The sequence below is a fragment of the Spermophilus citellus genome (genome assembly GCF_964194105.1).
Source record: "Spermophilus citellus genome assembly, chromosome: 4".
NCBI lineage: Eukaryota > Metazoa > Chordata > Mammalia > Rodentia > Sciuridae > Spermophilus > Spermophilus citellus.
Genome location: NC_138185.1, coordinates 137,762,693 through 138,008,012, shown reverse-complemented (window position 1 = coordinate 138,008,012; position 245,320 = coordinate 137,762,693). Strand labels below are relative to the sequence as shown.

General features: G+C 41.3%; 5 protein-coding genes, 1 long non-coding RNA gene and 1 pseudogene across 10 annotated transcripts; 5 read left to right on the top strand and 2 right to left on the bottom strand.

Moving 5' to 3' along the window:
- Nucleotides 1-7,174: 7,174 nt before the first annotated feature.
- VPS18 (VPS18 core subunit of CORVET and HOPS complexes) lies at nucleotides 7,175-15,678 on the top strand. Of its 2 annotated transcripts, XM_081289142.1 has the most exons (5): nucleotides 7,177-7,633; nucleotides 9,046-9,187; nucleotides 11,256-11,347; nucleotides 11,490-13,360; nucleotides 14,387-15,678. In XM_081289142.1, exons 1-5 carry the CDS (start codon nucleotides 7,543-7,545, stop codon nucleotides 15,110-15,112), a joined length of 2,922 nt encoding a protein of 973 aa, XP_081145268.1. In that variant the 5' UTR covers nucleotides 7,177-7,542; the 3' UTR covers nucleotides 15,113-15,678. The 2 variants fall into 2 exon arrangements, with proteins under 2 accessions (XP_081145269.1, XP_081145268.1); XM_081289143.1 differs by lacking the exon at nucleotides 9,046-9,187 and having other exon boundaries at nucleotides 7,175-7,633.
- A 23,428-nt stretch (nucleotides 15,679-39,106) lies between these two features.
- On the top strand, nucleotides 39,107-48,447 carry DLL4 (delta like canonical Notch ligand 4). Its single transcript, XM_081289378.1, has 11 exons — nucleotides 39,107-39,494; nucleotides 39,605-39,874; nucleotides 40,390-40,447; nucleotides 41,287-41,550; nucleotides 41,962-42,022; nucleotides 42,106-42,236; nucleotides 43,897-44,066; nucleotides 44,242-44,461; nucleotides 45,242-45,944; nucleotides 46,584-46,692; nucleotides 47,400-48,447. Exons 1-11 carry the CDS (start codon nucleotides 39,429-39,431, stop codon nucleotides 47,403-47,405), a joined length of 2,058 nt encoding a protein of 685 aa, XP_081145504.1. The 5' UTR covers nucleotides 39,107-39,428; the 3' UTR covers nucleotides 47,406-48,447.
- A 6,213-nt stretch (nucleotides 48,448-54,660) lies between these two features.
- Nucleotides 54,661-63,166, bottom strand: LOC308646905. Of its 2 annotated transcripts, none has more exons than XR_014021515.1 (5): nucleotides 63,030-63,166; nucleotides 58,901-59,001; nucleotides 58,078-58,159; nucleotides 57,734-57,848; nucleotides 54,661-55,857 (listed from the first exon to the last, which is right to left on the bottom strand). It is a non-coding gene; the product is annotated as an uncharacterized lncRNA (long non-coding RNA). The 2 variants fall into 2 exon arrangements; XR_014021516.1 differs by having other exon boundaries at nucleotides 54,661-55,854.
- Nucleotides 63,167-63,695: 529 nt separating this feature from the next.
- CHAC1 (ChaC glutathione specific gamma-glutamylcyclotransferase 1) lies at nucleotides 63,696-66,396 on the top strand. Its single transcript, XM_081290461.1, has 3 exons — nucleotides 63,696-64,075; nucleotides 64,454-64,489; nucleotides 65,266-66,396. Exons 1-3 carry the CDS (start codon nucleotides 63,845-63,847, stop codon nucleotides 65,665-65,667), a joined length of 669 nt encoding a protein of 222 aa, XP_081146587.1. The 5' UTR covers nucleotides 63,696-63,844; the 3' UTR covers nucleotides 65,668-66,396.
- Nucleotides 66,397-91,052: 24,656 nt separating this feature from the next.
- INO80 (INO80 complex ATPase subunit) lies at nucleotides 91,053-228,602 on the bottom strand. 2 transcript variants are annotated; one of them, XM_081293621.1, is made up of 36 exons: nucleotides 228,076-228,602; nucleotides 200,065-200,250; nucleotides 199,656-199,825; nucleotides 199,492-199,559; nucleotides 196,760-196,918; nucleotides 194,417-194,537; nucleotides 192,720-192,934; nucleotides 186,161-186,214; nucleotides 185,178-185,381; nucleotides 182,310-182,505; nucleotides 181,171-181,238; nucleotides 180,104-180,313; nucleotides 179,507-179,587; nucleotides 178,540-178,635; nucleotides 171,280-171,339; nucleotides 170,723-170,865; nucleotides 168,950-169,034; nucleotides 167,911-168,028; nucleotides 166,295-166,380; nucleotides 163,050-163,217; nucleotides 162,720-162,853; nucleotides 161,423-161,490; nucleotides 160,142-160,235; nucleotides 159,215-159,386; nucleotides 146,370-146,510; nucleotides 139,336-139,561; nucleotides 134,069-134,196; nucleotides 117,490-117,584; nucleotides 110,946-111,018; nucleotides 101,266-101,424; nucleotides 100,591-100,693; nucleotides 99,555-99,643; nucleotides 97,844-97,996; nucleotides 97,358-97,520; nucleotides 95,967-96,182; nucleotides 91,053-92,674 (listed from the first exon to the last, which is right to left on the bottom strand). In XM_081293621.1, the coding sequence occupies exons 2-36, from the start codon at nucleotides 200,205-200,207 to the stop codon at nucleotides 92,457-92,459; spliced, it is 4,677 nt and encodes a 1,558-aa protein (XP_081149747.1). In that variant the 5' UTR covers nucleotides 200,208-200,250; nucleotides 228,076-228,602; the 3' UTR covers nucleotides 91,053-92,456. The 2 variants fall into 2 exon arrangements, with proteins under 2 accessions (XP_081149747.1, XP_081149746.1); XM_081293620.1 differs by having other exon boundaries at nucleotides 91,054-92,674; nucleotides 97,844-97,999; nucleotides 228,076-228,597.
- On the top strand, nucleotides 150,084-152,235 carry LOC308647877 (deubiquitinase OTUD6B-like). The gene has a single exon (XM_081292393.1). The coding sequence runs from the start codon at nucleotides 150,169-150,171 to the stop codon at nucleotides 151,048-151,050; it is 882 nt and encodes a 293-aa protein (XP_081148519.1). The 5' UTR covers nucleotides 150,084-150,168; the 3' UTR covers nucleotides 151,051-152,235.
- A 49-nt stretch (nucleotides 228,603-228,651) lies between the features above and the next one.
- LOC308648683 (phosphoglucomutase-1-like) lies at nucleotides 228,652-244,455 on the top strand (annotated as a pseudogene). Its single transcript, XR_014024412.1, has 3 exons — nucleotides 228,652-228,784; nucleotides 242,667-243,045; nucleotides 243,260-244,455. The product of XR_014024412.1 is annotated as a phosphoglucomutase-1-like (transcript).
- The last annotated feature ends 865 nt before the right edge of the window (nucleotides 244,456-245,320 follow it).

Genomic DNA, 245,320 nt, shown 5'->3' with positions numbered 1-245,320 from the left:
AGGCACTTTTTATCTTATTTTGGGAGGACAGGATTTCACTAAGTTGTCCAGGTTGGTCTCAAACTTGCAATCCTCCTGTCTCAGCCTCCCAAGTCACTGAGATTATGGGCTTGTGCTAACACACCCTTTTGAATTTTGTTTTGTGGGAAAATCTCGTTCACATAAATCATTGATTGGAATGGAAGGAGGTTTGGTATAACGTTGTTAACTCTATTATTTGACCCATTTCCAAGTTACATGCCCAAAACAATAGTGACTTTTTTTCAGGCAGTTAAAATCTGACTAGGCTCTCAAATTTTATTCAAATTAAAGAACTGGAGGGCTGGGGCGGTAGCTCAATGATAGAGTGCTCACCTAGCATGCGTGAGGCACTGGGTCAGATCCTCAGCACTACATAAAAATAAAAAAATAAAGATATATATATATATGTATATATAGAGAGATAGATAGATATATAGATATATAAAGAACTGGAAACCATTTGATGCACAAAGGACTTGTTACCTGGTCATTGGTCTCTTTGTCAGGAACACCACCAGTAATTCAAGTGGACTCTTCACTGAACTCCCTGGAGATTTTTATACTCCCTTGTTCCCCAATGCATCACAGGGTGGGGGTTTGGTGAGGTTTCACCATCATACTGGGCAAGTGGTGACCTTTTGTTTTGTAATTTAGGAAGAGGAGGTAGAAAGGGGAACTACCATTTACTTCTGGGTATCTTCTGCTGCTGGGAACATTTAGGCAAGACCCCAAGGAAGCTGAGGTTCTAGAAACTGATTTCCTTAAAACTATTTTGTGCCCTGTGTCCCTTTGGAAATCCTTTCATGTCCCCTGTTAGAGGACCCCTGACAAGAGGATGCTCGTTTCCCATCTAGACAAGTGAGGCCACTGGTCCTACAGTCTTAGATGGGGGTGGGGAAGAGTTCAGGCTGGATAGACTCATGCCTTGAGCAGGGCTTTAACCTTCACCCAGAGTAAGGGGATGACAGTAATGGGAAGGGGAGGCTTTTGAGAACTGGGGCTATTTGAGTAGATTTGGACACATCTAGAAAGAAACAGGAGGGGGAAAAAAAGATGTTCTGAGTGGGCCAAGGGCCTCCTTTTCTTCAGCATATTTCAACCAGAGCCAAATATCTGCCAGGCCCTGTGCCAGGAGGTGGTGAGCAAGAGACACGCATCCCTGTCTGCCAAGAAAGAGAGACAGAGACAGAGAGACATCTGGCAAGAGGAAGAGGACCAGAGAAAGCAGGCATTCCAGAGGGTGCAAAATCCCAAGATCAAATACCAAAATGTCAAGAGGGTGTGGTGCATTCTAGGAACAGCCTTAGATCAGCAAGTCCCAGGCACTGAGTGATTAGTAAAGGTGGAATTTAACTGGGATGAGGCAAAGGACTGCTGGGTTTAAGTCTTTTAGCTACATTGTTAAATTGCAAAAATATATTATAATGGTTAAAATAAAACTTAAATTTAAAAATAAATCTAGCCAGGTATGGTGGCATACTCTATAATCCCAGCTGCTTGGGAGGAGAGGCAAGATGACCACAAGTTTGAGGCCAATCTAAAAAATTTAGCAAGACCCTGTTCCAAAAAAATAGTAAAATATATTTTAAAATATATAATATAAAATTAAATTAAATTTTAAAAATGGCTGGATATTGGGGCTGGGGGTGTGGCTCAGTGGTAGAGCGCTCGCCTAGCTTATTCGAGGTGCTAGGTTCAATCCTCAGCACTACATAAAAATAAATAAATAAAATAAAGGTATGTCCAACTACAACTAAAAATATATATTTTAAGAAAATGGCTAGATGTATAGTTCAGTGGTAAAACACTTACCTGGCAAGTATGAGGCCCTGGATGCAACCCCTACACACACAAAAAAAGCCACATCTTATGAGGTGCAGTGGTAAACTGCTGTAATCCCAGTGGCGTGAGAGTATGAGACAGGAAGATAGATAAGTTCAAAGGCAGCATCTGCAACTTAGCAAGGGCCTAAGCAACTCAGTGAGACCCTGGCTCTAAATAAAATATAAAAATGAGCTAGGGATGTGGCTCAGTGGTTAAGCACCCCTGGGTTCAATCCCTAGTACAAAAAAGAAAAGCCTAAACCTCCCATGCAGAATTTCAAAGGATTTGTATAAAGATTTCACATTCCAGGAAGCAAAACCCTCTACTACTTAAGTGCAGAGTGTTTCATGATTTCCTTCCAAAGAGAACAGCATGGAAAGTAGAACAAGAAAGTTTACAGTGGAAAGACCTGAAAAACGCTGTCTTGGTCAGGTGATCAGAAACAATATCAACAGTGATAAGTCATATGATATGATGATAATGGTATTTTACCTCCTCCACATCCATAAATAACCCAAGTCAAACATGAAAAAAAAAAACAGTGAAATTCTAATAGAGAGTATCCTACAAAATATACGCTCAATCAAGATAATTGATGGCCTGGGTTTGGGCCCCAGCACTGGGAAAAATAAAATAAAATCATCAAGGTTGTCAAAAACAAGAAAAATAGTTCCATTCCCAGTACTAAAAAAATAAAAATAAAAAACAAGGAAAATGTGTCAGGCACAGTGGTGCACACCTGAAATTCTGGTTAATTACTGGGGAGGCTGATGGAGAAGGATCACAAGTTCAAGGCCACCCTGGGCTAATTAAGCCCTGTCTCAATTTAAAAATAAAAAGTAAAAGTTCTTGGGATGTAGCTCAATGGTAGAGCCTAGTATGTGTGAGGCCCTGGGTTCCATCCCCAGTACTAAAAAACAAAACAAAACAAACAAAAAAACAAAAAAAAGGAAAATCTGAAAAACTGCCACAATTCAAGAGAAGCTTAAGCAAATATGACATCTAAATATAAAGTGGTATCCTGGATGGGATTCTGAACCAGAAAAGAGATATTGGGGGGTAAAAACTAAAGAAATCTGAAGATAATATCAATTTAATTAATATTAACTTATCTATATTAGTTTATTAATTTTGACATAAGTAACACACTAATGTAAGATATTATAAGAGAAACTGTATGAGAGGTATATGGGAACTCTCTGTACTATTTTCCAATTTTTTCTGTTAATCTAAAACCATTTTTAAAAAAATCTATGCCTGGAAGTGTAGGACATAGTTCAGTAGTAGAGCACTTGCCTACTGTGTCTGAGACCCTAAATTTAATCCCTAGCACAAGCAAGCAAAGGGGGAGGGAGAGAGGAGGAAGGAGGGAAGGAAGGAAGAACACTAGTCTTTAATTAAATCAACTGAATCATTCCTTTTGGTCTGGGTCTGAATTTGGTCAAGAGTTACAACTCATAGATAACTTGCATTGAGTCCTTCCTTCCTTCCTTTCTTTCTTTTTAAAATTTTTTTTAAAGAGAGAGTGAGAGAGGGGAGAGAGAGAGAGAGAGAGAGAGAGAGAGAGAGAGAGAGAGAATTTTTAATATTTATTTTTTAGTTCTCGGCGGACACAACATCTTTGTTGGTATGTGGTGCTGAGGATCGAACCCAGGCCGCACGCATGCCAGTCGAATGCGCTACCGCTTGAGCCACATCCCCAGCCCCTCTTTTTAAATTTTAAGTTCTGGGAATTGAGCCCAGGGACACTCTACCACTGAGTCCTTTTTATTGTTTATTTTGAGGTGGGGGTCTCCCTAAGTTTTCAAGGCCAGCCTTGAATTTGGCATCCTCTTGTCTCAGCCTCTGGAGTCTTGGTAATTGCAGGCTACTGCACCCACAATGCTATTAAAATGGATTTACTTATTTCACAAATGTAGAAATGAGGCAGGAGAGAGTTCATTCATGCAAATGTTTAACGATAAATACTTACTAGTAAGTTGGTGACTGCCCTGGAAAGAGTTTACCCATGGTTCTGGGGCTTCCCCAGTAAGTGCCCTACAGGTGTCATGGGCAACTGTCCAGGATGAGCTCAGTCATGTAACCTCCACCCAATTCTACACAGTTCCTCTCCTACCACAGACAGTGGTGTCAATGCCACCATTTGCCAGGTCTCTCTAAAGAGCTGCCCTGCACTTTTTTTTTTGTATTTTTTTAGTTGTAGATGGACATGAGACATTTATTTATTTGTTTATTTAATTATTATTATTATTATTATTATTATTATTATTATTATTATTATTTTATGTGGTTCCGATAATCCAACCCAGTGCCAACCCATGTTCTAGGCAAGTGCTCTGCCACTGAGCCACAACCCCAGCCCCTGCACTTTCCTTTTACCCTCCACCTCTAACTTGCCACTAAGTCCAGGAACATTTTCTTATAAATGTCTTCCCTGTCTTTCTAGTCTACTCTTTCCCCTGTTTGGAACCTCACAATTTCTCTGTCTCTGCCTTAGATCGGATCCCTCCTGGGGTGAGCTCCACCCAAGCCACCACCCATATTTCTATAACCCACATCAGATGATTTCATTCCCTTCTGATGGCCCATTCCACAGCTACCACAACCTAGTCATGGCCCATCCCATTTCAGTCCCCTGCTCCCTAGCACTCCAGCTTTTAACTCACAAACATTACCCCCACATTGTTTGCAGGACTTGCTTTTGGTTTTTAAAGCCTACATAATGCCTTTCCTTCTTTGTCTTTGGAGATTATATGTGTACTTCAAATCGTAGCTCAAATTCAACTGCTTTCATACTCAAATTCTTGTTGGCCAAACAATCAATCAGCCCTTACCTGTCTTATGGCACCCACCAAACCAACTCTGAGGACTAAAGACCAGTAGACCCACATCTCCAGCTGAGAGTTCCCTAAGGTACCTGTGTAGTCCCATGTTCAAAGATGTCTGAATTACTTCTTACTATCAATTTGTTACCTATCAAAGCAAAATGCCCATACTTCATAATTGGGTGCCCCCAAGTGGCCAGGATAAGAAAAGTCATAGCAGTTCTGAGGGGTACAGGGAGGCTTCACAGAGAAGGTGGATTTAAGAAGTACTGAGGTTAAAGCCACATTTAGAGTTTATTGAGCTCGTGTTGCATGTTAGATATTACACTATAGCAATGAGCTTTCACCTAGATCACCTCATTTACTCCTCAAACAGACATACTGGGTATGTATTCTATGTTTCTGTAGAGGAGGCAACTGAGGTTAAGAGCATCTGCTATGTAGTAGCATAGCTACTTAGTGGCTGAACAGGGATAAGAAGGCTGATCTCTGGTTCCTACTCCATAGTACAGCCAAAGGATTGAAGGATGAGCATGTAGAGGTGGATTTCTGTAACCAGCCCACCAAGCAGAATGTAGAATCTACAGCAAGCAAGGTTCACCTAAGCCCCACCCCATACAAACCAGAGAGTTGTGGACACAGGACAGTGATGAAGTGGCTGGAAGTACTCTGTGTCCCTGAGACAACCCTCATAGGTATGCTGGCCTTCAACTGCTAATGTACTTCATGCAACATGGACATTCCCATGCTCTGTCCAAACCTGAAGGCAGAAGGCAGGTGATATGGGGTGGAGCTTTATGCATGGGGCAGGGTAGCCCCCTGCCTGGATCACTTTTCCCAAGGTGGAAACCTCTTGCCTACCATCCAGCTTTGAAACCTCCCTCCTCCAATCTGGGGCCTCCTTCTGGAAAGTGGTGTCACAACTGCAGGTTTGGGCAGGAAAAGTAGGACCCTGGTATAGTGGGAAGCATCCTAGATAGTTTGTCCTTTTAATCCCTCCAGAGCCAGTACATTGCCAGGCTCTGATAGCCCTCAGTAGGAGTTGCAGGGGTGTCACAGTTCTGGCTGGAAAGTTCAGCAAGAATGTAAGGTATAGGGGCTGGGGATGTGGCTCAAGTGGTAACACGCTCGTCTGGCATGCGTGCGGCCCGGGTTCGATCCTCAGCACCACATACAAACAAAGATGTTGTGTCTGCCAAGAACTGAAAAATAAATATTAAAAAATTCTCTCTCTCTCTTAAAAAAAATGTAAGGTATAGTGCAAACCTGCATGCCTTTGAGAGTGAAAGGGAACTTTTCATTTTTAGGATGGGGTTACCTGCAAAAGTGAGGGCAGCTGTGACCCTGGCTGAAAGCCTTTCACTTTAGCAAGGGGGCCCCAGAAGGAGACAGATTTCATCTGGGTCACCTAGGCAGATGGAAGACAGAAACCCAAATGTAGTGGCACTTGAGCCCTCAAACTGTTTTTTTTTTTTTTTTTTTTGGTACGGGGGGATTGAATCCAGGGGTGCTTAACCACTGAACCACATCCCCAGTCCTTTTTAATATTTTATTTAGAAACAGGGTCTTGCTAAATTGCTTAGGGCCTCACTAAGTTGCTGAGGCTGGCTTTTAACTCCCCATCCTCTGCCTCAGTCTACCCAGCATCTTGGATTGCAGATGTGCACCGCCACACCTGGTCCAAGCCCTCAAATTTCTGGGCCTTAGGATTACTTCTCTGACTTTGGCTAGTGGCTCTCACCTTTTCCACCACCTCCATCTGTCCTTCATTCCTGCTAGGCTTTTTGGGTATATGTTCCTTGCTCCTCCATGTTCCCACAGTCCTGTGACCACGTCGATGACCGCGCACCATGAGGCCAGAGACCTTGGTTGGTTTTGTTCTCTCTGCCATGTCCCCAGAACCTGGCACAGAGGGATGCTCATTTGTGGATCGAGTAACCTTATGCATAAGTGATCTCAATCACTTCTAATATTAATGATCTATTTATTGGTCCACCGCAGCTACAAAGACAGGGTCTTGCTAAGTTGCTACTTAAACTTGCCAAGACTAGACTAGCCTCAAACTTGTTACCCTACCACCCCCCCCCACCCCCGTCTCAGTCTCCCAACTAACTGGGATCACCGCCACTTCGCCCGGCTTTGCCTGTGTCGTGTGAAGGTAGACAAAAATAATGATTAGATTAAGAAACAGGAGGTCCTAGGGAGGGTATCTAGGCAGCGGGCTGTTGGAGAGGCTGAGCAGACCATCAGAGAAGGGGAAGCCTGGCCTTGAGAGCTGCGAAACCGCTACACTGAGGCTGGACTGCGCGGGGAGCGTCAGGAAAGGGGCTGAGAAAGCCGGGACTTCCCCCTGGTGTCGAGACCCGGAACTGCAGCAGGGCCTGGAGGGGGGGGCTTGCGTAGGCAGGGCACGCCCACCAGCCGGCAGCGCTCGGGCCACTCGGGGCGCACCAGTCTTGGCCCCACCCCGCCCTCGCAGCCCCTGCGGCGCCTGCGGGTGGAGGCCAGGCGGCTGACTGCTCCCGCAAACGCCGGGCTCTGAGAACCCGGAAGTTACGCCATAGGCGTGCGCCAGGGGAGCGGGAGTCAGCTGAGCTGCCGGGCGAGGTTGGGGGATCGGCTAAGGGGAGTTTGGGTTCACTTGGGGGCCGAGTGGAGTGCAAGATTGCTCCAGATTCAAGGGGAAGGACTCTCCCACCTTCTTTCTCTATAAGGCGAGAGCGAGAACGTCCAAGGAAGCCGCGGTGGCTGGTTCCCAGGATCTGTCAGAGGCTGGGGAGTCGCAGCTTCCAGTCCGGGGCGACGGGGATCCCTGGGGGCAGCCCAGTCGTGATCTCCGTGCCCCGGACGAAGGACCCAGAGGTCGAACACCATGGCGTCCATCCTGGATGAGTATGAGGACTCGCTGTCGCGCTCCGCTGTCTTGCAACCCGGCTGCCCTAATGTGGCAATCCCCCACTCGGGTAAGAAAGAGAGGGGCGCCGATGCCCCCTTTTGGCACCTTTGGGGCATGAGCGGGAAGTGCGGCTCCAAAAGCTCGGAATCACCTCCGGAACTTGAATTTTGCGACTCCTTATTTTCCTCCAGCTCTCTTGGCTCCCAGCTGGCGAATGGTGGAAGTTTGAAAGAGCCATAAGAGCAGCCGCATGATCTAGGGCCTGCCACTAGGGTCCTTTCTAAAGCGGGAAGTGGGGCTCAGTTAAGGAAATACTTGCCTACAGGGCCGCAGTTGAGCTGTTGGGAGAATCGAAAATAGAATACAGGTTTTTCCTGATACCTGGTTTTTCTGCTTTCCCACCAGACCCGAGTGAGAATAGGATAATGAAATTTGTGGAAGAGGAATGTTGTAGAAGGAGGGATGGTCCTAAAGGGAATTTGTCACTGATCTGGGAGAAATGAAGATGAGATATTCTTGGCCTTAGCTAGAGCTGTGTTCAGGGAAATTTTTGTAGAAAGTAGTGCAGAGTTGGCAGAGAGATGGTCACATTTTGAGCAATTGTCTAGTGAGAAAGCTGCTGCAGTTTTGTTAACACCAATGATTGGAGCGGTTCCCCAGGGCTCCCTCTGCCTTCAGGCTTCTGAAAACTTACTGTTTTTTCACTACTGCATGTTCAGGGAGGAGATAGATAATGAAGTTGGGATTAAGCTAAACAGGGGTTGTGGGACCAAAGACTGATAAAAGAGAATGCTCAAATCAACTCCCTGTAAGACTCACACCCTCCTCCCCTCCCACTACCACTGGAACTAGGTACATCCTGCTGTAATAGCATCTCAGGTGATCAAGAATCAACCACTCCCTGCTGTCAGAAGTGTGAGAAGAGGCCAAGACCCTTACAACAAACGACTTGATCTCAAACTATTTGTTAATCAAAGTGTGGGTGGGGAGGAACTACTGGGAGAATGTCATGTAGCACTGTTGTTTCTTCGTTTTTTTTTGTTTGGTTTTGTTGCCTGTCTCTTCCATAACTAGTGTTTTCTTTTCTTTTTTTTTTTTTTAAAGAGAGAGAGAGTGAGAGAGAGGGGGACAGAGAGAGAGAGAGAGAATTTTTAATGTTTATTTATTTTTTCTTAGTTCTCGGCGGACACAACATCTTTGTTGATATGTGGTGCTGAGGATCGAACCCGGGCCGCACGCACGCCAGGCGAGCGCGCTACCGCTTGAGCCACATCCCCAGCCCTTTTTTTTTTTTTTATAAAGTCAGTAGAGATTTTTTTAATATTTTATTTACATTTTAGTTTTTGGCAGACACAACATCTTTGTTTGTATGTGGTGCTGAGGATCGAACCCGGCCGCGCGCATGCCAGGCGAGCGCGCTACCACTTGAGCCACATCCCCAGCCCCATAACTAGTGTTTTCTAAACTTCTTGCCTGTAGGGTATGTGAATGCCCAGCTGGAGAAGGAAGTGCCCATCTTCACAAAGCAGCGCATTGACTTTACTCCTTCTGAGCGTATCACCAGTCTTGTGGTCTCCTGCAATCAGCTCTGCATGAGCCTGGGCAAGGATTCACTGCTCCGGTAATTTAGATCCCAAAAGCTTTTGCAATAGGGAATGGAAGGGTATTAGTTGGGGCCTTTCTTTCATTTGGGGCAAGGGAAGCAGTGGGTTCGGAATTTTAAGGATGTGTTCTATTTGTTCCTGAACCAACATAGTGTAGTAGTAGTAGCTAAGAATCAGACAGACATATTCAGATTCCAGCGGTACCACTTAGGAGCTATGGAATTTTTTTTTTTTTTTCAGTAGTAGGGATTGAGCAGAGGGGCACTTTATCATTAAGTTACATCCCTACCCACCTCCTTTTTACTTTTTATTTTGAGATAGGGTCTTGCTAAATTGCCTAGGCTGACTTTAAACTTGCAGTCTTTCTTCCTCAGCCTCCCGAGTAGCTGGGATTACAGTTATGCCCCACTATGCCTAATCCCAGCTATGAGATGGTTTTTTGGAGGGCAGGTACCAGGGATTAAACTCAGGGGCACTTGACCACTGAGCCACATCCCCAGCCCTATTTTGTATTTTATTTAAAGACAAGGTCTCACTGAGTTGCTTATCACCTCGCCATTGCTGGGGTTGGCTTTGAACTCATGATCCTCCTGTCTCAGCCTCCCAAGCTATTGGGATTACAGGCGTGTGCCACTGTGCCCAATTCCAGCTATGGAATCTTTAGCAAGTCACCTAATCTCTCTAAACATGGTCCTTCATCTGTTAAATATAGCTCTAGCTTACAAGTTGGTCACAGTGGTCATTGGAACAATCTATAGAGTCCTGAAGTATATCCACTAGAAATAGAAATAATATATGACAAAAGTGTCATCAAAATTGTTTATCTGTCTAGAAAACCATCTTGGGTAAACAGAGCCTCTCTCTCACAAAATGAATTCTAGCCAGGTGCTGTGGCACACGCCTATAATCCCAGTGGCCCTGGAGGCTGAGGCAGAAGTATTTCAAGTTCAAAGCAGTCTTAGCAAAAAGTGCGGTGCTAGGCAATTCAGTGAGACCCTGTCTCTAAATAAAATACAAAATAGGGCTGGGGATGTGGCTCAGTGGTCAAATGCCGCTGAGTTCAATCCTTTGTACCCCAAAACCAATACAAAGCCAAAAAAAACAGCTACACCTGTTAACTAATGGAATGTTCATGAAATATCACTAATTGACAAAAGCACATTACAAATTAATACACATATGAAGGCTTTTTTGGTAATAACATCAACAAAAACCTATTTATGTTATAAACATGAAAAAAGATGTTAGCATCAATTTTCTAGGTTGGGAATGATGTTTGAAAAGCAAATCATTACCTTTTTCTTTATGCGTATTTATATTAACTCTTTAGTGAGAATAAGCATATAACTTGGAAAGGATTTAATTAGAAAAATATAATTTAAATGGATACATTCAAAGTTATTTTGAAGATTGAGGTAATACTAGATTAAATTCTTGGTATAGTGCTTGATATATAGAAAGTGCTCAGTAACCACCAGCAACTCTGTTGTTCTCATCTTACCCCAGCAGTCTGGGATAAGCCTCCCATATGCACTGGAGATCTTTTTTCCTATAAAAGTATAGATGGACACAATACCTTTATTTTATTTATTTATTTATTTATTTTTTTTTATGTAGTGCTGAGGATTGAACCCAGTGCCTCACAGGTGCTAGGCAAGCACTCTACCACTGAGCTACAAACACAGCCCCACACTGGAGATCTTTTGAGCATAGGGGAAAGACTTCTCAGAATGAAGTGGGAGATTTCTCAGAATTGAGGGTTCTTTTTTTTTTTTTTTTTTTTAAGAGAGAGTGAGAGAGAGAGAGAGAGAGAATTTTTAATATTTTTTAGTTCTCGGCGGACACAACATCTTTGTTGGTATGTGGTGCTGAGGATTGAACCCGGGCCGCACTTGAGCCACATCCCCAGCCCTTGAGGGTTCTTAATAGGATCTATGTTTCAGGGTTCTTTTGGGATTTTATTCAGAATTTTGGTGTATATGTAGATTTCAGGGAAGAATGACTATGACTTTTACCAGAGAATTTCACAATTCAAAAGAGGATCTTCCCTTCTTTAGAGTGATACTGTGGCTCTTATCCCCACAGCATTGACCTGGGCAAAGCAAGTGAACCCAACCATGTAGAGTTGGGGCGTAAGGATGATGCTAAAGTTCACAAGATGTTCCTGGACCATACTGGTAAGTGGTGGTGAAGATCTGACAGGGACTTCTGGGTCAGTCACTGCCTGAGAGGGTGGGATCTGAGGAGGGAAGGGGCCAGGAGGGGGCTAAGGGTGGAAATGGCAGCATTCTCTAGGATGCCATATTCTGTCCTCTCTAGGCTCTCATCTGCTGATTGCTCTGAGCAGCACTGAGGTCCTCTATGTGAACCGTAATGGACAGAAAGTACGGCCACTAGCACGCTGGAAAGGACAGCTGGTGGAGAGTGTAGGTTGGAACAAGGCACTGGGCACTGAGAGTAGCACGGGACCCATCCTGGTTGGCAGTGCTCAAGGCCAGATCTTCGAAGCAGAGCTTTCAGCCAGTGAGGGTGGACTTTTTGGCCCTGCCCCAGATCTCTACTTCCGTCCATTGTACGTGCTAAATGAAGAAGGAGGCCCAGCACCTGTGTGTTCCCTCGAGGCTGAACGGGGCCCTGATGGGCGGGGCTTTGTTATTGCTACCACTCGGCAGCGCCTCTTCCAGTTCATAGGCCGAGCAGCAGAGGGGGCTGAGGCCCAGGGCTTCTCAGGGCTTTTTGCTGCCTACACAGATCACCCACCACCATTCCGTGAGTTTCCCAGCAACCTGGGTTACAGTGAGTTGGCCTTCTATACCCCCAAGCTGCGCTCTGCACCCCGGGCTTTTGCCTGGATGATGGGGGATGGCGTGTTGTATGGCTCATTGGACTGTGGCCGGCCTGACTCCCTTCTTAGTGAGGAGCGAGTCTGGGAATACCCAGAGGGAGTAGGTCCCGGGGCCAGCCCACCCTTAGCCATCGTCTTGACACAGTTCCACTTCCTGTTGCTGCTGGCCGACCGCGTGGAGGCAGTGTGCACACTGACCGGGCAGGTGGTGCTGCGGGATCATTTCCTGGAGAAGTTTGGGCCGCTCAAACACATGGTGAAAGACTCCTCCACAGGCCAGCTCTGGGCCTACACTGAGCGCGCTGTCTTTCGCTACCATGTGCAGCGTGAAGCCCGGGATGTCTGGCGCACCTACCTGGACATGAACCGCTTTGACCTGGCCAAGGAATATTGTCGAGAGCGGCCTGACTGCCTGGACACAGTCCTGGCCCGGGAGGCAGACTTCTGCTTTCGCCAGCATCGCTACCTGGAGAGTGCCCGCTGCTACGCCCTGACCCAGAGCTACTTTGAGGAGATTGCCCTTAAGTTCTTGGAGGCCCGACAGGAGGAGGCTCTGGCTGAGTTCCTGCAGCGAAAACTGGCCAGTTTGAAGCCATCCGAGCGAACCCAGGCCACACTGCTGACCACCTGGCTGACAGAGCTCTACCTGAGCCGGCTTGGGGCCCTGCAGGGTGACCCCGAGGCTCTGAATCTCTACCGGGAAACTCGGGAGCGTTTCCGTGCCTTCCTCGTCAGCCCTCGCCACAAGGAGTGGCTATTTGCCAGCCGGGCCTCTATTCATGAGCTGCTTGCCAGTCATGGGGACACGGAACACATGGTATACTTTGCAGTGATCATGCAGGACTATGAGCGGGTGGTGGCATACCACTGCCAGCACGAGGCCTATGAGGAGGCCTTGGCTGTGCTTTCTCGCCACCGTGACCCCCAGCTTTTCTACAAGTTCTCACCCATTCTCATTCGTCACATCCCTCGCCAGCTGGTAGACGCCTGGATTGAGCTGGGCAACCGGCTGGATGCCCGGCAGCTCATCCCTGCCCTGGTGAACTATAGCCAGGGTGGAGAGACCCAGCAGGTGAGCCAGGCCATCCGCTACATGGAATTCTGTGTGAATGTGCTCGGGGAGACTGAGCAGGCCATTCACAACTACCTGCTGTCACTGTATGCCCGCGGCCAGCCAGCCTCGCTGCTGGCCTACCTGGAGCAGGCTGGGGCCAGCCCACATCGTGTACATTATGATCTCAAGTATGCGCTGCGGCTCTGTGCTGAGCATGGCCATCACCGTGCTTGTGTCCATGTCTACAAAGTGCTGGAACTATATGAGGAAGCTGTGGATCTAGCCTTGCAGGTAAGTCTTGTCCCCAGTCAGGAGAGGAACCTGGAGAGCAGTAGGTTCAGAGACTGAAGGGTTGGCAGGGGACAAGGCTAGAGGGTGCTGGCTTCTCTCCCAGAGAGGTGCTATGCTATAGAATCTAAGGACATGGACTCTATAGAGCTCTGCCATTTTTTAAACTGTGTGACCTTGGGCTAATTTGTGAACCTTTCTATGCATCAGGTTATTCAGCTATAAAATGGGAGTAATTCGTTAGAGTTCTTTTTACCTCATAATGTACTGCATGAGAAAAGCACTCAGGGGCTAGGTTGTAGCTCAGTGGTAGAGCGCTCACCTAGCATGTGTGAGGCCCTGGATTCAATCCTCAGCATCACATAAAGATAAACAAACGGGGCTGGGGATGTGGCTCAAGTGGTAGCGCACTCACCTAGCATGTGTGCGGGCCGGGTTCAATCCTTAGCACCACATACAAACAAGATGTTGTGTCTGCCGAAAACTAAAATGTAAATAAAATATTTTAAAAAAAGAAAAAGATTACAGATCAGGGCTGAGAGTATAGCTTAGTCAGTAGAGTGCTTATTTAAAAAAAAAGAAAAGAAAAGAAACAAACAAAGGTATTGTGTTCATCTACAACTAAAAAATATTTGAAAGAAAGAAAGAGTGCTCAGAACAATGCCTGGCACATACATATGAGTAGAAGGAGAAGCTGCTGAGTTACCTTTCTCAAATTATGAATTGCACTTGCCTTAGGATCAAATGAAATGCTATTTAATATGTAAATTCCTGGGCCTGAACCCAGAATTTACTGAATCAGAATGTCTGAGGATAGGACTCAAAAATCAATATTTTTAACATGTTCCCCAAGTAATTTTTAAATTCTCTGGAATTGGAGCCCTACCAACATAAGTAGCTTCTTTTTCATAGCTGTGACAGGAACAGGCCCATTACTGGCTCTGGTTCTCCCTGGGCATCTGTCTATCTTGTAGTCTCTTTCCTGGGTGAGGAGGGGGCTTGACCCTAACACCCCCAGTTTCCCCACAGGTAGACGTGGACCTGGCCAAGCAGTGTGCAGACTTGCCTGAGGAGGATGAGGAACTACGAAAGAAGCTGTGGCTGAAGATTGCTCGGCATGTGGTGCAGGAGGAGGAAGATGTGCAGACAGCTATGGCCTGCCTGGCCAGCTGCCCCTTGCTCAAGATCGAGGATGTGCTACCCTTCTTTCCTGATTTTGTCACCATTGACCACTTCAAGGAGGCGATCTGTAGCTCACTTAAGGCCTATAACCATCATATCCAGGAGCTGCAGCGAGAGATGGAAGAGGCCACAGCCAGCGCCCAGCGCATTCGGAGAGACCTGCAGGAGCTACGGGGCCGCTATGGCACTGTGGAGCCCCAGGACAAATGCGCCACTTGTGATTTCCCTCTGCTTAACCGCCCTTTTTACCTTTTTCTCTGTGGCCACATGTTCCACGCTGACTGCCTACTGCAGGCCGTGCGGCCTGGCCTGCCTGCCTATAAGCAGGCCAGGCTTGAGGAGCTGCAGCGGAAGCTGGGGGCTGTACCCCCACCAGCCAAGGGCTCTGCCCGAGCCAAGGAGGCTGAGGGTGGGGCTGCAGCAGGAGGGCCCAGCCGAGAGCAGCTCAAAGCTGATCTAGATGAACTGGTGGCTGCTGAGTGTGTATACTGTGGGGAGCTGATGATCCGCTCTATTGACCGGCCCTTCATTGACCCCCAGCGCTATGAGGAGGAGCATCTGAGCTGGCTGTAGAAGGGTGTCCTATGAAGAATGGGCAGGCATGGGGAGCTGCTACTTGGCCCTCTTGGGAAGGCCACACCCTGTCTGTGCTCAGTCATCTGCGGTTATGTTGGGGAGTGGGAATAGAACTGTCATCCTGAAGTGTCGGGGTGAGGGCATTCTGCCAGCTGCCTGCTGTGCTTCAGACCCACCTTAGAACTGCTGTTACTCAGGCCACCAGCCTGGAGAGGTCAGAAACTGGATCCACTCCCACTCCTGTATCTAACAGTTCCTTTGTCCTTGTCATTCCCCACCCTGTTCATCTTCTGGATTGCAAGTACCCTTCTTTCTTTGCTTTGTGGCCTCTGGACTCCCAACCTTTCTCTGTCAGAGAAAGCCTCCTCTTCTCTCTGCCCCAGGTGTACCAGAAGTGAAAAGGTAGCCCTCCCACTTCCTGAGTTCTGGTGGGGAAGGTGATACTAATGGTGACCCTGGTGCACACTCTGGACCTCCACTATGAGGGGCGCCTTGGGGCTGGGGACCTCATAGAAGATATTGGGAGAGCATTAAAATGTCTGCACTGCATTGGTGGCGCTGGAGTTGATGGCTTTGTTGATGCTAAGCTTAATGATGTAGGAGGGGCTGGGATGCCACAAGGAGTCTGCCAGGGCCCTGCAGACCTTCAAGCCATGGCACATGGTCCTTCACCTGGAGATGAAGACAGGAAGATCTTGTCAGATTCTGCTTTCTTTCTTGTCTCCCTCCTCTATCTTTTGACTCAGTTGAGGATTATATTATAGCCCATCAATTTAAATCACAGAGTTCCCTCTGGCCAACAGGTGGTGCTGCTGCCCGCAGAATCCATCCACTCAATCAACTTAGAGCACTGGTTTCTCAAGTCATTGGTACTTCCTCATCTATTCCCTACCTGGTGGCCCCAAGAATTTTCTGGAAATCTCCACTGGTTAATCAGTTAACCCTAAACCCCTTGTTCTTCCCTCCACTGTCCTATACATGCTAGATTTTACTTGCCCTCTCCCAACTTGGATACCTGTATTCACTGCTTCTGCCTTGGCTTTGCTATTGCCATTATTCACGGCATTTGGCTTTTCTCCTCACCTTGCTCCTGTGACATGCCCCTTCTCCCAGATTATACTTTCTTATTTGGAGCTGGAGGCCACGTCCTGGGGAGTCCTAGAGCAGGGCCTTCCAGTGACAGCAGTTCAGCACCTTTTGCTCAGTGGACAGTCCCACCCTCAGCCTCCTGCTAGGCCCTGGGTATGATCTATCCACTGGCCCATATTGGTAGAAAATAATGTGTTCCTGTAATCATGCTGGGATCAAGCTCACCTAGCTGCAAATGTTCCTGTCTCTTCTCCAGCCTAATCCTCTCCTAGGAGTTTTATCTCCCACGATCCTGGTTGAATCACCCTCCTGAGTTCCCTAACCTCTAGAATAGAATCTCTTTATAGTCTCTGCCAACTGAGAGGGGTGGAAGCTGCCCATTTAATGACTCCCAGGCTCCCCGACTTTCCCCAGAAGCAAGAGTAGGAGCAGATAGAGGAGAGGGGTCCCATTGTGGGGGACCCTAATCCCCTAAACTGTTCCAAGAAGATTTGAGGGGCTCCTCTCCTCCCTATGTAGTCTAAGGCTCCCTCATACCTACATGTAACTAAAGGAGGGCTCAGGGGATTCCCTTTTCCCTACTGTCAGTGAATACTGAGTATAAAACCTTGGTCTGCCACTGGTGTGGTCAGTTGCTTACTTAGCTAAAACAGCTTGGGATTTCTGTCCTTGTACATAATGGGTGCCTAATACATGTTAGTTAAACAAATACTGCCCTATTGCTCCCCACTCCCAGAGGGCTTGGCTAAAGCAGCCTGGGATGCTCCTGCCCCTTCTGTCTTCTTCTAAGTGAGCCCATCTGGTCCTAGGCTTTTTCCTCTTTCCTGGGAAAAGGCCCCAGGCTTCTCTGGCACTAACAGAAGGGGTTCCGGTGAGTCAGGGCAACGGGAAGCCACAGCTTTTAGATCCCTGGAAATCAAGCAAGGCTTGGAATGGAGCGCAGAGAAGGTCCTCAGAGCTTTGGCCCTAAGCCTGGGGGAGGGCCAAAAGTGTATGTGGGGGGGGGGTAGCAGCTGTGTGGGCAGGGGCCAAGATGAATGAGCTGCTCCTGGAGCCGTCACTGGAAATAGGAGGAGTGGCCACAGGCAGTGACGCTGGGACTAGGGCAGGAGGCCTGTAAACAAGGAAGCCACCTGGGGGAGATACAGGGCGGCCACTGGTCCTGAAGAGCAGGTGCTTCCTGAGGCCCGCCCTTGAGAGGGCCCTAGGGGCCGCTGGGATCAGTCGCCCTCCGGCACTAGGAGGCGCTGTCTACTGGCATTCCCGAACCCATCGCTCCCTACCGCAGCTTCTGGGGGAGTGGTCACCGGAGGGTGTGCCCGCTGGGAGTCCCTGGCCCCGCCGACCCGCCCTCCCTCCTCCTGTTCCCAAGGCAGACTAGCCAAGGGCACCAGCCCTGACAGGCGCGGGGTTCAGCCTGGCCAGCCTAGATGTGAGCTCATTCCTCCCGAGACCACCGATTCTTGTGTTCCTGCTCCTCCTCCCAAGGCCCGGGTCGCTTGCCGAGGGCCTGGCATCAACCTTATTGGTTGGGAGGGGGCTCTGAGGCCACCAGTCTGCAGGCTGCCCTTGACGCTGTCCCCCTGGCGCCAGGGAAACAAAAGGTTAGGGGCCCAGAGGGAGTTATCTGGCCCCACCACCCCCGGGTGGGGGTAGGGGGCCTGAAGGGGCACACCTCCTCGCCACTCCCGCAGCTCTGATTCTTCGAGACACTTTCACAGGCGGAAATTCCCAGAGGTCAGAGGAGGGAAACGGTTAATTCCTTTTATTCAATGGGTCCCCCCTACACGCCTCCCCCAACTTCCTCCCTCCACTTCCCGCCCCCCCCTGTGTGAACAGGAAGTGGAGAGGAAAAGGCTCTGAGCAGAGCAGCTGGGATCAGGAGGCAGGGAGTGGGCTGCAGGCTTGGTGCCAGCCCTGCCCCTCATGGTTGCTTGCTGGAGAGCCAGACTGACTTTGGCCTGGGAGAGAACCTGCAGTCCCCTACGCAGTGACAAGTGGCAGCTGAACTGGGAAACAGCCCAGTGTGCAAGCCCCCATTCCCCAACCTGCTTCCAAGCCAGAGGCTGCTGTCCTGAGGGTGCAAGGCATCTTTTGCCCAAGCCCCAGCTGCTCTGACCACCACAGCCCTGCCCCCACCGCAAGGCTGGGCATCCTGAGGCTGGCAGGCAGCTCTTCAGGCAGCCGCCAATCCTGGCACTGGCTCCACCACTCAGCCCCTTGGCCCTGCCAGTCCTTTGAAGCTCATGCAGCGCTTCCTGTTTGGGGCAGGCGATGCCAGGGCCCCTCCCCCACCATTGTTCTGTAGAGACCATAGGTCCATCTGTTGCCCCATGGTGGGGCCCCTAGGCAGTGCCACACGGGAGCAGCACCACAAAGGACCCTGCTGGCAGCTTTACTTATGTGGAGCAAGGCTGGGCCCTGCAGCAGGTTGAGGGTGAATGGTGGTCAGAGGCAGGCCTGGGGTAGGGGGAGGGGGGGAGTGGAATAGAAGGAAGATGGATAGTTCTAATGCTTGGGCATCTGGAGCCCTTAGTTTCTCCTCTACCTGGACCATGGAGATGATGATATTCAGGGAGCTATGCATGCTCAAGCCACCAAGAGAGGGATACCTTTCTCATGTCCATATTCTAAAGGGGGAAACTGAGGCAAAGGAACAAACTTTGGTCTGGGATGAACAGTAAGAGGGACACTACATAGAGTTTCCCCTTCAAGGAGATTGGCCACTTCTGAATACCCAAGGGTGGGTGCTGGCCTCTTCCTGAACAGCTTTTCTTTTGCACACCTTTTGCCCTGTAGTAATCCTTGAGTTGAGCAGTAAGGAACCATACCATGAGGTCATGGGAGATTGAATAGCCCTAGGTTGACAATCAGCAACTTGAGTCCACTGAGAACGAATCAGAGCAGAAAAAGGGAAAGGGGCACTGGTCTAACTCTCTGAAAAGTGAGTGGTTCCCAGGCTGCTGTGGCCAAAGGTATGTTTGTTTCCTAGGTGCAGAGGCAGGTGCTATATATCTCTGCAGCTCATCAGCCCAATCTCAGGGCTCTAACCCACAACCTGCTTCTTCCCTGGCTTCACCATAGGGTTAGAAGCCAACACATGGTCTACCCGACTTCCATCACCAGATCCTCTGGGTTCTCTTTCCAGCTCAGGATCTTTCTGAGCTGCCACCAGAGCTGCAGAGACCTCGAATAGAGATCATAGAATTCTGTGGAACACTTGTTAAAATAAAAACTTTCATGAATGTCAGTACCTGAAATTTATATACTGAGCATCTCTGGTGGAAGCTAGGCTGCTAGAGGGTGCACACCCCTGTTCATTCAGCCTGTCCTTTTCCTTCCTCATTCCAATCTCTGTGGGGTGCCAGAATACCCAGGAACTCAGTTTGGAAATCACTGATCTACTAATTTTACCTCCTGATTTTGCAGATGCTGAAGCTAAGAGGAGATATTGGTGGCTAAAAGGCGGCTCCATCCAGGGTCCTGTCCTTTCTCCATGAGATTCAGCATCCATTGGTAGTGATTCCATGCCCATGTTGTGAGCCAAATATTGTCCTTGACCCTCCAGGGTGCTTATTTCCCATCTCCAGGTAGTCTGTTGAGCTAAGGGGGAGGGAGGTTGAGCAAGTGCAGGTCTCTGCCCTGCCACTTACCAGAAGTCAGGCTAATAATGCCCCTCAATTTCTTCAACTGTAAAATGAGAATGAATACCACAGACCTTGAGTGGCTCTTGTGAAGCTTCACTGAGCACGGGGCAGCAGTCTGAAAAGTTATCCCAGCGCCTAGCACGGAGCAGTCCTGGATGCTTGCTTCTCTTGCCCTTTACTCTGTGCCTCATTCCTTTCGGTTTGGGACTTTGTGAGGCCCTTGGTAGCTCTTGCCTCACAAACCTGTCTGATTTCTTCAGGAATTAAAAGTTGAGAAGAGCTTCTTGCCTAATGATGACTCTAGGGAAGAGAGGTTCAGGGTGAAAATGAGGAAGCTGGTAGGCATATAGAATGTGGCCACCTAGGTGGATTGTTCCTTTGGGGGTCAAGTCCTGGTTTCCTAGAAGAAGGAGGGGACTGATAGGATTGTGGGCAGAACTTATTCTGGCCACTGACCAGATCTGGCTCCTCTGCCAGTCTCCCCTTCACGGTCTATCCCAGAGCTTATATAACAGCCTAGCTGGCTGGCACTCCCCTGAGAGTCTCAGGAAGTCCCCTTGTCCCCCCTTTGACCCTTGACCCCTTCAGTCTGCTGCAAGAGGAATTCCAAGCAGATGTCTTCTCTTTTACCTTCTGCTCCTGGTCATTTCCCTAAAGGCTGGAACTCAGAGACACCCTTAACCCCCATCTTATTACTCATCCATTCCCATGCTTTCCAGTATAGATAGACCAGGAGGAGTCTCCACTGGGGAAGCTCCCCATATGTGCCAAGGGAGATCCTTGGCCTCATCCAGTAGGACACTTGGGATATGACTATCTGAAGGGCTCAGGCTTCACCAGGATTGCCCCCATCCCCCACACACACACAAGTTCTCCTGACTCCAGGCATCCTCCTAGGTGTCCCACTGAACTCAATCCCAGTCCCAAACCCCAAAAGGCAAAGCAGAACAACAGACATAGCCTCCTTCCCTCCCTGCATCCTCTGAGCAGTCAAAGTTCCTTGGTACTGTTCCACATTAAACTGTGCTGTGCCTCCCGGCACTTGACACTCGGTTTCACAATCAAATAATTCCCTTTGGTTTTCTAGTGGAATTTTTGCTTTTATTTTTTAAGGTTTCTTGGCTTTTTTTTTAAGCAATCAGTCTAAATTTGTCATCACACATCCCCCATTTCCGCCCCTCAGGGCCTCCTTTTCATCCCCTGGAATCTGGAAACCATATGCGTGGGCAGAAACCCCCCAGCATCCCCCACCGCACCCTGACCCAATGTGGCCTCCACAGGGCCAGCCATGCTATCTGGGGAAGAGCCTATGCTCCAGGCTGGGGCTGCAAAGGGAGTTTCTCTTTGGACCTTCCCAGTTTAAGCAGTGGCAAGGCCGTGTGGTCTAGTGGTTAGGGCTAGACTGCATGTCCCCAGCAATCTTTTTAAAGCCAGAAGCCTGGGAAAGTCCCCTTGGCACCTATGGACTCAGTTTCCCTATTCACCAAGGGGCTCAGAGCATCACTAGCTATATCATCTCCTACCTGCCTGGGTAAAAGAGTTTTCACTTCAAAATTTCTGCTCTGTCACCTACAATCTGTGTGACCTTGACAAATTGCTTAGTCTTTCTGAACTTCAATTTCCTCATCTATAAATTAGAGGTTTTTATACCTACCACCTGGTTAAATAAGAAAACATATTTGCAAGGGCCTAGCGCCAAGCATGCTGTAAAAGCTCAATAAAAATAGTTGTTGTTATTGTTAATAATAAATATAAAGCAGAATGAGGAGGGAGTGTGTTCTCAGCAGGCTGCCTTGAGGCTGGGCCTGTCTGCCCTACCTATCCTGCTGGGCTGTCCTGCCCAGACCTTCTCTGGGCCTCCTCAGGCTCTAGAGGGGCAAGGTTGCATTCCCAGGCCTTGTGGATCTGGGCTGAATCCCTGCTCTCTTTCCCTGTCTCCATGACGACCCCAGCCCCTCCCCTCCTTCCTTCCTCAGAGCTTTCTGTTTACTGTAAACAGCTGCCCCAGCTCAGTCCTGGCTGATCCCGCCTAGGGCCAGCCAGACCCTCTCTGAACTGGGGCCTGGCTTCATACGTAAAGGTCTGGCTCAAGCGGTAGCGCGCTTGCCTGGCATGCGTGCGGCCGCCTGGCATGCGTGCGGCCCGGGTTCGATCCTCAGTACCACATACCAACAAAGATGTTGTGTCCACCGAGAACTAAAAAATAAATATTAAAAAAAAATCTCTCTCTCTCTCTCTCTCTCTCTCTTTAAAAAAAAAAAAGTGAATTATTATTATATAAAAAAAAAAGGTCCATGCAGAGCTTCCTGGGCTCCACAAAGCCTTGAATAGACTCTGCTTGACCACCTTGACTGGTGGGGAGGGGAGACACATATGGGGAGGGGCTTGTCACCTCAGACTAAGGCAGTCAGGGCCTCAGAGACAAGGAGCAGATGGAGCGTAATTGAGGAGGGCCACACCAAGAGAGCCTGGTGGAAAGATCTCTGGCTTGGCCTGGATTTACTGACCTGGATTTACTCACCAGGTGACCTCAGGATGGTCATTTAACTTCTTTGAGCTTCACTCTGTTTCTTGACTTGTAAAAGGCAGATAATAATATCTCCCTTAGAGCTGGCTGGCATGCAAATTGGTTTGATATCACATGTAAAACCCCTGGCTCAGGGCTTGGCATGTTGCTAGCCTACCATTAGAGTGGCTGAATTTATTATTTCACTTTTCAGATCCTTTTCTGCCCAAGGCCTTCATACAAGGCCCTGCATATTCCTTCATCTGGCATTCCTCAACCCATGTACCTACATATATGCATAGAGCACACATTCCCATGTCCTTTCCTGTAATGAAAGGAGATTCACAAGTGTCTGGAGCTCTGGAGGCTCCATGAGGGTGGAGGAAGAGTCTAGTTGTTTCCTAAACCTGTACCTGGATCTGAGTGGGGTTGACTGGGGCTGGGACATATGTATGTCCCCAGAACAAGGTCACCACCACTCATCTCTGGAATTGCACCCATCCTCCCAGCCTAGCTGAGCTTGGTCCAGTAGTACAGAGAGTGTTGTTTTGGGTACCACTCCTCTTTCTTGCAGTCAAATTTTCAGGGCAAGATAGTCTGGGATGTGAGACATCTGGCTCCCAGCTTCTGATGGGCCCATGGTGGTTCCTTTGACCCTCCAACTACCTTAAAAGTGCTGGTCATTTAGGGGAGGCTTGTGGGCTGAGATTCAGAGCTGCCATTCCTCTAACCACCAGGTCTACCCAGAAGCCCTTGGGGGCAGAACCTGGGGTTAGGCAGGGGCATTCATTGATTTGACTCATTCCCCACAGGCCCATGAGTAAGTATGGCTTTGGATTTCCAGACCCCCTTGGGGTCTTCCAGGGTTGGGTCTCTGTGGGTTCCATGTTGAGGCCTGGGGTTCCTTCCAGAGTAGGGAGTAACAGCCAGAGGCATGTGGATTCTGCTGCCCCCCACACCCGCTCTCACACACCAAGCCTGATGGAGTTTCTGTCTCCATCCCAGGCTGGGCTACATGAGAAAGGAGAGGAGCCCCCAGTACTGAACTCAGCCCCGCGGGCTGGGCTGGAAATCCCCCACTTCTTACCTTGGCCGCTTGAGGAAACAGCCTCCCGGCAGAAGGCCGCCTCCCGCCAGGGACTTTTCTCATGGGGATGACACGGAATGCAGGGCAGCTATGGGGACCACAGCCTCCCAGCTGTACTCCAGCCAACCTAGGGGTAAGGAGAGTGTGCCATTCACACAAGACCACTCCCTCTCCTGCAAGGAGCATGGTACAACCTGGGACTTGAGCAGGCCCAATGCAGGCATGGAGCAGGCAGGCCATGAGGACCCATGTGGTTCTGTACCTAGAGCTCACCAGCCCCCTTCCCCCTAACACCCAGGCTGTAAGGGACTTCTGAAAGGATCGAAAGCCCTTACTACCTCACTACCTTCCAAGATGACTTTATTGTCCCTCTCTCTAATTTTTGAGACAGGGTATTGCTTTGTTGCCAGGCTTGGCCATACTTGGGCTTGAGAGATCCTCCTGCCTCAGCTTCCCAAGTGCTGGAACTATAGATTCACACCACTGTGCCTAGTGAAATAAAGTTTTTATTTATTTATTTATTTTGTGGGTCTGGGGATGGAACTCAGAGCCTCATGCATACTAGACAAGCACTGTGCCATTGAGCTACATCCCTTGCCCCTCCAGACTTTTTTGAATTTAAATATTTATGCAGGCTGGGTGTATAGCTCAGCAACAGAGGGCTTGTCTAGTATGAGAGAGGTCCTGGGTTGGGTTCCATCCCCCACCCCCCAAACTATACCTCAAAATAAAAACTGTGCATAGATTGTACTCTACAGCCCAAACACACACACACACACACACATAATATATATATATATATATATATATTTTTTTTTTTTTGAGTTGCTAAGTGTCTCATTAATCTGCTGAGACTGGCTTTGAACTTTCAATCCTCCTGCCTTAGCCTCCCAAGTTGTTGGGATTACAGATGTGTACCATCACGCCCCACTTTTTTTTTGAGGGAAATATTGGGGATTGAACTCAGGGTCACTCAACCACTGAGCCACATCACCAGTCCTATTTTGAATTTTATTTAGAGGGGTTTTCACTGAGTTGCTTAGTGCCTCACCATTGCTGGAGCTGGCTTTGAACTCTCTATCCCCCTGTTTTAGCCTCCTGAGCTGCTGGGATTACAGGCACCAACCTGGCTTTTATTTTTAAAGTTCAATTTGGTTTTTAGCTAAAAAAAAAAAAAATTCTAAACAGAAATTCTATCCCCCACCCCCCAACAGATGTCTTGCTAGCCTCTACAAGAAAGCCATGGTGGCAGCTAGCCTCTGATAAATGAGAGTAGAGGAACCTCTCTTGAGGCAGACTGTCACTTGAAGAACACAAGGCATGAGGGGGCCACTAATTTTCTTCATACATTGTGAACCACAAATAACTGAGTAAATCATAGCTGAAGCCCTTTTGTTTGTTGCTGGATTTTGTGTGTTTGTAGGTGTGGGTGTGTGTGTACTGGGGATTTAACCGAGGGTTGCTTTACCTCTTAGCCACATCCCAGCCCTTTTTATGTTTTATTTTGAGATAGGGTCTTCTCTAAATTGCTGAGCCTAACTTTGAACTGTTGATCCTCCTGCCTCAGCCTCCCAAGTCGCTGGAATTACAGGTGTGCACCACCATATGAGGCTAGTTATTGTTAACTTGAAAAGAAGCTTAGTCATCTCAAGCAGGGCTCTATTGCTGCAATGGTGGTAATGCTGCAGGCCCCAACCCTAAAGGTCCAGGCCAACTCTTCCTAGCATCACAGTTCCCAATGCAGAAAGTGGGAGTTTATCAAGGAGGAATGCAGCCTGCATGTGCGCTTATGTGTTCATGTGTATATTCAAAGTATGCTGTTCAAGTAAAACATGTTCATTGGATAGCCTCTGCTTTTTGGACTTCAGGCCACATAGGTACTGAGATACCTGTACCTGCCATTAACTCTTCTGAGCAAATCAGAACTCCTGAAATTGAATCAGATACTTTATTATCTCATCTCTGTCCTCACAACAGAGGTAGGTCCAGTCCTAGCTGGCCATGCGGGGGAGGGGGATGACAGATCAAGGAACTTGGAAAAAGATTCCCCCCCCCAATGTCAACCTGGCCATGTTGGAGGTAGGGAGCCAAGGTACAGGGTAACGCAGGAAATTGCCCATAGTTTGGCAGAGTTGGGTCTCCTGTGTGCTCTCACCTTTCCTAAGAAGTCTCTCCTCATGTTCTGCTGACCTAGTCCTATAGGACTGTGCGATGGTTCTGAATTCTAAACTGGAAGAAACAGTCCCCAAGGGCAAATCCCATAGCTGTGAGGGACAGGTGGAGGTGGGGGTAGCCTGCCCTTCTTGCCCCACTAGAGAGAAGGCTAGTCCAGTATCCTCTCCCTGTCCTTTGACTTGTGGCTGAGATAGTTGGTAACTCTCTAGGGAGGGAGTTGAGGAGAGGGATCTGGCTTTTCCTCCAGGCCAGAGCTGCCCCCAGGCTCCAGTTCACCCAGCTGGCTCTGGGGCCAGGGCTTCCTCCTTCATTCAAAAGCTCAGCCCTAAGAGGGTGGCAAAGGGGGAGGATGAAGGCGGGCTCAATCTCTAACTCCCCTCCCCCCTCACTGACAGCTGTAATCTGCTTGGGAAAATCTCTCTCTCTCTCTCTCTCTCTCTCTCTCTCTTCCCCCCCCCCCTGCACAGGAAAAAATATTAGTTGTCCCGATAACAAGGAAAACAAAATTCAGCGTAGGGCATCAGAGACTTCCTGAGGCGGGAAACAATGTCCAGGGAGAGCTTAGTGGAGAAGGTCCTAGCTGGGAGGCTGAGGGGGAGCCGAGAAAGGACACTGGTCCAGTCCTATCCGGCCAGTGGGGGAGGGGGATGACAGATCGAGGAACTTGGAAAAAAGATTTCCCCCCCAAAACCTTGAAGTCTGGGCTGTTGAGCTACATCCGGGAAATGATTCAGGACAGGATCACGTCCCCACACAAGCCAGACCCCTTTGCTCAGGTGCTCTGAGCCCACCTCTCTTCCCTCACAGTCCCTAGGTCCTGGGGTTTGGGGTAAGGTAGGAAGGTCCTTCTCAGGGACTGCTTGGCTGAGGCCAAGGGCCCCCAATAGGCACCCCTCCCCCAGGCTTCTTACTTTGTCTGCCCATGGCTGCTTCCTGGGATAACTTTCCACTCGGGTGGGGGGAGTGGGTCAAGGAGGGAGGACTTCTCCAAAGATCTCATCCCTGGTCCAAGAGACTCTATGGCCCTTTCCCTCTGGGACACTCAGCTGCTCCATCCAGTGGATGAGTGGATGTGCCTTCTGAGCACAAAGAACACCCTGAGGGAGGGCAGGGAAGGAGGAAGGGAAGCCCCAGTGATGGCCCTGGGCTTCCAACTATTGCTACCTCTCAACCCTAGTTGCTCACTGGGTCACCTGGGGAGATTTTTTAGAAAATACCAGTGCCTCATCACACAAACCAATTACATCGGGAATCTCCAGGGAGCTCCTTAGGCGATTCTTGTGATTGGCCAGAGCTGAGAAAACCTGCTCCGAGACCCTGAAACACTTCAGTCACTTTCTGGCCCCCCATCGTACCATCAGAATTGGCCCCTCAGTTTCAGATGGGAGCCCCTCCAAAGTGACCACCTAAGCCAGTGTCCTCCTGAGGTGCTTGCAGAATTTCCCAATCCCAGCTGGAGGCCAGCTGCCCAACCCAACAGCAGATTCTGTGTTACCCCCACCCTCTCCTACCGCTCCCTCTCCTCCCCCCAGGCAATGAGGCCTGGGGCCTTTGTTCTCAGCCAACGGGAGTGTGACCAGAGACCTACCCACAGTTCAGTTTTAGCCCCATAGGCTGGCCACTGTCCTCCTCAACTTGTCCTCCTCTGCTGCTCAGCCTCCACCTGCAGCCCAGCCCAGCCCAGCGCACTTCCCCTACATCCAGGGTCACATTTCTTTGTTTTCAAAAAGACCTGGGGTGCCTTCCCTATAATACCCTCAGTTCACCCGTGTTTCTATATATGACATAGTGCCCTTGGGGAGCTCTGGGCTTTGAGCACAGAAGCTCTGACTTCCCCAAACATCCAGGATTCTGACAGGGTGCTGCTGCTATGCATGCCAAATCCTGAGCTTCCATGGTGAACTCAAAAGTCAAAGATGATTTCTGGTTCTTTTCTTTTTCTCTTCTTTCTTTTTTTTCTTTTTCTTTTCTTTTCTTTTCTTTTCTTTTTTTTTTTAAGTACTGCTGGAGATTGAGCCCAGAGGAGCTCTACCATTGAGCCATATCCCCAGCCATTTTTATTTTTTATTTTGAGACAGGGTCTCATTAAATTGCCCAAACTGACCTGGAACTTAAGATCCTCCTGCCCCAGCCTCCCCAGGAGAGCACTACTGTGTCCAACTCTGCTGCTGCTTCTTCTTCTTCTTCTTCTTTTTAAAATATTTTTAGTTATAGATGGACACAAGAGCTTTATTTTATTTATTTTTATGTGGGCTGAGGATCAAACCCATTGCCTCACACATAAAAGGCAAGCCCTTTACTGCTGAGCCACAACCACAGCCCCCTGGTTCATTTTTGATTGTTCATAACATGCACCAGTCACTGGTAGGTGCTGTGATCACCTGCTAAATCTGTGAGAGATATGCACATGGAGAAAGTCACAGTTCCTGCTTTCAAAGGCCTTCTCAGAGAAAAGGAAAGGACACAAGGTAGTGTCATTTGAATTCCCCAAAACCTTCCCAGGAACTCCACACCAGTATTGCAATACTCCGTAAATGTTTGTTGAATGAATATTTGCTGAAATGGAGCACAGAATGTTCCTTCCCTGGTATTAAGATAAAGAGCGACATCTCAGGAGTCAGAGGCAGGATAAGGTTCCAATTGTAACAAATGTTGGACGGCAAGGAGAATAGAATGAGCCAGGGCCTATAGCCTGGCCAAGAAGAATTCATTAAGATCCCTTTTGGCACTCAGCCAGGTTTTTGGCTTCCAAGGGGGCTTGCGAGTGCCCAGGGTTTGTCCAGAGGGTCTATAGTCACCACACCCTCTGCCCACACGAAGGATAACTAGACAGCCTGAGAGGCAGGACCCCAGAGCAGCTTTTTCTACCCCCTAAGAGGTCTTACATGGCCTGGGGTCTCCCCTGTCCCTCTGGAGGAGCCCAAACCAGCCCCAGCCCCCATCACAGTGTTTTCCAAACAGGTGGAAGATGCTTTGGACAAATGGCCACCTGGCTGTGGGAGAGGGGAAGCCCCAGTGGACGTCTCTGGGGCTTCTGTGTCCCCAGGGAGACATGACTGGTGGAGAAGCCATCGCTGGCTCCCCATAAGCTTGGGCTCTGACCCTTGGCCTGGACAGTGGGGAACAGGCCTCAGGAGCCTGGAGAAGGGGGCCTTGAGGGAGGGCTCCAACCCCAGCTGCCTAGCAGTAGGTACAACAGGCCGCCGGGGCAGCAGAGACTGGGGGGGGGGGGCACCACCACCTGCTTTTCCTTGTTTTGTTTTCAGGGCACTAATTACTGTGCTGAGCTCCGAGCTGCCTAATGAGGCCGTTTGGATTTCCTGTTGTTCTGGCTTCCCAAGACCCTTAAAGGGCCAGCATCACTCTGGGAGCATGCCCTGAGTGGGACACGAACTGCTCTGGCAGGAGTGAGCACAGAGGGGCTATCCCTGGGCTTGGCCTGCAGGCCTGGAGCAGTGAGTGAAGAGGGGCTGGTCCAGTTCACGGCTCCCACACCCTCCATGAGTGCCCACTCAGAAGTGCCCACTCCGGAAGCAGGAACTTCAGAATCCTGTGGCCTGGCCAGAGTGCAGGGTGGGGAGGAGGAGGCAAGGAGGCCAGGGCTGAGGAGGAAAGGCTGGTGATGTCACCATTGCCCAGACTGTGAGAACCACTGCAGCACCAGGCAGGAGGGAAACGCTGTGACGTCCTGTCCCCCCCGCTGGAAAATAAACACTTGTTGTCTGAGTAGCCAGCGCCATTTCCGAAGGGGCAAGCTGGCATGGATAGAGGCCCAGAAACAGACCTGATCCTGGCAAAGTCCTACGGGTCAGACTGCACCCAACTCAGCCCTTCTATTGCACACCACCCAACAAGGATGCATGTGCCCTTTCTGTACCTTCGTAGCTTATGCAGGAGCTGAGCACAGCTGGGGATGCCAGGGAGCCCACTTCCACGCTTGCTGCAGGGTGCAGATGGGCTGGCAGGGCAGGTGAGGGGACACCATCTGCCTGCCTCTGATTTGAGGCACAGCCTCTGCCCCAGGACCTATCTATCCCAAATGAGTCTTGGGCTATAAACACCCAGGCTGTGGTTCTCTTGGATCCCTAGGAGGTCTGGCTTGTAGCGCCCTCCCCCACAGACAGGGTGACGACATTGTTGTTCTTATACGGGGCCTTCCGCCTAAAGTTCCGGCTCCACTAAATGGTGGGAATGAGGGTCCACAGGACAAAGTCAGCCTGGTTCCCGCAGCCACCTCAGAATGGACGGAATCCCCATTGTGTGCGGGCGCCCTGTGCCCGCCCTCCCTTACCCTCTCCGGACATGCCAACAAACAGCTCATTGAGCCTGGGGAGGAGCCCGAGGGACAACAATGTCCCCCAGCAGGCCAGGGCAGTGAGCTCAGCTGGGGGTGGGGGCTGCCATGGAGGGCGATGATCTCAGCCTGGGGAGGGTTGGTCCATGAGACAGGCTGACCTGAGCCTGGCCTTCCCCATGAGGCTGAGAAGGGCTGACCTGGGCAGCCTCACCCTGGCTGCCCCACCCCTGACCAAGCTGGAAATGGATCAGCATTTCTCACGCTTAAACTGCCCTGGCCCTGGGTGCCAAGCAGGTGCAGCAGGCAGGACCAGGGACCAAGCAGAACCATCCCAGACCCTTCCTCTGACTATGGACCCTTCCTCTGACTGTGCTATTCCAGAAGCCTCACAATTAGCACACACTGACCACAACAAGACTCAAAACAAGAGCATGCATTTTCTATGATCAGAACCATCTAAAGATTATGGGGCAGTTTAGGGAGGAGATGAGAATTCTATGCCTGGAGGAGTTTATATAGAATTATATAGTTAGTTATATAGAATTGATCTACATGCCCTAGAGAGTTTGCTCACCTTGAGCTTATATTTAGAAGTTTCTAGACATTGGGCCCCAGGTCCTTCCCCCAAGATACCCCTGAACTCCCTTTGTGAGTTCCTGGCCTGATCCAATACTTTCTGCTCTGCCTGGGCTGCCAGACAGGGCCTCAGGCCTCTGAGGGATACAGGAGAAGCTGGGGAGAGCTGGCCAGCAGAGTGACATGATCTAAGCTCCCCCCACTCACAGTACAGGAGCTGGGAAAGTCTGATGTTACTCTCCTGTTTGCAAGGGTCTACTGGAAAGTAGGGGGTTAAAGGAGGGAGCAGCTGCCAACACAAGGAAAGTATGGGGCCTGTCCCAGCAGGTCATCAAGACTCTGGCATTCTCAGGTACCCAGCCGTCCGTCCACTCGTGGAAGCTGCCAGCTCAGGGCCAAGACCTGGGCATCAGTGCATATTTGGACACCAGCCACAAGTGCAGAAAGATTCTTCACTGCCTCTGGTCTTCTCTCTGTGCCTCCCTGTCCCAGATTACTCTGTGTGCCACTGCCAGATGGTTGCTGTGTACCCTCTCCTGCTCAAGAGCCCACAGGCTCCCTAATGCCTCAGTCAAGTCCAAATTCATCTGCTGAATTCATGGTAGACTTCCATACCCTAGTTACCTAACTACATCTAACCCTCTGCATGTGAAGACTCTGCCCCAGACGTACCTACTTCATTTGCACCATGATCTCTCCATGCTCCCTGCCAGGAATGCCCACTCTTTATCTAGGTTCTGCTCTCTTTCCCTTCTCCCCCATGAAGCCTTCTGTGACCCTTGGGGCCCCAGTTCCTCTCTGAATACTGATTCTGCATACTGTCATACTCCTTTTCATGTGCCTCAATCTTTTTGTTTGTTTGTTTGTTTGTTTGTTTTGTGGGGGATTACTGGGGATTGAAGTCAAACACTGACCCACACTCCCAGCACTATTTTGTATTTTACTTAGAAACAGGGTCTCACTGAGTTGCTTAGCACCTTGCTGTTGCTGGGGCTGGCTTTGAACTCATGATCCTTCTGCCTCAGTCCCCCTGATCAGCTAGGATTACCGGCCTGCGCCACTGTGCCTGGCTGATATGCTTCAGTCTTAATCTCCATATCCCATGGACAATACAAACTAAATCATATGTCCCTCAGTGGCCTCACTAAACAGAACACAGTGCAAGGCACATGGTAGACCTCATCTGAAACTGAATGGCTATTGGATCCAAACTGTGAGTACATGTGTGTTGCACATGAATGTGTGTGCATACACACACAGGCCCCAGGAAGACTGACCACGGGATCTACAGCTCCATGCCCCAGATGGAACGGAACATGCACTTTACTTGCCTTCTTTTCTATTGTAGAAGTTTTTGTGTGTGGGGGGGTGGGTTTTGTTTTGTGGTTCTGGGGATCAAAGCTAGGACCTTCTACCTACTGAGTACACACTCTACCACTGAGTTTCAACCCTAGCCCTTGGTAGCATGGTTTTTGTTTTGTTTTTGTTTGGTTTTGTTTTGGTATCAAGGATTTAACCCAGAAGCATTTAATCACTGAGCCACATCCCCCAGCCCTTTAGCCCTTTTATTTTTTTTTACTTTGAGATTGGCTCCCATAAGTAGCCCAGGCTGGCCTCCAACCTTTGATCCTCCTGCCTTAGCCTCCCTAGCAGCTGGTATTACAGGTATGCACCACCACACCCCACTGAAGCTTGTCTACTTCTAAATGTACAGAGTTTACTCAAGCTGTTAATGAAATCCTGATGCTGTAGATCCTATTTGCTATTACTCTGGAATTGCCTATGAGCTCTCAGACCCCAAATTCTGAGACTTCAAAGTCTGTCCCTTTGCTGCAAAGTTCAGGTGTCTGGACAACTCCATCAGGCTTGGTTTTCTGAGAGTGGCATTCAGAGGTCTGGATGCAAGAGAGGCAATGTTACACGGGCTCATAGTGGCCTAAACTCTTTGGGACAAAGAAGGAACCCAGCTCTTGGTGCCTTCAGACCTCTGTGGATTTCTTCCTTGTGGACAGTCTAGACACCAGAATTCTCTGGGTTGGAGGTTCTCTGCTAATCACAAGGAAGACAAGTTATTCATTAGCAAGCATCATCATGCAATTCTCATCAACTCCAGGGGAGAGTTCAACTTGGATTAACAACTGGGACACACAGTGTAGACACTCTGTCACAGGAAGTTCTCCCATATGTCTAACCTAAATCCTTCCTGCCACCATTTAAGCCAGTTTCCTCTCATTCTAACCATAGTAGGAGATAGAGACGGCCAGTCATTAATTTCAGCTTAAGACCCATCACCTACTTGACCATGGCAGTCAGATTCCTCCTTAGCCTTCTCCAAGGATCAGTGACCTGTGTGCTCAAGCAGCTGTTCACAGAGTTGGCACCTGTCCCCAGTTCCTTTCCCTGGTTTCTTTCTCTGTGTATGAGAGTATTTGAAACAGTACTTCCTGGTTCAGGCCTAACCCTTCCTTCCAGGGAGACTGCTGGGGACTAAGGCTAGTCTGAGTAAGCCCCATTCCCAGGTTCCAGCTGCTGGAGAGAGCCAGAGGTGTCATCCCATCCCCCATGTCTTCGTGGCTTCCTTCAAGGCCTAAGGCCTGGGTGGCAGCTGGGATCAGGGATCAGAGATCAGAGGTTGTGTGGGCAAATGAGGAGAGGTCAGAGTTGCTTCTAGGAGATGAGTTGTCCCTCAGCAAGGGAAGGGGGAGGGCACACAAGGATCAGGGACTCCAAGGGGTGGAGATGAGGATGGGTCTTCACTCATAGAGGACCAGAGGCAGAAGAGAGGAGCCAGGTTGAGCAGAAGGTAGGAAGGCTTCCCACCCAGTAAAAGTCACAAAGAGGTTGCAGGGTTGGGGAGGGAGTAGGGGAAAAGACCATGAAGGTTGGCCTGATGAGGGCAGGTAAGAAAGCCTCTCTAGGGAGGAAAAACCTCAGGATAGGGAAGTTGTTCCAAGAGGTGGCTGATTCAAACTCAGATCCTGCTCCCCCACTCTGCTGTGTCCTTCAGCACAGGTTCTCTTGGCCCAGTGACTCCCAGGAGCACCTTTCCCCTGTGCCCTCTCTTCTCCCACCCTGTAAGACCCCTCTGAGTCTTCCGAGCCTTTAGGAATCCAGTCAGGAGGCAAGGACAGGCTGAGGCAAGGACTCTAGCCTGGGGGGTCTCTACACAGAGAACTGAACCTTCTCCCCGCACACTCCCTGCCACCCCCCAGCCTCCCTGCTCACGGGCTAGGGTGGGGACAGGAAGGAGTAGGGAAGGGGAAGCCAGGGGCTCTGGGAAAGTTGCTGTGAAGGCTGCCATAAACCCCAGCCTCCTCCATGGCTGGAAATACCCGCTCGTGGCTCCTGGCCCCAGCTTTCCAGGCATCCCCTGGGTTTGGCAGATGAAGCTGGGGCAGCTGCTGGGTCACCATCAAGCAAGCCCTTGCAGCCAGGCCTATCTCAGCCTCTGTAGCTGCCAAGTATTTACGCTGCCCCGCCTCTCTCCCCTTCTCTCCTCCAGGCCAGTGCCCAGGAGACCTGGGGAGAGCTTCCTACCCACCATGAGTCACAGTAAAAAGGTTTCAGGACCCTCAGCTTCTCTCTTGCTCCTACTATCTCTGCAGACAAAAGCCATTCTTATGGAGGAGACGGCTGGTCTGCACCAGTTACCTGAGTTCCAGATACCACCCATACTGAGTCTTTAGAGAAAGCCCAGGAGACTTGGAACTAGCCTAGGCCCCCAGGCTCCTGGGTGTCTGGAAGAGAGGCAATGGAAGGCACTCCTGGTCTCATGAGAAGCCAGAATACCACTCTGACTCATGTTCAGTGGTCCCACCTACTTGGACATCCTTTATTTGGCACTTCTGGGTCATGGGTCTTTAGCCATCAGCCAGTGGACAGTCTAGCCCAGTTAGTGTTCTCTCTTGGTGACACAGGGAAGGTTGACAGTAGCCTCAAAGATCAGGACAATTCAGAAGCAGCCTCTTCTTCTCTCCATGGCCATTGCTCTCAAATACCACCCTCCAGGAGGAGAGGTACCAACTTGAGACTTACTCTTGACCTTGGGGGAGGGTCATCTCTAGAAGGCTAAGGGCACAGGCAATCGTTTTACATTTCACATCTTCTCCAAACCCATTCTCAAAACTCCAGTCTCCTCCCTCCAGTCAAGAACTTTGTCACACCCTCTTCCTGTGAAAGGTCCTCAAATGGTTGACCTTTTCACACTTTCCTCTCTCTTTCTACCCCTACCCTTTGCTCCTTGTGTCTCATCCCCTATGAATGTTTGTCTTGGGCTCTCCTCTTTCTTCCCCTTCTCCCTGGAATTCATTTGCTGTCAGAGATTACCTCTCTAATCCAAGTCTGCCCTTCCGCTGGCTGCATGTCACCTGAGGGAAAGGAAATAAATTATTATTTATTAGGCCTTGCAAATGGGTAATCTGATATAGTCCCAGATCACTAGTATTATCTCCATTGCACAGATGAGAAAACTAAGGTTTGAGTTGAAGTAAAATTACAAGACCAAGAACACATGGCTAGGAAGTGCTGGGAGCCAAGTCCCTATCATGTTTATTTACCAGACTGACAAGAAAGGGTGGGCAGAACCCCCATCCCACCTCAGTGCTCCACCCAGCTCAGCCCCCTTGAAATTCTTCAGAACTCAGTGTCCCTCAGTGTCCATGCCCCTCCCCTTCCTTCTCCCAGGGGCCCTCACATTTTATCTTCAGTCACTGTATCCTGTTCCTTCCTTGAACCAGCCCCCCCTTCCCAAGCGAGGCCACGGCTAAGTCATCATTTGGTCTCCTTGGCCAGCTTCAGGCCTGACCTATGGGGAACCCACTCTGTCCGCGGGAAAAACCCGGAGCAGGCAGTTCCTTGTAGGGGCTCCCAAGAGAGGTGCACTAGGCCCCGCAGGGCGCCGCCAGCTGAGCGGGAATCCAGTCCTTAACCGCTGGCGCCCCTCGAGGGGAGGGGCGAAGGCGGAGGTGGTTCTGCGGCGGCATCTGTCCCAGGCGGGCGGGAAGCTGCTGCATTAAATTGTAAAATCGATTTATTGACCGGCAGGTGCGAGCAGCAGCAGATGGAGAGTAGCGCTGCCGGGGCGCATCTGCGGGGAGCGGCGGCATCGATCCTGGCCCCCTTTTGAAACCGTCCGTCCTGGTCCTTTCTGCCGGCTCAATCGCAATTGCAGGGCCAAGGTCCGAGAAACAGTGGCGCCTGAGTGGCTAGGGTAGCTCGACGCCCTTTCCCTACCCCCTCCTGGCTGTAGGGCCTGGGCTGAGCCCCCACGGCTGGCAGACTTTGCCAGCCCCACTGCCCCAGTTGGCACGCGGCGGGTCGGGCTGACGCGTGGCAGCGCCCTGCGGCAGATGAGGCACGCGCCGGCCTCATTTCAATGTGAATGGATCGAATGGAGCAGCCATGTGGCAGCAACAGTTTGCAAATCTCCCCGCCTTCTGTGCAGCTCTCGGGCCGCCGCTCCCTGCACGTGGCCCCTTCTCCGCATCCACCACAGCAGCGCCCCTCAAGGCTTAAGCGCTCCGCCCCAGCCAGGCCTGCTTCCCCGCCCCCAACCTGCCCATCGGGCTCTGTGGCAGGGACCCCACTGTGTTTCTACCCTTTTGCAGTGTGCCGGGTCGAGAGCGCTGTTCCCTGGGAGGAATGGGGGGGGGGGTGAGGGATAAAACTACTAGAGAACTCGGAGCTGCGCCCACGACTCTGCGCAAGGCTTGTAGGCCACACAGCTGGGAAGAAGTGCAGAGACTACAGGGCTCCGGCTCCGGACGTATTCCAGTGACCCGGGGTCAGTCTGAGTGCACTGCGGAAGGCAACCTTGGTGTTTCCTGGCTCCAGGTGCTAGTTCTGCCTGCTGCGGGAATGATGTGTAGTGGTAGCGCAATAGCCAAGCTGAAAGGACAGCAAAGTAGAAGACCTCTTGGGGCGGGGGCTGTGGGCCTCGGTGTGAAGTCAGGCTTCCACTCTGGTCTGGCTTCCGACGCTGGGCAGGGTCGAGATTGAGGAACTGTGGATCCGAGAAAGACTCGCAGTTAGTGGGAGCCCAGGTTGGTCTGAACCAAGTCGAAGTCCACTCTCCTGGGCGTGGTCAAGCGTCTACATCAGTCATAGGAACAGTAGACTCTGATGAAGAGTCCCCAATCCAAGTGATCTGCGACCTCTTTATCGCCTCCCTGTTTCCTACTCCTTTTTTGAGCCCCAAGAATGAAAATTTCATCCTTCCGCTGGAGTGTGGAAGTGAGGTGTTCCAGAATTGGGGTGTCTGTCCAGAAACATTCAGGCCCATTCACTTGGATTCCCTGCCTGCAGCGCGACCCTTTCGGGCTCAGAAATTGGGCAAAATTCTACCCCAGCAAAATGGAGTGATAGTAGGTACTCAGGGAAAAGGATGGGGTCCTGGCCAGGTAGTGAGCTTTTGGACAACGCCCCATGCAAGCAGGTGTTTCTGGTAAGGAGGAAAATTTACTGTTTTCCTCCCAGGTTCAGAGACTATCTAGAACACTAGAATCCCTTGCAGTGATCCCAACTTTTGTTTGGTCCTTGACCATGGGCAAAACGTTTTGGGGGACGTTAGTCCAGGTGTATATGAGGATAGAGAAAGTTCCAGATCTGCCAGTATTGATAGAGATGCCTCCTGGGGAAATGGATGTCTCTCTTGAGGGTCAGGGAAGTGCCATATCCAAAAAAAAAGGATCATGTTTTTATGAACTCCCAGGCCAGGATTTAGGAATGGAAGCGGATAGAGCTTGGTGGGGCTGGATGCCAGCTCAGAGAAGAGCGAGGAGCACCTTCTGGCATCCTAGGCAGGACTAGAGAGCCATAGAGTATTCACGGAGAGAGGATCTGGAAGCCCACTTGCCAGGATTGCCGGGAGGCACACTCTGGGCTCCCCCTCCCTCGGGCCTGGGACTCCGCCTGCCCATAACCTACATTAACTCTCGGAGCAGCCTGGGCCCATCTGCCGGCCCCCGCCCCACCTCGGTTCCCCACGCCAACCCGCTCGCGCCAGATGGTGGCTGGGAGGGGTGGCCGTGCGTGGGGGACCCCGGAGCCCGTCGCCTCACCTCGCCCCTCCCCCAACCCACGCTCCCAACCTCTTGTATCTCATCCTCCCGCCCCCCAATCCTCCACCACCACCACCCGAGTCAAAAAATCAGACCATGCTTGGCATTGGCAGCTGTTGGGCTCCGCGCCGCGCCCCCCTCCCTGCCTGCGGCCTCCCCCGGGCCCGCGACGCGTCCCCGCTCCCCCCGCACTGATCTTATCGTTCGGCGACAGCCATCACTGCGCGGGCGGGCTGACAGCTGAAGCCACAGGGCCCCCGCCGCCCTCAGCGTCGCAAAGAGAGAGAGACCTCCCGGGCACCCTCGAGACTGGGAGAAGCTGGCCCTCGCGGTCTGCGGCCTCCAGGGATCACGCCGGGTTCCGGGAAAGCAGCTGCGCCGCTGCCTCTCGAAGTGAGGCCACCCGGGAGAGTCGCGCGGGCGAGACGAGTGAAGCCGCCCCAAACTCAAACAACTCGGTGCGACTCCAGTTCCACCTCACATCCTGCCCTATGAAGGAGAGTACTCGGGCCTGCCTGGTCTCAGTCCCTCACCTTGACTCTCCAGTGGCCCGAGTCAACTCTGGAGTCAGGAGAGTTCCTCCCTGCCCCAGCGGAGCTACAGGACGCGGGCGGGGGCTTGGGGTTGCTGGAGTGGGGGGACAGGGTGGGCAGTAGGCGATGGAGCTGAAGCTGGACCCAGGTGAGGGAGGCCCTGAAGGAGGAGTCAGAACCTCATTAGCATACAGCTGAGGACGCGCCCCCCTCCTACCTCGGGGACCACGCCCCGCCTTCCCCCACCTCGGGGACCAAGCGTCTGGGCACTGGCACGAGCCAAGCCCAGGCTGGGGTCAGAAGTGAATAGACACGCGCTGGGCACGCCCCCGCAGCTAGAGAGGGAGACGCCCACCAGGTATACTTGGAAGACCAGAATCTTAGACGCTTGGCTCCTCGCCTTGCTCCGAGTGGTCACTGAGAGGTTAATGCGTGCGCTGGCTTCTCGGCTGAGCAGGGGACGCTAGGTGGGTGGGCGCTGATAGGTTGGAGGCCGATGAGGCGAGGACTCTCGAAGCTCCGGGAAAGAAAAGAAGGAAATAGAGGTCCTCCGGCTCTGGTTTTCGCTTTCTGGGCTTAAGTTCTTTTTACCTGCTCCAAGACTGCAGGTAAATAGCGCCCGCCGCCGAGGCACCGCCTACGGGGACTCCCTAGTGTCTCCGCCTCCTGGACCATCCGGGAACCACCCGCTGACCCCCCTCTGTTTCCCTCGGCCACCCTCCTATCCTCCGGCAGCCAGGGTCTCAGCCCTTAGCCAGGCGATCATCTCGGCACGCGTAGAGCTGGGGGGTGGGGGCCCAGTGTTTCAGAGAGGAACCAAGGGGCGGGGACTTGCGCGCGAATGGCTAGCGGGGGGGAGGGGGCAGCGGGGGCGGAGGCCCCCTCCGGTCGGTGCTGGGACTGTAGCAGCTAGAAGCCCGAAGGGGAGGGGAGAGTGACCATGAGTCTGTCTGAGTGACAGGCGGCTAGCAGAGGAGCCAATATATATAAGGAAGGCTCCGGAGCTCGCAGGTTTCAGTAGCGGCGCTGTGCGCAGGCCGGGAACACGAGGCCGAGAGCCGAAGCTCAAGCCGCTTCGGTGCAGTGTACCTCGGCATCAGCCCACTTGCAGCCCTAGGATTAGCTCGAAGACACGTCCTTATCACTGCCGCCGCCCAGTCGCCCTCACCTGGATTACCTATCGAGGCAGCTGCAACGGAGCTAGGGAGAGGGCGACGAGGGAACAGCATACCGAGAGAAGCCAGTTTTTTCAGGAATCCTGTTGGCTGGAGGACGCGCGGGAAAGCGGCATCCCCAACAGAACCAGGTTCAGGGCCGGCGAGTGGAGAAAGCGACGCCCCAGGGGATGGCAGCCGTGGTTAGGAGCGCCTTTGGCTGGGCGCTACTGCTGCTGGTGGCACTTTGGCAGCAGGTAACGTCCCGCGCCCTCTCCGCCCCCTCCCGCCACGCTCCGGGCCTGAGCCCCGGCGCCCGCTGAGCTGACCGCTCCCCTCCCTCCTTCCCTCGGTCCCTGTGCAATAGCGCGCGGCGGGCGCAGGCGTCTTCCAGCTGCAGCTGCAGGAGTTCGCCAACGAGCGCGGCTTATTGGCCAGTGGGCGGCCGTGTGAGCCCGGTTGCCGGACTTTCTTCCGCGTCTGCCTTAAGCATTACCAAGCTGTCGTCTCTCCCGGGCCCTGCACCTTCGGCAGCGTCTCCACGCCGGTATTGGGCACCAACTCCTTCGCAGTCAAGGATGACAGTAGCGGCGGGGGCCGAAATCCTCTCCAACTGCCCTTCAATTTCACCTGGCCGGTGAGCACAGCCTGGGTGCATTGGGAGATCACGGAAGCCGAAAGGAGGGAGTGCCCTGGGACCAAAGCCCTCTCCCTAGAATTCCTCCCCGCTTCCTCAGAAACGCCCAGGGACGCATTCTCTCCTGGCCCTTTCTTTTCGATTCTCTCCTGGGATCTCATCCATGGAGAAGGCTCTCACCAGTCTCCGCCTTCCCAGTTTTACGCCCCCCCCCCCAAGCTCTTGGGACACTGTTTGCATTATCTACCACCCTGGCTTAGCAAAAATCACCCCCTACACAGCATGGCTTTCACTTACACTCCTCCATCCTTCATCCCTCCCCCTACTCTTGGGTTCTCTTCTCGTTTTCCCAGCTTCTGCGCTACACTGTGGGCAGACCCGTTATGTTGACCCGGGCGCAGTAACTGTATCCTGCAATTAGATTAATTAAATCGGCTGCCACAAGGCACCCCCTTCTCTCTCGCCCTGCTCATCTCACTCTCTCTCTCGGTCCCCCACCCCCTTTCGCTTCCCAGGGTACCTTCTCACTCATCATAGAAGCTTGGCACACGCCAGGAGACGACCTGCGACCAGGTGAGTAGCTCTTCTTCAGCCACCACAGGGGGGCGACACCGCACAGCGCCGAAAGAGTTAACCTGTTATAGGCGGGGGAAGTGCGGGGTTGGGAGTGGGGGGCAGGACGCTTAGCTTGGCCTGGAGCTGCGCGCCGCGCTGGACGCTCGGATTCCGCTTGCTGCCTGGACTCAGAGCACAATTGCGTTTCCTGAGGGTTATTTTTGGCGTGGGAACGCGGGGAGCACGGCGGTGAGAAAGGCTGAAGCTGCCAGCACCGCTGACGGGCCCCTTCCTGTATTTTACACCTTTCGTGAATTCCGCTCCTTTGGAAAGGGAATAATGGCTTTGGGATGTTGTTCTGACACAGAGGAAAAGGATATTTCAGCAGCACAACAATTCTCACTTTGAAAAGGAAAAAGAAAACCATTACCTACCTCTGGGGGCAGAACCCTTGAATACCAAAGGACCCCCCTGCTCCCAGTCCTTCTTGCCCTGGGAAGCTTTTCTTTTTCTTTCTTTTTTTCCCTCCCGTTTTTTCCACTCTGTCTGCTTTTCCTCTTTCTCCTCCCTATCTGCCTCCAGAACACTGGGATATCCTAACATCCTTCTATTGTCCCCTTTTTGAATGATATCAGGTCCCCTGCACATGCGTACACATAGAGCAGCTGAACAGTAGGACTTGTGTCTCAGGGTCCCTCTGGCCTGTGCTTGCTGGCAAGTGGGGGTCATATGGTCAACTAGGCTGATTTGTTGGCTGACCATTATAATCACAACTGGGGAGAGGGGCACTGGCCAGTAAGTTACCTGCACTCTTGGGACAGGCTGCCTTACCTTGACCTGACCCTCTGTCCTTTCAGAGGCCTTGCCACCAGATGCACTCATCAGCAATATTGCCATCCATGGTTCCCTAGCTGTGGGTCAGAACTGGTTACCATATGAGCAAAACAGCACCCTGACAAGGCTGCGCTACTCTTACCGGGTCATCTGCAGTGACAACTACTATGGAGAAAACTGCTCTCGCCTATGCAAGAAGCGTGATGACCACTTCGGCCACTATGTATGCCAGCCAGATGGCAGCCTATCCTGCTTGCCCGGTTGGACTGGGGAGTACTGTGATCAGCGTAAGCAGCCAAGCCCCTATAAGTGCATAAGGGAGGTCCCCCAGCAAGCATGGTGAACTTTTCTTGGCTTCTGCCTATCTCCCTCACAGAGCAAGCCTGGGCTACCTACTAGCTAGGCCTCAGGGCCACCTACGGATGCTGAGCAGGGCTTGTGCTCAGACCTCCTCTCTCTTCCTAATCCTCCTCCCCATCGTGCCAAAGCCCACAAAGAATCCCCACATTGAATTCCATCCAGCATGGATTCTTTTTCCCTGTGTCATTGTTTCCCTTTGAGAAGACATGGCTTCTCTGGGAGGCTGAGATGGGGAAGTGAGCCCAGGATAGCAGGGGTACCCCCAGGCTTGGAGGGGAGAGTGGAGCGTCAGCATCCTTGGTTCTCCATCCTCATCCAGCCCTGTCTTCTTTCGTTAGCTATCTGTCTATCTGGCTGCCATGAACAGAACGGCTACTGCAGCAAGCCAGCTGAGTGCCTGTGAGTAAGGGACAGGAAGTGGGGCAGGGAGCCCTTCTTGGCCAGGCCTCTCATCTCATTCTCAGCCTCCTTTTGTCCCACAGCTGTCGCCCAGGTTGGCAGGGTCGTCTGTGCAATGAATGTATCCCCCACAATGGCTGTCACCACGGCACCTGCAGCATCCCCTGGCAGTGTACCTGTGACGAAGGTTGGGGAGGACTGTTCTGTGACCAAGGTGAGTCAGGGAGGGAGAGATGAGGCAGGGACCGGAAATGAGACACAGTGTCTGGACCCTTCTTCCATGGCAGCTGCTAACTTGGCTTTGCCATTGTCTTTCAAGGACCTTGGGACTTTTTAAAGAATCTTTACAACTAGCCTTGAATAAGTTTGTGGGTCCTTCCCCAGGTGCTAGAGAAACCTGGTGGTTAAAGAAGCCAGGAGGGTGACAGATTGGTAGCCTGGAAGTTGCACTCATAAATTCTAGCAAAGCCAAAGGGAAAGAGATGCCAGGCTCAGTTCCTCTTTCTGCCTTGTAGTTACCTATTAACCCTCTGAATGTTTGCTTACCTTGCAAGGCTGTTTGAGCAGCTCTCCCCTAAACAGCTGTCTGGTGGGGTGTGCCCACCAGCCGCTCAGGGCTGTGGCTGAGGTGGGCCTCTGGGTGGAGGGAGTGACATTCAACTGACTTTTCAGTGTGGGCACAAACAACCTCTCCTTCTCCCCCCGTGGCACCTGCCAGGCAGCTGCTTCAGCCCATGCAGTCTCTGCTTGGCATTTGGGGCTAGTCATTCTTCTGACTGTACATGAATCTTTGAGCCCCAACTTTGGGGAAAGGTCTTTCTTTCTACATCCTAGTAGCCAGCTAGAGCATGTGCCTCCCATTTTCAGAGTCCTTTGGTGTGCCAGAAACACCTTTGCTGCCTCAGAGACACTATACAAGACTGGTTAGAGTGGGGAGGGATTTTCCAGGCTTAAAGAACTTGCCTGGGCCCTGACTTGCTATTGACAAGGGAGTGAAATTAGGTCCCTGTACTGTATTGTGTTTGTATGTGTGTGTATTCCTCTCCTCTCCATTCCCCCAACGCCAACACACACACATCTGGTTCCTACTCATTCTCTCTCCTCTGTCCACATTTGATCCCAGGTGACACAATCATATACTCATCATATGCAAACACAGCCCTCACAGTTTCTATATTTGCTCTGTCTGGTTCTCCCTCCCTACCCTTCCCCAATAAGAAAACAAATACTTACAATTCAAAATACCCTTTTAACACCTCCTCCTTTAAAAAATGCTTGATCATTGGGGCTGAGGCTACAGCTCAGTGGCAGAGCACTTGCCTAGCATGTGTAAGACACTGGGTTTTGATCTTTAGCACCACATAAAAATAAACACATAAAATAAAGGCATGCTGTCCATCTACAACTGCAAAAATTTTTTTTAATTAAAATAAAATGCTTGTCACTACCTACCTATGATAGTTCTTATCTCCCCTGTACCATTTCCACCTGTTGAAATTTTACCCCTTTTCAGGTTTCTCTTGGCTTCTCGCCCTCCATGGAGCCTTTTGTGACTTCTTCCCTGATCCAAGGCCTTGCTCTCCTTTCCTCTGCCTCTTCCTATCTTCACCCTTCTCTGGCTGCAAGTGTTTATCAGCTTACCTGGCAGGAAGTTATCCAATTGTTTTATCAGCCTTGATTGATTGCATTGGTCATATTGGTTCCAGGTGCATCAACATACATGATTTCATTGGCAGGGAAGGAACGATAATTGTGCCTGGAAGACTGAGTTGAAGCCTCTTTGGGCCAAACATGGGGATGAATTTGCACTATAAGGAGCCTGGAGGTGGGAGTATCTCTGGCTTTGCTCAGCTGGTTGGTTTCTGTCTCTGCAGATCTCAACTATTGTACCCACCATTCCCCGTGCAAGAACGGTGCAACATGCTCCAACAGTGGCCAGAGGAGTTATACCTGCACATGTCGCCCAGGTTACACTGGTGTGGACTGTGAGCTGGAACTCAAGGAATGTGACAGCAATCCTTGTCGCAATGGAGGCAGCTGTAAGGTGAGGCCCAGGCCAGAATAAGAAACAGAAGTCTAGCCAGGTGGTATCCAGGCACCTCCAGTCTAGGCAGCCAATTGATGTGCAGTCATGGATAGGTGCTGTGGGCAACTGGAGCCCAGCACTCCCATCACACACCCCCAGGGTGTGACTTTTGCCCTTTATGTTTTTTCTCTAGGACCAGGAAAATGGCTACCACTGTCTGTGTCATCCTGGCTACTATGGGCTACACTGTGAACATAGCACCTTGACCTGTGCTGACTCCCCCTGCTTCAATGGAGGCTCCTGCCGTGAGCGTAATCAAGGGGCCAGCTATGCCTGTGAATGTCCCCCCAATTTCACTGGCTCCAACTGTGAGAAGAAAGTAGATAGATGCACCAGTAATCCATGTGCCAATGGTAAGTTTACTTGCCTTGCTAAGAGCCTTCTGGTGAGGAGATGCTGAACAGCCAGGCACAATGATGCATGCTTTAATCCCAGCAACTGTGAGGCAGAGGCAGGAGGATTGCAGGTTTGGAGTCACCGACTTAACAAGGCCCTCAGCAACTTAGTGAGACCCTATCTCAAAATAAAATAAATAAGTACATAAATAATAAAAGGGATTAGGGATGGAGTTCAGTGGTAAAGTGCCCGTGGATTCAATCCCCAGTACATAAAAAGGTACTGAACATTCTAGATGCCTTGTGCCACACTGTTCCTATTATCTGTCTTTGATGTGGCTGTGAAGATGAAATGAAACAATGATAATTAAATTTATTTGAGCAGTTACTACTTACCATCAGGTGCTCTTACCTTCATGAACCTTCCTCTCTAACCCTCAGAGGTATTCTATGAGGGGATAGCTGAGGCTTAGGGATAAGGTAAAATGACAGGCATCAGATCCCCAGCTAGAGAGAGCCAGCTGAGATTCAAACCTAAGCATATATGTCTTATTCCAAGGTTTTACAAAATGCTAGTTATTTTTATATATGAGTCCACTGAGGCATAGAGAACTAGGTTCACCCCAAACTCTAGGTCTCTTGGGTCTTTGCACAGTTCTCTCTTTGCAGTAGATTCTGTCCATGTTGGTTGTGTGCATGGAGATGGAAGGGCTCAAACTCACTGCTGGGATGGGTCCCCCACCCCCTGCACCTGGAGATTCCCAGACTTTTGTTGACTTGTGCTCTGTCTTCTCACAGGGGGCCAGTGCCTAAGCAGAGGTCCAAGCCGCATGTGCCGCTGCCGTCCTGGATTTACAGGCACCCACTGTGAAATTCACATCAGTGACTGTGCCCGCAGCCCTTGTGCCCATGGTGGCACTTGCCATGACCTGGAGAATGGGTTCATGTGCACCTGCCCTGCTGGCTTCTCTGGCAGGCGCTGTGAGGTGCGGATACCCAGTGATGCCTGTGCCTCAGGGCCCTGCTTCAATGGGGCCACCTGCTACACTGGCCTCTCCCTGGACAACTTTGTCTGCAATTGCCCTTATGGCTTTGTGGGCAGCCGCTGCGAGTTCCCTGTGGGGTTGCCACCCAGCTTCCCGTGGGTGGCTGTCTCCCTGGGTGTGGGGCTGGTGGTGGTGCTGGTGTTGCTGGGCATGGTAGCAGTGGCTGTGCGACAACTGCGGCTTCGGCGACCGGATGATGGCAGCAGGGAGGCCATGAACAACTTGTCGGACTTTCAGAAGGACAACCTGATCCCTGCCGCCCAGCTCAAGAACACAAACCAGAAGAAGGAATTAGAGGTGGATTGTGGCATGGACAAGTCCAACTGTGGCAAACAGCAGAACCACACATTGGACTATAATCTGGCCCCAGGGCCCCTGGGGCGGGGAACCTTACCTGGAAAGTATCCCCACAGTGACAAGAGCTTAGGAGAGAAAGTACCACTGCGGTTACACAGGTGAGTTGCGCTTGAAGGCCCAGGGTCTGGTCGTGGACTCCTAGGTGGTCTTGCCCAGGCTCCTAGGTAATCGAGAGAGACTGGCTCCAGGCCCTGACTGCTTTTAAACAAATGGGGTTTTGTTACTGACTGGAGGATCCTATGGCAAGATTTCTGCTAGGAGGCTAGGTGTAGTGATATAAGTGGTATAATCACAGCTACTTGGGAGGCTGAGGCAGGAGCATCATGAGTTTGAGATCAGTCTTAGCAACATACAAAGACTATCTCCAAGAAAAAAAAATTCTATAGGGGTTCTTTGCTAGGGAAAGTCCTCTCATTCATTTGTTCATTCATTCATTCACAAATGTCCAGGACCCATAGTGTTTCTCTTATGACTTCCATTTTCCATGGTGTGGCTCTAGTAGCTAGGCTGACTTTCTAGATGTTAGTGGTATGGTTGGGGTCCTGTAGCTCTCAGGAGCCTGTTGATAACTGCCCCCCTTAAAAGGCCACCATTGGGTACCTCTGGCCCATTTCTTCCCCCCGGACCACCTGTGTAAGTGCTCTTTGGCTCTACAGGGTCCAGATTATTGCCCCTGCCCTCCCCCTATTTTTCCTTCCTTCTCTCCCTCACACTCACCCGGTCTTATGTTCCCTCAGTGAAAAGCCAGAGTGTCGAATATCAGCGATATGCTCCCCCAGGGACTCCATGTACCAGTCTGTGTGTTTGATATCAGAAGAGAGGAACGAATGTGTCATTGCCACGGAGGTGAGTGTTAGACTTGCCTTCCCTGCCAGCTTGTCCCCCGCCGCTTTGTGTGGATGGGAAAGTGGTCTGGTCACTCTTGACCCCATGAGCCACTCCTGAAGGGTCGATCAGAACCCCTCCTTGGCAGACCACATTCAGTGGTTTTTGGTCTCTGCTGGCCTTGTTGCTAAAGAGGGTCTGAAACAGGATCAGGTGGCACACTTGGCCTGGTCTCTCTTGCTGCGTTGGTTCTAGGCAGGGAAACCACAGTACCTGGCCATTTCCCAGGTACTGGTGGGTGAGAATGGTTGCCTCATGACCTCTTGTCACTTCCCTGGATTTCTCCACTGGACTACCTCATGAGTGCAAGCTCCCAGGCATCTGTTTGTGTTGGAGTAGAAGCCTAGGGGAACTGTCTTCCCTTCCCAGCTTCCCTGTCTGCTCCATTGGCTTCTCCCAGGAAGGTCCAGGGAAGTTCCAGATGAAATGCTTATGCCCACGGCTGGGGATGTGGCTCAAGCGGTAGCGCGCTTGCCTGGCATGCGTGCAACCCGGGTTCGATCCTCAGCACCACATACCAACAAAGATGTTGTGTCCGCAGAGAACTAAAAAATAAATATTAAAAATTCTCTCTCTCTCTCCTCTCTCACTCTCTCTTTAAAAAAAAAAAAAAAGAAAGAAATGCTTATGCCCAGAGTAACACATTTCCCCATTTGTACCTTCCACAGGTATAAGGCATAAGCCTACCCAGAATACCCCAGCTTTGGCCCAGCAGCTGGACCTTCCTTCTGCATTGTTTACATTGCATCCTGGATGGGACGTCTTTAATATGCACCGTGCTGCTCTCAGGAGGAGGAGGGGATGGCATGAACTGGACAGATTGTGAACTTGCCAAGAGATGCACCGCCCCTGCATACCTTTGAGTATCTGTCTGGCATCAGATTAGCAGCTGTGCCAGCTAGGGGAACAGAGGAGAGGAGAGGTGCCACTTGGGCCTGGTTTTTCAGCAGTGGCCTTCAGAGGGCTCCTTCTGGGGCTCTGGCCTGTTTTCTAGAGAGTGGCAGTGGCCATGGGGCTCGGAGCTGCTGTGGCATCCATTGGCATCTGTGTTTCCCAAGTGCCTTTGGCCCAGGCTCCAAAGTGATAACTGGGCCCAAATCAGAAAGGAGAGAGGGGGCCAGTAAGGGCAGGTCTTCCTTTGCGCAGGAAAGCCGCTGGGTACAGCTCTTGCCAGGGGTTGCCCTGCAGGTGAAGGAACACAAGAAGAAAGAGGAGCACTTTCTGCCCCATGCCTCTAAGCACTGCATGTGGGCCTTGCCTGGAAATGCCACCCAGCCTCTTGCTGGCCTAGGCCCACTGGGCAAGAGCATTGATAAATCTTACCCAGATTCTACCACCTTCTGGCCCTGGGAGCAGATGGGGTGAGGGCCTGACCCTTCTGCCAGCCAGGGGTGCCACTTGTGAGCTCAGGGCAGTTATGTTGGAAATGCCAACAAGGGAGAAATCAGGTGCTGCTGTCACCTGAGCTTCTTCCTGCCTCAAACCCATTCCTACAACCATGAGCCTGGGCTCCGCCCATGCCCATTACTGCTCCCAGACCACCCCCGAAGCCCATCTTCAGAAATCAATAATATGAGTTTTATTTTTTTTGTAGTTTATTTTGGAATCTAGTATTTCGATAATTTAAGAATCAGAAGCACTGGCCTTTCTACATTTTATAACATTATTTTGTATATAATGTGTATTTATAATATGGAACAGATGTGTATAGGAATTTATTACTTCTTGGGTCCTGTCTTTGTTGTGGTAGGAATGGGAATACTCCAGCCTTCTCACCCCAAAGAATTCTTAACACCCCTTTCTCATACTGCCACCAAGTGCCCCACTGGGACCTGTGCATACACTTGAATTTGACATGTTATATGAAGAGCCCTTGTTCCCATCCAGTCACTTGGTGTTTGTGCCAGTTACAGGAGCATGCATCTCACCCATTTCACCCCCATTCTGGGCCAGCCTTCCTTGCCTGATGACTCTGAGGCTGGTTGCTACTCCCCACTTTCTCCTTTATGCTTCCAGTACTCCTTGGGGAATATTTTCCCTGCCCAGAATCTCCTTCTTTCCTCAAGCCTGAAAAAGCTTATGTGGAGATCCTTTGTCCTGTCCCTCTTCTTTTCTTTCTTTTTGGTATTTGGTATTGACCCAGGTGCACTCCACCACTGAATCACATTCCCAGCCCCTTTTATTTAAGACAAAGTCTCACTAAGTTGCCAAGGCTGGCCTCAAACTTATGATCCTCCTGCTTCAGCCTCCTGTGTAGGCATGCACCACCATACACTGCCTGTGTTTCTTTTATCCAACAAGATTCTCTTTTCAGAGAATGGGGTCTCTGAGCCATGAAGATATCTGGGGCCTTTCACCTGCTGTTGCAAGGTTTCATGTGGACTGTACCTGCTCTTTTCTTAGTGCCAGTGGGGAACTGGTCTTTGAGGGGTTGGGATAGGGGTTTGCCTTGGGTTTGTCCTTCTTGCAGGTGGACAGAGAATAGAGGTTCTGGTTTCCTTGTTAGCCCAGAGCTGCTGGAGTTTACTGGAGACTGTAAAGAGGGGAGGAGTTGGAGCCTGGGTTTCTCTGACTGAGGCACTAATAAGGGAGTTTCCAGTCTACTCCATGCCCAGTTTCCTCTAAGGCACAGGATAGTCCCTAGGGTGCCAGAGTCCTCTCTTTACAGCCACAAACATACTCTATGGAGAGCAAATGATGACAAAATGAGCCATTGATAAAAAGCTGAGCAGATGCTCCCAGCTCTCAGCCTGTCCACAGTAAAACAAAATAGACCCACCAAATACCTCACTCCTTGTGGAGTCCAAGTATACACAGTGAACTTGCCTCCCCTTTTCTCCTCCCCTGACCCTGGACCTTGGTGTTTGTGCCAGTTTCAGGAGCATGCACAAGCTTCATGCCTTGCTCATCGCTCCCGGTTCCCTTCACTGCACACACAGGGTATCAAACAGGAAAGCACTCAGGGAACTGTTCCCACAGCCTGAGCCGGCAGCAGGGGGAAGAACAACACGACCTCACTCTTCCTGCCCAAAATGAAACAGGAAAGCAGCTCCCGGGCCCTGGGGGGCGGGGGAAACTGGGCTGGGACAGAAGGCAAGATGACGAGGCTCCCATGTGGGGGACAGGTAGGACACCCGCAGGACTGCACGTCCACACAATCAGGCTGTGCTGGGCTGCAGGAGAAGAGCCTTGGAGTGCTGGCTGCTGGCTAAACTCACTCACCAAAACCTCCCAACATGTTGGCTTCTTGGGCAAAGTGAGGACCATGGATGTGGTGTGGGCTGCAGGTTGGAGCCCAGGCTCTGCTACTTCAACTCAACAGAAGCCAGGCCAGGCACTTGGGGTGCAAACAAGCCACAGCTTGCCTCTCCTAGGGATTTCCTGAAGGTCACTGAGGATCTAGTCCCTTCTCATAGGAAAGGTACTCGAAGCTTTCCTGACCATTTGAATATTCAGGTGTACAGATGTACCAGACTAGACCATGACTCTAGGTTAACCATGAATTTCTTTGCATGGGTTAGCAAATGCTCATGTTTGGTGTGCGTGCATATTTCACAAGAGAACTCAGAGCTTAGTATCAGTCTGGAGCCAGTATGCTGCCTAGAGAATCAATCTGACCCCACAGTGACCTCCAGCCCTGAGGACAGCGGCTTTTCCAAGACTTCTTCAACTCCACCTGGAGATCACTGTGGAACAGTTAGGGAGGGGCTGTGAAGAAGGCTTGTACAGACAAGGCCTGCCTCAGGGTTGAGCTGGTAAGAGGGCAAAAGAAAAAGGGACCGTGCCCCATATCTACTTCCACTTAGGCTAGATGAGGACACTTGACTCAACTGGGTAGTAAGGAGGGCCCATCTCTGACCTGGTCCCACAACGCCCTCAGTAGACTATTTCCCTGCAGTTCCCCCACAGCATCAGCAGATCCACGTGGCCTTCTACATTCCGGGAAGGGGATGGAAGTGATTCACTCAGGGAACTGTGACTGTCCCTTCCCGGGGAGGTGATGCGCCTGGGAGGTCCCAGTGGCCTTTCCCGAGAGGCCGCGCCCTCCCTCGCGCCCAGGGCGCACTGCCTGGCCTTGTGGCCCAGATAGATCCCGGCAGGCCTGGAGCTGCAGCGGAAGAGACAGGTGCGCCCGCTTGCCGGGGTCAGCCCTCCACCTGCCTCCTCACGCCCTGGAGCTCAGAGGCTCCCTGCCCCCCGCGCCCTTTGTTATAGCCCGACTTCCTGTTTGCGGCCGCCGACCCCGGCTCACTTCCCGGGCCGGGAAAACGTTGAAGGCCGCAAGTTTCTCGGAGACTCGCCGGCCCCCTGGGCTCCTCCTCCTCCTTTCCCAAATCCCGCCCCAACCTGGGAGTCCGCGCGGGGCTGCTGCTGCGAGAAGCCGTAGTTGCGAGTGGAACCGCGCGGCCCGAGGTCTGACACTAGAGGGCGCTGTGCGGCCTTGGGGCTGGGGAGGGCTGCGATCCGGAGCCCACCGTACCAGCCTCGGAAAAGCAATGTCCAAGCCGAGGAAAGCTTGAATCTTTTGCGTTTGGGGGCTTTAGAGAGCTCTGTCAGGCTCGGCGCCCGTAAGCCGAGGGGTAAACTGGAAGGAGCCTAGTGCGATACTTTCCTCCAAATATCCCCAGGGATTCCAGAGGAGCAGCAGAGCTGCAGCACCTGCTCCAGCCAGCGCAGCAGCCGCCTCCTGGGCTCCGCCAGTCAGCTCTCCTCCCCACAGTTATGCCACTTTCATTCAATGGGCAGCCAGAATGGAAGGGAATGGGGACTGGACAGAAACTGTTGAGTTAGAGGGCTGAAGCTCCCTTCCAGCACCACCCCTCATTGCCAGGTGATCTACTGGGACAAGTCCATCCTTTACTTTCTTCCTTCAGCACGGATTGAGCACTTATTATAAATCAGGCATTGGCGGCAAAACAAGTTCTCTCATCCGGGGAAATTAACTATCTGTGACCTTTCTGAAGATAATACTTCTTGTACATTTCTTTTTTCTTTTTTTTTAAATAATCATAGTTTTTGAGAGAGAGGGAGAGAGAGAAAATTTTTAATATTTATTTTTTCGGTTTTTGGGCGGACACAACATCTTTGTATGTGGTGCTCAACATCTTTTTTTTTATTATCACCTTTTTTTATTGGTTGTTCAAAACATTACATAGTTCTTGATATATCATATTTCACACTTTGATTCAAGTGGGTTATGAACTCCCATTTTTACCCCGTATACAGATTGCAGAATCACATCAGTTACACTTCCACTGATTTACATATTGACATACTCATGTCTGTTGTATTCAGCTGCCTTTCCTATCCTCTACTATCCCCCCTCCCCTCCCCTCCCCTCCCCTCTTCTCTCTCTACCCCCTCTACTGTAATTCATTTCTCCCCCTTGTATTATTTTTCCCTTTCCCCTCACTTCCTCTTGTATGTAATTTTGTATAACCCTAAGGGTCTCCTTCCATTTCCAAGCAATTTCCCTTCTCTCTCCCTGTCCCTCCCACCTCTCATCCCTGTTTAATGTTAGTCATCTTCTCATGCTCTTCTTCCCTACTCTGTTCTTAGTTACTCTCCTTATATCAAAGAAGACATTTGGCATTTGTTTTTTAGGGATTGGCTAGCTTCACTTAGCATAATCTGCTCTAATGCCATCCATTTCCCTCCAAATTCTATAATTTTGTCATTTCTTAATGCAGAGTAATACTCCATTGTGTATAAATGCCACATTTTTTTTATCCATTCGTCTATTACAGAATAGAGGACACAGAAACCAACCCACAAAACTACAACTTTCTTATATTTGATAAAGGGGCTAAAAGCATGCAATGGAGGAAGGATAGCATCTTCAACAAATGGTGCTGGGAAAACTGGAAATCCATATGCAACAAAATGAAACTGAATCCCTTTCTCTCGCCATGCACAAAAGTTAACTCAAAATGGATCAAGGAGCTTGATATCAAACCAGAGACAAGGCATCTGATAGAAGAAAAAGTTGGCTACGACCTACACACTGTGGGGTCGGGCTCCAAATTCCTCAATAGGACACCCATAGCACAAGAATTAATATCTAGAATCAACAAATGGGACTTGCTCAAACTAAAAAAGTTTTTTCTCAGCAAAAGAAACAATAAGAGAGGTAAATAGGGAGCCTACATCATGGGAACAAATCTTTACTCCTCACACTTCAGATAGAGCCCTAATATCCAGAGTATATAAAGAACTCAAAAAATTAGACAATAAGATAACAACCCAATCAACAAATGGGCCAAGGACCTAAACAGACACTTCTCAGAGGAGGACATACAATCAATCAACAAGTACATGAAAAAATGCTCACCATCGCTAGCAGTCAGAGAAATGCAAATCAAAACCACCCTAAGATATCATCTCACTCCAGTGAGATTGGCAGCCATTATGAAGTCAAACAACAACAAGTGCTGGCGAGGATGTGGGGAAAAGGGTACACTTGTACATTGTTGGTGGGACTGCAAATTGGTGCAACCAATTTGGAAAGCAGTATGGAGATTTCTTGGAAAGCTAGGAATGGAACCACCATTTGATCCAGCTATTCCCCTTCTGGGTCTATTCCCTAAAGACCTAAAAAGAGCATGCTACAGGGACACTGCTACATCGATGTTCATAGCAGTACAATTCACAATAGCAAGACTGTGGAAGCAACCTAGATGCCCTTCAATAGATGAATAGATAAACATCTTTGTATGTGGTGGTGAGGATCGAACCTGGGTTGCACGCATGGCAGGCGAGCGTGCTACCGCTTGAGCCACATCCCCAGCCCCCATTCTTGTTCATTTCTAAGGTTGAAATGAGTTATAATATATAACACTTGTGAGCACTGTTTTAGCCCCTGGTTGGTTAATCCTTAAGTGTATGTAGGTATACCACTTTCTAGAGCTGCTATTCCCCCTGCCCACAGCACCAAGGTGGGCTCTAGTGGGGCTGGAGTCTGCTTAAATAATCCCAGCAGTAGACTCAGGAGCATGTGAGGCAGTTGCCTCCACTTTTGCTCCCATTTGTGCTGTCTTTGAGGAACCCCCGCTAGGCTGGGTCATTCTTCTCTGAAGTGGGCGGTTGTGAAAGGGAGGCCTTTGCTGTGGGAAGGAGCAGCAGGACTCCAAGAAGAGTCACTTTCCTGCACCTGTAGGAGGCTGAAGCAGGAGGACACAAGTTTGAGGTCAACCTGGGCACTTTAGTGAGACCTTGTCTCAATAAATAAATAAATAAAAAGGCCTGTGAACATAACTTAGTGGTAGTGAATCCCTGGGTTCAATCCCTCTAGCTGGGGAAAAAAAAAGTCACCTTCCTTCTTGGAGATCTGCCACAAGTGATTTTTTTTGTCACCTTTTCCCTGGCCTCAGGGACACTTCACTCCTTAACACCCTGGCCAAGAGTGGGCTTGGCCTGTTGCCTCCATCCCCAAAGGCTAGGACACAGGGGCCAAAAAGCCAGCCACTGCTACAACCAGGCACAAGGTCTGAGAGGAAACAAAGACACCCCCCCCAACTTTACCCTCACAACACAATAAACAGAACAATTCTGTGACCTCTGGTCACCAAGATGCAAATGGGGATTTCTCCTCATCAGGAACCAATCAATCTTTCTGCAGCAGATAGCAGCTGTGTGTTCTGTAGTTCAATTCAATTCTTACACATCTACCTGGAAATATTGTTGAATCCTACATGTTTTTTTTTTTTTTAAAGAGAGAGTGAGAGAGGAGAGAGAGAGAGAGAGAGAGAGAGAGAGAGAGAATTTTTAATATTTATTTTTTAGTTCTCGGCGGACACAACATCTTTGTTGGTATGTGGTGCTGAGGATCGAACCCGGGCCGCACGCATGCCAGGCGAGCGCGCTACCGCTTGAGCCACATCCCCAGCCCGAATCCTACATGTTAATGGTTCAGCTGCACAAGACTGCCCCCCACTTCCAATGCCAATCACAAGTCTGAGTTTGGTTTAATTGTGCTTCCACTAATCAGTTACGAATTAGGGTTCCCATAATCCCTTCCTCTTGTTTGACTAATTTGCTAGGGTGGCTCACAGAGCTTGGGGGAACACTTTAATTACATGTACTAGTTTATTATAAAGGATACAGATGAAGAGATGCACTGGGTAAGATATGAAGGATGGGATGCAGAGCTGCCATGCCCTGTCTGGATGCTCCACCATCTAGGACCCTCCATGTGTTCAGCATTCTGGAAACTCACCCAATTCTATGCTTTTGGGTTTTTGTGGAGATCTCACTATATAAGCATGATTGATTAAATAATTATCCATTGGTGATCAACTCAACCTTTAGCCCTTCTCCCTCCTTTAAGTTTGGAGGATGAGGCTGAAAGTGTCAAACCTCTAATCAGGCTTTGGTCTATCATCTTGTGACCATCCCTCATCCTGAAGCTTCTTGGCTGCTAGCCATTAGTCAGCTCATTAGCATGCAAAAAGACATTTATTACTTTTTAGATTTCAAAGGTTTTAGGAGTTGTATGCCAGGAAACTGGAGGAAGACCAAATATGTATTTCATAGTGTTGCAAACACAGTAGCATGTACCTTTAATTCCAGCAACTTGGGAGGCTGAGGCAGGAAGATCAAAGGTTCAAGGTCAGCCTCAGCAAGTTGGCAAGGCCCTTTCTCAAAAAAAAAAAATAATAATAATAAGGGCTGGGGATATAGCTCAGTTGGTAGAATGCTTGCTTTGCATGCACAAGGCCCTTAAAAAAAATTAAAAGGACTGGGGATGTAGTTCAATGGTAAAACATTCCTGGGTTCAATCCCTAGTGCCCCAAACCAAAACAAAAAAACACCTTATAGTATCACAGAAGGTAACCAGCTGAGATCTCAGGAATCTTGATTTAGCAACAGGTTGGCTCAGGTCCCAGGCCTGCCTTTTGTCATGACACTTTCTGCAGGGCAGAGCCACAGCCCCAACAGACATGGCCAGCCTGTGTGTCCCCAGTGGTCCCTCTGCCTGAGCTCAAATTGGAATTTTGCTTATCTGAATATTGCTGTCCCTTTTCCTCAGAGACAGATATTCGGGCCACACATATCTTCTTAGGCCCAGGTCAGTTTCATACCTCCACAGATGGTTCTCTTCTCTCAGTGCTCCTCTTTATTTTTCTGCTAAAAAAAAAAAATCTGAAAGCTTCTGGGATCTTTCTCTTCCCATTAACAGTGGGCTCTGGGGCAATGATATCCCAGCTATTCTCATTTAAGGGGCTATCTTGGCTGTCCATGGGCCTCGGAGTCTGCACCCTCTCAGAAAATGTTGAACAAATTGAACATTCAACAGTCATACTTCCCCACAGAGCCTGGTTTTCTAGGGTTCCCTTCTAAAGCCATAGCCTGTCACACTGCAGTATTTCTACAGGGTCTGACATTCAGCTTTGAGCCCATGGACACTTTCTATGCAGCCCGGTCACTCTGTCATCTCAGGGGTCCACCGAGAGAGAGACCTTAACTTAGGATATGTAGGGATATGTGACACAAAAAGAACTTCAGCATGCTCCAGACAGATTTATTTAGGAAAGCAGATGTACTTTCAAGGGAGAATGCAAGCTATCTAATATCTTTGGGGGTAAAGAAATAAACATTCAAGGGATAATTGGGACCATCTTGAGGGTGAGAAGTTTTGGGGGTTACATGAGGAAGACACATTCAAGGAATAATATGAGCTACCTCCAGAGGAAGAGACAGGACCTTGGTCTGTGGTATTATTTATAGAGGGACAGTAACTAAGGCTGAAACAGAGGTGGAGTCAAGGCAGAATTACATAACTTCACAACGGTTTTTCTAGCACTTGTGCAGTGTCCTTGTATTATTTTGCATGCAAGGACATGAGTCAAGGGTGTGGACCAAGGGCTTGGGCCAAGGGCAAGAGCCACGGGCCAGTTTGCACAGGAATTATTTTTGCAATTCAAAGGCTCAGGGCTTTTCCTGCATTCTAACAGCTCACCTGCCCTGTCATTTTTGAGTCTCAGACTATCTTTTTCTGTACCCCAAAATTCTTATTCAACTCCACTGAAATGCTCCCCACAGCAGCTTCTCCCTAGCTCTTCAGTTGTTGCTTCCTGCCCACATAAATCATACCTTCATCTCTCCTTGGAATTAGGGGTGCAACTCTCTACCCCAGCCCTCTCTTAGAGCCCTGAACCCTCCCCTTCCAGGTAGAGTAGGACTGAGTTCTGAATAAGTAGAACACTGGTTCCCAGAGGTGCCCTGTCAGCTGGGTCTCTCCTTGCTTGGGAGCTGGACGATGGGAAGGGAGCCAGGTTTTCCTACCATCCCATGCACCCTTCTGTAGGATATGAGTAAATCCTTATAGTCCCTGCTTTTGTGGGCAGAGGGCCAAGCACCTTTCCCTGGCCCTGGAGGTAGCTGCATAAGCAGCAGAATTACCCACCTCTGATTCTCTTGTGAGGTGGACTGCTCCAAACTCAGCATGCTGCTCCAAACTGAGGACACTTGGGGAATAGTAAATGCAGGCAGGGACTTTCATTGACTTCCCTTATCTGCCTAAAAACAGGTCCTCCAGAAGGAGCTCAATTGTCATGAGCCCTCCCTGGAACTTCATCAACCAGGAAGGATTAAGATTATATCACAGAAGAAGATGCTGGAGGCCAATTCCATACCCAGGCAGATTTTCATTTCTTTTTTTCTTTGCAGTGCTGGGAATGGAACCCAGCACCTCATCCATGCTAGACAAGTGCTCTACTACTGAACCACAACCACAGTTCAGTCACAGTTTATCACAGGCTGTCACCTATTCTTCTGATGGTCCATTCATCTTTCTGAAAAATCATTTACCCTTCCCTAATTGCTTACTTCCCTCCTCCCTCCTATCCTGGGTTTTTGGTTATTCAATTTTCCTTCATAAGATGGCTCTGGGCATATAATAAATTTATATGCCTTTTCTCCTATTAATCTGCCTGCTGTCTATATCAGACTCAATTAATGAACCCTCAAAAGGTAGAAGAAAAGTCTTCCCTCCCCTACTCACTGAGTGGAGGGACTCCACTGCTCCACCTTCCCCTCCTCTTGACAGAATGTTGGTGGAGCTATGTACTCCTTGCACATGGACCAGGAACCTGAGGACACACTTGTTTCTCAGAACTCTGTGGGAGGTATGAGCCTTCATTTATTTTGTTAACTTATTTTAGCAACCCCAATCCTGAAACACACACGTGCACGCGCGTGCACGCACGCACAAACACACACACACACACACACACACAGAAAATTGCTCTTTGCTCAAGCAACTGTTCTATTAATAGCATGCTTGAGACAGACTATTACCCATTGCATTTGAAAAATATTCTTTCAGTCCGACATGGTGGTGCTCACCTGCACTCCCAGTGACTCAGGAGGCTGAGGCAGGAGGATCAAAAATTCAAAGCCAGCCTTGGGAATTTAGCAAAACCTTGTTCTATAATAAAAGATACAAAGGGCTGGGAGTGGGGGTGTAGCTCTATGCTCAGTATTACAAAAAAAAATACTCCTTCAGGGGCTGGGAGTATAGCTCAATGGTAAAGAGCTCATTTAGCTTATACAAAGCCATAGGTTTAATCCCCGGCACTGCAAAATAAAATAGAATAAAATAAAAACATTTCTTTAGCACCTTATTCACTAGAACAATCAGTGAATTGCAATGGTAAGAACAGAGGGGAAACTGGTAGACATTTTCTTCATTGCATTTAAAATGCTTATCCCGATCACTTTCGTGATCCACTCAATTTTTCAGAGCTGTGTCAGACTAAGGGATAGACTATTACTCTGCACCGAAAAATGGATAGCGAACAGTCTGGAGTAAAATTAATAAAGAGCTAACATTTACTGAGCATGCCCATGTACCCAGCTTTGGCTAACAAGTTATTTATTTCAATCTTTTTCAGACCCTACAAGGGTCTGAAAGTAGCATACTACTACTACTACTACTACTATTACTACTACTACTACTACTATTATTACTAATTTCACAGTTGATAAAATTGAGGACCAGTGACCACATGGTTAGTATATTGTGGAGTGGGACTCAAATCTGAGCAAGCTGAGTTTAGAGCCTGTGTCTGGGCAGGATTTGCATCCTTCTGGAATCAGCAGCTTTATAAAACAACTTCATGTAAATTAAATTCACCTAATTCCATAACTCTCCCAAACACATCCTTACCTGATTTCAGATAATCATACTTGCTAACAGCAAAAGTTGATCACAGTGTCAGGAATGAGAAGCGAGAAGGAACATATCATAAGGAAATGAGAAGTGACCACCTGCAGGGGAATAATAAGGAAAGAACAATTTGGGAAAAGGTCTAAAAGAGGAAGCCATCACATGTGCATCATGTGCCAATCATGTGTAACTCTACAAGCTGAAGGTGATGCCTGGGCCCATCACCTCTCCTGAGATGATGGCATCTGTATGGGCATGACATCAGCAGCCTTCTCCTGAAGGGATATTAGAAGAAAAAATAGGTTGGATTTTTTTTTTTTTTTTTTTTTTTTTTTTATTGAGAGGAACCAGCTAAGTGGGTGGTTTGTTGCTTGGGTGTGTCCAACAGGGGAGGGTAGAAGACAGATGTTGTTGGAAAGGAGAAGGAAGGAACGGGAATAGGCAAGCCATGTTCACAGGAAGGTGCTGAAGATCCCCTTGGCCAGCTTTTGTGGAGATCCTAGTTTGAGAAGGTCAAGGCTGAAACTGTGACATGCAGTACATGAGACATTGTCTTTATTCTAACTATGTTTGTAGAGAACCTTCTACATGTCAATACTGTGTTGGCTCCCCTGGTCCTTCTCTAAGAGCTCTCAGGTTCATGGAAGGCAGGATGTCCAGTGATTATCAGTGAGGAGACTCAGAGCTGGACCATCTGCCTTTAGACCCAGGTTCTACTACTTACACTGTTGAAGTTAGTAGGTTACTTAACTTTCCTATTGGCTTATCTGTGAACTGATGGTTTACTTCACAAAGGAGGGGAGGTTTATAATTAGAATGGATGTAAAAGTGTCTAGCAAACTGCCCCACCATATGGTAAGCATCATGTTTGTTATGAAGTGGAAGGATCAGATAAATAAACAAATGTGTCCTAAGGGGTTGTGGGAGTCTACAGGAGAAAGTGCCTAACTCTGCCTGGAGCAAGTTCAGGTTACTGAGGACAGGAATAAGAAGTCATGAAGATTCTGGGCTTTACTTGGGGTGGGAGAAGGCCAAGAATGAACACCATGTGTAATTCAATGATAGGGCACCCCTAGGTTTAATCACCAGTATTGAGGGGAAAAAATGGATATCATTAAAATGTTACTCAGATGATTCAGATAAGCTGATAGGCCGTCTACTCTTTAACCCATCAGAAGAGCATCTATTTGCTCTTTTAAGGTAACTTTTCATTACTTAAAAATTGTATTTTGCTGGGTGTGGTGGCACACACCTGTAATCCCAGGGACTTGGAAGGCTAAGGAAAGAGGATTGCAGGTTTGAGGCCAGCCTGGGCAACTTAGCAAAAACCTGTGTCAAAATAAAAAATAAAAATAAAAAGGGTTGAGGATATAGCTTAGTGATAAAGCACCCCTGAGATCAGTTTCAGTACTTCCCACAAGGTTTAATAATAATCAAATTATTTAATAATAATCAAATTAAATTTCACAAAACTTGGAAATAGAGAAAAGATTCACCCATAATACCAACAGTCTAACACTAGTATTTGATGTCCCAACCTTTATTCCTCATACATCTTGTTTTTAAATGTTAATCATAGTAAATGTGATAGTTCATATTTTGCATTCTTAAACTATGCATCACTGGCATGTTTACTACATTGTTTTCATAATGAATTTTGATCAATGAACTAGAAATAGCCTTCTTTTTAAATGTTCATGTTCTTTTTATAAAGTTTCATTCAGAATCAGTATACAAAAGAAAACGCAAATCTCGTATATAATGCTTTTACTCTATCACTTTGAGCACAAGTGTTCTTCCAGAATTGTTCTAAGCAAATAAGCACATTTAGCCGTCCCTGCTCCCAGAACTGGGGATTGAACCCAGGGCCCCAAACATTCTAGGCAAGTGCTCTCCTCATATCCCCAGCCCCAGCCTTTTTTTTTTTTTTGGTGGTATTAGGGATGAACCCAGGGGCACTTTACACTGACCTACATGCCCAGCCTTTTTTGTATTTTGAGACAGTCTAGTTAAATTGCCCAGTCCAGGCTGTCCTCAGACTTTCGATCCTCCTGCCTCAACCTCTGGAGTCATGGGGATTACAAGGATGTTACTCCACACCCACGCCTATCCCCAGACCTTTAAGTTTAAAAAGTTTTAGCAGGTTATTTTATACCCTGTCTTTTCACTTACTTATACATCATAGATATATTTCCATGTCAATCAGTATAGACATATACAATTATTTCTAGTGGCTTCACCAATTTAATGAACTAATCTCAAGTTTATGTAAACATCTATCACTGGATGTTTATGTTGTCCCTGTGCCTGCACATGCTCTGGCACTTGTGTGTGTGTGTTCTTCTCCATCAAGTGAATTGACCATAATTTACTTAAACATTTGGCTATTTTTGGACATTTAAGTAGTTTTTCTTTTGTTTTTGCTATAATAAATAACAATGCATTGAAAATCTTCAGGCATATGGCTTTTCCCATATTTTGAATAATTTCCTGGAGTGGAAGTATTGGGTCAGAGGGCAGGGACATTTTATGGTTCTTGATTGTATCACTAAGCTGCTTTCTCAGAAGGTTGTTTGGGCCTGTTCAGATACTTGCAGCAATGTGCTGTTATCAGCTTCCCATTTTCCATTCACTTACAAAGGTGGTGAGAAGAGAAGAGGATATTTTTTTCTAAGCAAAGGAGGTGCTCAGGTGGACTAACAGGAACAGATAGGGAGAAAAAAGGACAGAGTGAACCCGGGAAACAGGCAAAGAGAAAGGAGTGACCAGAAAAGACCATTTTGTTTGAATTATTTTCCTCATGTTCATTGTAAAGAACCCAGACTTTTTCATAAATTAGAATTTACTACACAAAATCTTCCTTTGAGGGCTGGGATGTGGCTCATTGGTTAAGCTCCTCTGAGTTAAATCCACCCCTAGTACCAAAAAAAAAAAAAAAAAAGCAACCAACCAAGCAACCAAACAAGGAAACCCAGGCCTCCTTTGATGTCAGTTTACAATTTAGGTACCATCTTCAGTATTTTTTCTTTCTTTCTTTCTTTTTTTGAACCCATGACCTTGAGTTTGCTATGTAAGTACTATATCCCTGAGCTAAACATACCCCCAGCCTTATCTTCAGATTTTTACACAAATACTACTGAAAATCTTGTGAGTTTTTTTGTTTGTTTTCCTGGTGCTGGGGATTGAACCCAGGGCCTGCTGCATACTTGGCAAGTGCTTTACTCAGGGGTTAAGTAACCAATGAGCCATCTCCCCAGTCCCCTTTCTTTTTTCTTTCACTTTTTTTTTTTTTTAATTTGAGACAGGGTTTTGCTATGTTGCTCAGGGCTTCACTAAGTTGCTGATGCTGGCCTGGAACTTGCAATCCTCCTGCCTCATTGTCCCCAGTTGCTGGGATTTAATAGACCTGTGCTAAGACACCTGGCCTAATAACTTATTTTTAATTTTTTAGTTGTTAATAGAACTTTATTTATTTATATGTGGTGCTGAGAATCAAACCTAGTGCCTCACACATGCCAGGCAAGTGTTCTACCACTGAGCCACAACTCCAGCCCCCCAATAATTTATTTAATTTATTTTCCTGCTACACACTCACCTTTGGAATGAATACAATCACTTAGTGTGCAGATAATGTTTAATTTGAATAATTAGGAACTGAACTAATATTGTCCACTTCCCCTGTCAGAGGGCTCACCCAAACCTCAACAACAATCTCTGGGAATCAGTTCCACCCTGGGAAGGCCTTCTGCGGCCTCTGTTTCTCTTTTCTAATCAAAACATCCCCATCTGGCAGTCCCTTTCTACTGATTAAGGAGTTGATCCCAGATGGCCTGTGGGACTCTCCACTGGGTGGTCAGTAGCCAAAGAAAAAGGCCTGTAGCTGCTCGCGGTGCATCACACTGGGAGAACCTCAGCGCCTAAGGATTAACCATTACCCCAGATTCTCAAGTCTGGGAAAAGCTAAACCCATGGCCTCAGGGCAAAGCTGGTCAGGCGTTCACTTTAAGGCCTTTCACCACAGATGCTCCGGGGAAGCCAAAGTGACTGCTGTCCCAATCGCTTTGGCTGGATCTTCCTCAAACCTGCCTGGGCTCAGGAGGTTCCACACCCGCCCGGGACGTGGACTCACGTGAGGTCTGCAAAACCTTGACTGCCTGACTTGACTCAACCGCAGCCTCTGTAGAACCCCTTCGCGCCCCCGTGACTCAGTTTCTCCATTTGCTCACGCGAGCCAACAGCGTGAGGCACCGGAGTGGAATGCGGACGGTGCTTCCTACAGCTTCCTCCCTGTCGACCGTGCGTGCTCTCAGGAGTTTACAACGCCCAGAGTGCTCCTTCTGGCTATGTCCTGCTCCGGCCCCAGGACAGTCTTGGGGTGGCAGTGACTCGGCCCCATCACCCGCAGGACTGCTGAGGAGACATCGCCTTAAACCCACCCGCTATGGCTCCTGCATGGCCCGGGCCAGGAGGAGTTGCCAAGGAGAGGCCCACTGCCCGGGACCACGCCGGGCCCATGCCCACTGCCCGCCGCCTGACGCAATCGGAGGCGCCCTTGCTGCATGCGGGCGCTGGGGAAACCTTCCCTGCCGTTGCATCACTTCTGCCAGGTTTGCCACGAGGTGGAGCCGAACCAATCAGCGAGCGCACTAGGCCCGGGGCAGGCCACTCAGCCACCCACTTGAAGAGTAGCGCGGTTAACCGAGAAGCAAAATCCGAAGATGATTGGCCCAAAGAGGGTTTGCTCCGCCCCAATCACCGCGGCAGCTGGCCGCGGCGGGCGGGGAGGTCCCTCCGCCGGAGGGTTTAAAGGGCACCTCCGTGGGGGCCACTCAGCTGGAGCGACCGACCGGTGCCAGGCCAGGTGTGCGCGTCCGTCGGTCCTTCCGTGCCCGCGCCGGAGACCAGCCCCGGAGGCCGCCCGGGCCCGTCCCTGTGCCCGGCACCATGAAGCAAGAGCCCGCAGCCCAGAGCACCCCGCCCCCCTCGCCGTCTCCGAACGCATCCGTGCAGTCCCCCCAGGAGGATGGCGACCCTCCAGCACTTTGGATTTTCGGGTATGGCTCCCTAGTGTGGAGGCCCGACTTCGCTTACAGTGACAGCCGTGTGGGCTTCGTGCGAGGCTACAGCCGCCGTTTCTGGCAGGGAGACACCTTCCATCGGGGCAGCGACAAGATGGTGAGAATCTGACGGCGCCCAGGGGGGTGAGGGCGGTGGGTAGCATAGTGGGCGCCGGTGCCCTGGAATAGCCTGGGCTCTCTGGGCCAATGTGTAAAACTGTCTGGCTTTGTGGCTTAAATTTGTGTGCCCAAGTGATCACTGTGTGATTGATGCCTGGAGTCGGTAAACCTGTGGATCCCTGGGTTGATTACCAGTCTGGACCATTGCCATCTATCTGCCTTACTATTTCTCCTGTATCCCTACATCACTCCCTGCTCATCCCCCTATATGAATAGGACTCTCTGAGGCCTAGCCAACAGAATGATAAGGCTTTCTCTGCACTGATGGCAGAACTGATTTCTAACTTGTCTTTCAAAATCTTCCTTCCCTCCCTAGCCTGGTCGTGTGGTGACCCTCCTTGAAGATCGTGAGGTAAGTATTGCCGGCAAAAGGGGGACCCAGCACCCAATGTGGAAGGGTGCCACGCACAGAGCTTTTTGGGCCCATGACTCTAAGCTATAGCTGTTGCTTGTCTGGCAGAGTGGAAGTATGTTTTGGCTCAGTGTTTCTCAGAGTTACCTAGGATCTGCAGAATTTAATTCAGTAGGATTGGAATGAGGTCTGAGGTGCACCATTTCTAACAAGCTTACAGGTGATGCCATTACATGTTTCTGAACCACACTATGAATAGAAATCCTGTCCTCCCTGGGATTAGACCACCTTTTAAGAAAGGAGGCATAAGCCAGGCCTGGTGGTGCACACCTGTTATCCCAGGGAATTGGGGAGGTTGAGGCAGGAGGATCCCAAGTTTGATGTAAGCCTGGGCAACTTAGTGGGACCCTGTCTCAAAAAATAAATAAACAAGAGCTGGAGTTGTAGCTCCGTGGTAGAGTGCTTGCCTAGCAAGTATGAGGCACAGGGTTTGAACCTGAGCATCACATAAAAAAATAAATAAATAAAATAAAGGTATTGTCTCCATCTACAACTAAACATATTTTAAGAAAAATAACTAAGCAAGCAAACAGATATATAGAGTGGAGTTATAGCTTGGTGGTAAAGCAGCCCTGGGCTCCCTAGTAGCACCACAAAAAGAAAAAAAAAAGTACAGTCCTTGGGTCACTGGGGGTGGGGGAATAGCATTCTGTAATGAAGGAGGGACCAGCAAACAGTTGCTGTGACTGACCAGAAATATCTTTATTTCCTCCTAGGGCTGCACTTGGGGTGTGGCATACCAGGTCCAAGGTGAGCAGGTGAGCGAGGCCCTGAAGTACCTGAATGTGCGAGAGGCAGTGCTTGGTGGCTATGACACCAAGGAAGTCACTTTCTATCCTCAAGATACACCTGATCAACCACTCAAGGCATTGGCTTATGTGGCCACCCCACAGAACCCTGGCTACTTGGGCCCTGCTCCAGAAGAGGCCATTGCTACACAGATCCTGGCCTGCCGAGGCTTCTCTGGTCACAATCTTGAGTACTTGCTGCGTCTTGCAGACTTCATGCAGCTCTGTGGGCCTCAGGCCCAGGATGAGCATCTGGAAGCCATCGTGGATGCTGTAGGCACCATGCTGCCCTGCTTCTGCCCCACGGAGCAAGCTCTGGCGCTGGTCTGAGGGGCTGAGCCCCTGCAGGGAGTGCCCATGTGGACATCAGGGCCAGGTGCCCACCACAGTGCTTGATACAAACTTGATACAGCTAGAATTCCTGAGATGTCATGGTAGACAACTGGGGACTTCTCTTCCTAAGCCCCTGTCAGTCTGCCAGCTTCTAGCTCTCCTGCTTGACACTGACTTCTGAACACTTTATTTATTGCACCATGTTGGTGTGGTGGCAGGGTGGGTGGGGGGCCTGCCCTGGACATGGCCCTGCTGCGCAGTGGCTCCACCTCAGGCCCTGGTGCCTGACCAGATTTCCCTCATTGCTGCTGCTAACCCCACACTACACAGGCCTCCACCTCTCCAGGGAGCCTCTAAGAGCCTTGATTTTCTGTCCATCCAGACCAACCATTTCCCAGCCTTGGAAATATTACCTGCCCAAGTTCCCAGCCAGCAGGAGGGGCAGTGGGGAGTAAGCAGAGGGAGCCCTACAAGGACTCAGGCCCCTTCCAATCCCACTCACCCACTAGACTCCCAGGGCAGAGCTGGATCTGTTGCCTAGACAAAACTGCTGAGTCTGGGCCTGGGCCTCTTACCTTTTGGGTTTTGTTTCTCCGACTCTGTCTCCTTGTCTGTCTGGACCACTTTTGTGTATCTGTTGGTCTGTTTATGGGAAGCTCATCACCATAGGCCCTTGCTCCTTCCCTCTCTGTCTCATACTGTTATTCATAAATTGATCTCTTATTATCTCTGCTGTGCTGGGATGTGCTTCTTTCTTTACATGAGGGTTGGGGTAAGCAAGAGGTATACCCTAGAAGTTTCCTAGGAGGGAAAAGGCTTGGACCCTATACCAGGTCTTCCTTCAGCTGCAGGGCCAGCTGCTAGCTCTTCCTGGCAGGTGGGCCAGAACTCTGGCTTCCTACTAAAGGAGCATGTGGGTTAGGGTATGGGGATGACAACTTCTGGGCAACACTGACAGTGGGATTCTGTGGCCTGTAGGACCTGAGGTCCCTTTTACTTCCAGGGTCAGAGTGCTCACTGCTGCCTCCTGGGGCCGCAGTTACTGGCTGTCCCTTCTCCTGCCCTGAGCTGCCAGGACTTGCCCATATTGGGATAAGTTGTAAGATGCTCTCTTGCTGCTGCATATTTACCCCCTGCCTCTCCCTGTGTACTCTTCCTCAGGTTCTAGCTCCAGGGAGGTCACAGTACCTAGATGTCAGCCTGGTCTGCCCCTCTTTAACAATAAATGGCGCCTATGAGGGTCTCCTGGACCTGCAGGATGGGAACGGGGCCAAGATGACAGGATTTAGCAGCAGAGTCTCTGTCCAAACCACCCCTTCCTTCACTACCTAGAGACCTCAGAGAAGTCCCTAGCTCTCTGAGCACTTCACCCTATGAGGGGACAGTTCCCATGAAATGATGGATGGGGACAGGCTGTGTGGTATGTACTGGATTGGTCTGATGTCCCCAGCAGGGTCAGTTCCGATCAAATTGGGCAGGTGTTGTGCCTGGGGAGGGTGCCATGCTGAGTCGTGTGCCCATGTCTTGGCAGCCTTGTGATCTTAGCCATTGATGGGAAAAGTGTGGAGTTCAGCCAGGTTCTTCTGGGAACCTGGTCAGGACAACACAACAAGTGTGTGGCAGAAATCCCTGGGCAGCCACCTCTGGGGCTTCCTGCATCAGAGCAGAGTCTGGCTCTAGACTGGAGGTTGAACGGGGTGGGGAGGGCTATTTGCCAGCTAAACATGGACTCTCATTCCTCAAGTCATTGTGTCAGGCACTGTTCTAGGCACTGGGGATACAACGATAAAAGGGTCCTCTCTTTTTTTTTTAGTGGTGCTGGAGATTGAACCCAGGGCCTCACACATGCTAGGCAAGCACTCTACCACTGGACTACAGCCCCAGCCTAGGATCCTCCTCCTTAAGGAACCTGGAGTCTAGAACTGATGGTGACCATTCCATATGAAATGGGAGCAAGTCGAAAGGAGCCCTGAGCTGAGTGAACAGGCAGTCAGTGAAGACTTTCTGGGTGAGGGAGCCTGAAATGGGACCTCTGGGAACAGGGAGTCAGAGAACAGCATGTGCTTGACTGGGAGACAAGGTCAGACAGGCTGGCCCAGCAGCAGGGGAGGGGACATGAGGCTGCATAGAGGGAAGGACTGGGACCAGCTGCCCTAGTGACTGTGCTGGGCTGTGCAGGTGGCATTCCTCCTGGGTCAGTGGCGGACCTCCAGTGGATTCTGGCGTGCTAATGAGGAAACTCTGGTTGCTGTGTCACACTGGAGGAGGAAGGCCAGTCAGCAGGAGGTGATGGCACGAGCCATGGCAATAGGCATGGGCAGCGGTGTGGATCTGAGTGTGATTTAGGTGTGAGATTGATAGGATTTGGTGACAGACTGGTTGAGCAGAGTGAGGGTCTGAAGATACAGTAGGGAAAAGCAGCTCAAACTCAGGCTCAGTTTCTTCTACTAAACAATACAGACCACTTCAGAGCCCAGATGTGGGTGGGTTTTCCCTACACACTGAGTAAGCAAGCAATTCTGCAGCAGGAACCCAGCAGGGTGTCCTGGAAGCCAATTTGATTCTGACACTCCTGGTGATCCCACAGGCTGAGGGTTCAGTCCCCAAGACCAACCCTTCACTTCTGATGCCAGGAGTACACACCAAGTTTTTGCTTTTGTTTATTTGTTTTTGGTACTGGAGATTGAACCCAGGAGCTGTTACCACTGAGCCACATCCCCAGCCCTTTTTATTTTTCATTTTGAGACAGGGTCTCTCTGAGTTGCTTAGGGCCTTGCTAAGTTGCTGAGGCTGGCTTTGAACTTGTGATTCTCTTACCTCAGTCTCCGGAGCCTCTGGAATTATAATCATGTGTCACCATGCCAGCTTGTTCAGCTTCTTCAGCACTCCTTCCTTGTAGCTATGGATTGGGACCCCTTCAGGGGGTCTTATCATCTACTATCAGACATGTCAGAGAATGTTAGAGTTTCTATGACCTGTCTTGGAGAGGGAGTTATGAGCCAGGCACTATGGATGAAAACATATATGTATATCATCATATCATAAAGGTGAGGGTAGAGCCAGGAGGGCCAGGCTCCTTGGAACCGGAAAGGGAAGGGTAAAGATCTACCCTGGGCATAAGTTGGGGTTGCCTGTGGGAGAGGCCATCCACATGGATCTTGGGGGCAGCTAGATATGTTGTTGTGAAACACAGGAGAGAAATCTGGGCGAGAGTTGTATTAGATACATGCAGATGGTGCTTGAGGCCATAAGGGGAGGGAAAAAGAGGATGGGGGCAGGCTTAGTGTTGAGGTCCCCAGGCCTGGCTGTCTGAGTAAAGCAAGAGAAATTGGGAACACAAAACTGGAGGGTAGGAGGAGAACCAGGAAAAGGATGGGTGTCTCTAGGAGTATGAAACATTGTCATGCTGCCAGGATGTTGAGGTAAATGACAGAGGAAAGTCCACTGGATGAAACGCCAGCGGGTCCCTGGGGGGTCTCAGTGTGAGGAACTGCAGGAGCAGTGGTGAGAAGCCACAAGGCCAGGCCCTCCTGGGCCAGTGGGGGAAAGCAGATGGGTTTCAGGTGTGGCCACCAAGAGGAGAGAGAAGCAAAGGGGTGAGTGAGGATGTGGGAAGGTGTTGGGGTCTCAGGAGCCCTTTACAAAAAGATTGTTGAAGACCCTGAGAGTTTTCTTTATGTAGAATACAGTGTTCCGTATTTACTATGCTAGAAATGGAAAATGAGAGGTTTAAAACATACTCAAAATTAAAAATAAAAACAAGGGGCTGGGGTTGTGGTTCACTGGCAGAGTGCTTGCCTAGCACAAGTGAGGCACTGGATTTGATCCTCAGCACCACATTAAAAAAAAAAGTTTTAAAAAATTAAAAATAAAAGCAAGGCTGGGGTGGAGTTCAGTGGTAGAATAAATGTTTAGCTTGCATCAAGCCCTGGGTTCAATCCTCAGCAATGAAAATAAATAAATAAATAAATAAATAAATAAAAATTTAAATAAATAAATACATAAATGATTACATACATACAATAAACCAGCTACATTTTACTTTTCTCTCTCTTTTTTGAGATGCTGGGGAGGGTCTCACTATATTGCCCAGGCTGGCCTTGAACTCCTGGGCTCAAGTTATTCTTCTGCATCTCTTGAATGCTAGGATTACAGGCATGTACCACCATGCCTGGCACATGTTTAAAATGTTAGTTAAAATTTAAAATATGTTTTTTCTTTTTGGTACCAGGGATTGAACTCAGGAGTACTCAACCACTGAGCCACATCCCAAGCCCTATTTTGTATTTCACTGGAGACAGAGTCTCACTGAGTTGCTTAGCGCCTCACAATTGCTGAGGCTGGCTTTGAACTCGTGATTCACCTGCCTCAGCCTCCCAAGCCTCTGGGATTACAGACCTATGCCACTGCACCCGGCTACATGTTGACATTTTTAGAGATAAAAGATTGTACTTATCAAAGCAAAGTGGTGAAAAAGTGGCTTTATTTTTTATTTTTAACATCTGGTTTAATTGAACCTGCTGAGAGCTCATCTGCTCCTGCATCCACTCTGTTGCAGATTCATATGTAGCTTCTAGAAAACTCTACCATGCACTGCTAAGGAAAGAGAGAGAAGACAACCCCTTGGTTTTATTATAGACATAGTTTTGAGTTTACATTCACCTGAGAGGTGTTTGGGGGACCCTTAGGGGTCTTTGAGCCAACCTGGAAAACTTCTTATGTCCTTTTTTAGTTGGGAGAGTCTTGAGAGGGGTGAAGGTTGGGTGCCCAACTTTGGACATCAGCAATGAGGAATTTCAGAGTTAATAGAGACCTCAGAAATCATCCTGTCCATCCCGCCAGGGCATCTTCCTGGACAACCAGGAGTTAGTGGGAAGGATAAGTCAATTCAATTGCCATTTGTTGAGTCTACAACAGGCAGGAGGGCCCTTGACCTCCAGCTGTGGGAGACAGACAAACAGCCCCACCCTCGCACCTGGAACTCTGGGAATGGGGTAAAGCTGTTCTGCTTCACTCAGTGAAGGGCCTTCAAGAAGCAGTAGGAGCCCAACAGGTGGAGGGGCCCTCCAGGAAAGGAGGGAGGCACTGCAGAACTTGGCATGCAGCTGAGTGGTAGAAACTTTGGGGTGTTAGAGAAGAGGCCGGAAGCCACCTTGGGGTCAGATGTAGAAGGAAGTGTTAGGCGTTTTCTTGCAGGAAAGTCAGTTCTGTGGTGATGTTTTTGTTTTTTCATGTTTTTCCTCCCACAGAAGGATCTTTTGTTTGTTTTTGTTCTGTTTGTTTGTTTTGTCTTCTTTAAAGTAGGCGGGCATGAGTGTTCTGTTCAGGCTATGGTGAAACTTAAGCTTGTAGTGGGGAAAAGATGGGTCGCAGGCTACTAGAGCTGAGGAGCCTGTTGTGACTCCCGTTCTGGGCAAGGATTGGTGAGGGCTGGAAGAAAGCCAAGGACCTGAGGGCATTGGAGGTGCCTGCTTCTTGGCAGCTAGTTGCAAATGTGAGGCACGCAGTGGGGAGGAGACTGGCTTTGCAGAGAGGACAGGAACACCAGCCAATAGGAGCTGTGGACAGACAAGAGGATGTGGCAAATACGTCTGGTTTCTGTGTGTCTTTCAAGCTCTGAGGGGCTTCTCCTGAACCCATTGGGCCACAGGAAGGATCACACTCTTCTGGGTGCTGTGGTTCTCCTGAAGAGAGTAGCTGTGCCCATGTCAGTTGTCAAGAAGCAGAGAGTGGGTGGCTTTGGTTATTAGTAGAGCCAGTGGCTATCAGAGGGGCTTGGTCAAAGCCTGCGTGGCTGTGCTTGTCCTCTGCCCTCCTCTCTATAGGACTGAACCCTTCACCTGCCAGCCTAGTGGCAGAGGCCCAACTCAGGGCACAAAGCCTGAGGTGGCAGCCTGTCCTTCCTTCTTTCCTTCCTCTTGCTCCCTGTGGAGAGTCCCCACCAGGCCTGACCTTCCTCAGTCCAGGCCACCTCAGGCCTCAGCCCTACTCCAATCATTTCCTTGGGTTTGGGAGCTTGACACACTGAAGGTTCAGCTAGGTTATCAGCCCTTCTTGGTAGCGCCTTCTTTACCCTGGGCCTCTCTCTTCCCACCCTCTCAGCTGGGGACTGTGTGTACACTCCTGACTTTCACCCTTTGGAGCTCTCCTCCTCTGACTAGCACTTTAGTCCCTGTTCTTGGCTCTGTTCTGGATCCTGCCCATTATCCTGGCATCTCCTTGGTGGATTCATTTTCCACATTACTCAAAATGCAAATCTGGCCACACACAACCCTCCCACACAATGATGGCCTCCAACATTGATTCCTGGCCCTCAGCACAAGTGTCATAGCACCCTGGACCCAGCGTTCCTGGCAGTAATGCCCACCCCTGACCCTTCCACCCTTACCCCTGTAAACCAATCTGCCTGTCATCTCCTCCTGCCTTGCTCCATTTCCAACCACTTGGACTCTGCTCCCACTGCTATCCCCACCTAGGCGCCCTTCTGACTGACACCTTCTTCCACCTTTCATCACCTAATGTGGCACCTTGCTGCTGCTGTGTCCAGTGCAGTCCTGCCATCTCTGTCCACCTCTGTTTTGTGCTCAGCATGTTGTATGGACAAAATCTGCTTAGAGTTCTGTCTCTACTAAATCAAACGTCCCCAAGGGCCGGAACTATGTATCCCAGCACAAAGCACAGCACCAGACCCTGGGGGAGCGGGAGCACAGGGGACATATGGGAAATGACTCTTGTACTCTGTTTTGTTTGATTCTGAGGTGATGGGAATTGAAGCCAGGGCTTCACACATGTTAGGCAAGTACTCTACCGCTGAGCTACACCCCCCAGCCTTTGGAAATGACCCTTCTGAATGCAATGTCACACGTCACCTTGGAGGGAAACACCCCATAAAATGTTCAACCATAACTAAGGGTGAAAACTAAGCCACCTCCCCAGGCTAATATTCCATATGAACATTCATGCGAAAAGCCCAGGAATGTGAACATGGCATCCCTGGGGCAAGGAAAACCAGCCAGGAATGGGCAGTGCCACCCCCAGGACTGCCATCTTGAGTAGGCCCCCTTTCTACCTCAGTCTGTCAAGGCAAGGACCTTAAACACAGGCCACGGGAAAGGGGCTATCCTTTACTAGTCCCCCCAATTCAGGGTGCTAAACTGGAGGGGTTGCCCTTCAATCATGGAGTGGTACTTCCCCCTTCCCACCATCCCTCTCCTGTCCCTATAGGAGGGACTGGCCTTCCTGGGCACAGCACAATGGTGGTGGAGATGTGAAGGAAGGGAATCCGGGTCAGTAACATAGCCACCAGTAGCTTCTCCCTACAGGTCCAAGCCTCTAGCCAACAGCCCCTTGTGGGCCCAGTCATGCCCTGGCCCAGGTCAGGAGGCAGCAAGAGATGGGGAGGGTTGCTGGCTAGAAGGGATGGTGAATCCATGGTGGTGCAAGCAAATGACAAGCTGGTTAATGGGGACTGCATCACCCCATTAAGAGTAGGCCCTCACCCATGAGGTTTCTGGAGGAAAGACCTGGATTCTGCTCACAGGCCACTCAGCCTGAAAAGTATGATTTACACTGAATAGATGGGAGCTGATGGGCAGAAACCTGCCACATTCCTGCCACATGCAGGGGGGCCTTTTATCTTGGGTCGTGCGCCTCTGCTCTCACCCTGAAAGTCTCTTCCCCACCAGCTCTGGCATGGCTCATTTTCCCCTCAGATTTCAGGGCTCAGTTTAGATATCACCTCCAGGAGGTGAACCACCTGAACCACCTCTAGTCACAACCAGTAAGGCCTGATTTGGGTATCCTGCAATGTGTCTCTGATATCTGTGCCCTTTCTCTTGCCCTTTATCTTTGTCAAATCCTCTCCATTCTTGTTGGTTCCCCAGGAGACAGCCCTTGAAGGCAGGGACCAAATCTGTCTTGAGGTATCCCAGCAGGTCTTGCATACAGTAGATGGTTACATCATGCTGGTTGACCAAAAGCCCACTCACTTGGCAAGAGGCACTGGTGAGGGAAGGGGAGGAGCTGGGAGGGGCACTTTGAGCTGTTACCTAGATGAGGGACTATGCAACAAATGAGGTGGGCTGGTACCACCCCATGGTCACGGTCCACCTCAAAGATGCTAGGGCCTCACCCTGGGCAGGGACACTGGATTGTCACTCAGATGCAAAGCAAGTATACTGGGCTGGGAGTCTGTAAGTTCTTATCCATGTTTTATGCAGTGTGTCTTAGGCAAGGCATCTTTAATTTATCTGGATATCTGCTCAAATGTAAAATGTACAGCTGGACCAGAAACTAGTTCCTGTCTAGTCCTAATGGCTCCTCTTTTTCAGGATGGATGTGAGCTTGAAGTCAGTTCAAGAACCAAGGCTCAGCCAGGCATGGTGGCACATGCCTGTAATTCCAGTGGCTCGGGAGGCTGAGGCAGGAGAATATCTCAAGTTCAAAGCCAGCCTCAGCAGAAGTGAGGTACTAAGCAACTCAGTGAGATGTGGGGATGTGGCTTAGTGATTGAGTGCCCCTGAGTTCAATCCCTGGTACCCTGACCCAGCCCCCACAAAAAGAACCAGGGCTCCAGCAGGGTGAGGTGGTATGTGCCTCTAGTCCCAGCTACTTAGCACTAGAGATAGCTGGGCACAGTGATGCCCACCTATAATCCCAGTGACTCTGGAGGCTGAGGCAGGATCACAAGTTTGAAGCCAGCCTGGGCAACTCAGCAAGGCCCTTAGTAACTTGGAAAGACCCTGTCTTGAAATAAAAAAACAAAAGGGCAGGACCAAGTGTAGTTCAATGATAGAGGGCTCCTGGGTTCAAGCTCCAGCACCAAACCAAACCAAACAAAACCCACCAAACCAGAGCTATACTTGCCTGTTGTAAAGTCCTTGGCCAGGTTATTTAATATCTCTAAACTGGAATTCCTCGACTGGAAAGCAAGACTGAGAACCACAACTTCCTCTCAGATTCTTGGAATTAGATAAAGGGAAACATTCCACATACTTTAAAGCACCATGTGAGTGTTGGTCATTATTGTTCTCGTCACTGTTATTTTTCACCAATACTTCATAAGTTTTTAGATTATCTCTCATACTAGGATAAAGCACTATGAGGACAAGAGATGGAACTCCCCTGTTCTTTGCTGCTCAGCTCAGAGCCTGACTTATTTCAGGCCCTCAAAAATTTTGCTGAACAGGCCAGGTGCTCTGGTGCAGCTCAGGAGGCTGAGGCAGGAGGATGGCAAATTCAAGGGCAGCCTTAGCAACTTAGTAAGACCCTATCTCAAAATAAAAAAAAAAAATAAAAAGAACTGGGGATGTAGCCAGTGGTAAAGAGTCCCTGAGTTTAATGTCCTCTACTAAAAGAATTTTTTTTTTAATGAACAAATAAATGGATACATGAGTTCCACAGAATGAATGAACACATGAATGAATTAACTTAGCAGGACAAACAGGATTTCCTGGGATGGAGGGAAAAAGAGAAGTGTGGGAACAGGGTCAGTGCCTCCTGGGCGGTCCAGGTTATGCCACGTTGCTGAGGGCAGGTGACAAGCTACAGGAGATCCCTGTTTATGAGCCTCTCTCTGCTCACTGCCCCTCTCCAGCAAGGAAGGGAGAGGGAGGAGGGAGAAGGCTGGCTTCAGCCAGGCCCTTCTGATTTGTTTACTAACACTACAGTTCTGGGTCATGACAGCAGTAGCATCTGATCCAGCTAAATATATCTGCTCTGCTGGCTTGGACCACACAGCTGGCCCCTGAAGGTCACACAGACCAGGGACCACCCCACTCATCCCTTGGGGTTGGGCCCTGGGTCTTGTCCTGACCCCAGAGTCCTGTGTCCCCAGGGTACAAATGGTTACTTTAAGTCCAAACAAAGCTGCAATTACTGGATGATTCCATGTGGATAGTTTCATCTTGGACAGAATCAGAGGATGTCAGGGAGGAAACCCTAACTGTCCAGCTGTAGGACAACAAAATGGGTCATCTCTCTTTGTGAGCATATTTGCATTATTTATGATGTCAAGAGAATATTTTACTCTTGGCCAACGTTATTACTGTATAATTTCTAGTGAAAAGAGCACAAGAATTAGGTACAGTGTAAGTGCTATCATGTCCTTTAAAAGGCATAGAAATAGGGCTGGGGTTATCGCTCAGTGGTAGAGCGCTTGCCTAGCATGTGTGAGGCACTGGGTTTGATTCTCAGCTCTGTATATAAATAACTAAATAAAATAAAGGTCTATCAACAAACAAAAATACATCTAAAAAAAGTATAGAAATATATGTGGAAGGAATCACAAGAAACTGTCAACACAGTTTGCCTCCCAGGAGGGGAACTGGGGACCAGAGGATGGGAAGGGAGAGAGATTTTTCTCCTCTCATGCCTTTTCATGTTTTGATTTTTTTCCCCCTTGGTACTGGAAATTGAACCCAGAGGCACTTTACTGCTGAGCTATATTCCCAGCATTTTTTATTTTTTAAGACAGGATCTTGCTAAATTGCTAAGGTTGATCTCAAACTTGCCGTTCTCCTGTGTCAGCTTCCCAAATTGCTGGGATTACAGGCATGCGTCACTGTGCCCAGCTGTTTTTGATTTTGAACTGTGCAAGTGTATTGCCTGTTCATAAGTCAATAAGTAAAAAAAAAGTGTAATGGCACATGCCTGCAATCCTAGTGACAGGTGGCAGGAGAATTATAAGTTTGAGGACAGCTTCAGCAACTTACCAAGATTCTCTCTTGAAATAAAAATAAAAAGAGCTGGTGATGTAGGTCAGTGGTACAGTGCCCCTGGGTTCAATCCCCAGTACCTAACCCCACTAAAAAAGAAAAAAAAATGCAGATCTGAAAAAAGAAAAACCTTATACCCAAAGAGGGGCTACATGGAAATAACCCACCTAAGTTAAGAGTACTCATTTTGGTGGTGGGTTGTGCAGGGAACTCCCTTTTCTTTCTTTTTTTTTTTTTAATTTATTTTTTAGTTCTCGGCGGACACAACATCTTTGTTTGTATGTGGTGCTGAGGATCGAACCTGGGCCGCACGGCTACCACTTGAGCCACATCCCCAGCCCCAGGAACTCCCTTTTCTACCCAGGGGCAGGGTGGTAGTAGAGAGAAGCTAGTAAATCAAAACAGCAGACTTGCAAACAAAGTATCTGTATCTAACTTCAGATATCACAAAGAAGTAACTGCCTTAAAATATACTCCCAAGATCTGAAATTTCAGCCTCAAGAGTCACTCATTGATCTGATCTGCAGCTCTTTCCCCTTGAAAACCTGCAGGGTCAGGTGGCATTTCCAGGATACCATTTTATCATGCCCCAACCCAGTACTGGAGATTGAGCCCAAAGCCTCAGATATGCTAGGCAAGTGCATGACCACAGAGCTTCATTCCTAACCTTTTTTTTTAAATTAAAATATCTTTATTTTGTTTTATTTATTTTTGTGGTGGTGAGGATCAAACCCAGTGCCTCACATGTGTGAGGCAAATGCTTTGCCACTGAGCCACAACCCCAGCCCTCCTAACCCTTTTTATTTTGAGACAGGGTTTTGCTAAATAATCCAGGGTAGGCTTAAACTCTCAATCTTACTGCCTCAGCCTCCTGAGTCCCTGGAATTATAGGCATGTGCCACCACACCTGGCTCAAAAAGATTTTTGATTAATGATTATTTTTGCTTATTCATTTACTTATTTTTGGTACTGGAAATTGAATCCAGGGGCACTTTGCCACTGAGCTACATCCTCAGTTCTTTTTTATTCTTCATTTTCAGACAGGGTGTGCTAAATTGCTTAGTGACTTGCTAAATCGCTGAAACTAGCTTTGAACTTGAGATCTTCCTGCCTCAGTCTCCAGAGCCACCATGCCCAGGCATTATTTTTGCTTTTGAGTTTATTCTAAATTTCTCTTAAAAACATAAACTTTCTTACTAATCGTATTGGTAAAATAGCACACGATCATAGTAGCAAATTTGGAAAATACAGAATAGAAATATACACAATTTTTAAAACATTCGCGATTGCATTATCCAGGAGTTTACCTCCTTACTATGTATTGAAAATCTTCACATACTCAGGAGGCTGAGGCAGGAGGATCATGAGTTCAAAGCCATTCTCAGCAATTTATTGAGGCCATAGCAATTCAGTAAGAGCCTGCTTAAAAATAAAAAATAAAAAGGGCTAAGGATGTGTGGCTCAGTGATACCCCCCCCAGGGTTCAGTTTCTGGAAGCTAGTACCAAAAACAACAACAAAACACTATTAGAATTCACATACCATACAACTCATCCCACAAAGTGTACAACTCAATAGTTTTTACTGTATATTCACAGAAATGCAACTAATGTCACAATAAATTTTTGAGAATTTTCATTAGAACAAAAAGAAACCCAGCTTACACTAATCTCCACATACCTAGGCAACCATGATCCTACTCTGTTTTTTATCTATTTGCCTCTTTTGCGGGGAGTGAGGGATACTGAGGATTGAATCCAGGGTCCCTCTAACCATTGAACTACATCCCTAGCCTTTTTTTTTTAAAGAGAGAGAGAGAGAGAGAGAGAGAGAGAGAGAGAGAGAGAGAGAGAGAGAGAGAATTTTTAATATTTATTTTTTAGTTTTCAGCGGACACAACATCTTTGTTGGCATGTGGTGCTGAGGATCGAACCCGGGCCGCACGAATGCGAGGCGAGCGCGCTACCACTTGAGCCACATCCCCAGCCCCCTAGCCCTTTTTTTATTATTTTATTTTTGATACAGGGCCTCACTAAGTTGCTGAGGTTTGCTTGGAACTTGGAATTCTCCTGCCTCAGCCTCCTGAGGTGCTGGGATTATAGGCATGTGCCATTTACCCTGGCAATTTGCCTATTCTGGACTTTTTGTTTTTATTTATTTTGCAAGTGCCTGGGATTGAACAGGACTCTACACATGCTAGGCAAGTGCTCTACCACTAAACTACATCCTTAATATTTTTTATTTTGAGACAGAGATTTGATAGATAGCCCAGGCTAGCTTTGAACTTGTAATCTACCTGCCTCCGTTTCCAGAGAAGCTGGCATTATTGGCATGCACACAATGCTGGCCATCTGGACTTTGTATAATCATACAATATATGATCTTTTTATTTTGTGTCTGACTTCTTTCACTTAATGTTTTTTTTTTCAAGCTTTATCCATATTGTAGCACCTATAATATTTCATTTATTTATTTATTTATTTATTGGTGCTGGACATTGAATCCAGGGTCTTAAGCATGCTAGGCAAACACTGTACCACCCCAATATATATATATATATTTTTTGGGGGATACCGGGAATTGAACTCAGGGGCACTGGACTACAGAGCCACATCCTCAGCCCTATTCTGTATTTTATTAGAGACAAGCTCTCACTGAGTTGCTTAGTGCCTTGCTAAATTGCTGAGGCTGACTTGAACTTGCAATTCTCCTGCCTCTGCCTCTGCCTCCCAAGCTGCTGGGATTATAGGCATGTACCATGGCGCCTGGCCTCTGATATCCCCCGATTTTTTTTATTGTTGAAATTGCGTTATACAGCCATACATTTTATTCATCTATTTACCAGATAATGAATATTTGAATTGCTTCTACTTTTTGGCTGTTATGAATAATGTTGCTATGAACATTCACATTCAGGTTTTTGTGTGGACATGTTTTCATTTCTCTTGGGTGTGTACCTAGGAGAGGAATTCCTGAGTCACATGGTAACTATATGAGAGTTCTCCAAAGAAACAAAACCAAGAGGATATATATATATATATATATATATGTTTTTTGTTTTTGTACCAGGGATTGAATCCACTGAAGCACATCCCTAGCCCTTTTTATATTTTATTTTGAGACAGGGCCTCAATAAGTTGCAGAGGCTGGCCTCAAACTTGTGATCCTCCTGCTTTAGCCTCCCAAATTGCAGGCATGTAATCAGGCATGTGCCATTGTGCCTGATATCAATGTTGATCTCATCAAAAACACCCTCACAGAAATAACCAGAATAATGTTTGACCAAATATCTATTCACTCTGTAACCAGTCAAGTTGACATATAAAATTAAAACATCACAATAGGTATCCTTTTTCTTTATTTTAAAAATATTTTTTAATTGTAGATGGTCACAATACCTTTATTTTATTTATTTTTATGTGGTGCTGAAGATAGAACCCAGTGCCTCACATATGCTATGTGAGCTACAACCCCAGCCCACAATAGGTATATTCTGTTTTTTTTTTTTAAATATTTTTTAGTTGTAGACAGTGCTATGTGAGTACTCTACCACTGAGCCACAACCCCAGCCCACAATAGGTATATTCTGTTTTTTTTTTAATATTTTTTAGTTGTAGACAGACATGATACCTTTATTTTATTTATTTTTATGTGGTGCTGAGGAGTGAACACACAGCCTCACACGCCCCAGACAAGCGCTCTGCCACTGAGCCACACCCCCAGCCCAATAGGTATATTCTTAACTTTTAGAGGAACTGCCAAACTATTTTCCAAAGTACTACCCATTTTACATTACTATCACAGTGGATGATTTTAATTTCTCTATCCTTAACACTTGATTTTTTTTTTTTTTTTTTTTGGTACCAGGGATTGAACTCAAGGGTGCTGAGCCACATCCTCAGCCCTTTTTTACATTTTATGTTGAGACAGGGTCTTGCTGAGTTGCTTAGGACCTCGATCAGTTGAACTTGTGATCCTCCTGTCTCAGCCTCCTAAACCGCTGAGATCACAGGCGTGCGCCACTGCACTTGTGATTGCATCTTGATTATAGCCATTCTAGTGATGTCAAAGTGCTGCATATTCTTTGACTTTTGAGCAATAATGATATTGCAATATCACTTTCTAAAAAAGAATAAATAGAAAATGTGGTCCTTTTATTTTTTAGAATGTCGGATACAAAATTTTTATTATTGATAATTCTGGAAACTTTCCCATTGCTACCCTTAAATTGTTTCCTGATACATGTTCACAATTGTTCATTAATCTTGTAGGAATTGCCCTTCAGGGCAGCTGTTCCAGACAGCTAGGTCCTCACTGCTCTTTTTTCCACCCCCCACCATACTTGTCTTTGGGGGACTCATTGGCCATGAAAATGGGGTCATGGTGGAATAGTGTCTTGTTCAGATCATTCTCTTTGAGGTCAACAATGGAGTCTGCATGTTGGATGATGACAACCAGGGGAATTTGTCATTGGAAGTAGAGGGGCAACCCCAGGACCTCTTCCAAGGCACAGAGAGGGTGTCAGGCTAGAGCCAGGCATCTGTGCCACCTATGCAAAGGCCCCCCTCAATGAGAAGTTCTGAAGCTGAATCTACAATATTTCATAGTAAATCAGCCTCTTGAGTAGCTGGGATTACAGGTGTGGACCACGATGCCTGACACATTTTCTATTTGTGTATAGTGTATGACACACAGTAGGTGCTTAAAAAATAAATCTTGAATAAATATTTTTGCCCATTTTCTACGGAGGTATTGTATCTAAGACTAACAGCTGTCCATTCAAATTTGTTGTCTTCTTCCATAATTATATGGTAAACTTTTTTGCAGTACATGGGGTTGGTCTGAAGTTCTCTGATAGAATGTAAGCCAACTTAAAGGTCTAAGTCTGAAGATAGCAGGAAATCTCCTCTTCAGTCTTTCTTTTTCCTGTAAGATGTTTCTGCAAACCAATACTGAACATGCAGATGAGAACAAAGCCTAGGGATGGCAGAGAAACAAGATGGAAGAAAACTCAGACCTTGAATGACTGTCAATAGCAAATGCAAATTCAAACACTTTTTTTTCTTTTTTCTTTTGCAGTGGCAAGGGTCAAACCCAGGGCTTCACATCTATTCTCCCACTGAGCTACATCCCTAGTTGCAAATTCAAACTCTTACGTGAGAGGGAAATATATATTTTTTTAATTTTAACCATTTTGGGGTCTCTATTAAAGCAAGGTGTGCTATCCTAATTAATACAAACAATGATATTACTTGGTCAGAGAATACTTCATGGTCCAAGCAGTAGACATCTGCAATTGCTTTCTATGCGTGAGTAGCTTAGACCCACATAAAAGATGAATCAGAAAAGAAGAATTAGATTCAGTGACATTGGCCTTAGAGATCATCCATTTTATTTTCTTGCTCCCACTAAATTCTGATGATGTACTAGATTGGCTTATATCAACTTTAGATTGAATTCTAAAAATCAACATGCACAAGTCTATCATTCAGACCTTTTGGTAGAGGTGTTCCTAGGTGTTCAGATTAAATTGATCAATACAGTTTTTGTTATTTTTAAGAATTAAAAAAACAAAGCTGGGTGCAGTTAATGGTGCACACCTGTAATCCCAGCAGTTGGGGAGGCTGAGGCAGGAATTTCTAAGCCAGCTTCAACAATTTAGTGAGATCCTAAGCAACACAGGGAGACCCTGTCTCAAAATTTAAAAAAAGTGGGGGGGGGGCTGGGGATGTGGCTCAGTGTTAAAGCACCCCTTGTTTCAACCCCTGGTACTCCCTCTTCCCCCAAAAAAAATAATTAAAAAGGTAAAATAAATCAATAAATTGGTTCAATCCAGAACACACTTCTCTAGTACATGTTATTTATCTAGAATACAGGTACTGCAGAGGGCCAGAAGGCAGCTGATGGAAAGCATTCACTGAAGCTCAAGTACTCGGTTTCTAGTTCACCCCCACAAATTTTCTTTTCTGAGTTTTTCTCATTATTCAGAAGTTCTATATTTGGCAAAATGGTTTCCAAGCTCCCAAGAATTTATAAAAGGAAAGGTTGTCTTGTACAGGTTCAAAACCACTTAAGTGTTTTTGATTCTCAAAGCCAACAACAGAATTGTGCCAGAGTAGGTACTGGCATGATTCAGTGCTGGGCAAATGGAAGTCATACTGAAGTGGGCCTGGGAGCACAGATGCTCAATGACTTAACTCTCAGGAGAGGTAAAGGTATGTGCAGTATAATTTGGTTAACTAAGCAGGAACAGTCATAAAATCCCTAAGAGGGAATCTACCAAGATTAGGTACTTAAACAGATTACAATGTCAATCTCTCCCCAATTTTCTTCTTAACTGTTCAAAAAAAAATTTTGGATAAGTATTATACACTATCTTTTCCAAATCCCATTGAGTTTGAAAGCAAAGCAAGACTGCAAAAGCTGAACTGTATGGTCCATGGATTGGACCTCTTCTCCTCTCCACGGCCTCCTCATATCCTCACGCAAACAGCACCATCTCTTCAGGGGTGCAAGGTATAAGTGTCACCCAGGGTCTTCCAGGACCTCTCACCTGGGAAATAAGAGGGGAGCCCCTCTCTTTTCTGGCAGTCTGAACTGCTGCAGGATGAGTCCACGATTCCGGGTTTGTACTCTGTGCTGGGGGAATGGGTCAAGTGTTCTGTATTAGTCCATTTTCCATCTCCGTCACAAAATACCTGAGGCGCGGAACCTTATAAAAAGAGTCTTATTTTTTTAAATATTTATTTTTTAATTATAGATGGACACAATATCTTTTTATTTTATTTTTATATGGTGCTGAGGTTCCAACCCAGTGCCTCATGCATGCTAGGCAAGTGCTCTACCTCTGAGCCAGAACCCCAGCCCCTATAAAAAGAGTCTAATTTAACTCACAGTTAGGGAGGCTCAAAGTCAAAGACTAAGCAGCTCCAACAATTCAATCTCTGGTGAGGGTTTCACAGTGGATAGTATCATTAGAGTTTGTGCAAGAGTGGTCACATGTGATGTAGGAGGCCAGAGAGAGAGTCAGGGGTCTGGTTTGCTCTTTTAAAACAATTTACTCACTGGGTATGATGGCTCACACCTGTAATTTCAACAACTCAGGAGGCTGAGGCAGGAGGATCATAAATTGGAGGCCAATCCTAGCAATTTAACAAGGCCTTGAGCCACTTAGTGAAACTGTCTCAAAATTAAAAACAACAGGAGCTGGGAATGTGGCTCAGCTGTAGTGCAGGTGCCTAGCGAGGACCTGAGTTCGATTCTCAGCACAACATAAAATAAATAAAATAAAGGTATTGTGTCCAACTAAAACTAAAAAATAAATATAAAAAATTAAAAACAACAACTAAACAAAACACAAACAAAAAACAAACAAAAACACAAGCACCCAGGGTTCAATCTTTAGAACCAGTAAATTTTTATAATATTCACTCTTCTGGGAACAAATCAGGGACCCAGAGGAACTATCATCATCTCTTCCAGGGGCAGTGCCTGCAACTACCTAACCACCTCCCACTAGGCTCTACTTGTTGAAGGCACTATCACCTCCCAATATCACAACACTGAGGGTCAAACTTCTACCATATGAACCCTTGGGGGTACAGACTACATCTATACCACAGGAGCCTGAGCTGCTTCTGGCTATTTCTCTAGAGAACAGTTCTTGGAGATCATGAGTTGGGCTGGGGGAGTTTAGAAAACTCCCCAAAGGCTGCCAGGTTGAACTCCTGTGCTCTGATTTGGTTTCTCTCTTCCCTTGAGGTTACTGAAGCCCAATCTCCCATCCAAGTTAGACCAGGGTAGCTGCCCCAGCCCTTGATGAGGTCAGGCTGGGGCAGCCACTCTGGGTCTTTTTTACTTTTGGTATTGGGGATTAAACCCAGGAGCACTTTACCACTGTATTATATCCCTAGTCCTTTTTATTTTTTGAGATAGTTCTTGCTAAGTTGCTGAGTATGTAAATTGCTGAGGTTGGCCTTGAACTTGTGATCTTCCTGTTGCAGCCTCCCAAGTAACTGGGATTACAGGTGCCACTGTACCTGGCCAGGCATTCATTTTTTAAAAATATTTTTTTGTTTGGTGTAGATGGACACAACACAATGCCTTTATTTTTATGTGGTGCTGAGGATTGAGCCCGGGTCCCGCCCGCGCTAGGCGAGCATTCAACCACTGAGCCACAATCCCAGCCCTTAGGCATTCATTTCTGAGCTTTGGGTCTCAGGACAAAGAAATCCCGAGAGGTAGGAGAGCAGAGGCATAGGTCTTGAGAGCAATCACAACAGCACATTCCCAACCCCTACCGGCTTTTGGAAGAAATTTGGTAGCTCCCTAGGAGTTCAGGTAAGAATTGGGGAGTATCACATTCATAAAGAATACTTCTTGGGCTGGGGTTGTGGCTCGGTGGTAGAGCACTTGCCTAGCATGTATGAGGCACTGGGTTCAATTCTTAGCACCACATATAATAAATGAATAAAATAAAGGTCCATCAACAACTAAAAAAACAAAAATAAAAATAAATAAAAATAAAAGAAAGCCTAATTCTTTCACCCAAGGTACCAGGAACTGTGGACCAGGGATTCTGTGAGAAATGTGAAATATGTAAACTTTCTAACTTCCCCTGTCCAATATTGTTTTTACTTGGTATCCTTGTTTTTGTTTGTTTTTTGGTTCCAGAGATAGAACCCAGGGGTGTTTAACCACTGAGCCACATCCCCAGTCCTTTTTATGTTTTATTTTTTAAATTTTTTTTAAGAGTGAGAGTGAGAGAGAGAGAGAGAGAGAGAGAGAGAGAATTTTTTTAATCTTTATTTTTTTTTTAGTTTTCGGCGGGCACAACAACATCTTTGTTTGTATGTGGTGCTGAGAATCGAACCCGGGCCGCACGCATGCCAGGCGAGCGCACTACCACTTGAGCCACATCCCCAGCCCTTATGTTTTATTTTGAGACAGGGTCACACTAAGTTGCTGAGGGTGGCTTTGAACTTGTGATCTTACTGCCTCAGCCTTCTGAGCCACTAGGATTACAGGCATGAACCATTGAGCTCAGCTGGTTCCTTGTTTTGATAAGCAAGGAAACCCTTAAATTAGCTGGGCATGGTGGTATACACCTGTAATCCCAGCTACTATGAGCACTGAGGCAGAAGGATCACAAATTTGAGGCCAGCCTGGGCAAATTAACAAGACCCTGACTCAAAATAAAAAGGGGCTGTAGCTCAGTGGTAGAGTGCTTACCTTATATGCACGAGGCATGTGTATACACACACACACACACACACACACACACACACACACACACGCAGCAAGATGCTCCTTTGAGGCAGCAGCTAGGAGAGAAGTCCATTCCCAGCAGCTTGCCATGAGGGAGGGGAAATTGGTGGTTAAGGATAAGGAAGCCAGCCAAGCCTCAGGACATGAAGCAAAGAAGTAAAGGGACACAGGAGAGGTCATGGGTTGGTAATAAGCAAGGCATCCAGTTTCCTCAAGGTTCCTCAACCACCAGGAAGTGGACCTCAGACACACCTTCCCTCCTCCCTTTCCTTCTACCTTCCACCATTCTGACACCTAGTCTTGGGGACTGTCATTTAGGATTGGCATTTCTATAGCCTGCTCCTGGGGCTGTTTCCCCAGACAGTGGCAAATGGGTGAGCCATTCTCATGAGGGAGGTCCAAAATAGTCCAAGTTCTTGCCACTTGAGTCTTCAGGGACCTCTGGGCAGGGGGCTCTCCCCCAGTCAGATGCCTTTCTTAGCACCATTTGCTACCTTAGAGCAAGTATCTTGGCACAGCCAGAGGCTCTGTCTTTAGAATAGAACCTGCCCTGTACATCTAAATGATTTGAAGGTGCATCATGAAGATGGCTGGATTGGGCAACCAGCACTAATTATGCAGTGTCCCAGATTGCGGGTTTTGCCACTCCCTAGCAATCTCAGAGAAGCATGGAAGGCAGTCAAATCTCTCCATGTTCCTGAGAAGAGCTCAGGAATTAGCTGAGAAAGTTGACTGACCCCGAAGAAGTCTGGCAGTCCCCATAAAAGGACACATTGTATAGGAGACAGTCCAGGAAACATACACCCTCTAGTGAGACAGGTTGCATCTTGGTAAAGGGCTCACAGGAGAGTGGCAGCAGTAAATTAGAAATCTTCTTGCATATCTAGTGGAGGTGAAATCCAAGAAGAGGACCTCACTGGAGAAAGTAAATGAACTGACAGTTTTAAAATAAAAACAAAACAAAATAACCTGAGAAAATACATACAGGACTGTTTTTTCCTAAAAATGCTAGGGCTTTATTTATTTATTTATTTGGTCATCAGGTCAACTGAGTAATAGAAAAGGCAGAGTTGCACTTTCTCTGGGCATGGTGGTACACACCTAGACTCCCAACTTGGGAGGATTACAAATTTGAGGCCAGCCAGGGTAATTTAAATAAATAAGTGAGTAATAGATTTATTTTAAAAAAGGACTAGAGATGTAGCTCAGTAGTACAGTGCTTATCTAACATGCACAAGGCCCTGGGATTGATCCCCAGCACCTAAGGGCCTCCTGTCTAAGGTTGGACAAACAATGATGAGAGTTTATTCTGATTGGCAGAACAGCCGTCATCTGGGATCTTGTTAGAAATTCAGTCTTAGGCGTCACTGAAGACAGAAGCAGAACTTGCAATTTAAAGAAGACCCCAAGGTAATTCATATACATATGAAGTTTGAGAAATATCACCTTACAAGTGATATTTCAAGTTTACTTTGCTTTACAGCATGTAGAAACAGCGGCTGTGTTCCAATGGGATAGGGAGTGGGTTTGTACCAGCCCTGGAAGCACATGTGAGACTCTTTAAAATCCACTAGACAGCTAAAACCTACTAATCTAGTCTGAGCTCCTGATTGTGCATTTAAGGAAACCAAGATCTGCTTCTAAGGGCCAGGTGGTCTACTGTGAGGGACACAGAGATGAGGGCATATGGACTGCACTTGAAAGCCAACAAGACTATGAATGGAACATACCTGCTGGCACAAAGGTAAGCCTTTGCAGAACACACTAAATCCATTGCTCAGTTTGTTCTGCCCACCTGCAGCCTAGCCCAACCTCTCAGGCCTAAGTCAGTTTAGGAGCCAGTACCCAGAGTCCTGGAAGCTTAGATAAACTCCTACACAAAGGTGTTAGTGGGTCTGGCCGGGCACAGTGGTTCATACCTATAATCACAGTTGCTCTGGAGACTGAAGCAAAAGGATTATCATTTTTTGGGGGGGAGGGGGGTACTGGGCCATAGTTAGTCCAGTTTAGACCCTTGATTTCCAAGGGTGACTGTGTAATTTTTTTGAACTTGGGATTAAACCCAGGGCTTCTTTGTGTATGTTAGACAAGTGCTGTACCATTGAGCTACACCCACACCTGCAGTTGAGGCTGACTTTGAACTTGTGATCCTTCTGCTGGGTGCAGTGGCACATACCTTTAATTCCAGTGGCTTAGGAGGATCATAAGTTTAAAGCCAGCCTCAACAACTTGGCGGGGCTCTAAGCAACTTAGTGAGCCCTGTCTCAAAGTAAAATATATTTAAAAAAAAAAGGGCTGGGGATGTGGCTCAGTGGTTAAGGACCCCTATGATCATTTCCCAGTACCCCCCAAAAATAAATAAATAAAAGTAATCCTTTTGCTTCATGCTTCAGTCTCCAGAGCAACTGTGATTATAGGCATGAACCACTGTGCCCAGACAGAGAATTTTTAAAATATTTATTTATTTATTTTTAGTTTTCGGTGGACATAACATCTTTGTTTGTATGTGGTGCTGAGGATTGAACCTGGGCTGCACGCATGCCAGGGGAGCGCGCTACCGCTTGAGCCACATCCCCAGGCCAGAACCACAATCTTAAAAGATACACTAACTTGGCTAACATAGCAAGGTGACCCTGGCAAAAGGGACTGATCCAACCCAGGCCTTTATGTTGTACTAGATTTTTTTTTACATTTATTTTTTAGTTGTAGTTGGACACAATACTTTTATTTCACTTATTTATTTTTATATGGTGCTGAGGACCGAACCCAGGATCTCGCACGTGCGAGGTGAGTGCTCTACTGCTGAGTCACATCCCAAACCCAGTACTAGATTTCTGATTCTACTGAGGGTACTTCTTTCAGCCAGGCTGGAGCTCTCCCTAGCATTTTTTCAGTGTTCAAGAAAAAAATTTCTGTTGAGTTGAGCTGCTGCTCATGTGGAAGACTGACACATCCTGGAAGTGGACAGCTGGGGAAATGAACAAGTTATTAATGAGTTTGAAGCCTTTATTTAAAAATTCAGAGCTGGGCATGGTGGTTCATACCTGTAATCCCGGTGGCTCAGGAGACTGAGGCAGGAGGATTTTGAGTTCAAAGCCAGCCTCAGTAACCCAGCAAGACCATCTCTAAATAAAATATAAAAAAGGGCTGGGGTGTTATTTTACAGCAAATTGTTGTTCGGCTCCAAGATAATTGTCTCCTTTTAATTGTTTTGAATACTTTGTCACCCAAATTATTCTTTCATTTCATAAGTTCATTTGATCCCAAGGACTTTGTTTTAATGCATCTTGACCACCTGCTTCACTTAGCTGGTCCCATGTGCCATACAGTAGATTCTGCTTAATGGCACTTCTTCTCTCTCTATATATATATTTTGTTGTTGTTGTAGATGGACACAATAATCTTTATTTTTATTTATTTATTTTTACGTGATGCTGAAGAATAAACCCAGGGCCTCACGCGAGTGAGGCACATGCTCTACCACTGAGCTACAACCCCAGCCCCAGCACTTTTTTTTAAAGATATTGATGGACCTTTATTTTATTCATTTGTTTATGTGCAGTGCTGAGGATCAAACCCAGTGCCTCACACATGCTAGGCAACCGCTCTACCACTGAGCCACAGCTCCCTGGCACTTCTTTTTTGCTTGAGGATTTGCATGACTCTTAGTGCTTTGAAGTCAATTTAAGAGTGTACAAGTTACAAACATACAAGAAAGAGCAACCTATGAAATCTAACAAGAACCTTGAAAATTTTTATACTAAGACTGTTTATAGATTTCAGTTTTGTGTTTACTGCCAGTTGATCAAAACATCTGGAAGAAAATGACTAAAACTGTTTGCATCTTTGTATATATTTATTATTTGATGTAATAAAGCTTATTTCACTGAAAAATTAAAGAAAAATAGCTGGGGGGCTGGGGGTGTGGCTCAGTGGTACAGCCCTTACCCAGCATATGTGAGGCACTGAGTTTGATTCTCAGCACTGCATATAAATAATAAAAAAATAATAATAATAAAGGTCCATCAACAACTTTTTTTTTTTTTTTTTAAAGCGTGGGGACTGGGAATGTGGCTTAGTGTTTAAGTGCCCCTGAGTTCAATCCCTGGTACAAAAAAAAAAAAAGTCCCATTCCTCTATCCTCAGGTAAGGGAGGGACAGGTGAGGAGAACATTAAGGCTGCAAGTTTGCCTCAATACAATATATTACCTGTCTTCAGTGACTAGATTGAAGTGGTTGAACAAGTATTATAAAAGTCTGCCGACAGAAGACTATGAGTGAACATACCTGCAGACAAAATAAAATATAAAAACTTCACAACCATTTCAGAAGAGGAATGGCTTAATCGCATATGCATGAAGCTGCTTTAGGTCCTCAAGAGCTGTCAGATCCCCAGGGAGGTGCTGCTGCTAACCTTGGCGAGGTTTTTGTAGGAATACACCAGAGGCCTTGCTGAGATGAAAATGAGAGAACCCATCCTAGTGGGCTCTATTAACTCTCTAGATCATAGCAGCCACAGTGGTGACAGCCACAAGGCATGGTAAATTAGGAAACTGATGCTGGTTTGTACTGTATAAAGCCTTGGGTATGCTTACCGTCAAGAAAAACAAGATCTGGAGTATCTGCTAGTGCTACCTGAGAACCACATAATGAAGAAAGGCTGATCCTCGTGACTAGGAGGTGAGCAGCAGCTGTCCAGGAGACTGCCCACCCTGATTAAAGCATGCAGAGTAAGCCAATGCTAGGGAGGACACACAGCCAGCTAACATGGGAACAGTATGAGCCCTACTCAAAGGTGAAGCAAGAACACATTAGTGTTTTAGTTCAATCATAGAATCACTGAATGTCAGCCTAGGCTAGGAGCAACTGCTCTTTTCTCAGCTGATCACTGAGTAACGTTTTCATAGCCTGGATCTCTCTCGAATTCCTAGGAACACATTTTACTGTTTTCCGTCATAATTCTTGAAAGTAAAGCTAACTTGGAGACACTATCAGTAGTACAATTATCACTATGTAATGGACCAAGCTGTCTATACCTAGGTCCAGAGTCACAAAGAGTCCCACATCCCCAGGCCCTTGGCTGCTACATGCCAGGGACTTGGTCAAGCCTTCTTTCTTTTCTTTCTTTTTTTTTTTTTTTTTTAATTGGTTGTTCACAACATTACAAAGCTCTTGACATATCATATTTCATACATTAGATTGAAGTGGGTTTTCTGATGGCTGGAGGCAAAATCCCAAGTCCAATAAAGACTGCTACTGAGGAAACACCCACAGTGCACTCCTTGTTCCGTTAACCCTGTCCTCTGATCCCAGAAAGACAATAGGGCTCCACCTTCTCTTTATTCTGCCACATCCCACAAGGGCCTTAGTTTGTCCCCCAAAGCAGCAGCTAAAAAGACCACAGACACCTTGATTTACATAAAATTATCTCACTCCATTTTATTTAAGATTTTTTTAATCCAGTTAGTAAAAGGAAGAAGTGTCTCTCTTTATACATATGTACAAGTTCAGTTATAAAAATAGACAGCACATTCAAAGAGAAAAAAGGCTTGGCATTTTTCTGATTCCCTCTAAATAGCATCTGTACACAGGAGTCTGGGTTTGGTCAGGGGAATCTTAATGATTTAAATTAAATGATTCCCCTAGAACCCCTACTCCAAGAAAAAAAAAAAAAAAAAAAGTTTTAAAAATCAATCTATCTAAACTCAATTCCGCGATTTTCAGGTGTGCAAATTAGAGGCTGGCCCAACTGGAAGCACCTGCTCCACCAGGGACTTCAGGTGGTGGGCAAGTGGGAACCCCTTCCGTCAGATACCACCCCCTTGCCTCTCTTGGAGGCCAGCAAGCTCAGGCTGGTTGGGTTGGGGATGGGAGGGTTGGTGCTGAGCTTTCCTCCTCCTCCACCCTCTCTACCTCATTCCTGTTGCCCCTTCCTTTCTCAGTGCAATACAGACAGTGCATACAGCCAAGCAGGGGCTGAAGGGCAAGGGTGGGGAGACTGTGCATTCAGGATGGGCACAGGGGCATCTGTAAGAGGGGCAGTGAGGATGTCCTGCTGATTGAGGTGGCTCCTGGTCTCTTTACTGGCTTCTGGGAGTCCCTGGGGTGGGAGTTGCTGCTACTGTTGCTGGTGGGACCTGAAGGTTCCCTGGTGTGAACCATGCAGGACAGGGGAGGAAATGCTGGAAAAACAACTGCCTGTGGGTCTGCTTCCTTTGGCCTTTTGTCATCCTTATAAGCCACCACATTCTCTGGCACATACTGCTCTCTCTTCAATAATGACACAGTGGCAAATAGAGTTTGTAGGCCTGAGGAGCTGTCCAAAGATTGTGGACACCAGGTACACAATTTTATCCCTTCCTAGTCCTCCAGGAAATCACAACCTTATACGAAGTCTCCACCATGGAAGGCTCTTCACAGCACCTGCAGAGCCTTTGTAAGGGACATGGTCAGAGCTGAAGGGTGGAATGGGGCTGGAGACAGCATGCCTGAGCATCTAAAGAGTGTCTATGTCAGGCCTTCCCCAGTAGAAGGTTTAAGACTTGGCCACAGAGTTCATTGGGGATGTTGTGGGGCTGACCCTGTCCTTGGGCCCTCTTCCTATAGGCTACCCCAGAACACTCCTTTGGAAATAGGTGATGAAAGTGCTCACACTAACCACCTGTCTTTCCCTTGCTGCAACTTGTCCTCTCTACCCTCTGACTTGGGATATAAGATGCTGCACTGGGCAAGCCATCCAAAGTCCATCTGCAGGCCAGGACTCTAGCCCCTGGTTTGGTTGAAGGAAGCTGGAGGGCCCAGATGGTTACCGTCCTCCAGAGGGGATGGTGCCTTTGCCCTGTTTCCGGACCATAGAGTCTGAGGCTAGGCTGCTGGTCAAGTGGAGGCTCTTGGGAGTCCCAGGAACATTATTTCCTTTGCTCAAAGGGGAACTCAAGGGAGAAGAGGCTCTTGAAGGTCCAAAGTCAGCAAGACCAGCAGGCCTGACAAGGGATGTCTGCAGAGGACTGCTGGCAGAGATTCCTGTGGGGATGGAGAAAGAGAATGATTTGTAAGCACCAGTTAAGTGTGAACCTGTGATGTTGGTTACCAGAATCTGGGCTGGAGGACAGGGGTGGGGAATCCTTCCCTGCCACCCTATTCCTGACATTTTTGCTTGCTCTTCCTGTCAACTATCTTTTCAGTAAGAGGGATTAGTTTTGAAAAGAAAATGACATCAAACCAGCACTCACTACATTATCTTACTGAGAGTAAAATGCCCTCTTGGGACTCTGGACAGAGCACACATATAATTGGGGATGCCAGGGCTGCAGGATGAGCAAGAATTATAACTTACTAAGCACTAATGCATTTTTCTACCTTCTCTCTCTTTTCTTTTTTTTGGTGGGGGGAGACCTAAGGATTGAACCAGGAGTGCTTAACCACTAAACCACATCCCCAGCCCCAGTCCCTTTAAATTTTTTTTGAGACAGGGTCTCCCTATGTTACCTAGAGCCTTGTTAAGTTGCTGAGGCTAGCTTCGAACTTGCAATCTTCTTGCTTCAGCCTTCCAAATTACTGGGATTGCATCACCATACCCAGTCCTGTCTTCTCTTTTGACACCACTTGAGATTACCTGATTCCTTCTCGATTTCATGCATATTCTTTCTCTACTCCCCATAAGTTTGGCCTGAGGGCATAAGCCTGTCCACTCTCTTATCTTGTGTGTCCATTTTCCTGACATTGGCTATGACCACTCCTACACTCCAAGAACCCAGGTGAAATCCCTCATTTTTGTTGATGGCTTGCTGCCAGGCTAAATCAACTTTCATCTGATACAACGATTCTTCAATGTTTCTTATGTACCATTTTACTTTTCTAAAAATGAATTCTAAGTGCTTGGTGGACAGACAGGTTCATCCACAGGGGAACTGCAGGTAACTTCTAACTAGTTCCTCCCCTTGCTTTCCATCCCCAGTTTAACAAGCACTGTATTCCCCCCCCCCCGCCCCCAACTTAGTAGTGGGGATTGAGCTCAGGGCCTCACACATACTAAGCAAATGCTCTACCACTGAGCTACATCTCCAACCCTTTTTAAAATTTTATTTTGAGACACGGTTTTGCTAAGTTGCCCAGACTGGCCTTGAACTTGTAATCCTTCTACTTCTGCTTCTTGAGTAGCTGGAATTACAGGTATGTACCATTATGTCTAGCTAGTATTCTTGATTTATCTTGTGCTATACTATCCCTCTGCCTTCTGCATCCTTCCTTTAGTTCAGGTTTCCAAAAGAAAACCTGATGAGCAGCATGCTCTGTCCTATCCATGGATGAGACGCTGTCATGGCAGCCTTCACTATTGGACATCATATTTTCTGAATGAATTAATAAATGAAAACTGAGATTTCTGCAGTAGGGAGGTAAACTAATATTTAGAACATTTACTACTGGCCAAACACTTTCTATCCAAGAATGATTTTATTTGCTACAATAATTCTATGAGCTAATGCTAACCTAGTGTTTTAAATGGGGACAGAGTTCTATGAATGAATTCTCCCCTTCTCACCATATCTGGATGTCTAGCATTCCACAGAACAATTATTCCTCTTGGCTCAGTCACAACAGCCATTTCTCTTCACAAACTGTCTGTAGTTGCTTACGTATACCTGCTAAGCTCTTGCCCATCAGAACTTGCTTCCAACCTTGACTTTCTCTGGTCCTCTTTGGTCCAACTGACCAGCTTGGTGGCTCCCAAAGCATGTTGGTTTTTGCCAATTCTTTTTTGTCTGTCCAAATCTTTCCTTATCCATCTCCTTTTTGAATTACAGTCTAGAATCCTTATCAGCAGCTTCATGGTTCCTCCCATCCTGATCTACAACCACAAATAAGCCTTCTCTTTTTTTTCATTTATCTGTATATTGCCTTCTATTGCTATTAAACATACTCCCCTTCTCACTTCTATTACACTCAAGAGCAAGGTTCACATTTTATATTCTTATGCACATAACATGTGCTTAATACCTAAGGTGATAGATCACATTGCTGGATTAATGTTATTAACTTTTGTTAGCCTGAATATTAAAAATGTGGGCATTAGGGGGAAAAATATCTAGGAATTAAAAAAAAAAAAAAACACAAAACTCTCAAGCAGGAAAGCTTGTGGATGTTTAAAGCAGTGTAGTTCATAACTCAGCTCTCTTTTCACAGCTATTTCTAATTCAAAGGTGGCACTGTATCAAATAAGAAGGGCAAGGTAAGAGTCAAGACTGCTCAATGCAAAGAAGCGAAATCTGAGTCTGTGCTCTGGGAAGGAAGCTTCTGGTCTGGAGGCATGCTACATTTCTCCCTGGTAGTATTCCAGATATATAAAGAACTCAAAAAACTTAACACTAAAAAAACCCAATCAATAAATGGGCTAAAGAATTGAACAGGCACTTCACAGAAGAAATATAACCATCAACATATATATGAAAAAATGTTCAACATCTCTAGCAATTAGAGAAATGCAAATCAAAACTACACTGAGATTTCATCTCATTCCAATCAGAATGGCAGTCATCAAGAATACAAGCAACAACAGATGCTGGTAAGGATGTGGGGAAAAAGGTATGCTCATACACTGTTGGTGGGAGTGCAAATTGGTGCAACTACTATGGAAAGCACTATAGAGATTCCTCAGAAAACTTGAAATGGAACTACCATTTGACTCAGTTATCCCACTCCTTGATTTATACCCAAAGGACTTAAAATTAGCATACTGCAGTGACACAGCCACATCAATGTTTATAGCAACTCAATTCATAATAGCTGAACTATGGAACTAACCTAAGTGCCCTTCAATAGATGAATGGATAAATAAAATGTAGTGTATTTATACAATGGAATGTTACTCAGCCTTAAAGAATGGAATTTTGACATTTTGCTGGTAAATGGATGGAACTAGAGAATATCATGCTAAGTGGAATACGCCAATCCCCCAAAACCAAAGACTAAATGCTTTCTCTGATATGCTGATGCTAATTCACAATAATAGGGGAGGGGGTTGGGGAAGAATAGTTACTTTGGATTAGGCAGAAAGAAGTGAAAGGAGGGAGTGGGTATAGGTGTAGGAAGGATAGTAGAATGAATAGAACATTATTATCCTATGTGGATATATGATTATACGACTGGTGTAATTCTATATCATATACAACCAGAAGAATGAGAAGTTATACTCCATTTATATATGATCTGACAAAATGCATTCTACTGTCACGTGTAACTAATTTGAACAACAACAGCAAAAAACAGACTTCCAGACTGCCTCTTGACAGTCTGTAGCCACCCCTGACTTCCGCACCTTTAGACACATTGTACCCGTATGCAGCATAGGCAGCTGCGGAGGCTGCTGCAGCTCCTGCTTTGGCTCCTGCCATTGCAGCGGCACTGCCTGCTGTGGACTTCCGGCTTCGGCCTTTCCCTGCTCCTTTGGCTGTGCTTCCTGAACCTTTGGGGCGGCCTCGGCTTCGAGCTGAGTGACCACGACCTGCAGCTGGCATTTCCTGAATGGAAATTCCTGTGGGAACAAATGGCGAAGAAGGGGGACAAAATGAACATCATTAAAATGTTAACATGATTCTCCCCCAACAGAAAGCTTGTTCTCAGGGTGTTTTTCTTCTTTTTCATTGTGAAACGGGTCTTGGCATGTTGCCCAGGTGGGCAAGCCCTCTACCACCAAGTTTTAACTCAAGCCTTGCTTTCTTTTCTTTCCTTTTTGGTTTTGATGGTGCTGGGATCAAACCCAGAGCCTTACACATGCTAGGCAAGTACTCTACCATGAGCTATAGCCCCAGCCCTTGAGCGCTACTTTTAGGTTTTAGATTTAGAGTTCTCTTAAAAAAAAAAAAAACAGCAATAGTGGGCCCCACATGACAAGCAAGAAATGCCCAGACAAGCTAACTTTGACTAAAAAGTAGCAAAAATAAGTGAACTACAAAAGATGGAAATAACTAGAAAATAAATTTCAAGTCTTTATGAAGTTCTTACTTTGCTTTCTCTAAACCTTCTCTCCTTTCTCCCTCCCTCCCTACTTCCTTCCTTCTAATTAAACACAGGGTCCTTTTTTCATTCTCTTTTTGGTACTGGGAATTGAACTCAGGGGCACTGTGCCTGGTCTTTTTTTCATTCTTGAGATAAGGTCTCACTAACTTGCTAATTTACGATTCTGCCTCCCGAGTTGCTAGAATTATAGGTTTGCACCACCAAGCCTTGCTAAACCTCTTTCCTCCGTTCACTTGATAAGCTTATTGAAAAAATAAGATCATAAAATCTTTTTGCTCCCCTTTACTCTTTTTTAAAAAATATTAGTTATTGATGGACCTTTATTTATATATATGTAGTGCTGAAAATCAAACCCAGTGCCTTACACATGCTAGGCAAACGCTCTACCACTGAGCCACAACCCCAGCCCCCCCCCCCCTTTTTTTAATATTTGTTTTTTTAGTTCTCGGCGGACACAACATCTTTGTTGGTATGTGGTGCTGAGGATCGAACCCGGGCCGCACGCATGCCAGGCGAGCGCACTACCGCTTGAGCCACATCCCCAGCCCCAACCCCAGCCCCTTTTAACTCTTTAAAGAATGAAAATTCCCTTTTTGTACAACGAATCAGGACCTCCACCCATTACCAAACTAATGCTTTCTGCGAGGTAGTGAAACAGCTCTGACCATCTGGGACACCAGCAACACTCACCATTCACGGTGTCTGAGACAGAGGAACCTGTTATGGAAGCAGGAGAGTTGGTGGCTCGAGACTGAGGGGCTGAGGAGGCTGGGTCATCCACAATGACTAGCATGTCACTGCTGCTCTCGTCAGGGGGAATGGAGCCTGTGTGCAGCTCACTGCTGATGGAGATCTAGAAGTAGAAGAGTTGAGATCACTACTACTCTTAGTGCCCACAGCCCACAGCACTGGCACCCAAGCGAGAACACGCTTTACAGGACTTGCCCATATTTCTCTTTCCTGCCTGGAAAGGTTCACTGTTGAGGTTCAGATCCCCCTGCCTTGCTTCTGAGTAGCCAGCCTGTCCACATTTGCTTTTCTCCTTATGAATCCCATGTGCAACCCCCTTCCGTGAGTCAGGAAGACTCCAGAAGCAAAGGATGCCTAGCAATGTGTCCCTGGTACAAGGTCAGGATGCAGTTCCACTGCTGTGATGAAGGCATCAAGGAGCCTCACCTCACTGAAAGGGCTGGGCATAGCTGAATCCACACTAATGAAGGAGTCGTCCCCGTCAGCAGAGAGGTTAGAGTTATCAGCCGAAGGAACAAACGGTATCACCAGGTTCACACCCTCTTTTCTCCTTTTCCCATCCAACTCATCTTCTTTTTTCTTCTGAAAACACAAAGATTAGGCTATATGGAAAAACCATAAAGATATACCCCAAGAGAGAAGTGGGATTAGGGAAGAAAATTATGACCAAACCTCTTTTTATTTTTCATAAAATTGTCATTTTTTTTTTCTTTTTTTGAAGCACTGGTGATCAAGTCCAGGGCCTTGCACATGTGAGGCAAAAAGGCTTTGCTAACCAACTATACCCAGGCTCTTCTATTACTATATTTTTAGGGAATTAAAAACTCTTAAGGAAGGAGAAAAGGGATACTTTAAAAGCTTATGTGTATTTTAGTCCTGAAATACAGGGCTGTTTTTTTAGGCTCTGGGGATTGAATCTAGAGCCTCACACATACAAAGTATGTATTCTACCAATGAGAAACAACCCCCCACCCCCCTCCCCAAAACAGTTTAAAGGTAGGCCAACTACCCTGAACCAATAAGTGGGCAAAGGATGCCTCTGATATATCTAAGCAGCAGCAATTATAGAATGAATGCACTCTCACAAAAGGGAAGAACAGTGTTTTACACAGACACACACACACAGAGTTTTTTTCTGGTACTGACAACTGAATGCATGGTCTCACATATGCTAAACATGAACTCTACCACTGAGTTATAGCTCCTATATATGTTTTTAAAACTTTATTTTTGGGTTGCTTTTATCATTATCTCCTCAATTTCATGTAAGCTCTTGAGTGACTAAGCAATATTAGGCAGTTCAGGATCAAGATGAGCAGGGCTCTGTCACAGATTAGGGATCTGGAATCATAGAATGTGTTTGGATACATCTGAGAATCTCACCAATCCACTGCACCACTGTGTTTGTATTTACATCTGTTGTAGGGTTAATATATGATGTCTCTGTAAAGTTTATATTTTCAGTGGGCATCGTCTGTTCTACACTTTGAGCAGGGATGACCTGATGTAAACTGTTAATTCATGACATTGTTTCTGGATATTAAAGCCATTTGTATTTTAAATAGTGGTAAGTAATGGGTTAGATATTTGAGGGTAGAGAGATAAAAGAGCTTGGGGAAATAAATAGAGATGGCAGGTCAGTCTTATACAGATCTGGATTCTTCATTCTCAGGATTTTTCTGTTTTGTAAATGAAGTAAGTACCAGGGGCATCCTTTAGGCTAAAAAGAGTTTGGCCTAGAGTAGGTCCAATCAAGGACATGAATTCTGTAACAGGAAAGCTAGCACATCTACAGGAAGATGATAATGTAATATAGACAAGATCCTAAGTTGCTAACCATCAAAGCTTTATGGCTAAAGAGACACAAGGCCCTTTCTTAAAATCCTATGAAATCTAATAATATATGTGTGTAACATCAATTTCACCCACATTTAGCAGTGAAAAGTAGTTTCTATAATCAAACTGTGGCCATCAACAAAGTGGGTCTTTGAGATTGAGTACAGCCCTACCTACCAACGCTGTTTCTCTTGATCAAATATCATGGAACTGGTATAAATCACAGCTAGAGCTGGATACCAACCAATGACCAAGAGTCACAACCTGCCTGGCCCCTACCAATACCCCAGGGTGGAGATACCTTCTCTGCATACTTTTCCCGCTTGCGCTTGCGTTCCTTCACTCGGTTGGTTTCCTCCTGTTGCCGTTTTTCTTCCTGCCGCAGTCTCACTACCAAGAGAAACCAAATCAAACCAAAACAAACAAAACACCAGATAAAGTAACTGTGGCAATCATAATCCTTATTCTCTGAAAATTAAGGAGGCCCCATCTGATACTTATGTTTCAAAATATGACTTTAATCTATTTAAGGCAGATAACTGGTAGTTTTCTAACTGAAGAATTTGTGAATCTCAACAGATTTTGGGTTCAAACCATTATTACACTTATTATTTTTTTCAGTACTGGGATTGAACCTAGGGGACTCTTACCAGTGAGCTACATTCCCCTGACCCTCCCTTTTCATTTTTATTTTGAGACAGGGTCATGTTAAGTTGCTGACTTGAACTTGCGATCTCCTGCCTCAGCCACCTGAGTTGCTGGAATTATAGGCATGTGCCACCACGCTTGAATGTACCACAAGTATTATAAAAGTTTCCTTGTCTGTGTCCTCACTCCCATTCTCCTTAGTATTTAAATATCTGCATTACAACAAAAGGTTTTTAGAAGGTGCTGCCAAATGTGAGCTTATTTTCTAATGGGGTCCTATGAAAGCCCTAAGAAACTCACAGGATAAATCTAAAACCCAATGTTCTCAAAAGCTAGAAACACAGGGGAGAGAAATTTGAATGATTATAGCAGTGTGCTTCTTCCTTCCCTATAAAAACATTTTCTGGGCAGAAGAGTAAATTCATTATTTCTGAGGAGTTGGGCAGAACCTTCCTTGTGCAAGCTAAAAGTATATTTTAAGTATATTTGCTTTTAAAGTATATACAAATTTTGCCCTTTATTTCACAAACATCTGTGTTTGGAAATTAATAAGAAGTATTAATATAAAAATATTCCTCCCCAATATGGCCTCTGGTTTTGTCTAGCCCTGGAATACATGCAAGTGCTCCTCCCATTTTCAGATGTGTGGGACTGGAGAGGAGAGGGCACAAAGTGGTTAGAGTACGTACGTTTCTTCTCCAACTCTTCATCATCTAGAAGAAGACTAACCACCTCTTTCGGTTTCAAGGTATCTGGTTTGAAGTTCCCACCTGAAATCACCATCCGCTGAATCTACATAAAGCAAATCAAAACATCACCTCCAGGAATCCATTACTAAACAGCAAATATCGAGAAAGAAAGAAATGTCTTTCTCAACCTGCTCCTCAGATGAGGGCTCTGGTTTCCCTATTTCTTTCTTGTTCACCTCCTTGTTTGCTCCTCCAGATTATTTGCCCAACAGAAAGAATAATAAAAATTTCTTTGCTTGGGACTATTAATTCGAAAGTAGAAAACCTAATAATACTGAATCAGGATGGAAACACAAAACAAAACAAATTATTCCCTTGGAAACTAGCAGATTTGGAATGCAAGTCAGAGGTAGCTAAGTTAGAATGCCAGGAAGCAAGCTCAAAAATGTCATTCCTTCTTCTGAAGGTGACAGGGTGTTAGTCATGAAGGTCCTTTTAGTGTCAGTATGCACATGAGCAGCAGCTGAGACTGCTACTGTACAAGTTCTGATTTTGAAGAAATTTGTTTCTTCATATCCAATGAAAGGCAACAGTCTCAAACAGTCTTAATCCAGTCAGTGTTGCTGACTTCGTATTCTTTCCACCAGGACAACCATCCTTTTCCCTTGTGCTTACCTCACTCTTCTCCTTGGCTCTCTGCAGAATGCGTTCCTCAATTGTGCCTTTACAGATGAGCCGATATACTGTAACCTGCTTTGTCTGCCCCAAGCGGTGGGCCCTATCCATGGCCTGCTGGTCTACAGTGGGGTTCCAGTCACTGTCATAGAATATTACCTACACAGGCAAGATGAGAATATAGCAAAGACTAAAGCATTCTCAAGGCAGGACCAGAAACTCTGGGGGCAACCCAGTCACTCATATTGTTTGTAATGGATTAGCATCAGCAGGGTCAAGCTTCTTTCTATACTAGAATGAAAAGACATACTGTCTCAGAAAACCAAGCCATTCCTTCATTTGCTCTGGGCAAGAGACATGCTCCTGGCCTTTGCACAGTTTTCATTTCAAAAGAAGGAATAGAATAAGCTGGGCATGGTGGTGCATGCCTGTAATCCCAGTGACTCAGAAGACTGAGGCAGGAGGATAGCAGGTTCAAAGCCAGCCTAGGTAACTTAGTAAGACCCTATCTTTAAAATAAAATAAAACAAAACAGGATTAAATAAAAAGGCAGTTGGCTGGGGATGTAGCTTAGTGGCAGAGCACCCTGGATTCAATCCCAGTACTGAAAACAAAACAGAAAAACCAAGCCAAGTGTTGTGGTACCCCTATAGTCTCAGCACTTAAGAAGCTGAGGTAGAAGCATTGCTTGAGCCCAGGAGTGTAAGGTCAGCCTAGAAAAGGAATCAAGACACTTTCTTTAAAAAAAAAAAAAAAGGGAAGGAAAGGAAAAAAAGGGATAGTAGTTACTGGCAGAGTATTTGCCTAGCATGCCATGAGGCCCTGGGTTTAATTTCAAGTACTGACAAAAAAAAAAAAAAATATAAACACAAATATGCGCTCACGCGCTCATGCGCACACACACTCAATTATAGCAGTAGCTAACATAACACTGTTAATTAACATTTATGTTAACATTTAGTACTTACTAATCCTTAACGCAGCAATTTTTCAAGTGTATTAACTCACCTCGCAATCTCCATACCTTGGGTACTATTAAAACCTCTATTTTAGGGCTGGGGTTGTGGCTCAGTGCTAGAGCCCATACTAAGCAAGCACAAGGACCTGGGTTCAATCCCAAGCACACACTCTCATAAAAAACAACTCCCCCCCCCCCCCCCCCCCCGCAAAACGACCCTCGACCCTCCATTTTACAGATGAGGAGACTGCAGTGCAGAGAAATTAGAGAATTTCAAGACTGCACAGGCTAAGTAAGTGATGGGCTTGATGTACGAGATGAGAAAGACTTCTGCTTTCTCTTAAGCACTGGGGCTACCTTGGAAAGGGACAGGCATGGCTTTCAGTGCATTCTTGGGTTCTCATCATAGGATCATTTCCTGTTACATTAAGTTCAAGGATAGAATAGAGTGTTTCAAGGAATCCCCGGAAGTTATTTTTAGTTTGTTGAAAAACAAATAAGCAAATAACAAAACATAACACTAAGTGATTCTAAAATCTAGACTGCTAGTCTTTAGCTATTGAGTCTACTACCATCCCACATGTGGACATTCTAAAAGAATCCCCAGTTCAATATGTCCTCATCATCTCTTTTGTCACCAAATCTAGTCAGTGCTTCTTCAGAAATGAAGTTGTGCTTTCTACAATCACACTGTCACCATCCTGAGCTGGGCCCTCACTGCCTTCTTCTGGATAGTGCTGTGTTCTATCAATGGGCTTCCTAGATCTCATTTTCTGTCTTCTTCGGTCTACTGTGGGTTCCACTACAGACGACCCCTTCTATCAGTTAAGTGGTAAAAAACCAAATTCAAACTGAGCCCTGATACTGAATTAACTTCGTATCCTATTTGTATATTTTTCCCCAATACAATATGTCTCTTCCCTTTAATTAGATGAGTTCCTTATTTGTATTTGTTTGCCCCTCTTTTTGCCCAAGTTGTTTCTCTAACCTAGAATCCCTCTACTTTTTTTTTTTTGGCAGGTGTGTGTGTGTGTGTGTGTGTGTGTGTGTGTGTGTGTGAGATCCCGATCCTGGGATTTTCTCCAAACATTCCCCTTAAGCATCTTCTCTTCAGCTTTCATCATTGCTTCCTCCTTGGCTTTCTCTGTGGTGTTTTACATAGGGACAAAATGATCTATTGGCAATTCTGCCTTCCCAATTGCACTCTAAGCTCTGTATGATTTAGGAGTCTGGCAGGAATAAAATTCCCCTCATGATTTTTTTTTTGTTTGTTTTGGTACCAAGGATTAAATGAGGGGTGCTTAACCACTGAGCCACATCCCCAGCTCTTTTAATATTTTATTTATTTATTTATTTTTTTTAATTTATTTTTTTTTTTAGTTCTCGGCGGACACAACATCTTTGTTGGTATGTGGTGCTGAGGATCGAACCCGGGCCACACGCATTCCAGGCGAGCGCGCTACCGCTTGAGCCACATCCCCAGCCCTTAATATTTTATTTAGAGACAGGGTCTTACTAAATTGTTTAAGGCCTTGCTAGGTTGCTGAGGCTGGCTTTTGAACTCATGATCCTCCTGACTCAGCTTCCTGAGCCATTGGGATAACACTTGTGTGCCACCGTGCCTGGCTTCCTCTACTTTTCTTCATTGGTCCTTTTATCTTTATAGTTCTAGCTTTAACATTTCTAAGAAGGCCTCCTTAATTTCTGTCACCTATAATAATGATGTCTCTTTTTCCTATTCCTAATTCCTCTAAATATCTATTAGAAATAATAAAGGCTAAATTCTGCTGAGCTGAATTTATTGTGTGGTGCTAAGGATAGAACCCAGTGCCTCACACATACTAGGCAAGCGCTCCACCACTGAGCTCTAGCCCCAGCCCCTACAGTGACTTTTTCTTTGTCTGGGAGTTCACAGTTTTCTCCCCAAGGATTCTAAACTATGCTAAAAAATGAAGGATAATGCCACAAAAAAGCCAGACCAAGAGGACAGCATGAGAGAGAATAAGAACTCTTTCTTTTTACTGAGTATGATGCTAGGGTATATACATATCTATCTGAATTCTTGCAACAATCCTGTGAATAGCCTCCATCTTACTAAAAAGGAAGAGATACTGGACTGAGACAACAGCAAGTGGCTGAGCTGGGGTTTGACCAAACAGTCGCCTTCAACACTAGCACAGTACTTCATGTTGCTTACCACCTTGGTATAAGTTCCCACTTAATTACTATCTTCCACGGATGTTCAATTATTAAAAAAATTTTTTTTGTGTGTGTGTGTGTATGGGGGGGTACTGGGGACTAAACCCAGGTACCCTTTGCTACTGAGCTACAATCCCAGCCCTTTCTTATTTTTTTTTAAATATTTATTTTTTAGTTGTAGGTGGATATAATATCTTTATTTTATTTTTAGGTGATGCTGGGGATTGAACCCAGGGTCTTGCATGAGCTAGGTGAGGGCTCTACTGCTGAGCCCAGCCCCCTTTCTTATTTTTTTAAGACATAGTTGGTCTTAAAAAATTGCTGGGATTATTAGCTGTGTACCACCATATCTGGCTCTTGCTCTTTCTTATGGTGTCCTTTTGGTCTGGCTTTTGTGTGGCATTATCCTTCATTTTTTAGCATAGTTTAGAATCCTTGGGGAGAAAACTACAAACTCTCAAAGAAAAAGTCACTATAGGGGCTGGGGCTGTAGTTCAGTGGCAGAGCACCTGCCTAGTATGTGTGAGGCACTGGTTTGATCCTTAGTACCACATAATAAACAAATAAATGCATTCTGTCCATCTATCAAAACATACACACACACATATCATTGTAAGCCAGGTGAAGTGGTGCATACCCTGTAATTCCAGCAACTCGGGGGAGGCTGAGGCAAGAGGATTATAAATTCAAGCCCAGCCTTGGCAATTCAGTTTCAAAAGAAAAAAGGTATTATAAAAGCTTATTATTATTAATGCAGTGTCCATAAACCTGATTTGCAAATACACAATGCTTGTCACAGCATTACCATATTACCATAAGACATATTTTGGAGTTTCAAGTAAGACATACAAAACTCTAGAAACCAATATACCTAAAATGATACATACAGGGTAAGGAGAGGCAATGCAAAATGAATTCTTAAATAAAACCATGTTATGTGTATATATAAATATACTACAGGAAACTTCACCTTTATGCATAGGTAGAAAGAACCTATCAAATAAAAGTAAATAGACAAGTGAAAGGAAATCGAATGAAGTACACAAAGGAGAATGGGAGAGAGGAATGAGATCTGAGAGAAAAGGTGCAGGGAAAAGGAGGAGGAATCATAAATTGCAATGGAATTCCATGCATGTATGAGTTTGTCGGGATAAACCCAACTATTATGTATAACTAAAATGCTCTAATGAAAAAAAATAAAAATAAAATGATACACATATAGCAATTGAGGGCTGACATCATACTCAAAGATTGTACCTTGAGATGATGTCTAAGCCTGGGGAATGGTTCCATGTACATTCAAAATGAAGAGGCTTATATCATGAATCATCTTACTTAATACTTACAATTTTCCCCTATAAATTTCAATGGCAACCAAATCCTTGATTTAACTTGGGTTCTTTTGGGATCACAAACAATAAGAAGATTAAAGCCAAAAAAGATAAATTAACAATTTAGCCTTGAAAAAAACCCCAAATTTAGTGGCTATATATCCTTTAAATGGATTAAAAGAAATGAGGGATTAGGGGGAAAAAAAAAGAATTAAAAACAGGGATTTTTTGAAAAATAAACAGGGAAAGCCAGGTGTGGTTGCACACACCAGTAATCCCAGCTACTTAGAAGGATAAGGCAGGAAGTTTGAGGCCAGCCTGGGCAACTCAGCAACACTCTATCTCAAAAGAGCTGGGACTGTGGGTTCAGAGATAGAGTGCTTCTAGGTTTGATCTCTAGTACAGAAAGAAAAGAAGGGAATGAAAGAAAAAATACAAAGGGGAAAAAGAATAATAAAGTATGTAAAAGTTCATAAACAGGTTAACATAAGAATAAGGTCAGGCACAATGGTGCATGGCTAGAATGCCAGCAACTTGGGAGGCTGAGGTAGGAGGATCACAAGTTAGAGGCCAGCCTTAGTAATTTAGCAAAGCTCCTAGGAAACTTAGTCTGTCTCAAAATTAAACAAACAAACAAACAAAAAAAAAAAACAAATAAAAATAAAATGCCTGGGAATGTAGATCAGTGGTAAAGTGTCCTTGGTTTCAAGTCCCAGTAAGTGTACACACACACACACACACACACACAGAAGAATAAGAGAATGAGACAAGTGTTCAATCCCAGCACCAACCCTCAACACATACACAAAGAATGAAAAAACCAAAACAGATGTTTATCTAATTTGACAACCAATGAATGCTGGATCACCCATGTGAACTGGGGGAATGATGGAGACACTGTACCACAGTAGGACAGAGATAACACCTGTATTTTATAATCAGGTTTAGTGAGTTCAGTGAGACACACTAGAGAAAAACAACTAATAATTACAGGACTAGAACAACAGACATACCTAGAAAAGATTAAAAGCTACAGATTAATCTTTAAAAGATTAAAGCTACAATGCATGGCCTAGCAATGACTAAGTGGAAATATATGAATAGTCAACACTTTCATGAAGTTGTAAAACCCAAGCCAGGCAGGCATGGGGGAGGGAAGGGAGAGTAGAGATGTGGTGTAAGGCCCAGCTATAATACAGGTGGATGAGAGGGAGTTCCAGGAGATGAGAGAGTGAAATGGAAAACAGGAAAATTTCTATAGAACAATTGGAAAAAGCTGGACCAATATTTGGAGGGTGGCGCTTTTCTCCCAAGAGAATGTGTGAAAGTTTAGTCCCTTGGGAGGGCTATAAGTTGACCCATTGGACATATGCCTTGTCATCTTGCTACTCGTTCTCATTATATGTAAGCATGTGAGACAGGTCTAATAGAAACAAAAACAAGGGAATTTATCATAACAACCCTCACTAAACAGAATTAAATGCAAAGATATCCCCATGCTAAAAACATATTTACTAAACAAGTGGGCCAGATAGAATACATGCTCACCTATGGGCTCTCAATCATAAGACATTAAGTTTTTCCTGACATTTTAGGCTGACTAACCTCTTCCTTGTCCATAAATGGTTCTAGGGATCTCTCAGAGCTAAATAAATCTTGAAGCAAAGGAAAATGCCAGACAAACAGCTAAAACTATTGTTCTCTAACACACACACATACACACACACACACACACAGCAAAACTTGAGTTCACACAAAAAAAATTAATTTCAATCTTGCTGTCCCATATCTCTAAGGAATATTCCAGGAGCTTCTAATTTACAAGAGAATCACAAGCCTCCCCCAGATCAAATTATTTTGGAATTCAGAGTCTCTCTCTAGCCCTCAGATGGAAAAGGAATTAACTTTTATTCCTTTTGCTATGGGTTAGAGGCCTAGTACTTTGGTTCTTTGTGGCAGGAGGTCCTTACCTCCACAGGACAAATTATGTGAACCTTGCAAGCATAATATAGGCCACTCTGCAAACCTGCTTATCATTTTGACCATTCAAGTAAACAAAACAACAAGAGGAACTATTTCTTAAGAAAGCATAGCCAAACCTAAGACAGGCAAGACAGGAAGGGAAATACAAATGTTAGACCTCCCCAGGTGATCCCACATAGCCTCAGTCTTAAATATTACCTATGACTGATTCCAAAATACATATTTAGTCACAATCTTTCTCCTGAATTCCAAACCCTGCTGCCTGGGCAACATTTCACTTAATGTCTGATATTCCCAATTTTCTTGCTTCTACCTTTCTCAGTGTTTTGTACTGACCCCCAACAGAAGCCAGAGGGGCATATGTGAAACCCAAGCTAAGGTGAACATGGTAGTGTGTGGCTATAGTCCTAGCACTTGGGATGCTGAGGTCAGAGAATCGCTTGAGCCTGGGAGTTTGAGGCTGGCCTGGAGACACAATGAGAATTTATCTCAATTTATCTCAATAACAAACATACAAAACCCAAGCTAGACCATGTTACTCATCTGTCAAATTCTTCCAAATTCTCCATTTCCTATGGCTTACTTAGCCTTGCATGCTCTGCTTCTGTGACACATACCTCTTACCAGTCTTCCCTCATTGATTCTGCCTACCTACTCTGGGCTTCTGGCTATTGCTTGATTATGCCAAGCATGTTCTCACCCCAGGGCTTTGCACTTATCGCCTCAGCTTGGAATGCTCTTGTCAGATAGACACTTGGCTCATGTCCTTGCTTTCTTCAAATCTTGGCTCAAATATCACAGTATCAGAGAGGCTTTACCACCCACATAAAACAGCAACCCTGATCACTCTGCCACTCCTTATTTGCTATATGTCTCTTTGTAACATTCATATTAAATAGTTCTTTAAATTTTGTTCATCTTATCCCCTACCTTTACTAGAAATATAATTTTTAATAATTATGAGGACAGGAATGGAACTTCATTGTGTTGCATGCTGAATCCTACTGCCTAAAACAATGCCAGGCCCTTGAATGATGCTCATTAAACATCTGTTGAACGAATGATTTCATGCACTAGAAATAAGACTTCCTTCTACTGATGAGATCTAAATTCATTATGTAAAATAATTAATTACAATATAATGTGATTAACTTGAGTAGGGGAGGGAACTGGAAAGGAATGTGACACCTGAATGGGGTTTTGATAGGCAAATAAGTTTACCAGAAGAAAGAGGTGGCTCACAGGACAATCTATGCTGAGGGAACAGTTAACCCAATAGTGTGAAATGGCATGGTGTATTAAAAACAAAAAAACAAAAGTCAATCATTTATTTCTGGAACATAAATTTTAGAAGGGAAAGTAGTCTGGAAATTAGGCTGGAAAAGCAGATAAAGAACACAAATTAAGGGCCTTATATGTAATGTAAAGGCGCTTACACTCTATTTTATAGATGATGGAGAATCCCTAAGAGTTTTGGGTGAAGGAATGGCATGATTAATAAAGAAGGATATGGCTCAGTATGGTGATGCACATCTGTAATCCCAGCCTGGGAGGCTGAGACAGAATTTCAAGTTCAAGGCAGTCTTGGCAATTTAGCAAGACCTGTCTCTAAATATGAAATAAAAAAGGCTACAGGCTGGGGTTGTAGCTCAGCAGTAGAGCACTTGCCTAACATGTTCGAGGCCCTGGGTTCGATCCTCAGCACCATATAAAAATAAATAAACAAAATAAAGGTATTGTGTCCAACTACAACTAAAAAATAAATGTTAAAAAAAAAAAAAAAAGGCTAGAGAGGTAGATATAGCTCAGTGGGAAAGCATCTCGGTTCAATTCCCTGTACAGGAAAGGTGGAGCAGGGTCGGGGGGGAAGGGAAGAGAGGAATAAAACAAAACAAAACAGAAGAAGGGGAGAAGAATAAAAACAAACTTAATAATCAGCACAGCAAAGAATGGATCTGGGTTAACAGGTATGGAGCTGGGGACTGAGACTGGAGCTCAAAAGATCAGCAAGGAGAAAGCAGTGAATCTGTACTCACACAGAACCTATATAAAATGCTTGAAAAACACAGCAGAAAACCAAGAAAAATAAGGACAAATTTCTACTATCTGATATGGCACTGAGTGAACTACCACATCAGAGAACCCACAAGAACAGGATCTACCACCACTGACAACCTACCCAGAGATGAGTGATTGATGATGTGCAACTATGCCTGCAGCAATCCTCAGGCATTGAAGCTCTATCCCACCTGGCTAACTGGTAACTGGTGGAGATTTAGAGGGCAAGAAAGGTAGAGCTGGATCTTATGAAGACAGGGAGTTAAATATATAGTAGACAATAAAGAGAGTGAACCCAGCCTAGAAATGGAGACTGAAAGATGCAGGATCTAGTTCCAGTTTTGGTTCTGTCACTTCAAGAATCTCCATCTGTACTTTTTGATTTGCATCCTTTGCATCCTCTTCACACATGTGGGGAATTTTGTTGTTGTTGTTGTTGTACGGGGGATTGAACCCAGGGCCTTGAGCAAGCAAGGCAAGTACTCTACACTAAGCTACTTACCCAGCCTTTTAATTTTTTTTTAAATCTTTATTTACTTAATTAATTTATTTTTTATGTAGTGCTGAGGATCGAACCCAGTACCTCATATGTGTGAAGCAAGTGTTCCACCACTAAGCCACAACCCCAGCCCCCAGCCTTTTAAATTTTTATTTTGAGAAAAGGTCCTGTTAAATTGCTGAGGCTAGCCTTGAATTTGTGATCCACCTGCCTCAGCCTCCATGCTGTTGGGATTACAGGTTTGTGCTGCCATGACTATATTTTAATTTTACTATTATTGGTGGTGCTGGCAATTGAACCAAGGGCCTTATGTATGCTAGGCAAGCTCTCTACCACTAAGCCACACCCCTTCCTGCAATTTTATTTCTTAGATTAGCAATCTCATTACTCTCTAACAAACTTTTGAAGTTCAGGATGTTAAAAAATGTGAGTTTTTCCAGTAGTGGAATAATGCATATAAATAATGAAATTATCGTCTTTTTATCTATTCAGTTACAGTTCCTAAAACAAATCTAGTGGGATTACTTGATTTTTTTTCCTCTAGTCTGTTTATTTAGAACAGTATCAGACACAGAGTAGACATTCATCAAATACTTGTTGAGTAAATGTGTAAGAAAGTTAAGCAGTGTATTATGTTCTCATTATAACTTACTGTATCTGCAGCAGTGAGATTAATACCCAGTCCTCCAGCTCTTGTGCTTAACAGGAACACAAAGATGTCATTCCTGCAGAAAAGGGAGGAACATGTTAAGAGGAAAAACTGAAAAGAAAAAAATAGAATGTGGGAAGAAAAGAGAGGTCTCTGAATACAGAACATGGAATCTAGTGCTGGAAAGAGTTTTGGTGGTTATCAAGGCCTGCTGATATTCCCTTAAAACACTACAGAAAGGTGCACTATTCCTAAAATAAAATGATGGGAATCACCTTCTAATTTGCACAGAAACTTGCTGCCCATCAATATCTAATTGCTCAGCACACAAGTAAAAACGTGTAGCAAATATACTAGAAAAATAATGCTACCATGAAGTAGAGACCTCTTTCTCTTTATGAACTAAGAGCAAATAAATCAGTATTCCCTGATCTTTTCCTTAGGAATCATGAATTCCAATACTTTGGAAACTTATGATCATTATAGCAAAGAACTCATTTTAAGATGAAGAATATAAGTCCCAGAAAAATGAACTGAAGTCAGGGACTAAGACCTAGTCTATGTCATCTATGTATAAAATTGAATTTGGGATTAATTCTTGATGATAAGCTATAATTAAAGGGCTTTTGGATGTATGCCAACACAGCTTTTGTGTGCATGTGCGCATGCACGCACGCGCGCGCGCGCGCACACACACACATACACACACACACAGAGTTAAAATTTTCTTCTATTTATACCCCAAGTCCTTTTAAAGAAACAGAATTACAAACAACCAATAGGTTACACCATCACTCATTCAGGCAACAAATAATTACTGAATACAGTATTTTCTAGGAACAAAGCTCATGCCAGATCACAAGAAACAGGATTCTGACTGTAAGATTTATCTTAAATAAGGAGGGGCTCAGCTATAGCCCAGTACTATATCTTAACATCATCATACACTTTCATGTTCTTATCCTAGATTATATTCAGAACATTTCTGAGGGGAAGGAACTGCATCATACCACTAAGTAAACCTGAAAATCCACTAAATCAAGTTGCCAATCCCCGTTCTTCCTATCTGTAGTGAGGAATACAACTAGATATTCATTCAGATCAGGGTTAAACTGCAGGTCACACTTATTCTTGGTCATGAAATAAGTTTGGTGGATCTGGATGCATTTAAAAAAATAAAGACTAGATTAAAAAAATTTTCTAGTGCATCACAGCCACAAGGGTACCATTCTGTAAAGTTTTAGATATGGTATATAGGTACTAAATCACAATGTAAGACAAATATTATTATGAGGTTTTAGAAAAAAAATAAAAAAATACTGACATCAGGATGTTCTCATCCCTTCAGCCTATTCTTCCTTAGTGAAGTCACTTGACTGCAGAAATCAGGATGTCATGAATATAACTGAAGTGACTAACTAATGACATCAACATCAAATATGAATATCAGTGAAGGAATGAACTATTTTGAAATAAGCATCCTGATTAATCATTAAGTTGGTCATGATAGAAATTAAATACAACTTTCCTAGAGGGAGGCATGGATTATAAAATGTCTGTAGAGTTTGGTATTCCTAGGAAAGTTCTACTGTTGGGTGTGTGTGGGGGAGCAGTGCACAGGAGTGCTGGGGATTGAAGCCAGAGGCATTTTAGCACCGAGTTTCATTCCCAGCTCTTTTTAGTTTGAGGCAGGGTTTCCCTGAGTTTTCTAAGCTGGCCTTGAACTTACGATCCTTCTGCTTCAGCCTCTGGAGTTGCTGGGATTATAGGTATGTGCTACCATACCTGGCCTGCTTTATCCTTGAAATCTTTTGAAGAACTTTTTTTTGGGGTTTGTTTCTTTTTTTTCTTTTTCTTTTTTTAATCACTGTTGCTTCTATAGAGTTGGGGACTGAACCCTGGATTCCACAAAAGTTAAGCATATACTCTACCCAACTAAGCTAAAACCCTAACCCCTAACCTTGAATTTCACAATAAAGTTTTCAAAAAAATTTTACTGAATTTACATTCTCTTTTATGATTGAATTATACAGAGAAAAAAACTTTTTAGGGCCCTATTAGTGTCTCTCTCACTCTGGCACCGAGATTATTGCATATATCTTCTTCTGCTTTGGTAAGTACAGAGGCAGGGGGTGAGAGGCTTCTCTAATACTTGTGTGAGAGGTGACAGTCTTCCAATGGCTAGGAATTTTTTTCGGTAATTAAGAAGCCCAGCATAAGAACATGGGTCAGAGTGGGATGAGGGAAACACTGGAATGGAACAAGGTAGACGTGTGGAAGCAGAAAGAAAGGCCATTTCCCACAGTCTAAGGGAAATCAGTTGGAGATGTAGTAGCCACTTACAAATAGGGCTATAAACATAAAAATACTGGTCAACGCAATGTAGATAAAAAGAATTCTAAAAAAATTAGAAATATAATGGTAGAAAAGGCTTCTTTTAGATACAATTATGTATTGAATTATGTATTGAGAAGATGCCCTTTGATGATGTACATGTATGCTACAAAGACTGGCTGCATTCAATGTTATTTTATTGTACTGTTGTGGAAAATAAGAATTATAGAAGTTTTGGGTTGGTATAATCAAAGATATCAGCTTCCATTCTGGATTATTTATAACAAAAATATATAGATTAAACTGCTGAGAAGTTCTATTATTCTTAATAAATCCAGTATTTATAATGTGAGTTAATGTTTTGAGAATTATGATTAAATAGAAGAAAACAAAATTCTGGAAGGCAATGGGGGTGGTCTGGGTGCCCTCTAGAGGCTGAAAAGGAATCTCTCTCAGGGTTTCTGTTGAAAGAGGCCTTAGGTTAGGCGCCTATGAAACCAACATGTTAGGTCTCACTCTCACATCTTTAAGGAAGACTCTCAACCAAAGTGTCCAGGCAGTGCTAGTTACCAAAGACTACAGTAAAGGCTTGTTGACTGACTTAAAAAGAACCAGAATGAAAGAAGATATTGGAGCTTTATAACACTCTTACCAAAAAAGAGAAACCCATGCTACAGCCACTTTTTCTCATATTTTCGAAAGGGTCATCTTGAATGGTCAGAAAATCATGGTAGGGGGAATAAGTAGGGGATCCACTTGAAAAAAGTTCATGGGGTGAGTAAGTGAAGTAAGGGCCAAGGCACCAGAGTGCAAACACCTTGTGAATGGCTTCTAGGATCATGCTCTGGTCACATGTTCTGAATGTTGCCCAGTCAGGACATCCTGGCCAAACAGTCTTTAGTCTCAGTCAGACTTTTTCCTGGAAGGATCCCTCATAAATAAATCTTGTATGAAGGGAATGTAAATGGCTTTTTATAGGAGTTCTTGTTTACTCTGGCTGACCTTTGAGCCACAGGGCTTTCCAGTTGAAACTACACTTTTTTCTTTTTGATGTCTTTTCATTAATAATAATAAAAATATTTGGCAAGACATGGCTTTTTGTTTTCAAAAACACCTGCCCTTTTCTGTATACTGGGCTACCACTGCATAAGCTGAGAGGGGCTGGGGTTGTGGCTCAGCGGTAGAGCACTCGCCTAGTACGCGCGAGGCCCTGGGTTCGATCCTCAGCACCACGTAAAAATAAATAAAATAAAGCCACTGTGACCAACTACAACAAACAAACAAACAAACAAATAAATAAAATGTATAAGCTGAGAACTCCTTCCTGATTTGGAGGGGTCAGTTTAATAACCTTCTGGTCAGCAGAGGCATATTCAGAGAACATACATGAAAAGCAGATTATTTCTGAGCCATAGCCTCAACTCTAAGAATCTAGCTAATAATGCACAAATAGACCAGAAGGCACAAATAGTCTCTTTTTTCCTCCTAATCCTAGATATAGGGTGAAATGATGGTAACCAGATGTTGAATCATAAATTATCTGCTTTGATAATTAAATAACTCATAAATAACTCATTATTATATTAGTAATTTTCAGTTATAGAGCCTGGAGGCTCAAGTAAGTTTTCCCAGTTAACGATGTGCAAATATTTTTACTAAGCAGAGACAGTACAATTTAGTGGTAAAAATACTTTTTTTTTTTTTTAAGAGCTAAGTTTTCTAAAACTACTATGCATTTCCAGGACTGCCCAAATAAGTGTTTCACAAATTAATCAAGAGACTGTAGATGTAATAAATTAGATATATCTACTCTTTTTTGTTTTTTCCATTAAAAGGTTGTAGCAGGGCTGGGGTTGTAGCTCAGTGGTAAAGCGCTTGCCTAGCACGTGTGAGGAACTGGGTTCAATCCTCAGCACCACATAAAAATAAATATATAAAATAAAGATATTGTGTCATCTACAACTTAAAAAATTAAAAAAATAAAAGGTTAAAGCCCAGTTTTCTGGAAATGAATTGGTTACAAGAACAGCTCTACAACTTGGAAGCCCAATCTAGCTCTGATTAGAGTCTAAATCAATAGAATTTTTCTGCAAAGCAACTATCTGCATAGAATCTTAAAGGCTTATCCCTTCACCTAGTGATTTCCTTGTTTGAATCTATGAAAAGAAAATAATTTGAAATAGTGACAAAGTTTTATATGCAAAGATATGGTCTTAAAAGTAAGAAGATAAAGTAAAAAGCGTCTGGGAATGTAGGCTAGTGGTAAAGTACCCCAGGTTCAAACCCATAGTACCAAAATATATATAATAATGATTGCAAAGAACTTTAAAAGATATGTGAAAAATGAGATCCTTAAATGAACACTATACTAGTGGGAAGTAAACGGAGAACTGGTTAAATAACTATTACTTAATGGCTTTTCTTATAACAATGTATAAACCTCATACAACATACCAATAATGTGTCTATGTGATGAGAAAAGAAAGACTTCCTAGGGAACTGCATACTCTATAATAAACTTATTTATTTATGGTACTGAGGCACTTTACCATTGAGCTACATTCCAGTCTTTTCAATTTTTTATTTTGAGACAGTTGCCACAACAAGGTGGGCTAACAGGCACTGCTATACTTATAAGTTTCAAATCAATTCTGGAATCTGATTACTTCTGCTAAGTAAGAAATTGTGTCAGTCTATCTCCATAGCTACTCCAAGGCAACAAACTGAAATAGTTTCAAAGTGGATCTTCCCTTCCACTGTTGGCTGAACAGCCATCTGGAATTCTTGTGTTCAGTTTTAACTTAGGAGTTATCAGCCTAACTGGGTATATACTGTAAACCAAAACATCAGGCTGTGACTCTTCACCTCCATTGTAAAGGACAGCAAAAATGGCAATGGCAAAAATTCTGAATCAGAAGAGGCATTTTTGTTGAGCTATGGATGTCTTCTATCTTAAACTGTTTTATATTTGAGTTAAACCATGTTCTAAAACACAAATAAAATTAAAAATTGTAACATAAATATAAATGGCTATGTGCTTAATTTTCTTCCCAAGAATTAATAATTATTAGTTAATTGGCCATACAATTAAAGGTCAGAAAGTTAAAACTATTCTGATTTTGACATTAAGATCTACTTTATTTTTCAATTCTCCAGGTTTAAAGAAGAAAATTAGGGTGAAGTTCAGCAGATCTGTCATCAGTGAAGTTTGGCTTTCTCTGTGGAGAAAGCAGTAACCATACTCTGCTTACTTAAGAACCAGCACTTAGGATAATTATGGCTCTGTAAACCATCAGCATTCAGCAGGTGGTATTTGAAATTTCATAGGCTCATTAGCAGGTGGGAGAGGTTCTGTGACTAAGAGCCACTGGCTGATTGTAAACTACTGCAATTTATTAAATTGCCATCAATGCTTGAAGAAAGCATGAAAAGGAAAGATATTTTCCCTTAAACTCATACAAAATGAAATGCAAAAATAAACTAAAACTCAATACAAGCTGGGCACAGAGGTGCACATCTGTAATTCCAGTGACTAGGGAGGCTAAGGAATGAGAATTTCAAGTTTGAGGCCAGCTTTAGCAACTTATCAAGACCCTGTCTCAAAAAAAAAAAAAAAAAAAAAAAAAGAGGGCAAAAGCCCTCACCTGAGTTAAATCCCCAGTATAAAAAATTCAAGGCTGAGGCAGGAGGATCACAAGTTCAAAATTATCCTCAGCAACTTAGCAAGACCATCTCTCAAAATAAAAGATAAAAAAGGGCTGGAAATGTGGCTCAGTGGATAAGTGCCCTTGGGTCCAATGGGGGGGGGGGGGCTGGGAAAAGGGGAAAATCAACCCTAAGTCCACAGAGTAAAGCTGGCTGGCTATTGTTAACATTCAGGAATACATCCTACAGCCCTGTGGACTTTTTTCCTACATACACATCATCCACTGAGGAGGATCTTCATTCACATTCAGAAATCCTTTTGTAACCCAAATAAATAGGCACTGGCATGGTAAGAAGGCATATTTAAAATAAAAATGACCAGGTGGATATTCTCATTTTCTCTTTTACTCAGACACATAAATATGAAACACTATAAGCAAATATAGCAACCTCTAAATGGCAAGTACTTTACTGTGATTGCTTAACAATCTAAGATAAAATGGTATTTCTTTTTAACTCACCATTTCAAAATCAAAACAAGAATTTTTGTAATTTCTATTAACCTTACCTGTTCTGAAAATCAGCAACCATGTCCCGCCTCTCTGAGATCTTGGATGAGCCATCAAGCCTCATGTAGGTATGCTTCCTGTAAACCATATATTCCTATCAACCAAGAGAAAATGATATAGTAAGTCTGATGCAAACTACTGCATTATAATTCTCACAAACATCTACCCACCTTCTACTTCATCCATACACTTACCGAATGTAAGTCATTATATCCAGTATGGGGAGAAAGCAATCCCCAAAGAACAAGATATTAATTGTATGAGTTTACTGCCATTATATGGGAATCAAAAACAAACTGCACCCTCAAATTCAACATGGAACCTAATTTTATTCCTACAGATTTCAGTAGACTTTACTAAGAAAAAAATTTCCAAGTGAAAAAAAAAAAAAAAAAAAAAAAAAACAAAAACCCTCAAAATGAAATACCCAGGGGTTGGGGATATAGCTCAGTTGGTAGCGTGCTTGTCTAGCACATACAAAGCAGTGGATTCAACCCCAGCACCACAAAAGGAAAAAAAAAAAGAAAAGAAATACCCAAATCAAAATGGCTTTCAGTTACCAACCAGATGTTTTTCACAGATAGGAACATATACTGTTTTCTTTCAGTGATTAAGGTTCACACTAGAAATTGAAGAAGACAGCAGAAATCCCATGTTCATGGAGAGGCAGAATTTTAATATTGTTAAAATGGCCTTACTAACAAAAGCAATATACAGATTCAATGCAATCTCCATTAAAATACCAATGGCATTCTTCACAAACTAGAAAAAACACTCCCAAAATTTATTTGGAAGAATAAAAGACCCAGAATAGCCAAAGCAATTCTAAGCCAAAAAAGCAATGTGGGAGGCATCACGATATCTGACTTCCAATTATACTACAGAGCTACAGCAACAAAAACTGCATGGTACTGACATAAAACATAGACCAATAGAACAATGGCATAGAATAGAAGACACAGAGACAAACTGTTTATCTGTAGTCATCTGATCCTTCACAAAGGTGCTAAAAACCTCTACTGGAGAAAGAACAGCCTTTTAAACAAATGATGCTGGAAAAACTTGTTATCTTTATGTGGAAGAATGAAACTAGACCCTTACCTCTCACCCTACACCAACATCAACTCAAAATGGATCAAAGACCTAGGAATTAAGACCACAAAGTATGCGACTCCTAGAAGAATACGTAGGGTCAAGATTCCAACATACAGGTATAGGCAACAATGTTCTTAATAGGCCCCCTAACACTCAAGGAATAATGCCAGGAGTTAGTAAATAAGATGGCATCAAATTAAAAAGCTTCTGCACAGCAAAGGAAACAATTAGGAATGTAAAGACAGAACCTATAGGATGGGAAAAAAATCTTTGCTAGCTATTCTTCTGACAAAAGATTATAGTTTTGTGAGTTCTTTATTCTAGATATTAAACACCAAAAACCGAATAACCCTATTAATAAGGGGCAAATGAAAAATACAGTTTTCAAAAGAAGAACTACAAACGGCCAATAAATAAAATATATGAAAATACATTAAATTAAAATATATGAAAAATGGACAACATCATCAGCAATCAGGGAAATGCAAATCAAAACTACACTGAAATTTTATCTCATACTACTCAGAATGGAAGCCATCAAGAATACAAATAATAGGGCTGGGGATGTGGCTCAAGCGGTAGCGCGCTCGCCTGGCATGCGTGCGGCCCGGGTTCGATCCTCAGCACCACATACCAACAAAGATGTTGTGTCCGCCGAGAACTAAAAAAAAAAAAAAATATTAAAAAATTCTCTCTCTCTCTCTCACTCTCCTCTCTCACTCTCTCTTAAAAAAAAAAAAAAAAAAAAAAAGAATACAAATAATAATAAATGCTGCAGAGGATATGAAGAAAAGGGAACACTTTTACACTGTTTGTGAGATTATAAATTTGTACAGTCACTATTGAAATCAATATGGAAGTTCCTCGAAAGACTAGCAAGGAAATACCATATGACCCAGCTATACCACTCCTTGGTATTTATTCTCAAGTATTAAAGTTATCATACTATATTGATACATGCATACCCATGTTTATAGCAGCACAACTCACAATAGCCAAACTTTGGAACCACCTTAGATGGTATATATACACAAAGGATAAAGAAAATGTGATATACACACACATACACACACACAACAGAGTTTTATTCAGCCACAAATTTTTAAAAAACTTGTTATTTGGATGGATCTAGAGACCAATATGTTAAGTGAAATAAGCAAAATTCAGGTCAAGGATCATGTTTTCTATCATAGGTTGAAGCCAGAAAGAAACAAAGAAAAGAGGGTGGTGGGAGGGGGTAGGATCTCCTGAAAACCAACAGGAAATCAGTAGAGGAAAGAGGCAAGTGGACAGGAGGTTGGGAGGGAGAGGAGGAAGTGCTAGGGAGTGATAGTGGCCAAATTGTTTTGTTATATTGTGTGCATGTATGAATATGTAACAAATCCCACCATTATGTACAACGATAATGCACCAATTAAAAAAAAAAAAAAGATTCACATTATAGTGCCCACAACAACCCCACACAAGCAAATCCTGGCTGACCAACGTTTTTGAATTTATAGCCTCCTTATCAGAGCGAAACAGAAAACAAGATAATTTCTTGTCTGGCAGAGAATCTTCTTGACATCATCTATAAAAGGAATTACAACTTTAAGAACGGAGAGGAGGGGGCTGTGATTGTATATCGGTGGTAGAGCGCTTGGTTAGCATGTATGAGGCACTGGGTCCAGTCCTCAGCACCACATAAAAATAAAGGTATTGTGTCAATCTACAACTAAAAAAAGAAAAGACTTCAAGAGATGCAGTGGACAGAATGTCTTCCTATTTTTAGAATTTGCAATTCCTCTTATAGATGATGTTCAAATGAACACTGATTTCCTCTTTGTGACCTTCTGGTTGCATTGGTAATATTATAAATAGTCCACTGTGGAAAAGCCAATGCCTATTTATAAGCAAAAACAAGAGACAGTTATAGTAGTCCTTCCTTATACATGATTTCAGTTACCTGTGGTAAACCACTGCCTGTTAATATTAAATGGAAAATTCCAGAAATAAACAATTTATATGTTTTGAATAACTTGTACTATAGTTTACTGTTGTAATTATTCCATTTTATTACTAGCTCTTATTAATCTTACTAATTTATAAACTATCAAGTATGTACAGGCAAAAAATATGCATGGTATTTGATAAGATTAGGCACAAGATGAGGTTCTTAGAATGAATGTATCCTCCACAGATATGGGGGAGACTGTCCTTATCTAAAGGCCCCCCTTATCTAGAGGATACTTTAATCTATTTTAAAAAACTAAGCAAGTTTTTAAAAATTAGAGCATCATAAATAACTGGGTTCATTTTGACAAATTCATACATGTAAGAAATTTGATTTAAATTCCCATTCCCCTCCTTTCCTTCCCTCCTCCCTCTCTACTAAACTTTTTCTCTTCAACATATTATAAAGGTAGAATTCTCTTTGATGTCTTTAAATATGAATCAATATAATTTTGTTAAATTCATTATCTTCCCCCTTCCCTTCCTTCCTCCCTCCCTCTTAATTCTCCTTTTTCTGCTCTGATCTTCCCTCTATCTTTTTGCTATCTTATCTCTTCTCTGAGACTAAATATTTCTACTTTTGGGAAATGGTTATATTAGTCTCTGGGCTTAAATATTCTTTTACTAATATTCTCATATGTATTTTTGACATAAGGTTACTGAAGTTTGGTATGGCTAGTGCAGTGTATGTGGCAGCCTATTTTTTTTTATTGTTGGTTGTTCAAAACATCACATAGTTCTTGACATATCATATTTCACACTTTGATTCAAGTGGGTTATGAACTCCCATTTTTACCCCGTATACAGATTGCAGAATCACATCAGTTACACTTCCATTGATTTACATATTGCCATACTAGTGTCTGTTGTATTCTGCTGCCTTTCTTATCCTCTACTATCCCCCCTCCCCTCCCCTCCCCTCCCCTCTTCTCTCTCTACCCCCTCTACTGTAATTCATTTCTCCCCCTTGTATTATTTTTCCTTTTCCCCTCACTTCCTCTTGTATGTAATTTTGTATAACCCTGAGGGTCTCCTTCCATTTCCATGCAATTTCCCTTTTCTCTCGCTTTCCCTCCCACCTCTCATCCCTGTTTAATGTTAATCTTCTTCTCATGCTCTTCATCCCTTCAACAAATGGTGCTGGGAAAACTGGAAATCCATATGCATCAAAATGAAACTGAATCCCTTTCTCTCGCCATGCACAAAAGTTAACTCAAAATGGATCAAGGAGCTTGATATCAAATCAGAGACACAGCGTCTGATAGAAGAAAAAGTTGGCTACGATCTACATACTGTGGGGTCGGGCTCCAAATTCCTCAATAGGACACCCATAGCCAAGAGTTAATAACTAGAATCAACAAATGGGACTTACTCAAACTAAAAAGTTTTTTCTCAGCAAAAGAAACAATAAGAGAGGTAGATAGGGAGCCTACATCCTGGGAACAAATCTTTACTCCTCACACTTCAGATAGAGCCCTAATATCCAGAGTATACAAAGAACTCAAAAAATTAGACAATAAGATAACAAATAACCCAATCAACAAATGGGCCAAGGACCTGAACAGACACTTCTCAGAGGAGGACACACAATCAATCAACAAGTACATGAAAAAATGCTCAACATCGCTAGCAGTCAGAGAAATGCAAATCAAAACCACCCTAAGATACCATCTCACTCCAGTAAGATTGGCAGCCATTACGAAGTCAAACAACAACAAGTGCTGGCGAGGATGTGGGGAAAAGGGTACACTTGTTCATTGTTGGTGGGACTGCAAATTGGTGCAACCAATTTGGAAAGCAGTATGGAGATTTCTTAGAAAGCTAGGAATGGAACCACCATTTGACCCAGCTATTCCCCTTCTCAGTCTATTCCCTAAAGACCTAAAAAGAGCATGCTACAGGGACACTGCTACATCGATGTTCATAGCAGCACAATTCACAATAGCAAGACTGTGGAACCAACCTAGATGCCCTTCAATAGATGAATGGATAAAAAAAAATGTGGCATTTATACACAATGGAGTATTACTCTGCATTAAAAAATAACAAAATCATAGAATTTGGAGGGAAATGGATGGCATTAGAGTAGATTATGCTAAGTGAAGCCAGCCAATCCCTAAAAAACAAATGCCAAATGTCTTCTTTGATATGTGGCAGCCTATTAAGAGCAAATGATGTTCAACATCTCTAGCAATTAGAGAAATGCAAATTAAAACTACACTTGAGATTTAATCTCACTCCACTCAGAAAAAGTGTTGGTGAGGATGTAGAGAAAAGGATACACTAATACATTGCTGGTGGGACTGCAAATTGGTGCAATCACTCTGTAAAGCAGAATGGAGATTCCTCAGAAAACTTGAAATCAAACTACCATTTGGCCCAGCTATCCACTATCCCACTTCTCAGTTTATATCCAAAGTACTTAAAATCAACGTACTACAGGGACACAGCCACATCAATGTTTATAGCAGCTCAATTCACAACAGCTAAGCTATGGGACCCTTTAACAGATGAATGGATAAAGAAATATGGTATATACACAATGGAATATTACTCAACCATAAAAAAGAATGACTTTATGATATTTCCTGGAAAGTGGATGACCTGGAGACTATTATGCAAAGCAAAATAAGTCAATCCCCCAAAACCACAGGTCAGATGTTCTCTCTGATATGTGGATGCTAACACACAACAAGAGGAGGTGAAAAAGAATAGAAGTTCAGTAGATTAGACAAAGGAGAATGAGGGAGGGAGGGGAGACAGGAAATAGAAGACAGTGGAATGAATCTGACTTAACTTTCCTATGTGCACATATGAATATACCACAATAATATCCACATCATATATAACCACAGACTAGGATCCTAATTAGAATAAGACGCACTCCATGTTTGTATAAATATCTCAAAATGCACTCTAGTGTTATATATAACTAAAAATAACAACAAAGAGCAAATAATTGTAAAGAACTTGACAGAGGTCTTGGGCTAGGGTATTATTGAGTTGAAGCTGGTCAACCAACTACATTAGGGCACTGAGGCACATATATTTCATTGTGTTTTATGGTGTTTGTTTTAATTATTTTTTTCCCGTCTTGGGGTAGTTCCCTAATGGCTCTGATAATCAAATAGGGACAGAAAACATTCAACCAAAGTAAAATTTCAAGGTTACACTTAGTGGTAAAAGCCCTACAATTGGACTGGATTAATGGTAGAAGAGAAGGAATTCAGGATAGAAGATGAAAACAGTAGCATCCCACAAATTTAAATCTAACAAAAAAAAATAAGTAAATGGACATGCAAAAATCTGTTAAAAGCTGGATGGGGGAATATCTAATCTTCATACTATAGAAAAACACCTCAAAGACAACTCATAAGAAGCCCACTCATACCTTGGCAGCTAATCCAATCAGGAAATGCTGCAATCCAAGACAGCAAAATAAACAGACTATACCAGGACAGTTTACAGAGTCATCCATCCCACATTAAATCTAACAACAACAACAAAAAAAGGTTGGCTTCTTGCACAGACTTTTTTTTTTTTTTTTTTTTTTTTAAGTACTGGGGATTAAACCCAGGGCCTCAACCGAGTAGACAAGTGCTCTGCCAAGATCTCAAGATCTTTCCAAAAATTTCATTTTGATATACAACAAAAAAATTATTTTAATCTCTGCTACATGGCCCAGACTGGCCTTGAACTTGAAACCCTCTTTTCTCAGCCTCTTCAGTAGTTGGAATTACAAGTGTGTACACCTGTGCCTAGCTCACACAAGCACTCTGCTGCCTTTTAAACCAGATCTTCTAAACTCATGAAAGCACTAATAATAAATTTCTTTAAAAAAATTTGGAGGGTACTTGGGATTAAAACCATTAAAATCAGGGTGCTCTACACAGAAGTACATCCACAGTCCTTTTTATTTTTTTATATTGAGATATCATTTTCCTAAGTCGTGGAGGCCATCCTCAAAGTTGTGATCCCTTTGCTAGAATGGCTAAGATTATATCACCTGGCTTCTTGTAAATCTTGCTGCTCACATACTTAATATTTCAAGGTTAGCAAAACACCAGGGACATTAATTCTAGACCAACCCTGATTACAGAAAGCCTCTTACAGAGGCAACAGAAGTGAATCTTTCGTTTTTACTACTTCAAAACTTAGCTCTTAGAAGGGGAAAAATGGGATTTCAGAAGGCTTAAGATAAGATCCTACTTCAGCAAACAGCTTCAAGATATTAAGTAAATGGACATGCAAAAATCTGTTAAAAGCTGGACAGGGGAATATCTAATTTTCATACTATAGAAAAACACCTCAAAGACAAAAGACTATGCTAAAAAAGCAATACAATGATTTTTTTTTTTGGGGAGGGAGGCACCAAGGATTGAACCCAGGGGCACTTTACCATTGAGCCACATCACTAGTTCTTTTATTTTTATCCTGAGACAGTGTCTCATTAAATTACCCAGGATTTGCTAAATTGCTGAGGCTGGCTTTGAACTTGCAATCTGCTTGCCTCAGCCTCTTGAGTTGCTGGGATTACAGGTGTGTGTCACCACGCCTAGCTTCTAATGCTTCTTTTATTCACCAATTCTGAACATTCCAAAGTGACTCTAGATGTCTTTCTAAAATTCCAAGCTGTTTAGCAAAAGATAATACAGCCAAATGCTTATTTGGAAAGAAATTCTTAATTCTTTCCAAGTGTTAATTTCAAGAACTGTACTCACTTCCATTCTTAGTTTTTACATAACCTTTTTCATATTATATGAAAGAAATCTTAATATTTGAGTATACAATTCAATTCTATACAGTTAAAATCCTCTAACAAATGATTTTATAGTATCCATAGCACATTTGAAAATTATAAAAATCTACCTCAAAAAACTATCAACACTCACCAATTGCAACACCAAAAGGTTTTCCTAAAAATCTGTTGTTAGACCCTTCCTTACTATATTCTTTTCAAACCCTGAGATCCAGTTAATAAAAAACTTTTGCTGAATTTTGCAGCCTAGGTATGGCTTAAAAATGATACAACCATTCCCATTTATCCTTCAATTCCCTATAATACACTCTTGTATCTGAGGACTACTGTGGATGATTAAATTTAACATTTATGAGGTTTGTAGTACTTGTGCATTAAAGCACTTCTGAGCATTAAGGAGGATTTATGGGACAAAAAAAAAGACACCAAAATTTTTTAAATGTTTATTTTATTTATTTATTTTTAAATATTTATTTTTTAGTTTTTGGTGGAAACAATATCTTTATTTTATTTTTAAGTGGTGCTGAAGATCGAACCCAGCGCCCCAGCATGCCAGGCAAGCGCATTACCGCTTGAGCCTCATCCCCAGCCCTTATTTTATTTTTTGCAATGCTGGAGATTGAACCCAGGATCTTGTGCATGCTAGGTAATAAGCACCCTACACCAAGTCACACCCTCAGCTCTCAAGACCAATTATTACCCAATTCTATACACCAGGAACTTTGTAGAAATCAAGTATATTCCACCTATATCCATTATTGGCATTTAGTATAGAATAACCAATTAGTATGATTAAGTTTCCTGAAGCCTCTAAAAGCAAGCAGAATTCCTTCTGCTCCATTTAAGGCAGCAGCAGAATAGAACCAAAATGCATAATTTCCTTTCCTATAGCTTTAAAGTTCTCTCCTTTGATTAAACAGATATGAACATCAGTACTCATAAATAGACTACTATGGATCAATAATTATGAACCAAAGTGAATGCTACTTGAACTAATAAAATGTAGTCTTTAGCATTTAGGAAGTATTGAGAACTATACAGTTTTAATAGGCATTATTTTAATTTTAAAATTACTTTAAAAAAGAAAATTTAAAAAAGAAGAAAAAAATTAACAAAAATAATTACTGAAGAAGTAAAAGGCATTATTGATAAGATGTACTATTGGCATTTGAGTAGTGATTCTTAAATAGGATTAAAAATACATAAGCTGGGATCTATGCTGGTGATTCTGATTTTGTGGGAGGACTGGGGCCCCTACCGATTTATTTTGTTAGAATTGCTATTATCAGAAAGACAAAAGACAACAAATGCTAATCAGGTTGTTGAAAAATGGAATCCTTGTACATTGCTGGTGGGAATATAAACTAGTGCAGCCATCATGGAAAACAGAATAGAAGTACCATATTATCTGGGATGCCCACTTCTGGGTATACAGTCAAAGGAAATGAAATTAGTATTTCAAAGAGATAATTGTACCCCCATGTTCACTGCAGAATTATTTGTCACAGTCAAGAAATGTTCATCAACAGAGGAATGGATAAAGAAAATGTGCTATGTGTATGTAAGTACATACACGTATACACATATGTAATATTATTCAGTTTAAAAATAAGAAGGAAATCCTCCTATTTATAACAACATGTATAAACCTCAAGGATGTTATGCAAAAGTAAACCTATTAAGTCAAATTCATGAAAGCAGAGAATAGAAAGGTAGGTATTAGGGACTGGAGCTATGTTGGGCAACAGTTCAGTTATGCAGGACAAAAAAGTTCTGAAGATCTAATGCATAGCACAGTAACTATATAGTTAATAATACTGTATTGCATGCTTAAAATTTGGTAAGAATCCATTTCTAAATGTTCTCATAACATACAAAATTATAACTACATAGGTGATGAATACATTAATTAGCTTGACTATAGCAATGATTTCACAATGCATATATGTATTAAAATATGTCATGGAGCTGGGCATGGTGGCGCATGCCTGTAATCCCAGTGGCTTAGGAGGCAGAGACAGGAGGATTATGAGTTCAAAGCCAGACTCAGCAACTCAGCAAGGCCCTAAACAACGCAGCAAGACCTTGTCTCTAAATAAAATTCAAAAAAGGGTTGGGGATGTGGCTCAGTAGTTAAGCATCCCCTGGGTTCCAATCCCCAGTACAAAAAAAAAAAAAAAAGTGGTCCAAGGTGGTGTCTTGCAGTGACTGAGACGGTTGATGCAGGAGGATCACAAGTTCAAGGCCAGCATCAACAATTTAGCAAAGCCCTAAGCAACTCAATGAGACCCTGCCCCAGCACTCCCCCCAAAATAGGGCTGGGGACATAGCTAAATGGTAAGGTAAAGCACTCCTGGGCTCAATACTCAGTATCAAAAACAAACAAACAAACAACAACAACAACAAAATTATGCTGTCCACATTAAATACACACAATTTTTATTTAGCAACTATACCTCATTTAAAGTTGGCCATTTCAAAGTTGATACCAATAGACACCACATACTAGCAGTTGAGACACTATAGAAGGAAAGCAGGACAGGGTCCCTTTGATCCTTCCTATGCAATATGGCCCAAAATCTAAAGTTTGTCAAAAATGCAGGATAGAGGGACACACCCTATGAACAGTGAACCACATCTGTATTTTAATAATGTATGACTTGCAAGCCACAAACAGTTGTAGAACATATGGTATTTTTAAAGCACTAGGACTAAAAAATACACTATTTATAAAGTAAGATTCTTATAAAGAATCCTTCTAACATAAAATAGAGAAGCATTACTATTCTGGTTGACAAAGAAGGAAGGAAAGTTCAAGGACCCATCTGCTTAATCTTTACCTGTCCTTTGCGTACCACATCCCATTAGTTTGAAAACCACTGTTTCTTTTTTCTCCTTAATATGTTTTTAGTTGTAGCTGGACACAATACCTTTATTTTATTTATTTATTTATTTTCGTGTGGTGCTGAGGATTGAACCCAGTGCTTCACATGTGCTAGGCAAGCGCTCTACCACTGAGCTACAACCCCAGCTGAAAACTACTGGTTTTTAAAAAACATTTATTTTTAGTTATAGGTGGACACAATATCTTTATTTTATTTTTATGTGGTGCTGAGGATCGAACCCAGCGCCTCATGCATGCTAGGTGAGCGCTCTACCCCTTGAGCCACAACTCCAGCCCTGAAAACCACTGTTTTTAATGCAAGAAGATATTTCAGTTCTGGATCATATCCACAAGTCCTACTTGTTAAGCAGTAATATGTAGATGTGTCAACATAACTCAAGATAGTTTTATAAATGATTTTTCACTACTTTAAGATATAAATAAAAGCAAATATACATGGACTCTGTAGTATAATATAAAGGAACTAGGCTCACTTGAGTAGCAGTGATAATTATGGCATTTACTAAATATTCACTAATAATATTCACTAAGTTATAGTCACTGTTTTATGTACTTTATCTGGCTTAGCTTATTTAATCCTAAAATAATCTTTAAAGTAGTATTATTATCCCATTTTTCAGATGTTAAGGTCTCTAAAGCAAAACAGGTGGTAGGGAGTAGACCTAGAACTGGAACTTAAGTGGACTGAATCCAGAGCCCTCAGCTTAATCCTTCTATTGCTTCCTAAATGAAAAGAATGTTCACCACTACTGGGGGCGGCGGGTGGGGGAAGAGGTGGAGGGAATCCCACTAATCCTAAATTTCTTATTACATTCTATCCACAAAACCTAGCCATTATCATCAGAAAAATTAAACACTTGGAAAAATAAAGGCAAATGTTGACACACCCCTATTATCAACCTTCTATTCTGAAACTTCTATTTCACAGTTGTCTTTGAAGTTCATTCTAACCCAATTTCACTTTCATAAAACAATCTGAGAAAAGAACCAAGGATAATCAACAAACCTGGGTTAACTTTAATTTTCTTGGACATGCTTTCCATCTTTGGGGTGTAACACCAGGAAAAAGGTTTTTCTCTATGGGCATCACAATTTCTTTGCAGTCCAACCAAATAGCACCAAGAGAGTGAAATATGACGGCCACACTTCTCTATGTAATAGAGAGAGCCCTTCACAGCATGTTCCTATCACAAGGCCTTCCTGGGCCCATCATAATCTGCCTTCAACCTACTTAACATGTTTCCTTTTCTCCTAGACCATACATTCTAGTATCACTGGGCTACTTCCCTCAAATGTCTTGTACCTTTGGGTCTTTTTGCCTTTTTATACTAGGCTTCTTTTGTCTTAAATTCCCTTCCTCCCTAATGGTTAATATTCTGTTTAAGTTCAGATATCACAGTCTATATGAAACTTTTCTCAATAGTGACCCTGATAGAATATAAAATAAATGTATCCCCTCTTGCTGTTCTTAACTTTGTCAATGCTTCACTTGGGCACTAATATTAAGGTCCATCTGATGATAATTTCTGTATGTATGTGTTTCCTTGAAGTCAAAGACAGGTTTAACTGACCTTCACATCTGCTTTACTCATAGGCTGGGGATATAGCTCAGTTGGTAGAGTGCTTGCCTTGCACGCACAAGGCCCTGAGTTCAATCCCCAGCACTACCAAAAACAAACAAACAAAAAAAGCTTTACTCATGGGTGCCATAGGATGAGAGGAAGAACTCTACAAATACTGTGATGGTAAGCTGACAAATTTCCCTCTTTCATTCTTAAGATCTTATGAAGATTCCAGTTCATAGCAACCCAAATTTGCTTTTCATTTCATGGGGGCAGTTTTGGAATCTTTAGCTTCCCAGTATTTCAAATGTCATCATTTTTTATGGATTATTTACTTTTAAACTCTATGATGTACTATTGGAAGATTTGTCTGGGTTTCAGTACTTAATAATCACACTACACATAGCATCAGTTGGCTGACCCTTTCCAAGTATTTCTGTATTGCATTAAAAAAAAAAAAAAAGACCACATGACTTATTTCCTTAAACTACAGACTTAGTTGCTTGATTCAACAAGAATAAATCTCAAAAGAGGAAACCCAGAGATAAGGTAAGTCATGTGTAATGAGTTAAAAGCAACTACTGGATATGGAAGGGGTCCCCAACTATGATAATACCAGTCAGGAGAAAAAGAGTTTTGCCCATGTCTATACCATCATCCCAATGCACAGGGATTATGTCTATTTCCATAGTACTCTGAATAGGCGGACTCAGTAAGTATAAAATAAATCTACTAACATATAACATTTAATGATCTACCATATCTTTATACTTTTTTAGAAAAATATTTATTTGTTTTTAGTTATAGGTGGACACAATATCTTTGTTTTATCTTTATATGGTACTGAGGATTGAGCCCTGTGCCTCACGCATGCTTGGCAAGCGCTCTACCTCTGAGCTACAACCCCAGCCCCTCTACCATGTTTAACTTATACCTACTGCAAACTAAAAATTCTTGATCCTAGAAATTAAATGATCACTTTGTGTGTGTGTGTGTGTGTGTGTGTGTGTGGTGCTGGAGATTGAACACAGGGCTTTGTGCATATGAGAGGCAAGCACTCTACTTTCTGAGCTATATCCCCAGCCCAGCAATCACCCTTTTGACAATCCTCTAATCCAGAAGACATGGGAAAGAATAAGACATTCCTGAATACAGAATTCTATTTGAAAGAAGTTCTGATATTTACACAAGCAATTTCAATTAATTTCATATTTTTACCCAAGGGAAAAAGAACACTATCATCCTCTTTAGAAAATACTAAGCAAATACTAAAGTGCCTAGAACTAATTTTTCTTACAGAATGGAAACCAAGCATGTGAATCTTTACTGCCATCTATTTCTGCTGAGTTCCAGAAATAAAGAGATGGACAGCTAAGGCTAACACAAAAAACAATAACAAGGGGAAAAAAATGCCAAATGAAAGAGAAACGCTAACATGTTCCACAGCTACACAACAGAACTTCGATGCTTCCATGTGAGTTTCTAACTCCTAGTCTACTGGAAACTTTTCTATCCCTCTTTGTATGGTATAAGATGTCAATGGAAAAAAAAAAAGAGACTCCTATAAAAACCAAAACAATCAACATACTCTGTGAAATATAAATGGAGACATAATCATGCATTATACCAACATTCACAATATGTTTACATTTCAAAAAATGATTAGACATAGAAGAACACTGTAGCCATTATAATTCCATGCTCACAAAACAAATTCTATTGAGAACTAGTTTCTTGGAATATAGAATGTGGTTCATTTGAATGAAAAACATTAATACAAATGAACAAAAAAAGAATACATTTTCATAAAAGAATATAACATTGAAGAAACAACATTAGTAAAATATAGTACTAGGAAAACTAGAGAACACTTCCATTTCAGTTTTGGAAACATACTAACAGTTGCAACATTCTCTGGCTTCAACATAGATGTGGGCTGTACATATGGTTAAGGAATGTCAGCAGTTGTAAAATTCATGCTTTAAATTGCTTTTCCCTAACTTAGAATTCCTCATAGAGAGATGCATTTACATTTAAGAAGGTTCTCACAAGATGCCTTGTTTGCAAATCGTATAAACTATGTCCTACTCCCTCAAGTAAATACTGCATTAGATAGAAGTGACCTATGGGTGGGGCTTTACAGCATACTTCCTGAACAAAACTCATCATACTTTAAAGTATTTTACTTTAGTAATATTTAATAAGTACCTACAAGTGTGCAATACACAGAATGAGGAATAAAAATGTAGGGCTAAATTAAACTACCTATATTCACTTTCATCTGACAGAGCTAGCTTATTTATGGGTTGCTGCCCAGATTCCCTTAGAAATTCCCTTTAATACAAATGAACTTTCAAGAATTTCTACTGATAATGCCTTGGAAAAAAAAGATCATCGCCTCCCTTACTAAATCTGTATGTAGCATTATTGATTTTTCATAATTCTTAGCATCTGAAGAACACTACTTTATCTGTACTGTCCCTGACTCTTAAGGACAAGACAAGTGTACTTTACCTAAAAAAGGCATCAGTGTAGGAAAATTGTTTTGGTTGTTGGCATCACCGGGTTTGAACAGAACATTAGAGATGCAGGCAGCCCTTTTATTTTGGATTGCTGCTGTCAGTACCTTTAACATAGTCAAAATTTATATCAAACATAATGGTTTAAACACTTATGACTTATAGCTTATTAGCATTATTTTTAACCTTCAAAAATAAGTGATCTACTCAAAACACAAACCAGAAAGTTTGTCTTATCAATGGCATTCAAGGGGCTAAACATTATTATGAAACCTAAGACTTGGTGATTAAACCGACTTCAAATAGCACATATCTCTTGCACAAAGAAGTTACTAAATTAATAAAAGGAGCCTGACACCCAATTTGGATAAACTCACTGTAAAATTCAGTAAATCAATCTTGGCTTTCCAAGATCCTAAAAACCTTCCTTACAGATACCTTTGTTCCTTCTGCACTTCTATGGTCCCTATATCCTTATTCATAGACAGGGATATCATGGTCCAATTTCCATTTACTGGAATATAAAGCCTTACAAATATTATACTCAAGGAAAAACATAAAAGCATTTATATACTCCTCACAACTAGGCACTTTAGCCTCTCCAACATTCTTGTATAAAGACTTAATCTAGTGGTTTATGATTATTTATTCTCATTCTCACTCTCCTATTTCTGTATCCATGATCTCCTCTCCTTTATTAAGGCAAGAAAGAGAGAGAACCTGAATGTGAAAATAATTAAAGGAAAAAAAAAAACCCTGCTTTCCTGTAAACATTTTTCACCACTAATCCAGTGGTTGTGAATCCTGGATGTATATTATAATCACTTCAGGAAATTTTAAATATCCTGATGCCCAAGTTACATTCCAAACTTCCTAAATAAGAATCTCTGGAGTTGAGATCAGATATCAGCATTTTTTAAAAGCTTACTAGGTAACTGCAATATGTAGACAAGAATCATTCCATTAATTAAGGTTGAATACTGGCTCTCTAGTTTTCTATATAGAAAAACTAATCCCAATCTTGTGGGGTTTTTGTTTTTTTTATTCAATAGAAGAGACAGAAACCAGGGTTGCTCAACCACTGAGCCGCATCTCCAGTTCTTTATTTTTTTAGAGATAGAGTCTTGCTAAGCTTCTGAGGCTGCCTTTGAACTTGTGATTTTTTTTGCCGTAACCTCTCAAAGTTGTTGGGATTACGGGTGTGCGCCACAGTGCCCAGCTCCCAATCTTGGTTTCCATACAGAATTTCAAGAAACTTTTCAAAGATTCCTGGGCTGTGATTTGCTTTAATATTGGGGAATTTCACCAGGTATGGTGGCACATAACTGTGATACCAGCAATTTGGGAGTTTGGGGCAAAAGATTGCAACTGTAAGACCAGCCTCAGTAACTCAGCAAGACCATGTCTCAAAAAAATAATAAAAAGGACTGGGATATAGTTAGCTCAGTGGTAAAATGCTGTTGGGATCAATCACTAGTATGCACCCCACCCCCCAGTCAAAAAGGGAAAAATTAGAGAATTTTGTCCCTTGGAAAAGGATGTTTTTCATTGGCTGTAAGGAAGGAGACAGAATTCTTTTTGCATACTCTCCATCTGCCAGGAGCTGGTTCTGTTCCCTATGTTGACTAAAAGCACAAAAAAAAATTTGGGGGTTCTCATTAAATAGGATTAATACTAGTCATGAATATCTGATTCCGCCAATGTAAATGCCAAGGAAGCTTAGGCCCCCAAGATTCCTTCTCCTACCTCCAGCAGATCTATCATCCTGGTCATCTGGGAGTAGATAAGGACCCTATGTCCTTGAGATTTGAGCCGAGTCAGCAGGACATCAAGGGCATATAGTTTTCCACTGTCAGTGATGAGGCTCTCCTTGCCTGGGGAGAAGAAAAAGGAGGAGGGGACATACTATTTAATTGAAGCAACAAAATCACTCACTGCAAAGCTGTGTGCAGGCAAAATTATTACATCCAGGATACCTTTTATCATGAGAACAGGAAAATGCATCTGAAGAAGAGTGCAAAGTCCTGTTGAATCATGACTCCAGGAGTACTCAACATTCTAAAGAGGTAGGTATAGACTTTCTCTCAGCTGACAGCTCCCAATCAGACAACTCCCAATTAGTTCTGTTGTTAAGTGTTTATGTCCTGAATAAGGAACATGATGTCTGAATTTTGAGAAGAAATTGATTTCTTTGTCTGCTGCAAAGAAATCTGGAAGCTTCTCTATTCCACATTCTTATGCAGGGGACCAGGTTCGTGTGGGCATCTATGAGTGATGTCTATGTCATACCTGCTATAAAGTAAACTGAAAAATCTGTTTTTATTTCCTTTGACTATCTCCAGATAGATTTCTATTAGTTCTGTTGTTAAGTGTTTATGTCCTGAATAAGGAACATGAGAATATATAGGAAAAATGGCTGTTCCTGCCTTCTCTTGGAGAAATATAAACACTAAGAAATGCAAACACACATATCCACACTTGACCTTTCATTAAAATTTTTTATTGTTCTGCAGTGCTGGGGATCAAGTTCAGTACACTGTGCATGCCTGGCACATGCTCTATGACTGAACTACATCCTCAGGCCATTGAGGTTTTTGTTTTGTTGTTAAAACCTGACTAACCAACAAAACAACAACAACACAAAATCAACCACCAAAACTCCCTCTGCTGATGATTTCAAAAGGCTGGCTAGTAAATGTCATTAACCCAAGATGTAATTCAATAAAGACATACGGGCTTGTTCAGCTTTTAGAAGGACTGGTTCTGGATTTCTGTGAAATGAAGTTGCTTTCACTTGCTAACGTGCATTTTTTCCTTTCCTCTTCCCATAAGAAATGCATTCAGCCACAGAACTTTAAAGAACACTTAACTCACAAATTTTCATCTCATCCATTCAATATCATTCAACTCCCATCATATTTCAGGAAGCAGAGTTTCCTGTTTGCAGACTGGTCCATAAACATGCCCTGAACAATTGCTGCCATTAGAGGATAAAAGAAGAAGCTTGAGAGGTTGCATAAGAATACATATGGAAGTGGCTAGGGGACACAAAAAGGATGGAGATCATACATTGAAAACTAACAACTGGGGCTGGGGATGTGGCTCAAGCGGTAGTGTGCTCGCCTGGCATGCGCGGGGTGCTGGGTTTGATCCTCAACACCACATAAAAATAAAATAAAGATATTGTGTCCACCTAAAACTAAAAAATAAACATTAAAAAAGTAAAAAAACTAACAACTGAAAGTCAAGAAGAAAATTATAAAGGAAATTGCTTTGTGAATCCTAGTATCTGGGTTTAAACCCATGAATTTTTTTTTTTTTTTAGATTTTTTGTTGTTTATTTTATTTATTTATATGTGGTGCTGAGAATTGAACCCAGTTCCTCACACATGCCAGGCAAGTGCTCTACCGCTGAGCCCCAGCCCCAGCCCCAGCCCTGAACCTACGGATTTTTTTTTTTCCAGAACTAAAGAGGCTGACTATTGCGAGTAGTCCAAGAGTTCTCAACTGTCATTCTCGCCACTATTTGCCAAGTGCATAATTATTGTCTAAACTGAACAAGAACGGATGTGCTGATAGCACCATAACAAATCATCAGACGCTGTTTATGCTACAAAGCTATGGGTTCTGGATGTTTACTCCTCTGTGCCACAGCCTGCCTTTTCCCACCTTCAGAATACTGCCAGGCCACATCTCTCCCACCCCAATCCTTCCCTGTCTTTGTGACATACACCTTTTTTTCAGCTTCTTTGTTTGGTCCTGTTTAGATTATTGAAATGCTCTTCATTTTGTTGTCTTCCTAACAGCACAATCAAATGACTACAGCTGGGACAGAAGAGACCATTAAGCCCCCTCCACGACACCAAACAAGGAGGCCTGTATAAATTCCAAGTCTGATCAGGCAGCAACACAGTCCTGTTAACAACTTGAAATTTTCTTTCTATCATAATTACCCTTTTTTAACTAGATTGCTAGGGGTGTCTCAATTTTGATTGTTCCTAAATAATCCCCACTGAGCTACCTACCAATCTGCTTCAGATATTATGTTCTTTTTGTTCTCATTAAAAGCACAAGAAGTCTAAATGTGTGTGTGTATTCTTTTTTCTGGGATTATAGGTGTGCATGACCGTGCCTAGCAAGCCCATGTGTCTAAGTGTGTATGGTGGCGGGGGGACTAGGGATTTAATTCAGGGGTCCTTTACCCACTGAGCTACATTCCCAACCCTTCTTATTTTGAGACAAGCCTAGTTAAGTTGCTGAGGCTGGCCTCAAATTCGTGATCCTTCTCTATCAGGCTCCCAAATCACTAGGATTACAAGATGCATAACCATGCCTGGCAAGCACACATATTTTAAGCCACTGAATGAACGGGCAAGCTTAGCCCTCCAGATTTCTGCAGTCTACTTATCTACTATTTCCATATATACTCCCTCAGCATAAATATTAAAGTGTGGGCATCTATGAGTGATGTCTATGTCATACCTGCTATAAAGTCATCTCCAAATAGGTTTCTATTAGTTCTGTTGTTAAGTGTTTATGTCCTGAGAAAGGAACATGATGTCTGAATTTTGAGAAGCTTCAATTGATTTCAAAATCATGATTAAATGGTTTTCATGCATTCCACTTTCTACATTGACTGCTAACCAGAATGACCTGATGCGAAGATTAGAAACACTCAGTAATGAAGATGTGCATACACTTACAAGGATAAACTCTGATGCACCCCCAAAAAAGTAAGAAATGGTGTCTATTGCCAGCTTATTATTATGGGAGTGGGGGAGGCAGAAATGTTTGGACTGGACTTCTTTGGACTGGCCTGAAGGAAAAAGCCTAAGAAAAAAATAGCAGCAAGGGCTTAAAAATGAGAAAACCTTAGATTCTCTGGTAAGTGTGCTAGGCAGGGAAAATCAGTCTCAGTGTTTGTCCCTAGTAAAGAATGTAGGAAAAAAAACAAGCTTCTTTTTCTGCATATGCTGTTGTCTTCTATGTCTAGCATACATCACCCGATTTTGAGGAGCTACCAAAAGTCCCACTGGACAAGACCACCACCTGTTGCTAAGTAGGGCACAGAGCCAGGAGGAGCACAATTCCATAGAAATCGGAATGATTCTGCCAAGTCAGGCTGTTCTTTAAAACAGGAGCTCAATGTTGAAACAGACGTATCCTACCCTTATAATCTCTCATAATGCTACTGTTATTTTCATTTAGATTTAGGTTCGTACTGTCCACAGTTTACGATACTATTCAGAGACAAAACAAAACAACAAAAAAAATGTAGCCGGTGACAGTAAAATTAGGGTAACAGATTAAATAATCTCTGTTTTCCAAGGAAAGGAGCCTTCTGAAAGGATCTTATATCCACCTGGTGAAGCATGGGGAAGCAATCAAGGTGAGAAACCCAGGAGATTTTGGTTCAGTCTCTCCAAGGAATGTAAAAGAACCAACACTTCCCAGTGTAACAAAAAATGTGAAAGTATAAAGGAAAGAGAGATAAAATACGGGTTCCAGTGACACCCGCCTCCGCACCCACCACTGGCCCAGAGAGTCTACAGAGCACAATGGGGTCAGTGAGGAGCTGGTTGGTTCTCACAGTAAACAGCCAGTGAGGCTGGTGCTTTTTATCGATGCAAAAAGAACTCAGACACTTCCTGCTATTTAAACAAGGTCCATTTTTCTTTCAAAGAACAGGAAAAGCCACAAGAGATTCCCACAGCGCCAGCAATAAGCCTTCTAACTCCTGTACTGGGAACTAAGAAACCAGAATGAAGAAGAAATAAGGTGCTATCCTGCTTCTTTTGATACCTGCACTCACCTCCTGCCTGGGCTTACTATACTTGGGCTTTCCCCTGATTTCCAAACAATATACATCCACCATATTCATGTGTTCTAAGTCAGTTCTGAGTATGCAATAGTGCTTTAAAAAAAATTTTTTTTAATTGTAGTTGGACAGAATACCTTCATTTTATTGTTATGTGGTGCTGAGGATCAAACCCAGGGCCCCAACATGCTAGGAGAGTATTCTACCACTGAGCCACAACCCCAGCCTAGCAATAGTGCTTTTACAAAAAAGGCATCTTCCAGTCAGAGCTTCAACAAATTACAAGAAGCCTTGACACAAAGCCCCTTGACACTTGTAATAAAGTTAACATTAAATGGAAAAACCAGGCCTTCAGCACTGGAATCCAATAACTTTTAGAAATAATAGATGTTCCCTTTTGAATGTTTAGCTCTAGTTTACTTCCATTTCATGTCAATAAGATGAATATACTCAAGATATCAGAGAATTAGAACAACCATAACTAATACCATAGCTCCAAGTTCATACACCAGTATGCCAGCAGGTGTAAGGAAAGATTATGAGCATTATAAGTTGAACACCGAGATCATGAACTCTCTTTATGTTCAACTTCCTTACAAGTAGTCTCACCAAAGCAAAGATGAAAACCTAGTTTCCTCTCAACCCCTGACCTTGACCCTAGGGGGTCTGGGAATCTGCTAGAATTTTGGCACAAAACACGCTGTTTTTCCTTTTGTTATCATTCAGATCTCTAGTGTTCCGTGCAGGACACTGTTTATGCTACTTAAATGAGGCTTTCTGGGAGTGACGACATTCTCATTCATTCAACTGGCAATGACATAGACAAATGAATTCATTCTACCTGAATCCTTTCCTCCTACCATGCTTCCCCCCCTCTTTTTTCCCGTCCCCCCTGCTGTACTGGGGATGGAACCCATGGCTTTGTGCATGCTGGGCAAATTCTCTACTACTGTGCTTCATTCCAGTTCCACTCACTTACTCGCCCCACCCCCCCAACAAAGAGTACCATTCCTCTCTCCTAAGAAAACATTTATCTCTCCAAGTCTTAAAGAATTAGTATTTTCACTTAAAAATTACTAAGAACTAAAAATGAGATAGAATCCTCAAGAACTCTGCAAAACCACCACAGGGAATATCTCACGTATTCTCCTTTTGCTAAAGCTGAGAACACATTCCAAGAGAATGTATAACTCACCTGGAATCCTGATGAAAGACCAACCATTCTGGGGCCTGATGCTCCACAGTCCTCCGGCTGGCTCTGGGAAGAACTGAGATCGTCTATTCAGCCAGTCTGCAGCCAGTTCAGGGGCCCCATTCAACAAACACTGCTTGGCTGCCAGACTCCCTCCTTCCTTCAGAACTCGCCTCTCATATTCTGCACTTCGGTCATTGCAATAAGAATCCAATGGCACTGCGGTGACCTGCAAAGATTCACACAAGACAGCTTTCACGTTTTTCATACACATTAAGTTTTTGGGACTCTAAAACCAGACTGATATGGAAAATTCTTAGGCTGACAGTTTTAAATACCCTGTGCTGACAAATTAAGCGCCCCAGATACTGACTTAATGAGCTTCTCCAGATTAAAAGGCCAACTCTAGTAACATGAATCTGCAAACAAAATAAAGATATAAAGAGAGCTAGAGTAGGCAGATAAGTGAGGATATCAGGCCAGCAATGATTCTGTTTTTATATATATACGTCCCATCATTCCACCACCTCCATTCATTGCTAGATTATGTTCCTGGTAAAGTGCTACTAGTGATACACATCATGGCAATGCCTAAAAGACATCTGGAACTAGTCATCACTAAAGAACTAGAAGAGTATTGGCCTGGCACATCTGGAGCCATCTTTAATGCTCCAGTAGCAAAATTCCCAAGTTTATCAATACTTCTTTCTGTTTCTCTGACCAGTTTTCTGACTGTCAAACCTAATGGAAGATAAAAGAAACTTTCTTTCAAGCTATAAGCTAGGAAAGAGGAGGTCAATGGGGTGAAGGATAGGAGAGAAGCAACTGCCAGCAAGAAACAGATTCATGGCCTGGGTAAGTAAAAGACTGCACAATTCTTATCAAAAGGTGTTTTAAATGTAGATTATTTGGCCTGGTGCAGTGGTGCATGCCTGTAATCCCAGTGGTTCAGGAGGCTGAAGCAAGAGGATCAAGAGTTCAAAGCCAGCCTCAGAAACTTAGCAAGGCCCTTAGCAACTCAGCAAGATCCTGTTTCTAAATAAACTATAAAAAAGGGCTGGGGATATGGCTCAATGGTTAAGTGCCCCTGGTTTTATTGCCTGGTAACAATAACAACAATAAAAAAGGTGCAGCCCAACAACAGTATGATGCCACCCTAATAAAATAGTGGTATATTCAGATGGCTGTGGCATCATCTGATAAGGAGCCTGCTGAAAATGACAAAGCTACCTCTTGTCAAAATGTAGAGGCCAAGAATGATAATAATGCTAAAGCCTATTACAAGCAATGAATTGGTCACAAGAACCTTGGAGCTAGACTGAGACACAGAGAAACTGGGCATAAGGAATAAGGGCAAGAATATGAAAGAACAAGAACATAAAGCATTGGCTGTAACTCTATTACTTCTTAGAAGTAGGCTATTAACTATTCTATTTTTACATCAATGGATTTTTGAGGGCAACAGTTCTGAAGTTTTTGCATGCATAAGCAGTTGAGTGGGAATGTATCAAAAGTGAGCATTTTAATATAGAAGGCCTGGTCTAGGTTTTTAATACACCCCAGATTATCAAGCTACGGCTAGAAAAATACTGCATTGGGGTACATAAACAATCAGGTACATAAATGAACCTGTAGCTGTAGGTGTTTCTACTGGGAACAAGAAGGTATCAAGATCAGAGAAAGAACATCATTTACCAATAAACAGACAATAACGCCTCTGGGGGCAGATGAAGTGAAATGGAGTTTGCTAGGGAACAGTGCCATCTATAGTCCATATGCAAAATTACAAAGTGCCATTGCAAATGGGGCTCAGAATTCTAAAATCCACCCAGGTTCACTAAAGAAATAACTGTATCCGGACAGTCCTAGGAGATCACACCATCTATATGTCTCCAGAGCTTGCTTTCTTGACTCCAATGTATGTGCCTTCCCATTGATACTTGAGCTTAGGAAAATAAAAGACTGAAATACATAGCACAAGCATAAAAATTAGATCTCTCCTCCCTGTTATTGTTTGCCCTCTTAAGACCCCAGGAAGACTCTGAGCCAGAGCAGACATTCTCCATGTAGGATGTGAGTCCCATAACCTCATGATTCATAATACCTATATTTCAATAAAAACAGCTGAAGTAGGGCTAGGGTTGAAGCTCAGTGGTAGAGTGCTTGCCTAGGTGCTGAGTTCAATCCTCGTCACCACATATAAATAAGTAAAATAAAGGTATTGTGTCCATGTACAACTAAAAATATTTAAAACAACAATAACAACAAAAACAGCTAAAGTAGTAGTGGCCTGGACATCAGAAATATGATCAGCTTTATATATTTCCAACAGCATGCATACTCTTGAAGTAAAGCATACTTGGTCTTTTCTAATGAGACTGATAATGATCAATTGTACATTCAATGACAATTACTTTTCTTTTTTATAAAAAGCAGAAATCACCTGGGAACTATACATAAAGACTTTGGGCCAATACTCTTAAAAGAAAAATTAAGAGCTAGAAACTCAGGATGAATAGGTAGAGAACAGTGACGGAGAAAGGATGCTTTCTGCTGAGGACTCATTTCTAAGCACATTTTTTTTTTTTTTACTTGTCCTTTTTAGATATACATGACAGTAGAATATATTTTGACATACCCACATGGAGTATAACTTATTCTAATTGGGATCCCATTCTCATGGTTGTACATGATGTGGAGTGGAGTTTCACTGTTGGTATATTCATATATGAACATAGGAAAGTTTTGTCTAATTCATTCTACTGTCTAGGTACTCTTTTTAGGGAGGGGGGAATCGTGGGGATTTAACTCAGGGGCACTTGCCCACTGAGCTACATCCCCAGCCCCCCACCTTTTTTTTTTTAAATTTAGAGACAGGGTCTCACTGAGTTGTTTAGTGCCTTGCTTTTTGCTGAGACTGACTTTGAACTCGTGATCCTCTTGTCTAAGACTACTGAGCCGCTGGGATTACAGGCATCACAGATGTCATGTTCTAAGTAGTAAGGAGTGTACTTGTGAGGTCCTAAAGAGGGCAAAAAAAATCCTTTTCTGCTTAGAATCAATCCCACTTCCAAGTCAGCTCCATTCTAGACAGCTTTCACCCATTCTGCCAACGTTAAATGGCCTTCCTGATGGCCTTCCAAAGGAAGCTTCAAAGCTTCTCTCATTCCACCACAGATGGGATGAAAATTCATAGAAGAGCTGGAAAATGGTGGCACATGCCTATAATGGTAGCTACTCCAGAAGTTGAGGCAAGAGTATCAGATGTTCAAGGCCAGACTACTTGGCAACTTAGCAAGATCCTGTCTCAATGTAAAATAAAAAGGGCTGGGAATGTAGCTTCGTGGTAGAACACTTGTCTAGCATGTGCAAAGCCCTGGGTTCAATTCCTAGTATCTTAGGAAAGAAGAAGAAAAAAAGATAACACAAGATAATTAAGATATGTCATGATAAATCATCATTCACTCTAAGACTGATCTGAAGGTGATAACTACATATATGTACATGTAACATTCAGACACGCTTAGAATTCTTACTATCATCATAATCTTGATGTAATTACTGCCATTTTCAGGTTCAGCACAGGCTATATGATAAAACTTTACAAAGATGAGAGGGTCTCAGGAGGAAAGGAGGGTGCTGGGGAGTAGCTTTTCAGAAAAATGAGTAGTTGGTTATAGAACATAGGAGGATTCAGTAGTAATGAAGAATTTTTTTAAAAAAAATTAACCTTTTTTTAGTTGTAGATGGAAATGAAACCTTTCTTTTATTTTTATGTGGTGCTGAAGATCGAACCCAGTGCCTCACACATGCTAAGCAAGTGTTCTACCACTGAGCCACAACCCCAGCCCAGTAACAAAGAATTTTTATGTCCGTAAATGCAACTACAGGTCAAAATAGTTCATTTTTATTGGCTCTATAAAATATTGGGAATGTGAGAAATAAAACCTTGATATCCGTCTCCCAGAAATCTAAACTTCCTCTACTAGGAAGAACAAAACCAGAAGTGTATCTCCAGCAATTAGAGAAATGCAAATCAAAACAACTCTGAGATTCCATCTCACTCCAGTCAGAATGGCAATGATCAAGAATACAAGCACTAGTAAGTGTTGGCAGGGGTGTGTGGAAAAAAGATACACTCATTGATGGTGGGACTGCAAAACTGGTGCAACCACTATGGAAAGCAGTATGGAGATTCCTCAGAAAACATGGAATGAACCACCATTTGGCCCAGCTATCCCACTCCTTGGTTTATACCCAAAAGACTTAAAGTCAAGATACTATGGTGACATAGCCACAATAATGTTTATAGTAGCTAAATTCCCAATAGCTAAACTATGAACCATCCTAGATGCCCTTCAACAGATGAATGGATAAAGAAAATGTGGTACATATATACAATGGAATATTACTCAGCTTTAAAGAAGAATTAAATTATGGCATTTTGCTGGTAAATGAATGGAACTAAAGAATATCATGCTAAGTGAAATAAGCAGATTCCAAAAAAACAAAGGTTGAATGTTTTCTCTGACAAGTGGATGCTGATTCATAATTGGAGGGGGGTGGGGTAGGGAAGAGACTGAAAAAAAAAAAACTTTAAAAAAATTTTTTTTTGGTGGAGATACACACAATGCCTTTAATTAATTATTTTTTTATGTGGTGCTGAGGCTCAAACCCAGTGCCTCACAGGTGCTAGGCAAGTGTTCCACCACTGAGCTGCAACTCCAGCCCTGGGAACTTTTTGTGCAGAGGGGAGTGAAGGGTGGAGTGGGGCTATGGGGAAAAGAATGGTAGAATGAGACTGACATTATTACCCTATATACATATCTAAGATTATACATATCTAAGATTACAGTATTGGTGTGACTCTACATCATGTATAGCCAGAGGAATGAGAAGTTGTGCTCTATTTGGGTACAATGTGTCCAGATGCATTCCATTGTCATATATAACTAATTAGAACAAATTAAAAATTGAAATTAAAAAAATTAATTAAAACAAAACCATAAAACCAGAGGTGTAAGGCTGTCTTCTATGGAAACATGGCTTTAGATGCTGTCTAGTGTAAGTATACTTCCCTAAGTCAACTTAAGCTTCTAAGACCAAGAGTATTTTGGAAAAGCAGGATACATACAAAATCTAAATTCTTTCTAGATAGCCAAATAAACCCAATGAAGTTGAGAGTGGCAAGAGAATGAAGTTCACACATCAAAGGACTAGTAGAAAGAAATCTAGGCAGGCAGGAGTCAGTGGGACTCAATACCTTATTTCCATTCATCATTTCTTTGGAATCTGCCAGATTCTGTTTTTTTTTTTTTTTAAATAAACTTAAAGATGCAAGCCAATAAAAATAATGGTAGAAAAATGTTTTCCAGGAGACTGACCCATATATATGATTCATCAGTATTTATCAAGAAGAATTAAAGTTATTATACAACAGTGATACATGAATACCCATGTTCACAGAGGCACAATTCAAAATAGCCAAACTATGGAACCAGAAGCCTAGGTGTCCATCAATGAATGGATAGATACAGAAAATATGGCATATATACATATATAATTCAGCCATAAAGAAAAATGAAATTATATCATTTGCAGGAAAAAATGGATAAAATTACAAACCACCAGGTTAAGGGAAATAAGTCAAATTCAAAAGATTAAGGGTAGTGTGTTTTCTCTCATAATATGCAGAAGCTAGAGAGGAAAAAGGAAAAAGAAGGTGAGGGTAAATCTTATAAAAATCAAAGGGAGATCAGTAGAGGAAAGGGACCAAGGCGTAGGAAGTGGGGAGGTAGGAGGAAGCACTGAGGAATGATAATGGCCAAATTAAGTAAGTAACAATAAATCTCATCATTACATACAACTATATTGTACCAAAAAAAGGAAAAGGAAAAAGAAAGATATATATATATATATATACACACACACATATGTATATACATTCATACATACATGTATATACATTCATACATACATACATACATGTATATATATACATACATACATGTAAATACGTATATATACACATATGTATGTATATATATACACATACACATATATGCATACTTATAGATATTTATAAAAGAAGAAGAAAATGTTAGTCTCAGAGAGCTGCCTGGCAAACTAGAAGTTGTCCATTGCAGCAAAAGAAAACAAACTGGGTAAACAGAAACTTACTCTTTTCTCTAATTACTTAGTCTAGCCACATGTCTATTCTGCCTTTCTCCCATCATTACTTCTTTGTAGAGCTTTTGTCTGGCTCTGATCAACATGGATAGGAAAGGCAGTGAAGATATAGGCAAAGTAAACAACTCATTGAGCCAATGGAAGCCTTTGCAGTGATACTTGTTAGCAATCATGGAAGTACTGTTTTGATAAACAGGGTATTAGGAAGGATCCAGCCAGCTGCTCAAAGTTGAACCACAATAGAAATTACTCCCGCTCTGCAAATAAATGTATAACTGCTGAATGGGGAATAGATGCAACAGTCACCTTTTAGATAGAATGAACTTGTGAACCTCCAATGTAGGCAAGACTGCTTAGGAAGTGAGAAAACATCAGAATGAGAAACTGATTGATTCTGGAGTGTAATATTTCCTTTTATTATGTGAAAACTGTACTGAGGTGATAAGGCCCAGATCAAATTTCCCCCCTAATTGGGGTCCCTCCTATGAAAATCCTTTAAAACCTCAATGCACGTGACAAATGGCTCCCTCTCCCCTGACCCTGCAGTTGAGTGATAATCAACCCGACAGATGGCTTGTTCCTATTGTAGTTTAGAACTCCTGATAAAATGAAAAGCAGCAGCTATCCACAATAAACTATTCTCAAATCTACACAATGCAAGATAAAGAAATGCTGTCTTGTGAAGGCCAGGACCATGGATGTCATCCTTTTTAAATACTATGACTTATATGTTCCCTTAAGGTTCAAATGGCCTTAAAACAGTTCTGTTTACGAAGGAGACTCTTTGAAACTTGTTTTATTTCTTCTAGTACTATTCATTTAATCTCTTCCCCTCTTGTGGCACTTACTCGTGGACTGGCCACACACAAAAAAGATGGCAGCTCAGTGAGCAGGCAGCAACGAAGTGAAGAGGTAGCTGATCTCCGCTGATGGACAACCTGGTCTGAGTAGCCACTCACAGCTTTACAGTGGCTGCTGAAAACAAGAGACTTCAAAACAAAAATGCAAGTTAGTGCCGGACAGAAGCAAAATGAAGAGCAAACAAAACAAAACCTCATTAAGTATCTGAATTAACGTTTGTCTTAACCAATACTATTAATTATAATAAACAATTAGATACTAATTAGAACCAAGTATGTAATATAGATGATCCATATTGATTTCAAAATGTGCTTCTGTTAGTATACCTTAAGTGGTATAACTAATTCTATACCTGGAAGATAATACTGTCTATTTATAAGACACAGCAAAATTTTAAAAGACAAAAGTGTACATAGGACCCAGTGCCTCCTAAAATTTCAAATACAGCACTCATCTCTGAGAGTTTATAAAATGTGTCAATATGCAAAAATAAAAACTTGATTCAAATGTGTTAAAACATTTACAATAGCTGCCTAACATAGTTACATCGCTAAAGAAAAATTTTATTGTATACTTCGAAAAGCTCAATGCAACATTTTCTAAATTCAAGAATCAAAGAAATACTATTTTTTTATGAGATGCTCCATGAAAGAGAAAATTTAAAAAAAAATCACTATGCAAATATATTCTGCAAACCCTCTATGGTTATTTTCCTTCTTGAATAATCAAAATACACATTCATATATTAAAGGCTCTGAGGAATTCCCTTTCAAGAGAAAGCAGTTTATGTTTTTTAACTTCTGTGTAGCATAACATTTTAAAAACTTTATCTGACTACAGAGCAAGGGAAAGACTTTTAATGTAACATATTTTCATACCTGACAAAATCGTTTAACTAATGAGCACTTTTTTTTTTTTTAGAGAGAGAGAGAGAATTTTTTAAAATTTTTTTTATTATTATTTTTTTTTTAGTTCTCGGCGGACACAACATCTTTGTTAGTATGTGGTGCTGAGGATCCAACCCGGGCCGCACGCATGCCAGGCGAGCGCACTACCGCTTGAGCCACATCCCCAGCCCCATAAAGAGCACATTTTGAAAAATGCTAGCTTAATTAATTATGTTGTTTTTACTGTAATCAAGGTAATAACTATATCTTAATTGAAACTATTTGATGCTGGAATCAAAGTTCGTGTCTTATAATCTTACACACAAGTTTGTAACCTTAGGTCCATGACCTATGTGTATTTAATAAACTCTTAAAAATTGTATGTTACAAAAGAAAGTGTACACAGGGAAAATTTAGTTCATTTGTTATACTGTGGATTCAAACTCACATCTTGAATTAAAGACAATGATGACCAACATTATTTACCTAAAATTTTAAGGCAATTTAGCATCATGAGTACCAATATAGTGCAGTATAGTTCTAGCAAACGTAGATGTTTTCTTTATTTTAAAGAAACATAAATATAAGTGGTCAGGAAAAGCAAACAATATCCATTTAGAACACCTATCTCATAATCACTTAAAAATATAAATTCCTGACTTAAATTATTATATTAAAGAGTCTTCATAGCTGCCATTCATACAAAAGATTTTAAGCATGGAATGTTCACACAAAAGAGAAGCCCACAGTGAGATCATTGTTCTATGTTGTAAACACAGTTCTTTCATTAGAACAATGTTAGATATTTTATCTTTGGGTATTCAATCTTGATTATTTCAATTTTTTGTTTTAGTGGTTTTTAAGTTAAGATGGGTGGTAATCCTAAAAACGATAGGGATGAAGACAGAACACAAACTAATCAAATTTATACACAGTTTTAAGGTCAAAAAACAAACTGTAAAAATAGCAACCATGATGCTGCAAGAGAATGACAGTTATAACTGCAGTAACATCTTTCTGATGTTTTTTTCAGTACATATCCTGTTCTTCCATTCATATGGGCCTATTTTACCCAGGGCTTAAAGCTCCTGAAATAAAAGAGTTTCTCAGGATCATGATTTGAGTAAAGTCATCTCAAGTTGTCTAGTAGGACATATGCATCAACATTTGTTTTAATGAACTAATCACATGTTCTGAATAATGGTTATGAAAAAACTCAAAAGACTTTTGCTATTTTTCAGCACAGTAGAACTGTCTTTGGTGGTTTCTAATCACAAGCATGGAAGTTTTTACAACATTTGTTTTGCGGAGTTACATGAGTAAAAAGTTACATGGGTAACTTTGACATGTTTGGCTTTGTCCATAGATGCTGAAGTCCTGGTCAATACCCAGGAAAGATTTTGACCTTCTGGCAGTGTTCCGATACCATCTGTGTTCTCATCTTGACTGGAATGTGCACTGAAGGTCATCTATTTCGCTACATGCTTATGTTCTTTACCATCTGAATGCCTAGTATGAGGATAATTATGAAGATTGTTAAGTCTAGCTGTTACCTCCTTCTTTGAATACTGAATACAAGGAACATTATTCAAAAAACACTACTGTTACTGCAGAGACAAAAGTTTTTTTAAAAAAAAAGGCCTCCAAGTTTGTTTTGTTCCCCAAAGCATATTTCTGACCTTGACCCTCCTGCGGTTGGAGAAATGACACAGGTCTACCAACTTCTGTTCATCTCAGCTAGCTAGAAAAGTAGTTCAGGGCTGCTAGCTGGGAAGCCCACTGCCTCAGACCATCCCTCCACAAATGGCTGAGGCAGCAAAAGGAGATGGCCTGAAGACATCTGAATTCTTTACTAACTTCTAGAGAAAGTAAACAATGTCAGGGATTTCTGTAAGTTGTTCTCATTTTACGAATCATCAAATGGCAAAATTCAGCAGAAATCTGTTTCTTAGTACATGGCAAAGATATAAAAGTAGGGGCTAGCGCTGTAGCTTAGTGACAGAGCACTTGCCTAGCATGTGAGGTACTGGATTTGATTCTTAGCACTGCATATAAACAAACAAACAAAGATCCACCAACAACTAAAAATAAATAAATAAAAGTAGAATGAACATTTCCTCCAATCTCTTCCCTTCAACAAAATAGTTATTACTAAGAAAGATATAATATTTATCATGGGGGGAGCTCTTAACAAAATGTTATTGGAGGTACCTTTCTGGGAAAAGTCTATCTAGTAATAATTATATTACCAGGGTCGTCATTCCCAAATTAGAACACATTTACTTATATTTTACATGGGACAGGAAAAAATGTAATTCTTATTGAAGTCACTAAGCCAAGGTGATATATTCCTTTAAAAAAAAATATTTATTTATTTATTTAGTTAGTTAGTTAGTTTTAGGTGGACACAATATCTTTGTTTTGGGGCTGGGGATGTGGCTCAAGCGGTAGCACGCTCGCCTGGCATGCGTGCGGCCCGGGTTCGATCCTCAGCACCACATACCAACAAAGATGTTGTGTCCGCCGAGAACTAAAAAATAAATATTAAAAATTCTCTCTCTCTCTCACTCTCTCTCCTCTCTCACTCTCTCTTTAAAAAAAAAAAAAAGAGCGTAATTAGAAACTTTCCCTACTAGTTAAAAAAATAGTTTAAAAAAAAAAAACAATATCTTTGTTTTTTATGTGGTGCTGAGAATCGAACCCAGTGCCTCACGCATGCTAAGCGAACATGCTACCACTTGAGTCATATCCCCAGCCCCTGATATATTCCTTTCTAATTCTAGATTTAAAACAAAACAAAACAGAATGGCACATTGGGTGAGGGTTGAGGGGTGGAAGGTGTCTGCTAGGCTCGTGCTGCAGGTTTTCTCCAACGCGTGTGCCTGGCGACCCGGTCGTCATGGAATCAGACTTGACTGAAGAGCTTGATGAGGAGGAGCAGCTGATGAGAAGGCATCGCAAAGAGAAGAAGGAGTTGCAAGCCAAAATTCAGAGCATGAAGAATGCTGTTCCCAAGAATGACAAAAAAAGTAGGAAGCAACTCACTGAAGATGTTGCTAAGTTGGAAAAAGAAATGGAACAGAAACATAAAGAGGAACTGGAGCAATTGAGACTGACTTGCAAGGAGAATAAGATAGATTCTGTTGCTGTTAATATTTCAAACTTGGCACTTGAAAATCAGCCTCCTCGGATATCGAAAGCACAGAAGAGACGGGAAAAGAAAGCTGCATTGGAAAAGGAGCGGGAGGAAAGGATAGCTGAAGCTGAAATAGAGAACTTATCTGGAGCTAGACATGTAGAAAGTGAAAAACTTGCTCAGATATTGGCAGCCAGAGAGTTGGAAATTAAACAGATTCCATCTGATGGCCACTGTATGTATAGAACCATTGAGGATCAACTGAAAGAACAGGACTGTGCTGTGACTGTGGCTGCCTTAAGAAGTCAAACTGCTGAATATATGCAAAGCCATGTGGAAGACTTTTTGCCATTTTTAACGAATCCTAATTCAGAAAATATGTATACTCCAGAAGAGTTTGAAAAGTACTGTGATGATATTGTAAACACAGCTGCATGGGGAGGCCAACTTGAGCTAAGAGCTCTGTCTCACATTTTACAAACACCAATAGAGATAATACAAGCAGATTCTCCTGCTATTGTAGTTGGTGAAGAATATTCCAAACAACCATTAATACTTGTATATATGAGACATGCATATGGATTAGGAGAACATTATAATTCTGTTGCACGGTTGGTGAACACAGCTACTGAAAATTGCAGCTAGTTTACAAAACGTTACACAGTTATGTTTTAGTACAGTGTGCCGATCTGAGTATTGCTACCAAGTGCTAAATTGTTCTAAATGCTACTGAAAACACAACTACCTTAAATCAATTTTAAAGATAAGCTTACTACCAGGCTTTTTAGAAATATGTCAGAGACAAACTTTAACCAGTATCCTCTTAGTGGTATTTTGAAACTTAAAAATTGATGTGGAGAATATCACTTATAGACCAAGGTTGTACCGTTTACTGATACATTTTTATCATTTTTATTTATATAGCATCCTGGATATTTTGTTCTGTTTAAGGATACATTTTTAAATGTTTAAAAATTTCATCCCACTACTAAAATTTTCGAAAGAAAATTTCAGTGTAATTTTTCTAGAAGTGAAATGACTCATTCTCTGTCATTATAATAAAGTGATATTGTGATGGCAAATTTAATCAATGCTTATAAAATGAACTTGACTTCAGTAACCTTAGTGTTGATGGGATTAGCGGGGTGAAGTTTTTATGTAGCCTGTCAGTGCAGCTAGGAAGCTTGCTTTAATAATTAAGAATTTCTAAATATTTATTCAGTTATTAAGTTTAAAGAAATGAGACAAAGTCAAAGGTAAATAGATATTCACTGTCAAATTTAAACCTCTAAAGATTAGAGATTTGCCTTTTATTTGTGTATAACTTTAACAAGACATGACAGAGCATTGTCTAATTCATTTATTACTCTTTGCTGTTCTTGAACTTCAGACTGGAGTTAGTGTCATCTCTTGATTCTCTTCTTAACTGCCTATTTTTATATTTTCTAGTGTGGTTTCTGTTCACTACTCAGCTGTTTTGCTTTCCCTGCATCCTTTTCCACTAACTGACATTTTGTGGCCTCTCATTCTTTTCCTTCTGCAAGTTGAGAATTTTGCAGTGCAAAAGGTGCCAAGGCCACATTTACTTCACGTTCTTTCTCTTTTCCAGTTTGTCTTACAAGATCTGTCCCCTTCTGCTCATTCTCTAGGATTAGATAAAAGCCCTTGACACTATTTTGTTATTAATGCCACTTTCTTCAACTCAATTATTTTGAGAATTCTTATGTTGTATAAAGGGTTGAGTTGAAAGCCACTGTTTGGGCACCAAGAATTTCATAGTAAAATAAGTTTGCAGTAGTTTTCTGTGTGAATTATTAATTTTAAATTTCAGATCAGTCATAATAGTGTTCTTTCTAAGAGATAATACCCACATATACAAATATATCTGATAATTTATTATGTAAGGAAATATTATGAAAACGTGATCTATTTGGTTTGATCTGTTTTTCCCAAGTTAGAAATATAAGATATAAGGGGGTAAGATTTAGCATCAAGTTTATAACATTTAAATTTTTTTTCATTCACAAAGTATTTATTGATTGTTTATCATGTGCCAGGTAAATGACAGTGTATGAGAAAATCAAACAAGTATCTGGGAACTTATAATGTTATTATAACATTGGAATTTTTGCTCCATTATAATTTTTATGAGGAAATATTGTGTTTATAATATTAAAAATGGCTTCAGACTGGGCTTGGTGGCACATGCCTGTAATCCCAGCAGCTTGGGAGGCAGAGGCAGGGGGATTGCATGTTCAAGGCCAGCCACAGCAACTTAGTGAGACCTTGTCTCAAAATAAAAAAAATAAAAAGAGGACTGGGGATGTGGCTCAGTGGTTAAGTGCCCCTGGGCTCAATCTCCAATATCAAAGAAAAAAAGGCTTCAGTCACACCTGGCCAGCAGTTAACACTGTAGGAAGCTGGTCAGGACTGTGGTCAACTAGAGCAAGTAAGTACATTTTGCCTCCAAGCAATATATTCTGAAGGCTACCTGTTTTGTTACCTTTAGTCTGAATTTTTTTGGGGCATCTGAAATTTATAAAAGAAGGAAACCAAGAATATTAAATGCTTTGGGTGTATTTTGAAGTAAATCTGTTACTTTAAAATATCAGCGTTAAGAAATAATAAAATTTTATGAAACCTAGTTATTATAAATTCCACCATCATCAAAAGTATTCTAAAAATAACTCATTGGTGTTTTTCTTTTTTAAACAAGAAGAGTTAAAATATTCTTAATTATATAGTTTTCTTTCTTTCTTTCTTTCTTTCTTTCTTTCTTTCTTTCTTTCTTTCTTTCTTTCTTTCTTTCTTTCTTTTTTAAGGTACTAGGGCCTAGAGTTGCTAAAGCAAGTGTTCTACTATTGAGCTGCATCCCCAGTTTATCTTATTTTCTGCTAACCTTTTTAATTTTTTAAAAAAATTTAAAGGGTCAGTACAGTTATGAACAAGATTTGTATGGTTAGCTGTTTTTTATAAAACTACAGATAAATATTTGTATAACTGAAAAAAAAAGCTCTTCCCCACCCCCACCCCCAAATGGCAGATATTAGTTTAAAAACAGCATATGATACTGGGATATGGCTCAGTGGTGGAGGGCTTGCTCAGCATGTGCAGGGCTCTGGGTTCAATCCTTAGCACTACAGAGGGGGGAAAAAAAGCAGCATATATTAATTTGGTTTGCTGTATGATGATGGTCTAATGGAAATTACATAAGCTTTCTTTTGTCCTAATTTGGAAAATTATATGTCATTTCTGGAATATGTCTTTAGCCAAGAATTTTATCCACTTAAATATGTTTATAGCTTGTATAAAGCAAAAAAAAAAAAAAAAAAAAAAAAAAAGTATGTGTGTAACTATTGTGAGCAATGTAGTTTTGCTCATATTATCTGATGTTTGCCAAAAGAATAAAAGATGAATGAATTAAATAAAAAAACAAAACAAAACAGCAGGACATGAGGGAACATGTCTATAATTCCCAGGTACTCAAGGAGGCTGAGGCAGGAGGATTGCAAGTTCAAAGCCAGCCTTAGCAACTTAGTAAGACTCTGTTTCAAAATAAAAATTATAAAAGTCTGGGGGGTGAGTAGCTCTATGGTAGAGAACCCTGTTGCATTCAATCCCCCTAGTACTGGGAAAAAAAAAAAAAAAACCCACACCCAAATCAGTAGTTCAAAATGTTCATTCAACAGACAGCCTTTACTTTAGAGAAATCCTGACTATTCCTAGAATATTATACTTATTATATACTTTTCTAGATTTGTTTCTCTAACATTAGCTCCATCAATTCCTCCTTAATCCAGTGGTCTTTTGTAGCACATTAATTCCCTTCCATTTAATGACATGAACCACTGGACAAAGAAAAAATTAATGTTTGAGATAAAAAACACCATTATATAATATGGCTGGAGGGTAGAAATAGAAAATAAGGTTCTTACTTCTTTGGTCTATTTTGGCCACACACACACACACACACACACACACACACACACACACATCCTAGAAAGTTAACAGAATTTCACACTATGAGGAAAGTGACTTGATTTTAATGTGGTCACAGTTTTTGCTATTCTGTTGTCCCTTTTTCATGCTCTTGAATGTCTCAGTACCCTGTAAGCACTGGCAGCTGTGTGCATCTAGCTGCCAGAACCACAATATGCACATAGTAGTGAAGTTAGGCTTCTCTAAAGAGTCTCTTGGCACCATGTAAAAGCCTCAAGTGAAAACAAGCAGGCCAGGATGGCAGGCCCCCACAGCTGCCCACTCCTTGCCACAGTGTAACATAGAAAACACACAGATGTTTTTCCTTTAGGTGTAGTTTTATTCATTTAACAAGGGGCCGTGCATTGTTCTCCATTTCAAAAATTAAAGAAAAGGTCTCATGTTAAATGAAAGGGTACAGTGTTTATAAATCAACTGCCAGAGTACATGGATTCTACTTTCACAGATATTTTAAGTATCCAAACAAAAAGGGGGAAAATAAAATACAGAAAAACACAATGGTTTCCCAGAGCTTTCCATAAAGGGCGTTGGCATCTCTCATTATCTCAGGAAATGATGATAGACATAGATACCACAGCTGAAAAATTTAACACTTAGCGGAGGAGTTTTTGAAAATTTCCTGTTTGAGGGCTTCTTCATCAATAGCCAGTTAAAGCTCTTTTAAGGATTTAACAGAGAACAGTGTTTAAAATCTAAGCATAGGCCACTCTTTTCAAACAACTCCCCTCTCCTTTCAGTAAAGGATTGAATCCAGAAGTGCTCTACCATTGAATGACATCCCCTTCTTTTTATTTTTATTTTGAGATTGGGTCTTGTTTAGTTGCTGAGGATGGCCTTAAATTTGCAAACTTCCTGCCTCAGCCTCCAGAGTTGCGGGAATTACAAGTGTAATTCTGACTACACCTGACTCAAAAACAACTCTTTATGCTGAAACTTTTATATATTTTAAGTTAGAAAATCTGAAACATCCCTAATTTCTGTAAATTAGTTAGATCACTATAATTGTAGAATATATAAAGTTTTCAACACCCATATGCTGAAGTAGACCATTACCATGACAACTGTTCACTGAGATAGAAGTTAGAATAATACTGGTACTTCATGTCTGCCATACATCATTTTTAGTATGATATAGTTTTAATATGGTATGTTCTGCCTCAACAAAGAAAAAATGGTGTTTTTCCAGATTTTGTTTTTACTCTTTTAAGCAAAAGATTGAAAAAAATTCCTTATATATGACATGTAATACTCTTCACACTCTCAGTACTCTTCCCCCTCTGCAAAACAATAGAGGAGGAGATCTGACCAGAGTACCACACTTGGGAAGAAGGTATGTGTGAGAATAAACTTATGAAAGTTTTGAACTACATACTATTCCATACTGAAATTCAACAATAACGCAATGTGGAACACAATGGAAAGTAAATAGAATATAGGAAATTATGCTGGGTTTTGCTCAACAAATATGAGAGAAGGCAATGTCAGAAAAGTATTCATATTAAGTAAGAGATTTTTAAAAACCTTAAACATTGTCCTAAACACCTCTAAGTGTTAACTGATCTTTTTTCTATCTTTTTTTTGGGGGGAACGTACCAAGGATTAAACTTAGGGACACTCAACCACTGAGTCACATCCCCAGCCCTATTTTGTATTTTATTTAGAGACAGAGTCTCATGAGTTGCTTTAGCACCTCACTTTTGCTGAGGCTGGCTTTGAACTCTTAATCTTCTTGCCTCAGCCTCCCAAGCCACTGGGATTACAGGTGTGTGCCACTGCACCCAGCCTGATCTTTCTTTAGTCTACTATTTACCTTCTTATTGTTTATGTATCATCCTGAAATCAATAATATGAGAATACTTTCTTGAATTATGTAGCACCAAATTCAAATTTAACTTGATTATAGGGTGAGAACAAAGGTTTTAGTGGCACATTGCAAGGGAGAAGCAGGGAAAGAAATTCACATACATGTCCACAGGGAGAAAGAGATAAGAGGGAAGATTAGATTAGACTGCTCAATATGGCTCCAGTAGTACGTGGCCTAACAGAGGTTTCCAAGAACCAGATGACAACATGTAGCTAAGTCAACATATATTATCTGTCTCTCCCCAGAGGAATAAGAACAAATACTTTCACCTTGATCTGATGATATGAAGCTGTACTTAGGAGGCAGGCTGCTGGAACAATACCTACTACTCTTTCATGAAAGAAATGAAGACACAGAAGAACAGAATGAAGGATTTTCTGCCTTCAGTCTGAGGACAAATATGGGAACATTAATTTAAAGCTAGCTTGGTAACTTCAAAGGCATTTTATTATAAAATATTATCAGAATATTATAACAGAAAGAATTTTGATACCCTTTCCAAAATGTTTGCATGTTCCCTTGTCTCTTCTCTCATCTCCATGTACCTGAGAATAACTCAGAATTTAATCTTCAAGATAGATCTGGGGGACTAGGTATGATGGCGAATGCCTATAATCCCCGTGCTTCAGGAGGCTGAGAGAGGAGGACACAAGTTTGACGCCAGCCTCAGCAACTTACTGAGGCCCTAGGCAACTCAGTGACACCCTGCCTCGAAACAAAAAGATTGATTCTGGAGGGCTGGGGATATAGGGTCAGTAGTAGAGCATGCAATCTGGGTTCAACGTGAAAGTTCTTCCATTAAAACCTTGAAACATAGTTTATATTCACTCTGCATAACAAAACAAGGCTACTCCTTTTCCTAGTATCAAAAAACAAAGGAAGAGAAATTGCATCTCACCTGTATTATGTGTACAAATAATCAAAGATATATAATCAGAATTATGGTAGCAAATTAAAGGAAAAATGCAAGATCCAAAACAAAACATAGCTTGCAATGAAAAATACTGTTCATAAGGTCAGCTATCTGAAACTTCCTTACACTATGAGGTAAAACAGATAAAACAAATGTTTCTTAAGAAATATTTCTTACAAGGCACAATGGCATATGTCTGTGATCCTAGCAACTCAGATGACTGAGTCAGGAGGATCACAAGTTCAAGACCAGCCTCAGCAATTTAAAAAGAAATATTTCTTGCCAAGTGCAATGGTGTACACCTGTAATCCCAGGACCTCAGTAAACAGGTATTCTGAACATAGAACAGAGGAGAATACAAATTAATGATGCTTATCTACAAACATTAAATAAGATACACATGTCTATATTAGTAGGGCAAAACAATCTCTTAGCAGAATGATGATTCAGTACCAAAAACAGAACTGGTAAAAATTTATTAACTTAATAGCATGTATTACCAAATTTAGTGGCTGAGCGAAGAAATTCATCTACAGGATATTACAGTTTTTTATTAGACATATTGGTGATTTTAGTTGATACACAAAAAGTATTTCAACTTTCAGAAATCACACTGCCAGCACTGACTACTACATTATTTCAAACAGGCCCAATTCTATTGTCCTTTTGTATTAGTAACCCTAATTTCAAAGTCCAGAAAAGTAAACTGAGAAATGCTTGAGAAACCAACAGGGAAAACAGAAGGAAAATATGGGGTTTGCAAAGTACAGAGGGCAAATGTTTGACACTGGCTATAGCAAAATCCAGAACAAAACAGTTTGTAATAAAAACAATTGTTCATAAGGATTAGTTATTGGCCACAGCTATACCAAATATTTGCATCCTGTATACTGAAAAATCCATATTTTTCTTTCTATTCCTACCTTCCATAGTAGTTAACTTTAAAACAACTATAAGACTTTCTAGAGGACCCAAGAAAAATAATCTAGCTTCTAAACTTTAAATCTAGTCAAGGTGGTTGTGTGTGATGGCACATACCTATAATCCCAGCTACTGTCTCAAAAATAAAAAATTAAAAGTGTTGGCGATATAGCTTAGTGGCCCTAGGTTCAATAACCAGTACTAGAAGAATAAACACATAAACAAATCTAGCTGAAGGACTAAAACATACAAACAATTACTTTCCTTCTCATAACTCTCCAGGTAGGACCCATTTCATTCAGAATAAAATCCAAATCCTTAGCAGAACTTATGAGGCCCCCCATAACCTGGACCTATGTCTATAACTTCATTTCTTGCTACTTAGCCTTTCACCTACACTGCAACCTCCAACAACTGCAGGAAAAAGAATGCAACATTAATTTTTTTCATGGACATGCAATGTAAAATCAAAATGAGATATGACTTAAATTCATAAAAGTGGCTAACATGAAAAGAATTTGCAGTATCAGATGTAGGCAAGGATGAAGAATAGCAATTTTTACCCACTGTTGCATGTATAAATTTAGAAAATCAAATGTTTTGCAGCATTACTACCAAGTAACTGATGATGAAGCATTTCCATTCTTGGATATAAGTCTCAAAGAAATTATAACACACGTTTATCAAACAACATTTGCAAGAATATGAAGAGCTATTTATTCATAAGAGCCCCAAACTCTAAAGAATTTAAATGTCCACCATTCATATGTAGAACACATTAATAAACTGTGATTCATGCAGACAATAAAACAATTTGTGGTAATAAAAACAAAATCCTTACATACAACACAGAGGAACCTATGATAATAACGTTGAGTAAAAAGACCCAGACATCAGAGTATATACCATATAATTCTATTTTACAGAAAGTTCAAACACAGGCAAAAAATAATCCATAATACATTAAGTTATAATTCAATATACTATACACACTCCCTTGGGAACATTTTGGTTCTATCAGGACGTTTCTTATCATTTTTACTGACTCAAAGACCAAGGGAAAAGGAGGCTAATGCAATGTTAAGATAATGTATGCTCAAATAATTCCTTACCTTTAACAAAGGGCAGCTACAAAGGTTGGGAAAGGAGAGTGGAAAATCAACTCCAAGAAGGAAATCTTTGTTTCTCATATAACTCTGCTGGCTTCCCCCTTCTGACTCTCCCCATGAGCGCAGCTGATGGAGCCTGTAGGAGGCTTTCAGAGACAGGAAAAGAGCTAACCATCTGAAACAAACCACAGCAGATATGCTTATTCAATGCTCCAAGGAAGTCTCAGGGTTATACACAGCAGTGAGGAACTCTCCAAGGGATATCTCTCATTACACATTTCTTTGGTAAATTATGAGCATTTTAGAAATAGTTCTTTCTTACTTTCAGATAAAGCAAGTATTTTATAAATCTGTTCTACATTTTTTTTGGCATGACTTAGTTTGCTACTATGAAATTAAAAGCTTCTGGAAAGCTCTTCTCAAAATTCAGGAATATTCATATCTATCATGAAAACTCATATCATGAAAATATCTTCATAATAGGGAGAGAACAGTTTCCATTGAGGTCCCTGTTACATGAATACAAAGTAAAAATCAATGAAAACCATTATATGCCCAAGTATAAGAACACAGAACTAAATTTCCCATAACACCTGAGGCTGGTTATGCTACAATTACCACTAGCTAAATGAATCACCAGCCACCATTTGCCCTGTACAAGCAAGTAAAACAGAATAATCCAATATTACACAGTTTGAAGATCTTCTGGTAGCATACAGAAGTCTATATACTCTTTATTTAAGGAATATTATGAAATTAAACAATCAAAAGAAAATTACAGGCTCCCTTATTAAAAAAAGAAAAAAAAATCTTAACTGAAAAAAAAATGAGAGGCAAAGATAATATTAAATATTTAATTTTACAGTATTTCAACTTTATCCCTGCTTATTCCCAGTCTCTCTCTTATCAAATAATAATAAAACTTCTCACCTGGCCAAAAGTCCCTGAAGCATGAGGTTTGCCATTTCTGCTGGAGATACATCAATAAAACGAAGGAAAGAGAAACAGCTTTCTTCATTAATACCTGTAATATCAGAAAACAATGTCAAGGGCTGGTGATATAGCTCAGTAGGTAGAGTGCTTGCCTTGGATGCATAAGGCCCTAGGTTCAATCCTCAGCACCCAAAAAAATAAACAAAACGAAACAAAACAAAAAAAACAATCCAATAGCAAACCTAGAGATAATACTCTACCATAGCCTGCTAACTGAATTTTGACTTAAGCACTGAAAAATAGTCTAAAGACTCTGATCTAGCCAGGCGCAATGGCACATGCCTATAATCCCAGAGGCTCAGGAGGCTGAGGCAGGAGCATCATGATTTCAAAACCAGCCTCAGCAACAATGAGGCACTAAACAACTCAGTGAGACCCTGTATCTAAATAAAATACAAAAATGTAAGGCTGGGGATGTGGCTCAGTGGTTGAGTACCCGAGTTCAATCCCTGGTACTCCCCCTTCCCCCCAAAAAAAAGATTCTGACCTAGCTACAGTGTCACGTGTTTGTACTAAAATCACAGGTAGAAAAAGCAGGCCCATGAAATAGGGCTTATATAAACCAGAATGGTGATGGCTCATCAGTCACCTTTGGGATTTTTAGATCCTTGGTTAACTACCTTCTTCTCTCTTTTATCATGCCAAGAAATAGAAAATAACAGAACAGAGGTCAAAGGTTCTGGCTTTAATATTTTGGACAATGCATGAAGTTGAGCAGCTTCTTTTCCTCAAACTGACTGAGGAGGAAGGAAGTCTCATTAACAAGAGTTCAGTTTTCACTTTGCCCAAGGGTAAGAAATTCTTAAGAGATGGGACTGGGGTTGTGGCTCAGTAGTAACGCACTTGCCTAGCATGTGTGAGGCACTGGGTTTGATTCTCAGCACCACATACAAATAAATAAAATAAAGGTCCATCAACAACTAAAAAATGAAAAAAAAAAAGAAGAAGAAAAGAAATTTTTAAGAGGCAGGTATAAGATAAAGACAGAAAGTCAGAGTAACCACTTTATAGTGCTTCCTATTACACCCACAAAACTTAGTGCCTGGAAATGAAGATAATTAATTTGCTTAGTTAAATCTTATTAAGACATTATAAATAAAAAGCTAGTATATAGGCAAAACCACTAATAGGTACAAATCAGTCACTAAGCAAAACAAAGAGCATAGGGGAAAGTCCCTCCCTGACACTCCTTCCTTCCAAAGATCAAAAAAAACCTACCTTTTCTGTGGAAGAGAGACTGTTGTATATAGTCTGGTGCAAATGGAGAAAGAAGAACCCTTAACCACCTAAAAAGTAAGTAAATAAAATAAATCCAAGCCCAAATATACATACTGAGAAATTAAATAAATGGGAGGTTCCAAACTAAGAAAAATCCTTTAGGTTTCAAAGTGTTTCTAGTTTTAAGAAATTTCTTGTAACATTACCAGGCAAATCATGGCATAAATGTCAAAGTACAAAGTACTTAATAATGAAAAGGATAACACAAGTTCAAACAGTCTATTTCAGAGAATAATTCTAGCATTATAAATGATCAAATACTCTATTAAATAAAAAGCACTACAGTTCTGGCCTGTTTTTCGCTGCTCATCTAATTAAGCATTAACCTGGAGCTATCACAAAGAACTCAAAGTCAAACCCATGGAATACATCTTAATTTCAGTTTCATTAGGCCATGCTTATGATTATTTTTATAACATGGTTTATAATGTTTCTCTACAAAGGGAAATTTATAAGTTCATGTTTCTCAAATGTTGGTATACAAAAGAATCCTTTGGGAGCACATGAAAAAGTCCAGTAGCTGGGCATAGGGGCACATGCCTGTAATCTCAGTAACTTGGGAGGGTTTGACAGAAGGATCACAAGTTCAAGGCCAGCCTCAGCAACTTATTGAGGTCCTAAGCACTTTAGCAAGACCCTGACTCAAAATTTAAAAAGGGTGGTAGGAATGTGGATCAATGGTTAAGCACTCCTGGGTTCAATCCCTGGTATAAAAACAAAAACAAACAAACCCACAAGCATTCAGAAGCCAGGACAATTCTAACTCAGAAGTGTAAACTGAATCAACACTTATTTTTTGAATTAAATGGTCTCTAGCATATCAGCTTAATGACCTCTTCTACTTTTACCAAATGTATCATTGCTAACTCTATGAAGAAGGTAAATTTGATCAATCTAAAATCCAAGCCGTTTCCTAATAAATATGTTCCAAATGTGTTGCCACCACAAGCCAATTTCTATATACTGGGGCATGTCAAAACATTTGCTATTCACTCCTGTGCAAGGAAATACTTGCACACAGGTGCACATTCCTGATTCAGAAAGGAAACTGGAAGTGGCTACAGTTCATCTAGTTCAAGCCTTAATAGTGTTCAAATTCCTACTGTTAAGTTTTCTCAACCTTACATTTGATCTCATTGTTAGAACTTGCAAAATTTCCATTAAATTTATCCTCAAAGCCCCAAAACTCCAAATTACAAAAGACACTCAGACTGAACAGATACTAGTATTTTTTCACCTGTCTCGTGAATGGTTGAAGACCCTGATCTGTCCATGACGGTAGATAAACTTTGAAATCTCATATGGCTTTAGGGAAATGTGAAATGGAGACCACGTTTCTTGCCGTTCAAATAACTCTGGGTGATTACACACCTGTGAGAAAGGAAAATGGTAAGAAAACATTATACTGTGTAGACACCTGTCTATGAAATGATGAGGATACCAACCTTGAATGTTTACTTTCCTATTTTCATCTCTAACAATCTCTGTTTTGTTTAGCATTAATCTTAGAGCCTTTTTCTTGAAATGTGTTTATAAAGACATCAAGACAGCTGACCTAAGCTCTTACCTTTCTAAATTGCATGACTAGATTCATGAGGCTGCTGGTGGTGTTCTGCGCTTGCTGGGTAGAGCCCATAGAAGACTGCAATAAATCCTCAATGGAAATTTTGTTCTTTAGTGCCTGATATAATAGCTTTTGTCGGCTGGTCAGTTGGCAGTACATTAGAATCTCGATCTAAAAAATCAATAAATTATTTGGAAAAAAATGCTTGTAAGAAAATTTAATATCAACCTAAATTTGAAAACACATGCAAACCAGATTATGAACTCATAATCTCCATAAACCTATGATGTGGATTCTCATTCAGAAACAATGTTCTTTCCTTGACCTTTCTGTTGTTATTCACACACGAGTACACGTGTGTGCGCGCGCGCGCGCTCTCTCTCTCGCTCTCTCTCTCGCTCTCTCTCTCTCTCTCTCTCTCTCTCTCTCTCTCTCTCCAGTCTCTTGGACTTCTGATAACATTAACTATCACTCTTCACAGTAACTTGGGAAAATATATTTCCAAACAACCCCAGCCCAATATTTTCAAGTACCAACTATGAAGGTACCAGTCAGTCTGCAACAACTGCATATGTGGACATATCAGGGTGGGGAAAATTACCTTTTCCACAATTTACTAAATAGGTTAATAGCATTACCATTAATTCAGTTGTCCAAAGACAAACTTGGATCAGCTTTTGATATCTCTCTCCAGCCCACTGCCCCCTATACCTCTCTCCGTGTTTTATTATTTCCTAGATCTTGAACTTTACCTGGGAATTTGTCACTATCCACCCTTTCTGACCACTCCCATAGCTCCTCATCAGATTATTTTATTTTGGGGTCTTCCTGCCTTTAGTCTCTTCTGGTTCTAACATTCCTCACAAAAACCTTCCAAAGTAATTCAACTCCTATAAAACCCACAATGAGTGTTACTGCCTATGGTAAAATATTAAAAACTTTTCCTCTAGGCAGAAAAGGACTCCCATACTGTAATCCACCCTATCCTCCCATACTACCTCCTCTTAAAACAATTTAGCCATGCTGATCTGAATACTGTTTGGCAAAATACACTACATGTTTGAACACTGTTCTACCTTTGTTGCCTAATCTTTCACCCATACCATATTTTTCTAGAATATTACAGCTTATCATTGGAGACCCAGCTCAAAAGTTATCTCTGTCTTGATACCTTCTCTAACCTTCCCTAACTGAACTATAGAGATCAGAAACAATAAATTACAGGGGCTGGGGCTGTAGCTCAGTGGCAGAGTGCTTGCCTAGCATGTGTGAAGCACTGGGTTCAATCCATAGCCCCACATAAAAATGAAGCAAATAATATAAAGACATACTGTTCATCTACAACTACAAAAAAATGCATTAAAAAAGAAACATTAAATTATGTCTAAAACAATGAGATTTATCAAATCATGTTACACACATATATGAAAATGGCCATTCAAATAACTCTGGGTGATTACACACCTAAGAGAAAGGGAAATGGTAAGAAAACACTGTACTATGTAGACACCTGTCTATGAAATGATGAGGATACCAACCTTGAATATTTACTTTCCTATTTTCATCTCTAACAATCTCTGTTTTGTTTAGCATCAATATGAACATGGCATAAAGAATCCCACTTTGCATCCATTAAAAGAAGAAATGTGTGTTAAAGAAAAGAAATTGGGCTGGGGCTGTAGCTCAGCAGCAGAGAGCTTGCCTAGCATGAGTGAGGCACTAGGTTCCATCCTCAGCACTACACACAAAAAAATAAAATAAAGGCATTCTGTCCATCTACAACTACAAAAAAAGAAAAAAGAAAAGAATGTATACTATCTATAGTGGTTAAGAACCCTACCACAGCTGGGCGTGGTGGTGCACACCTGTAATCCCAGTGATTCGGGAGGCTGAGGCAGGAGAATTACAAGTTCAACACCAACCTCCCTGGTACAAAAAACAACCAACCAACAATAACAAAAACAAACAAAAAAACCACACTGTATCTGATCACTTCCCTTTACCACTAAACAGCAGAAATTATGATGCTGTTATTATTTGAAAAACCCTTTTTGATTTAAATATTTCAAGGATCCATATTTCATAAAATGTGTTCCTAATATTATGGCTGTTATTAAAACAAGAAATTTCACAAAAAGTAACTAAGATGTTAGAAAAAGGAACAAAACAGAGAGAGATATGGTTCTACTCCTCTCCTTGAAGCCATATACCCACACAACAATCTTCCAAGGAGTCACTGATTTCAGTATGACCAAATCTTCTGTCAGTGAATAGAGGATAGTACCAACAATCAGGGAAGAATGCTTTTAGGCAGAGAGAATTGTAACAGGTGCAATACAGAGAAAATGGGGAAAACCCCTAAAGGACTGGAAACCATGAGAAAAAGAAGAAAGACTACAGGAAGGATTCAAGGAGTTAACAGAAAATTACAGAAGTTTGAGAAGGATTAAAAAAAAAAAAAGCAACTTTTTAACAAACTAAAATCACTGGTTTAGTATTAGTAAAAAAAAAGTTAAAAACTCCAAAGCAAACTAAATTTCTACAATTAATTCTTAATTTGCAGAAGTACAAAAGACAAAGAAACATGGTAGATAATACCACAATAGATACAATCAACAAAATCTAGTTTATGGAAAAATCAACAGCACAACTCAGTTTCTTCAACAAAGAACGGCAAAGAAAAAAGAAGACAGTGATCAAAAACTACATACCACCTATGCTATCTGTGGACCTTGCTTAAATTTGAGATAGACACAAACAGATCTAAAGACAACAAACGATATTTGGGCACTGACTGGATATGCAATATTGTCATAGAACTACTGCCTTTTTTAGGAAAAGTGGTAATTGTATAGGGATTGTCTTTTGTTTTTTAGAGCAAATCTTTCAGAGATACTATAAAAATATTTGTGAATGAAATAAAATATCTGGGGTTTGCATGAGAATAATCCAGAGGGGTATGGATAATCACAAATGATCATTGTTGGTGATATACATTGGTTAAAGGGAATTCATTATACTATTCTTTCTACTTTTCTAATGCTTCAAATTCTCCACTAATATAAGTACAAAACAAAAACGAAGGAATAAAATGTTACCTTCCTTGATTATTTGACTTATTTTAAGTCCTCTTTAACTTTAAACCACTCAACTTTAAAGGCCTTCTCTCAAACTAATTACCCTTCCAATAAATACATCAAGTACCCCCCCAATAATGATTTTGAGCCTTCTGAAGCTTCTTTCCTTACCTTATCAGATAATTCATTCTCTACATCTTTCTTGATTCTCCGAAGCATAAATGGCTTCAAGATCATGTGTAAGCGAGAGAGTTGATCTGATAAAACAATAATATATCAAATTGATTTAATACAACCAACCAAAATAAATACCATACTCATCTCTCCTAAACTCTCCAAACTTACCTTCCAGTTCAATGATTTTCTGAAAGAAAATTAGAACTTTTTCTCAAGTAGGAAAAACCAAGGAATTTAAATTTTCTAGAGGATCTTGGCACATACATTAGGATGTTTTCATTTTTATGGTGTGTGATACTGGAGACTGAACCTGGGGCCTCGAGTACACGAGGCAAGTACTCTATCATTGAGCTACATCCCCAGTCCATGGTTCTATTTTTATTAAAATTTACTTTTAGAGCATTTTTGGAACATTTCATTAAATAGTTTTCTAATATATGTCTAATGAAAGTTATTTGTTCCAAAAAAATGATTTTTCAAAGGATGATGACAAATTAACCTATAGTGTAAATCACTTAAAAACGTATTTATCTATCTATCTATCTATTTTGGTGTCAAGGATTGAACCCAGAGGCACTTAACCACTACACAGCATCCCCAGCCCCTTTTACAGTTTTTATTTAGAGATAAGGTCTCACTAAGTTGCGTAAGGCCTCACTAACTTGCTGAGGTTAGATTTGAATTTGTGACCCTCCTGCCTCAGCCTCCTTAGAGGCTGGGATTATAGGTGTTCAACACCCGGTTAAAGAACTTTTTCTTATAGTTGGTATATGTCACCTTATGTTTATGTAGTAAACATCCCAGACTGTTCTTAATATCAGGCAGATATCATTCAATGAGGCCAAAAGTATTGATAAACAAAGTTAAAAATGTTTCTTCAACAAAGAACGGCAAAGAAAAAAATATATAGTGAATAACAAAAATGACCCTTCTAGTAATTTTGGTTTTGATCTTAAGGGCTCAATCGGTGGCGCGCTCGCCTGGCATGCGTGCAGCCCGGGTTTGATCCTTAGCACCACATACAAACAAAGATGTTGTGTCCCCCGAAAACTAAAAAAAAATGAATATTAAAAAAAATTCTAAAAAAAAAAAAGAAAAGAAAAGAAAAAAGTCATGAGGCGCTGGGGTTGTGGCTAAGCAATAGTACGCTTGCCTAGCACGTACAAGGCCTTGGGTTCGATTCTCAGCACCATATAAAAATAAATAAATAAATAAAACGAAGGTATTGTGTTCAACTACAACTAAAAAATAAATTAAAAAAAAAAAAGAAAGAAAAAAATCATGAACATTACACAGGGAATATAATTCTGATATGAGTTTTTCAGGATATATATGGTAAATGAGGACTCTATGAGCGAAAATATAGTATTTTATGTACTGTTTGTTTTTCTTGATTAAAATCAAAAGACTAGATAGCTATTACCTAAATTAGTTCATTTTGTCTCTAAAACACATCTAAAGTACATTATTATTTTATAGGAGAAAATACCCCCCCCCAGATTATTCTATGTTTAATGTAAGAAAAATTCTTTTCACAGAAGAAAATACATCACAAAGCAGTTAATCACACTAATAAGTAGAATGAAAAGAAAGCTCTTAGTAGTACTCACTCTCATCTATAGTGGATTTGTTTTCAGCATGGCTCTCAATGTCCTTGGAAAACCATTCGTTAAATTCTTCATGGGAATCAAATAATGTTGGCATAATGAAATGTAGCAGAGCCCAGAGCTAAAAATAAAGGATAAAATAAATGGCTGTAAAGTAACAAAGTATCAGTGTGTGATGATACATTAGGGTTTGAAGATAGATAGTCATGGGTGTATGTGTGTGTGTGTTAATATTTGTACCTGTGTAAGTTAAAGGAAAGTAAATGAGAACAAGTTTATGCTTCATTAATCAATCCTGATTCCATTAGGTATTGTAGGAAAATATGATTTAAAACAAAGACGAAAAGTACAAGTACTGCTTTAGTATTACAGCAGGATAGTTTTAAAGACACACACATAAGTCTATATATTAAAAAATCCATTCCACAATTGAACACAATCTGAGGTACCATAACTTGCTATACAAAATTATAGCCTCTGGGGCCAAGTCTGCTCTGTCATCTACTTTTGTATATAAAATTTTATGGTAACACATCCATAACTATGTTGCTTTCACATTACCCAGGCAAAACCTTAAGAGTAGTTGCAACAGTAAGTGTATGGACTAAAATATTTCAATATATTTACTATCTGGACCTTTATAGGAAGTCTTCTAAAGATTATTCTAGATGAGAATGAACTGTCTTCCTTAAAGAAAGAATTTAGTTTCTTTTGGTGTTAAGTTTTATCGTATTACCTTTCAATTCTGCATAAAAACATCTCTGAATTAGATGTGTAACGTTTCTGTTATGGTCACTATTACATAAACATAAAGGAATAAAATAATAAGAAATAAGAATATATTAAAAGAAATAATAAAAACAGAAAATAAAAATGATGACTAAAGACTACTTAAGAAAAATTGCAGTCAATTTTTCATTCCATGTGGGGAATATAATTTGTACAAAGCAATAGCACTCTAGAGAAATAAGGGTAAGGAACTCTATGCTGTGCTGAAACTCTGTCTTATAAAGACATAAATATGGGACCTTGACTTGCTTACCTCTGCCATGGTGTTCTGAATGGGGGTCCCAGTTAACAAAAGCCGATTGCGACACTGGAATTGTAAGAGGATCTTCCAGCGAACACTGTTAAAGTAAGTTATGAATTCCAAGTAAGCAATATTATCTTTCTTAGTTACAGTGCTGCAACCCCATATTTCTAAAAATGCTTTCCAAACAACACTCAGAATCATGTACTCCATCATGTAAACAACTGCAAAATAATATTCAATTTCAGCAGGATTAACTCCTCTACATTAAAAACATGGTTTTAGGGTGTCAAAAAAAAAAATAGCCCATGAGTAAGACAAGCAGGATTCTTTCTTGTGTTAGAAGCCTTCCACCACCCTTGATCTGTTTTTTATTTTAAAACAAAACTCGTTTACTCAAAAGGCATTTACCTATAATAGTGTTAAAACTATTAATCTGTGCTCTTCCACTGTGAATTAAGAGGGACCAATGTAGGAAGGAAAAGAATGTGGGAAGAAGATGTAAAGTGAGTATCCACTGCTTCTGGCCACAGGCATGTCCTCTTTCAAAAGTACAATATGAAGTAACACCCTTCAAATGATGAAAAGATTCCACGAAAAACTACCATGTGATGGGGCTGGGACTGTAGCTCAGTGGCAGAGTGCTTGCCTTGCATATGCGAGGCACTGGGTTCGATCCTCAGCACCACATATAAATAAGTAAAATAAAGGTCCATTGACAACTTAAAAAACCATGTGCTGGTTAGTATGAACCTCTTAAAAGTCCCACGGACTCATCAAGAGTTAGAAACACATCTCACTCAAGGTTTAATAACACCAAATAACAACATATAGAACCCAAACACTTATATTTGGTTTGAAACCTTAAAGGTACTGAAATACTTAAAACATATATCTTACAATAAAGATTCTTAGAGATCTAATAAATCATGCAAGAATTAAGATAACCCATATAAAACAAGAGAGAGGACTGGGGATGTGGCTCAAGCGGTAACGCGCTTGCCTGGCATGCACAGGGCGCTGGGTTCCATTCTCAGCACCACATAAAAATAAAATAAAGATGTCGTGTCCACTGAAAACTGAAAAATAAATATTAAAAAATTCTCTCTCTCTTTCATAAATAAATAAAGACGGAAACTTCAGTCCTTCAAATTTAACATTCCACTTCTTACCAAGAACTCTAGTCTAAAATAATGATTCAAACAAAAGGCAAAGACTTCTTCTATACAGCAATTTTCCCTGCAGAAAAGGACTTGTTAGGATGTCATAATGACTGAACGGGAAAATAAAAAGTTTTAAAAAAAGACTATGTACATTAACCATCAATGTTTGTATCCCAAGACAAAATGTGAAAAAAATATTTTAAGAATTTATCCTTGGGGCTGGGGATGTGGCTCAAGTGGTAACACGCTCGCCTGGCATGCCAGGGGCACTGGGTTTGATCCTCAGCACCACATAAAAAAAAAAAATAACGATGTTGTGTCCACCGAAAACTACAAAATAAATATTTTTTTCAAAAATTCTCTCTCAAAAAAAATAAATAAAAAACTTATTCTTTATTTATTTGTTTTTATGTGGTGCTGAGGATGGAACCCAGGGCCTCTTCATGCTAGGCAAGCACTCTACCACTGAGCTACAACCCTAACCTATAAATGAGAATTTTTTCTTAGTATACAGTTATGGCATAGACCACATCATGCCACGTTCTAATACTTCTCTAATCTTTGTGTTTATGTGTTGTTTTCATTGCTATCCATAGAGTTTGGTTTCTACAACATATGTTACCTGGAACTACTCTTGAGCGCCTGAGCCTCGTCCAATACCATGTATTGCCACTTGACCCGTTGGAAATATTTTACATCCTGTACCACCAGCTGGTAGCTGGTGATAACCACATGGAATGGGGCATCCTGAGTGTAGAGGGTCTTCTGTAAACATAAGATGCAGAAGGTAAAAGGGGTATCTCACAATTCAAAATAAAATAATGAAGTATGGTTTAGTTTTTAGGGACAAGAAGCTCAAGACAGCCCTAAAGATACTTCTCCCACATAGTAGGGAGATGTGCAGTGAGATGAACTATGAATGTTTTTAAAGCAGTAATAAAGTATTTTAACAAATAATCTCCAGCTTATTGAAGAAAAAAAGTTGTTTTTAAAAAACCCTGGACTTAAGTCCAGCTGACTGCCTGTAACAGGAAAAACACTGCATCAGTAAAGTACACTGGGCCCAGCATGGAGAAATATATCATTTATGAGATCTTATGTATGAGAAATTATTTGTATCAAATGGAGAATACTAACTGCATGTATGTATACATATGTATATAGGTAGTTGAAAGTTACCTGACTCCAGAATCTCCTGATAACTTTTCTATCATGAGGATTACCCCAATATGGTAGCACCTGAAAAAAAGGATAATATATATATTATCTTTTACTGATAACCATAAAAGTATCATGACAAATATTATTCAGAATGATTTTTAAAAGAAGCTAATAATACTGAGAGCTACTGAGGCAACGGAGAATTATGGAACCAAAACAGGAAGAAAAAAGACAGCCCACGGAGGAATGTGGTGTATTTTCCCTCTGCTGGTGTTGATCCATTCCAAAAGTTCTAGTTGAGAGGATAAGAAACTTGAGTTTTTTTTTTGTTTTGTTTTTAAAGGAGATGTAGGACTCAGAAAACAAAAACGAAACCACACATTTCAAGATGGAACTCTGTTAAGAACCGACATCACTGGCTCTAAGCTAAGGGTTACACACTACTAGTAAAGGTAAGCCACACATATACTTGCCTTAATGGGTACTGAATCTCAGTCTTGAATCATCTCAAGAACTCAATTTAAGATGACTTTGGATTATTTATGTACTGAAGGAAAAAAATTTGCTACTGGCAATAAATAAATAAAACCTAATATAAATCCTGTCTGGAAGAAAACATTAATCACAGCCCATGAATATCTCTAGAGTTTTCCCTGCACAATGTGTGGCACACAATTAAAAAAAAAAAAAAAAACAGTCATGGAAAGACAGTATCATAAAACTAAAAACCAGGGCTGGGTTGTGGCTCTTTTGCTTGCCTGGCATGTGTGAGGCACTGGGTTTGATTCTCAGCACTACAGAAAAAGGTCCACTGACAACTAAAAAAAAAAAAAACAAAAACAAAAACCAAGTAATAGAAACAAAGTCAGAGGGGCTGGGGATGTGGCTCAAGCGGTAGCGCGCTCGCCTGGCATACGTGAGGCCCGGGTTCGATCCTCAGCACCACATACAAACAAAGATGTTGTGTCTGCTAAAAATTAAAAAAAATATATTAAAAAAAGAAAAAAGAAAAAGAAACAAAGTCAGAGGAAATGAAAATGATAAAAATACGAGAATTAAGACTTCAAAAAAACAAAAAAAGACTTCCTAAAAAAATGCTATCATGAGAAACAAGATGGAGAATTTCAGTAGTATACTATAAACTATAAAAGAATCAAAAGGCAAGTCAAGTGCAGTGGCACACACCTGTAATCCCAGTGACTTGAGAAGCTGAGACTAAGGAATCACAAATTTGAGGCCAGCCTCAGCAGTTTAACAAAACTGGCTGGGGATGTAGCTCAGCTGTAGAGCACCTGGGTTTAATTAATTTCCCAGAACCAAAACATGGAAAGAAAAAAAAGAAAAGGAAGAAACAAGGGAAGAAAGAACCAAAGGGAATTTTTACAAGGGAAAAAATACAATAAATTTGAAAATTCAATGAATAGGATTAATGAGAAATTAAATGCAGAAGACCAACTTAAGTGAACAAAATAATAGATCAGAAGAAAACATCTAGATTAAAAAATAAACAAACAAAAGAATGCAAAATTCAGTGTCCTTTTCTGTTATATTCCTAGAAAACGGTTTCTTTTCTCTTTATCCATCTTGTCTTCTGGGTTTTTAAAAACTTTCAGCCAAATCAAAGTACAAATATAAAGAAAGAAGATCAGGGACCAGGGTTGTGGCTCAGTAGTAGAGCGCTTGCCTAATATGCATGAGGCACTGGATTTGATCCTCCGTACCACATAAACAAATAAAATAAAGGTATATAAAAAAAATGAAGATCAATAAAAACTATGCAATATGAATATGTTCAAATGAATATATGAATATAAAGTGTATAGATAATAAAATAGTTCATGATTATTAAAATATTAAAAAATACACAAAAGAAGTGGGCATGGTGGCACATGCCTCTAATCCCAGCAGCTCAGGAGGCTGAAGCAGGAGGATCATGAGTTCAAAGCCAGCCTTAGCAACTTAGCAAAGTCCTGAGCAATTCAGCAAGACCCTATCTCTAAATAAAATCTAAACAAGGGTTGGGGGGGCTGGGGTTGTGGCTCAGTGGTAGAGCCCCCACCTTGCACATGAGAGACCCTGGGTTCTATCCTCAGCATCACATAAAAATAAATAAACAAAATAAAGATATTGTGTCCATGTATAACTAAAAAAAATTTAAAAAAGGGGGGGGGGGTTGGGGGATGTGGCTCAGTGGTTAAGCACCCCTGGGTTAACTCCCTGCTGTCAACCAAAACAAAAACACACAAAACCAACAGTACATAATACTAGGGAAGGGTGATATACCTAAAAATATACTAGGGTCTTTGTACCATCTGAAAAGTAATAACACTTTAGGTAATATCATACTTTCTTAAAAAGACAAGAATATACGATGTGGGCTGGGGTTGTGGCTCAGAGGTAAAGTGCTCACCCAGCATGCGAGTGGCACTGGGTTTAATCCTCAGCTCCACATAAAAACAAAGATATTGTGTCCACATACAACTAAAACATAAATATATAAAAAAAAAAGAATATATGATGTATTCTCCAGATTATTTACTAAAGATCAAATGAATATATAAGAAAGCCAGCAAGCTAAGGGAAGATTAAAAGTAATAAACTATGATCAATTCAAAAGGACACAAGAGCCGGACAAGATGGCACATGCCTGTAATTCTGGCTACTCAAGAGGCTAAGGCAGGAGGATCTCAAGTTCAAGGCCAGGCTCAGTAATTTTTCGAGATCTTGTTTCAATCAAAAGAAAAAGAACTATGGATGTAGTTCAGTGGTAGTGCACCACTGGGTTCAATCTGCAGTACTATTAAAAAAAGAAAAGAAAAAAATATTTCCCAAGAGGGCACTAGAAAGAAAAGGGAAAGCTGAAGAGATAAAATAAGTAGAAAGTAATAAGACTTATGTCAAAAGATCAAAAATTACATTAAAAGCACAAATGTTTCAAATAAAGGCAAGAAATATACCTTAAATGTAAGGATAGAAAATGGTCAAAAAGAAAAAAAAAAGATACTATAAAAAATTAAGTTAAAGCTAGTTTACATATTATGAAAATGGATTCAAATACAAAAAAGTAAAAAAAGAATTTCATAGTAATAAAAGATTCAATTTACAAAGAATATAAATCTGTGTATATTTTTCTTTCTTCTTTTTTTATTTCCTTTCTCTTTTTTAATAGACCCTGCATGCTAATCAAGCATTCTAATACTGGTTATACCCCCAGCCCAATTTGTATACATCTTAAAGCTACAAAATGTATGAACAGAATAGAAACAGACAAATCCACAGTCATGGTCATTTTTAACTTAAGTCTCAAGTCTGTGATAAAACAAGCAGGAAAAACAAAACAAAATACATATATGTATCAGAAAAGATACAAAACCACCAAAATATGTTAAGAAATTTGACTAATCAACATATCCATATATATGTATGTAAAAATATCTAGAACATGGCACCAAACAAATGGAGAATACCTATAACTTCAAAACATTTATATGCATATAAAACCTGACCATATGCTAGCAAAGAATATGGAGTAGGAGTTAGAGATTACTTTGAATGGAGAGATAATGAACACATAACACATCAAAACTTTGGTCAAAGTCATGCAAAGAAAGCAATTAACACCATTAAATGAACAAATAAAAAACTGAAAAATCTCAAAATATTAGAAAAACGTTTATGAAGAAAAGTAGAGAAAAAATAAAAACAGTAAAAATACATGAAATACACCAATTTTCAGGAATGAAAAATGGAACAAGTAACCATTAAAAAGAAATAAATCCCACTGCCTGGGTTTAAAAAGGCGGAGAAAAAAGGAAGATGTTAGAGGCCTTGATCATAACAGAACTATGAAGAATATTACTCAGATGCCTGTCAAATACAATAAACTTTTAGGTATTATCAAAAAACCTAGGGGCTGGGGATGTGGCTCAAGCGGTAGCGTGCTTGTCTGGCATGCGTGCGGCCTGGGTTCCATCCTCAGCACCACATACAAAGAAAGATGTTGTGTCCGCCAATAACTAAAAAATAAATATTAAAATTCTCTCTCTCTCTCCCTCTCTCTCTCTTTAAAAAAAAATTTTTTTTTAAAAAAAAACTAAGTATCTTTGAATATAATCAAGCTATAAACCTGAGAAAAGTATACATCTAACTGTATACTGTCGAAAAGTAAAAATATTTCCAACAATCTAAGGGTAATAGCAACAGAAACAATAAATCAGCTGTGTGGTGGTGCAGGCTTTATACCCAGCTACTCAGGAAGCTGAGGCAAGAGGATTGCCAAATTCCAGATCAGGCTCAACATCTTGACAAGACCCTATATCAAAATCAAACATAAAAAGATCTGGGAATGTAACTCATTAGGAGTATACACCTGGGTTGAATCTCCAGTACATAAACAAACAAATAAACAAAAAAACAATGCATCAATATAACTTGGGCTCAGCAAACCTTTTCTGTAAATATTTTACATACCGCAGCCCATAAAGTTTCTGTCAAAATTCAACTCTACTGATATAATGCAAATTAAGCCATAAGTAACATAAACAAGAGTATCACTAGGTTCCAATAGATATTTATTTGAATTTCATGTTTTGTGACAAAAATATTTTTATCAACAGTTTTAAAAAATACAATATTTTCTTAGTTCTTAGGCCACAGAAAATATGTGGTGCATTCCTCAATAAGTAGAATTACCATATGACCTAGCAAATCCATGTAGGAATACACCTAAAAGTAATGAAAACAAGACAGATATTCAAAGAAAAACTATGCATGAATGTTCACATCAGTACTGTTGACAACAGCCAAGAGCTGGAAAAAACACAAAATATCTATGAACACGTGAATGGATAAACAACATGATACACAATCTAATGGAATATTTAAATATTTAGTTATAAAAGGCAATGAAGCAGGCTGGGAAGTGGCTCAGTGGTAGAGCACATGCCTAGAATGTGTGAAGCACTGGGTTCAATTCTCATATGAGTAAATAAATGAAATAAAGGCCTATCAGCAACTTAAAAAGTATTAAAAAAAAAAAAAGGCAATGAAGCATCATCATACAGCATGGTGGAACTTTGAAAACTTTGCTACCTGAAAAAAATCAGATATAAAAGGCCATAAATTGCATAGTTTCTATTTGCTTCTAATATCTAAAATAAGCAAATCTAGCTATAGAGAAAGCAGAATTGTGGCCACCAGAGGCTGGAGGAAGAAGAGAATAGGGAATGACTATTTAATGGGTATGAGGTTTTGTTTGGCTTAGGATAATGAAAAAGTCCTTGAATTACTTAGAAGTGATGGTGTACAATACTATAAATACTTATTGCTCCAAAACTGTATACTTGTAAATGGTTAAAATTAAAATTTTTAACCAAATATAAAGACTATACAATATAGAAAAAAAAATCAGCCAGGTACAGAGACTGGGGACGTATCTCAGTGGTAAAGCACCCCTGGGTTCAATCCGTAATACCTCCTAAAAATAAATAAATAAATAAATAAAATAAAATACAATAAAATAAAGAAGTAGAAAAAAGAAATTGATCTCCATATTCCACAAGGATAAGAATTCAAGCGAAAATATTCAAAAACTGTTAGAATGGTCTCACCTTCTCCTTACAACTAAAAATGAGTGCACCAAGTTAAAAGCTATATACTTAGTATTCCTTGTAAACAGTTTCTATATCTATAATTCAGCCACAAACAGCACAGTCATAAAGCTGATCCACAGTGAGAAATCCCAACCATCTTCCTATTCCTTACAAAACATGCCAGAAAAATATCTTTTATCTCCACTCTAACCCCTACCCTTTAAACTGTATGCAACCCATGACCACTATAAAGAATACAAATCAGGAGCTGGTAGCTCAGTGGTAGAGTGCCTGCCTTGCATGTGTGAGGCACTGGGTTCAAACCTCAAAGAATAAATATCAAAAGATTACGTCAACATATATAGTCTCCAAGAAATTCTCCCTATACAGCAAGCAACCTCATTATCATTAGTCTTTAAAGACAGATCACATATTTAATTCATTTACATCCTTGTAAATTATAAGCAATGTAATCAATCCTATCCCACCTCTTCCTTTTTAAAAATATTTATTATTTTTTTAGTTATAAGTATACACAATATCTTTGTTTTATTTTTATGTGGTGCTGAGGATTGAACCCAGTGCTCCACATATGCTAGGCAAATGCTCTACCTCTGAGCCACAACCCCAGCCCCACTTCTTCTATCTTAAATCCTTAAAATATTCCATAACTGAATGTTTGTTCTGTTTTGTGGGGCTGGGATCAAATCTAGGGACTATACTAGGGTAAGCACTCTACTGTTGAGCTATCCCCTAGTCCTAAATTCCTGTTTAAATTGTGTCCATGTCTTGCCAACTTGATGCAACATTGCTTCCCTGCTTATCACTTCCTTCCTCAATATCAATTCTGTTCTTCTAAATTAGTTATATCAATTTTTACATTATCTACCTCAGGAATTATAAAGACCAAAGATCTGGCTTTGATCCAGATGGACTGGCCAGAGCCTACAGGCACACCTGTAATCTCAGCTACTCAGGAGACTAAGACAGGAAGATCCCTTGAATCCAGAAGTTAGAGAACACCCTTGACAACACAGAAATACCCAGTCTAAAGAAAAGGAAAAGAAAAAAAGTTTAAGAACAGGCAATTCATAAATGCTTAGAAAGGAGGGAGTAATGTACAAATTATAGTTTTTGTTTGTTTGTTTGCTTGTTTGTTTGTTTTTTGGTACTGGAGATTGAACCCAGAGTACTTGACCATGAAACCATCACTCCACCCCAAGTTTTTTTAAAGAGACGGGATTTCATTAAGTTGCTTAGAGCCTTGCTAAATTGCTGAAGCTGGCTTTGAATTTACAACCCTCCTGCCTTAGCCTTCTAAGCTGCTGGGATTATAGGCATGCTACACCACGTCCATCTAGGATATGTATCTTGATAAGACCTGCCAAACTCATAACCAAATAAGGGTATAATATGACAATGTGACCAGGAGCAACAATTCATGGAACAAATATAGCAATTCATTCAAACAGGACTTTGGCTTTCTAACTTATTAAATGTAAAGATGTAATATACTCTCTTATTGTTCCCATAAGTAATTTTTATAGGGACTAGACATAGGCATTTCAGAAACATATAATAAATATAAGAAATTTTAAAGGACAGTAATTATATTAGCAAGGAAACAAAAGAAGAGTCAGAAAGTTTACCTTAAAGAGCAATAAGTTTTTTGTTAGATTGATTTTACCTTAAATTTAGGAACAAATCTAGTAAACTCCTGGTGCCAATTGTTAAGTGTAGAAGCAGGTGAAATTATTAAGAAAGGTCCCCAAATGTTCTCTCTCTGCAACAGAAAAACTGGGTAAGGCAACCGAAGGAAAACTAAAAAAAATGTAATTAAAAATTATAATTAAGTAATGACAAGAGGGGTTTAAGAATAGGTGACACATTAGAACATGAGAAACAGTTATCTATTTACCAAATTGCCAAATCTGTACATTTAATAATAATGGCCTATGTTAATATAGTAAAATTGACAAGGACATACTATGAAAATTTAAAAAACAAACAACTATGCCATTTTCTGACTTCTTATGTATCTTTTTCCACATTTTTTATTGGTGTGTTATAATTATATAATCATTTGTGACATATTAACTTGAATGTATTATTTTCTCTTATACTTGATAATCATAACAATTTTACAATTATTTAATGGATATAGAACTTCTTCCTTTTCTTAAATTTCTATTTTTATTCATGTTTTCTCATTTAATTCTTGCAAAATTCCTGTAAAGTATGATATCCCTATTTTATAGAAAAGGAAACTAAGTCTCACAGAATTAAAGTGAAATCAGCTTCAGAAGGTTAAATGGACTGCTCAAGTGTACTCTGCAGGAAGGGTAGAACCTTGACATGAACACAGAACTTCTGATCTAATAATCAGAGTATACTTACTGGCTACTACACTGGTAGCTCTCAATGAGGGGGGGCGGTGAGAGACAGTGATTCAAACCACACATGTTCAATACTGTCCTGGCTCCCCTTGAAAATCAAAATGTTACACAGTACCATTTTGTTCTGTAAAGAGCTTCAGGACAAAGATCAAGTCTCTTGTTATGCTACAGAGCCTACAGTGCCTACAGTAACTTTCTCAATATAAAAATGACCCTCAGTTTTGGAGAGCAAAAGACTGAGAGGCTACATCTACTCACCTCAGCCAGATGGGCCAGGAGGGCAATGCTCTGTACTGTTTTACCAAGGCCCATTTCATCAGCAAGAATGCCATTAATACCCTGGATGGGGGAAAGAGAGGGGAGGAATACATGATCAACACCTCGTACCTTTCATCACACACAATTCCACCTACTGCCCAAAACAACCATCAGAATTGATCAAACAAAAGTGAGTGCAGATATACAGCCTTGGTACTATCACCAAAGTCTATAATGATGTATTCTGCCAAACTTACAGCACTGATATATGAGACCAATGATGTATTCTGCCAAACTTACAGCACTGATATATGAGACCAATACGCCATGGCCAGTTCCTTAGTTCATCTAACCCAGACTCAGAGGCAAACAATCAAGTTTATCGAGAACACAAAAGACAAAACTACATGCATGATATAAACATTCTTCAAAGACTCTCCAGGTTATAAACATAGAAAATGCTTTCTGCCCCTTGTCAACAGAAAGTTTTTGAAAAGAGTTAAAATCTAAACGTGTATATGTTTCACAATTACATAACCAAAAGAAAAACAGACAATGAACAAAAAAGAATGGGAATGACATAGTTCTAAAATTCACCTGTTCATACAGATTGGCCAACCAATTCATGCCTTTCAGTTGGTAACCTTTCAATTTCCCATTAAAAATTGTGGGCTGTGGAATATCTTCACCGGCCCGGATAGATGGGTTTGCCAAGCTGTAACTCTCCCCAAACCCAGTGCCAGACTTGTTTGCTGCTCGTAGAGCAGCTGCTCGACTTTCTTTTGCATCTTCGTCAAATGACCTCGTCTAGAAATAAAGAATAATAGAAGAAAAAAATATTAAATGCAAATAAAATTCAAAACAAGATATCTACTGTACTAAGAAAAAATTGAAACAAAATTTCTGATATTATAATTTGATATTCTATCACATTATTCATAATATACTATAAGCATATTACTGATATTATCTAACATACAATTATATTAAGAATATTTTTAATATCATGTTTTCAATGGACATACACTAAACCACATTACAATATTACCTGTCACATCAAGAAATTTATTAAAGATTCAATATAAAATTTGTTTGACTGATTGGAGGTCGTGGGTGAAGGCATTTATATTGATCCTTGATCTGGACCCTGTCAATGTCACGAAGAGTCTCCTACAAAATACATTTAACTACATTTTCTTAATTCAACTTAACTGTACTTTTTCTGATTTTATTAAATATCTCCATATAAGGTAATAACAGAGAGCAAGTAATTACTAAAGTGAACAATAGCTAGCATTTTCCTTAAGGCATATTACTCTTTCAATAAGCCAACACTGTGATCTTTTTAACTAAAACAACCATGATACATTTCATATACTGACCATGATTACTCAAGGAAGGTGGGGGGAAGCAAACTGTTTTGACTTCTATCAATATACTCTTAGTGCTTAGAAAAGTGAATATTCATTATTCTGTTTTTCCTAAAGTAGTTCCACTATTCTGAAGTAAAGAGACTCGCAATTACCACCCTATATACACAATGACATGTTGGCTAATGCTTTTAATTGAAAATGTGATAAGAATAAAGGGCAAACACCAAAATTAAAGGTTATACTTTATTTCCAGGGCCAATTATACCACACCTTTTTATTTTTAAGACTCACCCGAGCTTGGTGAATATGGTAAGCATTTTCAGCATTCTTCAGGGCTTGGGCTTTAAAATGGTTACTATCTGAAAAGGAAAACCTGTAGATTATCACACCACATCTCCTTCAAAGACAATTCAGGCCAACATATGGATCCCTGATTTCCCCATTCTACTAATCCCTAAGATCACAAAGGATGGAGGAGAAGAAAGGATAAATTCTTTGACAGAGTAAAGAGTTAGAAACATAACAGAGGCAGAGGGCTGCCTTGGTCTTCCATAGCCAAAGCCAGCTCATAAAAACTACTGGGCATAGAGATCCACTGTCTCTCAGTACTGGGGTTTCTTCTACAATATGATACCACATTGGGCACGATGACACATGCCTTTAATCACAGTGACTTGGGAAATTGAGGCAGGAGGATCACAAGATCAAGGCAGCCTCAGCAACTCAGCAAGAATCTCAAAATAAAAATCTAAAAGGATTGGTGATGTGCCTCAGTGGTAAAGCACCCCCTAGGTTCAATCCCCATTACCAAAACAAACAAAGACAACTATAAAAAAAAAATCTAATACCAATAGCCAGAACAAGTAAAAAAAAAAAACAATGATGTTTCAAAATCATAATATATTTATTCTAGGTATAACTATTTGAACAGATGAAACAAAGGTATGTATAACCCCAATATACTCTAAAACACTCCCATTCTTATTTATATCTAGGACTACATAATCTTGATCACTACTATCTGTGAAATTCTTCTCAAACTTCATTCCAATTTCTCCTTCCCCTTGTGGTCACAAATATACCAAAACTGACTAGTCTCTTTCTCATGCTTTTATCACCAAGGATCTTGTTATGTAAGAGGTGAATTTCTCTGCTACAAAAGTTTACTAAATTTCTAATAACAAATCACAAAATATAATATATTCCAAAACTTGCAAGATCTCATAACCATATCCTTTCCTTTGCAAATTCTTTTATCAATCATTTTATAGGCATCTTCTCTAGAAACACCCTCTCTTCTCTAATACAATCAATTCCCCTTTTCTAACCAATATTACCTATGAATCAAAACAAAGCTTACAAGAATTAATAACCTTAGATATGAAAAATGGAGAGAACCTGCTTTGTCTAGCTTCTGGCTCAGTACTCACCATAATCTTCCTGTGTGATGTTAACTACAACACCTCCACCAATGTCAATTTGTCTCTGGGTAGAAGTGTCTTCCAGTTTCCGTAAGATTTCTTCCTGGATCCCATCATGACCCATATCTCGCTTGCGACTCATGAAATGGGCATACAACTCTGTCTGGGTGATTAAGAAGTTGAGTTTTCGCTGCTGTCTCTTAGCCTAAACCAGGGGAAAGTTAAAAGTAAAAATAGAGCAAAATCATTGGTAGTCAACAGAATTTGTCAAAATTTCATACACTTTGCAAAAATTACTTAACAAGCCCTTTGACTTTATTTTTTGGTACCAGGAATTGAACCCAGAAGTGCTTAACCACTGAGCCACATCCCCCACACTTTTAATATTTTATTTTGAGACAGGGTCTCATTAAGTTACTTAGGGCCTTGGTAAGTTACTGAGGCTGGCTTTGAATTAGTGATCCTCTGCCTCAGTCTCCCAAAGTGGTGGGATTACAAGTGTGAGCTACTAGCTGGTGTTAAAAAGTTACCCTTTTAACATTAAGAAGGTAAAACTACCAGTGAACAATTCTATTTAGCCAAGTCACTGGTAATAAATGCAAGAAGGAATAATTTTCATTTATAGTTTAATAATAACTGGTATTTTCCTCTCTTTACAACATGAAAACTTTTGTCTCACAGATTTTTATATAAAATGTTTATGTCTTTGCTACATTACTTTTTGATAATGGCACTGGGACATCAACTGAATTTAAACAGATGTTATAATCCGGGTGGTAATGTGTATAGCTTTAATATTTTTAAAAATGTGTTAAAAACTCTTCTCTAGCCAGGCATGGTAGCAGGAGGATCCTGAGTTCAAAGTCAGCTTCAGCAACTTAGCAAGGTCCTAAGCAACTCAGTGATACCCTGGCCCTAAAAATATTTAGGGGATGTAGCTCAGTACTTAAGTGACCCTGGGTTCAATCCCTAGTACAAAAAAAATAAATACATAACTAAAAGGCAAAATAAGTGAGTAGAAGCTATAAGTTATTCTCAAAGTCAATATCTGGGAACAATAGCACAACGGGAAAAAAACCCTCTCCAAAACAATCTATAATTCATCTGTAATAATGATAAATATAAGCAAAACATGAATATAAACTAACACAATAGCAATTGGGTATAGGCCCAGAACATAGGAAGCTGAGGCTGAAGGAGGACAATTTAAGTCTAGGAGTTCAAGACCAGCTTGGGTAACACAGTAATATACCATCACCAAAGAACAAAAACATGAATGTGGACCAACAGGGACACACATACATACAAACACATACTTTTTAGATGGGGGAAGTTCTGGTTATTGAACCCAGGGCCTTGCTTGTGGTAACCAGCATTTGATAAATGGGTTACACCCCAGCCCTAAAGTGCTTTCTTGAAAATGTGAAAAAAATTAAAAGAAAAAAAAATAGGTAAAGAAAAAAAAAACATTTTGTCAATAAATAAATCATCCTTAAGATAAACAACAATCCTGAATTATATGGAATATAGTAAATACTATAATTATGAAACCAAATTCATAATTTTGAATATTTTATAACAAAATTCAAATGAAGTATACTTGATTTGTTCTTAATACACCTCCCAAAAAGGAAAACAAAAAAATAAGGCATACTGCAAAGTAAGGTCTAAAGTTCTAAAGTAGTACTTTACAAAGAAGTACTCTATATAAAATTGACCCTTTTCTCTCTTTTTTTAATATTCATTCTTAAGTTTTAGGTGGACACAGTATCTTTATTTTACATTTATATGGTGCTGAGGATTGAACCCAGTGCCTCCTGCATGTTAGGTGGGCACTCTACCACTGAGCCACAACCCCAGGTCCCCCTTTTCTCTTTAAGACATTATTGTACTTGAGCTAAATTCAAATCAAAAGAAAATTTTAAAAGCCAAAGTATCATCAAGAAAATCTTTCAACACTAAAAGAAATTTTTAAAATACGAGATCTCCTTTTCACCTTAAAGTTAACTATTACTTTTTTTTTTTAACTTATTTTATTTATTTATTTTTTAGTTGTACACAATACGTTTATTTTGTTTGTTTATTTTTGTGTGGTGTTGAGGATCGAACCAAGGGCCTTGCGCATGCCAGGCGAGCGCTCTACTGCTGAGCCACAACCCCAGCCCTATTACTGGTTTAATTGAACAAAGTATTAAGGAAACGATAAAGATACATCAAAAAGTTTATTTCAAAAATTCTGAGAAGAAAACATACAAATCAACATAACCGTGACTGAAACTACCATCAGTTATCCACCAATAAGTCAAGAGAATGTAGGTCTCACAAACCTAGATGGTTTTGCAAACCAAACTACTGTGAGATAGAGGGAGGTATTAGAAAACTGAGTTAATTGTCTATTACACCTCTGATCTAAATCTGGCCCATAATCCAATAAACTGAAACTACAGTCAGTACACAGAAACAAGTTAAGATAAACGATAAGCTATTTTCTTTTCCTTTTGTTCATTCCTTTGCTGATGTTGTTCCTCCAGACACATACAGGAATGAGATTTATAGAAGAAGATAGCATAAAGAAAAGAGGCAAACGGCCAGGGGAAAGCCTTAGTGGAGAATAAAAACAGAAATTGGTTTAGTGGAGTAAAGTCACTATCCTCAAAATTAGATCTTTAATAAAAGATTTCTAGAGGTGGGAGTGTAGCTCAGCAGTTAGAGCACTTGCCTGGTATGCATGCACCACTGGGTTCAATCCCCCAGATACCACAAAAATAATTTTTTTTTTGCCTTGATGATTTCATTGGTTAATTAAATGTACAATGTTCAAAGCATTGATAGGGTGGAAGTAATTATCATCTTCAAAATTTTATGCTTTTGTCCTACCTCCCGCATTTCCTCATCCAACTTCCGCTGCTCCAGAGCTTCCTTCTCGGCACGCTTGCGGTGTTCCTTCTCCACCTTCTCATATTTCTTCCAGTACAGAAGCATCTCCTTAGTGAGGCGGCGAGCACGAGGCAAAGTTTCCTTACAGTTCTTCTGGGCCTGCAAAGCTGCTCGACGTACCTCCTTCATGCACTGGTGGGCAAGCTACAAGATACAACGTTGCCATGATGGGCGACACCAACACTAAGTGACAGTTCTCTCTGGACAGTATGTGACCATAGGAGGAGTGTTCAGTATGAACACTATGGTCACATCTTTCTTCCCCAACTTGATTAATGTCCCTGATACAATACTATAACCCAGGCTTAGATTCTGAGGTAATATCAAGGATAAGAAATCTATCCACATCTACAACCTTAAAAGATGAAACAAAGTATAATTACTAAGCAGGATCAGGGAAGTTATCAAGCATTATCACACATATAAATAGTGAATACCTATCACTACTTTTTATACTATTTTAAAGTTAACATACATTAATTTAATCTTCCCAAACCCATGAAATTGTTATTATTTCATTTCATAGATGAGAAAACATAAAGCCTGAATGACTAGTCCACAGAAATACAACTAGTAGCATTACCTCATCTGATCCTCAAGACAAAAGTTCTATTGTTTCCCTTTAAGAAAAGATTTTCATAACATCATTTCTTAGATAAAGAAGCTGGAGCACAATAATTTGTCCAAGGAAATAAACAGACTATTGATGGTCTTACGAAAAAAAGACCCCCAGATATTAGTAATGTGAAGAATAATAATTTTACTTATTAAGTAGATTGAGGATATTTAGAAACTCTCTTAGGTATTATTAGATTTATAATCAACAGGTCCTAATAGAAAATGGCAGGAAGAATGGATCCAAAGAACAGGAACATATTTATACCAGCAAAACATGAAATGGAAATACAAAACTGCAATGTTACCTTTCGGCTATTGGTGAGAAACAGGTTACGAGCTGAAGCTTTCTGCTTGTTGGCCTAAAACATTTAAAAGTAATATTTCATTTAGGATTCATTTTTCAAATAAGATTATGTAGCCTGACAGTGTCTTTTATTCAATTTCTAGAGGACTGAAAAATAAAATGTCAAGTAAATGCAATATACATTACCTCTAAAAGTTATACAGATGTACTGTTTTGGAATCACACACAAAGCTAATAAAGTAGCATTAAGAAGAACCTAGTGCCATAGTTGGCCTAAATATTATAAATACAAATGAAAAGAATTTAAGTTATAAGTCTTGAAGTAGACTAAGATACTATATTACAACCAAACTTTAATCTACCCTGACTACAGCACACTGCTTTCCAGGACCAACCTGCAAGGCTGTTAGTACACCCAGATACCCAGATCCAGGACTGTTATGAGGAAGGTAAATTAACTTTCCAGTTCACCTTCAACAATCCCATCACCAACCAGGACAAACCTGCTGCCACTATTTCTCAAAGTCTCATTTTCTCCGAGGCAGACCTAACATAAGATGACTGACAGCCCAGAATCCAGTCTCCAGCTTTTAACATCTTCAACTTCATGCCAAGCATGTAATCACAGTGGCTTAGGAGGCTAAGGCAGGAGGATCATGAATTCAAAGCTAGCCTTGTCAACTTAGCAAGGTCCTAAGCAACTTAGCAAGACCCTGTCACTAAATAAAATACAAAAAGTGCTGGGGATATGATAGGCTCAGTGGTTGAGTGCTCCTGGGTTCAATTCCTGGTTACCCCCCCCCCAAAAAAAAAAAGAAAAACAATTTCCACTCCAACTTAAAAAACAAAACAAACCTCAAAAAAGAAACCCAATTTCTTGTGTCCATTTAACATGGAAGAATATAGAAGAGATTCTCTGACAATTCAGCCACTTCCTCTGATGCTAAAGAAACAATGGATTCAAAGTTACAGACAGCCAGAGGCCATTTCTGTAATATCCCTACCTCAGATAGCCTGCTTACAGGAACTTTTAAGCCTTTAATCAAAAATTTCCTCTTAATAATTTCTTTAAGAATTAGTAGCTAAGCCAACAATCTCAAATATTCCCACTGAAAAGCCTTTATCAAGCCAACAATCTCAAATATTCCCACTGAAAAGCCTTTATCATTGGAACATCATCATCTAAAATTCCTTCATCAGGTACTAAAGTCAGGTTTCCCATTAACTTTCCTATTAAGAATACTCAGACATAAACGATTTCTAGAAATACTATGGGGGGAAAAAAGAATAATTTTTATAGTGGCGAAGCACCATCATACCAAGAAATCAAAGCTAGTATTATCATACTGGGGCAGATGTATCATGTGTTACCTGATATACCAAGGACATATGATTTCTATGATAATCCTACCAAAATGGATAACCCAAACATAATCACCTGATAAAAGCAGACAAATCCAAATTCAAAAATATCTTCAAAATAACATCTTCAAAAACAACAATGTCACAAAACACAGAGGTACTGTTTCAGATTCAAGAGATTTAACAACTAAATGCAACATGTAGTCCTAGATTGTATTCTGTATTCAATTCAGAGAAAAAAAGGGATACAAAGGAATTATTGAGACAACTAATGAAATTTTAATGTGGACTATGGATCAGATAATATTATTATGTCACTATAAGTTCCTAATCTTATAACTGCATTGTGCTTTTGTATGAGAATTCCTTTTCCTTAAAAAACACAATGAAGTATTAGGAATAAGTTTAACAGACTGTCTCAAAATATATAGTTGAATGAAAAAAAGAACTGAAAATAGTTGAGGGAAAAGAAAAAAAAAGATACATATGTACATAACAGAAACTAATGAGACAAACAATTGCTAAGTGTGAATTTCAAAATATATTTGGCAGATCCTTGATTTATTCTTGCCATGTTTTAAATTTTTGAATTAATTTTAGATTTACAAACAGTTGCAAAATAGTACATTTTCTTACACTTCCACCTGCTTCCCTAATTTTAACAGCTTATACATAACCTCAGAATAATTATTAGGAAAAGGAAACTTAACAGTGATATATTATTATTATTATAACTTTGTAAGAAACATGGAGAATTGAACCCAGTGCCTCCTACATGTTATGCAAAGGCTCTACCACTGAGCTACGTACTCCCCTGGAGAGGCTACGAAATTATTACCTGAACTACAGATCTCATTGGAAGGTTAAGAATTTTTCAACTCATATCTTCTTATTGTTCCAAGATTATATGCACAATCCCACATAGCAATTCATCTTTTCTCTCTCTGTGTAGGTCTTTTCTTGTGTGTCCTTGACGTCTTTTTTTTTTTGCACTAGGGATTGAACTCAGGGGCACTAGACCACTGAACCACATCCCCAACACTATTTTGTATTTTATTTAGAGACCAGGTCTCACTGAGTGCTTAGCTGGCTTTGAACTAACAATCCTCCTGCCTCAGCCTCCTGAGCCACTAGGATTACAGACATGTGCCATGCTCCTTGGCACTTTTGAAGAACTAATCATTTATGAAAAATGTCCTCCAATTTGGGGTTTGGGGCTTTTTGTTTGTTTTGTTTTTAAACTTCGTTGTTTTGAAAGCGGGAATTAATTTTTAATATTTATTTTTTAGTTTTAGGTGGACACAATATATTTTTTAACTTTTATGTGGTGCTGAGAATCGAACCCAGTGCCTCACGCATGCTAGGTGTGCACTCTACCACTGAGCCACAACCCCAGCTCTCTGTTATTTTTTATGGTAAAAATCAGGTTGTGTATTTTGATACAAGTAACACAGAAACAATGTGTTCATCTTAGTGCATTAAATCGAGGGATTCCTGATGTCAAGATTTAAAGTATTGGGGCTGGGGATGTGGCTCAAGCGGTAGCGCACTCGCCTGGCATGCGTGCGGCCCGGGTTCAATCCTCAGCACCACATACAAACAAAGATGTTGTGTCCGCCGATAACTAAAAAAAAAAATAAATATTAAAATTCTCTCTCTCTCTCTCTCTCTCTCTTTAAAAAAAAAAAAAGATTTAAAGTATTAGTGATGTTAATTGAATATTTGATTAAGACACTTTCTGCCAGTTTGGAAAATTAATACATTCACCTATATTTCTGTATCCTCTGTATGTATGTCACCATGAGTTCACAGAAAGATCTTTGATTCAAATTCAACTCGAGGCTTCATTTTGCTTTCCCAATCTTTATTTATAACTCCACTATCACACAGTATGAAAGTGGCTCTCATCTACAATACAATTACCTCAGTTGTTCATAGTTTTTTGTTGTTGTTGTTTTGTTTTGTTTTGTTTTTGTACCAAGAACTGAACCCAGGAATGCTTACAAACTGTGTCATATCCCTCAGCCCTTTAGTTTTTTCTGTTTCAAGACAGGGTCTCACTAAGAAATTACTTAGGGCTTCACAAAATTGTTTAGGCTGGCTTTAAACATGCAATCCTCCTGCCTCAGTCTCCGAGCCACTGGGATTAATGGCGAGTGCCACTGCACCCAGCTACACAATTTTTAAATTGCTAATCCATCCCCTTTGAGAAACACATTCACAATGTTAACTTTAGCCTTTCTGCCGACTTCTTTTGGTCTTTAGCCTCTCATATACAGTCACTGTTTTCTTCTGTTACTTTGGTTAATTCATTTCTTCTTCACTCCCTAAAATGTGATTGATATACATTTTTAAACACAACTAAGTTCATTTATTAGTGTTTGTATTTCACTTGCCGCAATACAGTATTACATACATATCTCCCCACATCTTGGTTAGTTTTATCTGTTCTATTTATTTTGGGATGCGTGAGGAGTGTCTGAAATATTAATGTTTCTAAAAGTCATCCCTACACTAAAAGACTTCAAGACTCCTCTTCATTCCTGCTGCCCTGTTCCCATAAATCCCTTTCATAAAAATCTCTTTCATGGGTTTGCAAAGAAAATTACTTAATTTTTGTTTACCCTTCTTGAATTTTTTTTTGTAGAACTGTGCAACTATTTGTGTATTTACCTGTATCCTCATTTTTCTTACATGAAGAGTAATATACACGATTGTGCTTTTTTCCTTACTTAACAGTGTACCTTAGAAATCACTCTATATCAGAACAAAGAGAAGTCTGATATTTTTTAACAGCTGCATAGTGCTTCACTGTGTGAATCTATCACAGTTTTACAAAGGTATTCTTTCAAGGATGGGCCTTTAGGTTGTTTCCATTATTTCATAACTACAAATACTGCTGTGATAAATATTACTATGCACATGTAATGTATCAGAATGCCTTTCTCCACAGCATTCCTAATAGAATGTGTTCACTTTCAAATTTTTTACCAATGTAATAAATATGTCTGTCCTTTGTCTTTCGACTTTCAAGAGGTTTTTTTTTGTTTTGTTTTGTTTTGTTTTGGTATTACTGGCAACTGAACCTAGGAGCAATTTACCACTAAGTTACCTCCCTAGGCCATTTTCTATTTGTTTGTTTGAGAAAGGGTCTCAGTAAGCTGCCAAGGTTGATCTACAACTTTTAACTCTCCAGCCTCAGTTTCCTGAGTAGCTAGGATTATAGGCATATACAACTAGATCCAACAAGATTTCTTAATATATCAGAGTAAACAGCCCTCTGAATGTGATATTTAATGTAAATAATTTCTCCCAATTTTTTGTCTATTGTTTTCTAATTTTGGTTATTTCTTGCTCATGTAAATTTTATGAGGAATGCAATCATGTCTCTTTCGGCATTTGTAGGATTTATTTTTTCTTCAAATTGAGGTCTCTACTCCTGTTGGGGCATATAGCATATTTGTGAAATACACATCTTATATTCTCTATTTCCAAATGGCTATCTAATTGTCCCAAAACCATTAATCAGAAACTTCATTAGTTTATTCTACCAGACTATTTGCTTATGCATGTGTCAATATCAGACTTTTTTAAATTATAGAGGTTTTATACCATGTTTCAATGTTTAACAGGGCTTTTCCAATATTCCCTAGCTACTCCTGAATACTGACTGTATCCATATAAACTTTAGTATCAATTTTTCTCAATTCATAAAACATCCTGTTTAGAAAATATCCAACTTATAATGAAATATTTCATCTTATCAGGATATCAATTTACCATAAAGGGTAAAAAGCAAACAAGTTGTAAATCTGAGTGGTGAACTATCCTTACTACTTTTAACTTTGAAATAATATCAGAATAAAATGTTATCTAAGTATGTATGGATTCTCTCAGAAACATCTCCTTTTTACTTAATTTTCTCTATTAACACCTATCCATTTGCTGTCAAGTATCTATTGCTATTTTTAAGAAAACTGTTTTCTTGCCAAGTGCTGTGGCACATGCCTATAATCAGTTACTCAGGAGACTGAGGCAGGGGCAAGATAAATTTGAGGTGAACCTGGGCAAACTAGTGAGATCCTGTCTCAAATAAAATAAAAAAACTGAGCTGGGGGGTTCTGGGGTTGTGGCCCAGTGGTAGAGTGCTCACCTAGCATGCACAAGGCACTGGGTTGGATCCTCAGCACCACATAAATTTAAAATAGAGATATTATGTCCACCAAAAACTAAAATAAACAAATAAATAGGGCTGGGGATGTGGCTCAAGCGGTAGCGCGCTCGCCTGCCATGCGTGCGGCCCGGGTTCGATCCTCAGCACCACATACCAACAAAGATGTTGTGTCCGCCGAGAACTAAAAAATAAATATTAAAAATTCTCTCACTCTCTCTTAAAAAAAAAAAAAACAAATAAATAAATACTTAAAAAAAAAAAAAAAAAGCTGAGCTGGGCACAAATTTCAGTGGCAGAGCACCTGCCTAGCATGTACAAGGCCCTGGTCCAATCCCCAGCATCAGAAAAGAAAAGAAAGCACTGGGAATGGTGGTATATAACTGTAAACCTAGCAGTTCAGGAGGCTGACACAAGAGGTTTGTAAGTTCAAGGCCAGCCTTAGCAACTTAGTGAGTCCCTGTCTCAAAATAAAAAACAAAACTGGCTAGGTATGCATCTCAATAGTAAAATGCCCTGGACTAAATCCTCAGCACAAAAAAAAAAAAAAAGGAAAAAAAAAAAAAGAAAGCTAGGAGCATTTGCCTATACATGTGAAGCACTGGGTTCGATTCTCAGCACCACATTAAAAAAATAAATAAATAAAGATATTACATTCATCTACATTTAAAAAAAGAAAAAAGAAAGCTAGCTATTCGTCCATCAAAGAGGTTTCCCCTCTGGCATTTTGTTTTATCCTATAATTTTTTAACGGGAAAAACACACACACACACACAATTACTGTATGTCTAAGTCATGAAAGTTTTACACTTCTCCTTTTTTTTTTTTCTTAAACCAAGGAATATGATGAAACTGTCTTGTGAATTCTGACCAAATTCTGGGAAAAGTTAACTAAAGAGAATACTATTCTTATTCTCTTAATTTCAACAGATTACCTTCATTATTTTTACTTCCTTTCCTGAAAGGATCTAGCTCTCACAAATGCTTCTTAGAGGGTGGGAAGAAAAAGCTTTGGTAATTCATTTACCTTTGGTAATTCCTTTTTCACAATGCTGAGCCACACTTTCCTGCGTCGAGCATTAAGCTGCTCAATGGATAAGTGCTTCTTCTTAGTGCCAGGGGGAGGCGCATCATGAGAAAATTTGGCGAATACTTTGGTCTGGTGGTGGTGGCGACGAGGGGATTCTTCAGAGGAAAGCTCTTCATCTCTTCGTCTTTTTTTCTTTACTTTTTTCAACTTGGCTACAAAGGAAAACAGATGCTTATGAAGCTGTATTTCTTCCATTCCATACAGAAACCTCATCACTACAAGAAAACTCTCGGTGCTTTCCTCATTCTACCTGAAGCTGGCAACATTGCTCCCTTTATCTATGCAGGCCCATAAATATTCCAAGAGAAAAATTTCACTAACTTGGAAAAGAATACTGGATACTCCATCTGTTTCCATGAAAGAGAAATACATAATAAAGCCCTAGAACCAAATTTCTTTTTGAACTCAACACTAGAAAAGGCTTACAAATATCATCAGGCTCAAGGAAGAAACCTATTTGTAATTCGTGGCCATATAAGTGAATCAGGTAGTCCACTATTAACACTGTATTTAATAAGGGAGTTATTAAATAAAAAAGGAAACCAATTTGTATTTGGTGGTCATGTAAGTTAAAGAAAAGGAACATTAAGTGATATGACACTAAATGCATTAAGTTATATGACACTAAAATTGTGCGAAAAGCTAGTGGGGCGAGTGAATAGAAAATGAGAAAACAGATATAAAAGGAGGATGTGGGAGATAAGAAGGGAGAAACCTAAAAAGGTATGACTTCAACTCATACCTTCAAGGGAATAAAATTTGCCTTCCACATTAAGACTTTCCCTTCCTGTTTCCTTCCTGGTTTCCAGCTGCTTAGAGCTCAACAAGAGAGGAAAGATATAAAACTGCAAACACTACAGGAGATCATCAGGATCTGATCTATTTTAAATCACCTCAGCCAACAACAATTATAACTTACTCCATATATTTCAGGTTACTCGTCATACCTATGATGCATAAGCAACTTTTTCCCATCCCAGATCACTTTCTTTCTTTTTTTTTTTTAAGTTTTTTTTTTTTTTTTTTTGATGGACACAATATCTTTATTTATTTTTATGTGGTGCTGGGGAACGAACCCAGTGCCTCATGCATGCTAGGCAAGTGCCCTACCACTGAGCCACAACCCCGGCCCCCAAATCACTTTCAACATTGCCAGAGTGCATACAGAAAACAACAAATACATTAATTTGCTGAAAATCTTTGACCAGAAATCTCTAGTTACGTTTTTCCAACTCTCAAAAAGACCATAAACCAAATATGAAATAAGGTTAATACTTCCGAACAGAAAGGAGACTAGAGTTTTTCAGGTAAAGCAAATTTCTACTGTATATATATTTTGCTTATGTTTTAGCAGGACACCCATAATTCATTCTTTTCTTGTACTATGGATTAAACCCAGGGGTGTTGAACCACAAAGCTATACACACAGTGCCCCATCCCCCTCACCTTTTTTTTTTTTTTTTTTTGAGACAGGGTCTCATTAAGATGCCCAAGCTGGCCTTGAACTTGCAATCCACCTGCCTCAGCCTCTCAAGGTGCTGGGATTATATGCATGCACCACAGTGTCCAGCCAGCCACACATAATTCTGAAAATTAAGGATGAGTATATGTAGAAGGCAGATCAACATGCTCACCTTTAAGCTTTTTGTCCTCCTTGAATTTCTTTTTTTTGGGTCCAAGTAAGTGTCGTTGTTGCTCATAAAAAGGGTCATATGTAGAAAGCAGGCCTGCACTGTAGTATTGGTACTGCTGCAACTGAAAAATGCAAAGTGTGTAATAGGCCTGCCTATGTTGTACAGACCAGCCTTAAAATCATCTCTGTGAAAGAAAGCTGAACCTTAGGAAATCATAGCTCCTAAATAAAATATTCTTCCTACAGAGATCAGTAAGAATTTATTACATCAAAGGGAATTTCCTTAACTTCAAAGCAAAATAGCTTTAACTGCTATGCATAATACAGAATGCTGAAAAAAAAAAAAACTTAGGAAAAAACCTTGAGGCTTCTGAATTTATACCAGATAATTTATTTGCTCCTGATATACTTGAGATGAAATTAATTCCTGACAGAAAGATCTCCCCTTGGAAATATTTCTCTTACCAATAATAGGCCCCTAGGTTCCTGATGCTTGCCAGTCTGACCTTTACCAGTCAACCAAATTCTTCAATCTTTCAAGTCTTCTCTATTTGTCTTCCATTAAGAGAGTCTACCATTATTATGGATAGTTCCTGTATTACCAGAATTCTAACATGAATAATCTAATTGTTTCCATCCAGGAATCATTTCAAAATTTCACTTAAATTGACCGCCAAATCTCACATTAATTCTGTCTTATTTATTGCTAATGCATAAATACGAAAATAAATTAAAATCAGGTAGTCCACTATTGACATTTTTACCTGGATTATACACAAAGTATTGTCCAAGGACTGAAACTAGGATGGAAGTGTAATATGAAGAACTCTTACAAGATTCTCAAAGGTCAAAATTAAATGAGCCCTCATCAAGCTGTATGCTTAGTTTGTGTTCTTTTCTACAGGTATTCTGTACCAATTTTTTTTTAAATACTTATTTTTTAGTTATAGGTAAACGCAATATCTTTATTTTATTTTTTATTTGGTGCTGAAACCAGTGCCTCACGCGTGGTAGGCAAGCGTTCTGCTTCTGAGCCACAACCCCAGCCCTGTACCTCAATTTTTAAAAAAATATTTATTTTAGTTGGACACAATATCTTTATTTAATTTATTTATTTATATGTGGTGCTGAGGATTGAACCCAGGGCCTCGCACGTGCTACGCAAGCATCTTTCCACTGAGCCAGAACCCCACCCGCTGTACCTCAATTTTTAAATGAGCAAATTTGAAGTTACATGCCTTACCACTAGACTATTAAAAAAAAAAAAAAAAAAAAAAAAAAAAACCACAATTTGAATTAAATTTGTCAGGAATTCTCCTTATCACTTCTACCAGGTTATAAGTTTCAGCATATTATATTCAAAGCTTTCTGAACTAACTTTGGACTATAAGAAATTGCTGGAAAATCATTTAGGTTTCCAAATATGCTATTTTTCATACGGACAATGAATTATACTTCTGGCAAAAATCAAAACACTTTAGTGTCAAATAGTTATCACTTAAAACTAAAATCATTTTAATGTTAGTAAGTGAAAAAAAGGAGTTTTCCAAGACAGAACACTTTTAAAGAGCAGTTGCATGTAAACATTCTGGCAGATCCTCAAAAGGTTAAATAAACATAGTTACCATATGACCCTGCAATTCCTCTGCTAAGATCACACCTAAGATAATTGAAAACATATATCCACACTAATACTTACACACAAATCTTCACAGCAGTACTATTCATAAGTAGCAAGAAGTAGAAATAAGCCAATCAGTTGATCAACTGAAGAACAGATAAATATGGTATATATGCAACAGAACATTTGGCAATAAAAAGGAATGTAGTACAATACAGGCTATAAAAGGGATGGACTTTGAAAAAATTATATTGAGAGAAGCTGCACACACAAAAGACACCGTTGTATAAATCCATTTGTAAGAAATGTTGAGAATGGGAACATTTACAGAAAAAAAAGGTACATTCTTAAGTCCCTTGATTTGACATCTAGCAAATCCCCCAAACAAGTAAGGTAGACTGGAAGTTTCCTGGTAGTTGCCTGACACTAAAGAAAAAGAAGAAAATGAATGCAACAGCTCAGGAATATGAGTTTTCTTTCTAGAGTGATGAAAATATTTTACAATTAGTGATGATTCTAACATAATGCTATAAATATACCAAAAACTATTGATTAGCAAGTGTTTAAAAGCTGAATTTTGGGTGTATGGATTATGTCTCAATAAGCTGTTCACAACCACCACCACCTAAATATAAAGTTTAAATATAAATCTCATTAATGACTACAAACCAGAGAGAGTAAACACCCAGCATGAAGGTCTGAGTTTTCTCTTGAAACCCTCACCTCCTTGTCTTTGCTATACTTATTTTGGTGAAGTTTCTTATATTTGTGTAGTCGAAGCATGTTGTGAAGTTCTTCTCTGCTGAGATTGAGTTCTTCTTCATCATCATCATCTTCACTCTGAGAATCTGCTTCACTGGATTCATCACTTAAAAGAATGTTCTGGAAAATGGCAAAAAATGAAAATAAAATTTTCGCTATGTTGTTATTCAATTTATAATCCAAGAATTTTTTCCCCAGATCCTAAAACAATGACAAAAACAGCTGGAGAACAGTCATTTCAGTTTCCTTTATATTCCATTTACCAATTCAACTGAAAAACAAAAAAGAATACTATTAAACCTAATAGGAAGGTTATATTGCACTGAGTACACTATACATAAGATTCTCAAGCTAAATTTTAAATTCCAAGGCAAACAAAACCAAACCAAAATCTACCTATAGAATATAGAGGAATAAGAAAAAGTCAGCCACAATAACAAAAAAAGGGAAAAAAAACAAATAGCCATTAATTGATGAATGGATAAACAAAATTTAGAATATCAGATAATGAAATATTACTGAGCTATAAAAAAAGTACTAATATGTGTCACAAAAATAAAGAAGCTTAAAAAATTATGCTAATTGAAAGAAGCTAGGACCACAAATGATGATTCAATTTATGTTAAATTTCCAAAATTGACAAATCAAAAGAGACAGAAAGCAGATTAGTGGCTGGCAGGGACTAGGGGAACTAGAGTGTAGGGAGTGGCTATTAATGACTACACAGCTTCTTTATGAAGTAATAAAATGTTCTCAAATTAGACAGTGGTTATGTCTGAGAACAACCTTGTGAACACACAAAAAACTACTAAACTGTATGTTTTAAAAGGTTAAATTTTATGGCAAGTGAATTGTATCTAAATTTTTTAAAATGTCATGGTTACGTATAAAGATTTATGCATTTCTACCAGAACAAAGCCTTACTGACATTGAGTAAATCAGACCTTTTACACATGAGCCTTTTAAAGTGCACGAGGTAATAGTAAAGAATTTACACTTCTTTTAGCTTTTCACAGGAAAAGAATGAAATAGTGAAATAATTAGTTTTATTTTATTTATTTATTTTGGCGCTTGGGATTGAACTGATGACCTTGTGCATGCTAAGGGAAAAAAAATAGTCTTTATTTTTTTAATTTGTTTTAGTTGTAGACTGATACAATACCTTTATTTATGCATTTTTATGTGGTGCTAAGGATCGAATGTAGTTGTTTCACAAATGCTAGACAAGTAGCACCATCACTGAGCTACAATTCCAGCCCCAAATAGTTTTAAGAAGAAATATTATCCTAAATCCAAGTCTGGCCATTAATAGTAACCTTGTAAGAATGTAAATGATATTATACCACTGGTGCTGCTTGTTTAAAACTCCAATGGCTTATGATTATTATTAGAATAAAATACAAATTCCTTAAGTGGATGTATGAGGCCCTGTGTGATCACAGCCTCCAATCTCATCTTCTACCACTGCCCTCCATTCACCGTGCTCCAACAGACTGGCCACACTGACCTCCCTTTCCCCCAAACATACCAAGTTGATTCTTTTCTTTTTGGTACTGGGGATTAAAACTAGGGGCACATAACCACGAGTTCCACCTGCAGCCCCTGCCCCACCTATAGCCCCTTTTATTTTTAATTTTGAGACAGGGTATTGTTAAATTGCTGAATTTGATCTAGAACTTGCAATCTTCTTTCCTCAGCCTCCCAAGTCACTGGGATTATATGTGTGTGCCACCGTACACAGCACTAGGTTTTTTTTTCCTTCAATATTTTTTTAGTTGCAATTGACAATACTTTTGTTTTTTTAATTAATTTATTTATTTTTATGTGGTGCTGAGGATTGAATCCATCGTTTTTTTTTTGTTTTTTTTTTAATATTTATTTATTTTTTCTTAGTTCTCGGCGGACACAACATCTTTGTTTGTATGTGGTGCTGAGGATCGAACCTGGGCCGCACGCACACCAGGCGAGCACGCTACCGTAGCTTGAGCCACATCCCCAGCCCTGAACCCATTGTTTCACACATTCTAGGCGAGTGCTCCACTGCTGAGCCAAAGCCCCAGCCCCCTAAGGTGCTTTTTTAACTTGTGAATCCCACAGTTGTTTCTTCTATTTGAAATGCTCTTACGATTAGACCCTCACATGATTCTCTCTGGTCATTCACAAGTCAGTTGAAATGCTGTGACTTCCTAGTTGACTTGTTTGAAAGTTTTCTTGTTTGAAAGTTCACTTGTTTACAGGCTTACTCACTACCTCCTCATTTAGAATATAAGCTCCACAGGGCAAGAAACCAGTCCATGTTCAATGGTTCCTGGCACATGAATGCACTCAATCAACATTTATTGCATGATTGAACTACTCATGGACTGATGGAAAATTGATATTCCTGATGACATGAGCCAACAAGGGCAAAGATCTTATCTAATTTGATTACTATATTGCTTTCTCCACTGTGCTTTACCACTGTTTGCTAAAATGATATCACTGAACCTTCTTCAAAATACCACAACCAAGAACCCCTAGGCCCCTAGGGGTATAGCTAAGTAGTAGGGCACTTGCCTAGAATGTGCATCCCCAGGACCAGCATGAGAAAATAAAAACAATCTGTCAATCTATCAGAATGAGTTAACAACTTGCCCTCTATTAGCAATATCAGCAGATTATTTGAACTGTAAACATTCTGCCTTATTTCTTACCTTTAGCCACTTTCTGCTTTTCTTCAACTTGGAGAAGTTATACAAATTCCCCTTGTCAGATTTTGATTCTGTATAAAGAAACAAAAATAAAATGAAATAAAAACGAAAGAATGACTACACCAAGAGAACTGCTAGACCAAAGAGGGATCTCAAGCCACACAGACCTGACTGCAGAACTCCATTCAGCGAGTATGGGTTTAATATTCCAGAACTGCTTGCTCCAGAAGTTTCACCAAGCAATGAATTTGGAGGTTCTTCCTTTACTTGTATTAGGGGATCCCCAGACTGGGGCAATAAGGGATTGTTGTCATCCAGTCCATCTTCACTATCATCGCTATAAATTGAATAGCAAGTCAATAGTCACAGTTCTTCCAGCAAAACATTATACTTTAAAGTTAGTAAAACTAGATATTTTATAGAAGAAATTGATTCTTAGAAAAGGCTGACTGTATTTTACTTAAAAGAAGAAAAAAGAAAACAAAAATCCTAAAATACTTTAACCCTAAAGTCTACAGGGATAAAAGGAATCAGAAATGCGGTACATTATAATACTACAACGATGAAATAACATACCTAGAAATATTCCTGTTGAAGATGGCTGATGTTTGTCGCAGGAAATGGTCCAACCGGAGGGCCCTCTCCAGATACTGAAGATAGAGGGGCTTTGCCAGCTCACTGCAGCCGCCATCGTCCCCGGCACCCAACTCTGAGGCCATAGAACAAATCTGTCTTCATGCACAAGGGCCTCCAACTACACAGCTGAAGAACAGAGATAAGTAGTAAAAAAATGAAAAAGACTATTCATTTTCTTTCTCTTGCCTACAAGTCAGACCATCTAGAACACAAGATACTGAGAAGATAGCATAAAATAAAGGTCCATCAAAAATTTTAAAATATTTTTTAAAAAAATAAAATAATGTAGAAGGATCATGATAAAACTCCTTAGACAATGCCTGTTAATGCTAAGGCAGAAATTAAAAGCATAGGATGAATACCAAAATATAGAAACACTGTCATATGTTACAATGAAAATTCGTATCACACATTTTTGAAATAGTGCCCTTTTCTCCTACAATTAACGACTTATAATAACTATGAGTAAACAACTACCCGAATCTATACAAGTTCACTGCTATGCACTTCACAGGAGAGAACTATAGGAGTACTTCTCAGCATCACCTTAGAAGTAGTTGTTCCTTCTTCATTTTGCATTAATATAACACATGTGAGAGGTATTCTATTTACAGCGGAATAGATATATTGACAGAGTTTTTTACAATCTCTTGTAAAAATGTCATAATGAGTTTAATTTTAAAATGATTTAGAAAACTGGAGCAAAAAGAATAGAAGGGTCAAAAAAAAAACAGGCAGACCTTATGCATTCTTTTTGCTACCTTATGTTGTTAAACATGAAGTCAAAATGTCTTCACTTAAGGAATTATCATATCAGCACAACTTTTCCCACAACTGTCTTTTATGTAATACCTTCTATCTATAAAGAATTACAGGATTTAGCTAGGATTAAATAAAGAAATGACAATATACAGCAATTAAGCTACCATCTAAGAAAACAAAGATAAACCACAGATTAGGAGAAAATATTTGCAAATCATCTATTGGATAAAAGTCTTATATATTGGGGCTGGGGTTGTGGCTCAGCAGTAAAGCACTTGCCTAGCATGTACGATGCCCTGGGTTCAATCCTCAGCACCACATAAATATAAATAAATAATACAAAGGTATTGTGTCCAACTACAATTAAAAAAATAAATATTTTTTTAAAAAGTCTTATATCTACAATATATAAATAAACACCTCTCAAATAGCCCAATTTATTTTTTTTTATTGGTTGTTCACAACATTACAAAGCTCTTGACAAATCATATTTCATACATTAGAATCAAGTGGGTTATGAACTCCCATTTTTACCCCAAATACAGATTGCAGAATCACATCAGTTACACATCACATTTTTACATACTGCCATATTAGTGACTGTTGTATTCTGCTACCTTTCCTATCCTCTACTATCCCCCCTCCCCTCCCCTCCCATCTTCTCTCTCTACCCCATCTACTGTAATTCATCAAATAGCCCAATTTAAAACTGACAAAAGGTTCTGAAATTTCATGATGAAGATATACAAATGGCTCCTAGATAGATGAAAAGATATTCAACATCAATAAATACAAATTAAAGATACAGCATGATATAATTTTATACCCTCTAGAATGGCTACAATTAAAAACAAGGATGAATTCTAGATAGGGAAGAGGGGTGTTATGTGCTTGCCTAGCATATGTGAGGCACTGGGTTCGATTCTCAGCATCACATGTGAATAAAAAAAAAATAAAGGTCCATCAAAAACTAAAAAATATTAAAAAAAAAAAAAAAAAAAAAGATTGTTAAGTAAAAGAAACCAGACATAGAAGACCACACTTTCTGTGATTCCACTTACATTAAATGTTCAGCACTGGCCATGGTGGTTCATGCTATAATCCCAGCAACTCAGGAGGGTGAGGCAGAGAATCACAAATTTGAGGCCAGCCTCAGCAACTTAGCAAGACCCAGTTTCAAAAAACAAAAAAGGGGCTGGGATGGCTCAGTGGTAAAGCACTAGCTTGGCATAAGTGAGGACCTGGGTTTCCAGCCCAAGGGGAAAATAATAATAGTAATTTTTGAAAGACTGGGGATGTGGCTTGGTGGTGGAGTGCCCCAGATTCAATATGTATTGTGCACTATTAAATACATACATACACACACACACAAAAAAAAAAAAATCAGGAAACAAAGGTTACAGAGACAGTAAACTAGGGTTGTCTGGGAGTACCAAAGAGAATGGACTCTAATGGATATAAGAGATCTTTTGGGGAGGATCAAAAATGTTCTAGGGCTGGGGATGTAGCTCAGTGGTATAATGTTTACCTAGCATATGTAAAATCCTAGGTTCAATCCCCAGTAACCCCCGTCACCCTCCCGCACACAGAGTTCTAAAACCACATTGTAGTTGATGTAGAATTCCAAAAAATTCACTAAACATCAATGAATTGTAAACTGAAATGAATTACATGGTATTTAAATTATCAGTCTTGGTAACATAGTTCAAGAAAAAAAGAATGTTAAAAACACTTTTTTAAAGGCTGGGGCTATAGTTCAGTGGTAGAGCATTTGCCTAGCACATATGAGACACACTGGGTTTGATCCTCAGTACCATATGAAAAAAAAATGAAATAAATAATATTGTGTCCATCTACAACAAAAATAAAATTAAAAAAAAAACTTTAAAAAAGGGTCTCAATAAATTCTTCTCTGTAAATTGAGACCTAACATGTTTCACTTGTTTTTAATAAAAAATACCAAAACTCCCTCATTCCCTGGGCATGGTATGGCATGACTGTAATTCCAGCAACTGAGGAGGCTGAGGCAGGAGAGTCCCAAGCTCAAGGCCAGCCTTAGCAATTTAGCAAGGCCCTAAACAACTTAGTGAGACCCTGTCTCGATATAAAAAAAAAAAAAAAAAAAAAAAAAAAAAAGTAAAAAGGGCTGGGGATGTGTAGCTCAATCCCTGGTACCAAAACAAAATATTTTCAAAATTATTTCTCAGTAACTGGGCTACATGAAGTCAAAATCTATTTATCCAGGAAAGCTTAATTATGTCCATAATTGCACAATGCTCAACATAGACGACCTTGTTACATCCTGTACTCATGAGTTTTAAAATCTCATTTGTCAGGCTGGGGATGTGGCTCAAGCAGTAGCGTGCTCGCCTGGCATGCATGCGGCCCGGGTTCGATCTTCAGCACCACATACAAAAACAAAGATGTTGTGTCCGCCAAAAACTAAAAAATAAATATTAAAAATTCTCCCTCCGTCCCTCTCTCGCTCACTCGCTCTCTCTCACCTCTCTCTTTAAAAAAAAAAATAAAAATAAAAAAATCTCATTTGTCCCAGCATCACTTCTGTAGGTAATCTTCTCTGATGGCTGAAATGGTAATCCTGACGGTAATCATTCCCTTATGTCCACAGAGCTACCAGAAGGTGCTACAGGAATGAAGTTCTTGACCAATCTCCACAAAAGGTTTCATGACAGTATCTGGAAAGTTAAGCAATAATACTTTTAAAGTGTTCAATTATTTTTTTTATTGTGGTAATATATAAAATTTACCATTTTAACCACTTTAACAGGCAGTGGCATTAAGTATATTCACAATGGTGTGCAACTATCCTTAATTTTTATTTTTAAACTCCCTTTTAAGATTGGTAAACTTGGGCTGGGGTTGTGGCTCAGTGGTAGAGCACTTGCCTAACAAGCATGATGCACTGGGTTTGATCCCCAGCACCACATAAAAATAAATATTTTTTTTAAAAAAAACTAAATAAACAAAAGAAAAGGTATTATGTCCATCTACAACTAAAAATATTAAAAAAAAAAAAGATTGGTGGACTCTTATTTTCAGCTCAGGTGCCTTGATTGGCCTGTTAAAAGCCTTAGACATTATCTCCTACATTTGTCTTTTATTCTCTACCAAAAAAATTGCAGGGCCATGCCAACTGACCCACTAGTTATACAAATTCAGCAGAGCACTTGACACTTCAATAGTCCTTTTAACCACTTCTTATCACTCTCTACAAAGATTACTTCAAATCCTTTCTTCTTCAAAATTCTTAAGTCATGCACCTCCTCACCTTGGAAGGGTTTGAGGAGCAAATATCTCCATTTTTTAAAAAAATTTGATCTCAGCTCACTGGTTTCCTCCTTATTTGTGGTATTTGAGTTAATAAGACAGATTGACTTTATCAGTCTACAATTGCAACTCTTCAGTCAAGGTGATTCTGTGTACTTGTGCAAAGGATGTATTTCCTATGTCATCCATTATGTGCCATGCCCATGAATTCATGTTTTAAAATATTATTTTACTCTTAAGTTATTTATGGTTCTCCAATATAGTACAACTGGGCATACTGTGTTGTTTTTAATTATAGATAATACTACCTACATATTTCATTTGGTGATTAAAAAAAGAGAGATTATAAGATACTTGTAATAAGGCAGAATTGGAGCTAAGCAATTTGAAAATCAGAATGACTGATATTGCTGACTAAGTAAATCTTATTTCTGGATACTCTCCATCTCTTTGGAAACTTCTGTCCTATTCCTTCTTTATCCCCTCTGTTGAAACTTCTTTACCCTAACTGTGTAGAGTCCACTCATTCCTTCATCCATTTTTTACTCATCTATAACCAGGACTTCAATGAACAGTTATGTGATTGATTCCCTGGCCCCAAACTTACAAAGTACATATTCTAGATGCTTGTTGGATATTCCACCCTTTAAAAAAAAAAAATTTTTTTTTTGGGGGGGGAGTTGTAGATGGACAGAATGCCTTTGTTTATTTTTATGTGGTGATAAGGACGGAACCCAGTGCTTCACACATGCTGCCACTGAGCTATAGCCCCATCCCCGAAATTCTACCCTAGATAGTACCTATTCTACCACTAGCACCTACAAACTCAAATTTCTCCTCTGCCCCCAAACCAGCTAGTTCCTCTTTCTTTCTTATGTGTTTTCAGGTTTGGGGGTTTTTGTTGTTGTTGCTGTTGTTGTTTGGTACCAGGTATTAAACTCAGGGGCATTCAACCCCTAAGCCACATCCCCAGGCCTATTTTGTATTTTATTTAGAGACAGGGTCTCAACTGAGTTGCTTAGCACTTCTCCTGAGGTTGGCTTTGAAATTGTGATCCTCCTGTCTCAGCCTCCAGAGCCACTAGCATTAATAGTTATTTGGACTCGAAACTCAGAGAATCACTTTTTACACTCCCCTCTACTTCTCTTCTTACCTTGTAACCAATGTGTATGTAGTTGATTGTTCTTTGGAAACCAAGTCTGGTACCAGACCTTTCTTTCCCTATTAAAGTTCTCCTTTAAATTCTTAACTCACATCTAGACCACTGCTTCCAAATGTAGTTTCCCAAGTTCATCTTAATCTATTCATGCTCATAGCTATTGTCAAACCAGTACTCCCAAAACATCATTCTGACTATGTCATTACCCCTCAATACTTTTCCAAAATTCAATAGTCTAAATAATTCAGACTGAAATTCAAAGACCTTACCATCTGGCTTCAAATTATCTTTTCCAATTTAATCTTTACTGCCCTACTATACTTCAGATAAATTGAGAATTCCTGTAAAAGTATCTCCCCAATAGTAGTAGACCCACCCCAATCTTCAATTCAAAAGCTTTTTAAAATTCGTCCAACCACAGGTTCATGTACACAGGATGTTAATATATGCTGTCAAAGTAATTCACTGTAGACTGGTCTTTCCACAGGCTCTCTCATCCTAATTATCCTGAAACTGGACTCTGATCATACTTCAATTCCTCTTACAACAGTCTACTGTTCACACAGTAAAGTATCTGCTTCTGAACCTTACCCACATATATCAGACTTCTTAGCCTGTGTTCATGAGTGATCCTAGACTGATAGTTTTCAGTTAAGAGTTACTGCTATATCTTTATTAATGATGTCTTGCCCTTGTCCTATGAAAATGCCTGTTAAGATGTTTTACCAGGTTGCAATAAAATCTTTCAAAGATAAAATGAAATACATTGTTATGGAAAACACTTTTAGATTATCTTTAGCTAAGACTATTCTCTCTCTCTCCTCTGAACTTTTGAATGGTAATAGAAAACATGGTGCTTATATGATCTTATATTCTATTTAGTGTGTGTGTGTGTGTGTGTGTGTGTAGATAGATATCTCCCCTATTAAACTCTAAATTATTGGGGAAAGGAATTCATATCTCATGAATCTATTTGATTCTGATATTTTATAAATAATTACATTAATTTCCTTTTCCTTCTTTTTTTTGGGGGGGGCAGTAGGAAAGATCTGGAGATTGAATCTAGGACTTGCACATGCTAGGCAAGCAATGTACTGCATTCCCAGCCCTATTAAACTTTTTACTTTGAGGCAGGGTCTCCTCTCCTAAATTGTCCATACTGGCCTCAAATTCATGATGTTCCGGCCTGAGGGTCTTGAGTAAATGGGATTACAGGTATGCCACATCGTGACCAGTTGTAGATGGACACAATACCTTTATTTATTTATCTTTATGTGGTGCTGAGGACTGAACTCAGTGCCTCACACATGCTAGGCAAGTGTTCTACCACTCAGCCACAACCCCAGTCCCCTATTTTCCACTTTTATACACAGTCTAAATTTCAAGGCTACAAAACTATAGCTCTAATGTTACATTCTACATAAACACAATCTGCAGTTAATGACCATTAGCCTCTAGCCCTATCTTGGATACATTTGAGAACAAAAGTTTAAATCAAACTAAAAGATACAAAAGTTAAGAAGCAGAATGGGTCCAATCATTCATTATCTTACTCCTGCTGAGCAAGGACAGGAGAATTCCATGAATTGATAGTCTTTCAGACAAATGACCATTAAAACTGGTTTTCAGACAGGTTTTTAAATATTGGGCAAGTGAGACCAAAGTTTTACTTTTAGACAAGAACCTGAAATGCACCTGCACCATTCACCAATTCTTACCTGAGGACAGGACTTTGTTTTGTTTTGTTTGGAGGAATGGGGGGTGGGGATTGAACCCAGGAATGTTATACCACTTAGCTATATCTCCAATCCTTTTCATTTTTATTTTGAGACAGGATCTAAGCTGCTGAGACTAACCTCAAATTTGCAATCCTTCTGCATCGGCCTCCTGAGTTGTTGAGATTACAGAGGTGCACCAACACACCAACAAGAAGAACAGAACTTTTTATATCTTCCCCTAAATGAAGAGCCTAATAATGATACCTATTTGGAGAGAAAGCAATTTGATCTCTAAATGAACTAAGAGGTGCTGTTCAAATGGCAGTTTAATCTAACACTTTTTAGTTTGGTTGCATTTATTTGTTTGTTTAAAGATGGGTGAGAATGCATTGATTGTTTTTTCCTAACTGCAATGGTAAAAACAATAGACTAGTGATGTAACTAAATGGAAAAGCATTCCCTTTTAGCATGCGTGAGGCTCTAGGTTAAATTTCCAGCACACACATGCCCCACCCCATGTCCACACACAAAGAATGACATCTAATGAACACCACATACACTACTACAATTACAATAATAACCATTACAAATGTGTCCTATTATTTACACATTTAGATTTCCTGGGTTCAACCTTCAACAAGACCCTTCCTATTTAAAAATACAGACAAATATTTACTAATATTAAAAATATAAAGCATTAAAGTTAGACCTAAGAGTTATATTTTTTTTTAAAGAGAGAGGGAGAGAGAGAGAGAGAGAGGGAGAGAGAGGGAGAGGGAGAGGGAGAGGGAGAGAGAGAGAGAGAGAGAGAGAGAGAGAGAGAATTTTAATATTTATTCTTTAGTTATCGGCAGACACAACATCTTTGTTTGTATGTGGTGCTGAGGATTGAACCCGGGCCGCACGCATGCCAGGCGAGCGCGCTACAGCTTGAGCCACATCCCCAGCCCTATTTTTTTAATTTTATTTTATCATTTGCATTATGGTAATGTGCTCTTTTGTCTCTTCTCCATTAGGAATTCCAAACTTAGTGGACTTTTTTTTTTCTTTTCCTTTTTTTTTTTTGGGGGGGGGACAAAATACCTATCAAAATATCTGAGAAAATTAGTTCAAGAATGTTGATTTAAACTCATAAATTAAATCATATCAGCCTTGAAGAACTAATTTCTACATGAAGCAGAGGTTTGCAAGTTGGAGGCCAGCTGGGCAACTTAGTGAGACCCTGGCTCAAAATAAAAAGGGTTAGGGGTATGGCTCAAAGGTAGAATGCATACTTAATAACTGCAAGGCCCTGGATTCAATCCCTAGCATTAAAAAAAAAAAAAAAAAAATTAAAAAACAAAACTCCCAAATTGATCAAATGTAAATTAAAAAAAGGTTGAATAAAGGCAATATGCCTCTTAAGGAAAAAACTGTAACTTAAAAAGCATTTAAATGATTAAAAGCTCAGTGGTAAGGCACAGGTCTGTAATCTCAATAACTCAGGAGGAGGCTGAGGCAGGAGGATTACAAATTCAAAGCCAGTTACAGCAATTTAGCAAGGTTAAAAGCAACTTGGCAAGACCCTGTCTTAATTAAAATAAAACATAAACTGGGTGCAGCGGTGCACATCTATAATCCCAGTGGCTCAGAAGGCTGAAACAGGAGCATCCAAATTCAAAGCCAGGCTCAGAAATTTAGCAAGGCCCTAAGCAACTCAGCAAGACCCTCGTCTCTAAATAAAATATAATAAGGGCTGGGGATGTGGCTCAGTGGTTAAGTACCTTTGAATTCAACCCCCAGTACCAAAAAATAAAAACAAAACATAAAAAAAGGGCTGAGGATGTGGCTTAGCATCCCCTGGATTCAATCCCCATATTAAAAATAAATGAAGACAGACAGCATGAAGCTAGTTAAAAACAGTGCTTTATACAAAAGGCCAAATATTAAGGAACTATCAACTCTAAATTTCCCACCTGTGCTCCAAATCTGAGAAATTCTGTTGCCCAAATCTATAATGTCCAGATCTGATCCACAGGTAACACTTGATAATTCATAGTGCTAAGCCATAAATAACAGAATCAAGCCAAATAAACAAACTCCATAATATTTTAATAGATGGTTCGATTCTTAGCACCACGTATGGATAAATAAAATAATGGTCCATTGACAATTAAAAATATTTTTTTAAAATGATACAAACACTAGATTAACATTTCAGTCACCAGCATGATGATCTTTAAGTGCAGTGTAGAAAAGGGTATTTCCTTCAGAGAACTCCTTTTTTTTTTTTTTGAGAAAAGAGAGAGAGAGGAGAGAGAGGGGAGAGAGAGAGAGAGAGAGAGAGAGAAATTTTAATATTTGTTTTCTTAGTTTTTGGCGGACACAACATCTTGTTTGTATGTGGTGCTGAGGATTGAACCTGGGCCGCACACATGCCAGGTGAGCGCGCTACCACTTGAGCCACATCCCCAGCCCCCAGAGAACTCCTTTTAACACAAGAGGTAAGACTGCAATATAAATAACTACAATAAAAAGCATACTTGGGGCCAGGCACAGTGGCACATAACTGTAATTCCAGCTACTTGGGAGGCTGCAGAGTAAGAGATTTGAGGCCAGCCTGGACAACTCAGTGAGACAATGTCTCAAAAGGTGGGGCGGGGGTAAGAGATATAGTTCAGTGGTAGAGCATCCCTTGGTTCAATCCTAAGTACTGTGTACATGCGCATGCACACACAAAGGGGTTGGGGGATGTAGCTCAGGGGTAGAGCACTTGCCTAGTGTATGCAAAGCTTTGGGTTTGATCCCCAGCATTGCAAAAAGGAAAAAAAAAAAAAAAAACTTTTGAGTTAGGCGACTTAAGAGATGTACAGATAAAGTATTACAGTTTAGTTTTCTTGGTTATGCTGGGGATCAAACCCAGGGCTTCATAAACGCTACACAAGCACTCTGCCTCTGAGCCATCCCTAGATAAATTGCTATGGGATTTGAAGAAACAATGATTATTTTAGATATTAGACCATATTAATGTTTCATGAAAAAATTTATATACCTAATGATTACATCCTTTATAATACCTGTAATTTTTAATGAAGAAATAATGGGCTGGGATATGGAAGGTCCTTCCATGGACATATGATCTTAAAAACAGAAAATGAAAAGTCTAAGCAGGGCGGTAGGGCACACCTGTAATCCCAGCAGCTCAGGAGGCAGAGGCAGGAGGATTACAAGTTCAAAGCTAGCCTCAACAATTTGGCAAATCTCTGAGCAACTTAGCAAGACCCTGTATCTAAATAAAATATAAAACAGGCTGTAGATGTGGCTCAGGGGTTAAGTACCCCTGGGTTTAATCCAGGCAGGCACCAAAAAAAAAAGGTCTAGTAATTATGATCATGTAAAATCAATGCCCAAATCAAATGGCTCACCAATGAGTTCTACCAAACATTTAAAATAGAATTAATACAAATACTTCACAAAGTCTTCTACAAATTAGAAGAGATAAGAACACTTACCAAAATTATTCTATGAGACCAATAGCACTCTGATCCCCAAACCAAGTAGAAATAAAGAAAACTATATATCAATATCCCTTAAAAAACACACACACACACACACACTCCTCAACAAAATATCAGCAAACCAAATCCAGGAACACATAAAAAGGATTATAAACTATTACCAAGCAGAATTTATCCTAGGAATGAAGTTGGTATAACATCTGAAATCAATTGTGCTACACACATCAGTAAAACTAAGGGTACAACATACATGATCATCTAAATAGATACAGAAAAAGGATTTGACACAAGCCAGCACATTTTCAAGATAGAAACACTGTACAAACTTGGCATAAAAAGAAATTTCCTGAACTTGGTAAAGGGTATATATGTAAACTCCAAAGCTAATATCATATTTGGTGGCAAAGGCAAAATGCTATTCCCTTTAAAATCAGAAACAAAACAAGAGTGTCTACTTTTACCATATGTATTCAAAATTGTACTGAGAGTTTTAGCCAGGCCAATGAGGCAAGAAATTTTTAAAAAGGGCACCTAGTTAGAGAGAAAGAAGTAAAACTTTCTCTATTTATATAGATAACATGATTTTAACAAATCAACTGGAAAAAATTGATTAGAATAAGCTCAGAAATCTTCCATGGTATAAGATCAATACATAAAAATGAATTATATTTATAAACACTATCAGTGAACAATCTGAAAATAAATTAAGAAAACAATTTCATTTAGAGGCCTTAAAAATGACAAAATACTTACAAATAAATTTACCCAAATAAGTGCAATACTTATATATCAAAAGCAGGAAGACATTATTTTAAGAAATTAAAGGGGCTGGGGATGTGGCTCAAGCGGTAGCGCGCTCGCCTGGCATGCGTGCAGCCGGGGTTCGATCCTCAGCACCACATACAAACAAAGATGTTGTGTCCACTGAAAACTGAAAAATAAATATTAAAATTCTCTCTTTCTCTCTCTCTCTCTCTCTCTCTCTCTCTCTCTCACTTTAAAAAAAAAAAGAAATTAAAGAACTAACTCCTGTCATCCCAGCTACTCAGCAGGCTGAGATAGGAGGACCACTTGAGCAAATGAGGTAAGGGGCAATATAGCAAGAGCCTGTCTCATTAAAAAATAAATAAATAAGAAGAAAATGGAAAGAAAAGATAGAGGAGGAAGAAATAAATGAAAAGACATTCCATGTTCATGGATCACATGATACAATAAATTATTAAAGTGACAATAAATATAAATTTAATATAATACCTACCAACATCCAAATCGGCTTTCTTTTTTAAATAGGCAAGCTAAATTAAAATTCCTATGGAAATACAAGGGACTTGGGATAACCAAAAGGATTTTAAAGACAACTCTTTTTTAAGTGTGAGCTGGAATTTCTCAATTTCAAAGCTTACTAAATAGCTGCAATATTTCAGGCAATGCAGAAACTACAGAAGGATAGATATATACAATAATAGACTAGAACAAAAGCCCTGAAATAAATCTTTACATTTATAATCAGGTGATTTTCAACAAGAATGTCAAGATAAACCAACAAAGAAATAAAATTTTTCAAAAAATAGTGCTGTAACAACTGGATAGTCACATGCTAACAATGAAGATGGACCCCTTCTTTTTAAATTTTTATTGTTTTTAGTTGTAGTTGGACACAATGCCTTTATTTTATTTATTTATTTATTTTTATGTGGTGTTGAGGATCGAACCCAGCACCTCACATGTGCTAGGCGAGCGCTCTACCACTGAGCCACAACACCAGTCCCTGGACCCTTCCTTTTATTTTATTTTTTTTTTAAGAGAGAGTGAGAGAGGAGAGAGAGGAGAGAGAGAGAGAGAGAGAGAGAGAGAGAGAGAGAGAGAGAGAGAGAGAGAGAGAGAGAGAATTTTTTAATATTTATTATTTTTTTAGTTCTCGGCGGACACAACATCTTTGTTGGTATGTGGTGCTAAGGATCGAACCCGGGCCAGGCGAACGCGCTACCGCTTGAGCAACATCCCCAGCCCCTGGACCCTTCCTTTTAAAGCAAACAAAAATCAACTCAGAAAAGATCACAGATCTAAATTTAAGAGCTAAACTACAAAACTCTTGGAAGAAAACAGCAATAGTGGATGAGGTAAGCGTTTCTTAGCATTGAAACAATAGCAGAAGCAATAAAAACAGATAAATTAGGCTTAATACAGTTCACATTTGTAATCCCAGCTACTTGGGAGACTGAGGCAGGAAGATCATGAGTTCAAGGCCAGTCTGAACAACAGCAAAAGTAATAATAATTTAGTGTTATAAATGATACCATGAAGATATTGAAGTTAACATGAATCACTGATAAATGTAGAGTTAAATTGATAAAGTTTCTAAAAGAAAACTTAAGAGCATATCTTTGAGATCATGGGGTAGAAAACTTCTACATTTTAAAAAAATATATATATATAATATGTATATAAATATATAATATATATATATATATTATATATATATATATATATTATATATATATAAACCATTCTCTATTTTTTAAGGGGCTGGGGATGTGGCTCAGGCGGTAGCGCGCTCGCCTGGCATGCGTGCGGCCCGGGTTCAATCCTCAGCACCACATACAAAGATGTTGGGTCCGCCTAGAACTAAAAAATAAATATTAAAAATTCTCTCTCTCTCTCTCACTCTCTCTCCTCTCTCACTCTCTCTTTAAAAAAAATATTTTTTAAATCAGTCTATAGAAGACACAGCAAATAGTGTATCTAAGTGGCATCCTATGCAACTCTACACTAATTAAATGCATGAATTCCCTCTAATACAAATAATTATAACTTTGCCAGACTTCTCAAAGAAGTGTGATGGGTGCCAAGGTCACCCAGAATTATACAGTATATATATGCTGGTATACTTTCTCTTGGCCAGCTTACACTGGGATTCAATTTACATCCTTTTGGCTCTAAATTCTGTGTTTTTCCAGTATCAGTTTAAGGTAGAAATACTAAAGGATACTATAGCATAAGCTGAACGTAACTAGCACCTCTTTCTGATAAAATAAGCAAGAGACCCATCCTTACCTCTCTTAAGGAAATGACAACTTAGTGTTTACATGGACACACTAAATTATTCCCATTTCTCTTAGTTCTCCTAGCTTAATACGTATTGTAACTGTTCTCTATCATAAGTCTTTTTGCATGAACTAATTATCTGTTGTTTAATAAGTAAGGAATCACAAAATACAAGGAGTTTTCTTAATATCAGAATGGTTCTCTTCAGTACAGAGCATGGATGTCTGTACTAATGCACAAAGCATATTAAAAAAACTGCTTTTCTTTTGTTTCTTTTTATAAAGAACACAGGACTGTGGGGTGGCTTGATGTGCTTGTCTAGCATGTACCAGGTATATGTTCAATACTCAGCACCAACAAAACAAAACACAACAAAGCCCCACAAATAAATTAAAATAGGTTAAATTAGTAAAACATCAAAACCTCATTTGGGAGAAAGTAACACAATATAAAAATATATATAATTTTATACAATATAAATATTGATAAATTTAATGAAATGTTCAATACTATACTTTTTATTAAATAACATTTATTTATTTATATTACCCATTTTTTAAAAAATATTTTTTAGTTGTAAATGGACACAATATCTTTATTTATTTATTTTTATGTGGTGCTGGGGATTGAACCCAGTGCCTCATGCATGCTAGACAAGCACTCTACCACTGAGCCACACACAACCCAGCCCTATATTACCCATTTAGTTGACACAAAATGACATCTTTATTTTGGTAGATCTAAATTATTAAAGTATTTTTAAGCAATTCTACAAAAAAATATTGAGGGGAAAGTTTTTCATGAATATTTAAAGAATAATTAGACTTGATAGAATGTTTCCTGTCCACAATAAATATACTATGATCTCACAACAAAAACTCAATGGCTCATATGAAAAACCTTTCTGATTTCTATGAAATGTTTCATTTAATCTCAAATCCATTCACAGAAAAAGAGCTATTCAAAACTAGCCTACATAATTATGGCCTGATGGCCTATAACACAGAATAAGAGCCCACCAGTATGAGAGCCTTCATTGTCATAAATTTTTAGTCTAGTTTTGGTTAATTTCAATTTCAAGTTAAAACTCAATCTATTGTCATTGACTCCAAAGCCCAATTTTTCACAACCAGCCTCTGCTGTAGAATAAGAAAACTTAAAGAAGCACCTGGGGGTAGCTCAGCAGTACAGTGCCTCCCTACCACATCTGAGAGGCCCTGGATTCAATCCCCATCACCACAAATTAGTAAAAATTAAAATGATTAAAAAAGCTTCAAGGTTGAGGTTGTGGCTTAGTGGTAGAGCATTTGCAGAGCATGTGTGAGGCACTGGGTTCAATACTCAGCACCACATAAAAATAAATAAATAACGGTATTCTGTCTATCTATAACTAAAAATAGAACAAAGAAAAAGATCTTACCCTCAACAAGAGGCAGGCAGAGCCTTCTTATGGAGGCCAGAAACAACTTGCTTAAATGAAATTTCACAAGCCTAGAGTTTACTCAAAGCAGAGAGTTCCAAAGATAAAAATAGTACTTGTATTTTAAACGTGAAAAAAATTTTTAAATGCCCATATATTTTCCCTTCCTTTTTTCTTAATACTATTTCCCAAATTAAATATATGTCATCCTCAGTATCCACAGGTGGTTCTTGGACCCAAATTAATGGATGTTCAAGTTCTCATATTAAATAGCATAGAATCTGCATATACTATAAGTATATTCTCCTATTCACTAGATCATTTCTAGATTACTTCACTACACATTTCTAAGTTACTTATAGTATACTGTAAAAGCAAAGTAAATACTTGTTATACTATATTCTTCAAAGAATATTAAGAAAAAAGTCTGTACATGTTCAAACTTTTGTAAGTATTTTCAATCTGCATCTGGTTGAATCCTCAATTGCAGAACACCACAGATATGGAGCGGAGACCATATAATCAAACAAAAAAATCCATAATGATGCATTTGATTTCTTCTGGGAAAGAATCATTTCAACTTCCTAGAAGATAATGTTCAAGAAGGCAAGGAACAAAAACATCAGGACAATAAAAGAAATAGCCTTTATTAGCACAAATGCCTCAAGGGAGTTTTATCTTGTACAACTAGGATACAACATTGACCAAACAAGTTTAATTCCTCTTTATAAAGTATTTTAGGGTCTAAGTATTACTATATGGAGAAATTTTAAAGGGGATCCAGGCACTACACCTGTAATCCCAGTAGCTTGGGAGGCTGAGGCAGGAGGATCCCAAAGTCAGCCTCAGCAATTTGGCAAGGTCTTTTTTTATTTTTAACCACATGGCGGTTTTTAAAATTCTTTTTTTCTTTTTAGATATGATAGTAGAGTGTATTTTGGCATGTTATACATAGATATAGTATAAATTATTCTAATTAGGATCCCATTCTTATAGCTATACATGATTCCTTGGTGTATTAATAAATGAACACAGAAAAAGTTATGTGTGATTCATTCTTCTGTCTTTGCTATTCCCATCCCCGTTCCCTTCCCTTCATTTCCCTTTGACTAATCCACTGAACTTCTCTTCTTCCCCCCACATCCTTGGCAAGGTCTTAAGCAATTTAGTGAGACCCTGTGTCAAAATTAACAAAAAATAAAAAGGGCTAGGGATGTGGTTTATAGTAAAATACCCCTGGGTTCAATCCCCAGAACCAAAATTAAAAAGAAATTCAAAGGGGATAAATGTTTCCTGAAGAAGTTGACAGATTTTTCATATAATAATTCTAAAAAAAATGTTAGCTATGTTAGTGACCCCTAGGATACACTTCAAAACTCTTCTGGGCCAGGCACACCCCTATAATCCCAGCAGCTGGAGAGGTTGAGGCAGGAGGATTCAAAGCCAGCCTCAGCAAAATAGAGGTACTAAGCAACTCATGAGCTGGGTGTGTGGCACAGTGGTTGAGTGCCCCTGAGTTCAATTCCCAGTACCGTTCCAAAAAAAAACACACTCTTCTGGTATTAAAGTACCCAAACTTAATACAAAAATAAATAAATAAATAAAAACAATTTATCCAATTAAGAATTTGAAATGGAAGTGTTGCTCAGTGTAAAGCACATGCTTAGCATACATGAGGCCCTGGGTTTAATCCTCAGAACCAAAAAAAAAAAAAAGAGCCAAAAATTCTTCTCAGTGAAGAACCAGTGACTTCCAACAACTTCCAAAGCTAGAACCACAAACCATGAAAACATTTACCGTATTCAGAATTAGCAGAGAAGGAAAAAAAAAAAAAAAAAAAAACCTCCTGCAGAAGTGATAAAGAACTGAATTCAAAGCCCAAAGAAACTTAAGAGCCCAGTTCATAACTCAGCAGAGGGAATACAGCATTAGCTTACTCAGCAGTCACTTGTGAGAAATAGGAATCACATACAAAGGACTGGGGAAATTTAGTTACCAGTTCTATATAGTTAACCATCTATTATTACAAAAATGATAGGTAATTATAGAGAATATAATGTAAAAGACATCCAGAAACAGCTGATATTCCAAATGACTTTTATAATTAGTTTTCCTATACTACATGTCACTTTTTACTTTGGGAATGGACTTGTTTAACTGATGTTAGTGCCAAGAGAGAAGTTGCATAGAACTAGTTCCCAAGGGAATGCCGAAAATCAAAGTTCAGATATTTCATCCTATAGACAAACCTTCTGTAAATAAACAAGAGTTGAATCATACATTAATTGGGTCTTGCTTTTAGATCTTTAGATATAAGCCACTCAGGTCTGTAATGGTTATATTAACAGCAAATATAATTATTTTCCTTCTCTTTGCTATACAGTCTAACAAATATGAGCAAGGGGATATGCTTACACTAAACTAGGTCCTAGTTAATAAATATTTGTTAAATTAATGTCAGACATTTTTTCATCTATACAAGAAGCCTCAGGGTAGGAGGAACCTCCATTACAAAGAATTCCAAGGTTGGTACAAATTCTGTGATTTTTTTCTTATCAGATATTGTTGTAATAATGAGGCTACACACACATTTTACTGATGTGCTAAAAACATCTTATGTACATTTTATATATGCATTAACTCAAGCCTTGTATCAGGTACATACTATTATAATCCCATTTTACAAGAAACTAAGGCTAGGTATCTTGTCCAAGGTCACAATGCCAGAAGTAGCAAAGCCAGGATTAAAATCCATTGTCTGACTCCAAAACTGTCTAGCAGTACAGGATGGCACACACCTGTAATCCCAGTAATAGTAACCCAGGAAGCTAAGTAAGGCAGGAAGATTTTAAGTTCCAGGCCAGCCTCAGCAACTTAGAACCTGTCTAAAAATAAATACAGAGCTGGGAATGCTGCTCAGTGGTAAATCATTCCTAGGTTAGATTCCCAGTCCTGGGAAGACAGACAGATCACCCCTGGTTTGGATCCCCAGAATGGACTGGATGGATGGATGAATAGAAGGACAGACAAGAGAGTGTGTGTGAGTGTGTGTATGTGTGTAGGCTAAAGTGACGCAGACTCCTAGGACATGAACCACACCATTGGAGTAGTTCAAGCAATATTTTAATTTATTCAATTGTTTGTATCACTATATTTATATTCAGATATTTACTTTATTCTATGAATTATAATCCAATAGTTTTTGCCAGCATTGGCTATTGGGAGCTCTTTTCAATCGTTTCTGGTGCTCCTTTGACATATCCCATCAATATGGGGTTCCTGCTGCTGTTTTTTTTTTTTATCTTTTTATTTATTTATTTTTATGTGGTGCTGAGGACTGAACCCAGTGTCTCACACCTGCAAGGCTGGCGCTCTACCACTGAGCTACAGCCCCAGGCCCACCTGCTGCTGTTTCTAAAGCCTTCCTTCCTTTCTGGCCCACCAGATGCTCAAGGCTCATCTTATAAATATTTCCTGCACCAATCCTAGAATCAGGCATTTCTACAAGGAGCCCTAGTTCCTTTTAATGAAGAATATATTAAAAACCAAGGTCCAGGCACTAGGTGTATTCCTGGGTGTCATTTCTTATAACTGTGTCAGCTAACAGAGCATGGAAATATATGTACATATATTAACCCACATATGCACACATAGCAATATTTCTATATGTACTCATCAGCATCTAAATTAAACTAAACATTGATTTGTACTGATATTTCCAACTCTAATCCATTAACCCACACATCATTCTAGTCTCCTCTGCTTATCTGTAAATTCCCACTTCAGCAGTAAGACAATCTCTCATCATCCATTTACTTAACTGTTCAATTACCCTGCACCCCTGGAGATGTAACTTTATCAATTAGAATACAGTGTTTTTATGTTCAGTTACTGGTCTTACAGATTTTACTAATATCCAAGTTTGGTGAAGTAAGTACCTTGCTCCTTTGTCTTTTTAGTTAAGATTGCTTCACTCATCAGGGATATAATCAGACTCTATTGTCACAGTCTGAATCCCTTCCTGGAATCTCTTGACCTCCTAAATGATTTTTTTTATTTGCATAAAGTTTATTAGTCACCACCAGTGAAATTCCACATCATGTAAGAGTGGGATCCTAATTGAATAAGTTATACTCCATGAATCTGTAAAAATCATGTCAAAATACACTCTACTAGGGCTGGGGATGTGGCTCAAGTGGTAGCGCGTTCGCCTAGCATGCGTGAGGCACTGGGTTCGAGTCTCAGCACCACATAAAAATAAAGATATTATGTCCACCTAAAACTAAAAAATAAATATTTGAAATAAAAACTTCATTTAAAAAAATACACTCTACTGGGGGCTGGGGTTGTAGCTTAGCAGAACGCTCGCCTAGCACATGCAAGGCATTGGGTTCAATCCTCAGCACCACATAAAAATAAAAGAAAGGTATTATGTCCAACTACAACTAAAACAAAATATTTTTTAAATGCACTCTGTCATATATAAACAAAAAGAATTTTAAAAATTAAGTTTATTCTTTGTGCTGTAAAGTTCTATGACTTTTGACAAATGTGTAAATTTTAGTTTAACCATGACATTATCAAGTAGAACAATTTTATCAAGCAGTAATTTTCTTTTTAAGTTATTAGGAATTGAACCCAAGGGCACTTTAACACTGAGCTACATCACCAGTCCTTTGTATTTTTTCTTTTGAGGCAACTTAGACCTAAGCTGCTGAGGGTCTCACCAAGTTACTGAGGCTAGACTTAAACTTGCAACCTTCCTGCCTCAGTTTCCCAAGTTGTTACAATTATAGGTGTACACCACCAGACCTGGCTCAAGCAGTAATGTTAATAGAATTAAATGGTACCACCCTCCTGTAACGATGGAAGCAGCACAATAGGGTAGAAAGAGTAGCTGAAGAGCTGTAGCTTGAAATGTATTGATAAGCCATAGACCACGATCAGCTCACCTTTTGGGTCCCAACAACCTCACTGTAAAATAAAGGTGTTCAATATGATAATAATATATTCCATTTATTATGTGTCAGGTACTTTCTAAGCACTTTACATGGGTTATCTTGTTTATATCTAATAACTCTATAAAGTAGAGTCTGTTCTTATTCCCATTTCAAAGACAGAATTATGGTTCAAAGGTTAAGTAACCATAGGCAGAGAGTGGTAGAATCAAGACTCTAGAACAGGGGTTGGAACAGAAATGGCCTATAAGCTAAATCCAGCCTGCTACCCAGTTTGATAAAGTTTTTACAAAAGCTAAACATGGATTTTACATTTTTAAATGGTGGAAAACAAAAAACAGCATTTTGTAACTCCTAAAAATTATATAAATTTAAATTTTCAGTACCAATAAATAAAGTTTCATCAGAAAACACTCCTTCACTTACACATCAACTGTGGCTTCTCTTATACTTCAACAGCAGGAGTTGCTGTAAGGTCTAAGACATTTACTATCTGACCCTTTATAGAAAAATCTGTCCAAGGCCTGTTCCGGGGCCTAATCTATTATAATATTATGTATTGTGTACTGATTCTAAAACAGCAAATAATTACTAACATTAGAATGACATCCTAGACAAAAATATTTTAGAGCCTGAGACCTAAAAAATTCAATATATTGCAAAACAGGAGTTTCATAAACCCTTAGGTACAAATATCAATAAATGTTTTATCAACCAGAACTGAACTAGGGCTGGATCGCAAAAGTCTTTGGCTTTATAATCCTTAAATTATATCTGGTCTGTTTTTAACTACTCTCTGCTCTAGTAAGTTTCAAAAACAAACTACTCGCTATTAAAGCTCAGTCAAGCAATATTCATCTTTCAAACTAGTTCTAATTTTCCAGTATTATTCATGTTTTTCTTTTCTTTTTTTCTCATTGTAATTTTTTTTTTGTGGTGCTAGAGATTGAACCCAGGGCCTTGCACATGCCAAGCAAGTGTTCCTCTACCAGAGATACATACCCAAACCCTCATGTTTTTCTTAACTCAAAACAATTCATAGTGGGTTGTGTCTCAGTGGTAGAGCGCTTGCCTAGCATGTGTGAGGGACTGGGTTCAATTCCCAGTACCACATAAAAATAGATAGATAGATAGATAGATAGATAGATAGATAAATAGATAGATAGAAATGTTAAAAAAAATATTCATAATCTACTTCAGTTTGTCGATTAAACTCCGGGCCTCAAGCAACCTAGGCCAGTGCTCTACCACTGAGCCACACCCAAGCCCTAGAGACCAAGCCTGACCATTACCTTCATTTTTACTGCCACTTTCTGGAAATTTCTCTTCTGCTCAATTTGTTCTTTCTTTAGTTAAAATTAGTGGAAACCATTCAAAAGTATAAGAGTGAATACACGTGGTTTCTTACAAGATGATGCAGTTCTTTTTTGGTGTGTACTTAGGATTGAACCCAGGGCCTTTGCACATGCTAAGCACATGTAGTATACTACTGAGCTATCAACAGTACATTTTCAAATTTTATTTTTCATTCTCTTCTTGGAAATGACTTTAACATTTTTAAAAAATTGTTTTTTAGTTGCAGATGGACACAATGCCTTTATTTATTTATTTATTTATTTATTTTTATGAGGTGCAGAGGATCAAACCTAGTGCCTCACACATGATAGGCAAGTGCTCTACCACTGAACCACAACCTCAGTCCATGTCTAACATTTTATTTGGCTCTCTGGCAATATATTCAGGCAAAATTCTCAGGGATAAACTGACCATTTGGCCTAGTATCCTTTTTGATACAATGTTACTAGCCATTTTTTCTATTCATTCATACAAATATGACAGACTTATCCACACTTTATTCTGCTTAGTTACTAACTTTTTACCAGAAAACCTAACTATAACATACCAAACTGGAGGCACCTTATTTTTCTTTTATAAGAAATAAAAATATTCTTCATGGCATTCCTAAAAGGTATACTATATACTTGAATACCCTGAGAAAAACCTCATGTCCATACATGTTGTTCCTACCTACATTATAATAATTTCCCCTCCTCTAAATCAAAACTAAATGTATGTCACAGCTTTTAGTATGTTTATATCTTCAAAGAAGAAAAACCATCAACATTATTGATATGCTTTGTTTAAATTAATACATCATTAACTTTCAGACAGGAGAAATTATTATGATCTCCATTTTACAATTAAGAACTGAAACTAGAACTAAAGTCTTTTTAAGTCCAAAACCAGTGAGTATCTTCCCACAATACTAACTGATTTCTCCTTAAGAAAACTATGAACAGCTCTTTTCCTATAAGAAGTCATGTTCATGTTCTTGTGAACATGACTCGAAAGTCAATCCTGCCAGGCATGGTAGCACATGCCTATAATCCCAATGACTCAGGAGGCTAAGGCAGGAGGATCTTGAGTTCAAAGCCAATCTCAGCCAAATCGAGGCTCTAAGCAACTCAGTGAGACCCTATCTCTAAAAATACAAAATAGGGCTAGGGATGTGGCTCAGTAGTTGAGTGTCCCCTGCATTCAATCCCTGATACCAAAAAAAAAAAAAAAAAAAAAATTCCTACTTCTCCCAAAATCACCATTGTGCCCTATATGAAATAACTTAGTTATATACCGGGACTCTGTAAGGTAGGGGTTCTTAAACTGGAGTCCATGAACTCAGATGGAAAAGATTCACATCTTTGCCAGGCACGGTGTTCCAGTTACTCACAAAGCAGAGGCAAGAGGATTGCAAGTTTGAGATCAGCCTGGGCAAATAAATGAGCAAGACCCTGTCTCAAAATAAAGGGGCTCAGGGTGTGGCTTAATGGTAGAACACCTGCTTACATGTGCAGAGGCTCTGGTTCAATCCCCACTACTGTAATAACACTAACAATTATTATTTACATTTTTATTTTTGCTAACCTATAATTGAAATTAGCATTTCCTACTATTGGGAATATAGGCAACACACCATAGCAGTATTAGCAGGGCTACTTCTAATTATTACTTTATAATAATAAGAAAATTTCTCATATTAAAAATTGTTTTTTAAATATATGAACTGTATTTTGCATTTAAAAGTCATATTCTGAGACAGGAACATAGCCCAGTTGTAGAGTATTTGCCTAGCATGTGCAATGCCCTGGATTCAATCTGCAGCACCACCATAAGAAAGCATGTTCTGAGAAGGGGCTCAAAGGCTTCAGACTGCCAAGGAATCAAAGACACTCTATATAAATTTAAGAACCCTGCTCTAGAGACCATCACATAGACTATTTATCAATCCTTGCTAGTTAAGGTTTTATATAAATGCATGGCATCATTTACTAATTTTCCTTTAGTCCATTAAAAATACAGACCTCTGGGCTGGGGATGGGGGTCAGTGGTAGAACGCTCGCGTAGCACATGCGAGGCCCTGGGTTCGATCCTCAACACCACATAAAAATAAGTAAATAAAATAAAGGCATTGTGTCCAATTACACCTAAAAAATAAATATTAAAAAAAAAATACAGACCTCCACAAGGCCCTGGGTTCAATCCCCAGCACCATAAAAAAAAAAAAAAAAAAATACAGACCTCATTAAGTCACAATGATTTTTGTATCTAATTTGTCAACTTTGCTTACTATTACTAATCTTCTACCTCTGACCTAACACATAGGAAATCTCCCTTATATAGTTATTGAAGACACAAGCAATAAGCTTCTCTGTGATCAACTTTCCACCCCAAGTAAATCCACTCTCTCAGGATCAGAAACCAAATCCATTATTCCTACAACTGAAACTTGATATGAATTACATGAAAAATCTTATTGATACCTTTATATTTCTATATGAAATACTCTCCAGAACATTTGTGGGAGGGCAAAGAGCTTTAAAAAAGAAGAGAACACTGACTTTGTCATTTACTGGCTGATTTCACAGATTATTATCTATGAACATGTTTTCTGTGAAATGGGATATATAGAGAGGGTTTTTTGAGGATTAAATGATCATAAGATACATACTATGGCCATATTTTGGTTTTGGAAGTGGGTACTGCAGATTAAACCCAGAGTTGCTTTACCACTGAGCCACAACCTCAGCACTTTTTATTTTTTTCTTTTGAGACAGGGGATCTCACAAAGTTGTTTAGAGCCTCACTAAATTGCTGAGATTGGCCTCTAACTTGCAATTCTCCTGCCTCAGCCACCAGAGTAACTGGGAATACAGTTGTATGCCAACATGTCCAACCATAATATGGCTCTTAAGTTTTTACCTGGTATCAGTGATAAGTTCTTTACATTCTCTACATGCTACAGCCTACCATATTACAATTCTGATACTTAAGATCCGACTTCTAGGCTGGGGTTGTGGCTCAGAGGTAGAGGACTCCAACCATGTGTGAAGCACTGGATTTGATCCTCAGCACCACGTAAAAATAAAATAAAGATATTGTGTCTACCTATAACTAAAAAATAAATATTTTAAAAAAACAAAAAAGATCCAACTTCTAGGTGGGCACAGTCACACACCACTGTAATCCCAGCGGCTCTGGAGGCTGAGGCAGGAGGATCATGAGTTCAAAGCCAGTCTCAGCAAAAATCACCGAAGCCCTAAGCAACTAAGAGAGACCCTAAGCAACTAAGAGTGACCCGGTCTCTAAATCAAATACAAAAAAGTGCTGAGAAAGTGACTCAGGGGCTACATGACCTGGGTTTAATCCCTGGTACAAAAAAACAAAAAGATAACAACATTTAAACTTGTCTTTTTTTTTTTTAAGTTGGACACAATATCTTTATTTTTTATGTGGTGCTGAGGATCGAACCCAGGGCCTCCCATGTGCCAGGCAAGCACTCTACTGCTGAGCCACAATCCCAGCCCTTAAACTTGTCTTTAACTTCACTTACTTTCCTACACAAATGCAGTTTCCCATTGATCCTATCCAATTGTGACTACTCTAAAAATCACAGTATTTTGACATTTATGTTTTTTTGTGTACTTGTATGCTGACATTAAATTCCTAAGCCAAATTTTATCTTCTCATGAGCAGAAAAGGTGTCTATTTCTTACCTACCCATGTTGATGGAAGAACCATCCGTCAAAGCCAACATACCTTCCTTCAGTATTACCATGACAAACTTTGATTAAGTAAAATTATAATACCAGTTTATGATCAGTTGCCTTGTCTTAACCCATTTTCCACTTTGACACATTCAAAATGTTTTTATTAGCTATAAACTTTTCTAATCACATTTGTATTCTCTATAGCTATTTATTATCAAAAGATGCAGAGCACCAAAAGTAGGCTTGAATTCTTCTAAAACAAAATGTAAAGGAAAAGAACACAATAAACTAACATAATGGAATTCAATCCCTTAAAAACAAAATTCACTTTAGAATCTAAAAGGCATGCAACATTTACATATGCTGTCATGCTTCACTTAACAAAAGGGATACATTCTGAGAAAGTAATGTGCTATTTCTGACCTGTGAACATTGCAGTGTGTGCTTATGCAAACTTTGATAGTATAACCTACTATACACCTCAGCTACACAGTACAGCCATCACTATGTATGTAGTTCAATTTTTTACCAAAATATCATTGTGACACTTAACTACACAGTCATTTTTCAATATCCTGAAGATTGGTTCCAGGCCTCCCCCATACCAAAATCCCAGAATGTTCAAGTCCCTTATATAAAATGACATAGTATTCACATGTAGCCTACACACATCTTTCCATATACTTTAAACCATCACTAGGTTACTTTTAATACCTAACACAATGTAAATGCTATGTAAATTATTATACTACATTGTTCAGGGAACAAGGAAAAAAGTCTATGTGTACAGTCCAGACACAATCACCACAGATGGAGCTACACAGTACAGAAAAACATGCAAAGTGGGCTGGGGTTTTAGCTCAGTGGTAAAGCCCCTGCCTAGCATGTGTGAAGCACTGGGTTCAATTCTAAGCACCACATATAAATAAGTAAAATAATGGTCCAACAACTAAAAAAAAAAAAAAAAAAAAAGACAGATATGCAAAGTTAACAATGCTCAAACAAGTGCTGAAGAGAGACTAAGGATCTGTGAAATGGGAGGAGCAACAGCAGAGTGTCTATTTATCAATTCATTCTTGTGGATTTTCATAGTGCTTGACCCATAGCAAATTCAAGTTTTGTTTCTTGGAAGTTTCTGGAATTTTGAAAAATATTTTCAACCCAAAATTGGATATATCCAAGAATGCTGAACCCATGGATATAATGACTCAATAATCTCAAAATTGTCATAGGAAGGGCTTGAGAATTTCAACTATAAAACATAACCAAGGGCTGGGGGATATACAGCTCAGTTGGTAGAGTGCTTGCCTTGCATGTACAAGGCCCTGGGTTCAATCTCCAGCACCACAAAAAACAAACAAACAAAACATAAACAAAAAGGAATATTATTTGGCAATAAAAAGGAACAAAGTCCACATGCTAAAACAGGTATGAACCTTGAAAATATCATGAAAGAAGCCAGTCACAAAAGAACACCAATTGTAAAATATTCCTTTATATGAAATGGCAGTGTCCAAAATAGACAAAAATAAGAGAAAGAAAAGTATATTATGTATTACTGGAACAGGAAGGAAGGAAGGAAGGAAGGAAGGAAGGAAGGAAGGAAGGAAGGAAGGAGCTGGAAGAGAGGAAATGGGGAGTGACTGCATAGGAGCTTCTTTGGGGGGTGACAAATAGTGGTAATAACTATACAATTCTATGTATACACTAAAAATCACTTTATTGTACCTAATTCAGCTGACTTTTTCGTGTGTGTGCGCGCGCGCATGTGTGAATCATATCTCAATAAAGCTCTTAAAATATATATATGTTTCTGGGCACAGTGGTGCACAGTTGTAATCCCAGAGAAACAGGCAGCTGAGGCTGGAGGAACACAAATTCAGAGCCAGCATCAGCAACTAAGCAAAGGCCTAAGCAACTGAGAGAGACCCTGTTCCAAAATAAAAACTAAAAAGGGCTGGGAAGGTGGATCAGTGGTTAAGCACCCCTGAGTTGTTGGTTTTTTTTTTTCTTTAGTTATAGATGGCCACAATGACTTTACTTATTTTTATGTGCTGCTGAGAATCAAACCCAGCGCCTCACACGATAGGCCAGCACTCTACCACTGAGCCACAACCCCAGCCCTCCCCAATTCTTAAAAAAAAAAAAAAAAAGGTTCCCACTGGTAAGCCACAAGGAAATCATGGAAGTCACTGACTGGAAATCTAAGCTGATTATCTGTTATGTTAAGAGAGGTCATCCTCCAAATTCTCTCCCCCATTCCAAACAAGTAAAAGAACAGGAAAACGGGGACAGTGAGAATCAAAAAATTTTGAGCACAGTTAGTTACTAACTAAAATAGTTAAGTCCCTTCTTAGGCTCTATCACTCCTAAACTGTAGGGGGCTTCCATCCTCAGAGATTACGGAAGTAGTACTTTTCATCAGCAAGCGCAAGAAGAAACGTCAAAATAAGATGACACTTGCTTAGACGCACTACAAAAGTCTAAAAAAACAGAAAGGATGTCACCTACACACTCCCAAGTCTGTGCACGTGTTAGTCTGCCCCCACCCAAAAACAACCAGCAACGTGCACGATTCATCCACATACCAACTTGCTCCCCATAAATTGACACTGAATACTCAAGCTCTTAGATCTCATTTGTTCAAATTGACAGGCATAACTCTCACTGATTCCCACTCCAGCAAGAGCAGCCTCCGCCCTGCCCCTACCCAAGCCCAAACCCACACACGTGTTAGCCCGACACCGCCCCACCGGGTCCCACGTGCACCTGGTCTAACACACTCCCCACATGTGGGTGCCCCACGGGCTTCCTCGGGTTTCTGAGGTCATCGCGTGACCCTGGGTCTCCAGAGGTATGAGGGGGAAGGACCAGGCCCAGGTCCCAGAGGTCCCAACCCTGTGGGGAGTGTCCACACCCATCCTACTATCCCCAACAAATCCAGGGGCCGGGGGCGACGGCCCCTTTAAGACGCGGCCCAGTCGTCGCCCGCAGAGAGGGGCGCAACGGGGCCTACACAACCCCCCCTCCGTTCGCCCGCCCACATCTAATCACCTCACCTCGGGCCGCGGGGCCCCGCCGCCGCGACGGCGGCGGAGGGGGGGCGGGGTACGGGCGGGGTCTGGAGGGGGGGGTCGCCCCGCCGACGGTGGAGCCGCGGTTCGCTCTCTGAGGCCGTGGGACGGTGACTGCGGTGGACGTGAACGCTCCTAGCTCGCTCCCTCGGCGGCTCCTGGGACCCCAAGATGGCGGCGGCGCTGAGGCGGCTGCGGGCGCTGGGCCGGCGGCGGCGGCGGCCACTTTCACTCACTGAGAGGAGCGGAGCAGGGACACGGGGAGCCATGGCGGGGGGGAGGAGAGGCGCCATAGCCAGGCCAGAACAATCGAGCCGTTACTCGGCTGGCTTACCCCCGCCCCACCCACGCTCACTGCTACTCGCCAGCCCGTGGCCGCTCGCAGTGCCGCTGTCGTCGGTCTCGTGCAGTTCGTACCCCGCGGCTGCCGCCTGACGCCCCGCGTGGACCGGGGTTCGGGGGGAGACCCTCATCCATGCCATCTGCGTGCAGATTGGTCGGGGCTGGGACTGGCGAAGATTGCCGAAAGGCGGCGGGGAGGAGGAGGATGTCTTCGCTAGAGTGAGCAAGCAGATCTCGCGGGAGCAAATCTCGCGAGAGCTCTCAGATCCGCAACCGCCAAAGAAAGGTTACTTTTCCCGGAAATAACGTCAATGGGAACCGCCCCGGATCCTGGGAATATTTGTTCTCAGAGGTAGGAGGTGGGAGGGGCTACCTAACACTGATAATAGTCGCAGACTAACTAGCGGTAAGTTTTATGCCTTTGGTGGGTGCATGCAGATACGATATAGGCGCTTGAGGGTGCCTGCACCTGCCTGGGCACCGTTCGCTTGGGGACTTCTCCAAATCGTCTTCAGACGGTGTCACCCACCCAGGCTTAAAACTTCTTGGAACAGAGAAACGTGTAAGCTTTGGTGCACATTCCATTTAAAGCAGTCGGATGAGTTGCCTCGGCACGTGAGACCACCGAATTCTTTTTTTCCCTTGTTTTCTTCTTAGGTTCCATGTAAAAGGATCGACTGCCTAGGACAGTTTGATAAATGGATCATCGCTTTGGATAAGTGTAAGGAATTGTTGGACTTCAGCCCTTAGATCTTCCTGCAGGAGTTGTTTTGTTTACTGTGTTTTTTGTCTGCCCCAGTGTCGTGGGCAACTCAAATCTGGTTTTAGATTGTAGCCTATTAGGATGTATCTTTTTGAGTTCAACTACTTGAGTTCAATTATGAGCCTTTGAAAAGGAAGAAAATGATCTCTTTTTGTTGCTTGGTTTTAATGGGCTTTAGCTGTGGAGGAAATGGTCCATGAACAGGTCCTTAAGTTATCATATCATCTGACAATATAAATTTATTTTGTAAGAGAGAAGGTAAGTGGAAAGAAGTTCCATATGCACTCCTTCATGTTATATAAAAATGAAGCTGCTCACGGAGATAGCAAATCATGGTTTTCAACAGACAGGAAAACCTGAGCCCAGACTTTCTGGTACAGAAGGGGAGAAAGACGAAGAAATAACTGCTCCAAATCAACCAATAGCCCTTCATATCAGAACAATCGATCCAACATGGAAGATTTATTTGTCTCCATTTTTGCTACTTATCAGTCAACCCACCAGGGCTGACACACTGGCTCTGGTGAATATTATGGTAATGACTAGAGCCACACGGCTCTATCTAATCATGCTAGAGCAGAACCCAAAAAAAAGGTGTCCATACAATTGAACCCAATTTCGACATAATAACCATGGATCGCCATATCTCAAAAATTATAGTAGATGCGTGCTGACAGGACTTCAAAGAAAAGTCCCTAAAGTAGAGATTCTTAAGAGTGTTCAAGAGGTTAAACAAAAACCTCAGGAGGATCCTTCAGAGCTCTGTCTATTAAGAATACCAGTGCTATATGGATGCCAGTTCTGAGGCTCCAGAAAACTTTAAAAAATGGTGAACATTAACTTCTCATCTTTAGGGATGTGTGCTTCACACATTGTACAAATAGTTTTTAAACTGTACAGTAACAGACGAAGCATGGGATTTGAAAAAAAACAACAGAAAATGCAACAGCAGTCTTCCTTGCTTGCAGAAACCCGGGGGGAAAATAAAGGATTATGAGAAGAACCAAAAAAGATAAGCAAACATCAGCCACCTCTAGGGAAAATCAGTACAGTTACTGCAAGGAAGAACACTGCATTGAAGATTGTCCAAAACTGAAGAAGTTGAAATAGTTCGAAAAAACAACTCTCAAATGGCAGAATTAAGAGGAATTTCTGAAGAAGAATGATTAAGTTAAAGGACTTCCTTAGATTTAACATGACCTCACTTGTGGACATGGGGACACTTATTCTGTCATTAATACACACTTATCTCCTAATTTTAAAAAACCATGTAAAGCTGTCTCTCCCTCTGGAAATAGTCCACATTTTACTATATTCCTTACTTTACCCTCAAAAGCCTCTTTCTCTAGAGATTGCCTCATTCTGGGGCTGGGGATGTGGCTCAAGCGGTAGCGCGCTCGCCTGGCATGCGTGCGGCCCGGGTTCGATCCTCAGCACCACATACAAACAAAGATGTTGTGTCCGCCGAGAACTAAAAAATAAATATTAAAAAATTCCCTCTCTCTCTCTCAAAAAAAAAAAAAGAGATTGCCTCATTCTCCCTTAAACGTGAAGCTACTTACTTCAATAAACCTCTGTCTGTAGGGAATCAGGGAAAATCTTAACCTCGCCATTACTGCAGCCTTTGGAATCCCACCTAGGTGAACTTAAAACATAGCTTTCTATATATGCCTGACTTGCAAAACTAAAATCTCAGGTAAATTTTTCACCAGGATAGCTTGAAACAGAAGTGTCCATGCCTGTAATCCCAGTGGCTCAGGAGGTTAAGACAGGAGGATTACGAATTCACAGCCAGCCTCAGCAAAAGTGAGGTGCTAAGCAACTCAGTGAGACCCTGTCTCTAAATAAAAATACAAAGTAGGACTGGGGATGTGACTCAGTGGTGTAGTGCCCCTGAGTTTAATCCCCAGTACCAAAAAAAAGAAATCGAAGTATCACCTGAACAGGCCTACACCCTCCAGATGCTACTGCTACAGAATAACTCGGGGGAAGCTGTGGAGGTACTAAAAGACATCTTGAACCAGGTGAAAGAGGACATATGGATGGATGAGAAGCCAGGACATGCCCTGACTATCGAGGTGCTCCTAGAAGAAGGCCTTGAAATAACCTGACTTCAAATAATATGCTTTTGAGAAGTAAACCATAGGTTAGCAAAAATGACTTTTGAGATTCTGAGTTAATAACCCAAGTCTTGTTCCCAGCTATTCATGTAATCAAGAAATTAATATTTTTTGGTTCTTATAATCTTTTATTTTTCCCCTGGGTTTCTGTGAATATTGCTGCAAGCAAGGAAGACTTTTTAAGAAGTCAAAGACTATTACATCTGGGATGCCAAAACTGGAGCACTACATAATTTTCCCTTCATCTGGTTGAAAACCCATTGGCATTTCTTTATAAGGGTTCTAAGTCCCTTAAAAGCAGGGATACACACCTGTAATCCCAGCTACTTGGGAGGCAGGAGAATTGCAAATTTGAGGCAAGCAGCCTGTGCAACTTAGTGAGATCCTGTTCCAAAATAAAGGCTTACGGTCTGTCTTAATGGTAGAGTGCCTGCCTGGCATGCAAAAGGTCTTGAGTTCAATGCTTAGTACTTCAGGGACGCGGATAAAAAGGGAATATAAAATAAGGCACAAAAAAAAGAATATAGCCATTCCTGATGGTGCTTCATTTATTTATTTTTCTTTTGGGGTCTGCGGGCTGAATCCAGGGGCACTTGAACACTGAGCCACATCATCAACCCCTTTTTTTTATATTTTATTTTGAGACAGGATCTCACTTTGATGCTTAGAGACGCACTGAGTTGCTGAGGCTGGCCTTGAACTTGCAATCCTGCCTCAGGCTCCCCAGTTCCTGGAATTACAAGCATGTGCCACCATGCCCAACTTCTGGATGAACTTTTTAAAAGAAAAATTTAATAAAACTATGCTGTTGTATATATACACAGTGGAATATGAGCCATAAAGAAGAATGAAATTATGACATTTTCCAGAAATGGGATGGAACTGGAGACTATCATGCTAAGTGACATAAGCCAAACCCAAAAAAACAAAGGAATGTTCTCTCTGATATGTTGATGGACTCAAAATAGGCAGAGAGGAGTGGAGGTTCACCAGATTAGACAGGGAAGTGGGAGAGGGGTGGGAATGCAAAAGACAGAATGAATTAGACATGACATTCCTATATTCATATTTGAATAACACAACCAATGTGTAACTTCGTATCATGTACAACCACAAAAATGGGAAGTTATACTCCATGCGTGTATAATATGTCAAAATACATTGTACTAGGCTGGGGTTGTAGCTCAGTTGGTAGATAGCTTGCCTAGCATGTATGAGGCACTGTGTTCATTCCTCAGCATCACATAAAAAAATTGTATTATGTCCATCTACTATTTAAAAAAATACATTGTACTGTCACGTATAACTAAAAACAAATAAAAATTTTTTAAAAAGACCATGTCACGCCCCACATACTATGCCTATCTTCCCTTCATAAAAGTCAAATTGCAAAGAACATTGATCAAATGGTGCTGTATGTATGCCTTATTGTGCCCAGCCGGTACATTCTCCTGACCAGGTAGGTAGAGACCTACACTAGTTCACTGTACGAGAACTTAAAGGATGCCTTTTTCTGCTTCCCACCAGAGAAAACTCAAAAGGTATTTATTTGCCTTTGAATGGCAAGACACAAAAAAAAAATGTAAAACTTTTTTTTTTTTTAGTTTTCAATGAAACTTTATTTTATTTATATATGGTGCTGAGAATTGAACCCAGTGCCCCACACTTGATTACAAAAGTGCTCTACCACTGAGCTACAACCCCAGCCCCCAACACCAAACAATTTTATCAGACTGTTTCCACAGAAGTACTCACCTATGCTCTGGAGAAATACTAACCAAAGGCCTAAAGGACCTTCAGTTAAAAGAAGGAATCCTATAATATGTCAGTCACATTTTGGTTACAAGTGAAAACAAAAGAGGCTTCATTGGAAATACTGTTCAGAGACCTTAAATTCCTTGACTGATAGGGGACATAAAGTCCCTAAGGGAAAAACACACACACAAATCTGAAGACTGTTAAAATACTTAGGATTGAATTCTCTAAGGAACAGAAATTTGAACCCTAACCACAAAGAAATCATTGCCCGTGTAGCTATACCCACTACTTACTGAAAATTGTTTAGCTTTCTGGGAGTGGCCAGATTTTGCTGTGTCTGGATTCCCAACTTGGGCTAAGGCCATTTTGAGGTTTTAATTAAAGGGAGACCTAGAATCCTTAAGGTAGGGAATGCCAACTGGGTTTTCAACCAGCTGAAAAGAAAGCTACTTAGTGCCCCAGCTTTAGGCTTCCCAGATTTAAGGAAGCCTTTTGACCTTTTGCACATGAAAAGATGGGAACAAAGCTGGGTGCAAAGCACAAATGGGAGGATTGCAAGTTTGAGAGCAGACTAAGCAATTTTGCAAGTTTATCATGCCCCTCCCCCCCAGCAAACTAACCGTTATGATTTCTGTTTCTTGTTTTCTCCACGCTTTTATTCACATGGGAAGATAATCCTGTAATCATGATCTCTCACCATGGCTAAGGCAGTAAAACTGATTGTTGGACACATCATCAAAAAAAAACCTTTGGGGGCCCAACACAGCAGCATACGCCTGCAATTCCAGCTCGGGAGGCTGAGGCAGAAGGATCACAACTTAAAAGCAAACTTTTGGTAGTTGTAGATGGACAGCATTCCTTTATTTTATTATTTTTATGTGGTGCTAAGGATTGAACCAACCCACTGCCTCACACATGTTAGACAAGCACTCTGCCACTGAGCTACATCCCTAAGTCTCAAACATTTAATCATCCCTTACAACAGAAGTGTGGAGGTATGTAAGTGTGTGTGTGTGTGTGTTTGTTCTTAGGGATCAAACCCCAGGTCCTTGTGTATACTAGGCAGCAAGTACCTGACTACTGTGCTACATCCCCTACCCTTTTTATTTATTTATTTATTTTACTTTGAAACAGGGTCTTACTAAGTTAGTTGCTCAGAGCCTTAGTGAGTTGCTGAGGCTAGCCTCAAATTTTCAATCCTCCTGCCAAATTGCTGGGATTACATATGAGCACCACTACACATGGCCCTCTTTTCACTTTTGTAGGTGTTATTGGATCATAGTGATAAGTTTTTCCATTTATTTTCTATTGTTCCTATACTGGGGATGAGCAATCTTTGCTTTTCAACTTGGTGAGAATTCAAAAGAGAAACTGAACCCAAAGTGGAGTATCTTAGCAGCTTTGTCTATTTAGTCTCACTTTTTATTTCCTGCCTTTCTTCTTTCCCTTCTCTGCTAGTTCAAAATTAAAATACAAGTCACATATTTCTGCTTTGAACACAATAGGATCACTCCTTGCTTCATAGTTTGCTTTGCTTTGTAAAAACGTGCCATAAGTTTTCCTTATCTTTCAGAGAAATTATTAATAAAAATAATCTTGCTTTATATGTAATATATAATGAAAACATTATAATTTTTTATTGAACTAAGAAAATTCACAAATACAAGGGTGGGTTGAAAGCTTTCATCAATAAGGTAGACTTCTTTCTAAACTACTTATGTGAATATTTGTAAAAAAAATCATATGAATTCATCTCAGTTCTATATATAAAGAGATTTTTCCCCGTAGTTTTTTCAGCTAAGATGTGCAGTATTTTCTCCATGTTTCCTATTTTATACTTTAGAAAAATTGTACATTTTTTTTAAATGAGAGGAATAGTCGCTTATTTTGAAGCTATAATTTTTCTTTTTAAAATGTTGTTTACTGCTTTGGGTTTCCTACTCAAAGGTGATAATTTAATGGGTTAACCAGTCCTGGTGCACTAATTTTTTAAAGGAGATTTGAGCCAGGCACAGTGGCACACACCTTTAATCCAGCAGCTAAGGAGGCTGAGGCAGGAGAATCATAAATGCAAAGCCAGCCTCAGCAACTTGGCGAGGCCCTGAGCAACCTACAGAGACCCTCAAATAATAATAATAATAAAATAGTAATAAGAGGGTTGGGGATGTGGCTCAGTAATTAAGCACCCCTTGGTTCAATCCCTGGTTCCAAAAAGAAAAAAAGATTTAATTTCAAACCTATAAGAACCATAAATGCTTGAATTATTTCTTGATATGTGTGAGCTTTCCAGTTGTTTGATATAAATTAATTTGTCTACTTAGTTATTTGTCAATAAGTATATTTCATAAACTGTGCTAGAAATCAGCTCACTGAAATTATTACATCTTTTTAGAATTAAATAAATAAAAAGCCCTCCAAAGTAACATAATATGTAAGGGTAACCAGCCCAAGACCTCACACACCCCTACTCCTGTTTGTTCTTTACTCCTCCATAGAGAAGCTTGAATTTTGCCTAATACCTCGAGGTTGCAAATTGTCCTGAGCCCATCAATACAGCTATAATCAACAGAATATTTAGATTATAATTTCTCAGTAACAGTTCAGATAGAGTCTGTGAAAGCAAAAGTGAACATGAGGCTCCTGCCTCCTGGGATGACCTTGATTCAGTCTAGCACTGAAACAGCCAACCCTCCCCTTTGTTTGGCATACTGAAGACTCTACCAGGGATACTCAGAGTGCATACTCTTCTAAATCTTTAACAGTGTTTTCAATAACCCCAGGCTTTAATCATGGCCCCCAACAAATGATGCCAACCAAAATTTATGTTTCCACTAGTTATAGACCCCTGGTTTGATCTAACCAGGAAGCTTTGCCTTGAAACTCAGATAATTTTAAGTAATTTATCAATTATCCTTTGTGCTCTTAATAGAATACCTGTTTATAAGATCCCTGAAGGAATCCCATGAGCATATATATTTCCAGGCAGCTGGAAAATAGGAGGAATTTATCTATTAGATTATGTGGCCATGCCAGTTTCCATTTGCCAGTTCCAAGAAATTGAGCACTGAGCCAGCTCTCTATTTCAAGAACTAAGAAAATACAGGGATTAGGCTGAGGATATGGCTCAAGTAGTAGTGTGCTTGCCTGGCATGTGTGAGGCACTGGGTTCGATCCTCAGCACCACATAAAAATAAAATAAAGATATTGTGTCCACCTAAAGTTAAAAAATAAATATTAAAAAAAAAGAAAATACAGGGATTACCCCAATAATAGTGCTTGCCTAGCATGTGTAAGGCTATGGGTTCAACCCCCAGCACCACAAAACAGAACCAAGTCTGCTATTTCCCAGGTTACCAGGAATAGGGTTTTGGTATACATTCAATAAAACTGTCTTGCCCTGGTAGTAGATAGGAGCCCATGAATATCTGTTTGAAAATCTATCACCCTAGATATTATAATTAATAAAAACTGCCTGGGCCAAATCCATGCAGCAAAGGATATAGAATACTTACCTAAAGTAGTGCTCAATAACCCAATTGCTATAGTCTATTTTTACAAGCAAGGGTCTGTGCTATATCAAATACTTTTTTTTTTTTTTTTTTTTTTTTTTTAAAGAGAGAGGAAAGGGGGGGGGAGAGAGAGAGAGAATTTATTTATTTATTTTATTTCTCGGTGGACACAACATCTTCGTTTGTATGTGGTGCTGAGGATCGAACCCGGGCCGCACGCATGCCAGGCAAGCGCGCTACCGCTTGAGCCACATCCCCAGCCCTATATCAAATACTTACTGTTGTTTTTACATTAACACTTGTGCTGAAGGTGAAACTCACCTTAAAAAGATTGGAAAACAAGGGCTGGAGTTGTGGCTCAGTGGTAGAGTGCTTGCCTGGCATGTGTGAGGCCTTGGGTTTGATCCTCAACATAATAAATAAATAAATAAGATCCATTAACAACTAAAAAATATTTAAAAAAAAAAAATTGGAAAACAAGCATTCTAGCAACAAATATGCCCGAAGCCCTAGGAGAAAATAACTAGTTCTCAGTACTTTTATTAGATACCTAGGGCACTATAATTATCTTTACTTGTTGGGCATGGTGGCATTTGCTTGTAATCCCAGTGGTTCAGGAGGCTGAGACAGGAGGATCCAGGTTTGAAACCAGCTCAGAAATTTAGCAAGGCTGTAAGCTACCTAGTGAGACTCTAAAATAATTAAAGTAAAATGACTGGGATGTGGTTCAGTGGTAAAGTGCCCTTGGGTTCAATCCCTGGTACCAAAACAACAACAAAAACAACAAGAACCTATCTTTTCTGGACTGCTTAAATTAGGAATGTTGGGCTGGGGATGTGGCTCAAGTGGTAGCGCGCTCGCCTGGCATGCGTGCGGCCCGGGTTCGATCCTCAGCACCACATACCAACAAAGATGTTGTGTCCGCTGAGAACTAAAAAATAAATATTAAAAATTCTCTCTCTCTCTCTCCTCTCTCACTGTCTCTTTAAAAAAAAAAATTAGGAATGTCCTTTTTACTGAGCTTATTTCTGATTTCTCTTATAATTAAATGTGTTTTAAAATGTATTACTAAAGAGGTCAAGCTGTGGTTTCAGAGGCTTGAGTTTATTTCAAGTATTTGTGAATATTTCAGATTTCAGATGAAACAAGTTCATTCCTTCATCCCACATACTTCAACCCTTTTCAGCAAGAAGTAGCCAGAATGATCTTTGTGCCTATTTGTATAAGACTGAGGGATGGTAAAATAGACAGTTGAGACTTATAATAGCTCTATAATAATATTAAATCTGTCTTGTAAGAGATTTGAACCATTTCCCCTTCCAAAAATTTAAAAACCAAACAGTATATTCTTTGCTAAAGCTGACCAAATCTTAAGCATATACTCCTAGTTCACACTTCTGTAATTATCAATTCCAATTTTGTCGTCTTTGTTCCAAAAAATGAACTAACAGCTTTGCTTGATGATTTACAAGATTTGTTTTGCAGAACCATAGATTTCTCAATGGTCTGCCAAAAGTCCACTAGCATCAAATCTGAAAATTTGTTTTTATCAAAACCACCCGTTTCTCCCCTGGACTCCCCTTTCTATGCCCTTTCCCTTCTAAAACCCATGACTGGGCTTTCTGGGAAACAGTGGAGTTGAGACCCATCTCCTATCTTCTTGAAAAAACTTTCATTCAGTGTTTGGTGTTTGCTGCATAATAGGCACACAAATCTGATTTTGAGGTTTGTTACCTATAAGGTCAGTTGAGGGGATAAACTCAGAGCTGATATTTTATCCTGTTTCTGGCCCCATTGGGCAAAGTTGTAGATTGCCCAGGAAGTGCCTGGTATTTATACAGTAATTAATTGGGGGTTTCCATTTAGCCTCAGAAATCAAGACACTGACAGGTTAGGTGAAATGGCATAGTTAAGTAATACACTGCCCTAGCTTTAGGATTCTAGAACATGAGAACACACTTATTCCCATAGTCCAAGTGAGTCTCTGAAAAGGGAATAATTGGATTTACCTGTGGCAACTCTAGTATAAGCCTCTTGCCGCACATTTACTAAACTTAATTTAGTGCAGAAACTAGCAGTAGAACACTTTTAGAATTTCCTGAAAGTTAAATATGTTGATATTTCAGTTCTTCATGTCTTATACTTTATTTCAATCTGACCTTTAGCATTTAATCGGGAAAACATTTCCTTAATGTCATACAGCCTTCTTATGCTACTGGACATTTTTTATGGTGTTGGGCATTTAACTCAGGGCCTCAAGCTGGCTAAATGTGCTCTACCACTGATCTACACCTCCAGCCCCAGTTCACCAACTTTACAAAATTGATTTTGCTTAAGGGCAAAAGTATACTTACTATGCTACACTTTGTTAGAAAGATGGATATAAGAAAGCATATCAGGGGCTGGGGTTGTGGTTCAGTGATAGAGTGCTTGCCCAGCACATGTGAGAGTCACTAAGTTGGATCCTCAGCACCATATAAAAATGAAACAAAGATATTGTATCCAGGGCTGGGATTGTGGCTCAGTGGTAGAGCGCTCCTCTAGCACGTGGGAGGCTCTGGGTTCGATCCTAAGCACCACATAAAAATAAATAAATAAAGGTATTGTGGGGGCTGGGGATGTGGCTCAAGCGGTAGCGCGCTCGCCTGGCATGCATGCGGCCCGGTTGGATCCTCAGCACCACATACCAACAAAGATGTTGTGTCCGCGGAGAACTAAAAAATAAATATTAAAAATTCTCTCTCTCTCTCTCTCTAAAAAAAAATAAATAAATAAAAATAAAAAATAAAGGTATTGTGTCCACCTACAATTTAAAAATTAAAAAATTATATATATAAAAGCTGGAGCTTTAAGCAACTCTGAAAAACCAACGTATCACAAAAAGGATTAATGAGTAGCTCCACTTAGCATTTGGGGAAAAAAAAAAAAGAAAGAAAGCATACAGTTGTTTGCTTATTTGTCCAAAAGAAATTCAAGAACAATTAACCAGAAACTAATGTGATTGATTTCCTATGGGGGCAGGATGGGAAGAAGGGAAGGAATGGAAACTGGGTAAGCAGTAAGGAAGAAGTAGTGGCAATTCTTTTTTTATAAGTCTATTAGAACCATAGTAATTAACACTTGCATTATCTCACATACTTAAATTTTTCTTTTTTTCTGGTAAGAACTTAAAATCTCTTAGTGCACTAAGGGATATAGATGAGAGGTAAAGCACTTACCTAACATGCACAAAGCCCTGCATTTAATTCCCAGTACTACATACACACAAAGAATCCTTTAAAAATCTGCTTTTGTCTGATGCAGAATAGCACAAAGTAATCCCAGAAACTCAGCAGGCTGAGGCAGGAGAATCCCTGCAGGAAGCCATCTGTAAAACACCTGATGACCTTCACTCTGCATGGAGCCAGAGAGGGATAGGCCTGGCCCTGGGAACTTTCCGTTGTTTTCCTGGTGTCAATAGATTGCCTAAAGCACGTGTACGTCCCCTCTGCTAGAAATGCCCCTCACAGGGCTGGGGATGTGGCTCAAGCGGTAGCGCGCTCGCCTGGCATGTGTGCGGCCGGGTTCGATCCTCAGCACCACATACCAACAAAGATGTTGGGTCCGCCTAGAACTAAAAAATAAATATTAAAGATTCTCCCTCTCTCTCACTCTCTCTCCTCTCTCACTCTCTCTTTAAAAAAAAAAAAAAAAGGGGGGGGGCTGGGGATGTGGCTCAAGCGGTAGCGCGCTCGCCTGGCATGTGTGCGGCCGGGTTCGATCCTCAGCACCACATACCAACAAAGATGTTGTGTCCGCAGAGAACTAAAAAATAAATATTAAAAATTCTCTCTCTCTCTCTCTCTCTCTCTCTCTCTCTCCTCTCTCCCCTCTCTCACTCTCTCTTTAAAAAAAAAAAAAAGAAATGCCCCTCACAGTAGTACTGGAGATGGGCGTATCCTATTAAGAACTAAACAGCCCAGCTTTATCCTATTTTGGTGGAGAACATTCTATGGTAAGGCCTATGTAAATAAGGCAGGCACAGGCTCCATTTTTGTGGAGAAAGCTAGATCCGGCAGATTAGCCTCCCTCCCCCCACCCCCCCAGCTTCGCTTTTGAAACTGCTTTCTATATTCTGCAGTTTTTTCGCAGTTTTATTTCTCTTAGCCTTTATTTCTCAGCCAGCCCATTCCACTGAGGGTAACTTCATTCCCAGTACCGGCACAGAATGTGGGTAGGAACTGGCACCTGACCGGGGGCCCTCATCACGTGGGATTAAAAGCTAACTAGTGGGTGTTTGGCCCTCTCTTTCTGGAAAAGTGTACTTGTTATTTAGCATATTGTGAATTAGTATATTGAGAGAGAGGAGAGAGGAAAGTTTTTTATTGTGGGACATTAAGCATGGGAAACTCTTTGTCTTCAGAGGAAAAAAAAATTGTTACAATTCTGAAGACAATAATAAAAAAAAAAAGGAAAAAATATAAAAAGATCCCAGCTTACTCATTTCTTAGAAACAGGGAAGTTTGCCCATGGTTTTGTGAAGAGGAATCACTTGATTTTCATACTTGGGAAAAACTCATCTCAGCTGACCTGCCCAGAAGTATGATCGAAAATATAGAAAAAAAGAATTGGACTACAATAGAGGATGTGTTTATTTTTGGACCAAGATATTGGTGATGGTCCTGGGAGACTTTAGATCCAAGCTGGTAACCTAAAGTACCTAAGGCAGTGAGAAAAATTAAGCCTGGAACAAAGTCACGCCCCATTTGTAACTATTGAAAGTAAAAAAAAAAAAAAAAAAAAAAAAAAAAAAAAAAAAAAACCAGCCTTAGGGCAGAATCTAAGCAGGCTTCCTGGTTGCAGACAAAACCAGGAAAACAGCCTGCGGGCAGAGCCAGAGCCCAATTCGCTGTTCACAGCAAAAGGCCTGGAAACAGCCCAGATAAAATTTCATTAGGAAGAGAGGTGCAGGAAAAGGGGGGAAGGGCTGCACTGGGGGACTGGGAGGAGGATTCTCAGTCAGAGGAAGAGTTGAATTGGAAGCAGACCTCCATAATTTGCATTTAAATGGTCCTGCTCCAGCCACTCTCCCTTGGGGAAGGCCTAGGCTTACACCCTGGAACCTGTCTGCCACAGACGTTTCCCCACTCCATGTGGTCTCAGAATCTCATTACTGGAAGGAGAAGATATTTCAGGATTTAAACTGTTTCCAATTTTTGAGCAAAATCAATGTGTACGAATTTATACTGCCATTTCTTTCTTTCTTTTTGGAACTCAGGGGCACATCTGTGGAACCACAGAGCCACATCCCCAGCCCTATTTTGTATTTTATTTAGAGCCAAATTCTCACTAAGTTGCTTAGCACCTCACCTTTGCTGAGGCTGGCTTTGAACTGAGATCCCCCTGCCTCAGCCTCCCAAGCCCCTGGGATTACAGGCATGCACCACCGCACCCAGCTCTGTCATTTCTTTCCTTTCTTTCTTTTTTTATTTTTTTTAATTTTTAGATGTTGATGGTCCTTTATTTTATTCATTCATTTATATGTGGTGCTGAGAATCGAACCCAGTGATTCACACATGCTAGGCAAGTGCTCTACCACTGAGCCACAACCCCAGCCCCTCTGCCATTTTTTTTAAACATTAAAAGAATTAAAATTTGCTTGCTCCACATGGCCTGAACTTACCTTTTGTTCAAAGCCTGATAGAATCAATATCTAGTGAAGCTCTGCCACATTATGATTGGGTCACACTAGCAAAAGTGTGTCTTTCCAGAGGCGCGTATTTACTGTGGAGGTCTAATTGTGTGGATTTCTGCTCCAAGCAGGCAGAAATTAATAGAAGGCATGGAATTAATATTATGGTAGACATGTTGACTAGTACAGGACAATTTACTGATTGGGAACAACAGTTAAATTTTGATTTGCAAACTTATAATCAGATTAGTGCATGTGTCAGAAGGGCATGGAGAGAATAGAATCTCTCTACCCCTGCTGTATCCTACATCATTAGAAAAATCAAAGCCATTGGTGGGATCATTCTGACAGCCAGCCACAACCCAGGAGACCTAATGGAGATTTTGGAATCAAATTTAATGTTTTTTTAACAGAGAACCTGCTCCAGAAGCAATAACTGATAAAATTTTCCAAATCAGCAAAGCTATCAAACAGTATGAAATTTGCCCTGATCTGAAAGTGGACCTTGGTGTTCTGGCCAAGCAACAGTTTGACCTGGAAAACAAGTTAAAGCCTTTCACAGTGGAAATTGTGAATTCAGTGGAAGCTTATGCCTCAATGCTGAGAAATATCTTTGGTTTCAATGCACTGAAAGAACTTCTTTCTGGTCCGAACAGGCTAAAGATCCATATGGATGCCATGCATGGAGTTGTGGACCCATAAAGAAGAATCTCTGTGAAGAACTCGGCACTCGGAACCCCAGAAAATTCAGCAGTTAATTGTGTTCCCCCTGGGGCTGGGGATGTGGCTCAAGTGGTAGCGCGCTGGCCTGGCATGCATTCGGCCCGGGTTCAATCCTCAGCACCACATACAAACAAAGATGTTGTATCCGCCGAAAACTAAAAAATACATATTAAAAAATTCTCTCTCTCTCTCTCTCTCTCTCTCTCTCTCTCTCTCTCTCTCTCTCTCTCTCTCTTTAAAAAAAAAAAATTGTGTTCCCCTGACCCCAGCTGACCAAGTGGAGACTATGAAGTCTGGAGAGCATGACTTTGGGCTGTGTTCAATGGAGATGGGAATCAAAACATGATTCTGGGCAAGCATGGGTTCTTTGTGAACCCTTCAGACTCTGTGGCTATCATTGCTGCCAATATCTGCAGCATTCCATATTTCCAGCGGACTAGGGTCTGTGGCTTTGCACGCAGCATGCCTATAAGTGGTGCTCTGGACTGGGTGGCTAACGCTGCAAAGATGGCTTTGTATGAGACCCCAACTGGCTGGAAGTTTTTTGGGGAATTTGACAGATGCAAGTAAACTGTCCCTTTGAGAGGACGAGGGCTTTGGCACTGATTCTGATCACATTTGTGAGAAAGGTGGACTGTGGGCTGTCCTTTCAGGGCTCTCCATTCTTGCCACCTGCAAACACAGTTCAAAGGACATTTGCAGAGATCATTGGAAAAAGTGATTACGAGGAGGTGGAAGCAGAGGGTGCAAGCAAGATGAGGAAGGATCTGGAGACTCTGATGTTTGCTCCTTTGTGGGGAAGCAATTCTCTGCAAATGACAAAGTCTACACTTTGGAGAAAGCTGATAACTTTGAATACAGGGACCCCATGGAGGAAGCATTTCAAGAAATCAGGGCTTGTGAGTCATTTTTGCAAACAGTTCTCACATCATCTTCCAACTAAATGGCACTGGGAATGCAGGGCCCACCATTCAACTATACATTGACAGCTTTGAGAAGGATGTTGCCAAAATCAATCAGAACCCCCAGGTCATGTCGTGCACCCCCTCCCCCCCACACACACTTATTTCTATTGCTCTAAAGGTGTCCCAGTTCCAGGAGAAGACAAGATACAGTGCACCCACTGTAATCACCTAGGAAGACCTGCCAGCTGCTGTATGTCCTTCCATCCCAGGACCTATCCATGTCATCTGATTGAAGAATATGGACAGAAACAAAGTGTATCTACCCAGATTTTTAGGATTTGATTTTTCCATTTCATAGTTGTTGATAAACAGCACATTGCAAAGCACTTCCAATTGAGTCCCCTCGGGAGCTGTGTGAGAGAGGGAAGAGGACCCACAGGCTTATGTCAGTTCCTTTTCATGCCCTTCTGCACTGAGGCTGTGTGGGTATCTCTCCTTAGCATCAGACGCTGTTTACTCTACAGTGCAAGGTGGAGACTGAGCATCAGCGAGTGAGGCCAGCTTTCTTCTTTAGGACATGCCTACAAAATGACAGCAGAAGTTCCATTCTCCTTGGTGAATATTTCCCCCAGTTTACTGTCTACATGTAATCCAATAAAATGTAATTTTATTGTAATGTAATGTGCCTTCTCTCCAATCAGTTTTCCTGTAAGTGAGACGTACTTGTCTACAGATTCTGACTTGTTTTGTAGCACAGTCCCATTTGCACAGATATTTTGGTATATTAAAGCAGAATAAGAAACAAAAAACAATAAAAAAGGCTGGGGATGTTGCTCAGTGGTTAATTACCCAGGTTTAAGCCCCATTAATCTCCCCCCTCCCCCCAAAAAAACTATTCTTAATGATTTTATAGTCACTATATTGTCTTGAATTTATTGCTTCTTGTCTAACTGCAATTTTGTATAATTTGACCAACTTTTTTTGCAAAAATGCTCTTCCGATAAAAATTCTTGATTTATTCTTCATACAAGCTGTTTGCTAATCCTATCATGAATGTCTTCCTTCAGACTACTACTTACCTTTTCACTTTCTTCAGAATATCCTCTTTAAAGAAAAATTCTTGATTTTAATACATTCAATTTTGTTGATATTTTATTTTTATTTATTTATTTTTTATTCATTTTTGTGGTACTGGGATTTGAACCCAGAGGGGCTCTACCACCAACCTATACCCTTAGCCCTTCATTATTTTTCTTTTGAGACAGGGTCTTGTTAAGTTACTGAGACTGACCTTGAAGAGGCAAACCTTCTGCCTCAGCCTCCTAAATCACTGGGATTATAGATATGCACCACTGCATCCTGCTAAATTTATCAATCTTTTATAATAATGCTTTTAATGTTGGTTTTGTTTATTTGTTTTTGGTATTGTGGACTGAAAT

What these genes read in the sequence shown, in the direction of transcription:
- INO80 (XM_081293620.1), bottom strand. Translation starts at nt 200,207, where the DNA reads ATGGCCTCAGAGTTGGGTGCCGGGGACGATGGCGGCTGCAGTGAGCTG. An exon ending in GGAGGACAAAAAGCTTAAAG is followed by an intron (nt 192,935 to 194,416) that starts GTGAGCATGTTG and finishes TTTCCTTTGTAG; the next exon opens with CCAAGTTGAAAAAAGTAAAG. An exon ending in CTTCAGGGACTTTTGGCCAG is followed by an intron (nt 159,387 to 160,141) that starts GTGAGAAGTTTT and finishes GGTTTGTTTCAG; the next exon opens with ATGGTTAGCTCTTTTCCTGT.
- LOC308647877 (XM_081292393.1), top strand. Translation starts at nt 150,169, where the DNA reads ATGGAATCAGACTTGACTGAAGAGCTTGATGAGGAGGAGCAGCTGATG.
- VPS18 (XM_081289142.1), top strand. Translation starts at nt 7,543, where the DNA reads ATGGCGTCCATCCTGGATGAGTATGAGGACTCGCTGTCGCGCTCCGCT. An exon ending in GGCAAGGATTCACTGCTCCG is followed by an intron (nt 9,188 to 11,255) that starts GTAATTTAGATC and finishes TTATCCCCACAG; the next exon opens with CATTGACCTGGGCAAAGCAA. An exon ending in GATGTTCCTGGACCATACTG is followed by an intron (nt 11,348 to 11,489) that starts GTAAGTGGTGGT and finishes TGTCCTCTCTAG; the next exon opens with GCTCTCATCTGCTGATTGCT.
- CHAC1 (XM_081290461.1), top strand. Translation starts at nt 63,845, where the DNA reads ATGAAGCAAGAGCCCGCAGCCCAGAGCACCCCGCCCCCCTCGCCGTCT. An exon ending in ATCGGGGCAGCGACAAGATG is followed by an intron (nt 64,076 to 64,453) that starts GTGAGAATCTGA and finishes TTCCCTCCCTAG; the next exon opens with CCTGGTCGTGTGGTGACCCT. An exon ending in CCCTCCTTGAAGATCGTGAG is followed by an intron (nt 64,490 to 65,265) that starts GTAAGTATTGCC and finishes ATTTCCTCCTAG; the next exon opens with GGCTGCACTTGGGGTGTGGC.
- DLL4 (XM_081289378.1), top strand. Translation starts at nt 39,429, where the DNA reads ATGGCAGCCGTGGTTAGGAGCGCCTTTGGCTGGGCGCTACTGCTGCTG. An exon ending in AGCAAGCCAGCTGAGTGCCT is followed by an intron (nt 42,023 to 42,105) that starts GTGAGTAAGGGA and finishes TTTGTCCCACAG; the next exon opens with CTGTCGCCCAGGTTGGCAGG. An exon ending in CAGTAATCCATGTGCCAATG is followed by an intron (nt 44,462 to 45,241) that starts GTAAGTTTACTT and finishes GTCTTCTCACAG; the next exon opens with GGGGCCAGTGCCTAAGCAGA.